Below are 277,120 nucleotides of genomic sequence, written 5' to 3' on the forward strand. Positions count from 1 at the left end.
TGGGAAGGGGGTCAGATCATGGGGGGCCTGAACACCATGGTGAGGAGTGTGGCTTTTATTCTGTCGATCACAGCAAGGCGTTGACTCCAGAATAGGCAATGATCATGCTCAGAGCTGCGCTTGGCAGGGCTTGCTGTGGCCTCTGAGTGCAGGGGGAGGGGGAGACTGGAGGCTGGGACAGCACTGGGGAGGCTGTTGAAAGACTCAAGGTGAATAGGTAGAGGGCCCTGGACCAGGGTCAAGGTGGTCCAACTGAAAGAGAGGAAGGGCTGGGTTCAAGAGCTCCCATCAGGTTGTGTCATAGTGTGCTATGCGGCTGACCTGTTGAGTACAAACTTCTTTTCAAGAGGCAACAAATTTCAGCCTCTAATCCTCTCCAGTGTGATTTACTAAGAAAATTCAATAGGCTCTGATTGGGCTTTACTGAGGAAAGGTAACAACAGAAGAGGCTAGCCCACCGCAGTCTCTGGGACCTCGTTAGGGGGAATTGGAAGTGCAGTCAGAGATGATGGAGAACATAGACTCCCGTCTCCTCATTCTGTGTTCCCCTGCTGGAAAAGTCCGCTGTCGGCTTGACCGCTTGTGGTGATTCATTCTATTCCATACGATGAACATCTGATTTTCTAAGACCTTCAGCTTCATTTCACTGAACATAAGCCGTTCAAGGATCTTGTTCTGGAGGGCAAAGCAGGTGTGCAGCCTCTCCACTTCTTTTGTGTTCAGGCAGTTGCTCTTGGGTTTGGCTTCGCAAGTCTTTGTCTTCTCTTCCTAAACTCCCCATCACCACGAAAAGAGGAAAAGTTGGTTAATAGTGATAATCCTTTCCCATGCCAGCTGAGTTACAATCATCTTAATCAATTTCACGACCAGCATCTAAGGAGAGCCTCTTTGCCACATCTTGTGGGTGAGAGAATGGGGCCCAGTGAGGGAAGGTCCCTTTCTCAGCCTCACCCAGCCTGCATGAAAGCCCCCAAACTCCCAGGATCCAGAGCTGCCTTTGGTTCACAGGAATAAGTGAAATGACCCACTAATCTGCACCCACCGAGGACTTAAAACCCTTAACCCAGATGTATGTGTCTCCAGAGCTTGTGCTTTTCTCAACATGCCTCTTTGAGAGTTTAGTCAGGCCTCATAAAATCTCCAAGTCTCAGTGGTCTCATGAAATGCTCTTATCTCTGTCATCTTTATCTGCTCCCTCCCCCACCACTGCATGCAGTTGGTAAGGACACAATTTTTTTTTTTTTAGGATTCAGCTACAAATTCGTAGCCTTTAAAACCATTTAAGAATTAAATATTTCAGACATGCAAAAAAAGTAAATATTACAACAAATACCCATGATCCCTAAAATATCACAACAGTAACTGAAGTCCTCTGTGTATTCTGCTCCTAGATTGTTCCCCTTCCTCCCTGAACCTTATCTCAACTGCAATACTGAATGTGGTATTTATTTTTTCCTTGCATTTCTTTATACCACTTTATACCAGTTCTCAGTGGGAGGCTATGTTGCCCTCCCCTGGGGACATTTGGCAATGTATGGAGAAATTTTTGGTTGCCACAAGAGGGGTGAGGAGTGCTATTGGCACCTTGTGGGTAGAGGCTAGAGATGCTGCCAAAAATCCAGCATTGCACAGTACAGTCTCTCGTCACAAAGACTTATCCAGCCCCAAATGTCAATCGTGCAGAGGCTGAGAAATCCTGCCTTAATGTACTTTCACTATACATAGGCATCCATAAACAAGGCAGGATATTGTTTTGCATGTTTTTTAACTTTACATAAAAGATGTCATAATCTAGGTACATTTCTGCTGTCTTCATTATTCAGTTTTAGAGATTTATCTATGTTATACATGTTTTTCAATTTATCCATTTTAATTTTTCCCACTTTAAAGCAGTTGTTACTGTTGTCAAAGCATGTTGTCATCAAACATGAAGTAGAAGAGTCTGGGATGGGCCCTATTCTTCAGCTGAGGCAACTGAAACTTTGTGAAGGAAGTGCTTTGTCCTCTATCACCCAAGAGGGAACTGCAGAGCAAGGTCTTAGACCAGAGTCGGATTCCTTAGTCTTGCCGCATTGTCCTGACACCTTCCCTGTCTTCCCACCCCCCAATCTAGCTGTGACTATCCCATCACCCTCAGCTGAAGCTAAGGTCCCTCTTGCTCACCTGCTGGGGCTCTGGGGGCGTGAGCTTGAGTTCATACTTGACCAGCCAGTTGCTAAGCAACAGCAGAAGGAATAGGAACCCAAACAAGGCTGGCTTATAGCTGATCAGCCAAGCCATCAACATTCCTATGGTGCCTGAGGAAGCAAGTGTCCCGTGGAGATTCCTAAAAAGAGATATTAGCTCCCCCAGCATTATGGCTTGGAAGCACCCAGGCCCCAAGGCCCTGCCTGTCTCCTATCTAGGACAGTTGCCCTCCATGACAGGAGTCATGCCTGCCCCCTCCTCTGAGTCATAACCGGGCCCCACCCCCAGCTGCCGCATAACAATGATATTAACTACTCCTAGATCTTAAGCAGCCACTATGTGCCAGACTTTGACAGGCAGTTCACAAGCATCATCTCATGACATCCTCACAACAGCCAAGTGATGTAGGCTTTCATGATACCTCAGTCATTCAACAGTACTTCTGGGCCTAGTCGCTGGGGATAAAATGGCCAGCAGTACAGAGCCTCTACCCTTGTAGAGAGGGAGACAGCAAAGAAAAATTATCCAAAACTTGGAAATAAGGCAAAAAGATTTCTGCAAGCTCGTTCACAGTCATATTAGGATATTGTCTAACTGGCCCACTTGTTTGTCACCTGATGCTTTAGGGGAAGGAAATTTTATTGAGTTTAATATTTAATACTGATTAGGGTCCTGACTCTGTAAAGTCAGATGGAAAAGTTGCTCCACCAATTTCACTTGGGTATATCCCCAAAATTGAAAGCAGTGTCTTGAAGAGATATTTGTACACCCATGTTCATAGCAGTATTATTCACAATAGCCAAAAGGTGGAAGCAACCCCAAAATCCATCAACAGATAAATGGATAAGCGAAATGTTGTATATACATACAGTGGGATTAGCCTTAAAAAGGAAGGAAATTCTGACACGTTACAACATGGATGAACTTTGACGACATTATGCCAAGTGAAATAAGCAAAAAGCAAAAGCCATTTGATTCACTTATATGAGCTATCTAGTGGGGCCAGATTTGTAGAGACAGAAAGTAGAATGGTGGTTGGCAGGGGCTGGGAGCAGAGGCGAATGATGAGTTGTCGTCTAGTGGGTACAGAGTTTTACAAGATGAAAAGAGTTCTTGAGATTGTTTGCAGAACCATGTGAGCGGATTGTTTGCAGAACCATGTGAACGGACTTAACACTAGTGAACTGTACACTTAAAAATGGTTAAGATGGTAAATTTTATGCTATATGTATTTTACTACAATTTTAAAAATTAATTTAAAATGAATTAAATTAAAATTTTTTAATGAATTAGTTATTTCTGGGAAAAAAATGGATAAGTTGCAAATGATTTTTGTTTGCAAATAGATGCAAACAAATTCTGTCTGACAGAAAAGATAACCTCAAAGTTTACGGTTTTATGGCCTTGTAGGACATTATTTTTTGTCTTATTCAACTTTGCAGTCTTATTCCAACATTCTGTGTTCCACTGACCATTGACTATATTATCAGTTTCTCATAGTTTCCTTTGAACCATCTTTATCATCCTGCTGTTCTCTCAAGAATGAGTTAAAGGACTTCCTTGGTGGTGCAGTAGTTAAGAATCCACCTGCCAATGCAGGGGACACAGGTTTGAGCCCTGGTCTGGGAAGATCCCACATGCCGTGGAGCAACTAAGCCCGTGCGCCACAACTACTGAGCCTGCTCTCTAGAGCTCACAAGCCACAACTACTGAGCCCACGTGCCACAACTGCTGAAGCCCGGGTGCCTAGAGCCCGTGCTCCGCAACAAGAGAGGCCACCGCAATGAAGAGTAGCCCTTGCGCTGCAACTAGAGAAAGCCCGTGTGCAGCAACAACACTCAACACAGCCAAAAATAAATAAATTAATTTTTTTTTTTTTTTAATTTTCTAGATCCACATTTCCTTGTCTGAAAAGCTGGTATTTTTAGACTAGCCATTTCTTTTTCTTTTTTTTTTTTCTTTTTTTTAAAGAAATTCACATTCTTATTTATTTATTGATTGATTGATTGATTGCCGTGTTGGGTCTTCGTTTCTGTGCGAGGGCTTTCTCTAGTTGTGGCAAGCGGGGACCACTCTTCATCGCGGTGCACGGGCCTCTCACTATCGTGGCCTCTCCTGTTGCGGAGCACAGGCTCCAGACGCGCAGGCTCAGTAACTGTGGCTCACGGGCCCAGTTGCTCCGTGGCATGTGGGATCTTCCCAGACCAGGGCTCGAACCCGTGTCCCCTGCATTGGCAGGCAGATTCTCAACCACTGCGCCACCAGGGAAGCCCATTAATTTTTTTTAAAGTTAAAAAAACAAAGAATGAATTAAATAAATCTTTGACATGTGCTCACTATTTTGTATGGGAGTTCTTTATGTTCAAATGTAAATTTTAATGATTATGTTATTCTAATATATTCAATTAGTTGCCACTTGTTGGGCCTTAGGAACCTGAGATAAATACTTTTTTAAAAAATAAATTTATTTATCTATTTATTTATTTAGTTTTGGCTGCCTTGGGTCTTCGTCGCTGCATGAGGTCTTTCTTTTTAGTGGTAGCGAGCGGAGGAGGCTACTCTTCGTTGCGGTGCACAGGCCTCTCCTTAAGGTGGCTTCTCTTGTTGCAGAGCACAGGCTCTAGGCGTGCAGGCTTCAATAGTTGTGGCACATGGGCTCAGTAGTTGTGGCTCGCGAGTTCTAGAGCACAAGCTCGGTAGTTGTGGCACACGGGCTTAGTTGCTCCGCGGCATGTGGGATCTTTCCACACCAGGGCTTGAACCCATGTCCCCTGCATTGGCAGGCGGATTCTTAACCACTGCACCACCAGGGAAGCCCAACACTTTAAAGTTAAATCTTTGTACACATACTTAAACTTTTCACTAGAATGTTTTCCTGAAAGTGGAATTGCTGGGTCAAAGGATATGCATAGGGCTTCCCTGGTGGCGCAGTGGTTGAGAGTCTGCCTGCTAGTGCAGGGAACACGGGTTCGAGCCCTGGTCTGGGAAGATCCCACATGCCGCGGAGCAACTAGGCCCATGAGCCACAATTACTGAGCCTGCGAGTCTGGAGCCTGTGCTCCACAACAGGAGAGGCTGCAGTAGTGAGAGGCCCGCGCACCGCGATGAGGAGTGGCCCCTGCTTGCCGCAACTAGAGAAAGCCCTCACACAGAAACGAAGACCCAACACAGCCATAAATAAATGAATAAATAAATAAATAACAAAAGTGATTGTTTAAAAAAAAAATTCAGTCTCTATTTAAAAAAAAAAAAGGATATGCATATTTTTTAAATCTAATTTAAAATTTTATCAAACTACTAAGCATGCAAGCGAGTCAGATAGAACTACAGGGTTTAAAACAAACAAGTTTCCATCTCTTATCTCATCCCTTCCTACCCTCACATTCTACAACTCAAACAACCAATTTCAACTCTTTTAGCTATTTCTCCTGGTATTTATCTTGATATATCTGAGTAGTATGCTTATACTGTTATTTCTGAATTTCTCAGTTTTGAAATTATATACTATCTTTTCATGATGGAATCTGGGCATTTAGCTCCGATGTAGAACCGCTTCCATTCCCACTTTGTCCCCTCTTCTGTAAATCCCTCTCACGCCTCTCCTCCACAAACTTTCTCTTTCCTCCATTCTCCCCATATAATTCTATCCCTTTGGTTAAAACAATATTCATTGCTTATGTTACTATAGACATGTCAGTGTAGTTCACAGCTGAACTGTGTGCTGTATTATGATTACACTTTCTTTCTGGCATAGCTTTTAGTTTTCCTGAACTTAATTGTCTCTTTTTTTCTGTTAGCTTAGTTAAAAAAAAAAAATCAACTTCTTTGATGTAAAATCGACATAAAATAAAATACACCTATTTTACGTGTGTAGTTCAATGAGTATTGACTAATGTATACACGCCCCAGTCAAGATAGAAAACATTTCCATCACCCCCAGCAAGTCCTTTCCAGCTCTTTTGAAGTCAACCCCCACCCTCATCCCAGGCAACCACTGATTGGATTCTATCACTAGAAATTGGTTTTACCAGTTCTTGAACTTCACGTATAAATGGAAGTATTTTTTGAGAATTATACTTTGAAGACACAAACTTGTAAAAAAGCGATTACAGCTCTGTGTCCTAGAGGAAATAAGCTTGAAGAACACAAGGCCTGTTCCAGTGTTGGGTCAGTGAAGGATTCTTGGAGGTATTAAAAGAATAAACCGCCACCACCATCAGCGACATTAGAAAGAATTAACCTGGAGTGGAAGGCTGTCATGTATGTGGGGATGGGAGCATAGGAGTGGGAGGAGGTGCGAGTGAGGAAGTGCAAATGGGGAGGGGGTCCAGACAGAAGACAGAGCATGAACAAAGCCCCGGAGGCGATGGCAATCCCGTTTGGACTCATATCTGGATTTCCTAACTTTTGTCCATTTTATTACCTCGAAACTCATTTGCTCTCCAAGATTTCCCCAGTCGAAGCAGGACAATTATGAATAGTAAATACGATGATCTACCAGTTACATATCAGTGTTTTCCCCTGTAAACTCTTTGAGAGCAAGAACTTCATAATTAAACCCTTGTCACGTAGTAAGCATTAATAAATATTGGTTGAACTGACGAATGAGTAGGTGAATGAATGAATGAGTGAATGAATGAATGAGTGAATGAACGAATGAATTTATGAATACACGCAAGTCCCTGGAGGAAATGGTTGCTCTCGGAGGTACAGTCTGGCCCAGAAGTCCTAGAATGGGGACCGTGCTGGGACCGACCCCGAAGGCTAAGGAGACGCTCTAGGAAAGCTTCGTGCAATTTGCTATGGCGCCGCTCTAGCCTCGAGGACGCCGCTCTATGGCAGCGGGGAGGGCGGGGCCGTGGGCGTCTCCGGCTTTATTGTTCGGGCGCGGCGGGAGCGCGCGGAGCGCGCTTAGCGCGTGCATACGCGACGGCGGTTGGCAGCGCGCGGACTGTGTGAAGTGAAGCGAGGCGACTCCGGACTCACGGACCGACAGACCGAGCGGCCCTTACGGCCGTCCGCAGCCAGGCGGCCCGAGATGTTGTCTGGGAAGAAGGCAGCAGCCGCGGCGGCGGCGGCGGCGGCAGCGGCGGCGGCGGCCGGGTCGGAGGCCGGTGCCGGGGCAGCTGGCGGCTCGGAGAACGGCTCTGAGGTGGCCGCGCCGCCCGCGGGCCTGTCCGGCCCTGCCGAAGCCGGGCCGGGGGCGGCCGGGGAGCGCACTCCCCGCAAGAAGGAGCCCCCGCGGGCCTCGCCCCCCGGGGGCCTGGCTGAGCCGCCGGGGTCCGCCGGGCCTCAAGCTGGGCCTACCGTCGTGCCTGGGTCTGCGACCCCCATGGAAACGGGAATCGCGGAGACTCCGGAGGGGCGACGGACCAGTCGGCGCAAGCGAGCGAAGGTGAGGCCCGACCCCCGCCCTCGAACTGCAAATCCCGGTGCCAAGCTTCCCCGAGGTTGTCCAGCCCGCATTACCCCCCACCCCCGCGAGCCCCGGTCTTGGACCTTGAGCCCCATGCCCCCCCGACCTCCCCAGTCACCGACCTCCACCCACCTCCCCACTAGCTGGCTGGGTGAGGTGGGAGAAGGGAAGGTCTTTGCCTGTGGTGAATGCGTCTTCATGCCGTGACCGGGCCGTCCTGGGAAAGGGGGATCTCGGGGAGGGGTATTTTACTCATTTACATCTCGTACACCTTTTCATTTTCTTGACTGGGAAAAATGGCTCCCTGACGTGGAGTTATGGTTGGCCTTGCTGGAGACATATATCATTTGTTTGTCCACAGATGTGTCTGGAAGCTGCTCAGCAATATTTATGTGTTTCGGCCGGGAGCACGTTGAAGCTGTAGGGTGATGCTAAAGAAATTGCCTTAGCCTTGAAGACCGAAAAAAAGGAACTTTTTTTTTTTTGGAGCCCTTTGCTGTGTGCTAGAGAGTTTTGCTCTTTGTCCTTTTATCTTGTCAACGATCTTTTGATGTAGAGTTTTACAAGTGAGGAAGCTGATTAAGAGGGTTAATATCAGTTAGTCAAGGTGTAAATATACGGCAAGAAAAGGCTTTGTCACAGGACAGTATATACAGACTCACATCTCTGGGTGCCAGATGCTGTGTTCAAAGCGTCACCAACTTTTTATTTTTGCTAAACACCAACTGGCAGGTTTTGCTAGCCCCATTTCAGGAATGAGTAAGCTGAGGCACACAGTTTAAGCAACTTGCCCAGAGTCGCAAAGCTAAGTAAGTGGTGGAACTGGAATGTAAGCCCTACACTTACAGTGTGATAAGGTGTCATCAGCCTCTGAAACAAAGGACCACATGTGACACCAACAGTGAGCAGGGCACTGGGGCAGTACTAGGGCACAGACTTTAGACTTGGCCCTTTTCTGGAGATTTCATGGTACAGTTGAAAAAGCTGGAAGTATATGTACATATAATTTTAAGTAACTAAATATTTTAAATTATGTAATTTATGCATATTACAAGTTTTCTATCTCTGTATAATTTAAGTGGATATACCAAGTCAGTGTGTATGAGGAGCTTCTTGAGTGTTGCCCAGATTGAGAGCCCTCAGATTGAATTGCCCAGTTTTGAGAGATCTCTCTCCAAGAATACTCTGCTCCAAGTATAAAGGAGGGAAGTCTTTGTGTGTGTGTGGGGGGGCGGTTTAACCAACGCATAGGTTGGCAACTCCCATCTCTCTGAAATGAAATAGAGGGCAGAAGCCCAGTTGGGTTTTGATTTGACTATTTCAATAGAAAATTTGGCCAGAAACCAGATGATCAGTTTTTTGTTTTTTTTTTTTTAAGAGAACGAGGCGTCTCTTATTTATTTATGCATGCATACCTGCCTGCTGGGTCTCTTAGTTGCTGCACACGGGCTCCTTAGTTGTGGCTCGCCAGCTGCTTAGTTGCAGCACACAGGCTCCTTAGTTGTGGCATGCGAACTCTTAGTTGCAGCATGCATGTGGGATCTCATTCCCTGAGCAGGGATCCAACCCAGGTCCCCTGCATTGGGAGCACGGAGTATTAACCACTGTGCCACCAGGGAAGTCCCTCATATATTTTTTTTTAAAACAGGTTTATTGAGATAATTCACATACCATAAAATTTACCATTTTTGAGTATGTAATTCAGTGATTATTAGCATATTCACAAAGTTGTACAACCAGCACAATATCCTACAGTCAATTGTAGGATATTTTCATCACCCCCAAAAGACACCTGTACCATTAGCAGGCACTCTCCATTCGTCCTTGGCTCCAGCCCCTGGCATTCACTAATCTTTCTGTCACTGTGGATTTGCCTTTTTTGGACATTTTATGTAAATGGAACCATATAATATGTGGCCTTTTGTGTCTGGCTTTAGCATGTTTTCAGGGTTCATCCATGTTGTAGTACTTCCATTCAGTACTTGATAGCTCACTGGCCAACTAATATCCCAGTGTACAAATATACCACATTTTGTTTATCCATTCATCATTTTATAGACATCTCCACTTTTTGGCTATTGTGAATAATGCTGCTGTGAACATTTGTGTACAGTTTTTTGTGTGAACATGTTTTTGGTTCTCTTAGGTATGATACCTAGGAGTGGAATTGCTGGGTGGTATAGTATCTCTGTTTAACTTATAGAGGAGCTGCCAAACAGTTTTCCATAGCAGCCACATCATTTTACATTCCCACCAGCAATATTGGAGAGTTCTGATTTCTCCAATCTTATTGACACTTGATAATGTCTTTTTATTATAGCCATCCTAGTGGGTGTGAAGTGGTGTCTCATTGTGGTTTTAATATGTAGGCTAAAGATGTTGAATTGAGTATCTTCTCTTGTCCTTATTGGCCATTTGTATATCTTTTTTGGTGAAATGTCTATTCATATCCTTGGCTCATCTTTAAATTGTGTTGTCTTTTTATTGTTGAGTAGTTAGAGTTCTATATATACGGTGATTACAAAAGTTTTAAATTTTGATTTCCAGTTTATTTTTTCTTTTGTCCCTTTTGCTTCTAGTGTTCCATCTAAGAAACCATTACCTAATCCAGTGTCATAAAGATGTACTCCTATGTTTTCTTCTAGGAGTTTTATAGTTTTAGCTCTTGCATTTAGGTCTATGATCATTTTGGAGTTAATTTTTGTACGTGGCATTCTTTTGCATGTGTGTATCCGCTTGTCCCAACACAATTTGTTGAAGACTATTCTCTCCCCTTTGAATGATTGACACCCTTGTTGATTGACCATAAATGTAAGGGTTTATTTTTCCACTCTCAATTCTATCCCATTGATCTATATTTCTGTTCTTATGCCAGTACCACACTGTCCTGATTACTGTAGCTTGGCAATATGTTTTGAAATCAGGAAGTGTGAGTTCTCCAGCTTTGTTCTTTTTCAAGATTGTTTTGGTTATTCTGTATCTCTTGCATTTCCATATAAATTTTAGGATCAGTTTATCAGTTTTTGCAAAAAGGCAGCTGAAATTCTGATTGGGATTGTGTTGAATCTAGATTAATTTGGGGCTTGCTATAAGATTTCTTTGTAATTCTCCTGTGTTTAATTTTCCTTTGTGATTAGCTCTGAAACTCTCAAAAGAAAAATGGGTTATGTGTTTATTTGGTGAGCAACTAGGAAGTAAAGAACTGGGGAAGCTGACCTACGTATTCATAGCTAGTCTTGGGAACCAGAGGAAACAGACCTCAAGGGATAGAGTATCCATAAAGGAGTAAAATGGAAGCTGAGTCTGCTGTAGATAGACCTTGCTTCAAGGCCTTGTCTCAAGAGTTTATGCAGGGGATATATCTATATTTTATAGCCTGGGAGCTTATTCATTTTGGGGGGGGGGGGACACTTTTTTTTTTTTTTTTTTTTGGCCACACTGTGCAGCATATGGTATCTTAGTTCCCCGACCAGGGATTGAACCCATGCCCCCTGCAGTGGAAGCAATAAGTCTTAACCACTGGACTGCCAGGGAAGTCCCTGGGGGGGACCCTCTTTTAAAAACAATTTATATATGCATAAACATGTATATAATTATATAAATAAGTAAATATATATATAATTATGTAATCAAAATTAGGTTCAGGGTATTGGAAGGAGTCCATGCAATTGAGGGTCCTTGAGGCTTAAGTTTCATTAGTTTCAGAATAAATTCACCTCTGAATATCTATGCTAACATTACGGCAAACTATTTAAGGTTTGAAATTGTTAAATTGGGCTGAGACTTTGGGAACACCACACAGCTTAAGGAATGGCGGTCTTGAGCTGGGCCTTGGAAAAGGAGAGAATTTTTTAAAGTGTTCTGGAAAAGGATGGACTTCTGGAGTTAACTCATCCTCCTGTGATTCCATTTCCTCAGAAAAATAAATCCTACCTTGTAACATTATTAGGTTTAGATATAATGTAAATAAAATGCTTATTGCAGTGTCTGGCATAAGTAAGTAGGTACCCAGTGATTAAGTACTACTAGGGAAGAAAAGGAAGTGAAAAATGCTTGGAATATAATAGAAAGTGGTTTGAGAAGCAACAGGGAGTCCAGAGTGGACAACTGAATGTTGGGAACAATGGGCAAATGAATTTAATTGGAAATGAGGTTCTTCTAGGAGCAAGATAAGTTGGAGGGATCATTAGTGTTGTAGAGTTGCATCTAGGTTGTAGAGAGCCAAATACTAGATATGTGCTGTCCTGGATGGTAGCCACTAGCCACCTATGGCTATTGAGCACTCACCATGTGGCTAGTAGATTGAGGGAACTGAATTTTTAATTTTAATTTAATCCTAAATAGCCACATGGTAAGTGCTCAATAGCCACAGGTGGCTAGTGCTACCTTACTGGAAGCACAGATAGAGAACATTTCCATTATCACAGAAAATTCTGTCAGACAGCATTGCACTAGATTATGAAGTATAAGTGCTATGAGAATTTAGAGAAGGGAAAGATACATTTGTAAGTTTGGAAGACTTAGGGAGTAATTTGCAGAGGAGGTGGGCCTTGAATTTTAGGCATTGGATTTACAGAAAAGGTGGGAGTAGCTTTTAGGGAGTTTAGGGATGATTTTGACTAGTGTGTTAGAAAATGATTAGAGGTAAATTTGACTAGTTAGAGCTAGAGAGTTTATATGCTGGTTTGACAGTTTTGGCATTCATTTGGAAAATGAATGTATTTGGAAATACGTACAGTGTATTTGGAAAATTAATCTGGCAGTTGTGCCCTAGGTGAATTACAAGGAAGAACTGTTAAAAGACTGGAGCTTTAAGGTGGTTGGGAAGTGAATGAATCACTGTAGCAAGGGTGTGGAAGAGATAGGAGAGACTAGAGATATAAATTTGAGAGTCACGGGTGTACAGGTAACAACAAGTACCCTACTGACTCATCTGCCTGTTGGGACACCTTTTTGTACTTGGTTATAAGTAGTTGTAGCACCTCTGAAGTCTCAGAGGATTTTAGTTAGGGATAAAAGATTCCCACTCCTTTATGTTCATAGCATCCATTCTTTTTCTCAGGGGAATAATTTTTATTTTTTATAGTTTGTATGAGTCTTTCAGATGGTTTTTAAACTTTTTCATAAGTGGAGAAATCCATTTTTACAAAATATAATTTTATGCATAATCCCAAAATAAAATACTACTTGCCTGTTTTATATCAAGTTTAAATTTATAACATTTATTTTAGTTGTCAGTCTTTGAGACAATGAGGCTATTTTGGTAGAGCCAAATTTGAGAGTGGAGGTTAAGCATAATAGTTGCAGCCTCAATAATTTCTGTATTTTGTTTATGAAGTATTGTACTGATTGACAAGTAGTGGTAGTGCAGAAGGTTGTTTCCTTGTTTTTAGCTTGTCTTTCCATCTCAGGACACTCTCTCAGTTGAACAGAGATGGCAGAAGAAATTTTATTCTTCAGTCTACCCAAAATTGAGTTACCTAAGTAGTACAACTTAATGTGTTGGTGATCTCTAAAGGGTTATAGTTTGGTTTAACACATACGAGTACTCATGTTAAAAATACATTTTAAAATTAATAAATGAAATCCCCCAAAAATCCAAGGGTTCTGTGGAACACAGTTCTTTTTCTGTTGTTGTTAAATACTACTTTAGATATTCTTACTCCTATCTCTAGGTATTTTGCTGATCTCCTTTTTTTCTTGAAAGCTAAGAACTCTAGACCAGCCTCTTCCAAGTGTATTCCTTGTTAGTAGTTATTACATCAAAACATTGGATTAAAAAATATTAAAAAAGATTGTTTTTGCTGTGAAACTTCTCAGTACTTTTAACATGTATTATGACGCTCCTAGAGGGGGCCTATAAAGAATGCAGTGCTTCCCTAACTTTAATCTTGGATTCATTTTTCCTTCAAAGGGCATGGTGTCTTAGGCAAAAGCTGAACTACTTCAGTAGAGAGGATCGTATATTATTGTTTGTGTTTGTCTCAGAATTTGCACATTGCACAGTTCCACAGTAGGCACTTGTTAAGTGATTATTGATTGAATGGGTAGGATTGATGGGCAGGGGATTAAAGGGCTGAATCTTTGGGACAGGGAGGGATCAAGCACTGTTGAGGGGTAAAAGGTGAAAGGAAGCTGCATACTGTAAACATGTATTACATTTTCTAACCCAGCTCCCTCTTTGAAACTTTTTTCCCTCCTTGCTGCTTTACCCATTATCCTGAGGTCTGTTGCTAACAGTTTAATCTCAGTCAAGTAGGATAAAGTTTGTTATCTGCATTTTTGGGAGATTTTATTGTAAAGTCTCTGAGATGTTTACCTGATCAGGTTTTTTTGTTTGCAACTAGAGTTTCAGCTTATTAAGGGCAGAGATACTCATTCATAATCATTTTCTCCATTGTGCCATGTTCTCAGTTCAGAATTTGATAGATAAATACAGTTATTCATGTGTTAAATAAAATTCTTAGAGCACAGGTCAAAGCTATTCAATTTATCCATAATTGTTTCCATTTTCTAACCCAATCCCTGTTTTCAGTAAAACTCTTAACTCCCCTAGCTACCTACTCCCCCACCACCCAAATCCTGTGGTCATGTCATTAAAAAAAAAAAGAAGACAGATAATAGCAGCCAGCCATCTGGAGCGATTTCAAAGATATTTCGAAAGTTAAAATAGATTACATTCACTGTAATCCACAGGACGATGCATTTCAGAAATCTAATATATTATATTTGGAAGCCATGTTGTCTTTGCCCTGTCTCCACCTCCAATAAATACTTTTTATTTTATTCATTTTATCTTTTCATTGAATCCAGAATAGAGAGCTGTTGTTTCTGGGGCTTCCTTGTTAGGGTGGGGGTCAAAATGATGATTTGACAGTGTTCCAAGGTTGATGACTGTTTGTAATACACATTTTAACAAAGAGGTCCATAATAATCTTCCCTATCCTAAGTTGCTTTACCCCCCAATAAAACATTCATTAAGACTGCTTCCTCTTTCTACTTATTACCTGGTTTTCCCCTTTGTAACCTGTGTGAATTAGTAGTAAGGCTTGTAGTCTCCATTTCCACATGACTTATTCCTTAATTTGTTGTAATAAGGATTCTTTGCTCTCATCATTCAACTCTCTTAGGTCACCAGTGTTTTGTTTTTGTTTTTGTTTTAAGCAAATGTACCTTTTTATTGTTTCAGTTTGACTGTTGCCATTTGCAACTTTTATTCCCTGCCCACCCTCCCCACTCCTCAATTTGGTTTCTAGAATTCTTTTGCTATTTACCTGTGGAATAGTAGTTAGAAGTACAGATTGGCATTAGACAGACTTGTTATTCTAGCTAACTGTATTTTTGTCTGACTGAGGGCTAGTTTAGTCTTTTGTTGAAACTTCCAGTATGTGAACATGATATATACATACGTATAGGTGCACACACAAACACACAATTAATTTTTATTTGTAGAGAGCCTCAGAGTTATTGATTTGAATTTCAATACTATGATGTAAAAGTTACAGTTTGGGCTAAATCTGAACTGACACAAGATTATTTCATGAGAGATTTTGTTTTTAATGGTTACCTATTATGAGCTAGCTTGTTCCTTGTTATTCGCTTATTTTCCTTAAAAATTGAAGTTAGAAAACAATTCATATTTACTGATGGTTCCAAACTGAGTTTCTGACTTTAGATGTCCATTGTATTTAGCTTTCCCTGGTATAATCTCCATATAGGTAGAGTACAGAGAGATGGATGAAAGTTTGGCCAACCTCTCAGAAGACGAGTATTATTCAGAAGAAGAGAGAAATGCTAAAGCAGAGAAGGAAAAGAAGCTTCCCCCACCACCCCCTCAAGCCCCACCTGAGGAAGAAAATGAAAGTGAGCCTGAGGAACCATCTGGTGAGTTGTAGTAACTAACCACAGTTTTGTTTTATCTTAGAAATAAGAATAAATGAATTTATTCCTATTCTGCAATGTTCTTTATGTCTTTGGTTTATACTCTTATATTGGCCATGTGTATTTTTGTGTGTGTGCACATGTACATGTATACACACATAAATATACATGCATATATACATAATGGTACTGACATTCTTTTTGTGTGTGTCTGTACATATAGGAGGAAAGTAAAGAATGAGGGTAGAAGGATAATGGCTGTGTAAGGCAGCTGGAAAGTTGGAGAAAATGCACAGAAAGCCAAACCCGAAGAACCAAACCTTTCAGGGATAACTCTGATTCAGAATTTAGAGATAGAATGATTCAGAAATTATTCTGGCTAAATTATGCCATTTACTTCATGGTTAGATACTTTCAGATAAAACCTTCGTGGTGTGGATCAGTTTTGAAAAGGGTCTTTTCCTGGTGAACAAAGATAAAAATACATTCTGAAGTCAAAAAGAAAAGACTTAAGTGCCTGTTATTGTTTAGTTATTGAGCCCTCCAGTCAAAAGAATGGTATAAGAAAAGGCTATGAAGAGATTCTAAGGTCACACAATCTTCCCTATGACATTGAAAGATTATTGGAGCCTATAGTACTGTTTTCAGAGGTTCAAACATCTTAAAAGAATTCTCACTAACATCCCCTCAGTGAGTCCTACTGAGGATACCCAAACCAATTAGGAATACCCTTTTGTTTTGGAGAGACCAAACAAAAGTAGAATCTTAATTAATATTTCATATCTTCTGCCATTAATGGCTACTCTTTAACTCTTCTTCGAAGAATTTGAGTTTTTACTAAGTTCTTCTCCTTAAAATACTTTCTGTATTTCCAGTAGCTCCAGGCCCATTCACCTCACCAATTCTTTTAGAGAGCATTACAAATCAGGTATTAATTTAAACTTAGATTTAGAACTTATCAAACAGATTCTGGCTAAAACTCAAAAATAAAAATTTATAATTTACAGTAATTGTAATAAAATATAATAAAAGAATACAGTTTGAGAGCATTTAGAAAAAGATAGATTCTGGGTTTAAATCTTCTCAGGAATCAGATTTCCTAAGAATGGTTTTCCTAAAATTTTCTTAAAATAACTTATGGGACAGTTACTTACTGGGAGTGGTATATTACCTTTGGGAGTAATGTCCCTGAGGCAAATGTACCTCAACAACACCTCCTCTCTTTTTGTTGATTTTTTTCCCTCCTTTTCCTAGTCTTTTACATTTAGCTCTCTCCTCTTCTTTCTGTCCTTACTCCCAACTCTTGCCTTGACTCTCTACTCCTTTCTTCTATGTTCTACTTTGATTCTTGCCTTTCTTTTTTTCTACCTTTGCTGTAGATTTGCTAATGAGATACATGGGGATAATCCTTTTGATAGCTGTTACATAGCTCCAGAGGCTGCTGATCTCTTAGTTTAAGGACTCTATTATTCAGTAGATGATCTGATATCTCAGATACTGCCTCACCCTCTTTTTTGTGTAGTTGTCAGTGTCTCCAGTAAGAAACTGATTTACCGTAAGGTATCAAGTTGATATACACTTTGTCCTCTGAAAATTTTAAACCAAGTCTTGGTGTTTTCTTTTTTGTGAAAGAGGCTTTTTATTTTGTTTTCCTTCTTCCATAAATGTCAGATATTGTTCCTACAAAGAGTAAATATCTTTTTTAAAATTATTATTTATTTATTTATTTATTTGGTTGTGCTGGGTCTTAGTTGCGGCAGGCGGGCTCCTTAGTTGCAGCTCGCAGGGTCCTTAGTTGTGGCATGCATGTGGGATCTAGTTCCCTCACCAGGGATCAAACCCGGGCCTCCTGCATTGGGAGCATGGAGTCTTATCCACTGCGCCACCAGGGAAGTCCCCAAAAGTAAATATCTTAGCAAAGGGATTTAGGATTTGGGGAACTGTCTTTATGCCATTATGTTCTAGTTAATTTTAATCCAGTGGTTTAGTTTAAGTTTTAAACTATTTAATATTCTGGAGAAAATTAAAGTTTTGTTTCTTAAGTTTAGGATATCTTCAGTGCTCAGAGGTGTGCTGATAACAGCCAAAACTTACCAATTATTTGTGGTTATGAAAATAAAGTTATTTTTCCTCTAAAACAACTCAAAAACATTTTTTTAAACATTTGTAGGGTGAATTAGGGAATACTTACCCTGGAAAAGTAGTGGTAGCTTACTGGCCTGCAGAATTTAGAATAGTTTGGGTCCTCATGGTGAATAAATATTATCAGGGAAGTTCAAGTATGTAGAAACTGTCCAGGGTTTCCAAAATCTCTTGTCTTATCCGAACTAGTTTTTTCACTTAAGTTTTCATTCAAAAATTGAATGAAAGCCTTGCCATATGCGTATCTTAAAATCTTGAGAGAAGATGTGGGTCTGGTTCTTTACCAAATCTTTTCAGTTATTTTAGGTGATAACTAGACATTAACTTACTCTCTTAAAATATATAAGGTTTGACTACATTTCATTCTTACCGGCTTCTAAACATGTTTAGAAAATTTTGCTTCGCTTTCCACAGTGTTAATCTTAAGAAGAATAAAATATTTTGTTAATTATGAAAGCACGAGGTATTCTGAAGTCAGTGGGTAAAATGATTTGACTGGAGAAGATTCCTCTAGGAGAGTTCTAAGAGGAGGCCAGAAACGAAGGTTGGAGCCTTGGTTACCAGGCTAAGGAATTTGAACTTGATGTCCTTTAAGCACTGGGAGGATCTGGTCATGGGTAACACTGAGGTTTTTTGAGTGAAGGTGCTGTACCAAAATACGTGTTTTGGAAAAATCAGTCTGTGTGCTCTATAAGGGCAAAGTAAAGGAGTAAAGAGACTGGGATTGGAGAGATGATTTAGGCTATTTTGGTAATTGAGTTTACTGGATTTTGATCAATGGAAAAATGTTCTCAATATCAAAGTTGAATTTTTTGGGAAACGAGGTTTGGGTTTCAGGAATTCCCTGGTGGTCCAGTGGTTAGGACTCGGCGCTTTCACTGCCTGGGCCCGGGTTCGATCCCTGGTCTGGGAACTAAGATCCTGCAAGCCTGCACGGCGTGGCCAAAAAAAAAGGAGGTTTGGGTTTTTTTCTGTTTGGATTTATTTAATTGGGAAAAAGTTCTCTGTTCTGGGTTAAACACTGTTTGTAGATTTGTCAGTTTTTAATTATAACAATGTGGCATTTAGTTCTGTGGTAGTCACATGGGTAAATGTATTTTTCATACTAAATATTGCTGCTTATGTTTAAAATTCACCTAATTTGTTTTCTTAAACATTTCCATGTATTTTTATATTTACTATACACTTCTGAATATATTTGTTTTAACAAACGATGGTTTTATTTGGTTTTCTGGTACCTTTTCTATCAAGATAAAAGTGGCAGCTGAGCCTGAACAGGTTGTCTTTGGAATTGAGTGTTTGGTTATTAGTGGTGTCACATAATAGTGGAGCGTCTATAAAATAGAGTAAAATCTCGGTTGGAGTTTACATACTGGTTTAGAATAATTGCCGCTCTGTTAAAGTAGCTTTCTATTGGAGAAAAGCTTTCTTCCCTTCTTGACTCAGTTGTTACCCTGTATACCTTAGATTATTCCTCAGTGAGGTTTGACTAAGTTAACTAATTTGCTAGCACTTCGCTTTTTTATTTTCATACAAAACATAGTTTTTTTCCCTTCACTGCCTTTCAGCAGTTGAAATTTTGCAGAAAAATCTCACTGGTAGTTCCTGGATTTAAATTTTGTATTGGATTACTGTTTAGGAACTCTGGTTTGGGATTCCTGTTTAGGAACTCTAACATTTGGGGTTAGAAGTAGCTTAGTTGTGTATAGCTTAAGATTTGTATGGAAACTTACTCTAAAATAAATAAAATGAAATTTGAAATGGGTTTTTAAGATGCCTTTCTTAAGACTTCTTCACGTTAATGGATTTCTCAATAGAGACATCAGAAGTATGTTTGAAATATATGTATGTATGTGCATGTGTCTGTATGCGTACCATTTTTCCAGGCTCAGTGCTGTGCTAATACTCTAATGAAGCTCAAAGGCTTCCATTAACCATTGATTAACTCTTCAAATCAATTTTGTTAGATATTGTTAGCTGGTTGGTGACGACTTTATTATATTCCATTTTATTGAATGACTGTGGGAAGAATCACTTTATCTCCTTGTTTAAAATAAGGATTCTGGTGAGAATATAAACAAAGGAAAGTATTTGCTCTCTTCTCTGTTGTGCATGGTAATTCTGGATGTGTTTGGTGTATGTGTTTGAAAGAGATGTAGGCTTTTAAACAAATTATAAAACAATGAGATGTGAGAGATTGCTATGACAAAAAATTCTGTGTGGTTTTAATAATTTGGAGGCCTTGTTCATGTAATAGTCATGCTGTAGATTGAAAGTATTTTTAAAAATCACACAAAAGGAGATGCAACCTGAATTAGTAAAAATACTAAATTTATATAAAATATACAAAATGTACGTGTATGGGTAGAAGAATTTAGCTTAAAATTCAGTGAAATTTGATCATAAATACTGTTGACAAGAGATTGACCTAAAACTTGATGAGTTGCTTTATTTGCTGTAGCAAAAATCTAAAAGGCAGAATCTTTTGGACTATCCTTTAGAACTCGGTGTAATAGAATTTGACCAGAGGAGAGCTGAAGATGGACCTTACTTTAAAAGAAAAAAATCAGTGGTTGTTCCCAATATTTGTACAGTGGTCCTTATATTTTCATATTTCTTTGTTTATAAAGTACCCTGATCATCTCTCCTATGAGGCAGTCATACTGATTGCAGTCAGTAAAAGTGCTGGATTTGGCAGCGTGCATAGTTATGGCCAGAGTTCAGGTGAATACTTTCGTGTATCAGGCTGTAAGTACTCTCAAGTGGCACATCCCAGCCTTTTCTCTCTCCATGCCTACAAGTGCACAGCCCCCATACCCAGCAGGAGACCCTCTTTTGTAGGTTTAGTAGAAGTTGCTAGGAAATTGATCCCTGAAGAGTTGTTTATGTTGCCATTTTGGCCTGCTAGTGTCAACTAAGTGCCTGAAATCATTTGATTTTCTCATCGTATGAAGTATGATGTATACATTTAGAAAACAGACCTAGGATTAATTTTCTTGCTTTTTTTTTTTTAAATAAATTTATTTATTTATGTGTTGGGTCTTCGTTGCTGCACGCGGGCTTTCTCTAGTTGCGGCGAGCGGGCGCTACTCTTCTTTGCAGTGCGCTTGCTTCTCATTGCAGTGCGCTTGCTTCTCATTGCAGTGGCTTCTCATTGTGGGGCACGAGCTCTAGGCGTCCGGGCTTCAGTAGTTGTGGCACGCGGGCTCAGTAGTTGTGGCTCGCAGGCTCTAGAGCACAGGCTCAGTAGTTGTGGCGCACGGGCTTAGTTGCTCCGCAACATGTGGGATCTTCCTTGACCAGGGCTCGAACCCGTGTCGCCTGCATTGGCAGGCGGATTCTTAACCACTGCACCACCAGGGAAGTTCCAACCTTTTTTTTTTTTTTTTTTTTTTTTTTGTATAGCATCATTTCAGTGTTCTGATTTGGAACTATGCTCCAGAATAACTTACTAGAGAGCTGGGGGAAAATGTCACAGGCCGAAAAGGTAACCTAGATCAATTCAACAAAATTTTTGTATTTTGAGAGATTACTAAAAATGGACCAAGATGTATATTACTATCCAACACATGGTCCCCACTCTCAGATAATTTATAGCCTAGTATGAGATACAGATGTATACATAAATGTATAATAGAAGGCAAAATACTCTTAGATGTTACATTTCAGGGTAAAAATGTGGAGAGACTTAGAGGCAGAAAGGGTGGAAAGGAAGGAAGTATTCAGATCCTTCTTTACTTACAGGAAGAGTTAAAAAAAAAAGAAAGAAACCCAACAAGGTAGGGGATTGGTGGTGTGGAGGGGAAAATTTTTATACAGACATTTTCTACACAAAATAAGATTTTCTCAAATGTGCAGCTCCTCATTCACTTTATTCTACATACATTAATTGTAAAACTATAGTGCTTTGTTCCAGGCATGGTGCTGGATTCTGAGGGTTCAAGGCTGAAGACTAAGTCCTCCTGCAAAGAATTCCCAGTCCAGTTTAGGGTTACAGATATTAATTGACAACAATGAAGAAACAATACAATAAAAGTATATACAAAGTATGGTGAGACTGCAGAAATTGTTTTCAGATGTTTTTCCCAAAATTGGATTTTGGAAGTTTTACTTTAAACATGAAGGAATGAAGGTAGGCTTTTAAGAAGCAGTTTGAGAGCCCTGATTTTTAACTGTTCATGCTTTTGGCTGATAAGAACCATTGAATCAGATGCTACCAAGTTATGTTTGGTCTTTAGAGATTGACCTGCTTTTCTTAATGATTTTATTTTATTGATTATTTTGCTTTATTTTTTATTAAGGCAAAATAGTAATTTGTTTAGCTGAGCAACTTTATTTTTGTAATCTCCTTGTATTCTTTTGCTACCATCCTTTATTTGGTGTGATCATGGATAATAGAAGAACAGGATACTTTGAGGATTTTCTCATCTGAAAAATGGGGCTTGATATGAGGATCATATGAGAAGATATGGGCTCCACTTTTGTGTACAGATGTCTTGCATTTATTAAACACAGTTGAACCAGGAATACAGTGGGTTGGTGTTGTTTTTTAAATTTATTTTATTGAAGTGTAGGTGATTTACAGTGTTGTGTTAATTACTGCTCCACAGCAAAGTGATTCAGTTATACGTATACACACACACACACACACACACACACACACACATTCTTTTTTAAAATATTCTTTTCCATTATGGTTTATCATAGGATTTTGAATATAGTTCTCTGTGCTGTACAGTAGGACCTTGTTTATCCATTCTGTATATAAAAGCTTACATCTGCTAACCCCAACCTCCCACTCCATCCTTCCCCCAACCCCGTTTCCCTTGGCAACCACCAGTCTGTTCTCTATGTCCATGATTCTGTTTCTTAGATAGGTTCATTTGTGTCATATTTTATATTCCACGTATAAGTGATATCATATGGTATTTGTCTTTCTCTTTCTGACTTCACTTAGTATGGTAATCTCTAGTTGCATCAGATCAGTGTTCTAGTCAGGAAAAAATCAGGTTAGGTAATGGACTAGGTTGACATACATACTCTGTCACTTTTGGAAACTGGGAAGTGTATGTGGTAGCCCATTTTCAATAATGTGAATAGATCATTTTTTGCAAAATAGTTCTTTAAGCTTTTATATGTTAAATCATAGGAGGAGTGGCAAATCTTGGTACTTTCTAATAAAGACTTTCTCTCCTCAGAGAATAACAGTGTAAATCCATATATCAACTATCAAGATATAACATTAAATTTTGCCATATTTGCTGATCACAGAGGTTTTAAACATTTGAAAACAGAATTATTTTTGCTTTTGCTGTTTTTTAGCATCTTCTGATATTTGAAGATAGACGAATACATATGATTAATTAAAGCCTAAGAAGTTGTATGTTTTTCATAGCATTGTAGACTTAAATCATGTTTAAGGTGGAAGGAGCCTCTAATCATAGCCCAGGAAGATATAGGTAGCCAGAGTTCTGAAAAACTGTTACATAAGCAGGAAAAGGGGACTCTCTTGTTGGGAAATACACTCATGGTTATCAGTTGTGAAAAGTTAAAATGGTTCTTTTAATAGCAGCTCCAGAATAAAGTTCCATATTGGCCTTTTTAAAAACAGGTAAATAACTAGAAAAATAAGCTTTGTTTTTAAAAAACTACCTGTACTCAAACACAGCTTAAGCTTGGCAGTTGAGCAACATAACATAGCATCTGAATTGTGGGCTTTCTTTGCAACATTTTGAAAAGTGAACTACAAACCAAGATTTTGCAACAAAATAAGTAAGGAAAGTCTATGGAATGTGGAGGGAAATAGCCATGTGAAAAAGTCAGTTCATTCAGTTGGCTTACAAAACCTTTGCTTTCTTCCCTAGCTTGTAGGGCTTTTACTTTCTTTTATATAGGATCCCTGCTACTGAGCCTCTCAGTTCTGCCCCAGTGTTAAGTTCAGGAGCAAAGCAGTGCTACAGCTTCTCCAGTGGTACAGAGAGAAAATTCCAGGCAGGCTCCTACCTCAGGAAGCATTGTTTTCCTGCTTTCTAGACTTTAAGGCTATCTATTTTAGTTCTTTATTTTATTTTATTTTATTTTATTTGCTGTGTTAGGTCTTTGTTGCTGCGCATGGGCTTCTCATTGCGGTGGCTTCTTTTGTTGCGAAGCACGGGCTCTAGGCGTGCAGGCTTCAGTAGTTGTGGCACACGGGCTCAGTAGTTGTGGCTCGTGGGCTCTAGAATGCAGGCTCAGTGGTTATGGCGCACGGGCTTAGTTGCTCCGCGGCATGTAGGGTTTTCCCGGACCAGGGCTCGAACCCGTGTCCCCTGCATTGGCAGGCAGATTCTTAAACACCGCGCCACCAGGGAAGTCCCAGTTCATTATTTTAAACGACAGTGTAACCCTAGAATTGCTGCTCTAATTGGAGGTTTCGTTTTGGTTAATTTTGTTGGGGAGTATTGATCGGTGTTAGGTGTTTTAAAATGCCTCTAATGTGCTTCAGAGGAATCCCCGAGGCTCTTCCTTCAGGCTAGTTTAGTCTGCCTCTCTGAGCCCAGTTTACTTTGCTTTGCGTTTCTTTGAGCTGCTGTAGATCATTTATTCTTCTGCCAAAAATCATAGTCAAAAAGTTAGCAGGAAAGAGATGTATCAAGCAAGAGTGGTATACTTGAAGGTGTTTTTAAGCCACCTCTCACTACAGCAGGGACAGGAAGGCAGCACGACTTGGTGATGGTCACCAATAATTCATTTTTCTCATTTTTTTTTCTTATTTTTTATTTTTTTAATCATTTATGTTGACCAATTCCTCTTTGAAACTGTGACTTTCCTTATGAGATTAATCATACAGCTGCTTCAAAATTTTTTTACCTCCATGTTGATTTAAAATTTCTTATACCCATTCTCACTTGTGAGTTCTAGTCTTTAATTTCCAACCATCTTTAGAGTATTTCCATTTAATTTTACTAATCTGTCTCCCAGATTTCCCATTTTTTCCATTGTATTAGTATTCTCCTGAACTTTGGAAGCTTGGAGTCATCTTGAAAGTCCCTTATCTCTTTCATCAGATCTCTTGTAAAGTCATGTGTCTTCCTGTGCACAGCCTCTTCACCTTGTCCATTTTTACTGTCACCTTTTTATTCTGCTGGATTTCACTTCACATCTAAATTATTTCAGTAGTCTTTCGACTGGATCTCCTTTATCTACATCACCTTTCTCCTCTAATCCATCTAGTACAAACTGATTAAAATATAACTTGTTTTGTTGCTTTCCTGGTAAAAATACTATTCTCCTGCATTACTATTAAGATCAAGTTTAAATTTTGGCCCTGAAAGTGGCCCATTTTTGCTTATCCTTTGTGTCTCCCACTGCTCTTTGAGATCATCTCCTTCATTAAGCAGGGTGCTGTGTGCGATTCTTCGTACATACCATGTCTGTGGTTTTTCTCCTTGCTTTTGTAAATGTTCTGAACCATGCTGTGGTTTCACCGTCCCCCGCACCCCCCACCCCAGTCTATCCAAATTTCTGGATTTGTTCGGAAAAGCTTCCCTGATTTCCCCCAAGTGTGTGTTTCTTGTTTCCTTTAAAAAAAAAAAAAAAAAAAGTTTCTTTCTGGATATTTTTCATCTTTCCCCAATTAGATTATAAGCCCTTTGAAAATAGGGACTTAGCCTTTTCTACTTTTGATTTTGTGCTTGGCAGTTTGGATGGGTGTTCAGTAAACATTAAATTTGTGAGATGATTAAGTAAGAAACTCAACTAGTGTGTTAATATAGTGCAAACTTGTGTGTTCAAAGATGGTTTTAACTTTTGATATGTTTTTTTCCTTTGCTAGTGTGTTAGGTTCGATTGAAGTCAATCCTTGGCAGTTATTTTCATTCTGTAAATTTGGTAAATTTTTGATTAAATAAATTTTGATGAATTGATTTTCTGTCTAAAGAGCATTGCTTCCTAGAAGATTTGGTAATTCCTCAAAATGTTTACAAAGTTATCAGTTAATGTGATTCCAAGAAACTAAATAGTCAAAATGTGATGAATATGTTGTTCCGTATGTTCCTGGGAACAACACACCAATGATTCTCACCTCTATGCCTGCCAGATAAAAGTATTTGAATGTAATAGACTTCCTCTTAAGATGCTGAAAGAGTGGTCTCTTGAGAGTTTGAATCAAGATGAAAAAACAATTCAGTAGTGTGACTATAACTAAAATACCTAACTGTTCTTCAAGAATAACTTAACAGATCTGTAGAAGATTTATTAGAGGACAACTGAAAGGCTGCTATGTAAGATAAACCGAAAAGATTTTATTTTCAACTTGGAGAAGATATGCACAAATAAACTGTATTAGGGTCTCTACTTAAAAGTTGAGGATTTTGTGTGTGTGTTGTCGGCGGGGGTGTGTGAAAACAAAAGGAAGTCTGCTCACTCAGTAGTGCCAAAATCAAGGTGATAATAAAAAGTTGCTTGTGTATATTTTCATCTTCTGTTTTGAATTTGAGCTCATGGAAGATAACAACCACATTTGCCTGCTGTTCCATGTCTTTGTGCCACTGTCAGAAGCAGAGTTCTAGGCCCGAAAGACCCGAAGAGCAAATGAATATGGCATTTTATATGTTTTAATCAGAGACACTACCTGGATGGAAAGTTAGCTGCAAACATTTGTATGTGTGCTGTTCTTAATAAAATGAGTATTCTGTTAAAGAATAAAGGAAATTAATATGTAATTATAAGACTTTCTTACGCCAATTGTATTGCATGATTCTGTGCTTTAAACATTATAGCATGCTGGCAAAATAAAGAATCTGAGAGCTGGTAAAGCAAAAAAAAAAAGAGGAAGAATTGGTCTAGAATACCACTAATAAAAATGGTGCTGTTTTCCGCTGTCTTTGGAGAAGTAGGCACCCTCAAAATACTCATGAGTATATTGCGATTAGAGAGAAAATAGCAACTTTACTTTCAAGCAGGTTATAAATATTCATCAATTCAAGAGACAAATATATTGTTCATTTACTTAATTGTAAGCACTTTTTGTTTTCCATCATTTCTTTCACGTTTATATCATCTTCTGCTTGGTTTTCTCCTGTTTCTCTGCTTAAGTAGTATTTTAGAGTTTCATTTCTTTTTTGACTTTCTGTTGCTATGAGAGATACCTTTTAAAAATCTTTCCAGAGTATTGAATATTTTCCATGTTTCTCCTGCGTATTTTCATCAAAGGACAGTGTCTTTCTAAGAATTTTGTTAGTACCTCTTTTCAAAAGCAGACAGCAAAAAAGACTGCCTTACCTTGTTGTAAAAGAGCAGCCTGTTGACCTTTTGAGCACATAAATCAGGGGTAAGAAATCCATATTTCTATTAAGAAAAAACATTGACAGGAAAAAAAAATAAGTACAGTAAATAGCATATTGTATGACATGTAGTGGGAGAAGAAGGAAAATGATAGAAAGGGTAAAATAATTCAGTCTTAATGGCAAACTTGAAAGTGTTTTTTGGTTTTGTTTTTTACTTATTAAGAAGTGGTGAGATGCCATCATTAGAAGAGATGGTTGTTTTCATTCTTTCTTAAAGAAGCCAGAAACATAATTTGAGAAAGAAGAGCTATATTATTCCTAATGCCTAAATGTTCTTCTTGGAAACTCTTTCATTGTTTTCAGCCCCTTTCCCCCCTTCTAAAATAATAGCTTAATCTTCTGGTCTAGTTTGGTTCTATTTGGAACCAAAGAAAATAATGACAACAATTTTTAACTCTGAAACTTTTTAACTCTGAAAGACTTTTAAATGAATAAATCCATAAGTTATTAAGAATGAACATTTTTTAATTTAAACTTCAAAAGTAAAATTTTAAATATACAGCCTGCATTTTCAAGATAAGTTTACAGATTGGATTTCATAATTGGAGTTATCTCTTCATAATTATATGCCCTTTCCAAAGGCTGTAAACAACAAATCATATACCTTGTACCTTGTCTGAGAAGCGTAACCTTCTAGAACCTAAAGTACCGTTTATACAAGAGCAATGTGAAATAATTTTAGGATGGGATTCTATTCTACTTTCAGCAGACCATATACCATCTAGCAACACATTATAATATTGTCAGAAATCATTTATGTATGAATACCTTCATATACTTAAAGATGAAAATGTCATTTTAAGTCTCACAGACCAGGGATCATTCTTACAGTAAGGGGGCTATGTTAGTTTTACTTTCCTGCTGCCTTTTAACTCAAATGGTGGAATAATCAATCTGCTTTCTAGTTGAGATTCTTTTAGAATAAACTGTTTAATGAAGAGTGTCCAGTTTTAGATCTTTGGGGGATGGTGTTTCATATCTTCCAAAGATCACACTGTAGTTTTCCCATAGTATATCAGGAGGTGAGAGGCTTAAGAGGATCATTGCATCTGTCTTGGTGATTGATTTTTGGAAGAGTCTGGAAGATGATCTATCCTAACTTTCTCAGGTTGAACTTGCAAGCTGTGATACTTTTCTTAAAGTTATTTCTGTACATTAATCAATGAGGAAAATTTCTTAGCAGGCTTATTGTGAAGCTTGAGGTAGAAGCTCCCCCACCATCTTGCCTGCTCCAGCCTTCCCCCTTGTGTTATGTCTATCTACAGTACTTGGCATATGACTGTGAGGTGTTTTATGGTGGTTTAATTAAAGTGTTACTGAGGAAGCACTGGCATGTTCAGGTCTGGCACTGTCTAGTATGTATAGTGAATGAAACTTCTTTTGGAACTGAATCTCTTAGTTATCATCCCTTCTTTGAAGTCAAGGGGAGAATTTTTCATTAAAATTATGTCTTTTGCTTGTTGTCTTATATATATTCCTTTTAGATAGAAAGGTAAAGTTTAAGAGACATTGAGCGGATGCTGAATTGTTGCAACTCCAGATCCTAGAGCCCATGTCACACCCACTCTCAGCCTACCAACAAGTAGTAAAAGACATTTGGAATCCCTTTTCCCCCATCCAACCTTGACTATTAAGACTGACAGCAAGGATTTAGCAATTAGAAATACTACATACTTTGTTCTCCTACCTTTCAACAAGAATCAGCATGTAAAGTTGAAGTTTCCTGACCAGAATTTGGAAGACTATAATGTGATTCCCTGGGCCTTGATTCCAGAAGAAGGAGCTCTCTGAATATGCGTTTACTAGTTGGTGGTGAATTCGTGAGTCGCCAACTATTAGGCCTTTATGTCCAGATATTATCTCAATTTATGGAGTAAGGTCCCTGAGTTCTCCTCTTTCCTTCCACAGGGCAAGCAGGAGGACTTCAAGACGACAGTTCTGGAGGGTATGGAGACGGCCAAGCATCAGGTGAGGGTGGCATTAGATGCTTGCCACTTAGCAAGAGCCGCCAAGTCAGGGATTGATGCTTGCAAGTGTTTTTGGCTGTAGTACCCACATTTTAGCCAGAAGCGCAGGGGAACTTTAACCCACAGGACAGAGTAGTATAATAGGAGAAAGTGTAGCCAGAACAAAGGCAAGCAAAACCTTTTGAAGTCCTCAGGCCGATCTCAGCCCTCCACTCTTCTTCATGTTTTTGAGGAGATGGCGGGTACTTTTCTCCCCAGCAGCCTTTATAGTAAAAGTAAACATGATATAAAACATAGACTTAGAAATCATGGGACCTTTACAAAGAAAAATAACTTTATACACAGAGGGGAAGCCATAGGCTGAAAAACAGGATGGAAAGGCATTCTAGGATTAGTCAGAGGAACTATGTGGGCAAGAGAAATGGTTGTTAAGTGGTATTGGATACAGTTTTTTCAGTTAACATTACAAAGTTAATCATTTTGCAGTTTAAACATTTTGTTTCTCACATGAAAATTAATCTTTGTTAAAAAGTCTGTTTGAAGTGCTGTTTCTTTTCAGACCAAACTATGAGATTTTAACTTTTGGAAAATGTAAAGGGTTAAATGATTTATAGGGGCCCATCTGGAACAGTTAACGTTTGTTCCAAGAATCCAAAGTAGAATATCTGGATTTCATCCTTTACCTCATAAAGGATGTTATTGTGTGTGCCAGTGCTCAAAACTAGTTTATATATACATTTTGATAGACTTAGAATAGGTATCACTTTTGGAGTTTGTCACTTTTGAACTCTTAAGTCTACTTTAAAATTATTTGTTTATTATAGTTTGTGTACAGCAGGTCCAGGGAATATTTGTATTTTACCCTCTTGGATCAAAAATAGTTCAATGTTAATACAGAAATTAGTACTTAGGGGATCCAGAATGTTAGAAGTAGACTTCTTTAAATGCTATTCAAAGGATTGGAGGTTGATAATCAGTACATGGTTGTCTTAGAGGAGTTAAAATTCTCATTCAGAGTCTATATCTGGCAGATCAATCTTCAAGAATGCTTTTCATCAAATGATGCACAATTGGATCTTCCATGGAACTGTTGAGGGTCAGGGATAGCCTTTAGAGCTTTAATCTTGAAGAAATAAATTGAGTTTTCTTGTTTCTTTTTGTTTTGTTTTTACATGAGTAATAAATAAGTTTACTCTTTTGCTTAAGTAAACAACATGTTGTATTGCTGAAAGTAAAAGCAGACTTTCATATAGAACTGTGGTGCTACTGACTTAATATTAGTAGAACATGAGTTTTAAGTGTTTCCAGGAATGGTGGTGACTATTGTGAACCCTTCAAGATCTCTTCTTTAGATTTTCACCTTGTTCAGAAGCATGCATTTGTGAGATGATCAGTCAAAGTTAGAAACGTATGCTTGTAAGTGATCAACGTTATTCTCTTAACAAAACCAAATGACCGTCATGAGTATCTTGGGACCAGGATCACATCTTGACTTTTAAAAAATCATACCAAGTTGGTATTTACATCCTAAATCTTAAAAGTTAGAAGGGAACTTGAGGTCATCTTGCCTAGCTTTCTGCCTTCAAACAGGTGGTATTTGTATCACCCCTGTTTTATCAGGTCCTGAAACACAAAGTTAAATGACTCGACCAGGAATATACCCAACTGTGGAGGAGTGAGAACCCAGAGGTCTCGTTTATTATGCGTAGACTATTCCTTACACCCTCCCTCATAGAATCATTTAAAGTGTGCGTTTGTGCTAAAAATAAAAAATCTAAAGCATAAGAAATCATAGGATCCTCCTCTTTTTCCTTTTTCTCTCTTCTCCCCCTATTCTTTATTCTTTTATTTTTAAACTATTATAGGACTGGATATGGTGCATCTAAACTTACTAATTTTAGGAAGTTTATATGTACGTCCTATCAGGCTCTTGTTTTCCCTCTTTAGCTAGAAATCTAATTGTAGTTAATTTTATCTACGTTAATAAAGGGGGGGAAAAGGCAAGAAACTCATGGAGGCCTTCTTTTCTGTTATATCTCTCTTACTTCATTCAAGATGCTACCTGTGTCATATCAGAATCAGGGGGGAAATGATTTCATGGAATAGCGGTCCTATATCCTCACTTCCCCCCTCCTTTTTTCTGCCTAATTGATATATCCGGAAAGGTCTAAATTAGTCCCTTAAATATTTAACTACTTTTACTGTGTTTAGAGAGAAAGCATGAGCCAATCAGACCATTAGAAAAGGCAATTATGCTTTAGCATGACTGCATTTTGAAAGGTGATGCTGGAAATTTCCTGTGTGAAGTGGTGAGAAAGAGGAATTGAACAGAGGGCAAGATTGGTATGTAGGCAGCCTTGGGGCTTTTAAAAAATTAAGGTAGCATCTTTGAAACATTCTAGATTTCCAGAATACCAGACTCTGTTAAGTACACACAAACACCAAAGTATAAAACTGTATTCCAGAGCCAAGTGTAAATACTTCCTGAATTATATGTACTACTGCTACTTTTTTTTTTTTTTTTTTTTTACTGCTACTTTTAATCAGGATATTATACTGAAGACAATTGTATTCTGTAAGGTTCTTCCCTCTAAAGGAGATAGTTGAGTTAGATTATCCAGAGTGGTTTGTTAGTTCATTTTGAAATATTTTATAGAAAGTATGTTTTGATTTAGCTTCTGAGCAGTTTAGGTTCCAAATTAACATTTTTTGTTTCCTTGGAAAAAAGTTAGATTTTTAAATCTTGCACACTTGTCACCTTGATTTTGATAATGGTTTCCTTCTTTGAAATAGTAATTTTCATCCCTAAAAACCAGAAGGAAGGCAATAATTACTGAGTTTTTAGGGACCATTTTTCATTTTTTAAAAATTTATTTTTAAGAATAATTGGGGGGTTTTTTAGATGTTATATAGAAGATAGAGATGGAGAACAGTTATTCCACATATACATTAATGTTACAACTTTTGGCTTCTTTAATTCCTTTTGTTAAACTTTTGATGTTTGATTCAAAGATAATTTAAAACTGTCATATGACTGATATAAAATTTCTTAATTGTTACCTATTTCCCAAATTAGCCAACTATATTGGAGTGATTTCTGTTGATAAGAACACTTGGAATGAGGAACCAAATATAATATAAAATTTAGTGCTATTTCCCCACATGGTGTTTCTGGCTGTCATTGACAATAGTATTTTGCAGTAGGATTGATGTCCATTGACCACTTATTAAACATATATATAGAAGATAATATAGCTAAGAAAGAAAACTACCCTATTTTTGGGAGGGAGAAGTAGAGTTTACAGAGTTCATTGGTTGTCTTATTAATAGTATACACATGAAATATACCAAGAAGTAACCTATTAAGAGGTATTTGGTCCAAATACTCAGGATTATTGGGTAGATAATGCTTCTTATAAATGTGACATGTTTTGGGACTTGGCTTTGTTTTTTGTTTATTTATTTTGATTTGGGGGTACAGGACTGGGGACATCAAAGCTGTATAGTTGAGGCTTCCCTGGTGGCGCAGTGGTTAAGAATCTGCCTGCCAACGCAGGGGACATGGGTTTGATCCCTGGTCCGGGAAGATCCCACGTGCCACGGAGCAAGCCCGCGTGCAGCAACAAAGATCCAACACAGCAAAAAAAAAAAAAAAAAGCTGTATAGTTTTCGAAACTTTCAAATTACTGAAATAACCTATATGTCTGATAGTCAGCATTTCTTCTTTTCATGCCTTAATTTCATGCTTCACCCTCCACAGTATGGCTGTTACTGATTATCTTTTTCCTTAAGGAGTAATTCATTCTCCTGACAGTCTTTAATTTTAGGTTGAGATTCATTAAATGTGAGGATTATTGATTTGATCTACTGTTGTGAATACAGTATTTGTGCCCTCATAATCTCCTGTGAATGGATGAATTTTTCTTCTTGTCTCCAACAACAGTATTTCTTAATGTACAGCCCACAGTAGCATTAGACATTTTTGCTTAACCTCTTGTTAACCATTATTTTTTCCTAGACAGTGTTTGGATGTCTTTGTGGAAACAACACCTCAATAGCTTAGCTATAATTTTCTAAGTTAGATCTTTACCTGCCTTGTTCGTCTTCTTTTTTTTTTTAAACATCTTTATTGGAGTATAATTGCTTTACAACGGTGTGTTAGTTTCTGCTTATAACAAAGTGAATCAGCTATACAGATACATATATCCCCATATCTCCTCCCTCTTGCATCTCCCTCCCACCCTCCCTATCCCACCCCCCAATCCCACCCCTCTAGGTGGTCACAAAGCACCGAGCTGATCTCCCTGTGCTATGTGGCTGCTTCCCACTAGCTATCTGTTTTCCATTTGATAGTATATATAAGTCCATGCCACTCTCTCACTTCGTCCCAGCTTACCCTTCCCCCTCCCCGTGTCCTCAAGTCCATTCTCTACGTCTGTGTCTTTATTCCTGTCCTGCCCTTAGGTTCTTCATAACCTTTTCTTTTTCTTTTTTAGATTCCATATATATTAGCATACAGTATTTATTTTTCTCTTTCTGACTTACTTCACTCTGTATGACAATCTCTAGGTCCATCCACCTCACTACAAATAACTCAATTTTGTTTCTTTTTATGGCTGAGTAATATTCCATTGTATATATGTGCCACATCTTCTTTATCCATTCATCTGTCGATGGACACTTGTTGCTTCCATGTCCTGGCTATTGTAAATAGAGCTGCAGTGAACATTGTGGTACATGACTCTTTTTGAATTATGGTTTTCTCAGGGTATATGCCCAGTAGTGGGATTGCTGGGTCATATGGTAGTTCCATTTTTAGTTTTTTAAGGAACCTCCATACTGTTCTCCATAGTGGCTATATCAATTTACATTCCCACCAACAGTGCAAGAGGGTTCCCTTTTCTCCACACCCTCTCCAGCATTTGTTGTTTGTATATTTTTTTGATGATGGCCATTCTGATTGGTGTGAGGTGATACCTCATTGTAGTTTTGATTTGCATTTCTCTAATGATTAGTGATGTTGAGCATCCTTTCATGTGTTTGTTGGCAATCTGTATATCTTCTTTGGAGAAATGTCTATTTAGGTCTTCTGCCCATATTTGGATTGGGTTGTTTGTTTTTTTGATATTGAGCTGCATGAGCTGCTTGTAAATTTTGGAGGTTAATCCTTTGTCAGTTGCTTCATTTGCAAATATTTTCTCCCATTCTGAGGGTTGTCTTTTCGTCTTGTTTATGGTTTCCTTTGCTGTGCAAAAGCTTTTAAGTTTCATTAGGTCCCATTTGTTTATTTTTGTTTTTATTTCCATTTCTCTAGGAGGTGGGTCAAAAAGGATCTTGCTGTGATTTATGTCATAGAGTGTTCTGCCTAGGTTTTCCTCTAAGCGTTTTATAGTGTTTGCCCTTACATTTAGGTCTTTAATCCATTTTGAGTTTATTTTTTTGTATGGTGTTAGAGGGTGTTCTAATTTCATTCTTTTACATATAGCTGTCCAGTTTTCCCAGCACCACTTATTGAAGAGGCTGTCTTTTCTCCACTGTATATTCTTGCCTCCTTTATCAAAAATAAGGTAACCATATGTGCGTGGGTTTATCTCTGGGCTTTCTATCCTGTTCCATTGATCTATATTTCTGTTTTTGTGCCAGTACCATACTGTCCTGATTGCTGTAGCTTTGTAGTATAGTCTGAAGTCAGGGAGCCTGATTCCTCCAGCTCCGTTTTTCTTTCTCAAGATTGCTTTTGCTATTTGGGGTCTTTTGTGTTTCCATACAAATTGTGATATTTTTTGTTCTAGTTCTGAGAAAAATGCCGTTGGTAGTTTGATAGGGATTGCATTGAATCTGTAGATTGCTTTGGGTAGTATAGTCATTTTCACAATGTTGGTTCTTCCAATCCAAGAACATGGTATATCTCTCCATCTGTTTGTATCATCTTTAATTTCTTTCATCAGTGTCTTATAGTTTTCTGCATATAGGTCTTTTGTCTCCTTAGGTAGGTTTATTCCTAGGTATTTTATTCTTTTTGTTGCAGTGGTAAATGGGAGTGTTTCCTTAATTTCTCTTTCAGATTTTTCATCATTAGTGTATAGGAATGCAAGAGATTTCTGTGCATTAATTTTGTGTCCTGCTACTTTACCACATTCATTGATTAGCTCTAGTAGTTTTCTGGTAGCATCTTTAGGATTCTCTATGTATAGTATCATGTCATCTGCCAACAGTGACAGCTTTACTTCTTCTTTTCTGATTTGGATTCCTTTTATTTCTTTTTCTTCTCTGATTGCTGTGGCTAAAACTTCCAAAACTATGTTGAATAATGGTGGTGAGAGTGGGCAACCTTGTCTTGTTCCTGATCTTAGAGGAAATGGTTTCAGTTTTTCACCACTGGGAACGATGTTGGCTGTGGGTTTGTCATATATGGCCTTTATTATGTTGAGGTAAGTTCCCTCTATGCCTACTTTCTGGAGGGTTTTTATCATAAATGGGTGTTGAATTTTGTCAAAAGCTTTTTCTGCATCTATTGAGATGATCATATGGTTTTTCTCCTTCAGTTTGTTAATATGGTTTATCACATTGATTGATTTGCATATACTGAAGAATCCCTGCATTCCTGGGATAAACCCCACTTGATCATGGTGTATGATTCTTTTAATGTGCTGTTGGATTCTGTTTGCTATTATGTTGTTGAGGATTTTTGCATCGATGTTCATCAGTGATATTGGCCTGTAATTTTCTTTCTTTGTGACATCTTTGTCTGGTTTTGGTATCAGGGTGATGGTGGCCTCGTAGAATGAGTTTGGGAGTGTTCCTCCCTCTGCTGTATTTTGGAAGAGTTTGAGAAGGATAGATGTTAGCTCTTCTCTAAATGTTTGATAGAATTTGCCTGTGAAGCCATCTGGTCCTGGGCTTTTGTTTGTTGGAAGATTTTTAATCACAGTTTCAATTTCACTGCTTATGATTGGTCTGTTTATATTTTCTATTTCTTCCTGGTTCAGTCCCAGAAGGTTGTGCTTTTCTAACAATTTGTCCATTTCTTCCAGGGTGTCCATTTTATTGGCATATAGTTGCTTGTAGTAATCTCTCATGATCCTTTGTATTTCTGCAGTGTCAGTTGTTACTTCTCCTTTTTCATTTCTTATTCTATTGATTTGAGTCTTCTGCCTTTTTTTCTTGATGAGTCTGGCTAATGGTTTATCGATTTTGTTTATCTTCTGAAAGAACCAGCTTTTAGTTTTATTAATCTTTGCTATTGTTTCCTTCATTTCTTTTTCATTTATTTCTGATCTGATCTTTATGATTTCTTTCCTTCTGCTAACTTTGGGGTTTTTTTGTTCTTCTTTCTCTAATTGCTTTAGGTGTAAGGTTAGGTTGTTTATTTGAGATGTTTCTTGTTTCTTGAAGTGGGATTGTATTGCTATAAACTTCCCTCTTAGAACTGCTTTTGCTGCATCCCATAGGCTTTGGGTCATCATGTTTTCATTGTCATTTGTTTCTAGGTATTTTTTGATTTCCCATTTGATTTCTTCATTGATCTCTTGGTTATTAAGTAGTGTATTGTTTAGCCTCCGTGTGTTTGTATTTTTTACAGATTTTCCCCTGTAATTGATATCTAGTCTCATAGCACTGTGGTCGGAAAAGATACGTGATATGATTTCAATTTTCTTAAATTTACTAAGGCTTGATTTGTGACCCAAGATATGATCTTTCCTGGAGAATGTTCCATGAGCACTTGAGAAGAAAGTGTATTCTGTTGTTTTTGGATGGAATGTCCTATAAATATCAATTAAGTCCATCTTGTTTAATGTATCATTTAAAGCTTGTGTTTCCTTATTTCATTTTGGATAATCTGTCTGTTGGTGAAAATGGGGTGGTAAAGTCCCCTACTATGATTGTGTTACTGTCGATTTCCCCTTTTATGGCTGTTAGCATTTGCCTTATGTATTGAGGTGATCCTATGTTGGGTGCATAAATATTTACAATTGTTATACCTTCTTCTTGTATTGATCCCTTTATCCTTATGTAGTGTCCTTCTTTGTCTCTTGTAATAGTCTTTATTTTACAGTCTGTTTTGTCTGATGTGAGAATAGCTACTCCAGCTTTCTTTTGATTTCCATTTGCATGGAATATCTTTTTCCATCTCCTCACCTTCAGTGTGTATGTGTCCCTAGGTGTGAAGTGGGTCTCTTGTAGACAGCATGTATACGGGTCTTGTTTTTGTATCTATTCAGCCAGTCTGTGTCTTTTGGTGGGAGCATTTAATCCATTTACATTTAAGGTAATTATTATTATTTTTTTTTTTAAAGAAATTCACGGTCTTTTATTTATTTATTTATTTATTTATTTATTTATGACTGTGTTGAGTCTTCGTTTCTGTGCGAGGGCTTTCTCTAGTTGCGGCAAGTGGGGACCACTCTTCATCGCGGTGCGTGGGCCTCTCACCATCGCGGCCTCTCTTGTTGCGGAGCACAGGCTCCAGACGCGCAGGCTCAGTAATCGTGGCTCACAGGCCCAGTTGCTCCGTGGCACGTGGGATCTTCCCAGACCAGGGCTCGAACCCGTGTCCCCTGCACCGGCAGGCAGATTCTCAACCACCGCGCCACCAGGGAAGCCCTAAGGTAATTATTGATATGTATGTTCCTATTACCATTTTCTTAATTGTTTTTGGTTTGTTATTGTAGGTCTTTTCCTTCTCTTGTGTTTCCTGCCTAGAGAAGTTCCTTTAGCATTTGTTGTAAAGCTGTTTGGTGGTGCTGAATTCTCTTAACTTTTGCTTGTCTGTAAAGGTTTTAATTTCTCCGTCAAATCTGAATGAGATCCTTGCTGGGTAGAGTAATCTTGGTTGTAGGTTTTTCCCTTTCATCACTTTAAATTTATTTATTTATTTATTTTTGGCTGTGTTGGGTCTTCGTTTCTGTGCAAGAGCTTTCTCCAGTTGCGGCGAGCAGGGCCCACTCTTCATCGCGGTGCGCGGGCCTCTCACTGTCGCGGCCTCTCTTGTTGCGGAGCACAGGCTCCAGACGCGCAGGCTCAGTAGTTGTGGCTCACGGGCTTAGCCGCTCCGCGGCATGTGGGATCTTCCCGGACAGAGGCACGAACCCGTGTCCCCTGCATTGGCAGGCGGATTCCTAACCACTGCGCCACCGGGGAAGCCCCCTTTCATCACTTTAAATATGTCTTGCCACTCCCTTCTGGCTTGCAGAGTTTCTGCCGAAAGATCAGCTGTTAACTTTATGGGGATTCCCTTGTATGTTATTTGTTGTTTTTCCCTTGCTGCTTTTAATATTTTTTCTTTGTATTTAATTTTTGACAGTTTGATTAATATGTGTCTTGGCATGTTTCTCCTTGGATTTATCCTTTATGGGACTCTCTGTGCTTCCTGGACTTGACTGACTATTTCCTTTCCCATATTAGGGAAGTTTTCAACTATAATCTTGTCAAATATTTTCTCAGTCCGTTTCTTTTTCTCTCCTTCTTCTGGGACCCCTATAATTCGAATGTTGGTGCGTTTAATGTTGTCCCAGAGGTCTCTAAGACTGTCCTCAATTCTTTTCATTCTTTTTTCTTTATTCTGCTCTGCAGTAGTTATTTCCACTATTTTATCTTCCAGGTCACTTATCTGTTCTTCTGCCTTAGTTATTCTGCTATGGATTCATTGTAGAGAATTTTTAATTTCATTTATTGTGTTGTTCATCATTGTTTGTTTGCTCTTTAGTTCTTCTAGGTCTTTGTGAAACGATTCTTGTATTTTCTCCATTGTATTTCCAAGATTTTGGATCATCTTTATTATCATTACTCTGAATTCTTTTTCAGGTAGACTGCCTATTTCCTCTTCATTTGTTTGGTCTGGTGCGTTTTTACCTTGCTCCTTCATCTGCTGTGTGTTTCTCTGTCTTCTCATTTTGCTTAACTTACCGTGTTTGGGGTCTCCTTTTTGCAGGCTGCAGGTTCATAGTTCCCGTTGTTTTTGGTGTCTGCCCCTAGTGGCTAAGGTTGGTTCAGTGGGTTGTGTAGGCTTCCTGGTGGATGGGACTGGTGCCTGTATTCTGGTGGATGAGCCTGGATCTTGTCTTTCTGGTTGGCAGGACCACATCCGGTGGTGTGTTTTGGGGTGTCTGTGACCTTATTATGATTTTTGGTAGCCTCTCTGCTAATGGGTGGGTCTGCTAATGGGTGGGGTTGTGTTCCTGTCTTGCTAGTTGTTTGGCATAAGGTGTCCAGTACTGTAGATTGCTGGTTGTTGAGTGGAGCTGTGTCTTAGCGTTGAGATGGAGATCTCTGGGAGAGCTCTCGCCGTTTGATATTATGTGGAGCTGGGAGGTCTCTGGTGGACCAATGTCCTGAACTCGGCTCTCCCACCTCAGAGGCACAGGCCTGACATCTGGCTGGAGCACCAAGACCCTGTCAGCCGCATGGCCAGGTACGTGGGGAGTTTCTTGCCTTTTGGGATGTCTGAGGTTTTCTGCCGTCGTTCAGTAGGTGTTCTGTAGGAGTTGTTCCACATGTAGATGTATTTCTGATGTATTTGTGGGGAGGAAGGTGATCTCCACGTCTCACTCCTCCGCCATATTGAAGGTCTCTGGCTTGTTCTTTTTATTCTCCAAATCTTACTAATGCCTTTCCTTTAATGTTGCTTCCATTATCAGTGTTTCCAACTTCTTGTTTTATGTGCTTTAAAATGATTAAATATGGATATCTGGTGCCTGTCTTGTTACTTATATAATTACTTCAGTGGTATTGAATTTTGAAACTCTTTAAATTGTGTCTTGATATGTTCAGAAGCTGATGGTTAAGTATATATTTGTAAGATCATCTTAGATAGAGAGCGCCGAATCCTAACCACTAGACTACCAGGGACAGATCATCTTAGAAATAAAAGTAAAATATATGTGAATGTTTCTAAGGACATCTTATAAAGATGTACTTAACCATCGGCTTATACAAATATCAATTTAATACCCAGTTTTAAGAATTATACTTGTTATATAAGTTATATATATACTATGTATATATATTACTATATAGTATATGCAGTAAAATATTTTACTTGCAATATGTAGTAAAGCATTTCTAATGTTTCTGCCAGAAAAGGCGAATTCCTTGCTTTCTTTTCTCTCCATGTAGTCTACGTAGTTTCTCTCACTGCTTGCCAGCACTGAGCTATGAGAATTGATGGATGGTGCCATTGATGAGATCATGTGTTGGTTATTAAACCTTAGAGTCCTCTTCATGTTCCCTGCTGTAGTCCTAGAAGAAGGCATGTGATTGTGTTTTTCACTCCATAGCCTCTTTTGCTTTCTTGTTAGTGTATTTTCCTTTACTCTGGTTCTTTAGTTTTAAAATTTATTGTATATTATCAATAATGCTAATTTTTTTTTTAATAATGCTAATTTTAATTAGAGTATCCTCCAATATTTTAAAGTTTTTTTGTGGATGAAGAAAACATTCTAAATGCCTTGTGCTTTATAAGGTATATTGTTTCACTCATTAGTAAACTGATTTTTGGAATGTTAAGCTCAAAAGAATGACTAAATCCTAAGGCTGTTTCAGCTTTTGAGCAAATTGAAAGTTTTTTTAAAAAAGGAAGTGAGATCAGTCTGCAAGTAAGGCAAAGCTTTGCAGAGGTTCTTCAGGCGAGAAAGGAGTTTGAGGCATAATCATTATCCCTAGTTTTGTATTCACTTGCACTTTTCCCAGAAGTCCTTTGCTTTTCTTTGTTAGGTGTGGAGGGTGCAGCTTTCCAGAGTAGACTTCCTCATGACCGGATGACTTCTCAAGAAGCAGCCTGTTTTCCAGATATCATCAGTGGACCACAGCAGACCCAGAAGGTTTTTCTGTTCATTAGAAACCGCACAGTAAGTTTCCAATCAGCTTTTTTCCACCTGAATTGTAAAAGGTACATATTACTTTTATATAGAATATGGGGGGAAAAATAGAAAGAGAGGAAAGAATTTTTAAGTTATCTGTAATACTATTATTCCGAGATAACCACTGTTAAAAATTAGGTTTTTTTTCCTCCAGGTATTTTTTTAAATGTATATTTAATTTTTGTTTTTACAAAATTGGGATCCTACTTCCATGCATTCTTTGGATCCTTTTCATTCCTCATAACCTCATAAACACACAATAAGAATCTTTATAAACTTTTTTTTAAAAATATACATTAAAAATAATCACTTTGTCTTTCCTTCCCAGGTTAAGAGAAACCCTTATTCTGTTCTACTCATCTGGTTCATCTTCCTCCTCTGGCTAAATGATTGATTTTAATGTTGGCAAAATATTTTTTTGTCTGACAGTTGGGTCATACTTTAACTGTTGGGCATTGAAATGTCCATTTTTGCTTATTATAATGAAGCTCTGAACAGCTTTATACATTCTTGACTCTTATCTCTGGTTATTTCCTTAGGATAGAGTTCTAGAAGGAAAACTACCTGGTCAAAAAGTATGAACGCTTTTAAAGATTTGATACATGTTGTCAGATTGCTTCCCAGAGAGGCTGACCCAGTTGACACCCTCATTACCCTGCCCTGTTTTTGTGATTAAAATGATGATAATCTGTGCTGCTGTAGTAGACCAAAATCATTTCATTTATTTTCCATTTCTTTGATTACTTAGACTGATTGCTTTTTCACATTTATTAGTCATTTGTATTTCTTCTGTGAATTTTTCTTTAATGTCCTTTATTCATCAGAAATTCTTTATATACTGTTCAGAACATATTCATTGTACTCGGGAGTGATACAAAGTAGAAGAAATTCATGTTGTAATTTCAGTTATTTTGGATATAGCTCAGAGATGTCTTTTTAGCCACCACTAACGTCTTTATTTTGACCATTACATTGCAAAACTACTGCTAAATTTGGATTGTTAAATGCCATTCATCTAGAGTGATTGGTAGGTTTTTGTAGTACGGAATAAAAGTTCTTTTTTGTGAAGGAAAATAGGGTGATTTTTTTAAAGTGAATGGAAAATTCTTAATGTGCATTTCTGAGGCTGATTTATAATTGAATCAGCTTCTGTGTGTAGCATGTCAACATTTTTTCTAAGTGGATTTCAGACAAAATTGTCATTTTTTTGTTTCATCCTGAGGGGAGTTTTTACTTTTTACTTGAATTTGAGTGGTGGATTTATAGTGATCTCTATTTTCTCTGATTCATTACCTGTGACCAGAAATCCAGATTTGGGGAAGGACTAGCCCAGGTTAGAGTTGTGGTCTCTGGCTATAAAACAGAATTTAAGTCATTCTTTCCTGTAAGAATTGTGTCAGTTCTCTCGTGTTAAACTGCATCTTTTGCTTCTAGATTTTAAAACCACAACTTTAGGATTATTCAACTAGAACCTATGACCTGACCTTTATATTATAAGATGGAAGGAGGAAGAAGGCTTGTGTTGAGGAGTGGTGGACTTGGGCCCACTGTGTGCTTGAGGAATTCCATTTTCCTTTGACAGTGGCCACAGAGAAAAGCAGAGGGTCCATATGGATTTGGTCATATCTCTTTGTAATTGAATTTATTTACACTTTAATTCCTTCTTTGAAACTTGTTTATGGAGCAGTCTTTATTAACTTTTAGCTAAGACGTAAATATGATGGTATTCAGCTGGTCTTGCATTTTGCAGACATATATTCAGTTTGAAAAGAATTCATGTTAGAGCCCGTTGATTGTACCATAATATTTTTTATTCCTCATCTTACTGCTTTTTCAGCAGTATTCAAAATAATTGACTTCTCCTTTCCTAAATACACAGCTCCCTTAGCTTAACACATTATTCTAGTTTTTCTCCTGCCTCCCTCGTTGTCTTCTCTGAATGCTTTATAGCCTTATCCTTAACAACAGGCCACTATGTGAACTGGTTAGAGTTCCTTAAGGTCCTCTCCTCTCTCCCCTGTTCTTTCCCACTAGGAGCCCTCTTCTACACACTTGGCCTCAGTTATCACCCATAAGCAAGTGTCTCTAAACCTTAACTCTCCTCTGAACCCCAGCTATGTGTCTAGATGCCAGTCTTTCACCTCCTCTTGTTGTCTTGAAACTTAACTCATTATCTCTTATTTCCGTGTCCCTCATTCAGTGAATGGCATACCAACTCATTTAGTTGTGCAAGCCCAAAACTGAGGAGTTATCCTTTGCACACACACCTCCCCACATATCTGATTGATCATTTGATTTTGTATCTACTCAGGATCTCTGGAGTTATCTAACCCAGGTTTAAATTCTTGTTGCTCCACAGCTGTATGATCTTGGCAAGTTACTAGGCAGGCTAAATATCTCCTAGCTTCTTTAATAATTCACTCATTTGACAGTTTTGTGTTTCATTAGTTTCTTTGTCAGGAATATAACCCTTACTGTTTCACTGAAAGGAAAACCTATATTTGAGGCCTTAAAGTTAAAAAGATATTTTAAAGTGATCAAATGGTATATGTCTATTTGATTGTAATACAGTTTCTATCATTTAAATACAGTTGCAGTTGTGGTTGGATAATCCAAAGATTCAGCTGACCTTTGAGGCTACTCTCCAACAATTAGAAGCGCCTTACAACAGTAAGTAGTGTGTTCAGTAGGACTGGTTTTGAACTGGATTTGAAAATGGATACTTCCTCCCAGAAGCTCATGGTTGCTTGATAATGAATTTTCATCTTCTTGTGCTATGCAGAAATGAGCCTTGCAGCAAAACTATTTTGTGTGTTTGTAATTGTTTTTCTAACTTTTTAATTGTGTTGACAGGTGAGTGAGTTCACAGATTGCTAATAATTTCTCCAGACCTATGTTCCAGCTTTAATCCACAGAGTACTTTGGTGGCATTCAGTTGGCTGTCTATATGGCTTTCTCATTTCCCACTTGCCACCAGCAGTCTTGTAAAGTTTTTGCCAAAGTAAATGAGCATAATACTACTTTTAAAAGGGTTGGTTTTGTCCTTCATTTCATCTGTAATGGGATGTCATTTTTAAAAATTGGAAATTATGTGATATGCATTTTGGACTACCACACAGATTAATAGTTCTAAGAATTACTTTTCTAAAGGAGTCACATGACTTGAAGCTTATAGAAAAGATGAATAGAATGACTTCATGATGGAGAAGTAGAAGAAGAGTTAAAAGAGTTTTCCATTTAAAGTGCTAAAAAGATAAACATGTTTTTAAATTCATTTTTCTGTAGGTGATACTGTGCTTGTCCACCGAGTTCACAGTTATTTAGAGCGTCACGGTCTTATCAACTTCGGCATCTATAAGAGGATAAAGCCCCTCCCAAGTAAGGACCTGGCCAATGAATTTTATGGTTTTAAATTAGGTTCCAGGAGGCTTTTTAGCATTTTATTTTGAATTCTAAATCCATATTTAGAGTCAAAATATTCCCAAGTTTATCTTCTTAAAAGTCAAATTTAAAGTAAAATCTCTTTGTAAATGTGAATTTCCTATAATTTCTGGTTTGATAAATACTTGGTAAAAGATACTGAATTTCCAATTTAAGAAAAAACAATTAAAAATAAAATTTATTAAAAATGAAAAAATCAGTTATAAAGTAGGAAGTTTGTTTTCTCTCATTAACCAGTTCTTTAATGCAATGCTAAAGGTTGCATTTTTATTTTTTAAATGCTTTTTACCCCTTTCATGGTGTCTGGATAATGTCTGCCAGGAATCAGAAGATTGGGATATTTTGGGAATTAATACATCTATCTATCTATTTATTTATAATACATTTATATTTATGCTTTAATAATTTTTCAAAAAAGGAAACTAAAGACTGCAGAAGTAGAGCTTAAAGAAAATAGCTTTAAGGATCGATTGGTTGACTGCTCAAATTGTCCTAAGTATAATTGTGAGGTAAATGTGGGAGATTATTCATAATAAATTAACCGAGGGTCACAGATGCTGAAGCACATGGCTGAGGTAATGAGAAAGTAAATCTTAAGATAAAGGATTTCATTTATGAATTTTCAACATTGAATTAAAGTTTATAAGTTTCAGATATTTGCTAATTTGTATTCATATAGTTTTCATATTTTGAAAATAACTCTGAATTGTTTACTTTGTGAGACGTCATAACATGTTAAGAACCTAGAAATTTTCTTGATAAAAAAATGACAAATAAAAGCTCTTAAACCTACAACAAAGTATTTTAATTTTTGTTCATTTTTTAATTTTAGCTAAAAAGACGGGAAAGGTAATCATTATAGGCTCTGGGGTCTCGGGCTTGGCAGCAGCTCGTCAGTTACAAAGTTTTGGAATGGATGTCACACTTCTGGAAGCCAGGGTAAGAATTTTATTTTGGGTTTAGAAGCCCAGCCTAATGGAAATATGGTAAGGAAATTATCTGTTGCAAATTAAGGAATCATACAAATTGAACTAAACCAAACTGATTTAAATAATACTCAAGGTATTTTGATAGTGTTAACTACATTGGATAAAACATTTTTGACAGTAAAACTTTGAAAAGTGCTCAGTGAGTATTTAGAGTTTATAAATAATCCATATAGCCCTTTTATGTATATTTTCAGGTCATTGTTTCTTGCAGCTAACTTTCAATTAGGGGGCTTTCTCAGACATACCCTTTACAGGGTGCAGTTATTTTTAGTGGTGGGACAGAGTGAATTGTATTCTGTTTGATTGTAAACAGAAAGGAGTTGCTTCTCAGACAGCAGCCATCTTTTACAGCCTGGTGAAGCCAAGATACTGGCTCCTTATCATTAGTCCTAGAGAGAGAAATGGAAACTGAAAGAGGATGGGGATGATGGCACAGAGTGGAAAAAAAGAACATCCTATTAGGATGTTACTATTCAAATCATTTTCATGAGTAATTTTTGAGATTTAGTTATCTTTCAGTGGCTTAAAGACCTCCCTTGACTCCTACCATTTAAAAAAAACAAAAACCAAACAACAACAAAACACTTCTCACATAACCTAAACAATCTAAAATTTTATAAAAGCTTTCAAAATGTTTTGTGCAGGGCAATCTAAATTGCTTTTTACAAATTCCTAATTTTTTAAAATGTTCTTTTCAAATAGAGTATGGGGAGATCAAAATTAAATAATTGCTGATACAGTCTTACTTTAATATTTTATTAATTAATTCAGAAAACATTTGTGTGCCCTCTGTCTCCTATGTACAAAGAATACAGCAAGGAATAATGGGATCATTATGATTCCTACCCATGTGTGCAGGTTTTTGTTTTGTTTTGCTTTTTTTCATTTGTTTGGAGTTTACAGAGTACTCTCATGTAATCCATGACTGAAGTATCACTGCAGCTCAGTAAGATTTCCCCATACTTGAAAATCTACAGTCAGCAAAGATAACACTTGGGCCTGTATAGAAATGAGAGGTATTGTCAACAGTTCATGCTCAGTAGACACTCTGCCCTTGGGCATGGGGCTGCACTGGAGAGGCATTTGTCAGAGAAGTCATCTATCAGATCATTCACAGCTGACTTTGACACTGTGGGGCAAGAGTCAGAACATGATGGTAGAAAAATGGCCTTTAGTGTTGAAATTTGTGAACAGATATTTTCTATGTGAGTGGCCCTTGCTCAGCCTGTACAACTGGTGTTAGAGACATTGGAGTAGGTGGCTAATAGTAGCAGTAACTAAGTATGTCTTCTGGGTGTCAAAATTGTTTCCTACCTCACATCACTTAATTCTGTTCCTTTTATATGTCATTCATTACCTACCACTCTCTCAAATAGTTAAACTTCATTTGCTCTTTGTGCTCACATCGTACTCCATGTAAACTCTAACTACACCTTTCTTTTTAAGTTATCAAAGAGCCCTGAGATGGTACCTTGCCAGGTTATTATGGTTAAACTAGAATTTATGATTTTAGCCATTTAATTTCTGAAAAACAGGATCGTGTGGGTGGACGAGTTGCTACATTTCGCAAAGGAAACTATGTAGCTGATCTTGGAGCCATGGTAGTAACAGGTCTTGGTAAGTAGTTCTTAGTTTTGTGCTGTAATACAAGGTCTGAGACTCAAAATTGTTTAATCTTACATATATATATATATATATATATATGTATGTATTTTTTTTTTTTGGCTGCGTTGGGTCTTTGTTGCTGCGCGCGGCCTTTCTCTAGTTGCTGCGAGCGGGGGCTACTCTTTGCTGTGGTGCACGTGCTTCTCATTGCAGTGGCATCTCTTGCTGTGGAGCACAGGCTCTAGGTGCACCGGCTTCGGTAGTTGTGGCACACGGGCTCAGTAGCTGTGGCTCACGGGCTCTAGAGTGCAGGCTCAGTAGTGTGGCACACGGGCTTAGTTGCTTCGCGGCATGTGGTATCTTCCCGGACCAGGGATCAAACCCTTGTTGCTTGCATTGGCCGGCGGATTCTTAACCGCTGCGCCACCAGGGAAGTCCCTGTTTAATCTTATATTTTAAAGCCATAGATACAATTTTAAAATATATTGGTTAGGATACTGTTCTCAGTATTAGTGAGAGGTAAATTGACAAATAGTCTTCCTGAAAAGATACATCAATATGAGCATAATTTAAAATGTACATAGATTTTGACCTAGTGGATCCAGTTCTAGGAAATTATCCTAAGAAAATAGACAACTGGACAGTGACGTAGCAGAATGTTAGAAACTACAGATTAGAAGATTAAATTATTATACAATGAGACCTATACAGCCACTAAAAATTATGTAGCTCCATATTAACATGAAATTATGTCCACATTTGTTGCTAAGTTGAAAAAAGATCACAAAACAGTGCATGTGTTATGATCCTTTTGTATGTATATGTCTGTAATTTTATGCACATAAAATCTAGAAGGGTCTGTAATGTTAACTAATTTTTGGTAATAGGTAATGTTTCGCTTTCTTCTTTATGCTTAACTTAAATATTTATTTTACTTTGGGCATTTTGTTGATATATAATTCATGTACCCTAAGCTTTGATATTTTAAATTTTGAGTAAAAATATTTTTGCATTGAGGTTTTTGTTCTCTCTTCATAGGTATGTTGAATTTAATTGTTGGAGTTTTTTCTAGGAGGGAATCCCATGGCTGTGGTTAGCAAGCAAGTAAATATGGAACTGGCCAAGATCAAGCAAAAATGCCCACTTTATGAAGCTAATGGACAAGCTGTAAGTTGACAACAAACTACTTTTCACAATTTCTTTGGTTCAGTCGAAAACAATTTTGGGGAAACATGTGAATGAATATACACACATATAAATATGAACTGAGAGTAGAAATGACACGACATTATTGTGATTGTTTCTTAACTCTGAGCTATATAGGAAGGGGTTATACATGCCTGTTGAGGCATTTATCTTTAAATACTTAATGAAGATTAGGCTAGCTAGGCTGTTAAGTTTTTTAGTTTTTGATGGGCTAATAGCGAAGTGGTGGTACTAACCTGATGCTTAGGTAGGTTAAAGTATTTGTTGATCAGAGGCATAGGAGCTTCCTATGGTTGGTATGGTAGTAGCATGGAAGTGATATTCAGTATGGGAGAGTGAGAGTGTTTTAACAGCTGTATGATAGGTTATGTAAGTCAGTCCTAATTTTTAGGGGTCTTTGAAACTCAAAAGTTTGTATTCAGCAGAATTTTTGCCAACTCCCCTGTTAGGAGTGAGGGAGTCTACAATTCTCAGGCTATAAACACACTATCATCTTTATATTTGAAGGAAGGGAAAGTTTGCTATGTATATGGCAGTTTAGCCTACTGTTATTAAAAGTGGTAAGATTCCAACTCTAGAATTTTGTGTGATAGGTCCCATGGGACATCCTCACCTTTTCCTGTCTACCTTTAGGATTTATGCAGTTCGTATCAGAGAAGTACAAACTTTTAGGAAATGTTTTGGTTCCCATCCCCACCATTCTGGATCCATATTTCCTCCCAGGGCTTTTTTGGGGGTGAGGGGAAAGGGCGGGCAGCCTTCTGGCAAAATAAACAAAGTAGAAAGGAAAAGGATGAAGTAGAGGTTAATTCAACAATTCTGTAAACTTCTATTTACCCTGCAAAGACCTGTAAAAGGTAAAGAGATAAGACAGTCCCTGCCATGTAAGACCCCACAGTCTGGTGGTACTTGTACACAAATAATTATCTTTTCCCACCTTTTTATTATAGAAATTTTCAAACATATACAAAAGTAGAAAGAGTACTATAATGGACTCACATTTTTCCAGTCTTGTTGAGAGCAGGGGAAGTGACATGACCAGATAGGTGTTTTAGGTAGATAGACAGTAATTTAGAGAATTGCACTGAGGAAGCAGGGTCTCTGAAGTAGATATTACATTAGTCCTCAAGAAGTAATGGAATCCAAACCAAAGATTATCACTGATCTTTGAGACACTATCTTTTTCTTTAGACTTTCCTGAATGTAGAGCAGGTTCATTTAGTCTTTCTAACAGTAAAAAGTGAGGGTTTTTTTCCTAGTAGAGATATCCAAAGAAATTGTCTGCTTTCTTGGTATTAGATAAGCTGTAAAACATTTTTTAAAACACTTGTTTCTAAATAACATACCAATATTCGCTCAAGTGTGGCCTACAGCCAGCTGCCAATCCATGAACTAACTGTTGGTTACTAGTATGGGATGAGATTAATATCTTGTGCCAGAATGTAAATAAACCACATCATTTAACCATGATGTTTGTTCAGATGATGACTTTTTTTTTTGGTAGCAAGACTTTGTCAATGGAAGAAGTGGTGCATTTAGTTTATGTTCTGGCATAAGCTCCTTATCTCACCAGGACCAGCCCTTTGAGTAACATTTTGGTACACAGTTGTTAAGCTGGTGTGTGGTTTTCAGCATTTTGTTGTCATTCAACTCTGATCTTTATAGGATTTTTCTAGGTTTGTTTGTTTGTATTTGGTGAAGCAGCCAAATGGTAAGGAGGATTCTTTAAGCATTCTCAAATTTGGGAAAAAATTCTTTGCAGCTTTGAGTTCTGCTTGCCTTAAGTTAGTTAATCAACCATAAGAAGACATATTAATATTTCTTAATCATGCTGTTCCCAGTAATCTAGCTCAGAGTAGGAATGGACAACTGGTGACCAGTAGACTGGCTTTTGGCTTATATGACGAGTACTAAGAGCTTATAGCCTGGTTAATTTATGCTTATAATCACAGATATGTGTCATGGCTTTAGAAATCTAAGGAATAACTCAGTCAGTTGCTTCATTCTCCCATTTTGCAGGGGAAGAATCTAAAGCACATGCACGTGTTTCCCTGAGGTCATTATAGTCAATAAGTTGTAGAGCCAAGGTCTGTTGTCTGGTGTTCCAGCTTTAATGCCCACACTTGTTCTGTTCTGCCTGGCTGATAGTTCAGGGAAGGTGGGGGCAGGGGTGAGTGTGCAGTTCTAACTGCCAGTGTGACTGCATCAGCTGAGTCTCCTTCTCAGACAACTTTCTTTTAATAGTTATTCGAAGGAGGCCCACGTAGAGTGATGATATTCACTCAGCCGTTGATTTTTCTTCAGTGAACTGTTGAACGAAATGGGATGTGTTCCTCCATTCTCTGTGGATAGCCTCAGTGGAAAAGAGGGTGATTGATTTGATGGTTCTGTTGTTAGTACATAGAAATTAATTATTTCATCCTATACAAGGCCAGCAGTTAACTCAGAGTTATTAATATCATTTGTAATATTGTCTTAAGGACATATCACCATACTCAGCCATTTTGCTGCTATAGAAAAAAAATCATGTAGTAAGTGGTTTTTGTTTTGTTACCTTATTATTGTTTTAATAACAGTCACAAGAATCCCTGAAAGAGTTTGCCTCTCTCTTCTCTCTGGTCCTGGACTGACAGCTAGGATGTTGAGCTTGTATGTTTGTTTTTGACAAAGGAAGCTTATTTTATGGCTTTGGTTGACTAGAACAGGGCTTTCTAATCTGGTTCTACTATAGGATATTCTTATACATAGAAGTATCTTCTAAGCCTATAAAAATAATCAGAGCTAATAAAGCAGGTGCCCTCGGATTAACTGATGATGGAGTTATCCTCTGAATTATTCAGTTTTAAATAGATATGGGTAAGGTTGGGAAATAGGGTAATTCATATTTTAGGAGCATTTTGGGAGTCACCAGTGAGAGGACTGAAAACATGGATTGGTGGGGGAGACTGGAGAAATGACTGTCAGTGTTTTCTGCATCTCCTATACAGCTAGTAACTTGGGGGCTTTAGATTCTAGTTTTGTGTTTGACTTTTTTTGAGTAATGAAGAGGTATCTTAAGTGAGTGAGTGAGTATGTGAGAGAGAGAGACTGTGTGTGTGTGTGTGTGCGTGCGTGCGTGCGTGCATGTGTGATTATCAAGTGAGATCCAAAGACTCAGTAACTACTTAGAGAAACAGAACCTGAGTTTTACTTGGGAATTGCTCAACTGTTATGAGGAAGAAAGATAACACTTGAAAAGTAACGCATGCCAGTTTTCTTACAAATACCATTGGTTGGATACACTCAGTACCTATCATAACTTAGCAAGTTTCCACTTTTATTCATAGAGAGTGGTGCTTAGGTGGTTATACTTTTGACAGAGGCATCTTGGCCGTTTCAGTTTTCATCTTCCTTTTTGGAAACATCTTTGGTATCTTTAAGGCAGTCTTTCTCTACCCTTTAAAATCATGACTGCCAATCCCTGCTTTTTATAAATGTAGAAATCTCATGCCTTCCTTTAATGTTTTTGAAGTTGCAAAATAGATCTTTCCCTTCAAATATAGTTATAATACTGAATTTTCTTTTCCAACCTATATTAATTTATTTACCAAGAATTTACTGAGCACCTCTGCTACGTGCTAGAAGTTGCTGGAGTGCACTCCTTAGACATGCCATGTGTGCCTTCTCCACATGGCTTAGTCCCTGCTCTAGGAAAGTCAGTTATTTACATCCCCTAAAAGATTCCTTATGAGGTAAAAGAAGGAGAGGGAGGCAACAGTCTCCATTTATAGAATCACGTTGAATTTTATTTAAATTAAGGATATACCTGTTGTCCTTATTCTCCCTTCAGGGTTAATAACAATATCTCATTTCCCTTAGCTATTTGGGAATCTGGGTTAGAAACTCCTCAGATGTAAATTTCTTTTTCCACGATTTACCAAAGGAGCTAATCTTTCGTCTTACTGTAATTGTAGAAGTGCATGGGGATGGGAGAGGTGGAGGTTGACTGTGGCCTCTGTTGGCCAGATTTGGCCATTACAACTTTCTTCAATGTGTAATTCTTCCTGAGGATTTCTCTGGCTAAATCTCAGAACTTTGAGTACCTGGAACCTAGGTACACTTAACTCCATTTTTGCTCTGCTGCCTGAGAACTTATGCAGACTGGAAGTATGACAGATGGGCAATGTTTTTGAAGACCTACCAAGCTTGTGATGATAGAATACAACCAGAGGTAGAACTAAGGAGAGCTGTCCTTCCTTTGAGATGACTTCTTACAGAATCAGGGACCCTGTCCAGAAAGTTGCTTGGCTCTCCCAAAATTTATCCTGCATGAGCCAGTCACACAGGCTTCCCCACCCCGACCATGTTCAGGGATGCTCCATATAATCCGTCCTCCGTATATGGGTGCTCCATATAATCGGATCAAAACAGTCAGGATTATACCCCGTTTAGAGGAGTGAGACTCACCAAATTTTTAGTCTTGAAGGAACCATTTATTTGGAGCCTTTCATTGAGAAATAAATGGTTTTGAAAAATCATAAAATCTGTTTCAAGCAATAGCCTTTTTGTTTGATTCTTTGCTAGGAAACTGTATCAAAGGTCCTTTCCTGAAAGACTGCTTCTTCGTTTGTTGTTATGTTTTGTCACTGTGTTGTAATATAGAAATCCAGCTGCCTAAAATGTGGTGCTTAAGCCTTGGTAATCATTTGCTGAGTTCCTTTCTGAGGATGCAATTTAAGAATATAGAATAGAACAGTCAGGTTAGGGCTTCCCTGGTGGCACAGTGGTTAAGAATCCGCCTGCCAATGCAGGGGACACAGGTTCAATCCCTGGTCCAGGAAGATCCCACATGCCGCGGAGCAACTAAGCCCGTGTGTCACAACTACTGAGCCTGTGCTCTAGGACCTGTGAGTCACAACTACTGAGCCCGCATGCCACAACTACTGAAGCCCACGCACCTAGAGCCCGTGCTCCACAAGAGAAGCCACCACAATGAGAAGCCTGTGCACCACAACAAAGAGTAACCCCCGCTCGCAGCAACTAGAAAAAGCCCACGCAGCAACGAAGACCCAACGCAGCCAAAAATAAAAATAAATAAATAAATTTATTTTTAAAAAAAAGAATGAATGGTCAGGTTAAACTAAAATTATTGTGACATGTTTAGAGATTGCCAATATTTCAACATCCTTTCATAATTATTTGTGGAACTAACAGAGTCCAAGGGTTCTCACCAAAGGGAAAGAAATGACCTGAAACAGGTATGTAGTGGGTGCTTAAGGTAGTCAGTTGCTAAAGTTCTTGTCATTGTCTGAGTGTGTCAAGTAGAATATATCTAATAGATTAATTTTAGAAACAGATTCAAGGTTTAAATACATCAAAAACACATTTTGGTTTTCTCCCAGTCAGTATTGGTGTCCTAATGGACAAGTGTTTTATTTACTATTTTCCAAATGTTTCTTTAATTTTAAAGTGGAATTTTAAAATTAATGGGAAAAAATCCAGGTTTCAAAGCTATCCCTGGTGTCACTGACAACATTCCTATAACTGCTTAGCAGAAAATGGATGGGACCTGACTGCTGGCTGGAGCCCCGAGTTAGAGGGGGTGTCCTGGAGATGCAGTCATGTCATTCTGGTATCAGTCAGATTCGGCAGTGGTCTTTTGGTTTGGTGTTTGTTTGTTTGGTTTGATTGTTGTTCTTTTTCTCCTGTATTGAATTTTGCTTATTCCTCTCTGCTTTCTGCACCGTCTCCCTTTACCACCCCCACCCCCACCCCCATCCAAAGTGCCTTTCATTTGCCCATTTTTGAGCCTTGACTCTCTCATTTTAGTCTCTGTACAGTCTGTTCCTTATTTCTGTGGTAGTTGCAGCTTCTGAGCTCACAATGCTTCTGTCATGCTGTGTGTTTAAAGCCTTGATTTTACTGCCGTCTTACAAAACTAAACTTGGCTTGGCTGTTGGGCTGTTATTTACAGTTTATTTCTCTCTCTGCTGCACTGGTTAAAAGGACACTGTCAAGGTATTTTTCTTTCATAATTTTTCAAATCATTTTCCTCACTGTTTACGGTAACCCATTAAAAGCTTGCAACTTAAATCTTTCCCTTCCAAAGATCCCGTGCATCATACATTCACACTGGTTTGTTGTTGTAGAGTTGCACCTGTGTGTTGGGCTGGTGCCATTTGAGTGTTTGTCATTGAAAGCGCGTGTAAAAAGTCAAGTTTTTTGTGGGGGTGTGGGTGGACTAAAGGGGAAAGTGTAACGAATCAAGTGGGCTGCTCAGCAAACAGAGGGAAGAAACAAAAGGTCAAATTTGGTCCCTCTAACCTTGACAGTGTCCCTTTAAATATTTCTGTACCACACACCCTGGACCCCAGATACTGAGCCTTTGAGTGCTGTGTACTTTTTCAATATGAACTTCCCTATGTGACTGTCACTCTAGCTGTAAAGATTAGAGCTTGTCTAAAGCAAGCCATCCAGTTGACGCTGGAAGAGCTTTAATCTGTACCATTTGCAAACTTGGCGAATTGGCACTTCCTTCCTGTCCTGCTGTAGAGGCATATGTGATCTGGTCCCTCTTGCTGCTACAGCATCCTCCTGCTAGGCATTTTAGAAGCCACATGTAGAAATATCACCATTTGTACTCCAGGAAAAGCAGTCATTCACATTGCATCTGTGATAGTGAAGATCTCATAGATTTCATATTGAAAATGTGATTGTTTCCTTTTTAAAGGAGCACCAAATTTAGAACCATCTTTTGTAACATCACTGCGGGAATTAACACCAAGTAAAATTTCAGCATTGCTTTGAGCTGTTCTGTATGTGACCATCATATATAGAGTACATGTAACTGATGGGAAAGTAAATGAAATTCCTGACAAGAAGGTCACTTCCATCAGCTCTGATAGCTGTGTAATCAGAACAAGTAGCGATGTCACCAAGACCTCCTTTCTCTGGCCCTGGACTTGAATGGGTGGGTCAGATGTGTTTGATCCACCAAGTCCTAGGTACCACCCTGATACATAAATGGCACCAAGCATCCAAAGCCTGATTCACTGCCTTATTTCTCAACATAAACCAAAGGATTCTCAGGGGTTTCTATTTCTAAGGCTAAGGGGGATTCTCTAATTCATAAAGATTTCCTGATCTCTTCCATGTGTGATCTTTTAGAACTTGATGCTTTAAAATATTATTTTGATTGAATTAGTTATAGTGTCTTGTCATAATTTACAGATCCAAAGGAGAGTTGCAGTCCTTTTGCCTTTGTTTTGGTGCAGATTATACTTCTCACCATATTCTTTTTTGCTATACCATGGCTCATCTGATAAGAGTTACTTGTGTGACTCATCAGTGAAGGGGCAGAGGCTAGTGCTTCGAAAGCATCCATTTAATTGGGAAGGGCAAAACTGAAGGAGTTGCAGATGAGGAGCAGAGTTTTACTGTGATGATCTTGTCCATAATAGTTACCTCTAATTGTAGATCATTCTTCCTTAGCCTTAGTGATTATTAGGACTTACTTTCATGTTTTGTTTTCTTGTTACCAATTTTAGGTTGATGGTAAAGTGAAAATCCAAATTTTGAATCCCGTTTCCCAGTTGATGCCTAGCTTTTTTTTTTTTTAATGTATTTATTTGGCTGTGCCGGCTCTTAGTTGTGGCACGCGGGATCTTCGTTGCCGCATGTGGGATCTAGTTCCCTGAACAGGGATTGAACCCAGGCCCCCTGCATTGGGAGCACGGAGTCTTAACCACTGGACCACCAGGGAAGTCCCGATGCCTAGCTTTTTATGGCAAGAGATGCTTGCCTTAGACATGCTTTTTCCTTCTCGCTATCCCCATGAATTCAGCAATAGGATTGTAGTTACAGTTCACTTTGGGGCTGAATTAAGCAGTAGCAGAGGAATTTGTGTCAGCTAACTGATGGTATCACTAGGTAGGGGCACAGCAGGGATTAGGAGCATGGTCTTGCAGCTTGATGATCTGCTTTGCAATCTGTTCTCTTACTCCACAGTAGTGAGCCATACCTGGTACCTCAGTCGCTCATAGTCTAAGAGCACTGGATGTTCAACTCTGAACTTAATTGGTGCCATAAAACACTATTACTCTGAGAAAGACTTAAGATGCGGTTGTGTTCTTACTAATAGCCATGAATTTCACTTCTCTCTTCCCTACTCCTACCTGAAATTGTCGTCTTTGAGGGGAACCAGATACCTTGGGCTTCTTATTTTTTCATCCTGTCCTTATTCTGGAAGGTGCTCAGGTGTGTTGACATAGTCTTTGTTCTCTGGAACTTCTCCAGTGTGTTGTCTGCATGTCAGCCCAGCTTATCTCAGTGCATGTCAACTCCAGGGCACCTTGTGCTCCACATGACTTCACTCAGCACCAATGTGAATCCTGTGGCTGTTAATAGAGGTAGAGTCCCAGCTCTGAGGGCAAAATCATGAGAATAGGAAAATATCCGGGCTGAAACATTTCATATCTCATTTAATGGAATTGACCACTTCATAGAAAAGACAGTTTGAATCATTGTCCTCAAAGGTTTCCCCTTTGAGATACATATTTTGACCTTTTAAACTGTAGAGCATTTGTGTTTTCATGGATGGTTATGTTTAGTCGTGTAAGGACCAACTCTGCCATACTTCAAATTTTCAGGTTCCTAAAGAGAAAGATGAAATGGTAGAGCAAGAGTTTAACCGGTTGCTAGAAGCTACATCTTACCTTAGTCATCAACTAGACTTCAATGTCCTCAATAATAAGCCTGTGTCCCTTGGCCAGGCATTGGAAGTTGTCATTCAGTAAGTACTTTGATACTGCTTGTTGTATTATGGATTCCATTTATAGATTTGCTATTTAATGTTTAAAGTTTTCATCAAATCTTATTTGAGCTAGTTTTCACTTATTTTCTTGTGAAATAGTTAAATCCAAAAGTAAAGCTATTTAAAATAATTACATGATCCTTAAGGCTCTCTCCATTGTAAAATTCATGTCTTTTATGGTATTGAATTAACTGTATTTAACATAGCCTAGAAAATAATTTGCCACCAGCCAACTTTCTTATTCCAAAGTATTAGAAATTTTAGAGGGCCTTGATGCCATCAAATGTTTCTGATGGGCACCTGTCTTATGCAGCAAGGCTGGCTGTGTGGCCAGAGCATATATATTGTCTCTTCAGGTTACAAGAAAAGCATGTCAAAGATGAGCAGATTGAACATTGGAAGAAGATAGTGAAAACTCAGGAGGAACTGAAAGAACTTCTTAATAAGGTGAAATTTTATATTTTTTTCATAGCTGAAGATGCATCAGTAGGGGGAAAAGGCCTTTAATTTAGAAATTTTAAAAGCATTTCTGATTTTTTTTCTCCATGGGAGAGAAAGTCTGCACAGCTCATTATTGTTAAGAAAATAATGACTAGCAAAAGGCACTGTTTTATCTGTCAGTCTTTCAGTATGTCATTATTGGTAAATTGTTGCTGGGGGAAATAGATCTTTCCTGTGTCAGGTTGCTGTTGACTGTTGCAAAGCTGGCCTAATGCCCTCTGCTGAAGTCTAGGATGAGAGGGAGATCAGCTGTGCTGGGGTTAAGTTCCCACTGATGAAGACAACATGTCAGCAGCCAGTACCATAATTCATTGGCATAATTATTTCACTTGAGGTGCCAATATGGGGATATTCCCCAATGGTACCTATAAGGGGGCCCTTGTTTATGCCACCTTCCAGAGCCCTAGCTCCAGACTGGGAAACCATTTGTTTCTCCTCATCCTGCCAGCTGCAAACTTGGGGGCTTTATGATGCAAAATCTGGGTGCATCTTGTGACTGGATTCTTGCCTCATTCTCTCACTGTACCTCATTTCTTCATCTTGTCAAATGAAGAGGTCTCTGGCACACCTTCATGGATTGTGGTACGGATGAAGTGAGAAGAGAGGCTAGAACATGGCCAGCTGGTGTGAAGCTCCCAGTTTCAAGCTTTAACCTTCACCCTAGTCTTGTGTAGCACCACCAGAAATCCGAAAAAACTAACACGGGGAATGGTTCTTTAAGGTTCTTTGTGTGATGATTTGACCTTTTACATATTTAAAAAACAAATCATGACAATTTATTTCCCAAAGCAATAAGTTTAATTGGAGACAGTTTGTTTTTCCTGGTAGTTAATTTTTAATTAATTATATATTTTTATTAATGGGACATTCCTAGTTCTCCCATTTGTTTTGGAAGACAGAGCCAATCCTACTTATCTGATAGTGATGTGATACCTCTGTGTTGAGCCATATAGGATTTTTTCCTGTTTTAAAATGTCATTAAAACAATTTTTTTTTTTAATGTCATGATTTGGAAGACGTATTTAAGAATTCCATAGACCTTGCAGTATAACCCTGTTTTGGTGTAATAGCAGTTTAGGAGAGGAACCAAAGTACATGCTTTGGCGATGAATTACTGTCTGGAATGGTAAATTTGTATTTTTCCCTCTTAGATGGTAAATTTAAAAGAGAAAATTAAAGAACTCCATCAGCAATACAAAGAAGCATCTGAAGTCAAGCCACCCAGAGATATCACTGCTGAGTTCTTAGTGAAAAGCAAACACAGGGATCTAACTGCCTTATGCAAGGTATGGTATACATACATGCCTCATTGATTTTTACTTGGAATCCTAAGAAATAGTATAGATCCAGGAAACTTTGGAAAAGAGAGAGCCACTAGCCAATCACAGGTGCCTGTAGTAGGAAGAAGAGGGTTTGGTACACAGGAGCTGTGAGAACTTAATGGGTTAATTTTGTCTGCTTTTTCTGCAGAATTCCTGCCTTGTTTTCACAGTGTCATCCTTTAGCTTACCTACATCTCAGTTTAGCCCTCTGTCATAGTTTATCTCTGACAATTTAAAATAATGATAATGAACATGGATTTCAGAGTTATTGAATGGAGTCAAACTGTCTGGTTGAAATCCCTAACTTACTATCTCCTAACCATGTGACCTTAGACTCCTTAGTCACCTCATCTGTGACATGGTGTTAGTACTACCTCACTTGTAGGGCGTCTGAAGTGCTTATTCCGTGCTAGGGACACAGTAAACGCACCGGAAGTGGTAGTCACTATTCTTTTTCATCCTTACTGTGTAGCATACTAGTATGTTTCTTTATTTCCTCCTTCTGCATCCTCCCCCACCTCCCCGCCCCCACCCCCCTCAATCTTAATTCTAGGCTAACATTGTAACTTGTCTCCAAGAACAACCATCCCTGAGCCCTGACCCAACCTCCAGCCTTCAGCTAAGGCACACCTGTAGATTGACCTGAACAGGAATATGGTCCAGGCCTTACACTTTGTGATATAAATAACTAGGTGGGTCTCTGACCCATCAAGATCAACCCAGTTCTCTTAATTTTATCAGGAATATGATGAATTAGCTGAAACACAAGGAAAGCTAGAAGAAAAACTTCAAGAATTAGAAGCCAATCCCCCAAGGTAAGGAAAACACAAACGCTCAGAAAGATAGCTTTTACTGTTCCTTCTGTTAGATTTAAAAGAAAAATTACAAAACACCCTGGGCTTTTATTTATGTTCAGTGAATGTATTGTAAATTGTTTAATGAATGGAAGGTATCTGTGTACATAGGACTATTTGTCAGGTTCCTTAATCCTCTGCTCTTATATTTTAATGTGTAACGGTGTCCTAGATACTTGAATCTAGGTATCTTTTTTTAAAAGATAGCCTTTTCCCATAAGATTTGGTACATGAATGAAAATTGTCTTTGAGTGGCGTAGAAGGTGGTATTGCTTTAAACTCATAATTCTGGGGACTAGGAAAGTATTTATTTCCATTGGGTTTTTGATAGTGAACTCTTATATGGTGACAGTGTGCTGCATGTTGCATCCGGCCTCCACATACATCTACTCTTTTCTGTAGTCAGGGATGCTACCCATTCTTGCTTAAAAAAAAAAAGTCCATGCTTTATTCAAAATATAAAAAAAAAAAAAATTTTAAGTAAGTTTTTATAATGCAAGGTAACAGTATAAAGAAGACTTTTTTTTTCCCGGAATTACAGTCAGGCCTTTGCTTTATGCAGTAAGCTTGGCCTGCTCTAGGCAGCAGGAATAAAGGGCTTAATAAGACAGATACGGTCCTGCTTTTTGACTTAGAATTTCTTCACATAAGGTATAGTCCCACTGAGATCATCCACATCAGCCCATTGAGAATCGTAGTAATGTCCTTTAATAACCTTGTGTTCCTTTGTTCTCATTTTGCAGTGATGTGTATCTCTCGTCAAGAGACAGACAAATACTTGACTGGCATTTTGCAAATCTTGAATTTGCTAATGCCACACCTCTCTCTACACTTTCCCTTAAACATTGGGATCAGGTAAAATTCCCTTACCATGTATTTTGTTGCACATGTCTTTGAGAGGGCTCCTAAGAGAAACTGTTAATTTGTTTGTATGTGTGTTTTTAAACAGCTTTATTAAGATATAATTTATATTCAATAACACTCACCTATTTTAAGTGAGCAATGTGACGTTTTGCCAGACTTACATAGTCATGAACCACCACGTCCACAATTAAGATACAGAACATTTCTGTCACCCTGAAAAGTTCTCTTGTCCCTTTGCAGTCAGGCCCCAGCCCTCCTGCTCCTGGCCCTACGCAACCACTGATTTGCTTTCTGTCACTATAGTTTTGCTTTTTCTAGAATTGCATGTAAATTGGACCATACAGTATATAATTGTACAGTATACAGCCTTTTGTATGTGCCTTTTTTGATTTTGAGATTCATTGTTGTTGTGTATATCAATAGTTTGTTTCTTTTTGTTGTTTAGTAATATTCATATCCATTGTATGGATACGGCCACAGAATGTACCCATTCACTGATACATGGACAGACATTTAGGTTGTTTCGTTTTTGGCTATAAATGATTGAAGCTACTGTGAACGTTCATGTCTTTCTCTTGGGTAAATATCTAGAAGTAAAATTCTTGGGTCTGCGGGAAGTAGATTTTTAACTTTATAAGAAACTTCCAAACGGTTTTCCACATCTCATGCTCATCAGCAGTAGTGTATGCCAGCCCCAGTTGCTCCATAACCTCAGCAACGCCTGGTATCGCCAGTTTTTAAAATTTTAACCATTTTAATGGTTGTATAGTAGTTTTTCATTGTGGTTTTAATTTGCATTCCTGTGATGACTAGTAACGTGAAGCATCTTTTCATGTGCTTATTGGCCATTCATATGTCAATTATTTGGTGAAAAGTCTGTTCAGAGCTTTTGCCTATTTAAAAAAGTCTACCATCACAACATTGTTAATCAACTATACTCCAATATAAAATAAAAAGTTAAAAAAATTAAATTTAAAAAAACAGTTGTTTGTCCTCTTGTAAGAGTTCATTATGGTCTGTAAATTCTGGATACAGTTCCTTTGTCAGATTTTGTTTTGAAAATACTTTCTTCCAGTCTACAACTGGCGTTTTCATTTTCTAAATGGTATCTTTCAAAGAGCAAAAGTTTTTAATTTTATGAAGTCCTGTTTATCAACTCTTTCTTTTAGGCTTTGTGCTTTTTGTGTCCTGAAAAATCTTTGTCTAAACTGGGACTGCAAAGATTTTCTCCTGTTTTCTTCCTGAAGTTTTGTGAGTTTAGCTCTTATGTTAGGTCTATGACCTATTTTGAGTTAAATTTTTGTGTATAGTGAGAGGTGAGGTAGGGTTCATATTTTTCCATATGGTTATCTAGTTAACTATTCTAGCACCATCTTTTTTCTTTATTTGTTTTGGCACCTTTGTTGAAAATCAGTTCTTCCATTCAATATCTGTCTATCCATATGCCACTGTCACACTGTCTTGATTACTGTTGCTTTATAGTACATCTTGAAATCAGGAAGTGTAAGTTCTTCATCTTTGTTCTTTTTTGAAAGTGTTTTGACTATTTTAGATCTTCTATAAAGTTTTAGAATCAGCTTATCAGTCTCTACAAAAAAAATACCTTCTGGGATTGTCATCTTAATAGTGAGTCTTCTAATCCTTGAACATGGTATATCTCTCCATTTATTTAGGTTTCCTTAATTTATCTCAGCAATACTTTATAGTTCTCAGTGTACCAGTCTTACACATCTTTTGTTAAATTATTCTTAAGTGTTTCAGTGTGATTTACTTTTGAACTGGTGAGAAATCACCAGGTTTCTTAGATGCTGAATGGACCAATCTCTAAATCTGAGACTTTGGCCAGACTTAAGATTGTATAGAAGTAAATATTATATTTTACTTACATAGTTTCATTTTCATTATACATTTTCCTAGTAAAATTATTTTTACTTCTTCATCTTCAGATTATGTCCTGGTATTCTTTAGAATTTGAATTATGGGAAGGATTGCACTTGCTAGTGGTACAAATCTTGTAGAATTTCCAGTTTCTTTATGGTTTTTCATGTAAATACTAAATTACCTCTAGTCACTGATCTATCATTTGATGTTGCAATATGTATTCATTTGTAATCGTATTAAATTTTGAATGTAGGTGATGTGAACTGATCCATATGGGGAACAACTGAGTCAGTCACTAAGTAGTGAGAGTTGTGCTACCAACCCAGTATATTTTTATCTAATTCCTAAGAATCATGGTATGTTTTCCCCAGGAGTTTCACGAAATTAGAAATATCAACTAGCCTTCAAAAGTTTCTCTATTTGGAAAATTTTTCAGTAAATTCAAAGACATGCAATCATTTTGGGAATTCTTCCAGGCCAAATCTTGACTTCTTTCTGGATTATCTTGGGCGAGTCTTTATAATCCTAGATTACCTTCGTCCGGTTTGACCAACTTTAGTTTTGGAAGTCTTCCTCAACTTTAAAACCTGTAAGTTTAAGCCATAAAAACTGATTTTGCTGTTATGTAGAAGAAAATGTAATTAGGATGGTGAATCTGATATGCTACCACATCTACAGTGCATACAAAAGCCAAACAGACATTTATGGTATCATCTGAATTTACTGAATAAGCTTCCTTCCCTCTCCTGCCCGCCATGGGTAGTCTGGACTTGGTGGTGTAGGACTGTGATGATAAAAAGTCTATCACAGAAAAAAAGAAACTGCCCTAATCTCACTGCCCAGAGATAGTCATTAGCGACATTCTGGCGTTTTTTCCGTTTTCCCTTTAGTTTCCTGGGGCAGCTGTAGTGGAAGACTGCGTGATTATTCTTTAATTTCTGTCTTAGAATATTGACTTTCCACAAGCTGGTGTTTTTTCAGTGTTATTTTATAGGACTCAACATAAATGGCATAAGTTAGATTAAGAAAGTGTGAAAATATGTCCTTTTCTGTCTTCTTTAGGATGATGACTTTGAGTTCACTGGCAGCCACCTGACAGTGAGGAATGGCTACTCATGTGTGCCTGTGGCTTTAGCAGAAGGCCTGGACATTAAACTGAATACAGCAGTTCGGCAGGTTCGCTACACAGCTTCAGGTACGTCTTTACTGGTAAGATAAATCTCTTACTTTGAAACATGGTACTGATCTTTTGTTGAGTTTGATCTACAGAAGAAATTTTAGGTACATTTCCTGATAGAATGTCTCATAAACTATGATTCCTGAATTTAAAATTTTGCATTTACAAAAGTACTGAGGCTGTAGAGCCTTTAGAGGCTCTGACCCCATCATAGTATAAACCAGAAAATTGGGGCAATTTTTAGAGTCTCCAGTTTGTGCATATTAGTTTGGTATTATAGTAAACAGCCAGGGAGTTTGGATTTAATTTTGCTAAGTATGCTCTTAAATACCAGGATTTGGGCCCCTAGGACTCCAGTGGGACCCACCCCTTGTATTTCACCATCTGCATCTTGGTCTTTGGCTTTTCCTATTCAGGTGGGCTAACTGCTTAGGCTGGTTTCTCGTTCTGGGAGCAGTTTTGCTGATAGGTTGACTTCAGAGATGGAATTGCCCTGTGATTCCTATGGCAGTAGTCTCTGTGCTGATTATTGCTGCTTTCAGGGTACATTTCATGTGGAGTGCAGAGAGCCCATCATCCACCCACCTTTGGAATTAATAGTCTTGAACTCCTTAAGGAAGCTAGTCACCCCTCCTCTCTGAGGGCTCTCATGACTAGTGGAGATGTGGCCACCAGTCTTGCCCTCCATGGCCCCTTTTCTAGAGTTGCTGAGATCACCACAGATAATTTTTTTAACAACCAGTGAAAGAGTTTTTGATTTTAGCTTTCCCTTCAGAGGCAGCTTCTAGCTGCTGGTGTTGAGAAGATCTACAGCCTTAAATAGCCATTTGCAGGCAGGTGGAGAACAGTGAGACTAGCTTTTGCGTCATTTTCCCTAGTTCTGTGGCCACAGAAAATGGGCATGTATGGAGCTCTCATATTTATTTTGAGCTTTCTCTGTATTTTTCAGAAATTATGTAAAGAGGCATTTATTGAAGAAAAAATTGAACACAAATGAGGGAAAAGTACATTAACTTACTTTCAGTACCTTTTCTGTGGTCAGCTTTGAGCTCATTCACATCCTGGCAAGCTAAGCATCACCGTGTATTCTCAAGGATAGCATGCTCTGTGGTTTTAGGCTGCATCCCTTAGATCGGCACCACAGTCTTCTGATATCATTCTTCTTTTGGTCCTTAGTGAGCGCCTAACCACAGTGGAGAGGTATTGGTTCTATCGGGATAGGCATTTTACTCTTAATTTTGGTCTAAATTTACTTAACTTTGGTAAATGATAAGGTCCTATTATTAGTCCAAAAGATCCCCAGTGTATCAGTCGGCAAGGTAGGGTAGTATGGTGGTAGAGATCGAGGACTCTGAAGTTGACTGTTGGGTTTAAATCCTGGCACTTGTTACATGTGTGGCCTTACACAAGTTACTTCACCTCTGCCTCGGTTTTCTTTTGTAGAAAATGAACAGAACTGACTTCACAGACTTGTAGTAAGAACTAACTGAGATAGCGTGTAGATTCTACTGTGCGCTAAATGTTCAATACCCTTGTCAGTATCATCCTTATCACCAATAAAGCCTTTTTCCTCTAACCTCTCTAGGATGTGAAGTGATAGCGGTGAATACCCGCTCCACGAGCCAGACGTTTATTTATAAGTGTGATGCAGTCCTCTGTACCCTTCCCTTGGGTGTGTTGAAGCAGCAGCCACCAGCTGTTCAGTTTGTGCCGCCTCTTCCTGAGTGGAAAACATCTGCAGTCCAAAGGATGGGATTTGGCAACCTTAACAAGGTAACTTGCCCTAGGTACCTCTCTACATACCCAGTGTACAAATACCAGTCTGATTGCCCTCCACTTAGAGAGGAGAGAGGTTTGCGTTTTTGAACATTTTGCTGTGCTCTCAACTCTGTGATATCAGGGTGAGGCCTGTCAGTTCATTCACTTTAGTACCTAATTATGTATAAAGTATCCATGAGGACTGTCTTCGGGGGTCACTTCTCAAACCCAAGCCTATAAAAAGAGAGTGCTAAATGTCTTCCTAAGTAGTACATTTATAATAGGGATTTCTAGGCTTATACTGAGAGCAGATTAGAAGGAACTTACTTAGTAAGGTCTGAGGAAGAAGTACTTCCTGTTGAGGCACAGCTGTGCTTAAAGCCATGTTCTCTGAGCGCTGTCACCAGCTTATGTGCTCCTTTTTTACAATAGGTCGTGTTGTGTTTTGACCGGGTATTCTGGGATCCAAGTGTCAATTTGTTCGGACATGTTGGCAGTACGACTGCCAGCAGGGGTGAGCTGTTCCTCTTCTGGAACCTCTATAAAGGTAACGGCTTTCTAGTTTTAATCTTTTTACATCCTTATAGGAATAGAGAATTCGGAATATTATACCTGCCTTCAAGGAGCTAACAACCTAGTGGGGGATACAGTAAGGAGGTTGGCAGCCTCAGAACGGGGCAGGAAGTGGAGGAGTGAGAGTGAAAGCCCAGGGCACTGCAAGAGAAAACATAGAAGAAGAAATCAACTGAGCCAGGGGTCAGGCCCAGGGAAGCTTCCTGGAAAGGGAAACTCGTATTCCTCATTCTCAGGCTTTTGTATCTGACTTGCCCCTGAATCTTTGATCACTTTCCCTAGAATGTATTTATCAAACTCCTACCTCCTGTTTTACATTCTTCTGTAATTGAGTTGCTCTTAGTTCTATATAGAGCTTTTTTTTAAAAAGGAAGTATATTTAGATCTTACCTCATTCCAGGAAAAGGATGTAAGACATTCTCCTTTGCAGCAGTATCAGGAGGCCTGGCCTTGACAATGCAGACACATCAGTTAACCAGTTTGACTGACACGTGGTTCTTTCCATCACTCCTCACTGCCTGGTACTGAACATCCTTCACATGGCCAGGGCCACTAACTCCACAGAGGAGCCATTTGCTCCCTGAGCACATTGTTTCCAACAACTGCTGAGTGTTCTTTCTCTTTCCTGATCTAGGCCATCAAGTCCTGTCAGGGCCTCACTCTCTCTCTCAGACCTGTTTACTTCTTCCCACTGCCTACCTCCCAGTCCAGGCCACTCTTACCTCATACCTGTTCAATTGCCAGTAGCCACTGACTGCTATCCCCGCTTCTTTCTTTTGATGGCTTTCATTATCGTGGCCATCATGAAGGCTGAATAATCTAACCCTTCTTTTCTACTCAGCTTCTTCATTGTCCATGCCCTCCCCAGCCTCCAGGCACACTTGTCTGCCCTCCTGGAATCCTAAAATGTACCATGGTGTCTTCTACTTTGGGTCCTCTGCATTGTACTGTGCCCTGGGCCTGGGGCGCTTTTATTTTTCTCCTTCTCTTCCTTCCCAACGTGGCATACTCTACGCAGCTTCAGGGCTTGGCCCAAATGTCACTATTTCAAAGAGACTTTCCAAGACACATGTATTCCCACTGCCTCAAATGAAATTATGTCCTTGTATTCTTTTCTCTATATTCTGTGTTTTCATAGCTTTTATCCCAGTTTGTAATTATCTCTATGATTATTTTTGTTGTTGTTGATCTCTGGAGTATATAGTCTAGTTTATAGTTTTTATATCCCTAGCATCTAGTACTGTGGCTATCACATAAGCCTGTTGCACACAGAGTCACGAAATGGGTGAGTAAGGGTGATGATGAGTATGGAAGGGCCTGGGATGACAGCCGAGAGGATGCAGCCCTGGTCATGGAGTTGTCTAAGAATTTGTGCCTAAATATAGGGACACTTGATAGCAAGATCTGAAGTTATATCTTCAGGACTTCTGTATTCTGCCAGGTTATAAGCAGTGAAGTACATGAGTCACACTTCACTATGGTTTGCCAGCACCCTTCTGGGGATAGGATTCAAGTTGCTGGCTCAGAAACATGTGTCTAGCATGAGTGGTGCATGTCTGTCTATTGGTCATCAGATTTCAAACAGCCAAGAATAATGTGAGACCTGATAAGGAGGTACTTGAGAAAAGTCTAGGAAAACCCTGGAATTGTCCTTTCTGTTTCTCTAGCTCCAATACTATTGGCACTAGTGGCAGGAGAAGCTGCTGGCATCATGGAAAACATAAGTGATGATGTGATTGTTGGCCGATGCCTGGCCATTCTCAAAGGGATTTTTGGTAGCAGTGCAGTGCCCCAGGTAAGTAAGTAAGGGGCGGGGGCAGGCGAGGATCTGGGGTTTAGACTAAAGCAGGGTTTGATGTGTCTCGAGTTGCAGCATGGATTCTTCGTCAGGACAGTTTCAGCCAGAATTGTGTGCTGGGTTTACATTAATGCTAATGTTTAGAGTTCATGCCCTAAGTATGGGATTGAGAAAAGCCCCCAGTACATGGGCCAGGGGATTGAGAAGGCTATTTGCCGCATTTCTTTGCTTGTGTTGTCTGTTGTCTCTATGTGTGGAATCATCCCCACCCCCATTCCCCAACCACCTTTCAGACGAAGTGGCCAACTCCCCAAGGGAAGTCTCAAGAGAATCTCTTGGTACTTTTTTCTGTTTTTCTTTCTTTAGGTCCATTGAACACTTTTAGTTCCTTATGATTCCTTTGAGAGAAGGCATATTAATGCTTCATGTGAATTTTAAAAGGGAATAGAGATCAATCCCTGGGTAGATCTCTGGATTCATAGCTGAGAAGGCAATCTGGAGGCTTCCTTGCAGCCTGAAGGCATTTTTTTTATTTTATAGCAGCAGCATTCATCACTTGGCTAACTCTCGTGTCTGTTGCCTTTCTCTCACTTGTATCCCCACCCATCACAGCTTTTCTACCTTTCAGAAATGACCGATTTGTCCTTGGTGTCCAGTAATAACTTCCACTCATGGTTTCTCCTTTAGCCCAAGGAAACTGTGGTGTCTCGCTGGCGTGCTGATCCCTGGGCCCGGGGCTCCTATTCCTATGTAGCCGCAGGATCATCTGGAAATGACTATGACTTAATGGCTCAGCCAATCACTCCTGGCCCCTCAATTCCAGGTGCCCCACAGGTGAGAAACTGGCAAACTGTACCTGGGCTTATTTGGAAACAGGCCAGCATCCCAGGATTTCAGGGTAGATATAGTGCCACTGGTTTTCTTTTTAGATTTTAGTCAGTCTTGGACTCTTGGACCCTTTCAGATAACCAAGAGCAGAGGGAAAGGGAGGAGCAGTATTATTTGTGTCTAATTTGTTACATGTTGGCCTTGTCAGTCTAGACAGTTTGTGTTCAGAATGCAAGAGTCCAGAGTAAAAACCAATTACTTTTTCCTTATTCAGATTTTTGTTCCTAAAAAACAAAAACAAAACCATCTTTAATTGTGCCCCATTTTGTACTGGCTCATAGGATTGTTGCAGGATCCCAATTACTTAGGGGCCTCCAGGACATGCCCCTGAGAAATAACCTAACGTCTTTATGAGTAGTCAGGGTTTCTCAGGACCCTGTGGTAAGTAAGGCCTGCTCTAAGCTGAGAGGCAGAAGCGTTCCATAATGAGAACAAGTGCTGTGTTCTCTCTGGTTCAGAGTAGTCGGGAACACTACACCTCTAGTAGGGGATACATTTGTAGAGCAAAGGAAGCTCTACAACTGGGTATCCCCAGAATTAAACCGATAAATAAGCACAGATGCAGTTAAGCATCACCCTAGAACTAAGGCTGGGCTGAGTTTTATTGCCCCATTTCTACTTTTGTTTGTTCTAGGAGAATGCCTGCTGATAAGGGAGACCCTTTTTGGGAGAATGATGGACCATTAATGGGGTGGGGAGGGCAGGTAGTGAGCCTTCAAAGGGCAATAGGAATTTGGCAGTTCAAATACAACAATAAGCCGATTTTCTCTAATTTTTTTTCCTGCAATAGCCTATTCCACGACTCTTCTTTGCTGGAGAACATACAATCCGTAACTACCCAGCCACGGTCCATGGTGCTCTGCTGAGTGGGCTGAGAGAAGCAGGAAGGATTGCAGACCAGTTCTTGGGGGCCATGTATACCCTGCCTCGCCAGGCCACACCAGGCGTCCCTGCACAGCAGTCCCCGAGCATGTGAGATGGATGTGTTCTAAGGGAAGAGGCCGATGTGTTTGTGTCTTTTGCTGCATAAGCAAAGCTCTTCTAGCAATATTAGATTCCACTGAGAAACTCACCCTGGCATCTGGGCTCCAGATCAACTGTTTAGAGCTCCTGGTGGTCAGGTGGCCAAGGAGGTTGCCTCCTTTAAGTGACTTAGAGCTAGGGAGGCACTTGTCCATTAGTGTGGGAGTCTGTTCTTCATTAGGACTGAGGCAAGCAAGTGCTGCGAGAGAACATCTTAGTCTCTTTGTGTGTGGTGGTTTTTTATATTTTGAGAATAAAACTTCATAGAAAATTAGTCTTATCTTTTTGTTTCCCCTTAGGGTTCGAGTTAATATATAAGGCAGGGTGTTACTCCTTTGAAAATGCCAGTTTTATCCATGTTTAAATAAAGAGGATGTTTATATTAAAGGAGAAAATGGTTTGGTCTGGTCAGAAGACAGGATTGAGGGGGGTTCCCATAGAAGCAAAGGGCTTCCTGGCCTGTGGGGCTAGACTTCCCCATTGGGATTGTGGGGTGACCGTGTGCCAGGGGTAGGAAGCTGCAGGTCAAGCATGTGGATATTAGGAAACAATGAATTTTCAAGATAAGACACAAGCCTTGACACAAAGTTTGGGTGGGCCTCTGGCAGACCATCCTGGCTTTATTCCCCTAGATTCCCTCCATGGGTATGTGCTAACTTTCCACTTCTGTCCAAGGTATTGATATAAAAGTTTAAGGAGATCAAGGGTTTAGGTAACATAGTGGAAATTTCCTGTTGCTGCTGTAACAAATTATCATAGCAGACTCTGAAGGAAGATTCCATTTCCTTGCCTCTTTCAGCTTCTAGTGACTGTATTCCTGGGCTTGTGGCCCCTTCCTCCATCTTAAAAGCACATTACTCCAATCCCTGCTTCCATTATCACCTTCTCTTGTTCTGTAGTCAGATCTTATCTTTCTCTTATAAGGATACTAGTGATTTCATTTAAGGCCCACCCAGATCTCTCTCCCACCTCAAAATCCTTAATCACATTTGCAAAGTCCTTTCTGCCATGTAAGGTTAAAACATTTTTACACAAAGGGAACAGTGCCTGTTTCTTCCAAAGGGTTCCTAACAGACTATGTTACTGTAAGTATATGTACATAATCTGCTTCTGGAAGTTGGACTTTACTCCTGTTAGTCAATTCTTCCCTATAATTAGTTTAAATGAGGTTTTATTCTTAGTAAGATTTAAGGAACATTACATTGGTGTTCTGACTGGAAGATGAAGATGGAGAGGGCTTTTTCCCTCGTCCTGGAATGAGTGACAACCATGGGAAAAATTTGCACACCAGGATCAGGGCAAGTGGTGTAACTATGATGTAAAGGTGAGAAGAGCATGTAGTAGAAAGTATATTGACTTTGGACCACAACCTATATTTGAATCCTAGCTTTGCCATGAATATTGTTACCTCAGGAGGTTAGGGTGTCTGATCCGGTGGTCTGTGGTCTTTGAAGAGTTTTTGTTTTTTAAATAAACGACATAGGCAGCTTGGGAGATGACACGGATGATTGATTGTTTTGTGTGTGTGTGTGATGATAGAAGAGCCTAAAAAAGTAAAATGTAGCAATGAAATAACTGCTATATAATTCTAAGTCCAGTTACATGAGTCCGAGGAAATGTCCTTTCCCAAGCCTCAGCTATGTTTCCAGTCCTTATGGCAATCAGTAATTGGCTGAGTATTTTCAGTAAATGTAAATGAAATATACTAGCTGTACCAGTGCATAGCAACAGCTGTACACAGAGATGACATCAAGAAAAATGGCATCACTGACTCACATTCACACAAAGCACATGGAAACTAGGGAGCTTTATTGGTTACATATTGTGCTGCAGAGCCAACAGACAGCATTAGAGCCAGAGGATACATGCAGACAGGCAGCTTCAACTATACACATGCACCCAAGGAGCCCTGAGTCACTGCTCATGGCTTCGCCCTGGTTTCCAGCGACAGGGTCTGGCCTCCTTGGTCCCATGCTTGGAGCAGGAATGTAGGAGAAGCTGCTGCACCTAGACTCCAAGGAGCAGGGGAGAGACCAGAGCACCTGCCTGAGCAAGTAGGTGTGGACCAACAGATACTGATGTGTCCCCTAGCAAGGGGGCCTATAATGTAGTAAGAGTTTATTTGGGGGCTACTTCCCTAGCCCTCCCAATCTTTAAAATACAAAAAAAAAAAATAGACTTTATTCTCTTAAAAATACATTCCATTCAGTACATGTTCTGAGCTGTGAAGCAGCAGGAAAGTAGGGCCCCTTTCCTATGATCTTGGTTGCGAGGCTTTGAGGAGAACCCTGTTGTTCCCCACCCTGGGGTATTTAAAAGGTAATCCCTAAAAGCAGCTCTTCCAAATCAGTCTTGTCAGAGTAACGATCACCCCACACCAACAAAGGCAGCTGGGGACCCAGGGGCTGGGTCCCTGTTCCTTTACTGGGAAGTGATAGCACATGGCACTAACCCACTAAATATAAAGAACTAAAACTGCCCCAGGATGGCAAGTCCAAGACCAACACAGACGCTCCCACACCCCACGAGGGTGATGGCGTCACGTGCAGGCCTGCCTGTGGCCGAGGCTGGAATCCTTGGCCCCACTGCAAATCCCTGTGGCCCACCCGGGAACTGTTTCCTTGCTACGCAAAAGCAGAAACAGCCACAACTTCTCTGCCCACCGTCCCTGCAGCTTTCTCTGGTTGTTTCTAGTACCAGAGTGGTGAGAGACAGGCGGCAGCAGGTGGAGGAGACCAGCTCCTAGCACTGAGCCAGCTCTACTTCCTCCAAGCAAGCAGCTCTGGAGTGCCAGCTTCCCAGACCTTGCTAGGAACCCTCCCACACACCATACACCTGCCAGTAAAATTCCGAGTTAGAGCCAAGCTGCAGAAGAGGCTGGTCATAAAAGTGGGTTTGTTGGCTGGGACAGAGGGAATATTTGGCTTGATTAGACAACTATTCAACTACCCGGTCTCCCATTTGGAAGTTTCCTCCAGGACCCCTGATGGTGAGGCCTGGGTCCAGACGGTCACACCTAGATTGCTTTTCAGAAACAGGCCTTCCAACTTTGGAATTTGACAGCCAGCCTTGCCAGCCATTTGAAGCCCAGAGGAACTGAGCCTCTAGCGTTCACTTGCTATTACAAATATATTTTCTGCAATGCTGAGGACATTTAAAAATAAAATCTATTTTACAGCGGCTCTAGAAAGTGTGCAGATTAAGGAAACAAAATATTTATCCTGAAATAACTGTTACAATCAAACCCTATTGCACTCAGATTTTAAGACAGCAGCCCCAGCAAAAGGGCACCATAGCTGTCCCTCTTCCACAGAGCATTCTGGGTGGTGGCAGATGTTGGTGCTGCTAAAATGTGGAAAGATCCAGACTTTGGCACCAGGAGCTACAGCACCAGAATCCAGGGCTCCAACGCCCAAAAAGACAAGAATTACTGGCGAGATCTTTGTAGGCATCGTTTGGCGCCCTTCTGTTTCCACCAGCAACGAACCACAGACCTAATTTCCTATAGCCTCAGTTGACCGCCACAGGGGTCTGTTTCCTTTGGACTCTCAGGGTTGACAACCAGTTAAGAAGAATGGCAGGGAGGCTACAAGTGAGAGGTTGCAGCCTTGAGCCAATGACCCAGGAAAAGCAGCAGGAAAAGATTTTGAAAACAGCATCTTGAGTATCTGAGGCAGCAATGTGAAGAAAAGGCAAGCCACATGACAAATACCCTTAGATTGGCAAAACTCCAGAAAATGGAAGTATAAGCAAAACACTCCTGTCCGTGAAAGTCAGGTAGGTGCTCCCCAAGCCTCCTCCAGGATCGCCAAATCTGATGCAGACAAGGGAGGGGCGAACGCTGGTTCCCACCCTGAGCGGAGGCAGAGAAGATTCAAGAAGCACTGGAACAGGAGATACACACCTTGTGCTGTGGAAAGCACGTGGCCTGCTGTGTGGCACTGGGCAAGGTTGGTGTTGAAAAGGGCCGCAGAGACCATCTAACCTCACCCTTTCATTTTATAAACTGGAAAAGTGAGGCCAAGGGAACTTCTCCGAGTTCATCCTCATGACATTAAAACATGGGGAACTGGAAAGAATAAGGCCCAGAAAAACAAAGGTGATGGGAAGGACACACGTAAACCCATTTGGACAATACCTTCCACAAGTGAGAATCACCCCCACAGGGAGGAAACAGAAAAATCTTAGAATGCCAGACTTAGGATCCTTAGAGACCATCCATTTCAAAGAATTCATTTTACAGATAAGGAAACTGAGGCCCCAAGGTCACATAGCAAGGAAGTACAAAGCCATGAAGAAAATTCAGCTTTCCTGATTTCCACTCTAATGCTCTTTCACTATGAAGGAACAGTGTCTGCTTCATAAAGGTAGCCTTTGAAAGGGGATCCCTTCTTTGAACTGAGAGAATGCTATAGAAAAAGCAGTGCCAAGAATGTACGGTTCTTTCCCCACGTGATTGGTATAAGGAATCTAATCAATTTTTCTTTATGTGGCTTCCTGAAAGGTTTGCTGCATTTTGAATTGTATGAATCTAGGGCCCTTGATGGGCACGTATTACCTTTCCTCCAATGAAGTCATCATAATGATAGTTGGTTTGCAGAAATCATGGGCCCACTTCTGTAGGAATGCATCAGCTTGGTAAAGTGCGATACCTCCTCCACGGGGGATGAGGAGGAGGAACAAAGTCCATGCCTTTCATGGAGCCATTGCTTTGTGGAGTGACTAAGGGGAAATCGCTTCTTCCTGTCTACTTTCCCCCGTGCTGGCGCTTCCTAGAAGGCAGAGTATGCTGGGTCAGGCCCAGGTTAGTCTGGGAGTATTCCAGAGGAGAAAACAACGAAGTCAGCCTGAAGTCTCCAGCCACAGGAGAGGAGCAGGCAAGGCCAGCAGCATGTTGGTGCCCAGGGAAGGAGATGCATGAGGCTCGTGCACTTCCAGGTGCCTTTGGAAGGTGAACAGAGAGCCGGGGTTGTGGGGGGGAGGGGGGGCGGCGGGGGGGTGTGTGTGTGATGTCATTCCAGTAGGTGGGTACCCGTGTGCTCTGCCCCCAGGAAACAATGGTCAGCCGGGGGCCAAGTCAGAGAAACTTCAACCTAAAGGTTGAAGTTTAAACCCCTGTAAAAGTCTGAGGAACTCCACAGGGGAAGAAATGGAACCCCCTAGATGGAGCTGATGGCTGGTGGGTGCATAGGCCCCTGGGGCAAATGAGGAATGAACTGGATGTGGTGAGGAGACTAAGAAATCAGAACATTAACCACAGAAGGGGTTGCCCTATGACACAGAACCCACCAAGGAGCAGAGAAGAGATTTGGCTGCTGCTGTGTGGTGGGGATAACAAGGGGTTTCTATGTCTTTCCTCATTTGGGGGCCAGAGTGGCCCATCCTACCTGGGGGATGGGGACAGGGACAAGGAGAGAAGACTCATGCATCAGGGAAGGCTGGCCCTGGGTGACCGTGTCCAGCTTGTAGTTTCTGATTCCCTCTGGCCAACTGGCAAAAAATGAGCCACAGCCTGGCTCTCTGCCAGTCTCCCAGCCAAGGCCTGGTTTCTGGCCTGGTTCCTTCACAGGGCAGGAAGGCGGAAGAGCTGAGAAGCAGGAGCAGAGGAGACGGCAGACCTCACCCAGCTGGCTCAGTCTTCCTCAGCACAGGGCCTGTTTGGCCGTAACCGTTCCTCAGCCCGGGATCGCCCAGGCTCTGGCAGCCCCGGCTTTGCAGACAGTTCAGACCTTTCGAGGGAGTTCTGCAGTCGCCTGTAGACACTGAGTGTGCAGTCGTCACCTTCCTCCTGTGCCAACAGATGACAAAAGTCAGCTGCAGAGAACAATACAGTGAATAATAAGACACCCTCACTCCCCACCCCAATGGCCCTCTCTAACAGAGGGAGATGGAGTGCAGACCGACCACAGCAGAACTGCAAAGGACTGGCCAATATAAAAGTTCCACCTACCAACTCCAAGCTGCTGAGAGCTCCTAGGGTAGACTGGGAGGCTCACAGCTGAACAGGAGCCCTAAAAAGGGACAGGACCGGGAACAGGGCCACTGGAGTGGGACCTCCAAGTAGGGGCCAGCATTACTGGAGTGTTGCACGTGCAGGCTGCAGGCCTCTCAGGGTGAGAGCCATTTGCTCGCTGGAGAGGCAGGGAAGTATGAAAAGGAAGCTGGACAGCTCTTATCCTACTTCCCACCTACAGACTACCAAAAAGCTCACGTATACCTTTCCTACCAAATCTCATCTCATATGTGCCCCTCATCCTATATTTCTCAGACATCCACAGATTCAGCTTCATCCAACTCTCTGCACTCATCTTCTACCAGAATTCTGCCTTTTTAATGTTCTTGTTGCTCCTCCCCAGCTAATGCAGATCAAAGAATATGAGTGAGAAAGTCTGGTTGGCAAGGTAAAAGAGCATTGGATTTAGAGACAAGAATCTTGGATTCAAATCTTAGCTCTTCCAGTAATTCACCTGGGTGGCCTTGGTGAAGAGACCCTTTGTGTCGCTGACCCTCAGTTTCTACATCTAAAAAATAGGGATAATATCCCCCCCCACACACCAGGGCTGTTGGAGAGACTGAATAAGATAGCAGGTGGGGAAGTGCTTTATTTAAAGTACCCTGTAAAGACTCAGGGCTTTTCAACTTAACACACAGTCACCACCTGCCTTTTAAAAGAAAGGAACAGGGACTTCCCTGGTAGTCCAGTGGTTAAGAATCCGCCTTCCAATGCAGGGGGCGCAGGTTCGATCCCTGGTTGGGGAACTAAGATCCCACATGCCACGGGGCAACTAAGCCTGCATGCTCTAGAGCCCGCGCGCCTCAACTAGAGAGAAGCCCACACACCGCAACGAAAGATCCCGCATGCCGCAACTAAGACCCGACACAGCCAAAAATAAATATTTAAACAAATAATAAAAGAAGGGAACAATCTCTAGGTCAAAAATATCTTTCTTCATCACAGGACTCACATCTAAAAGACACTCCTGGGGGCTTCCCCTTCATATGTTGTTCTGGCACTCTGACCCTCACATAAGGAAAGATTCTAGATTTGTCTATCCAGTAACAAGCCACACTGAACCAGCCCTAACCTCAGACTGATGACATAATGGGCTAGATAGGTGTCTGGGACAAAAAGTGATGCTCGGGCATAAAGCTTATCCAAGTAGGCCCAGTATAAGCCCCAGCTCTCCTCAGCCCCTACATGCCAGCAGCTGGCAAAGATCTGTCTAAACTGAGGCAGCCAAAGAACTCATTTCCTTGGCTCCATCTCTGCTCTACAGAAAGTCACCGTGCTTCCTCCTTTTACCCGGAACCTCCCAACAGCTGCAGCTGATTCTTGTGCTTCTAGGTACTGCTCTGTGGGGCTATAAGGGGAGCGAGCTCCTTTGGCGACCCTGGCAAACCAAGAGAACAGAGGCCACATCTCTCCTTTTTTGTAGCCTTCATATATGAAGGCAAAATGAAGGGGACAAATCGGGGAAAAGATTTTGGAAATTCATGCTGCTCTCTGCCAAATACCTTCTTCAAGGTACTTCATTCTTCTTTAAGGCCAAATCCAACTTATTTTCAACAGTTCTCTGAACTACCCAGTTCTATTCAGTGTTTCCCAGCCCCACAGTCTCCATAATCCTGAGTCACACAGGCCAGGGCAGAGGGGAACAAAAAAGAAAGTAAAGGAGAAAAGGGGAAAGTGGAAGGAGAACAGGAGAGAGGGAAAGAAGTGGGACTTACCATGCCTGCCAAGTGGTTCCAGGCTTCAGCTGTGACAGCATCTCCTACCCGATTCCGACGAGTGAGCACCTCTGACACGGTGAGGCTGCTTTGGGTCCTTCTGGAGGAGAGCTCGGGGGCATCCCCTGAGTTGCCTACCCTTCGAGTGCCCTGCTCAAAAAGGTAGGAGCTGGGCTGTTCAAGGTCTGAATAGTCTGTGGAAGATCTCTGGATGTAGGTGTTGGTAGATTCCACATTTTTACCTATTCGAGTTGGGGGGTCTTCTAAAGAGTTCAAGTCTCGCCTACTCTTCCAGGCATTTCTCACAGTAACGTGTCTGCCATCTGAAGAGCCCACTTCTAAAGGGCCACTATGGCTTTTCCACCTGATTGTCTCCGCCGTGGGTGCATGGCTATTCCTCTCCACAGGATCTGATGGCTTGATTATAATGCTGCTCCGAGAGACCACCGTTTCCGGCCTGTTCTTTGGGGCCCCATCTCCCATTCTTTCAGCTTCTGTGAACTGCAGGGTGATGTCATGTTTGTGAATGGAGAGCTCAAAGGGGGAGCTGACATGGTTACTAACCGACGTGAGCTCTGGTGGCCCAACCTGGATGTTGCTGGTGGATGTGTGCCTCTCCCGCTGGGCCTCGCCTAGAGCGGCTCTCGGGCTGCTGCTGTCAGAGGGGTAGATGGTTATACTGCTTGTCACTTTGTTTGGCCCTGGTTTGGAAGGAGACTTCTGTTTTTCCAATGTGGCCTCGGTTCCAGATCCTCCCATGACTTTTTTCACATCCTTATCAATGATGACAGGTTTGATGATGGCTCTAGATCGCAAGGCCTCTCTGGGGCTAAAGGGCCGCTGGCTTTTTACCCCGGCACCATTGGCCTCTGGGAGCTCCACGGCATTGGTGGAGGCTCTGACAGGTTTCCCAGATTCATTTTCTGTTCCCACATCTTTATCATTCTCAAAGAGGGAGGTTCTAAGTCCCCCTCGGGATTTGGCCTTTTCTCTAGAGTTGGGCTGTTGCTTGGGCTCTGGAGTAATGGTTGTGTTTACCAATTTGGCAGTAACAAGAGACACCATGTCCATATCATCATCTGAGTCTGGCTTCTCTCTGCCACTGGATTTGATGACTCGACACCTCAGGGCCTCATGCTGACTACTGTCTTCCATCACAACTGCTATGGGTTGATCAACTCCTTCTTTATTTGGGGTTGAAAAGCCCTGAAGGATGTTCTCTTGGCTTCTGGAGCTATAAGGATACTTTGATAAAGGTGAAGCCTTGGAATTTGGGAAACTGGTATCAGCCTCTGAGCCGTTGGCAGCCTTTTTCCCCTTAGAGAGCCCTTCTGAGGAAGATCTTCTAGATGTTGCCAGAGCTCCCATGGCCTTAGAACTGCCAGAGTCTGCAGCCTGAGTTAATTGACTTCCATTGCCAGGCACCTGCCCCCTCTTGCCAAAGAGGGCCTCGGTGGAGGTGTCAGAAGCCTTGTCACCTCTCCCTGATGTGTCATTGGGAGCAGATCCATGGGTGGTATCACTAAATGTTCGTGTTGTCTTCTCTATTTTCCCCTTCAGCCCACTCTCAGTACCTGGCTTGGGAGTGCCCTTCCAAACTTTATTGTGCTCCTGAGCAGCTGGCGGGTAGCGGCTAAGCACTGACGGCTGCTCCCTGGACTTCTTCCCTTCACTCTGAGAGGAGCCAGATGTGAATCGATCTTCAGTTCTCTTTGTCTCCTGAGTCCCACTGTCTGCACCTGCCCCTGTGCTGGAAGCTTTGGCTGCCCTCCTGTTGGTAAAGCTGGGAGAGGAAACCTGCCTGTTGCTCAGAGGATAGTTTTCATTGTTGAGAACAAATTCCCTGTTTCGGTGCCTTTCCCGCTTATGCTGAGGGGACAGTTCCCGGGGTGTGTGCTTGGACACAGGTGCCTCATTCCCATGCCCTCTAAACTTAGTCCTCTCGTGCCTGCCTTTGCTGGACAGGAAAGCATCTTCCCCTTCTACCTCTCCGTTCTCTAATTCTTTCTGTTTCTTGATTTGTAGCTTTATCTCCTCCAGCTGGCTGGCTAAGAGTTTGTTTTTATTTTGTTCACTTAGGTAATTATCCTGAAGGTCATTATTTTTGGCCCTCATTTTCTTAAGCTCTTCCTCCAAAGATTCAAAATGTTTGATTTGTGTCTTAAGTTTCTCAATCTCTTGGTTAAGGTCTTTTACTTTGTTGTCTTCCTGATTTCGGTTCTTTTCATTTTCTGATTTGTTTCTTGTTTCATTCTCTACCTGCTTTAGATAGTCCAGAGTGCCCTTCCTTCTTGATTCTTTGGATGGCAGTGTGGAAGAGATACCATCCTCAATTCGTAGGTCATTCCTTTCCAGAAGATTAGAAGCATTCCTTGTATAATCTCGGTTCATTTTTTTGTTCTGCTCCAATTTTTGAGTGAGCTCTTTTATCAGTTTCTCGTTTTCTTTCTCCTTTTCATTCAAGTATTTTCTCTCACTTACAAAGGTCAGAGTTAATGATTTCAGCTTTTCTAACTCTGACACTAAACTCTGCTCAGTTTTATCCAGCCGGTCCTCAGAAGATTCTAGTTCTTTCACTTTGACCCTGAGCATTTCCAGCTCAGAGGAGATTTTCTTTGTCAGGTTTCTCTCCTCATTCAGGCTCAAACACAGTTGGGTACAGTCATTCTTACTCCTGCTAAAGGCCTCCTCTAGCTTCTCCAGTTCAGCCATTCGTTTCTGAAGCTGCTCAATCTCAGATTTTAGCTCCCGGGTGAGGTTTTCCTCCTCTTCAAGTTTCTCCTTCATCTGCTGACAGAGATCCTCTGCTCTCTTAATTTCCTCATCTTTGCCTTCAATTCTCAGCACTCGCTGACGCAGCACTTCAATCTCAGCCAACATGCTGGAGTTGCTGCCTTCTGCCTGAATCACCTTGTCCTGGAGATCCAGGAGCTCATCCTCTGCTTTCTGGAGGTTTTTTGTGGCTTCCTCCAACTCATCAAGACGGCGGCTTAGACTCTGTAACTTAAACCGCAGGTGGCGGCTGGAAGCAGTATCCTTGTAGCTTGTAAATTCAGCCATGTCTACTGCCAGCCAATGTGGGCTCCTAGAGGCACCCAATTCCACTCGAGGGGATGAGAAATGGTTACCTTTCTCTTGGCATCCACAACCTTCTTTGGCAGCTGGAGACCATTATCAGTCTACAGAAGAAAAGCAGAAAGCATGTCAGGCAGCAAATCTAAAATCTCCACTTCAGCTCCCAGTTGTAAAGAGTTCCCATATGTAATTCTTGTGCCTAGAACACGGCAGGTGTTGAAATTTGTTGAATGACTGAATTTGACTAAACCTGCAGGAAAACACTGGTTCTTTATGGCTGATGCCTAGTTTCACCCTAATGAAGAATGCCACCAATGGCAGCATGGCAAAAAGACACAGAAAAATGCCTCATTTACATGACCAACTGTTTGATATTCAGGAAGCAAAGCCCAACCCAAGAAGGATAAAAATAAAATCTGCACCTAGAAGCATCATAAGGATACAGCAGAATACCACAAGATATTTTAAAAGCAATAAGGGTGGGGGGAGCAAATATTCTATGAAGAAATAACAACTGAACTGGATTCTCAGCAGAAACTTTCAAGTGGATGTCAAGAAGATAAAAGACATGATAACATCTTTCAAAGTTCTAAGAGAAAATAACTGTAACCTAGAAGTAAATCTCCTATAAGTAAATACCAAGAGAAACTATGAAAGAAAGATATAATTAGTCAGAAACACTTTGAGAACAAATAAAAGGAAAATAAAAACTTAAGTGTTTATGACTGAAAAAACTATTGATAGACATACTTCAAAATACAGAAACTGATCATTTAAAGAAGGCATTAGATGCAAGAAGGAAAAGAAATTACCCAAACAAGCACTGATTCAGTTAAACAATAAAAATCAATTAGGGATTGGTTTTATCCTGCTCCTTCTCCCCAAAGTGGAACTGAAACACTAAACAATAACATGTAAATCATAAAGAGAGAAATCAGAATTCAAGTGTTCTTAGAATGTTACATTCTTTGCGAAGAGGATAGTGTTATTATAACTAACTTTAGACCTTGTTAAGAATAGATATTAATCATATATCTGATAAGGCATTAATAAGCAGAATATATAAAGAACTCCTACAACTTAACAACGAAAAAGAACCTGATTTAAAAATGGGAAAAGGACTTGAATAGACATTTCTCCAAAGATGATATCCAAGGACGACTACTTTCAAAAAACAAAAAGTGTACAGATGTGGAGAACTGGAACCCTTGTACACTGTTGGTGGGAAAATGCTATAGCTACTATGGAAAAACATGATGGTGGTTCCTCAAAAAATTAAAAACTAATTACCATATGATCCAGCAATTCCACTTCTGGATATATATCCAAAAAATGAAAGAATGACCTCAGAGGGATGTTTGCACACCTGTTTTTTTTAATTTTTCTTCTGGCCACACCGTGCAACTTGCGGGATCTTACTTCCCCAACCAGGGATCGAACCCAGGCCCCTTGCAGTGGAAGCGCAGAGTCCTAACCACTGGACTGCCAGGGAAGTCCCCATACCTATGTTCATAGCAGCATTTTTCACAAGAGCCAAAAGGTGGAAGCAACCTAAATGTCCATCAGTGGATGAATGGATACACAAAATGTGGTTTATACATACAATGAAATGTTATTCAATCTTAAAAAGGAAGGAAATTCTGACGCTTCAACATGGATGCACCTTGAGGACGTTGTACTAAGTGAAATAATCCAGTCACAAAAGACAAATACTGTATGATTTCACGTATATGAGGTATCTGGAATAGTCAAATTCATAGAAACAAAGTAGAATGGTGATGGCCAGAGGCTGAGGGAAAGAGGAAATAGGGACTTGTTGTTCAATGGGTATAGAGTTTCAGTTCTGCAAGATAAAAAATGTTCCAGAGATTGGTTGGACAACAGTGTGTATATATACTTAACACTACTAAAAAAGTGTACATTTAAAAATGGTTAAGATGATACATTTTATGTTAATGCATTTTTTTGCCAAAATAAAAAATAATTTTTAAAAACGTTAAGGCACGAAAGAAGTAAAATACATAGAGATGGTAGGGTAGACTTTGAGTTTCTGGTCCAGCATGTAAGGAGCTTCTAAAGTCATCACTTCTTCCTGACAAGTAAAAAGCTGAACAAACAAAATCAACAACTCTTCTTAGATCCATCAGAGAACTGAGGTTACAGAGAAAAGTGCTTCCCCCAAAGTTAAACAGACAAGTGGATACAGAGAACGCAATTTACCAGAGCAGAAATGCAGGAGTAGAAACCTCCACGGGAACTAATACCAGGGTAGGAAAACCTAAACTGCAACTGACAAACTTCTCGAGGCTCAGGGTGGACAACTCTGGGAGTCAAAAACAACAGGGGGTGTCTCAGTCTTAGGTGGGGGATGCACCACACTTTGTGAGCTTTACCTCCAGGAGCTGTACCAGGTTCCCACAGTGAAGATGGGAAAAAATCCCCTCATGCTTCCAGCTGGAGGAGGGTAAATTAACCATTTTGAAACCAGGGTCTAACCTATTAGAGTCTTATCCGAGCCTAACTAACCTGGGGGAAGGAAAATACCCAACTCCAGCTACCTCTAACTTTCTACATGGTGGAAGGAATATGCCCAACTCCAGCCATCCTGTACTGCCTAGGGGATGGGGTAGGGAGAGGGGTGGCACGTAGAACCTGACACTGAGAAGCACTTGTGAAATTCATAGCCCAGGGGCCCAGGATTATTAAAAAACTGAGACCTAATCATGGGACAACAAGATACTTCCCCTTCCCCAACAGTGTACCACAACATCACTAAAGGCCTACTTACCTAAGTTATTTTTACCCAGGACATCATGTCCAGCTTTCAACAAAAAATTACAAGGCATACTAAAAGACAAAAACACAGTTTAAAGAAACAGAGCAAGCATCAGAACCAGACTCAGATATGGAAGAGCTGTTAGAATTATCAGACAGAAATTCAAAACGACTATGATTAATATGCTAAAGACTCTAATGGCAAAATTAGACAACATGCAAGAACATATGGGTAATGTAAGAAAAGAAATAGAAATTATAGAAAAGAATCAAAAAGAAACGTTAGAGATCAAAAACACCAACAGAAATGAAAAATGCCTTTGTCGCATTAGTAAACTAGACACAGCTGGTAAAGAATCTCTGAGCTTGAGGATATGTCAGTAGCAACTTCTAAACCTGAAAAGCAAAGAGAAAGAAAGACTGCAAAAAAAATGGAACAGAATATCCAAGAAGTGTGGGATAACTACAAGAAGTGTAACACATGCGTAACAGGAATACTAGAAGAAGAAAGGAAGAGAAGAAAAATTTGAAGCAATAATGACAGAATTTCCCCAAATTAATGTCAGCACCAAACCACAGATTCAGGAAGCTCAGAACACCAAGCAGGATAAATGCTAAAAAGAAAAACAAAAACAAAAACACTGAGGCATATCATATTCACACTACAGAAAATCAAAGATAAAGGAAAAATCCTGAAAGAACCCAGAGGAAAAAACACCTTACCTACAGAGGAACAAAGATAAGAATTAACTTCTCAGAAATCATGCAAGTGACAAGACAGTAGAGTGAAATATTTTAAATGTTGAGAGAAAAACACCACCAATCTAGATTGCTATACCCTACAAAATTATCCTTCAAAAGTAAAGGAGAGGGACTTCCCTGGTGGTCCAGTGGTAAAGAATCCACCTTCCAGCGCAGGACAACAACAACAACAAAATAAACACTCTTCTCAAGTTCACATGGAACATTCACCAAGACAGACTACATTCTGGGTCATAAAACACACCCAAACAAATTTAAAAGAAACTATACAGTGTCTACTCCCAGACCACAATGGAATGGAACTAGAAGTCAGTACCAGAAAGATAGCTGGAATGCCAAAATATGTGGAGATTAAACAACACACTTCTAAATAACACATGGGTCAAAGAAGAAATCTCAAGAGAAATGTTTTAAGTATTTTGAACCAAATGAAAACGAAATACAACTTTATCAAAAGTTGTGGGGTGTAGCAAACGCAATGCTTAGAGGCAAATTTATAGCACTGAATGAATATATTAGTAAAGAATGAAGATCTACAATCAATAAACTCCTATTTTAGGGAACTAGAAAAAAGAAGAACAAATTAAAACCAAAGTAAGCTGAAGAAAAGAAATAATAAAAATTAGAGTAGAAATCAATAAAACCGAAAAAAGAAAATCAATAGAGAAAAAAAATCAATGAAACCAAAAGCTGGTTCTTTGAAAATATCAATAAAATCAATCAGCCTCTTGCCAGGCTAACTAAGAAAAAAAAGAGAGAAAACACAAATTACTAATAACCCAATGCAGGGGGCCCAGGTTTGATCCCTGGTCAGGGAACTACATCCCACATGCATGCCGCAACTAAGGAGCCCACCTGCCACAACTAAGGAGCCCACCTGCCGCAACTAAGACCTGGCACAACCAAATAAAGAAATAAATATTTTTTTAAAAAAAAGAAATGAAAGAGGGACATCACTACAGATCCCATGGACCCTAAAAGGATAATAAAGGAATATTATGAATAACTCCATGCACACAAACTTGATAGCTTAGATGAAATCAATTTCTTGAAAGACACAATCTACCAAAACTCACACAAGAAGAAAAAGACAATCTTAACAGACCTGTATCTATTAAATAAATTGAATCAATATTTAATAACCTTGCAAAACAGAAAGCACCAGGCCCATCATTTCACTGATGAAATTATACCAATAAATTATACCAAGTATCTACAACCTCTTCCAAAAATAGAAGCAAAGGGAATACTTCCTAACTTGTCCTTTGATGCCAGCATTACATTAACAACAAAAGCAAAAACATTACAAGAAAAGAAAACTACAGCCCAATATCTCTCATGAACACAGATGCAAAAATCCTTAATGAAATATTAGTAAATGAAATCCAACACTGTATAAAAATAATTATACACCACAACTAAGCGTGATTTGTCCCAGGTATGCAGGGCTGGTTCAGTATTCAAAAATCAATAAATGAAATCCACCACACTGACAGGTTAAAGAAGAAAAATCACATGATCATATTAATAGATGCATAAAAGCACTTGACAAAATTCAATACCCATTCATAATAAAAACTCTCAGCAAGCTAGGAACAGAGGGGAACTTCCTCAAGTTGATAAAGAACATCTACAAAAAACCCTACAGATAACATCATACCTAATTGTGGGAAGTCCAAAGCTTTCTCGCTAAGATCAAGAACAAGGCAAGGATGTCCCCTCCTATCAGAGCTTCTCAAAATTTACTTAAGTCCTAGCTAACACAGTAAGACAAGAAAAGAGAAGAAAAGGTATACTGATTGGGAAAGAAGAAATAAAACTGTCTTTGTTCACAGATGACATGACTGTCTTATGTAGAAAATCTAAATGAATCAAAAAAAAAAAACTCCTGGAACTAATAAGCTATTATAACTATAGCAAGGTTGCAGGATATAAGGTTAACATACAAAAGTCAATCAATTTCCTGTATATACCAGCAATGAACACGTGGAATTCAAAATTAAAAACACAATACCCTTTGTATTAGCAGCTCCTAAAATGAAATACACAGGTATAAATCTCACAAAATATGTACAAGATCTATATGAAGAAAACCACAAAACTCTGATGAAGAATTAAATAAATAAAGAGATATTCCATGTTCCTGGATTCTAACACTCAGTATTATCCAAATTCAGTTCTTCCCAATTTGACCTCTAGATTCAATGCAATCTCAATCAAAATCCCAGCAAGTTATTTTGTGGATATAGACAAATGGATTCTAAAATTTACATGGAGAGGCAAAAGACCCAGTACAGCCAATGCTATATTGAAGGAGAACAACAGAGTTGGAGAACTGATGCTACCCAACTTCAAGACTCACTATAAAAGCTACAATATTCAAGACTGTGTGATACTGGTGAGAGAAAAGACAAACAGATTAATGGAACAGAACAGAGAGCCCAGAAATAGACCCACAGAAATATGGTCACCTGATCTTTGACAAAGAAGCAAGGGCAATACAACAGAAAGACAGTCTTTTCAACAAATGGTGCTAGAACAAATTAGACATTCACGTGCAAAACTATCAATATAGACACAGACCTTACACCCTTTACAAACACTAACTTGAAATGGGTCACATCCCTAAATGTAATACATAAAACTATAAAACACCTGGAAGGTATCATAAGGAGAATACCTAGTGACCCTGGGTTTGGCTATGACTTCTTAGATACAACACCAAAGGTACAATTCATGAAAGGAGTAATTGATAAAATGAACTTCATTAAAATTAAAAACTGCTCTGTAAGACAATGTCAAGAGAATGAGAAGACAAGCCACAGACTGAAGGAAAAAAAACTTGCAAAGGACACATCTGATAACAATAAGAAAATCTGATTTTAAAATGGGCCAAAGACCTTAACAGACACTTCACTAAAGAAGATCTACAGATGGCAAATAAGCATATGAAAAGATGCTCCAACATCACCTGTCATCAGGGAAATGCAAATTTAAAGTTACCACTAGGGGCTTCCCTGGTGGCGCAGTGGTTGAGAATCTGCCTGCTAATGCAGGGGACACGGGTTCGAGCCCTGGTCTGGGAAGATCCCACATGCCACGGAGCAACTGGGCCCGTGAGCCACAGCTACTGAGCCTGCGCGTCTGGAGCCTGTGCCCCGCAACGGGAGGGGCCGCGATAGTGAAAGGCCCGCGCACCGCGATGAAGAGCGGTCCCCGCACCGCGATGAAGAGTGGCCCCCACTTGCCGTAACCAGAGAAAGCCCTCGCACGAACCGAAGACCCAACACAGCCAAAAATAAATAAATAAATAAATAAAGTAGCTATAAAATTAAAAAAAAAAAAAAAATAAAGTTACCACTACACCAAATGCTAGTAAGGATGTGAACAACAGGAACTCTCCTTGCTAGTGAAGATGCAAAATGGTACAGCCACTTTTATTTTATTTTATTTTATTTTTTTTATTTATTTATTTTTGGCTGTGTTGGGTCTTCGGTTCGTGCGAGGGCTTTCTCCAGTTGCGGCAAGCGGGGGCCACTCTTCATCGCGGTGCGGGGACCGCTCTTCATCGCGGTGCGCGGGCCTTTCTCTATCGCGGCCCCTCCCGTCGCGGGGCACAGGCTCCAGACGCGCAGGCTCAGCAATTGTGGCTCACGGGCCCAGCTGCTCCGTGGCATGTGGGATCTTCCCAGACCAGGGCTCGAACCCGTGTCCCCTGCATTAGCAGGCAGATTCTCAACCACTGCGCCACCAGGGAAGCCCCGGTACAGCCACTTTTAGAAGACAGTTTGGTGGTTTCTTACAAAACTAAACATACTCAGCCATATGATGCAGCAATAGCAGCACAGATAAGATGCAGAATATTATATACAGAATGGATAAACAACAAGGTCCGACTGTATAGCACAGGGAACTATATTCAATATCCTGTAGTAAACCATATATATATGTAACTGAATCACTTTGCTGTACATCAGAAACTAACACAACATTGTAAATCAACTATACTTCAATAAGACAAATTTTTAAAAATAATATTACAAAAACAACAAAAAAAGCACAGATAGTTCATCTATGGTAAGAGGCAGGAAGGCAGAGTATATGGGTACAAGTGTTAGTGGGTAGGTAGGAATTCCGGAAGGTGTGGTGGTAGTAGTCTAATAAAGTTCTCTTCTGACTGTTTTTGCTTTTTCACTGAAGTAGAAAGCAAGATCATCATCTTAAAATGATGACAAGGGCAGGGGGTAGAGTAGTACAGGTTTCAGAAATGGTCATCTAGGTGAATGGAAAACAGAATGATTGCCAGGCAACATTAAGGGCCCACTTGAAATTCATGGTTATGATTTAAAGTGAAACCAATCAGCAAGGTTGTATTTTTATATTCAGTCTTGTTCTGCTGACCACATGAAGGCACAGAGGAGAGAGAGAATTGGACTGAAAATAGGGTTGGAAGTTTGCAAATGTAACAAAGCAAGAAAAGAGTGAGGAAATTATAGGTGTGCACAAGGGAGCTTCAGTAAAGAGAAACACGAACATCAAGAACATGTGAAGAACAGTGAAAATGTAATAGGACCAATGAATTGAAGGTACCAATGAGGATGGAAGGATTGTTGGAGTCAGGGTACTAGGAGGAATGAGCTTGAAAGACAGGAGACGGTAATCAGAGAGGGATCTCAGGGAATTGAAATTATCAAGGAGTTGCAGTAATTGATAATGTCAAGAACTAAGGTATGAATAGGCAGAGCACAGAGGATTTTCAGGGCAGTAAAGCTACTCTGTATGATACTATAATGGTGGATACATGTCATTATACATTTGTCCAAACTCACAGGATGTACAACACCAAGAGTGAACCCGAATGCAAACTATGGACTTTGGGTGAACATGATGTGTGTGGAGGTTCATCAACTGTAACAAATGTACATACATGGGAGATGTTGATAATGGGGGGGAACCTGAGGAGGGAAGTGGACAGAGGGTATATGGGAGATTGCTGTACCTTCCCCTCAATTTTGCTGTGAATCAAAAACTGCTCCAAAAAAGTAGTCTTAACTTTTTGAAAGTTAAAAAACTAAAGCATGATTCTGGGAATGCCAGGTACAGAGAGGGGTGAGATCACTGGAAGAGAGAAATACTGAGAGGCAAAGGTGTTGCAAGGATTCCTGAATTGTACATTGAAAGCCCACAAATTAACAGGACTAGTGCTGCAAATAGTGACATTAAACAAGAAACTACAGTCATCGAGAAATGAGAGGTGGTGACCCTGGGGTTCAATATGACAGCAACAATAAGGGCACTGGGTGATATAGTCTGATATTAGATTTAAACCTAGGAGAAAGGATGGAGGGAACAAGGTCTGAGCCATAAGAGAAAAACAGCCTCCATTTGAGAGAAAAATGGACTCAACAATGATCCCATGAGAAAGTCCAGGGCAAAAGAGAAACAACCTTAAGCAGGATTTGAGGAGATGCTAAATGCCACTTCTCTCCAACCCCAAGATCTCCTCCATCAATTGCACTTAAAGCCTAGAGCCACCAGGTGGAGCCCATGCTCAGCTTTTAAAAAACAACAAGGCCTCCGCGGTGTTGGAAATAACAGGGCCTGCCTCCCTCCTTCAGCCTCTCCATCGCCCAGCTCCCTGACTATTCTTCCCTCTCCACCACTTGGCTTCCCTGGGTATTGTCTTTCTCTGTCTTCTCACCTGTGCTTCCTTTGGTCTCCCCTTCTCCTCCTTTTTCCAGCTTACAGGCTTCCTCATTCCCAAAAATGGAGAAGAAAAAAAACACCTACATTTATATATTTTTTATGAGAAAGAAACCTTTTCCCTTATTCCCATCTACTTTTCCTACATACAAAAAAAAACTTGTTTTTGGCCTTTTGCCTAGTGGTACAGTAAAACAAAAAAAAATTCTTAACTACCAATTTTATACACAGGGTGGAGGGGATGGGGGATTGAACTAAGCACTTTTAAATGAGTAGATAACAAAAGATCTGTACTGGCATAGCAGTTACTGGAGGACAAATGATATATGATGCTTCTATAATACAAAGAGCTTTAAAACAGCTTATCCTCATAAGTATGCTAGACAGTCATTAAATTGTATATACTTTAAAGAGAGGAACTTTATGATACATAAATTATATCTTAAGCTGTTTAAAAAAACCCCAAAAAAACAGCTTACCCCAAACTGAAACATTCTCCTCAGCAAGTCTATTTATACTACGTAAACAAATCTCTTTTTTAGAGAGGAAAATGTTAAACTTAAGTACAGCCCCATCTATAAATTATATTTCTGAATTAGTAGAGTCCAGGAATTACACTGCTTTTTTATTCATTTGGCTTTTAGTGCCAATTTTATATGTTCTGTTCAAGACTCTGATATGAATCAACCAGGGTAGCACAAGGAATGAAAAAGCAAAACTCACTGAATATACAGCAAATACTTACTGAAACATATAGAGAAGAGAGTTATCACACGCCACTACTCAAAATCCTTTAAAGGGCCTTACTGCTCAGGACAAAGCCCGCACTCCCCACACGGCATGTGAAGTCCTCACGATCCGCCGTGGCTACCTCTTCAGCCTCGTCCTCAAACTCCGTGTAGCTCTTCACTCTCGACATTCCACAAACCTTGCACTCTCTCTCACCTCCAGGCCTTCACTAGCTTGATAATACTTCCTTCTCATTTTTTCAAATCCCACCTTAGGCAATACCTCCTCCTGGAAGCTCCTGGAGCACCTCCTTCCTGAAACCCTAGGCTAGATCAGGGAGCCTCTCTCTTGCGCTTTAGTCTGCTGTATTGGTCCCATCACAGCACTTATCACAATGTATTCAAGTTTTATTTATTCATTTTATCTCTCCAACTTGTTTTTTTTTCACCACTGTATTCTCAGCACCCAGCAGGAAGCCTAGCACATAAATTAATGCTTAAAATTTGATGAATGAATAGGGCTGAATGAGCCCCCTAATTATTAAATGGCTGGTCAGCCCTTTGGCACTAACCATGAACAGAAAATAATAAAAATGATGTCAAGGAGCTACTTACTCATGGATTACAATGGAGAAAACAACTGACAATAACAGATACAGCCAGCACAGACATCAGGTCCCGTGGTAATGCTCTGAAAGGTCTCGTCCCAAGCCCCAAGCCACTTGCACAGTGCTTCTCCCAGTTGGACAATGACCCATCTGGCTTTCAGGTCTATGCCATGGAAATATGACATAAATACCAGAAAACCACACCACTCATAGAGGTTCTAATTATTGGAGCAAGTAAGTGTTGAAGCAGAAAATATTTCTGGATCTTCTTCCACTCCTTAGAATGGGATTTCAGAGCCAAAACACAGCTAAAAGATCATTTAGTCCACTGACTTTCAAACCAGACTGAGCAAACCCCTTCCAGAGTCACCTGGGAAAAGAGAGCAGGGGCGAAGGTCTGAGCAGGCTGAGTCAGGCTCCCTCTCGCACTCAGTCAACCAAAGCAACTCATTTTAGCTTCTTAACATATTGGTCTTGCCCCAAATGACTGTCACGAAAGAGTTCTACCGCTTTTATTTAAAATAAAACTGCCTGTTTGGCCCAATCCCCTTATTTTAAAAATGAAGGAACTGAGACTCAAGATTTCTCCAGCAACTTAGCAAAGCCAAGGACTTTAGTATCCTGACTACCCAGGACTCTTCCCATTGTGTAAAAGCACTTCCCTGCAAATTCTTGAGCATTTTTACGAAGTGAGGCATTCTGATTATACATAGACCAATAAAAACAGAAAGGTATAAAGGGAACAAATAAAGGACAACCCCAAATTGAGCATGACTATACTACAGACAATATCGTAAGGACTTCCTATACATGCTTTCTCTAGGAATCCCAGATCTATCTACTTGAACAAATTACTTCTCTGAGGTTTTCTCATCCATACAAAGACAATATGTAATCCCCCGGCACGTAAAGCACTTAGCAGAATGCCTTGCACATAAGTCACAACAAACAGTCGCTGTTACTATTATTCTACTCAGCCTTCACAATAACCTTATGGGATCGGTACCCTCAAACTTGCCCAAGGTCACACAGCTAGTAAGGACAGCCAGATGGTGAACCCAAGTCTAGTTCCAAAGACCATATTCCTTTAAGAATGCTACCTGTTTGGCCAAGTCATTGATCTTCTCCATGTCTCAGACCCTTCCTCTGAAAAAATAAAAGAATATCAACCCCACCTACCTCACAGCAAAAGTTAAAGTCAGCAAAAGCTCTTTGAAAAGTCCTATGCATACCTAAGGTAAGTTTCACTAGGCAGAATCCTCCTAAAAAGAGAGACTCACTAAAATCAGCCCTTCTACCCAGGGTAGATAAGGAAATGGATCGAAAATGAAGTTGGAGTTTCACTTATCTCTGACCTTTTGGCCCTAAGCACAGCCAGAGAAAGAAATGCTTTGCTACCTCCAGGACCATCCACAAAGGGAAGAGACAGATGCCTCTCTTTCCAGTCTTCCTGCATTCCCCATCAAGTATGTTTATCCAGGTAAAATGCATTTATTTAGTAGACATCTATGGAACATCTATAATGCACCCAGCATTTTGCCAAGTGCTAGAGAGAGATCATTAAGACCCAACCCTTGCCTTCAAGGAAACAGAAAGCTAGAACCAATTATAAAATAAGAATAAAGAGGCCTCCCTGACTTCCCTGGTGGCGCGGTGGTTACGAATCCGCCTGCCAATGCAGGGGACATGAGTTCGAGCCCTGGTCCGGGAGGATCCCACATGCCGCGGAGGAAATAGGCCCGTGCGCCACAACTACTGAGCCTGCGCTCTAGAGCCCGCAAGCCACAACTACTGAAGCCCGTGCACCTAGAGCCCGTGCTCCACAACAAGAGAAGCCACCACAATGAGAAGCCCGTGCACCTAGAGCCCGTGCTCCACAACAAGAGAAGCCACCACAATGAGAAGCCCGTGCACCGCAATGAAGAGCAGCCCCTGCTCACCACAACTAGAGAAAGCCCACGCGCAGCAACGAAGACCCAATGCAGCCAAAAATAAATAAATAAAAACAAATAAATAAATACATTTATTTTAAAAATAAATAAGTGCACCTGAAAAAAAAAAAACATTAACTATATTAGATGACATTGCTAAAATCACTTACCATTTCTAGTAACTGTTGCAGATTCCTTTCGATTTTCTACATATATGGTATGTCTTCTGCAAATAACGACCATTTAGCCTTTTCCTTTCCAAATTGTGAGACATTTATTTTCCCCAAGTACAATGTTGAAGTAAAATGATGAGAGTGGACATACTGCTTTGCTATTGACCTTGGGTGGGGGAAGGATTCAGTATTTCAATGTTACTTATAATGTTTACTAGAGGTTTTCTGGTAAATGTCATTCATCAGATTGAGGACATACCTTTCCATTTCTAATTAGCTGATTTTTTTTTCTTTTTAATCATGTAGGGTGTGGAATTTTATCCAATGGTTTTCTTTTGCATCAACTTAAATGATCATGTTGATTTTCTCCTTTATTCAATTAATATTGTGAATTAAGGTGATTTTTTGAAATGTTAAACCAACCTTGCATTCACAGGATAAACCAAACTTGATTATGTGTTATTTTGGTTTAATATGTCGCTGGATTTATTTCCTAATATTTTTATTATATATGTTTTGTAACAGCTTTATTGAGGTATAAGTGAGAAATAAAAATTATATATATATATTAAAAAAAAGAGGCCTCCCTGACCATCTCACAAAACAGCACCCACTCTTCTGCTCCCTGCCCTCTTACCCTGCTTCTTTTCACTTAGTACATTTCACCACCTGATGTATGTGCACTAGAAGCTCAGAAGAAGTGATTAATTGTGCCCAAGAGTGGGGTCTGGGAAGGAAATTGTTTATATTAAGCCTCAGAAATCATGGGAAAGTGAAGAAAGGGACGAGTAGTCCATTCTTTAATGCCAACTTCCTCCCCCCGCCCAACACACACACCAGTGTCTAACTCAGTTCCAACTCATACTAGAAAGATACATCACTGACTGTCTCTCATTCAGACCTCCTTTCTGCCAAAGGTCTTGAACCCAGTTCCAAGTGGCCCTATCCAGCATTTTGGAGGCTGGCTCTTTTTCCTGTCCTAGTGGGCCAGGAAGGTCTGAAATAGTACAGAATCAAACTTGCCCTGCCCTTTCCCCCAACACAGCTGCCATGATTCACCTTCCTGTTCCCAACAGTCATTTAAAGTAGGGGATTAGCAAACTTTTTCTGTAAAGTTTGATAGTATCCATATAAGTATACAACTTAGTTTGATAGCAAATATTTTAGGCTTTGTAAGGCCTAAGGTCTCTGTCCCAACTACTCAACTCTGCCATTGTAATGTGAAGCAGCCATACACAATACATAAGCAAATGACATGGCTGTGTTTCAACTAAATTTTATTTACAAAAATAGGCAACGGGCCTGTGGACCACAGTTTGCCAGTCCCTGACCTAAAGGAAAATGGGAAAACTATTTTAAAGCAGCTTCCTCCTGACAATTTCTAGTTACCTGTCTTAAAACCTTCAGCTGTCCACATCTCACCAGCACTTCTTGAGTGTTTCTATTTAATTTCTGGACTTAAATGATTTTTCCCAGAATCACAAATTCATGTATTTTAGATATGCAAACCTCAGGGTTGGGAGCCCAACTAGTATGTAGAGATTCTCCAGGTTGGAAAGGATTTAGAGATCATCTGATCCAACCTCCCACTCAATGAAGAAATTACCTAGCAAGTAGTCATTCAGCTCCTATTCAATGACAGGAAGGGTACTCATTTCCTCCCAAGGCAGCTCATTTCATCTTCGGACAGCTCTAAGGTAAGATATTCTACTTGTTTCTTCTTAGCACATTTTACCACTTAATTGCTTGAGAATTTATTTACCGTGTGACTCTTTTTACTAGATTGTAAGATCTATGAGATCAGAAACATGTTTTTTTGTATTCGCAGCTGTTTTTTGCTGCTGTCTCTCCAGCACTTTGAACAGTGGTACATAAAGGGTATAAAGTAATTGTTTACAGGGAGGAAGGAAGGGAGGGCAGGCAAACAAAACAATGCTGCATTTGGGGAACTTTAAGTAACTCAGCAGTACTGACATGACAGGCACAAGGGGAGGAGCAGAGCAGGTAACTGATATGGTTGAGTGCAACATAGAAGCCCTTGAAATCTCACAGCAAGTGCAGAGGCTGAGGTGGTAATGTTTGAGGACCAAGTTTAGAATTCCCCCTTTCTCCCTTTTCCTCTTCCTTCCAAGCCTCCCCTGCACCATTCTGATGGTGATCATCTGTCACTGCAATTTTCTGAAGCCTTTTCAAACAGGCCCTCCCCCAACAAAAAGTGCACAGCCCTAAAACCTCTAGATAGAGTATCCCCCCTTACCCACGGGGGATATGTTTCAAGACCCCTGGTAGATGCCTGAAAGCACACACAGTACAGAACCCTATATGTATTATGTTTTTTCCTATACAGTTAACCCTTGAACAATGTGAGGGTTAGGGGCAACAACCTTCTGAGCACTCAAAATCCATGTATAACTTACACTTGGCCCTTCATATAGGCAGTTCCTCCATACATGCAGTTCCTCTGTATCCCGAGTTCTGCATCCGTAGATTCAACCAACTGCAGATCATGTTGTACTGTAGTACTTACTATTGAAAAACATCTGCATATAAATGGACCTGCACAGTTCAAACCCGCGTTGTTCAAGGGTCAACTGGACAAAAGGACGGAGCAAGATTTCATCACGCTACTCAGAATAGCATGCAATTCAAAACTTATAAATTGTTTATTTCTGAAATTTTTTGTTTAATATTTTTGGTTGATTGGTCCATCTTAAGCTTACATTATTTACCTTTTTTTTTTTTCATTTCAACTTGAAAGTTAGTTTCAATCAATAGTTTCAATTGTCTGAATATTTTCTACAACTTCCAGTTTATAAGCATTCACTCACTATTTATTAATCTAACAGGCATGTCTCTTCTGTATCTTCATCCAAATTGATTTTCAAATTGTTAAACAAAATATAACCAAGAACAGCCCTCCAGAATGCTACTAAAAACAACCCCTCTAGATAAACATCAATCCATTCATCAGTACTTGTATATCACTTGCATGCAAGCCAGCCCCAAATTTTCTTTGTCTTAGGATCACATGAGAAAATGTTAAATACCTAATTTTAACACTTAAGACATATTACCTTTGTAGCATATTCCTGATCCCCCAGCCTAGGAACCTTTTCAAAAATGAATTGCCCTGGGCTTCCCTGGTGGCGCAGTGGTTGAGAATCTGCCTGCCAATGCAGGGGACACGGGTTCGAGCCCTGGTCTGGGAAGATCCCACATGCCGCAGAGCAACTGGGCCCGTGAGCCACAACTACTGAGCCTGAGCGTCTGGAGCCTCTGCTCCGCAACAAGAGAGGCCGCGATAGTGACAGGCCCGCGCACCGCGATGAAGAGTGGCCCCCACTCGCCGCCCACTGGAGAAAGCCCTCACACATAAACGAAGACCCGACACAGTCAAAAATAAACATAATAAAAAATAAAAATTAAAAAAAAAAAAAAATGAATTGCCCTAATATACACCAAAGTGCTATATATATAGTAATTACCCCTCGATGGTATGATTTTTTTCCTTTATTTTCTAATATTTCAAAAACAAACTTGTACTGATTTTACAGTTTAAGTAAAATCACGGCAAAACTTAAAGAAAAAAAAATTATCAGTTAGCTTGAGTTACTCTTAGTGACTTCTACGGTCATCCCTGTGTTCTTATCCTTTACTCAATCAGGTTTAGAATTTTACCAGAGATCACTGTCAAGTTTCCAATGATACCCTCAGGCCTATGTGACCTAGAGGTTAACTCCAGATAAATCAAACATCTCTACAGAGAGAATTAGAATTTGACTCTGCCTTCAAAAAAAATATGTCCAGAAACCATTCCTTTCTGGCTACACAGCACTGCCACCCTAGTCTGAGCCACCATCATCCCTGCCCTAACTACTGACAGAAGGCAAAAGCTTCCTACCTGGTCTCCCTGCTTCCACCGATGCCCACTTTTCCCCAACTTCCACAGTCTATTCCCCAAGAGCAAACAGAGTAAGCCTTTTAAAACATAAGTCAAATCATGTCTTTCCTCTGCTGTCCCCTCCCCAGTGGCTCCCATCTCGCTCAGAATAAAATGCACTCCAGGGACTTCCCTGGTGGTCCAGTGGTTAAGAATCTGTCTTGCAATGCAGGGGACACTGGTTCGATCCCTGGTCAGGGAATTAAGATCCCACATGTCGCGGGGCAACTAAGTCCACACACCACAACTACAGAGCCCATGAGCTCTGGAGCCAGCATGCCACAACTAGAGAGAAGCCCATGTGCCAAAACTGGAGAGAAGCCCGCGCACTGCAACAAAAGATCCTGTGTGCTGGAACTGAGACCCAGGGAAGGAAGGGAAAGAGGGGAAGGAAGGGAGGAAGGGAGGAAGGGAGAAAGGGAGGAAGGGAGGAAGGAAATAAATAAATAAATAAATATTTTTTAAAATAAATAAAATCCACTCCAAAGGTCTTACCCCCGCTCTCAGGCCCTAGGTGATCTGAGTCCCATTACTTCTCCACTCTCATCCCCTACTGCTCTTTCCCGACTACTCCACTCCAGCACACTGGTGGCCCTGTCGGTCCTTGGACAGAACAAGTCACACTCATACCTCAGGGCTTTTACATTTGCTGTTCCCTCCGCCTGGGATGCTTTTCTCCCAGGTATCTCCCTGGGTGTGTTCCTCACTTCTTTCAGATCTTGGCTTAAAATATCACCTCATCAGAGGCCTTCCCTGATGACCTTACATAAAGTAACAATCTCTCAGCTCCCCATCACTCCCTATTTACCACCTTACCTTGCTTTTGTTCTTCTGAGCAACTATCACCTATGGGTGCTGTTTATTTATCTACTTATTTATTTATATCTAGCTATTCATTTTTTAAAATATTTCTACCCATTAAAATATAATCCTTGAGAACAAGGATTTTTTTCCTGTTTTGTTTAAGGCTGGACACTTAGCTCCAAGAACCGTGCTAGACACGTGGTAAATGGTACCATCAGAACATAAGTCCCAGTATATAGCAAAACACTCTATGTATAAGATGTATGTGTAATAAATTTTGTTGATGAAAATGATTACTGCCCCCTCCCAAATTCACCAAGTATATTGAAAAAACATTGGTGCTCCAATAAAGAGACTAAAGTACCCTCAGAAAGATCAATGAACAAATGAATACGGGCTGCCACTCCACCCAACCAAAAATGAATTTCATTACTTACCCAGTTCCCTGGGGTAGGAAAAATGCTCCAGGGAAAGGAACAGAACCAGAATCCTGAACCAATTAACAGGGTAAGAATTTGCCTCGAAGTTTCCCACTCCCTCAAGAAGAGTCTGTCCCAAACTATGCCTGTTTCCAGGAGGGGTTCCCATGAGAGTGAGAGGTCTTGCTAAGGTTCCTTTCCTATGTCCAATCACTCCTACGCCTAGAACCCATTTCCCAGACTCATTCTCTGGTTGCCCCATTGCTCTTCCTTCCCAGAGAACCTTGTTCTAATTATTATACAGCTACCGCTGATGACCAAGACCACTAGGTCCTCTGGCCACTTACTGCTCCAGTTTCTTCTATTTCATTAGTACTCTCCACTGCCTCAGTCAACAACACCAATAAGATACTGGGATACACAATCCAGAAAGGGCTAGGAAAAGGAACTAGTTGTCAGTCACTGCCTCAACCAAAAAGTAACTTTCACAAAAGAGAAACATTATAGTGCAATGAAAATAACCCAGGTTTAAAATCTAGTCCTACCATCTACTACTTGTATGAACTTGGAGAAGTCATTTAACCTCTCTAAGCTCAATTCTTTGTGGTGAAAATAACAGCACTTACCTCATAGGGCTGGTGTAAATACTAAGGGAGATAATGTCTGTCGAACAGGACTATGCCTAGCATATAGTAAGTATTCAGTAAATGGTAGCTAGGCCTATTTCTGAAGGTTGGCTGGGCGGATTGAATGAGAAAACATGTGAGGTACTTAGCACAGTATTTGGTTCAGAATAGGTCATCAACAAATACTGACTTTCCTCCCTCTCTTATAATGGTGGTAAAATTGTAGAGACTTCAGAAACCACCCAATCCTGTCAGTGTGGCTCTACAACACTGTACAACATACTTACCATTTAGGTAATTTAAGCTTTCTGTCAGTGCTTCTGGCTGCTCCCCTGATGCTTGTTGTCTTGGCAACAGTCACTCACTATCTTTTAAAGGCAGTTGCCTCTTGACCTGGAGAGAATATAAACAGAAGGGAAAAGATAGGTAAAACATGAATTGCATCAAGACTGGGCTGACCCAAAGGCCTATCCCAAAGAACCTTCACATACACTGCAGTGTCAGAAAGAGATAAGGGAGAATCTGGGTGCAGATCCTGAGTCTGAAGGAAGCTGGCTAACTCTCTCCTCAGGGGAGAGAGGGAGTTTGGCTCTAGGACACTTCCCCTTTCCTACTGGATGATATGGTCCCAGGATAGACTACATTGTCGTTCCTGAAATCAACAGACCTATACATTCCCCAACAGTCTAAAAATTCATATGACAGCTTACATTCAGGAAGGATCTCAGAAATCAACTAGTTAAATGCCCTCATTTTAAGGAAGGAAACTAAAGCTTGGAAAGGGTGAGTCACACAATTGCTTAGGGCTAAAGCTGGGATTCTACTAAAAATAAGATGTTCTGGAATATGCGTAAGGAAAAATAATAATAAAACCAAACATCTGTGAAGTATCCACCACACCCTGGGCAATATGTTTTATGTTCTACATCAGACAATAACACAATAACGTTACCCCCTTATAGATGAAGAATCTAAATTTCAACAAGTCAAGTGACTTGTCCAAGGTCTCACAGCTTGTGAGTAAGTGACAGTCAGGGTTTAAACCCAAGTCTGTCCAACTACAAAAAGCCAAGTCATCATGCTGACTCTCACTTGGGTGCCTTCTAGACTTGGTCCTCAAAACAGCCCTGAACCACTCAATATCAATTAGAACAAAAACAGAGCCTGGGGCTTCCCTGGTGGTGCAGTGGTTGAGAGTCTGCCTGCCAATGCAGGGGACACGGGTTCGAGTCCTGGTCTGGGAAGATCCCACATACCGCGGAGCAACTAGGCCCGTGAGCCACAACTACTGAGCCTGCGCGTCTGGAGCCTGTGCTCCGCAACAAGAGAGGCCGCGATGGTGAGAGGCTTGCGCACCGCGATGAAGAGTGGCCCCCGCTTGACGCAACTAGAGGAAGCCCTCGCACAGAAACGAAGACCCAACACAGCCAAAAATAAATAAATAAATAAAATTTAAAAATTAAAAAAAAAAAAAAAAAAAAAAAACAGAGCCTGTCTGCAAACTTTACCCCTGGTTTTGTAATAAGCCTTCTCCAGGAGGGCTGAAAAGCCTCCTAACCCATTGAATCTTACCCCTAACATTGGAGAAGAGTAAATGAAGGTGGAAGATCTGGGTCAAACTTCTGTCCATCCCAGTCCTGAGGAAGAACAGAAAAATGGCTTCTAAGCTAGTGGCAAAACTAAAGCTTTTGTACATCGGCTTACACTCACACTGTCCCCCTCCTTTCATCACAACTGCCCATCCCTCCCTTACATATCCCACAGACCACTCTGTGACCTCCTTCCAAGGCTGTTGGGTCCCTTTAATCCAATTTCCGCACCAACCCCGTAACATACATACAGATACAGAATCTACCCCTACCTCCATTCTCCTAGGGAGCTAGAAGGCTAGAATTAAGATGAAGTAGTAATAAAATGATAGCTTTTTAAAACTGGCTTTAAAAAAGACAAGGGCTTGAAGTCTCAAGCCAGTTAAGACCTAAGAGAGAAGAATTATTGATAAGCAATGAAAACAGCTAGAAGAGAAGTAGAAAAAAGGATCTGTACCAGGGGCAGCACCCGAGGGATGGCTTGGGTGGGCGTGGCAGAAGCTTTAGCTCTCTCTCCCCCCCCACCACACACTTCAGAAAAAGAATCAGTCTAGGCAGATTAAGTGTGGTTGCTATTCAAACAGCATCAGGACTGGCCCACAGACCTTCTGTCCTGCCCCTCCACCCACCTTACACACACACACACACACACACACACACACACACACACACACCTTCCTTTGCATAGCCTAGAACCTTTCCTACGTAAAAATTCTAAACTCCTAACAGTGACAGCAGCATCTCTACTGAAAGCTGCTGCCCCATCCACCAACTGCCAAATTTGCTGGCATAGTAATAAAGCCCAGAAGCCTATTCTCTTCAAAACAGGATAGAATACATTGCCAAAAATCAAACAAACAGGAACTCCAGATGATCCTGATTTGTTTTCAACTATCATACAGCCTTTCCTTATTTCTAAGGGCAAATGATTTCTTTCCTTCGCTTCTGAATGTCATTTACTTCTTACATCCTCAGTGTACTGGTCCTCTGTCCCAGAAACAAGGATGACTGTACACATCCTCAAACTCTGTAGTGCTGCCCCTTCAGAGCCTTTCACCCCAGTGGATCCAGCCACATCACTTCCCCAGGCATCTCCTCTGGTGCTTCTGGCTATTACTGTTGGCGGTGATAGTGAGGGTTCTGTGTGCATGTGCTCTCTGTCTAGAAGAAGAGATAACAGGACCCTTACAGATCATGGAAGAGCCCAACTGCCTCATCTTCCAGAGGAGAAAATGAGTCCCAGCAAGGAGAAGAGACTGGCCCAAGGCTGCAAAGCTGGTTGAAGTGAACCCGGTTGAGTCCACCTGAGATAGTTCACAAGCCACATTAAGGAAATGCATCAGTCCATCCTCACTTGATTGAAGATTAAAGCTCTCTTACTCTCCGGGCTCGGACCTAGGTTGCGGCGACATGGCTAAACGCACCAAGAAGGTCAGAATCGTGGGTAAATATGGGACCCATTATGGTGCCTCCCTCAGGAAAATGGTGAAGACAATTGAAATCAGCCAGCACGCCAAGTACACTTGCTCCTTCTGCGGCAAGGCCAAGATGAAGAGACGAGCTGTGGGCATCTGGCACTGTGGTTCCTGCATGAAAACAGTAGCTGGAGGTGCCTGGACCTACAACACCACTTCTGCCGCCACAGTGAAGTCTGCCATCAGAAGAGTGAAGGCATTGAAGGACCAGCAGAAGCACCACCATTTGAAACACTGCTAGCCTAAATGGGTTAATTTATGTAACCAAAAAAAAAAAAAAAACCTCTCTTAAATCTATGTCACTTTTGTTCCCAAAACACTTTGATAACAGATAAAAATGCTAGTGGGGAGTTCTGCTTCCAGTACACTCCTCCCACAGATAAACAACTAAACACTCTGAATAAAATATAAAAAACAACTATCTGAAGTGAACAATGGCTGGCAGATTTTAGAAAAGTTAAAAACTGGAAGAACGGACTGGCAGGGGAAGAATTCCCCATTTTTGGAGCTTTGACCTGACGGTTGTCCAGCTGAAGTTCCAATTAAAAATTAAACCCTAGGCTTTCTGTCCAGAAGACAGAGAGACCAGAGAAGCCACAGACAATAAGAAGAAAGAAGAGAGCCTGAGATGGAGAGCCTAGGTTCTGTGTGACACTCTGCCCAATCTCCAGCTGACCCCTGAACCATGTCCGCACGGGGCAGAGTCCAAGGACCTCAGCTAAGGACAAAAGAACTGTACTGAGACTTGAACTGCCACCCACCACAGGTGAGACAGAACGTGCAATTTTGAGTCTAACCAACTTAACGACCTGCTAAAATAAAAACATCAACAGAAACCAGAGTCTCCACGACATAACATTCACATGCATCCACGTCCACGACACAATCCCAAATTACATAAAGAACTAAAAGAACTAAACCCATTTGCAAGAGAAAAGACAATCAGGAGAGGGCAACTCTAAGATGACCCAGATGTTGGAATTATCAGACAAGGATGTTAAAGCAGCTATTATAACATCTATTAAAAGCAGAGAAATTGAAAAAAATTTAAGTGGAAATTTTAGAACAGAAATGCAGCATCTGAAATTTAAAAATTCTCTGAATGGGCAGGCTTAAGAACGGAATGGAGATGACAGAGAAAAGAGTCAATGAAACTTGCAGATCAAACTGAAATAACTGGGTCATCCGCAGTCTCTAGAAAAACCACCCTCAGGCCTTTCACCTAAGTGTACGCAATGATTACTTTCTGTTATCAGAAAAATAGGTATCAGAGAGAACCAGAATGACTAGGGATCACAGAGAAACCATTACCTGCAATTCTTTTGGACCAGGCCACCCCTCATCTACTAATTAACTCTTTCAAACATAAGCAAAGAAGAAAGTATAAAGGTAGAAAATGAGAGGGCAGGATAAAAATGTACACCTGAGATAACCATAATATCCGAAGTGCTAAGAGTCAAATCTAGTGCCCCACTGTGTGTACTGAGAAGCAAGGAGATCGTCATGTTTTCCCCAATAATTGCTGAGGTAGCATTCTCAGGATTGTTGGCGAAAAAAGCCAGGAGGGATTTTAACATTTTTTTCTGCCCTATGTGGTCTCTTCAACAAAAATCCAACCTGGTAAACAGGCTGCTAGCAGGATGGGGTGGGACCAGTCGGTGGTTTGGAGCTGAAGAGTACCAGCAGCTTGGTGAGAGTCAACATAGTGCCACCTGGATTGGCGAAAGCAGCTAACCTGGCACCACCACTGACCAGCGTCCCACACTCAGGTTACCATGTTGGAGTTCAGCTGCAAAAGACACGTCCATTTCTGTAAACCCTGCCTTTTTCTCACGCCCTTCCTCCCCACCCACACACCTGCCCACAGGGAAGAGAATCCAGTGCAAGTGCTCTTTTCTCAAGTCCTGTCATTAATTCTTAAATTGTGTTAATAATAGAGGTTTCAACACTTATCTATGATGGAGGGCTACTAAAATAATGTCTTTCTTTTTTTAATTCTCCCAGGATAACTTTTTACCCCTGTACCTCTTAAGATGAGAAGAAGATACTCTTATCCCCCATATGACAGATGAGCAAACAGACTGAGAGACTTGTGACCCTTTTAGGAAAGCTAGAAACAGAGGCAGGACTGGCATCCAGTAATCCCATCTCTGAGCTTCAGGGTTTCTTCACCTCACTAAAGAAGCCTTACCCAACATAGACCCAAAAATATAAACAAAATTGCAATTGGAAAGAAAGGACTTAAGAACTTAGTATTAATAAACAATTGATAAGACTCGTTTGTGATCAGCATATCTATGTAAATGCAGGCCCTCAAGGAGGCCACCTGGCTCTGCTGTGTCCTTTCCTAACTAGTAGTTTATAATTGAGACCAGGCTTCCTTGCAATTAGCCCATGTTTGTGGGGTTTAGCAACAGAGCCACATGCCTGAAATTGTTGGTTATTCACCTGCTTTAACAAAGTTGGCTGAATCAGAAGAACATGCTGGCTGCCTTTAACCTCTAGAAGTCTATAATTAGGGTATCAAGGGGCCACAAGGATTACAGCAAGTAATGGCAAATGTAGTTAAACAGCAAGTCACAGAAATCACCCTAAGGAGAAAGGAACCAAAGGGCTTTTATTACCTAATTTAATCTTCATGGTAACCTATCAGGAAAATACCATCATGTTTAGTTTATAAATGAGGAAAATTAAAGGTTCGAAGTCACATATCTGATAAGTGATTACTGATAAGTGGATTCTCACCTACGTATTTCTGCCCTGAATTTTGCCTTCTCCTCTCCATTATACCTCCTCTCTAAGGAATCATCTCTCAGATCTCACCCTCAAAAAAGTCAGTCCTGATCCACAGTCCAAACATCATAAACCTACATGAGGTCGATGGGTAGTTTGTTCACTTTTTCTTTCATTCATTCATTCGTTCTAATATTCACTGACAGTGCATCAAGCTCTGGAACAAGCACTGGGGATAAAACAGTGAGTAGAAACAGACTGTCTTCGAGGTATTTTGTATAGTACAACAGAAAAGCACTGACTGAAGAATCATATTAAATATAAAATCTGTGAAGTACAATTAATAGAAAGTGACCCACTGGGGGAGGTCTAGGAAGGCTCCAATTCGTGGTAAGAACGTTCCAAGTAGAAGAGGGAGTACAGTGAGCTTGAAGAACTACAGTAAATCTGTGTAACCAAAGAAGGGAGAACCAATAGACACAAGAGATGAGACTGGAGAGGGCCATACCATGCAGGCCTTTGGAGCCCAAATTATTAAACTACCCAAATAATTTAAGTCATTTAAGTGTTAAAAAGATGTAACGTGTGTACATTTCAAAAAGATTACTTTGGCTTTAGTGTGGACAACAGATGGAAGGAGGTAAGGATGATGCCAAGAGATCAGTAAGGAGGCTAGTTCTGTGGTCCAAGAGAGATAATAGCTAACAATACTGGGTGCATACAGGGCACTTACTATGCACCAGGCACTGTTCTAGGTAATTTATATGAATTAATTTAATCCTTGTAACAACTCTGTGAAACAGATACTATTATCAGTACTGAACAGATACTACTATAAGGTTAAGTAATTTAACGGAATTCCATGCCCCCACTTGGTGTCCTCACTTCCCTCATAATCAGTCCCTTGCAAACAACTTTAATTCATTTCTTCACATTCAACTAGTAAAACTTCAATCCTTGTTAAACCAAACTAACAACCTCTCCAGGTCTACACCAAAGCAGCAAAGTTATAAACTACGTTGTATCTCTAGAGAAAATATAACTACATTGACTGGTATCATTTTAATTTACCACCACAAATTTCAAATGGGCCCCCTCAATGCTGCCAGCAATCCCGCTACATTTCCCTTAGTAGGTTCACTTTTCTATTCCCCCAAAATGACTCTTTCACATCTTTTTCCTTTTCAGTAAGCCTCCAGCTCCCATCAGCTAATGACTTTGCCACCAAGAAGCAACATCAAACCGTCATCTTCCACTCCAAATCTAACAACACACGAGCACTCTGCTTTCCCTACTGTTACAATGAAGACTCTTTGCTGGTATATAAAGTAAAACCTTTCATATCTACTATGGATCCAATTCCCTCTTATCTTCATATGCAGTTATCCCCACTCTCTCTTACATCATCATTTTTCTCTTTACAGACTCATACTCATCAGCATACAAACATGCTTGAGAATGGCACTACTCTTAAGAGTGGTCCACAAACTGGCACTGGCTCACAAGCTGTTACCATTATAGGTACAGAAATTGAGAGTAAGCATATAGACATCTGTGTAGCAAGGTGACATTGCTGCAACATCCAAGCATATGATCAGTGGGCTTCTCAAATGGTAGACCAGTAAGTTGGTGAACCCAAATAGTGAGTCATGTGTGAAGTAAGCTATGTACAAATCGTACACAGTACTAGCACATGTAGATCCCGGACAGATTAGATCCAGAGGCCACATTTGAGAAGCAAGATTCTAGAATTACCCATCTTAAAAAACAAGACAGGGGCTTCCCTGGTGGCACAGTGGTTGAGAATCCGCCTGCCAATGCAGAGGACACGGGTTCGAGCCCTGGTCTGGGAAGACCCCACATGCCGCGGAGCAACTAGGCCCGTGAGCCACAATTACTGAGCCTGCGCATCTGGAGCCTGTGCTCCGCAACAAGAGAGGCCGCGATAGTGAGAGGCCCGCGCACCGCGATGAAGAGTGGCCCCCGCTTGCCGCAACTAGAGAAAGCCCTCGCACAGAAACGAAGACCCAACACAGCCATAAGTAAATAATAAAAAAAAAAAAAAGACAAAAAAAAAAACTGAAATAAACTCTCTTTTGAGCTCACTTCCTCCAGCTGCTGCAGCCCCAATGTCTCTGCTTCTCTTCAAAGCAATACCTCTGGAAGAGTTGTCTACACTCTTCATTTCCTCCCCTCTCATACTCTCAGTTCACTCCAACCAGGCTTCTATCCTCAACATTCCTCTAGAACTGTTCATCAGGGTCAAAGGCCTCAATATCGCCAAATTCTAAGGTCACCTCTTTGACCTCTAAATAGCATTAACACAAATAAACATTCTGTCTCCGTCAAAACACCTTCTTCCTTGCTTCCAGCATAACATACTTTCCTGATCTTCTTCCTACTCCACTGGCTCACCCTTATTCATGTTTGCTGGCTCCTTCTCCTCTTCTCGACAAGGGACAGTCCTGGACCTCTTTTCTTTATCTGTACCCTTCCTTTCTTTGGGTAATCTCATCCAGTCCCATGACTTAATATCAATGACTTCCAAAGCTTTTACCTCCAGAATTGACCCCCCTGAACTCCAAAAGCATATCCAACAAGCTACCTAACATCTCTACTTAGACGTCTAATCAACGTCACAAATCCATGTATTCTCATATGCTTGATGGCCTTCACCTTTTACTCTTCTCTCCCCAAACCCATTCCTCTTCAAATCTTCCCCCATCTCAGTCCACAGCCACACCATTCACCCAACTGTCCAGGCCGAACACCTGGAATCATCCTGGATTCTTCTTTCCCTCACATCTCACATGCAAATCCATCAGCAAGTCCTATCAACTCTACTTCCAAATGTTCTCGAATCTGTCCCTCTGCCCTCTACACTGCTATTAAGCACCCTAGTCCAAGCTCCTGGACTCTCACCCTACCAATTACAATAGCCTCTCCTTAAGCCTCCCTACTACCAACTGTCCCCATTCTCCAAATAATGGCGAATTAATTTCTAAAAATTTAATCAGAACAAGACTCTATCCTGCTTAAAAACAACAAAATCTCTAATGGCTTTCCCTTTCACTTAGAATAATCCAAAGTCCTCACCATAGCCTACAAGGCCCTACATGATCTGACCCCTATCTACTTCTCTGGCCTCATTTCCTACCAGGTCCCCTCCTCACTTCCTGTTCCTTGCACACACACTGTTCATTCTTGCCTTAGGGCCTTTGCACTGTTCCCTTTTCCCTTCGTACAGCTGGCTCCTTTTGTTCATTGAAAAGTCAGCTTAAATTTTACCACCTCTATAAAGACTTGACCAGCTGATATAAAGTAGCTCTCACCCTCTAACATATCACCCTGGCTTATGCTCACCTTAGCACTCAACCTTATCTGACAGTTTGTCTATTTGTTTATTGCTTGTCTCTTCCTCCACACTCCCTGTCTAGCTCATCACTATATCCCCAGGGCCTAGAACAGTGCCTGACTGACAATAAATAGATGAGTCTACAGCACAGGGGAGTGATCTAGGCTGGAGACATGCATTTATGAGTCATGTGCACAGAGGTGTGGCTACTAAAGCCAATGGGGTGGATGAGATCACCCAGGGAGAGTGTCCACTATGAGGAGAGGTGAGAGCCAGGGAGAGAAGAACACTTAATAGCTGAAGAATAGAGGGGAGCCTGCACAAACAACAGAGAACTATGAGGAAGAACAAGAGAGTGTTATGTCACTGGAGCCAAGAGAAGAGAGTGCTTCCAGAAAAAAAGGGCGGCCAACAGTGTCAACTTCACTGAGAAAATTAAAGACGAAAAATATCTGCTGAATTCAGCTTCATGGAGGACATTAGTTACCTTAGCAAGAGGTGTTGCAGTGAAATGATAAGGGCAGAAGCCAGACTAGAGCAGGCTGAGTGAGCAGAGTGAGGCAGTGAGTATAAACAGCTTTTTAGAAAATTTTGGCTATTTGAAAGTGAAGGTGATGGATTAAGGAGAATGCAGGGTTGAGGAAGCAGAGTTGTTCTGTTTCTGTTTAATGGGGGCACTCATCCGAGTACTGCTGCACTCAAAGCTGCAAGTCCCCCAAAGGTTTCACACCCTCACACCCAACTTAGGATGCCATTTCCCTTGGACTGATTCCTAAATGCCCAGAGTATCTAGAAGTTTTTGTTTACATGTACATCTCATCTCCCTTACTACATACAACGGAAGGTAAAAACACCCTTCTATATTCGTTCACTTGGTGCTGTCAAGACAGAACACTGGGCTTTCTTACTAAAGGGCCTGAGTTTAAAAGGTTTTCTGCTGCCATTTTAACTTCAAGGCATATTTGGGGATCACTGTTATTTCTACCCCAACAAGAAGCTTTTTTTCCATTTTATAGCCCCTAGAGCACTTCCCTTTGTCTCCATTCCACACGCCCTGTCCACCCTGCCTGCTTCCCTGGCAACACAGTATAATGGCAACAGTCTTGGGAGTGAGAGAATCTGGGTTCCCACTATAATTCAGTCACATATCAGGTTAGGTGACTAAACTTCACAATCTCAGTGTTTTCAAGTGGATATAGAGATTATAATATCTAAACTTCATGGGGGTGTTGTAAGGGCTATATGAAAATATACATTAAGTGCCTAAGCACATAAGGCCTAGCATAAAACACATCCTATAAATGTTAATTCAATTCTCTTCTCATTACCATTCTGATTAAGCCTTACATCCTCTGCACAAGTTTATTTAGTTTCTTTTTTTCCTCTGTCTATGTTGTACCAGGAAAAGGAGAGGAACCTTGAGAAATTAACTTGCCCAGTTCCAACCGAAAGAGTTTTAAAGAAGTACTAAGAGAGGTGGATGGGTGGGGCCAGAGGTGTAACCAAGCAGCATCTGAAAGGGCAGGGAGGATTCCAGAAACAGTCAGGCTCCCTGCCAGGTTCTCCTGGGTCCCCCTCCAAGTTCCTTCTTGCAGCTAAGGCTGTGTCTCTGTATCATGCTCTTTTAGTAAGTCATGCTTGCCAACAAGTCTCAAGTCAATGTCTTCAGTATTAAAAAAAGCAAAACAGCACTCATACTCACACACATACTGGGCTGTACAAAGGGCAATGGAATCCTGAGTTCTAGTCTTGACTCTCCAATTTATTAGTTCTGGACCCTTGTAGGATTATTCTAATTCTCTTACTCAGAGAAACTCTTACTCAAAGTTTCCTCATTTGTAAGACAAAAATAACAATCTGTCTTCACTACAAGACTGAAAGGATCAAATGAAATAATGTATGTGAAAGTACTCTGCACACCATAAAACATGGTTATTGTTATATTATAGGTACACAAAGCAGTTACAGAGTCTACGTTTGGCCAGTTTAGGTGTAAGTTTGACTGAAAAAGTCCCCAGCTCTGGAGTACTCTATTCTATGACCCAAGGCTACCTATTTCCAACCCAAGTCCCTCTGTCCCTGGCAGCTGAAAAATTTATATTCTAATTCCACTTGATTCCCTTATCTTAGCAAGGTTTCTTGAACTTCTCTGGCTAAATGGCTCCATGTCCCCAAAATGGTAAAGACCATGACACCTGATGATCTCTAAGGGCCCTTTTGGCTTGGACATTCTAAGCCTCTCTATCCTATACTCTCAAAGCACTTCGTCTCCCTACTTGATCAATTTCCACTCTACTTTGCATTATAGCTTTATCTTATATCATCTCCTAAGGAGAGAGCAGAAGGTTGTCTTAACTGAGTTTTATATTCCCCACAGCACTTAACATGGAGCTTTGTACACAGAAAGTACTCAAAAAGTATTGGCTGAATTGATTTATTGCTGATTTCTCATTTTTTACACTTATTGTCCATACCACACAATAATTATAGACTATCTTCTTATCCTTTTATATTCCTTTTGTAGCTCCATAGGCCTGGCAAAATGTGAAACACATAGTCTATATTTTTTTAAGGACTGGTGACTGGTTCATTTCTTGATCAAGTGAAAAAAGCTCAGAGCCAATCAACCTATCCTACCTACGATTTTTAACAACTGCCTCTGGTTACTGACATATATAAACATGACATTTATCAGACCGTCATAGAAGGAAATGGTATAACAGTTATTACACGGATAGAGGCAAATAGAATGCAGGAGTTAAAGGCCCTTTTCTCCCCAGTGGCATCAATAATGTGGTAAAAAGGCAAATATGTTGACAGCTAGCAGACCTGGACTCTTTAAGTTCATCTCAGGGCGGGGGTGGGGGGGCTCTTCTAAAACGGCCCCCAGTGATGTCCACCTCCTAGTATCCATGTTCTATGGGGGCTCCTCCCTTGAGTGTGGGCTGGACCTAATGACTTGCTTCTAATGAAGAGAATATGGCAAGAGTTATGAGATGTCACTTCTGAGATTAGGTATAAAAGACTGAATTTTTTCTTGTTGCCTCTCTCTTGCTCTCGCCACCTCTTGCTTGCTTTGATGAAGCTAGCTGCTATGCTGGAGAGGTCCATGTGGCAAGAACTGAAGGTGGCCTCCACCCACCAACTGGCAAGGAACTGAGGGCCTCAGTCCCATGCCCTGGAGGAACTGAATCTTACCAATGACCACTGAGAGAACTCTGAAGCTGGTCTTTCCCCAGGCACACCTTGAGGTGATTGCAGCCCTGGCTGACACCCTGATTGCAGCCCTGGCTGACACCCTGATTGCAGCCCTGAAACAGGGGACCCAGCTAAGCCCTGCCCAGGCTCCTAACCCACAGAAACTGTGATATAATAAATGTATATTGTTTTATGCTGCTAAATTTTGTTATGCGGCAACATATAACTAAGACACCCTGTATATTAAAAAAAGCAGGGTGGGTGGAAGGAGAGACCCTATGGATTAAAAGATTCTTAAAAGACATATCAATCAATCACAAGGTATGGACCAGATTCAAACAAACTGTAAAAAACAAAACAGAATCATTACATTGATAAAACAACTGGAATTTGAATGACTAGATATCTGATGACATTAAAGAATTCTTGTTAAATTTTTTAAAAATATTTATTTATTTGGCTGCATTGGGTCTTAGTTGTGGCACACGGGACCTTCGCTGCGGCATGCGGGATCTTTTGTTGCTGCACGCGGACTCTTTGTTACAGCAGGCGGGCTTCTCTCTAGTTGTGGCATGCGGATTCCAGAGCGCACAGGTTTAGCTGCCCCACAGCATGTGGGATCTTAGTTCCCCGAACAGGGATCAAACCCGTGTCCCTTGCATTGGAAGACGGATTCTTAACCACTGGACCACCAGGCAAGTCCCTCTTGTGAAATTTTTGATGTGATGTTGTGGGTTTTTTTTAATTTAAAAAGCTGTTAACTCTTAAAGATACATACCAAAATGCTTACAGATGATACGTCTGGAATTTGCTTCAAAATAATACAGGATGGGGTTAAGTGAATGAGGGTATAGATGAAACAACATCAGCCATAGTTTATAACTGCTGCAATTGTGTGTGGGTACATGGGAGTTCGTTATGAAGTTTCCTTTTGTTTAAATTTGAAATTCTCTACAACAAAAAGCCTTCTTGCGGGGAGGGATGGGTAAAATCCAAGAACCCAAGGGCCCTTCTAAGTTCCGACGATCTACGATCCCACAACACCTCAAATCCTATGCTCTGACCTTCCCTAGGTTTCCTGAACTGAATATACCATTTCAATCCATGCCAGTGACCTACATTATCACTTTCCCACAAAAACTCTGTTGAGCACCCACATCTGATAGGTTAAAATAAGATTACTTGGACAATTTGGCCCTAGTAGGTGAAGAGAATCGAGTGATACGATGGCTAATTGCTAGAAGGTACTTGGCACAAAGTAGGAGGAACCACCCTAGGGCTTCCTCGTGTAGGAAACCATCACCTGTTGTACTTTATTGTGGCCACCCTTAGGACACACCAGCCTTTGGCTAGTATAGGTATTTTAACATTTCCTCCCTATGCTGTGTACAAACTTGATTTTTTAATCCCTTACAGTTTTCTTTCATTACGCCTCAAGTATCTCAATTGGTATGAATGACCTATTTTCTAATTTCCAATTTTGTTCAGCTAATTAAAAAAGAAAATCTCATGGTCTACAGTTCCACAAGAAAAGAATTTCAACAGGGAAGAAATCATATCTGCTTTTTCTTGTCAGAGTCTCTGATTCTTAGGTTAGAGAATCAATCTTTGAAGTTCCTACTAAACAAGAAGATTCACACAATAAAGTAAAATGAGGATAGACAAATGCGAACTCAGTAACTAGTTCCCACACTCTTCCTTGAGGTACATCACCATTGCTACTGCCACATCCCACTTCCATTGTATAAGATGTCCATGCTCTAATCTGTCATGATAACTTCAATCACCCACACAATATTTATATTCTACCCCCTACCCTTCACCCTCTCTTTATGAATAGTCCTGAGATAATACTCTTATCTGAGGGGTTTTCAACTCCGGCTAAATATTAGAAAAACCTGGGGACCTTTCAAAACTATCACTACTGTCTGATAACTGACTCAATTTCTATAAGAGGTCAATGATTCGAAAAAGGCAGGGGATGGGGGAGCAGGGGAAGAGGGACCACTCTAGATGTAAAGAAACTTAAGAAACATAACTTAATGTGTGGACTCTGGGTGGGTCCTTATTCTAACAAACTAACTGCAAAGACATTTTTGAGACAATCAAGGAAATTTGATTATGACCTAGGACTTAGATATTAAGGATTTGTTAACATCATTAAATTTCATAATGGCACGGTTATGTGAGAAAATGTCCATATTTAAAGATGCATATTGAAGTATGTAGGGGTAAAATTACATGATATATGGGATTTGCTTTAAAATTCTTCAACAAATGAAAAAAAAAGGAATGAAGCAAATGTAGCAAAATCTTGAAAATTACTGAATCTAGATAGATACATACAGGTTCACTGTATTAGCCTCTCCAGCTTTGCGAATGTTTGAAATTTTCATAATAAAAAAAATACTTTTTTTAATGCTGACACCTAGGTACAACTATAAAACTCTTTATCAGCATCTACCAAAGCTGAGCATATGATCCAGCAATCCTATTCCTAGGTATATATCCAACAGAAATGAGTGCCTGTCTACCAGAAAGACATGTACAAGACTAAGAATGTTCATGGCAGCTTTGTCATATAGCCAAAACTGTCCCAAAAGTCCCGTAACAGTAGAATAAATAAATAATTGTGGTACATCCAAACAATGAGCTATTACATACTGGATGAATGAATGCAACATGGATGAATATCCAGATATGATACTGAGCAAAAAAATCCAGACCCAAAAAGAGTGCATGCTATCTGATTCTACTTATATGAAACTCAAGAATAGACAAAACTAATCAATGGAAATAGAAGTCAGAATAAGTGATTACTTGGGCAGCCAGTAACTGATGAGGAAGAAGCATGAGGGAGCTTTCTGGAGTTTTGGAAATGTTCTATATTTTGATCCAGAGCATATCTTGATGTGAGTAGTCTTTTGGTTTTTTTGGGGTTTTTTTTGGCTGCGTTGGGTCTTCACTGCTGTGCACAGGCTTTCTCTAGTTGTGGTGAGCGGGGGCTACTCTTTGTTGCGGTGCACAGGCTTCTCATTGTGGCGGCTTCTCTTGTTGCAGAGCACGGGCTCTAGGTGCAAGGGCTTCAGTAGCTGCGGCACGTGAGCTCAGTAGTTGCCGCACGCAGGCCCTAGAGCACGCAGGCTTCAGCAGTTGAGGGACGTGGGCTCAGTAGATGCAGCACGTGGGCTCTAGGGCATGCAGGCTTCAGTAGTTGTGGCTCGCAGGCTCTAAAATGCAGGCTCAGTAGTTGCGGCACACAGGCTTAGTTGCTCCATGGCATGTGGGATCTTCCCGGACCAGGGATTGAACCCTTCTCCCCTGCATTGGCAGGTGGATTCGTAACCACTGCGCCACCAGGTAAATCCCTGTGAGTAGTCATCACATGACTATTTACACATATAAAAATTCACTGAGTATTTTACTGAAAATTTTGTGTACTTTAGATATATTCAATAACAAACAAACAAATATTAGAGTAAAAATCAGAATCTTAGGTACCAGCGTTTTATAAAAGCTCTGTAAGCAATCCTAACGTACAGCCAATGCTAAGAACCGTTCTTCTACCTCAACGAGCTTCTACCTACCAAGACTCCCAGGTCTTGGACTTCCCTGGTGGGCCAGTGGCTAAGACTCCACACTCCCAATGCAGGGGACCCACGTTCCATCCCTGGTCAGGGAACCAGATCCCACATGTTGCAACTAAGGGTTCGCATGCCGCAACTAAAGACCCCACATGCCGCAACTAAAGACCCTGCCTGCCACAACCAAAAGATTCCTCATGCCGCAACTAAAGATCCCGCATGCCACAACTAAAGACCCTGCACATGGCAACGAAGATCCCGCACGGGGCAACGAAGATCCCGCATGGGGCAACTAAGACCCAGTACAGCCAAATAAATAAATAAATATTAAAAAAAAAAAAAAAAAGACTCCCAGGTCTTCCTCCCTCCACTGCAATAGTAACTGTGAAACAAGGTAATAAAAACAGAAGCTTGGAAAGATGGTGGTGTGGGGAGTAAGGCGAGAGGCACCTCTTAGAAGAGTAAGAATTCAGGACAAGGGAGGAAAAATTGAGGTCAGTGCTGATGGAGCTAAGAACATAGCTGAAAGAGACAGTGAGTATGACAGCTCAGATTCTAGTTCTAGCTTATTACTGGCTGGCTATGGGCTTGGCCTTAGGCAAACTGCTTCTTTTCTCCAGGCCCTGCTAAGATCTGTTACAGTTTTTAAACAGTCTGGAGAGGAAAGTGAGAGGAATCAAGTAAGAACAAGCCCTTTTAAAGGACCCTAGGTTTATCTCTAGCATAGCACTTATCATTCTGTACTATAATTATCTACTGGTTTATCTCTTCCCACCAAACCTAGAGCTCTTAAAAGCCAGGATTATGTATATCATCTCTGAATCCAAGCACATGCATAGCACTTGGCACATAATAATAACTCAGTAAATGTTCAATAGCTAAATAGCTGAAAACTATGAGTGCCTATACTTATGTTCTTGTAAGTACAGATATACTTATATAGACTTATAAGAAAGAATGATTCATTTCCCATATATACCACCCCTTTCAAATAACACTGAATAATATTATTTTCCTTATTTTTTTTAAAATTTATTTAATTTATTTATTTATTTATTTATGGCTGTGTTGGGTCTTCGTTTCTGTGCGAGGGCTTTCTCTAACTGCGGCAAGTGGGGACCACTCTTCATCGCGCTACGCGGGCCTCTCCCTATCGCGGCCTCTCTTGTTGCGGAGCACAGGCTCCAGACGCGCAGGCTCAGTAATTGTGGCTCACGGGCCTAGTTGCTCCGCGGCATGTGGGGTCTTCCCAGACCAGGGCTCGAACCCGTGTCCCATGCATTGGCAGGCAGATTCTCAACCACTGCGCCACCAGGGAAGCCCTATTTTCCTTACTGATACCAACTAAAGGGAGTCCAGATTCTAAAATACCCAGAATCATCAGAAAGGCTCCCTAGTGATGTCCTACCAGAAGGCCTCAAAAGTCTATGCCTCCTCCTCCCCAAATAATATACCTCCTAATAATACCTAATGCTTATACATTATTTCATAGTTCAAAGTACTTTCAGTCCCATAATCTCAATTAATCCTCATAACAAGTCTATAAGGAGGTATTATCAAATCCATTTTATATAATGAGCAAACTGAGGCTCATGTTTTAAATAATTTGCCAACCTAAGGTAAACTGAAATCAACTAAAGGAGGGCTTTCAATATGTACCCTCTTTCTTCGGAGCCCAGAAGGAGGAGACACAGGAACATCACTACCTCTGCTCCCCTGGCCTCCCCAAGTGAGATGGATCAGTCCACTAGCTGCTTTTGCTTTATTGAGCTGACTACCTCTTAAATTTTCCTTGTCTCTATGAGAATCAGTTATATGATTTTTATGTTAAGCAAAAAATAAGTCCAGCCCAAGGAGAAAAATCCCAAGTCTACAAACAGCCACTCTCAAAAGCTTCTAGCTGACATCCTTGTGTATAAAGCTAAAGAAATAAGAGCAAAACTTGCTCCGGCAGGGAGGTATAAACCCTACTAACCAAACGGCCCTGCAATACTCAGGCAGTTATGCACAACTGATTTAGTTTGTACTTGTTTTTATTTTTCTTCAATAATTTGTACTGTCTATTGTTTTCTCCTCACCATTGCAAATTCTTCAAGGGCAAAGGTCACATCTTCCAGTTAAGACGGTCCGTCTCCTATATAAACGAGCATACTGTACCCAAACTAAAACTGGGCCATGTTTTTCTGACCCTGTAAATTTATATAAACTGTCTTTCCCAAAATTAAAAATTTAAATACTTTTTTAATTTAAGTACTTAAGGTATTAAATACTTTAAGTAATTAACAAGCTGACATTCTTCTAAAGAATAACATATAAAATCTGGAGTCTCTAAGAAACAAACACCAAAGAACACAGCATCTACAATAATGGCAGGCACACATTTGAGTGGGAACTCAACAAAGGTGAACTGAGTGAATGATAACTGAGAGCTCAAAATCCATTAAAAATCACTTAAAGCAGAATGAAATAACCAGGAACCAAGAGAAATGGATAGAGAATGCCAAATTAATTGGAAAAACAGCAAGTCAGACTCTAAGGCAGTACCACCCAAAGTCATGCTTGGGGTCCCACAAGGGAACACTGGATTTAAGCACTGCATTACACCCACAGCAGAGATCTATAGCCCAAGTGCAAGCATTAGGGTAATTACTCCCCACTACCACTGCCCTGAGGTCCAGGCACAGGACTGCAGGAGTTCAACCAGGCAATACTAAAAGTGAGGAGGAAATTAGCATGCCACCTGACACTTCCCTGGCACAGCCTAAGCCGATTAGTTTAGGTTACAAACACAACTGCAAGATTCCACTACACTGATGAAACTACTCTTTTTCTGCAAACTAAAAATAACCTATTTATCAAATCCGGAGCATTCCTCAAGTATTTTTGCCCTGTCAGCTACCCGAAGTTCCATTTCCTCAAATCCTTCATTTAATCTACAGTGTTTTATCGGATCCAAGTCTCCCGATGTCCCCCAGCTTCCCCCTTCATCCTAATCCTGTGACTACTGCAAGAGACAAAAACCCTTTCCTAACTCAAGCTTTTTAAGTTTCTTTTCTAATAATAAGCATGTACAAAGCTTGTGGCTCCTGCCTTGTGTAGAGCCACAAATGGATGATGGGCTGAGCTGCAGCAAAGAATAATGAAAAGCAAAGAAAAAATGAAGGACAAGACAGGGCATGATCAGGAAGTTGGCTAAATGCTTTTCATTCAGGCAGGAATAGAAGGAACCCCACCCACTTAGAAGAATAAAGCATAAGGGTGAATGGTTTCCAGTACAGAGCAGACTGTATTTTACCACCTTACAACATAACAATCAAGCCTGCTCTGGGGACAGATAAATACCCAAAGAGCTCTGAGTATCCCACAAGAATCACTAGTCTGTCCTAGGGTTGAAGTGACATTTTCAGGGGAAACAAGCTTCCATAATTTAAGCCAAACAAGTCAGGCTTAAACTGCAGATTTTCTAGTCATAAAGTGCTGAGACAGGTGCTCAAATCATCAGCAGCTCTCCTCCTCTCAGGCCCTGGGGTAAACCAACACTCCTTTTCCAAAGGTGGAAACTAACATGGACTTTGAACTTCCTTATGGCTCCTTGTTCCCTGCAATAGCCTCAGGAGAATGCCACAATACTCTGCCACCCTATATAGATGTAACAAAACATTTGCTATTGTAAAAGTTACTTGGGATATACATAAAGTACTTCCCACAGATCCAACTTTCAAGTCTTCTCTCACTCCTATTTTTATCCTTTTATCTCTTTAAAACAAAACAAAACAAAACAAAACAAAAACTGGCTTATCTATAAAATCCACACTCTCAGAAACATTCCTCCTGAAAAAAGAAAACTTTAGCCTGCGACCACCCAAGGTGCACTGTGGTAAAGTTCCAGTGCAGAATCTATGCTGTGTGTCAAAGCAAACTGCAAGTTGTGGTCCTTCCAGGATTCATGAAATCAAAGAATATCAAAGCTGGAAAAATCCTTGGGGGTCAGTTATCCAGTCCTAATTTTCATTTTATTTATTTTTTTTTTGGCCGCACCACGCGGCTTATGGGATCTTAGTTCCCCAATCAGGAATCGAACCCATGCCCCCTGCAGTGGAAGTGCAGAGTCCTAACCACTGGACCGCCAGGGAATTCCCTGATTTTCATTTTAATGATGGGGAAAATATGACCAGAAGAGAGGAAATGGAAGCTTGGAGCAAAACTGAACCTAAGACCTATGTATCCAGACTCCCAACTCAGGCCTCTTATGCCACACCATACCTCTGCAGAAGACTGAGTTTATGGGAGTCAAGTAGCTAAGGAAAAGGGAGGAAAAAGAAAGGAAAAAAAGGTACCAAGCAAAGAGACCAATTCTTTGTGAATTCTCCTCCTCTGTTACTGGAGGAGGAGAATTCAGGGGACCAGTTACTGCTCCTCCAAATGCCTTAACTTTAAGAGTTTGTCTCTTAGGGACTTCCCTGGAGGCGCGGTGGTTGGGAATCAGCCTGCTAATGTCAGGGACACAGGTTCAAGCCCTGGTCCAGGAAGATCCCACATGCCGCGGAGCAACTGAGCCCGTGCACCACAACTGCCGAGCCTGCGCGCTAGAGCCCGTGAGCCACAACTACTGAGCCCGTGAGCCACAACTACTGAGCCCGCGAGCCACAACTATGAAGCCCACGTGCCTAGAGCCCATGCTCCACAACAAGAGAAGCCACTGCAATGAAAAGCCTGCACACTGCAACGAAGAGTAGCCCCTGCTCGCCGCAACTAGAGAAAGCTCGCGTGCAGCAACGAAGACCCAACGCAGCCAAAAATAAATAAATTAAATTAAATTAATTAAAGAGCTTGTCTCTTAAACATTACATAATTTTTACTAAAAGCAAGATACATGTTGCCACTCACACACTAATGGGGCCTCCCAATCACTGGACAGGCAAAATCAAAATCAACCAAATACTAGGATGGAACGACTACAAGAACCCCTAAATAGAAAGATGGCATCCTTTGGGGGAAGAGGGCACATTTTTAAAAGACGACTCAATTGTATGACACCACTGAAAGAAACCACATTATCAGATCATATTCTGTATCTAGGCCTTAGAGGAATTTTCAATTCTCTGAATCTTTTTCTTTAACAGTAAAATGAAAAGTATAGACTTTCATTCATTCAAAGACCCTTTTCAAGTTCTAAAAGGCTCAACCTCTTTCCAAGAGGTCCCTACTAAAGGAAGCCATTAGCCATAACAGTACCCAAAAGGCAAGGTACAAAAGTCTTAAGCCTGACCACCAGCCTGGAGATGGGTCCTGACAGACGGGCTTCCCAGCTACCAGTCTTCCCACAACCTGACAATGAACATCAGTGGTATCACTAAAATTAAACATGGGGGAAACAGTGCACACTTTCTTCTACACTGTGCCCACTAGAATGTTGGCTGTGATGCCTCTTTAGGAACTGGTTTGACCATCTACAGATGATTTAAATTTGCCATTGTTGATTGTTTCCATCCCCTCCCTTGAAATCAAACTGAATATTTACTGAGTGTCTACTATTAAACATATTAAATACTTTCTCAATATCCTCATTCTGTTTGTTTTTTCTTTCATTTAGCATCTTGCATGTTAGAGATTTAAAGACCTATGAAAGAAATAAAAAACTTTAATCACAAAAAACTAGAATTTTCAATTAACAGAAAATGAAAACACTATTGAGCGTAAGCAAGCTTTGTTCTAAATCATATCAGTCTATATAACCAGCACAGTGTTCTTGTTCAGTGGTTGCTCCTTCCCAGGGATGTGGCTGATGGTGAAAATGCAAAATAATGTAAGCAAAGAGGACAAGAGTTTCATTTTCTGCTGTCACATCAACACACCTTAATAAGGAAGCTATAATATATCAGAGATTAAAGCCAAGAACTAAATCAAGGCAAAAGGAAATGCAAGATCCAGCATAAATTATGAAAAGTAATGAATCTTAAAAAAGCAGGGACTTGCCTGCCCACCCACTAAGCCTGAAATGAAGATGATTTCTATCAGCAAGATAACAAACAGTAATTTTCAAACCTCAGTATGGATATGGAATTACTTGTTAAAATCACAAATTCCCAGTTACCATCCACAAATATTCTGGTTAACTGGACCTGTTGTGCACATCAGTTTGCATTTGTATTCTGATACAGATGGCCCAAACACTATACTTTTAAAAATACTATAAGGGGAAAAAAATTGTTAGGTCTCCTAGACACCTAAATGTACATTTTCTGGAGCGGTGTAATCTACAGTATGTATTCCAAAGATGGCATGCAGGCTGATTTTCAACAGAACTAGACCTACTCCTTTCCCTTCAATAGACAGTTGAGAATTAATATGGGCTGATTTCAATCACTTAACAAGGTAATCCTCCCTTCCACCTTCTAAAGCAACTTCTCAAGTCAGAGCTATCTCCACTCCTTATACCAAAGAGCCTTGCTCCTTATCTTAGAGGGTCACTCGCTGGCTTCATTCTGAAACCTCTCAGATAAGTCTTCTGTGTCATCCTACCTAAAGAGAGAGCCTAGCTAAAAATAGGCACCCCTTCTCTAACTTGCTACTTGTTTCTCCTGCTTTATTTCTCTTCATGGTACTTAGCATTACCTGAGATTCATTATATTTTATATTTATTAACCCTCTCCCTCACTGGAATGTAAGTTCTATTAGAAAATGGGGGGGGGGGGGGGGTCGTGAGGAAGACTTCCCTGGTGATCCAGTAGTTAAGAGTTCACCTTCCAATGCAGGGGGTGTGGGTTCAATCCCTGGTCGGGGAGCTAAGATCCCACATGCCTGGCGGCCAAAAAACCGAAACGCAACACAGAAGCAATACTGTAACAAATTCAAAAAAGACTTTAAAAAAAATGGTCCACATCAAAAAAAAAATTTTTTTTAAAGAAAAGGGGGTCCTGAACCCTGCTACCATTGTATTCCTAGCACCATAACAGTGCCTAGCATACAGTAGGTACTCGATAAATGTTTATAAATGAATAAAGCACCATTTCAGAAAACAAAGCAGGGGCTTCCCTGGTGGCGCAGGGGCTTCCCTGGTGGCACAGTGGTTAAGGATCCGCCTGCCAATGCAAGGGACATGGGTTCGAACCCTGGTCCGGGAAGATCCCACATGCCGTGGAGCAACTAAGCCCGTGCACAACTACTGAGCCTGCGCTCTAGAGCCCGCGAGCCACAACTACTGAAGCCTGTGCTCCACAACAAAAGAAGCCACTGCAATGAGAAGCCCGCGCACCGCAACGAAGAGTAGTCCCCGCTCTCTGCAAGTAGGGAAAGCCCGCGCGCAGCAACGAAGACCCAACGTAGCCAAAAACATAAATAAATAAATAAATAAAATTAAAAAAAAAAAAGAAAACGAAGCAGGCTCTTGGTCTTTCATCCTATTCAGTTTACCAGCTATACTTACTGTCATAGGACTTTACACCCTGGTTGGTAATTCTTCTTCCTTTTGATGGTTACATCATTCAGAAAATTAAATCTAGGCGTCAGCCCAGGGAGGCTCCCCGCCACGTGACTTTCACTACCCTATGGTAACGTGAGATTTTTTTCCAACTAAACTACAACAGAATTTTAAAGGTCTAGCCTACAGATGTTTCCAAATGACTTACCCTCCTTGGGAATGACTTGGCTTCTATTATATGAGAAGTCAAATGCAACGTTGGCAAACACCAATGTGAGAGCTGCAAGTTTCAACAAAAGCAGAACATAGTATGTTGGCAGCCAAAATCACCTCACTCGATTCTACATTAGGTCAGCCAAACACTTTCTGTCAAAACTCAGCTCTCACCACACACACTTGTCTATTCATTCGTTATGGGAAATAATATCCTATAAAGCACGTACTTTACATGCTTTATAAACATCACCCTAATCCTCAAAACAATCCTACAAAATAGGTATTATTATCCTCATTTTATAGATTAGGAAATTGAAACTCTGAGAAGTTAAGCAATTGCAACTAATAAATAAGCAGCAGGCTGGGATTTGAATGCAGGTCTACTTGACTTTAAATTCTTGCTTTTTTCATAACACTTTCATTCTTAAGGCTCCCCCCTCCGCCCCGCCCCACCCCAAACATCTCCCTCCCCCTGCACTAAGCCTGACACATAAAAGACATTTGATAAATGTTTGCTGAATCCATGAGAGTTAAATGGGATATTTTAATTCAAACTCAAGAAACCACCTAAGATCAAATTCTTCAGTCCTTCAGTTTTTAAAAACAAAAAATCAAGTTCATTCTTGATTTTATTCATTTTATTCATTTTATTCATTTATTCATTTTATTCATTCTTATGAATAATAAAAAGTAATGGAAAATATAGCTTTTTCAGTTTAAAAAATATTGGGTTTATTCCAAAATGGAACTTATCAAAACATAATTCATTACTATGGAGACCTGAATATAAAGCAAGTGAAATCACAGAAGCAGTGTTGTTTAGCACGCTAAGAGGTGGATATGAAGGAAAATCTGAGTTCAAGTTTCAACTACAAAGTAGTGACAAATGCTCTCGTCCCTGCACCTAACAATGGTGCCCTAAAATTCAAATGTGTTAATGCCTATAGAAACACTTCAAAAACTGTAAAGTGCTATACAAAGATAATTATTAGTATAATTTGAACCTTGATGACAGAATAAACACCTAATATAAGTAAGACTCTTAACCTCTAAGGCCAGCATTATTAAAAGTCCCACTATATCTCAAGCTTGGAAAGAGGTAAATGTCCTAAACTCTAACTAATTTATCCTTAATAAAGAAAGGTTGTAGCTTACCCATTATCAATCTTTTTATGTCTAAGTCCTATCTCTCCAACTGCAATATTAAGTCTCTTGATGACAGAGAACTAGGATATAAACATCAATATCTTGCTTTGTTTGAGGACCAACAATGACCTCACCACAATGCATTGGGGTGTGGGGAGAGACAGGTTCCTTTATATCCAAATAATAATTCCCTCCTTCAGGCTAAGGAACAGCAGTTGTCAGATCTATAAAATGGGGTGAAAAAAAAGAGTCCAGATGATTTCTTCCAGTTATAAAAGCTGTAATTCTTAGGGACAGCTGATAAACACTATCAGCGTAAGCCTATATATTGGCTTCCTCCATAAGCTAAAGAGAAAATAAGCGAGTAAAGACTTTCAGTAATCTTAAATAAAAGACTACAGCAGTGGTCCTAATTAATGCCATAAAGTACATTTATCCGGGACATTGCTGAGATTGGTATGCTGAGATTGGTCAGGAATGGTAAAAATCTTTTTAAAGCCAGTGGGGCTTGGGTAGGTGATAGGGGGAGAGGGAGAAAAAGAGGGAGAGGGAGGGAGGGAGAAAGAGAGAGGGAATGAATTAGTTAAGGAGCTACTGGGATTGTGTGTATGTGTATGTGGTTGTATTTTTTTTTAAACAATCTTTATTTCCAACAATCCATTTCTTTTTTAAAAATATTTATTTGCAGCATGTGGGCTCTTAGTTGTGGCATGCGGGATCTACTTCCCTGACCAGGGATCCAACCCGGGCCACCTGCACTGGGAGCACAGAGTCTTAACCACTGGACCACCAGGGAAGTCCCCTGTGGTTGTATTTTAAATAACGAACAAGATAGGAAAATCTCATCATTAGGCTCACCATTCTCTTATTTGCAGCCCTCAGACATAAATGACCATTGCTCTATCAAGATCCAGAATATCAATATGACAATGAGACTTGGAATCTTGTAACACATTTTAACATCAGCATAGCCTTCCTACAGTTTCAACGTTTCCCCCAACCCGTCTCTCAACAAAATCCTCCAACTATTCACCACCTACTAGTGATACAAATCCCACCCCGTCAAACTTGCCTAAGGAAATAAGATCACTTACAAGAATCCTTTTTCCCAGTTCATTCATTTTCTGCCTGTTTTTATATCTATGTACAAGCCATGTACCAGAATCACAACTCAATTTTACATCTGCAAGTGATCAAGGCTGTTAGAATTTCAAAGAATACAAGTGCACACAGTAGACAATAAATATTAGTTGGCTAAACAGTTAGCATACAAGTGACTAATGCACAAATCAGATTTGTGAGGAGCGCCCACTACAACTACAGACTACAGTCTAAATTCCTTAGTCTGTTACTCAAGGCATGCCAGCCATTACCTTTTTCCTTCCCCGGACAGACCTACTCATTATTTCCTGAGGACAAATTCCTTCACGTTTTACCTTTACTCAGATATTTCCCCTGCCTGGAATGATCTCCATCTCATCGAATCTATTCAAGAAACAATTCAATGCCATCTCCTCTTCCGTGCAGGTCTTCCACACCCACTGCATGTTAACTCCTCCCTTCTGGGGCACCTTCTGCTGTTTAGCATATACTCATATACTATATGACAGATGTATTGTCCTCTTTTTTTTTTTAATTTATTTTATTTATTTATTTATTTTTGGCTGCATTGGGTCTTCGTTGCTGAACCTGGGCTTTTCTCTAGTTGCGGCGAGCAGGGGCTACTCTTCGTTGTGGTGTGCAGGCTTCTCATTGCGGTTGCTTCTCTTGTTGCAGAGCACAGGCTCTAGGGCACGTGGACTTCAGTAGTTGTGGCATGTGGGCTCAGTAGTTGTGGCTCACGGGCTCTAGAGTGCAGGCTCAGTAGTTGTGGCGCACGGGCTTAGTTGCTCGACAGCATGTGGGATCTTCCCGGATCAGGGATTGAGCCCGTGTTCTGTGCATTGGCAGATGGATTCTTAACCACTGCGCCACCAGGGAAGTCCCGTATTGTCCTCTTATACAATGCACTCATAGACATATTTTTTGCATTTACACCATATCACTCCAACTACAAGGCAAAATTCTTCAAAGATGTAGTGTGGGCTTACTGTTTCTTTGTATTTCCACTAGTACAATGTTATGAATATAACAGTTTTTGAATAAAAATCTGTTTAAGGAAAACAGCAAAAAAAGGAAAGGAGAGGGCAGTATCCTCAGGATATATCAAGTTAATATTAAAATCAAGTCGTTATCGATGACCTGAATCCTTCAATTGTTTTATATAGTACAATTTGTATTTCTCAATGGTTTCCCATCACTTAAAATAAAAAGCCTGGGACTTCCCTGGTGGTACAGTGGTTAAGAATCCGCCTGCTAATGCAGGGGACACGGGTTCGATCCCTCGTCCAGGAAGATCCCACATGCCGCGGAGCAACTAAGCCCACACACCACAACTACTGAGCCTGTGTTCTAGAGCCCACGAGCCACAACTACTGAGCCCACGCGCCGCAACTACTGAAGCCCGTGCACCTAGAGCCCGTGCTCTGCAACAAGAGAAGCCACCGCAATGAGAAGCCTGCGCACCACAACGAAGAGTAGCCCCCACTCACTGCAACTAGAGAAAGGCCACACGCAGCAACGAAGACCCAACGCAACCAAAAAATAAATAAATAAATAATTTAAAAAATAAAAACCTTACAAAATCTGGTCACTGCCTTCCTCTCCTACTTCATCTCCTATCATATTCTCTTAACACTCTCTCTGATCCCTCTCTTTGCTCCATACACACTGGCCTCCTTGAGTTGTCACAAAGGCCAGCTCAATCACAACCTTAGGATCTTTGTACCTGCAGCTTCCTCTGCCTTCTCCCAGATCTTCCCATGGCTGCTGCCTCCTCGTAATTCTAGTCACAGTTCAAATGTCACTTCCTCAGGATGCCTTCCTGACAATCCCAGCTAAAGGTATACTCCTCTCCTCCCATTACTCCCTACTGTATCAAACTGTTTTATTTTTCTTTATAGCTATGTGAAATTATTTTGTTGATATAGGTCTACTGCTTATTTCTTCCAACTAGTCTGTAAGCTCCATGAAGGCAAGAATTTTGTTCACCACTGTATCCCAGTGCCTAAAACACTACCTGGCATGTAGGAAACAGTCAATAAATATTTATCAGGACAGCAATGGGGACTTCCCTGGTGGTCTAGTGGGTAAGACTCCACACTCCCAATACAAGGGGCCCGGGTTCAATCCCTGGTTGGGGAACTAGATCCTGCATGCATGCTGCAACCAAGAGTCCACATGCTGCAACTAAGAAGTCCGCATGCCACAACTAAAGATCCCACGTGCCGCAACTAAGACCCGGTGCAGCCAAATAATAAATAAATAAATATATATATATTTTAAATGAGTTTGTTTCCTCTCAGCTAATGCTGTAGGTTCTCCTCAAGAGCATAAATACTGTTTTCTACCTCTTTACCTCCTGCAGCACCTAGCAGACTAAATGCACTAAATCACTCAATAAATCCTCGAGTATAGTCTTTTCTGGCACACCCTTCCAGTTACATCTTTAATTAAGTCAACAAATATTAAGTACCTATTACGAGCGAAGCACTAGGCTAGGCATCATTCTAATTTCTTACTTTTTTTATTTATCATGTTCATCATTGATATTCTGAAAGGTCCAACACTTGATCATAAGCTAAGGAAGGCCTGAACCCCCTCTGCACAGTCAGGTGACCTCATTTTATTGACCAATGAAATGCAACTAATTGCAGATACCTGCAAGGCACCATACAAACTTAGTACAGTCATTCCAAGACCATCACCCACCCTGTGGATACCAAAATCTGCCAGTGCTCAAGTCTCTTATATAAAAGGCATAGTATCTACATATAATCTACACACATCCTCCCATATACTTTTTTTTTTAATTTATTTATTTGGCTGCGCCAGGTCTTAGTTGCGGTATGCACGATCTTTCATTGCAGGGCGCGGGCTTCTCTCTAGCTGTGGTGCTCAGGCTCCAAGAGCGCGCAGGCTCAGTAGTTGTGGCCTGGTGGGCTTAGTTGCCCCGAGGCATGTGGGATCTTAGTTCCCGACCTGGGATCAAACCCATGTCCCCTGCATTGAAAGATGGATTCTTAACCACTGGACCACCAGGGAAGTCTCCCATATACTTTAAATCATCTCTAGATCACTTATAATCCCTAATACAGTGTAAATGCTATGTAAACACAATGTAAATGCTATGTAGATAGTTGCCTCATGCATGGCAAATTCAAGTTTTGTTTTTTGGAACTTTCTGGAATTTTTTTCCCCAAATATTTTCCACTTGTGGTTGATTGAATTTGCAGATGCAGAAGGCCAATTGTAGTTATTTTTTATGTCAGAGGCCACATATTATTCAATTATATATCAATCTCTCATCTATTACTGTTCTTCAAGACAATATCTCTCAAAAAACAACTGTACTGGGACTTCCCTGGTGGTCCATGGGTTAAGACTCCATGCTTCCAAGGCAGGGAGTGTGGGTTAGATCTCTGGCTGGAGAACTAAGATCCCACATGCCGCATGGCACAGCCAAACAAACAAACAAACAAAACAAAACAAAAAAACTATACTGTTGGAGAGGATGTAGAGAAAAGGGAACCCTTGTACACTGTTGATGGGAATGTAAATTGGTGCAACCACTATGGAAAACAGTATGGAGGTACCTTTAAAAATAAAAATAGAACTACCACATGATCCAGCAATTCCACTTCTGGGTGTGTATCTGGAAAAAACAAAAATACTGAAAGGATACATGCACCCCAATGTTTTTGTTTGTTTGTTTGTTTTGTAATTAGTGGTTTAGTATTTTTTTTAATAAATTTATTTATTTATTTATTTTTGGCTGCGTTGGGTCTTCATTGCTGCCCGCGGGCTTTTCTCTAGTTGCGGCGAGTGGGGGCTACTCTTTGTTGCGGTGCGCGGGCTTCTCATTGCAGTGGCTTCTCATTGCGGTGGCTTCTCTTATTGCAAAGCACAGGCTCTAGGCGTGCAGGCTTCAGTAGTTGTGGCACACGGGCTCAGTAGTTGTGGCTCATGGGCTCTAGAGCGCAGACTCAGCAGTTGTGGTGCACGGGCTTAGTTGCTCCGCGGCATGTGGGATCTTCCTGGACCAGAGCTCAAACCCGTGTCCCCCTGCATTGGCAGACAGATTCTTAACCTCTGTGCCACCAGGGAAGCCCCCTATCTTGCACTTTGAATGGATCTTTTACCCAAGCATGATCTTATAAAACCATGCATTGGTCATTTGGAAAATACTGGTTCACTAAGTTGACAGATGTGCAGATCTTTTAAATGTTGACACATTTCATTGTACAATATCAAAAAATCACTTTTGTTAATATCATCATCAATCTCATCAAAAAAGACTAAGTGTTGGGAAGCTGCCAAGCTCACAGTGGCAAATAAAATTATGCAAATTCTAATTTTTGCTTGAAAGTTCTAATCCTATCATTGGCAACAGATACTGCCAGTTGTTTTCCCTGAAGTAACAAGCTTCATTTCATTCATTTCCAAGAAAATGTCTGCCAAATACCCAAATCCGCATAACCAGTTTATCTGCCAATCATTATTTCAAGTAAAAAAATGATGATTCATGAAAAGAGAGGTTAGCTTAGCTTGCAACTCAAACACTCATACTAGTGTTTTTCCTCAAATAACCACTCTACCTTGATATGCAAAGAAGTACTTCATAGAACTTCCTATTTCATCACACAGAATACTGAAAGATGTGTACTCAAGATTCAAGATTTAATAAAATTAATAATTTTTACTGCTTTATCAAGGACATTCTTAAGTAAAACTGGCATTTCTGTTTTACTGCAAGTGTGTTGCAAACACAATTATTACTAATGCAATTTGATACCGTTACATTGATTTGTGCTAATACACCAGCAGCTTTATCCACCATTGATTGCTTTTATATCATCAGCACAAATGTCACCACAGTGAAAAAGGCAAATGATGTCTTAGTATTATTATGAAAATAGTTTCACTTTGCAAATCCCCTTAAAGGGTCTTGGGTACCCCCGGAAATCTCTGAATAACCCTTTGAGAACCACTGATGTAGGTGAAAGATATATGAGTACTCATAATACTATTTACTCAACTGTTCAGTAGGTTTAGAATTTCAAAAAAATAATAACTCAAGAAGAAAAAAAGAAACCATAAAAATTCTCAACTATTTTAAAGAGCAAAAGAAAATACCTACCCCAATAATAATGAATACACGGCACTGCAGTGTTCCTTTGAAAAACAAAGAACAGTAGTGGAAATTAGCTGTCAGGCTTTATTAACCAATGAAGGCCCAATATAAAATTTCGACTCCCTGGGTTTATTTCAAAAGAATCCATGTAACAAGGAACTATCACCGACAAAACAAATACAGATCCATGTTTTGGGCTAAATATATTTTGGAATTCAGAATTTTTTAGATTTTGGAAAGATAATACAATAGGGACCAGGGCAGCACCCAGTAGGTAGACACACTAATATTTTCACAGTTAAATAGTCATACTAAGTAGGATAAATAAAATTATAAATAGCCTCACTTTAGTTCAGGTTAGGTTTTGCCATGAAGTGGATTATGTTTTTCATTTTTAGTTACTTTTTGGTTTTTGAAACTGCATATTTCAAAGGAACTGTGGGCTCCTTGGGAATATGCTACACTTCTATTCAAATAATTTCATCAGCCTATCCTCATACCCATTTATTGGAGAGGGGGGTTAGGTAGAGACTTTTGAGATTTTCAAGAAAGTTTTATTTGTGATTCTAATGTAGCTGCATATTCCATTGAAGATCTGGAAAAATCACATTAACAGGAACAGGTGGTCAGGAAGAGGCACAGTGCCAATATAAAATCATTTTCATCAGGAGTGAAAGTGACCAGAAAGAACATAGCTTTGGAAATTGTAACCAGTGGTCTTGGATTGGAATTGTTATAATAAATCACAGGTAGCCACTTCAAGACCTTAGAGCCATAAGTAACTCTCCAAGGCTGAAAACAGGCCCTTGAAGGAAGGAAAGATGATTAAAAATTAAAACTATGCATCAATTTACACCTAAAGTATGTAACAAATATGCTAGTTCTACTTGATGCTACACATTAATTAGGAATCAGAATTTGGAGACAAATTATTGTTGCCCTTAGTTGAAACACTAGCAAATTCCTGATACTACACCTCAATTCTCATCTCAATTCTGCCACTAACTAGTTACACAGCCTGAGCCAGGATCATAGTAAATACCCAGCAAATGGGATGTTAAATCCACGAACCTAACTTTTTTGAACCTCTAATTCATCTGTTATAGAGAACACTGGATTAAAAGATCTCTGACAGTCTCTTTTAAGCCATAAATTCTTTAACAAAACCCAGGTTTATTAATATGACTGGAGGTGGTCAGAATTAATTATGACTAGTTTTAAAAAAAGAGAGGGTCCTTGATCAAAGAGAAAAAAAAAACACAAAGTTTTCCCCCAAAGGTAAGAGCATGCAGAAGGGTTCTGTGTTAACAAATAAGATAGAGGGGAGATCAAGATGGTGGAGTAGGAGGCTCACCTCCCCCAGTGAAAACATCAAAAATACACCCACACGTGGAGCAAGTCTCACTGAAAACAAACTGGAAACTGGCGGGAAGCAACTATTACCACAATAAACAGTGAAGGGATAAACATGAAGATATAAAATATGACAGCAAAAACACAAAACATGGGGACTTCCCTGGCGGTCCAGTGGTTAAGACCCGCACTTCCAACACAGAGGGCACAGGTTCGATCCCTGGTTGGGGAACTAAGATCCCACATGCCGTGTGGTGCAGCCAAAAGACAAATTAAAAAAACAAAAACAAAAAACACACAAACCATGTGGGAAGGGAGTAAAAAAATGTAGATCTTTTTAAGAACAAGTGAGATGGAGTATAATCTGACTTATAATGCACGTGCCCCCAACAAGGTCCTAATATAGAGCACAGGGAACTATACTCAATATCTTGTGATAAACCATAATGGAAATGAATGTAAAAAAAGAATGTCTGTGTATAACTGAGTCACTTCGCTGTACAGCAGAGATTGGCACAGCACTGTAAATCAACTATACTTCAATAAAAATAAAAATAGATAACCAACAAGGACCTACTGTATAGCACAGGGAACCCTACTCAGTATTATGTAACAACCTAAATAGGGAAAGAATTTGAAAAACAATAGATACATGTATATGTATAACTGAAACACTTTGCTGTACACCTGAAACTACACAACACTGCTAATCAACTATTCTCCAATATAAAATAAAAATAAGAATAAAAAAAATACATGTGGGGCTTCCCTGGTGGCGCAGTGGTTGAGAATCTGCCTGCTAATGCAGGGGACACAGATTCGAGCCCTAGTCTGGGAAGATCCCACATGCCGCGGAGCAACTAGGCCCGTGAGCCACAATTGCTGGGCCTGCGCGTCTGGAGCTTGTGCTCCGCAACAAGAGAGGCCACGAAAGTGAGAGGCCCGCGCACCACGATGAAGAGTGGCCCCCGCTTGCCACAACTAGAGAAAGCCCTTGCACAGAAACGAAGACCCAACACAGCCAAAAATAAAATAAATAAATTAAAAAAAAAAAAATACATGTGCCCCCAAGGAACTTACCAACTCAAACAACTTTAGTGGTGACCTTAAAGACTATCTAGTGCAAATCACTGTACAGAAGAGAAAACTGAGACCCTGAAAAATTACATTATATGCTCAAGGTCATACTACCTGGGTGTGGCAATGCTAGGACTAAAACCCAAAATTCCCCAGTTCCCAGTCAAATGTTTGCTACCTTTCCTGTAACCCAAGGCTTCTAGAACTGCCTAACTGCAGTGCTACCTGTAGTCTAGCAATCACTTCAATCAATATATGCCCTTTCAGGACCTCTAGTTTTACTATATCATATATATGTATTGAGGTGGGCAACAAATTCTAGGCAAATAGGTCCAAAAACTCACAGAAAATATTTGCAAATCATATATCTGATAAGAGACTAGTATCCAAAATATAGAGAGAACTCTTATAATCCAACAATTGAAAGACAACCTATTGGAATTCCCTGGCAGTCCAGTGGTTAGGACTCGGCGCTCTCACTGCCAAGAGCCCGGGTTCAATCCCTGGTTGGGGAACTAAAATCCCACAAGCCGTGCGGGGTGGCCAAAAAAAAAGAAAAAAGAAAAAAAAGACAACCTATTAAAAAATTGGCAAAGGATTTGCACAGGCATTGCTCCAAAGAAGATATACAAAATGGCCAATAAGTACATGAAACGATGCTCCAACATCATTAGTCCTTAGGGAAATGCAAATCAAAACCATGAGCTACCACTTCACACCCACCCTTATAGCTATAATCAAAAAGAAGCACAATAACAAGTCTTGTGAGAATGTGGAGAAACTGGAGCCCTTGTACATTTTGCATTCCCCTTCTTTGTGGGAATGCAAAATGGTGCAGGTGCCATGAAAAACAATTTGGTAGCTCTGCAAAAAGTTAACCACATTTATCATATGATCCAGCAATTCTACTCTAGGTATATACTGAAGAGAAAAGAAAACTTATATCCATACAAAAACTTGTACAGCAATCTTTATTCATAATAGCCAAAAATTAAAACAACGCAAATGTCTATTAACTGATGAAAAGATAAACAAAATATGGTATATTCATACAATGGGATACTATTCAGCTCTAAAAATGAATGAAGCACTGATACATGCCATAATACGGATGAACCTTGAAAACACTGTGGTAAGTGAGAGAAGCCAGACAAAAAAGTCTACATATTGTATGATTTCATTTGTATGAAATGTCCAGAAGAGATAAATCCATAGAGGTATAAAGCAGATCATGGGCGCCAGAGACTGCAGGCAGGGGAGAATGGACAGTGGCTGCTAATGGGCATGGGGTTTCTTTCTGGGGTGATGAAAATGCTCTGAAATTAGATAGTGATGATGATTGCACAAACCCTGTAAATATACTTTTTAAAAAAGTGAACTGCACACCTTCAAATTGTGAATCTTATAGTATGTGAATTACATAATACATATTTTTGTTTGTGTTGTTTTAAAACACACAGAGAGACACCAAAGTGAACTTCCCACTCATTCCCTCTCGGGTTGGAAAAAGAAAAATACCAACACAAGGTTAATGCATCAGTCTCAATATTTATTGAGCAAGGCATACGCTACAAAGTGGGAATTCAGAGATACTCTGTTCTTATGATATTCATAAGATTATAAGTATACAAAGGTAAACAAACAATTATAACACAATGTGATACATCCATAACAAAAGGTGTACAAAGTACAGAAGATGATTTATTATGGAGTCAGGAAAGGTTTCATAGAAGATGTCTAAACTAGATTATCTCCAGGCGGATAATGGGAGCAAAAATGCTATACATATCGGTCCAACCTGTGTCATAATGGCATTTAGAAGTGGGACAAATCATTTCTCTGGAGTGATCTAAAAGAGCTTCACGGTGAAACTTAAGCTTATCTTTGAGAATGAGTAGAATATGATTATGTATAAAAAATAAGGGACTGGACTCTGAGATAAACTGAGAAAACAATGAATCAAGGGCAAAATACAATTAGAAATGCACATATTTAGCTCAGCACAGCAAGAGTAACCTAGATAGACCGCTAAAGTAGCACTGTCTAGGTGCTGGTGTTGGTATGACCTGGGCAGCATTTTAATTTGTTTCTTCCAAAGAAATACTGCCTGTAGTATTTCAGTTGCCTCAGATGTTTCTTGCACATGTAAAATTTATGTGCCAGATATCTATCTTTCTATCCTCATTTAATCTTTACAACATACCTGAGCTAAGTACTAATACCAATTTTAACAAGGAACTCAATTTCAGAAAGGTTAGTAACAGCTCACACGACTATACCTATGCATTCTGTTCAGTGTCATAAATTCATTCTCTCAATTAATCCTTAAAACAACCCTTAGAACCAGGTATTATTAGTACATCTATTCTGTAGATGGGAAAACTGAGATTCGGGGAATTTAAGCAATTTGCCCAGGATCACACTGGCAATAAAAGGCAGAACTGGGAATTAAGCCCAGGCCTGCCTGATCCTAAAGTTTTCTACTACTAGACATATTGCTTCATCTATCCTTAATCATTATTCAGTCTAATTCAATATCCTTCAGTGTTCATACTCTGCATTTCCTGTGACTAGGAATAGTGGTCTCTTACGTGAACAGGCACAATATACATCTGCTGAAGACACTGTTTCTATGTATTAGACCTAAGGGAAGGCTAACAGGAGAAATCCTAGCCAAGAGACAACCCCAAACAAGGTGACTTCTCAAAAATTCTTTTGTCTTCAGATTTTTCCAAGGGGTAGGGAAGAGCCTCCAAAGCTACAGCACACTACAGCAGACCCCTGAGGGAGAGATGCAAAGAAATCTTTTCATCAAAAAGATGGAAAGGGCAAGTCTGACCACGATCTGGTTACAGCAATGCAGAGATCATGCAGTACATACTGCAGCAAAATCAGGTGCTGACAGCTAAGAGATAACAAGATGTGCAAGGAAAGAAAACACACACACACACACACACACATACAGAGAAGCACTTAGATCTAAACAAGTGCAGGAAACTGACACAGGACACAAGAGTGGGATGTGGTATTAAGCTGAAGCAGTTCAAGAGTTAAATCCATGAAAACTACTCACATGACAGCAACAGCTCACACTGGTAACTCACGTCTCCCACTCATTTTACCTTGTTTTCCAACATAGAAAGGGTAAGCTCTTTTCTCAGTTCACAGCAAACCCGATACCCTTCAAATGCTCTCAGCTCGCTAGGTGGCTAGACTAGGACACAGGAATGACGCAGCAACATCCTCCCCAGCTCCCTTCTAACAGGAGGAAGAGAATCAGGGACCAGAAGAAAAGAGTAGCTGGGTATGATTTTCCTTCTCATTCCAAACACCTCAGGTTTGTCCTCCTTCTGTAAGAGAGGTGACTCTTATGACACTCATCCCAAACCATTTTTTTTCTCTTTCAGATTGGGATTAGATAATCTTTTAAATTTTATTCCATTTAATTTTGTTCTGGTATCCTTACACAAGTTTCTTCATGGATTTCTTCTTGGTAAAATGGGACTAAATATGCTAACTCTAGACCTTACCTTCCTCATAGGAATGTTACTTGAAGGAAATGTTATTTAAAGTACTTGGAAAAGTTAAAAGCGTAATATAATAACAATAGCTAGCACTGATTATATGTTTACTTCGTGTCAGTCTAAATCCTTCGCGTGAACTCCTTTATTTCTCACAACGCCATGAGGCAGATACAATTAACCTCATTTTTCAGATGAGTAAACTGAGGCACAAAGAGGTAGAGTTTCTTTCCAAGTTTACACAAATATCATATGGTAGAGCTGAAATTCAAACCCAGGCATGTTGGTTAATAATTGTGAGTATATATTTCTATACTAATGTAATGTATAATGAAAATTATGTTAGGATATTAATAGCACATGGCTTAAGGAAATAACACAATAAATAACCTAGTCAAACATTCAACAAATATTTGAATTCTACTTTGTTCCCACCACCATATGCCATCATTTGTACCATTCTGAGATTAACATGTAACAGATACACTTATGTGGGACAGAAGAGCTGGAGTCACAGACAATATGTCACTTTTAATAGGAGCACAGACAAGTTACTTAACTGTGCCTCAGTGTCCTCATGTGTAAAACAGTGACAATACCTACCACAAAGAATACAAGCTACATTGTATTTCTTACATGTCAAATGACACATTGCAAAACCCCTCAAATTAAAATGGTAGTGTCTTCTTAGAAATTAATTACTCCACCTTCTCATTTGACAAATCTGAAGTCCAAACTGTAAAGTAACTTGCTCAAGTTTGTATAGCTAGGTAATGACAAAGACTCAACCAGAACCTCCAGACCCAGTCCAAAGCTCTTTATCATCTCTCTAGGCTGAATAATTCCATTTCCTGACAGGGCAATGTGACAAATATCAGAGGACAGAGAATGACTCAAAACCTCTAAGGATTAAAAAAAATTCAGGATGCAAGGCTTCAACGCTCGTTTAATACAGCACAACAAGACTGTGTTACAACAAAAAAAGTGGCATTACTCAGTACTGTTTCCTTCTCAAAAAATCATGTCATTTCAAAAATTTGCTCTACTGCATTTGTATTAGGCTAACCCACATTTGCTCATGCTATGCCTTCCCAGCTATCTCTGCAACTTTCTGAAACTGTCTTGGCAAACTCAGGTCAAAATCCTAATAAACTCCTGGCAACTGTCACAGCGCAGCGTTATTATAGCAAATACTCCTGAAGGTAAGTAGGGCTTAGAAATTCTATTATATTGAGATTCTCAGTCTAGTTATTTTTGCTGTGATAGAAGCCGATCTGTTTTTTCAGAAATAACTTTCCATGCAAATCATACTGAAATAAGAGAGAAGACATAAAATTTTTCTCATTAAGGTCACTAATTGATATTCATTAAACTTTCCCAAATTTTTTGGAGCATTTCAAATCTCACATGAGTTTACCAAAGAACTCAACTCATATCACTCTTTCCACAAGTCTGCTCTAAAAAGGACATGTTTGTTTTTAGGTATTATAAGTATTTAACCAGAGTCAAGACTAGAATCCATTTTACACACAAGCCACAGAAGGATCAGGGAGAGAGAAAGAGAAAGAAAAGGAAGACTTGCAAGTCAAATCAATTATTTCTTATAAGTCCACAGGGGTACAGAGCCCTATAAAATGCACAGGGCCAATCTGCTCCACCCCTTCTCTGCTAGTCAGTACAGGCTACAAGATGAACACCAGAGTCCAACAACAAGCCAAGTTCCAGGCAAAATGGCCTTACTAGGCTAGATGGAGCCAAACACACACATTTTTAACCCCTAATCAAAGAACAGAGCTTCAAGGAGGAAGATGATCAATAGCTTAAACATTGCAGAGAGATTAGGGATTAAGAGATTAAGGCTATGAAAATGCCTGAATATAAGGACAATGGATCTTCTGAAAGGGCCTTTACAGTAAAGTGTTAGGGACAGAAACAAGACAGGAAAGGTATTAAAGCGTGAGCAAGTGAGCATAAAAGAAAAGGCTGCATACAAAATGCCCTTTTTTTAAAGATGTTTCAGAGTGAAAGAAAAATAAATAGAAATAACTCTGAGATATAGAAAGGCAGAGGGATTTTATTTCTTTGTTTTAGGATGGAAAAGACCTCAGTGTATTTATAATCTGAAAGGAAAGACTCAATAAAGAGTGAAGCTAAAAATACAAGAGAAAGATAATAACTGGTAAGAGGGAGGTACTAAACAAAGGGGATACTAGGGAATGGGATGGAGAGGAATAGTGATCCATGTAGATCCTAAAAGTCACCAGACAAATGCAATGGAAATGGAGAGAGCAGATGGTAGGGGCTTTGAAAAATCAAAAGCCACACAAAAACAGCAAAACAGTGGTCTGCAAGCGACAGTGAAGAATCAGAAAAACGTACACTGATTGATTCCCGCTGCCCAAGGAGTTGAAGAGTATTCAACCAGCAAAAACAGGAATAACAGTATTCATTAGAGAGAAGAGTTGTTTTCAGTTACAGGTTAAGAGATGGAGGAAATATTGGGAGAAAAGATTAAAAACCTAGGACGTGACTCACATTTGTGCACAGGTTCTATCAGACCCAGTAGAAGCAGCTGGTAAAGGATCATGAATGAGGCGGAAAGGGATGGGGCTTAGATTTATAATGTTGAGGAGATAGTAAAAATAGAACTTTGAAGCAATTATCAATGGCAAACATGAAGAGTAAGCTAAAGAATTTTATGGCTGCAGATGATAGAGGAATGAAGAGAGAGGAACAGTCCAAAAAATTGCTAAGTATCACTGACAGTGAGTCTCCAGTACTAACTACAGTTTCAAGTAGAATGATCTTCAGTCCCACTTTCCCAGAAGCTGGACCCTGAAACTTCCTTTAATTTCATTTGCCAAGATTAGCAATTTGCTGAACTGTGTCAAAATTGGGGATTTTTTTGTTTTCTGAATCAAACATTTGTTTTTAATAAGGATTTGTTGAGAGCTCTACAAAAGGATAAGAGAGACATTATCCAAAACATAAGTGAATGTAATTGACTAGAACTAGGGCTACAGATCCTATTTGGTCTTTTAAGCTGACTCCACCCCACCCCCACCCACACAGACAGGATGGAAAAGGATAGATAACACCAGTTAAATTTGGGTAGCACTTCACTGATTTGAATTACTGCCTCATCAATTATCTCAACTGACCCACACTTCATTCCTATTCTTACAAGGTCTAACCCAAAAACAGAGTAGTACAAAGAACACAGGTTTGTGTCACGGTAATCTAGAGTCCTATCGCTACCAGTCCCCCAGGGATATTTCTTAAGCCCCTATGAGCTTCAGTTTCCTCATATATAAAGTAGGAATAATAGTACCTATTTAATGAGGTAGTTGTAAAGATTAAAGAGTTAACAGACATCAGGTATCTGATACAGAGCAGATGCTAAAGAAATGGCAGGTAATATATTCTACTAAAACATGCTGCAATAACAGAAATTGGAAGACTATTTTACCTAATATCATTACAAACTAAGCCATCCAAGGTGAACCAGTTTATTGCTACACTGCTGTTAATTTATCTAGGACAAATTCTGTTTTAAAAAATCCTGAAGTAAAAAAAGCATTCCAAAAATTCTGTTGCACTTGATAATCTAACTAATGATGATGTTTTTTATTGGGGTATAATTTCCATAACTAAGAACTTAGTGGTTTGAAACATACTTTTTTTTTTCCAAATTAGCACTACTTCCAAAATAGAGGAAATCTCTTAACTTCCAATTAAATCCCAGGGCAATATTAGAGACTCTCAACATATCTCAAATAAATGGAATTGTAAAAACACATGGATGTAAAGTAGTTAGCAGAGAATTCAAGGCAAAAGGCTATGTCTTTCTCCTTTTCCCAACTTCAGTTAACTAATATCACAAATGCTCCTCAGTTTTACCAATCCTATAATCTTAGAGTTATCATTTCTTTCTTTCTCTACGTCATTATTAAATCCTATCTCTTCCTTATTCAAATCTTCTCTCCAACATATCCCTCTCTTTTTTTTTTTTACTCCCTAAATTCAGGTCTCAATAGTGTTCACACCTGAATTTCTACTATTCTTTTTTTTTTTTTTTGGCTGCATTGGATCTTTCATTGCTACACGTGGGCTTTCTCTAGTTGCAGCGAGCAGGTGCTATGCTTCGTTGTGTTGCGCAGGCTTCTCATTGCGGTGGCTTCTCTTGTTGCAGAGCACAGGCTCTAGGCGCGCAGGCTTCAGTAGTTGCAGCACGTGGGCCCAGTCGTTGTGGCTCACGGGCTCTAGAGCACAGGCTCTGTAGTTGTGGCGCACGGGCTTAGCTGCTCCGCGGCATATGAGATCTTCCCAGACCAGGGCTCAAACTCATGTCCACTGCATTGGCAGGCAGATTCTTAACCACTGTGCCACCAAGGAAGTCCCCCTCTACAACAATTCTTAACTGGCCTCCTTTCTAATAATCTACATAATATCTCCTGATTAATCACTCTACAATTCCAAGTTTATCAAGTCATGTCCCTATTTATAATCCTTCAATGATTGCCAAATGTTGGCAAGATCAAGTCCAAATTCCTCCGTATAACTTTCAAGACTGTTCATAATCTGACCGAGCATTACCTCACTAATCTTATCTCCTCCTAGTCCATAATCTAAACTCTATTATAGGATCAGACAAGTATTCTCAGGTCCAATCAATAATACAAGTTTGCTCCAATCTCAGTGTCTTTTCTCTTGCTCTGCCCGGGCCTGGAAAACTATCCCCTTCCTTTCCACCCATTCAAATCCTATCCATCCATCACTGTAAACTCTAGTCTAACTGCCTCCATGAAGCCCTCACAGATCACTTCAGCCCAGACTAATCTCAGTAAACTATGATCTGTCATTTTGACATAAATTAGCAGCATAACAACAGACCTCCTAGAGCAGTCACCATTATACCATAGATTCAATGGCATTTTCACACACACAAAAAAAAACTTAAGTAAACTTTTCATAAGGCTGAATTATTCAGTATAAAAACCTCCTTCCATCTGAGATGATGCCCTTTCATTTCTCTGTTTTAAAATGTTCCATCTTTAACCCTCTTGCACTGTTGGTGGGAATGTAAATTGATAGAGCCACTATGGAGAACAGTATGGAGGTTCCTTAAAAAACTAAAAATAGAATTACCATATGACCCAGCAATCCCACTGCTGGGCATATACCCTGAGAAAACCATAATTCAAAAAGACACATGCACCCCAATGTTCATTGCAGCACTATTTACAATAGCCAGGTCATGGAAGCAACCTAAGTGTCCATCAACAGACGAATGGATAAAGAAGATGTGGTACGTATAAACAACAGAATATTACTCAGCCATAAAAAGGAACGAAACTGGGTCATTTGTAGAGACATGGATGGACCTAGAGACTGTCATACAGAGCGAAGTAAGTCAGAAAGAGAAAAACAAGTATCGTATATTAACACATATATGTGGAATCTAGAAAAATGGTACAGATGAACCTGTTGCAAGGCAGAAATAGAGACAAAGACGTACAGAACAAACGTATGGACACCGAGGGCGGAAAGGGGGGGTGGGATGAACTGGGAGATTAGGATTGACATATATACACTAATTAATATGTATAAAATAGATAACTCTTGAGAACCTGCTGTATAGCACAGGGAACTCCACTCTTCTGTACAGTAGAAACTAACACAACATTGTGAAACAAATATACCCCAATTAAAAAAAAATAAAAAATAAAAATAAATAAATGTTACATCTTTTACAAAATGGTGGTATTAGATGAAAAGATTGCTTTTCGTTTTCATGTCCTTACTTGGAAAACAAAAATCTCTTTTTAAATATGACTGGTTTTATGAAACCCAAGCTCTGGAACCACAAGTCTACATCCCCCATTTTGGCATTTATATATGGCCCAAGACTGTTATGGAACTATTTTAAAAACTAGGTACTGTCTCCCCAATGAGAATTTTAAATTCCTTAAGAACAAGGGCTATATACTGCACTTCTTTTGCCTTTTTCTTTTCTCCACATTAATTAGGCCTGGATCAAATATATAACAAGTACTGTAAACTGAATAAAATTAACAAAATTCCTGCTTTTTTTTTTTTTAGAGGGTTTTTTTTTAATATAAATTTATTTGTTTTATTTATTTATTTTTGGCTGCGTTGGGTCTTCATTTCTACGCTCAGGCTTTCTCTAGCTGCAGCGAGCGGGGGCTACTCTTCATTGCAGTGCAGGCTTCTTATTGTGGTGGCTTCTCTTGTTGCAGAGCATGGGCTCTAGGTGCGCAGGCTTCAGTAGTTGTGGCTCACGGGCTCTACAGAGCAGGCTCAGCAGTTGTGGCACACACAGGCTTAGTTGCTCCGTGGCATGTGGGATCTCCCCAGACCAGGGATTGAACCCGTGTCCCCTGCATTGGCAGGAGGATTCTTAACCACTGCACCACTGGGGAAGCCCTACAGGGTTTTTTTTAATTTTATTTATTTTTGGCTGCATTGGGTCTTCGTTGCTGCGTGCAGGCTTTCTCTAGTTGCAGCAAGTAGGGGCTACTCTTCATTGCGGTGCGCAGGGTTCTCTCATTGCAGTGGCTTCTCTTGTTGTGGAGCAAGGGCTCTAGGCGCCTGGGCTCAGTAGTTGCGGCACACAGGCTCTAGGGCATGCGGGCTTCAGTAGTTTTGGCACGTGGGCTCAGTAGTTGTGGCGTGCAGGCTCAGTAGTTGTGGTGCATGGGCTTAGTCGCCCCGCGGCATGTGGGATCTTCCCCGACCAGGGATCAAAACCTGTGTCCCTTACATTAGCAGGCGGATTCTTAACCACTGGGCCACCAGGGAAGTCCCAAAATTCCTGGCTTTTAAATTTGATGTGAAACTGACCAAAAATGTAACTAAAACCTGTGTTTGTCTCCTCTCCACTCCTCTTCCCTAAAGATTCTCTGCATCTCTGTGGATTGTACCTATTTAGTCAACAACCACTACCTTCTAATATTTCTGCTCAAATCCCACTCCTCTTGCCTCTCTTTATGATCTGAAATTTTATACCTCAGTTACCTTATTATTTCTCCCTGTTCCATTAACTGCCTCACTACCCACCCACCTAGTTTTCCATCATACTACTTTAAGATCCTGATAGTCTCTTTCAAACTGTCTTGGGATCTAGTCTTAAAACAAAAGTCTAACATAATCACCAGTCCTCAAGGTTCCTACCGAAAAAAAATTTAGCTTATGTTGGGAAATATATAATTTTATCAAATTATATTAAGACTATCTCATATTGCACTCCAGTACAGCTGTGGCAAAAAGCATTAAAACTGGTATTCCTGATATAAACCTACCAGGGACCATTACTTTGTTACACAAACAGTGTAACTACATTTGTAATATCGTCTATGCTCAACCAGCTTCTGTGTATTCTGTAACAGTATTCCATTTTAAAGACATTTACTATATCTTCAAGTTTATCATGACCTAAAAATGGTATTCTTTCTATCCTAAGAAACATAAGCCAACGTTGACTTCATTTACTCAAGGAATAATGACCTTAAATGCACACAGTTCATAAAATCATTTTGTGTTCTGGTTTGAGCAATGTAATTTTCAAGAACAGGCTCAGAGTCAAATCCTAGCTTGGCATTCACCAATTGTGTTGACTGTGGGCAAACTGAACTCATATCTTAAGGATTTTTCATCTGTTAAATGGGGATAATTGGGGCTTCCCTGGTGGCGCAGTGGTTGAGAATCTGCCTGCTAATGCAGGGGACACGGGTTCGAGCCCTGGTCTGGGAAGATCCCACATGCCACGGAGCAGCTGGGCCCGTGAGCCACAATTGCTGAGCCTGCGCGTCTGGAGCCTGTGCCCCGCGACGGGAGGGGCCGCGATAGAGAAAGGCCCGCGCACCGCGATGAAGAGCGGTCCCCGCACCGCGATGAAGAGTGGCCCCCGCTTGCCGCAACTGGAGAAAGCCCTCGCACGAACCGAAGACCCAACACAGCCAAAAATAAATAAATAAATAAATAAATAAATAAGAAAATCCTTAAAAAAAAAAAAAAATGGGGATAATTAACAGTATCTACCCCAAAAGGTTAAGAGAAAGATTAAATAAAGACATGAAAAGCACTGTGGCTGGCACACAGTCAATAAATGTTAGGTTTTATTATTAGTCCTCAATAAGAAAGAATCCTTAGAAAAAGTTTCAAATACTGATATAAGACTTAAATGAGCTGTTTATTCACTGATATTAGATATAAATCACTCAGATGGCCTAAACCAGATAAATTACCCCAGGTAATTAGAAAGACAGCACATTTATGATAAAGCTGTTTCAGGATTTAAAGAGCCAAAAAATTACTTCTATTATCTTGTTCGGCATTTAACTTTTCCAGTTAAATGCTTGAAACTGGATAAAAGCAGAGTTTTACACTTAGAAACAGGAAAATACTGTCATTTTTCTACCTAAACTCTTTAGCCTCTGCAGAAAACCTATACAAACAATGTCTTGGTAAGTGGGAAAGGAAAATACCTTTTAACTGTAATTAACTTCAAATCTGTTCCCATACAGATGTGCCTCTCAGCAAACTAAAAATGTTCCTTTCTCCCCCTTTTTAAAAACTTCTTTTTTAGACAAAAAAAGGACTAATTTTTAAAAGGCTACAAATAAAACCATGTTGATATTAATACAAGATAATGCTTTATTAGAGAGAATTTCAGTTCAATCATAATACAAGTTAAACAAGTTATAGTCAAGCAATTATTTTTATTTATAGAGGTTCAAAATGAGTGCTGTTATTCAAGCCATCTTGGGAAGCAAGACTCGTTTTCAACAATGCCACCAAGGCTCAAAACCTTTTTGAAACTCCATTTGTAAGAGTCTCAAAGACAAGCCTCATACACAAAAAAAATCCTAGTCTCCACCTTTTAGAATTACATCTCATTTATGACCAAAAACAATGTTGATTACTCACTTCATTCACCAGACTTATCTCCAAAAGTTAAATATAACTCCCCCCAAATGAACACTTATCAGCATTAAGAACATGAAATACGCTCTACAGACAAGTTCAAAAGAAGTATACCAAATATTTCAGTTTGGAAATCTCACTAAAATAAATATATAACTACTCATTTTGTAAACTTCTAATATTTGTTTTTAAAAAGCAGTCATGGAACTTCCCCGGTGGTCCAGTGGTAAAGAATCCACCTTCCAATGCAGGGGATGCGGGTGTGATCCCTGGTCAGGGAACTAAGATCCCATAATCCACATGGCCAAAAAAAAAGAAACTTAAAATACACAGTAGGCATCTCTTAAAAAATAGGTTTACATTTATCACTCAATTGTGTTACACGTATATTAAGTTAAACCATCCCAGTTACTACTAATTCAAATTTGCACTTAAATTGGCTCAAAGTACATAAGAAATTAGTACATACATTCTTCTACCATTAATCAAAGAGAAAAAATAACTACTGAGAGAGCTTATTGGCAAGTCAGAGAAGGTAGCTTGAAGCAGATTTAACTGGCTTAAATTTTTCATTGTTGATATCAAAATAAAATGTTACTCAACAGAGTAATTCAAATGAGGTAGTACCTAGTATCTCATTTCAGTTAATAGCTCCAATCTGAGAGCATTAGACAAACATTTGATTAAGCGTCATTCCAAGAAGAAACTGTGCATAGTTCTTTTCCAGTGACAGATTCCAGAGAGGTATCTGCAGCAGGACTAGACTCCTGTACTTTCACACCCTAAGCACCTGAAGCAGTTGGGGCACTCTCAGCCTTTTGATTAGAGAAAACACTAAGCAGAATTCTAATTAAAATGTTAATAAGCCTGAGAAATTAAATTATTACTTATACATAAGCATCATTATGATCAATCATCTAAAACTGTACCGAGGGCCTACTATGTGCAAAGCTCAGTGAAAGGAACTGAGGGGGGTACCAGCTAAGACAAACTTAGCTTCTAATCAAAAAGCTTCTGATAAAATTAAGTAATTAAGATACAAGCTAATAAAGTTAATCAAGAACATGAGGGGTACTAGCGTAACAAGCCGCAAGATTTTTGAGAAAGTGAGAAGCTTCTGACCCAACTAAGGACATAAGATACATGCTAGTGTGACTTAACCAAGAACATGAGGCGTATCGGCAATAAATGTCACAAAATTTTAGAGAAGAGAGACTTACTATTGCAAAGTCAGGACAGACTTCAAAGATGGGGAATTGAGCTGAGTCTTAAAGGATGGAAAAAATGAAATAATTAAACAGCATAAGAGAAGAAAAGGACAGAAGATAATGGAAATAAAGGTGCTGAATTGGGAATGTGGTCATTAAATATTTATTAAATACCTACTACATGTCACTCACTGTGTTAGGTACTAGGTATACACTGGTGAACAAAGCAGATGAGTTTCCTGTTCCCATGAAGTCTAGTTGCGAAGACAGAAAATAATCAGGCAAGCAGATACATCATTATAATTGTAATAGGTGTTATAAAGGGAGGCAACAGATGCCAGTAATAGGGAATAACAGGAAAGGATTAGCAAGATAAAATGATGAGGGAAAGGGACTTCCCTGGTGGCGCAGGGGTTAAGAATCCACCTGCCAATGCAGGGGACACGGGTTCGATCCCTGGTCTGGGAAGATCCCACATGCCACTAGAGCAACTAAGCCCGTGCGCCACAACTACTGAGCCTGCACTCTAGAGCCTGTGAGCCACAACTACTGAGCCCGCGTGCCGCAACTACTGAAGCCTGCGCACCTAGAGCCCGTGCTCCACAACAAGAGAAGCCACCGCAATGAGAAGCCCACGCGCCACAACAAAGAGTAGCAACCAGAGAAAGCCCACGCTCAGCAACGAAGACCCAACGCGGCCAAAAATAAATAAATAAATTTATTAAAAAAAAAAAAAAGTGATGAGGGAAAGTATCTCTGAATCATAAGCTGAAGCTTGAAGGAGGAAGCCAAAGAGCAGGGGAGAGAGTATTCAAGAAAGAGAGAGCCACATGTACGAAGGTCCTGAGGTAGGAAAGAACTTGTGTTTAAAAATAAATAAGCAAAAAAATAAATAAATAAATAAATAAATAAGCAGCTAGGGTGACTGAAGCATAATGGACCATGAAACTAACATAAGATGACGTTGGTACATAGGGGCCAGGTTATACAAGGCATTACAGGCCAAGATAGAGTTTGAATTTTATTCCAAGCCCCAAAGAAAACCATTAAAAGTTGCTGCATACTCACATACTGTTGAATAAAAGAAGCCAGACCCAAGAGTATATGCTGCATGATTCCATTTTTACAAAAGTACAAAAACTGATCTATGCTGTTAGAAATCAGGATGGTGATTACCCTGGGTGGGTGGAAAGGCAGCAAGAACCCGAAGGGAACTCAACAGGGGCTTCTAGGTCCTGGCAATGCTGTTTCTTGATCTGGGTGCTGGTTACATGAGTATATTCAGTTTGTGAAAAAAATCATCAAGTTGTACACTTATGTGTACTTTTCTACATATAAATATTACATACTTCAATTAAAAGTTGTAAAAATTTTTTTAATTTTTTGCAAGTTTTTAGTAACATATGTTTTAAAAATATTACTCTGTCCAGATAAAATGGGAACAGAGGAGCACATGCAAATATGGAAGGACCTGATTGACATATTAACCTGGTGGAAGCTTTCAGATCCATATAAAACAGGAGGAGCTTTTTCATAAAATAAGTCAAGCAGCCAGTGAATACAAAGTACCATGTTTATAAAGAATAAATGCTGGGTCTAGAAAGGGAGTTATACAATAAAGGATGAGCTATAAATTCCTTTGAATGTGAGAAGGTATCTCTAGAAATTAAAAAAGGAATAGATGAAAACAGCAATGCCTAAAAAGGTGAGCCATGCTCGTTATCTTTTAGCTTATATTTTAATATGGTATTTAAGGTGAGCCATGCTCATTATCTTTTAGCTTATATTTTAATATGGTATTTAAGGTGAGCCATGCTCATTATCTTTTAGCTTATATTTTAATATGGTATTTTCAAGCTCTTCCCTTGCCACCCTAACTCCAATACAACAGTGTAATGAAACAGAAAGATCCTAAACTTGAGCATCAATCACATCTGAGCTGAAACCAATGGTCTGACCCTCACAGCTCCGACAGTAACTGCTCTGAGCCCAGCTCCCTCATGTATAAAGAAGATAATGACTACCTCATAGCTGTTATTTTCTCTCTATCACCACCCAAAATGTTGACTTGGTAGACTGGTATTTTAATTTAATTATCATTTCCTAATGGTATATGGAGGGCCAATGGTTGATGGGTTGATGGGTTTCCCTTCTCAAGATTCATAGGTGGGACAAGAGGATTATGTAAGAGTCAACATATAGATATAGAATGAATAAAGAAAAACGAGAAAGGGACTTCCCTGGCAGTCCAGTGGTTAAGACTCTGAGCTTCTATTGCAGGGGGCACAGGTTTTGGTCCCTGATCGGGGAACTAAGATCCTGCATGCCACATGGCACGGCCAAAAAAAAGAAAAATGAGGAGTCAAAGATAAAACTGGGGCTTCTTCTAGCAGGTCAGATACAGCAATTTCAAGCATTTTCTAAGACAGGGACTTGAGCTGAAGCAGATTGGGACAGGTTCAGTGACTTCAGAAATTATGAGAAGGAAAAAATAATCTCTGTTTTCCCAGCAAGACACAATTCCTACCTAATGTATTCCCTTTGTGGAATATTAGCTAAAACAAGTTAGAGATTAACACTAAGGATATTCTGTCATAGGTGGAAGGGCAAGCCTTTAATCATTTTATAGCATCCCCACCCTAAAGAATTATTTGAACAACCATATTGTGTAAAGCACTTAAGTATAGCCAAAGATGTTAAGTTTTATATTTCAAGAGCTACTATTTCAAAAAAGAAACAAAAATAGAAATTCAAGTTGTTAATAAATCTTCGGGTAATTTTTATTTTCCCCACAGTGTATCCCCTATCCTAAAAAGTAATGAAAACCGGTTCCTCACGAATTTATCTTTCTGCTGATCTGACAAGTGTCCTCATCTCTACCTCTCTTACTCTTCTCATGCACCTCACCATTAGATACCTAAGGTTTCCCTGTTTCCTACAAAGTTGGCACACTGACTCTCTAGTATTCACTCTGATCTCACCAGTATTGATTCCGAACATAGAAACTTCACAACATTCCCAACGATCACTCTGCTAACCAACACCTAAGAGATAACACACAGTTTAAACAAATGAGGGCAGTTGTGGTGATCACACAACTGTATGCATTTGTCAAAACTCATTAAACTGTACACTTCAGGTTGGTGAATCTTATCGTATGTAAATTATACCTCAATAAAGCTGATTTTTTTAAAGAGAATGAATGCATTCATTCATCCAGCAATATTTACTGAGCATCTATTATGCGCATCAAAGTTTATACCAAATCTTTCAGCTTGACTACTTGGGTCCTACCTGTATTAAATGTGTGTGCTCTACTCATAAACTAACACTGTCCCAAAAAGCCATGTTCCATGAAAAATGGTTCCATTTCTGATTATGAATGTCTCCTTAATGATGCCCTCTACAGCAGAAGGACCATTAGCTATCCATCATCTTCCATTACATAAATGAAATCTATGCTCTTTATTGTAATACAAATGCTTCCATCATAAGAAAAAAATGAAGCACCTAAGCATATAGAACATACCTCTACCACAGCCTTATATGTTTGTCTTTCTATCAAAAAAATTAGAATATCTCAAAAGCTTACTGATAACATTGCTGGAAGAAAAGGTAATATTATTGGGGAACAGACTTAATTGACTCATTTTAGCATCCATAGTGACCCAGTGGCTGAGTCAAAGGCCTGGAAACTAGGCCTCCTGGCTCCCAACCCAATATGCAGAGTGGACCTTAGAAACATACTTGGGTTTGAATTCCAGCTCCACTTCTTACTAGTTGTATGCATACACTTAGGAAAGTCACCCTCAGTTTGCTCATCTGTGAAACAGGGATGCCAACCACCACCTCACAACATTGTTGTGAAGACTATATGAGAACTATACCATGTAGCACAATTACTGGGCACAGAGTAGGCAACTCAACAATATTAGTTCCCTTTCTTGGTCTTAAATATTTAAGAGTAAGAAAATATCTATTAATCAAGGCTAATTCACAATCCCTATTAGTAATCACAGGACAACAATGAACCTGTATTTGCTCCTTGTTCATACTCTAGATCAACTCCCTTCCCATCCCACCGTTTCCAGTTTTTCAAACTTCAGTTACTATGTTTAGAAGTGATTTAATTTTAGAAACCTGGAAAATTCTTCTGAGTAAATTGAGCAAAACCTTCATCTGCCCCAAGGGGAATTCTGAGCAAAATAATTATTTCTAACAAGAAAAGAATTTTTTTCTATGGGAGTTATTCAATTTAACCACATGAATGCCGCCAAAGCTGCACGCAAAGTAACAGAAAGCCGTCTGGAACACACCGTATAGATTCTCCGAAGGGAAACATCCCCCTAAAATCCAAACACCTCCCTCCCTAATCTTAGGTAGTAAAATCTTAATAGGTGATCTGAATTCCCCCGCCTCTTGACACCAGTCCAACTCCTTAGGCCAGAACTGCAGCAGTCCGTAAAACGCCCTGAACAAACCCCACCTCTCAAAATACCCGCAAAAGGCAGGCAGGTCCACATAGTATTTTCTCCTTAATGGACAGATTAAACACTAGAAGCACAATTCCCTTCCCAAGGTCATCCAAGTCAGTGAAGGTGCGACGGAGAATTTGCAGTCTCTTGGGCTTTCTGGAGATCATACTGCAGGGATTTTCTTTTTTTTTTTTTGAAGTGGGGGCTGCCTATTCTCTTCCCCTCTCCCACCCTCAAGTGTGAGCACTGGTCTCGGCATTTCCGAAACAAGCCACAACAAGCTCTGCAGTGTTAGGAAAGGGGCTGACGCGATGAAGAAACAGATGCTCCAAAGCAAGATGGTCTTTCTCGGCTCGCAGAGCCTCCTCCAAGGTTATTAACAGAAACCGCAGGCACCCCAGGGAGCTCTACAGCGGGTTCCGAACCCCCAGCCCGGTCGCTCCGGGACGCCAGGTTCCCCTCAGCAGCCCTCGCAGCCCGAGGCCACCGGCCCCAGAAACCGCACTTCATTCCAGCGCTCCGGGAAGCCATGGTTCTTTCCCCGCCCGGGCAGGGGTGGGGGCGCGCAGGGAGGCGGGCCGCTCGCGCTGCGGAAAGTTCACCGCGGCTGCGGGCGGGGGCGGCCCCGACCCGGCTCGCCCGCGTCCCCCAGCAGATTCCACCATTAATTAGTCCTAAGGACTGTCTACTGGCAACTTAAACAAAGCGAATGCCTCGAATTCCTTCCCGGCCCAGCGGTCTGGCTGCGAGACCAGCATCGGCCGGGACGCGGGCTGGCGCTGCGGGCGGACAGCTGCGGCGGCCGCGGCGGGACCCCCTCCTCGCCCATCCCGCGTCCCCGCCGCCGGGCCCCGCAGCCCGGCCCGCACGCCAGCCTGAGCGCTCCCAAACCTCCCTCCTCCTCCTCCTTCTCCACCTCTCCTCCTCCTCCTCCTCGGGAGCTCCCGGGCTCTTCCTGTAAGATCACTTCCTTCCTCCCCGGGTGCCCACGGGCCCCGCGCAGCCCCCTCCCCGGCGGTCCCGGCCCCCCGCCCGGCCGCACCGCTCCCCGCCCCCACCGGGCCCCGCGCGCCTCCCCACCCCCCAACTCCCAAACTCGACCCTAAAACTCTCCTCCGCTCAGCTCTTGGCCCCAAACATTTCTCCTCAGATTCTCGCTCCCACCAAGAAGTCTCTCAGAACCTTCCCTCCCCCTTCAAAGGAAAAATCTCCAACTCCAAAAGAATTCTCAAGGTCTCTCTCCAAAGATCTCCCTTTCCGAGCTCCTTCTCCGAAATTCCGCTCAAACTCTACCCCCACCTCAACTCCACACCCCCCCAGCCCTCGCCGGGGTGCGCCCTCCGGTTCTGCCCGGTCACCCCTGGGTGCCCCGACCCCTTGGCGGGGCAGGCCGCCTCCTCCGGGCGCCCTCCTCTCTCCGCCCGCCCGCCCGGCCTCCCGCGCCGCGCTCCCGCCACCTCCCCGCAGACTCCTCACCTCGGCGGCTACGGCCCGCGCTCCCGCCCGCCAAGGGCTCCGGCGCTCGGCTCCCGGCGGCCGGCGCCTCCTCCGGCTCCCAAGACTGACAATGAGGGGCGGAGCCAGAAGGTGACGTCAGCGGCCTGGGAGGCGGGGTCTTTGTGGGGGCGGGGCTTATAGACGGTCCCGCCCCCTTTGTCTTCTCCCCCTTCCCGGGACTTGGACTTTTCCAAGTTTTTATCGCCTGTCTAGCTAGGTGCCCAGGTACTGTGCTACGCGCGGTGGAAAATCGAAATGGAAGACAAGACGTCCTGCTTTCAAAAGGGGCACTCTCAGGGGATTGTGGGATTAAATGAGATAATCCATGTAAAGGTATTTAGCCCAAGGCCTAGTATGGAGTAATCTCTCAAAAAATACTATTTCTATTACTCAGCAAAGTGTGGAAAAGGAACTCAGCTTGAACTCAGGAGGCATGAGTTCCAGTCCCCAGCTCTGCTATTAATTCCATGTGTGATCCTAGACAAGTCCTTTGCCATCTATGTTCCCTCCTTTTGCCTTCTTTAAAATTGGAAGGGGCGGGCTTCCCTGGTGGCGCAGTGGTTGGGAATCTGCCTGCCAATGCAGGGGACACGGGTTCGATCCCTGGTCCTGGAAGATCCCACATGCCGCGGAGCAGCTAAGCCCGTGCGCCACAACTGCTGAGCCTGCGGTCTAGAGCCCGTGCTCTGCAGCAAGAGTAGCCACCGCAGTGAAGAGCAGCCCCTGCTCACCGCAATTGGAGAGAGCCCGCACGCAGCAACGAAGACCCAACGCAGCCAAAAATAAATAAATGAAATAAATAAATTTATTAAAATGGGAAGGGGCAATGACCAGATGATCTCAAAGGGCCCGCCAATAACTCTGTGGACCTACTATGTGCAAGGTACCTAGAGCCCAGAGAAGGGAGAGGGGGGCCTTTGAAGAGAACCCAAGACCCAGATCCAGCATGGTACAGAATACAGCTCTAGACACTCTCCCCTCAGATGCCCTCCCACATACTGACACAGGGTTGCATTCACAAGCCCGGACACAGATGCTCTGAGGGCTGCTTCCTCTTTGACTGCAGCAGCATAGCTGGTCTCTTGAGACATCTCTTGTGTAAACTCCTTATTGCCTATGGAATAAAGGCCAAATGCCTGGCCTGGTGTGATCTCTTCCTACCTTTACACACACACACACACACACACACACACACAAAGTTTATCCAAACTTCCCCTAGCACACCCACTGCTTTCCCACATCTGCGCATTGCTCATGCTCTTCCCTTGCTGTCTCTTCTCAGTTTACAACTCTTCCTAGTTTCCCCCAGCCAGAAGCTGACTCTCCCTGCTCTGAATACCCATGGCATTGTGTTAACTCTCATGTGGGCATGAACACATTTTAACTTGTGTCAAACTGACCTCCCCTTTGTTTCTTAGCACTTCCTCACTTCCTTGAGGTCAGAGCCCACACATGTTTGTGGAGCTCAGGTTCTGATGCCAGAAAACCCTGGGATTATATACCCGTGTTCTGGCCCATACTAGCTCTCTTTGAGCCTCATTCTCCTCATCTGTAAAATGGGCATATTAATACAGTCCTTGTGGTGTTCGGTTTAAAATTACATAAGACACTGTGTGGAAAGCACCAGGCACAGTTTTCCACAAACGATGTAGCTGTCATTCTTCTTTTCATTCTTTTTTTTTTAATTTTATTTATTTATTTATTTTTGGCTGCGTTGGGTCTTCATTGCTGGGCGCGGGCTTTCTCTAGTTGCGGCGAGCGGGGGCTACTCTTCCTTGCGGCGCGCAGGCTTCTCACTGCGGTGGCTTCTCTTGTAGCGGAGCACAGACTCTAGGCATGCGGGCTTCAGTAGTTGTGGCATGTGGGCTCAGTAGTTGTGGCTCACGGGCTCTAGAGCACAGGCTCAGTAGTTGTGGAGCACAGGCTTAGTTGCTCCGCGGCATGTGGGAACTTCCCGGACCAGGGCTCTAACCCATGTCCCCTCCATTGGCAGGCAGATTCTTAACCACTGAGCCACCAGGGAAGCCCTTCATTCTTCTTATTGTTATTATCATCAATATTATTTCTAGTTCCTAACACCAGATAGCATCCCTAGTGATAATCCACCTAATCATTTCATAGTGGAAGACTTTGAGGTGCTGAGAGAGGAAGAGGCTCACTGAAAGGGGCCCTGCAGAGCATTGCCATTGGAATAGAAACTGCAGTTTCTAGACCCCAGGTGGATTCTGCAGAGTCACAGCTGATACCCCAGAGTGTCTCTGTCACTCAGCACCCCTCCAGGTTGGGGACGCCTTCGAGTTCTCATCCTTTGCAGCAGAGCTGTCCCGGTTCTCCCCTGTGCCTCTCTCCTCTCGTTTTCCTTACAGAGAGATGGATCTGTGTTAAACTGCCCTTGGCAACTCCGCAGTCTTCTAGCAGAACTGCAGCAAGGCACTGGGCGTTTCCAGAGTGCTGGCCTGTGGGAAGAGGGAAAGGGCTTTGGGGTTGTGATTAATTTCCTGCGAAGGGGGACAGGCAAATGGCTGTTCTGAATTGTCTGGGCTGGTCCTCAAGAACCCCTAACAAATCGCAGCTTATTTCTAGAATAAGAGATTCAAAAATTCAACTTCCCATGAAAGGAAGGCATGGCCACAGGATTGCTGCAGGCAAAGAAAGGGCCTTTACTGAGTCCCTGCTATATGCTGATTCCAAGCATTGCAGACACTTGGAAGAGAGAACCCAGGACATACAGGGGAGGTTCTGAAGACAGAACCTTCTCTCTGGGACCCATGAACTGATCAGCCACTTATTCATTCATTCAGAGCAAAAGCTTTGGCACAGGACAGATCAGGATTCAAATCTCAGCTCCATTACTTACCAGCTATGCGACCTTGGGCTTTCAAGTCTCTGCACCTCAGTTTCTCATCTGAAAAATGTGAATAACAATAGTACTTATTTCATTCAGGGGCTGTGAGGATCAAATGAAATAACATGTGAAAGAGCTTAGTTCAGAGCCTGGCACCTAGTTCATGCCAGGATATGGTGGCTGCTGTTACTATTCCAACATGGCCTCCCAGTAAGGCCTCTCATGTGCTGGCCTCTGGACTGGAGGTAATAGTCCCAACCATAAGAAGCTCATTTGGTAAAAGGAATGGAATAGATTTTCATGAATAGGCAAGAAAAGGTGTCTACTGGGTATTGTTAAATTAAAAAAAGAGTAAGAGTAAGTTGCAGAATTACAGAAGTAGTAGGATCCCATAATTATAACTTATATGCTTAGTATATGCATTACAAATTGGAGAATATAGGAAACTAAATACGATGCCTTCACCTTTCTTCCTTTCTTTTTGTTTTGCTTTTCTTTGTGTGTGTGTGTGTGTGTGTGTGTGTGTGTGTGTATAGCAGGAATTTTCAAAAAAGACTCTACTGAATGCTAAGAGGGAGAAAGAGGATGAAGACACAGCTATAAGGTGTATCAGCAATGGGCATCTGAACCAACTGTTCATAGGCCATAGAAAATTCTACAGGTTCCACCTCATTCTTCATGGCATTCCAGGGAAAGCCCCAGCCCAGACAATTCTCATCTTCTCCCGCCTCCCCAGCCCTTAGCTGCACTTGAACTTTCAATGGTATAGCCAGAGGCAAGACTCTGAACAGAACTCCCAGGAACCATAGCAAGGCCAGTAGGAGAGACCTTTAAACAGGACCAATCTTTTTTTGCTCCCTGTCCTGTGCCCCATCCCCACCTCCCAAGGAGTAACAATCTGACAGCATCTTGTGGCTACAGTGCCTAAACCTGCCTGCACTTTCATTTCTCCTCATTATATTTTTCTGCAATTTAAATTTTTTTACAAGGAGGATGTATTACTTGGTCATCAGAAAAAAGGCAGTAAAGATGTATATAATAAGAAAGCTAACCAAGCCCGTGCTGGTTCACTTTTGTTGGTTTCCAAACAATAAATTAGAACAATGTGGTTGAGGCCAATGCTTAAGTCTCACAGGAATCATAGAAAGTAAGAGTGGGAAGGGATAGAATCACCCTCAATTTCTCCTACCACCCCCCAAATGGCCTAATTTTAAGTCCTCTCACATTTCAGACCACCCACCAACACATGTATTTCATTCATTCATTCAACAAACACTTATGGATCCTTTACTATAAACCAAGCATCATATAGGTTATGAAGGTCATTATTCCTGTCTTGCAGATTAGAAAAACAAGGCTCAAGGAGGTAAAGTAAACTGCCCAAAGTCTCACATCTATTGGGATCTAAACCAAGACCTTCACAACATCAAAACTCAATTACTAAAGGGTGAGGGCTAAATTCCAAAGTGAGTGTGCTGTGCACTTAGGCAGCCATGATTGCTGGGTGGCCTCGGGCAAGTCACTGAACTCTTCCCAGCAGCAGTTTCCCCATCTCTGTGGAGTAAGGACATACCTGGATATTTTATGTAAGTTAAGCACTTTGTAAGTTGTAACATATAATTCAAAGGGAAGTCATTGTATCAGCTCTTCTGAGACTGATTCTCACTCATCTTTGGATCTCTTGGTGCTTTCCCCATTAGTGTTTATCCCCATTAATGTTTATCCCCCATTAACACATTTAGGACAGTCTTCCTTGCACAAACTCATATTATACCCCCCACTAGCCTGGGACCTCCTCGAGGAGTGGAACAATGCTTATTCATTTCTAATTCCTTTCTTCCCCTAGTGCAGTGTCTGGCAGTCCCTCCATTCCTTCACTCTTTTTTTTATTTCATAACAAATGACTGAGAGCCTAACATGTGTAAGACAGCAAAGGTCCCTGCCTTCTTAGACCTTAAGACTGGTGGGGTGGAGAGACAAGAAAATATTAAGCACAGTTAATTACTTCATTAATTAACTGCATTAAATCTCACAAAGTGGGACTTCCCTGGTGGCACAGTGGTTAAGAATTGGCTTGCCAATGCAGGGGACACGGGTTCAATCCCTGGTCCGGGAAGATCCCACATGCCATGGAGCAACTAAGCCCGTGCGCCACAGCTACTGAGCCTGTGCTCTGGAGCCCGCGAGCCACAACTACTGAGCCCGCGAGCCACAACTACTGAGCCCACGAGCCACAACTACTGAAGCCCGGCGCCTAGAGCCCGTGCTCTGCAACAAGAGAAGCCACCGCAATGAGAAGCCTGCACACCGCCACGAAGAGTAGCTCCCACTCACCGCAAGTAGAGAAAGCCCGCACACAGCAATGAAGACCCAACGCAGCCAAAAATAAATTAAAAAAAAAAAAAAAATCTCACAAAGTATCAGCCCAGGTGCAATGAGAGCTTGGGGGATGTGTTGTGGGGACCTAAGTGAATCCAGGACATAGGGAAGGCTTCCTAGAGGAGGTGGCCTTGAGGCTCAGAGATGTTAAGAAATTTGTTAATGTCACACAGCTGTTGAGTGGAAAAGCTGGGATTTTAACCCAGAACACCTGACTCCACACCCATATTCTTCTACTAGACAACACTGTCTTTTATCTCCTCCCTCCTATTCTTCCCTGGCTCTTATTGGTGAAAGGGAGCAAGGTCTGTCTAACACGGGATGCTCAAAAGCAATGTTTTTCCCAGATTGGGGGATCAGGGCCCCCTTTGAGAATCTGGTGAAATCCATGAAACATCTCCCATGTATACATGTATACAGACAGACCCACAAAGTTTTGCCTGCAATTTCAGGGTTCATAGGCATCCTGAGGCCCAGGTTTAGAACTCACACCATGGGGACCATAGGACTTTATAGTGAGATGCTCAGAACCTCAGAAAGAGATACCAGGGCCCCATGGGGACCTCAAATTCAGAGACAGACCCCAGGATTCTATAAAAAGATTCTCAAGATCCAGGCGAAAGATCCTGGGATCCTGTAGAGACCCCAAGTCCTTCCCTTGCAGAGACGTTAAGATGCCACATAGACTGCAGAGGAGGCTCAGGCCTGGACAAAGCTGGTGTCCCCACAGGGGAACCCATGGGCCTTGGAAAGCTATGGTAAGACCTTTTTTGGGTCACTGACACCTTTGAAACTGAGGAAAAACGCAACACACAAGATGCTGTACACAAAATCAAGGCGTTCACAGACCTCTAGGAGGCCATCAGTAACCCCCAGAATCTGGCCTCCTGTTCTTGGGCCTCCACAAGAACCTGAAGCCCCTCAAGAACCTGGACCAGGACCACAGACTCAAGGCACAAACTCTAGAGTCAAACAGACCACGGGTCGAATTCTGGCCCTGCTGTTTACTAGCCATGACCTTAGGCCACTCACCTACAAACCCTCAGGCCTCAGCGTCTCACCTCCCAAAAGAAAGGGTCGGACACCTCTCCCTCCCCAGTCCAGGCCCCGCGGCGTGGGCTCCGGGCCCGGTGGGGCGTAGGCGCTTGCGGGACCCAGCCTCTCCGCTCCGGCGCCCGGGAGGGACCGGGGCTGCAGCACTTTCCTGCAATGCTAATGGGCCGACTGCAGCGGGAGTGCGGGCGGCGCGGGAGGCGGCGCGCTTGCCGCAGTGACAGCGCCGCGCCGCGCCCCCGCGGGCCTGGGAAGCCGGCGGGGCCGTTCCCACCCGCCGGGCAGGGCGTTCCCGCCGGCCGGCTTCCTGCAGTCGGGGGCAGCGGAGGGGGGAGGCGCGGAGGGGCCGCGGGGCCCGGCAGGCCTGGTTCCTGGCTTTCTCTCCACGTTTCCTGAGCAGGACCGGCCGGGGGATGGGACCCAGCACAAACGTCCTTCCTGGGAGCGCAGCCAGGAAATCGCGTCCTGGTTCGCTCAGGTTCCTCCTCTGTCCGGGACGGTGCCGATTGCGGTCCGTAATCTTCTCGTACTTACCCACTGGGTGTGATGCGACCCGCTTACCGCTTCGGGAAGCTGAGAGATGAAAAGGCAGACCCCAGACCCTACAACACAGCAAGATTCCAACCCCGTGATGGAAGTTAATTCCATCCTACGGATGAGAAAACTGAGGCTTGAAAAATTGACTTACCCAAGGCCTTCATAAAAACATTACTGTAGGGGCTTCCCTGGTGGCGCAGTGGTTGAGAATCTGCCTGCCAATGCAGGGGACAAGGGTTCGAGCCCTGGTCTGGGAGGATCCCACATGCCGCGGAGCAACTGGGCCCGTGAGCCACAACTACTGAGCCTGCGCGTCTGGAGCCTGTGCTCCGCAACAAGAGAGGCCGCGATAGTGAGAGGCCCGCGCACCGCGATGAAGAGTGGCCCCCGCTTGCCGCAACTAGAGAAAGCCCTCGCACAGAAACGAAGACCCAACACAGCCAAAAATAAATAAATAAATTAATTAATTAATTAAAAAACAAAAACATTACTGTAAATAAAAATAAAGTGTTCACTACCTACCAGGCGCTGTGCTACAAATGCTCTAAATGTAATTGTACCATTGAGTCCTCAGAACCTATGAAGATAACTATTGTCCCTATTTTATAAATGAGGAGACTGAGAACCAGAGAAGCCAAGTGGCTTCTCCGATGTCTCACAGCTAGGAATTAAACGCCAATCTCCTGTTTCCAGAGCTCAGGCCATTCCACTATCCTGCGTCCCAGATGTCCTATTTCAACTCATTACAGTGAGTAACCTGAGAATCAGAACCCTGTCTCCTTTGTCTTTGGGTCCCCCAAACCCCACTTGGAACTTGACACAAAATAGGCACTCGGAGATGACTCTGGAGCCTAGCACAGAAGCTCAAAATTAGAAGGACTAGTAGGAGGCATCTAGCCTGACTCCTTCTAGAGCCTTCAGCCAAGTGAGAATTCAGCTTCTGCTTCAGTACTTCCTGTCATGATGAACTCTCTCTCTCCCATCATAATCCATTCCCCTGTTGGACAAATACGTTTGGTCTAAAATGTAAATACTTCATTTTGCTCGTGGTCCCTTGTAAACAGAGGAAGAACATTTCCCTCCTCTTGGGCATTACACACCGCATGGTATCCTTAGCCATTTTATAAGGGTTCAATAATTTTAAGTCCTTGTGACCTGGAACAATGCCAGCTATTTACCAGAGCTGTTCCCCTTTCATGTGTAGAGTTGTTTCAGTGCAAAGCAGCCAGCCCAGACTACATTTTCCAGCACCTCTTGCAACTAAGCACGTGACAGTGGGATATGGGCAGAGACAATGTGTGCCGTGTCCAGGCCAAATCCAAGTTAAGAACTATGTATGCTTTCTCAAAGCTCTCTCATTTCTCTCCCATCTGCCAACTGGATGCCAACACCACGTGAACCTGGGAAACCACATGTTGAACACAGCAGAGCCTTGGTCAGGCTGGGTTTCACTCAAGTCGCTTGACTGAATGGTACCCACATTGAACCAACTTCTATTTAGTGTTTAGGCACTGAGATCTCAGGATTTCTCTATTACGGCTGTTAGCATAACTTAACTAACACTGGGACCAACTTGGGTTCATTGTTATGTCCTCCACCTCACAAAGCATGATGTTGGTCACAGAAAAGTTGCTCAAAAGACATCCATCGGGCTTCCCTGGTGGCGCAGTGGTTGAGAATCTGCCTGCCAATGCAGGGGACACGGGTTCAAACCCCGGTCTGGGAAGATCCCACATGCCGTGGAGTAACTGGGCCCGTGAGCCACAACTACTGAGCCTGCGCATCTGGAGCCTGTGCTCCGCAACAAGAGAGGCCGCGATAGTGAGAGGCCCGCGCACCGCGATGAAGAGTGGCCCCTGCTCGCCGCAACTAGAGAAAGCCCTCGCACAGAAACGAAGACACAAAACAGTCAAAAATAAATAACTAAATAAATAAATTAAAAAAAAAAAAGACATCCATCTAGCACCGACTGTGTCCACCTGGTTCAGCTAGGCAGAAATAGTCTGTTCATCTCACTGATGCATTATGTCCTGTCTATTCCAAAAAGGGTTTTGCGTTGCAGCTGCAAGCCTATTTGATGGATAATTAAAGAGCAAGAATCAGGGAGTAATGAAAGCCTGGACCAAAGGACAGTGGAGAAGGAGGGAAGAAAGGTGAAAAATTGACCAATAATAGCAGAAATGCTAGGTCAAGTTTTCTAAGGACAGCAACTGTGACAGAACAAAAACCATGGCTCTGAGTTTCCTGGCAGTCAAAGCAAAGAGGGAAACAGGATGAGTTACAAATTATATGGGGAGTAGTAAGCATGTGATTAAGCACACAAACCCCAGAGCCAGACTGTGCTGTTTTGAAGCCCAACTCTACCACTTACTTAGGCAGTTATTTAACTTCTCTGTGCTTCTGTTTTTCATCTGAAAAATGGGGATGATATAATAATAATACCCCTCTCTTAGGGTCATTGGGAGGATTAAATGAGCCAAGGCATATTCAGTTCTTATAACAGGCCTGTCACGTGGTGAATTCTATATAAGAATTAGCTATTGCTACAGTCTGATTGGAAGAATCAGGTCAGTGATTTGGAAGAGACAATTTTTTCCCTGTACTAAACTCTCAGAGGTATGTATTATATAAGGGACCCCAACTAATACAATGGACTGTGCCTCAATCAAACTTATGACGACTGCTGGGCCCTGTATCCCATGGTCATTTCTCTTATTGGCTTTTGGTCCAGACAAGTGTTGGCATTCTACTCACTAGGTAACTCTGGGGGCAGATTGTTTGGGTGCCCTAAGTGCCTTTCTGATGACCTGTGCACAAGGCAGGTAAGTGTCGTGGGGACAAGCAAAGGGGCTGGTGTCAGACCCAGGTACATTTGTTAACCTCTTCAAGCCTCAGTTTCTTCATCCATACAGTGAAGACAATAATAAATAGTACCTACCTAAGAGAGTTGCTATAAAGATTACATGAAAGAATAGATACAAAACACTTACCACAATGACCGGAACTATGGGAAGATTGTACTACACCAGCACTCACAAAATAAGGGAGAAACTGACAAAATTAAAATAAGGAATCTCACCTGAGACCCCTGGAGTACAGAGAATAATTTTTAATGCTTTAAAAATTGGAACAGATAAGACTCCGTGCTTCCACTGCAGGGGACATGGGTTTGATCCTTGGCCAGGGAACTAAGATCCTGCATGCTGCGTGGCTAAAATAAATAAATAAATAAAGATACAATTTTTTCAAAAAGTGGAACAGAAATGGTAATTTCCCCCGGAATGTGGCCCTGGGCTGACCAAAGCATCATTTCTTTGCTTCTGGCTGGAATTCCCTTGGCTTAATTCAGTGTGGTGTGCAGCCCAGGCTGGCCTGTTTTTGGAGCCACCCTGGCCTGATGAGGTGCTGCAGAGCCAAAATGACCACCGTGCCACAGCAAAAGACTGTTTTTGAGGGGAGTTGAGAACCGGAAGCTCCCCCTTGGGCTTCCACGTGTTGGGTGCTTCCTCGGTACCCAGCACTGCACTGAGCTTCACATATTACCTTGCCCTGACAACAGCTTCAAGGGGTGAGCCCTACTGGCAATCACATTTTATGGATGAGTAAACTGAATATCAGAGAAGCAAAGTGACCTGTCTAGGGTCACACAGCTAAGAACTGGCAAGGCTGGGACACGAGAGAGATGTATGTTTCTAACCATTAGACCACACTGCATCTCCTCTGCACCCTGGCCCAGGATCTTGTCTCTCTCATTAGCCTAGGCTGTCTGTTTTCCTCAAGGATCTTCTAGGAAACGCCCACTGTAGGGACCACCTTCTCCTCCTGTCTGGGCAGCCCCTTACCCTCTGAGAACTATCTCCTGGACAAGACAGACAAGTGTTAATGGTGTGCCTTAAGCTGGTCAGAAGCTCTGAGTGGATGGAAAACCCGCCACCATCGCCATCACCGAGTCCAGTCTCAGCTCTCATTTGCTCAGCCTCCTGGTTGGTCTCTCTCTCTGTCTCCAGGCTCCCCCACCTCCATTCCTCCCTTCACCTGTATTCAGGGTGATGGCTCTCAACACTTACCTAACCAAGTCATCCCCCTTCTGAGTAACCTTCAGTAGCTCCCTATTGCTCCCAGGATAAAGTTCAAAGTCAATCGTTTGGTATAGCCCTCAAGGCCCAGCCTACTTCTCCAACCCTCTCTTTGCTCTCAGGCATCCTTGGCCCCCATGGCCCCAAACATTCATAGTTCCCAGCCCCAGAGCCTTTGCACATGTGGTTCCTGTGTGATGTGAGGTGAACGAGCTGCCAGGCCTAAGCTGTGCTGTGAGACTGTCAGATGCCATTAACCTCATCTTCTCCCTGCCCTCTAACCGAGACGTCTCTGCCAGCAGGAATTGCCCACCATCCACCTGGAAAAGGGACCAGTCAGGAAGAGGTCATAAGCAACTCGGGCTCTGTGTAGAGCCCTGGGAAATGAGGACCTTATCTTGCATCCACTCTGTGTGTTGGAAGCTAGGTGTCAAGAGGTGACATGATAAAGCAGCAATGGGGAGCTAGATTTCCTACCAAGTCTGCATGACGCCTGTATCCAAGTTTTTAACAATTCCCCAAGGCAATCTTGTTATTTGAGACGGAATTCACCTCTGTATATGTATACAATGTATACAGTTGCCTGAGTGCTGTCCCAGAGCAGGTAGTCTTCCCACCTCATTATTCCCACTTGCTAGGAATAATTGCCCTGAATGAGGAAGGCGCCCACTCATCGTTGATTCCTGTGCCTTTCTCTGGTGCCCCTGTGCCACCTGGTGGGCATACCTGGAATAGACCAGGATTTCTGCCAACAGCTCTGAGGAAGGAGGCCTAGGGTAGGTGCCCTTAGCCAAATTCTCCAGGGTGGCATTTTCATCTCAGTCTACATTCCCCTCTGAGACCCCAGGGCTCACCTGTGCCTGAGGTCCTGAAAAAGGCAGAAGCTGATTCTGTCTCACTGTGGAATCTTGGGTCTGTCACGGCCCCTCTCTGGGCTCAGGTTCCTCATCTATAAAAAAGGACCTGAAGAAATTGGGCCCTACCAGCTCTGACATTCTAGGATCTGTGTCTAAAGTTCATTAAGTGGGAACTTCCCTGGTGGTACAGTGGTTAAGAATCCGCCTTCCAATGCAGGGGACGCGGGTTCAATCCCTGGTCAGGGAACTAAGATCCCACATGCCGCGGGGCAACTAAGCCCACGCACAACTACTGAGCTCGCACGCCTCAACAAGAGAGCCGGCGTGCGGCAAACTACAGAGCCCACATGCTCTGGAGCCCGCATGCCACAACTAGAGAGAGGAAAAAAAAAAAAAAAAACCCACGCGCCGCAACTAGAGAGAAGCCTGTGCACAGCAATGAAGACCTGACGCAGCCAAAAAACTGAAAAAGAAAAAGAAAATAAATTTTAAAATAATAATAATAATAAATAAAGTTCACTTAAGTGACCTGTGGCTCTGCCTCCTTCCTTAGCTCAATGGGAAGGATGTAAATTCCAGGAGGGCAGGGAAGTTGCTGGCTTATTCATTCTCTATCACAAGTGTATGGGGCAGTGCTTCAAACATAGATGCTTTACTGGCTTTGAGGCTGTATTAATAGAAGCACTGTATGTACAATGAAGGAGGTGATACTCCTGTCCATGTCTGGAGTTCCGAGTTCCATTTGGGATCAGAACTTTGAAAGGGACGTGGAGAAAGTGTAACTCATTCATAGGAGGATGAAGAAAATAATAGCTGAAAGGGGGACCACAAAACTACACAGTATGGGGGAACAGTTGAAGGAGCCAGAATATTGAGTCTGGTATAAAAAAGACTCAGGGGGTACGTGCATCTTCCTTCAAATATCTGAAGAGGGCATCTGGGGAAAAGAAATGGGAGAACTAGGAATTAGTGTTGTTACTTTAAGGGAACAGATATTTCTTTCCCCAAAACCAAAAGAAGTTTTCAGTCTGAGCTACATAACGAACAGACCTGAATTTGAATCCCAGTCTGTCCCTAACTAGTTTTGTAACCTTGGGCAAGTTTCTTTATCACATTAAGCCTTGGTTCTCTCATCTGTAAAATGGGTATAATGTGGAGCACACAGGACTGTTGCGAGGATAGAATGATACAAAACATTTTTAAAGTGCCTAGTGCGAGGCCTAGTGCCTGGTTAGTGCTGGAGGAGTGTTGCTGTGGTTAAAAACATAGAGAGGGAGTGAGTACCCTGCCACTGGAAGTGTAAGCAGAGGCTCGAGGATAACTTGGTAGGAATGGGAAGGAGTCAAGCAGCTAGTGGGACTGTGGCTCAGGGAAGTGGTGCAGGCTGGTAGCTAGTAGTACTGGTTTTTGGTCACAATGATTAGATGTTTATCTTGGCTTTGCAATTTAACTGCTGTGCAAATTACTTAACCATTCTGAGCCTCAGTCTCCCCAGCTGCAAAATGGGGATAAGTGGTTCCCACCTCACTGAGTTGCTGGGGGATGAAGCAATCAAAATGTGAGCTGCTTCTCTGATGTTAGTGATCTGATTGGGATTGTCCTGGATGACCTTGAAGGTCCCCTCCCATCTGATATTCTCCAGGTCTGGAATCCCGGCTCTTGCCCTTGGGAGCAGACTACAGAGGGCCTTGGGGAAGCAGGTAAATGCACTGTCCTAAGACTCCCAGATGCAGAGGACTTCTTGCATCTGCTCCTTGCCAGGAGCAGTGTAAACAGGGCACTGTCCCTTTCCCTCCTCCACAAGCCAGCCCTTCCTGTGACAGGAAGGTGGCTAGGATGGCATCTGAGGAAGCTGAGGGGGTAGGACACAGGATGGGGTACGGGACAGGACAGTGGTGGACAGGCTGTCTGGTTTTCTAATCTGCTTATGCACTTTGGTCCCCAGATAAACTGTGAGCTCTGTGAGGGATCCAACTGCAGTACAGGGTACAGAAATTAGCCAATAGCCTGGGGAGGATCAGAAGTTGCCAAATGGCAGCCCAGGGGCCAGATCTGGCTCACAGGTTTGTTTTGTTGTCTGCATAGTTGCACAGTGGTTTGTTTTTCAAATTAGTTGTCAACATTTAAAAATAAGGGGATTGCATTAAAAATCCCAATTCCTTACTCTCTTCAAAGTCAGCAGAGTTGACACATTTCTGTATGGCACGAGTTAGTGAGAGATGAGTAGCAGCTGCCGCCTTTAGTTAGGGCATATGAGCTCCAGTCACCAGAGTCCCCACACCTCCCAGTTGTATCACACCAGTCAGCGTCACTCACTTATGAATGTGCAAATTACTTAACCATTCTGAGCCTTAGTCCCTTGAGTTTATGATCCCTGGGATAGAGGGATATCTAAGCAATATCTAAGGACAATGGGACAAATCCCAGCCTGGTTATGTGATTCATGAGTGCTCTGAACTCCATTTCTGCATCTGTAAAAGGGGGATAAGGACACAGATCCCTCCCAGAGCTGATATGAAGATTACTTAAGAAAATGTCTGTAAAGCACCTGGAACATAGTAGGTGCTCAACAAAAATTCCTTGTGAGTATACCACGGCCCAGGCTCATTCAAGACTCTCCCTGGTTTTGAATGCTACAGTCCTGGGCACAGTGCCAGGTCCCAATCACCCTATGAGGCTAGTGTTATTGTTATACACACCATACAGAAGAGCAAACTGAGGCACAGAGAGATATTAAGCAAGTAAATGGAAGAGCTGGCATGCATAGCCCAGTTTGTCTGATTCCCAAACCTGTGCTTTTCCCCACAGCCCCATGGCATTTTGGCCCTGACCACATCCACTGGGGTTGAGTGTGAATTCTGAGGTATAACTAACTATAGGCCTAGAATTCTAGCTCTACTAGCATTTACTAGCAGTGTGACACTGGGCAAATTATCTAATTTTTTGGGACTTCCAGTATTTTATCTGGAGGATAGGAAAAGGACCATCTTCATGTGGGTTAAATGAGTTAAATGCTCATAAAATACTTAGGGCAGTACCTGGGTTCACAGTAAGAGCTCAATAAATGCTAGTTATTGTTATCATTAATTGAGCACTGGCTGTGTGCCAGGTACTAAGAGTACAAAGATCAATGAGAGTCCCTGTGGGGCTCAAGATGAGAGATCATAGGCCAGAGGGATGTGCTGTCAGGGAGCCTGGCTGTGGAAGCAAGAGGGGGGTGGTGGTTAACTTTATGTGTCAGTTTGTCAGGACCACAGTGCCCAGACATTTGGTCAAATATTATTCTGGATGTTTCTGTGAGGGTGTTTTTGAATAAGATGGACATTTAAGCCAGTGGACTTTGAGTAAAGCAGATTGCTCTCCATAATGTGGGTGGGCCTCATCCAATCAGTTGAAGTCCTGCAGAGAACAAAATGGCTGATGTCCCCTAAGCAAGAGAGACTTCTCCAGAAGATGGCCTTTGGGCTTCACCACCAGCAACATTGGCTCTTCTGCACCAGACTGCTTTTGGACTCAAGGTGGAACCCTTTTGTCTGAATCTCCAGTCTGTCATCCTCCCCATCAGATTTTGGACTCATCAAGCCTCCACAATTGTGTAAGTCAATTCCTTGAAATAATTCTCTTTCTATATAAATGCACATCCTATTTGTTCTATGTCTCTGGAGAACCCTGACTAAAAGAGGGCGGGTAGTACCAATACCTTTGGCAGTGCTAGCCTGGAGAAGGTTGTCCAAGGGCCCTGACCCTCTCCCTTATAGATGTAACTGTCTTTAATATTTGGGATGCATTTACTACGAGGATCCCACAAAGCTGAGAGAGACAGCACAGATAGAGGCTGACAGAATCAGGATTCAAAACCCACTTAATCTTCAGAATGATGTGTAGGAAACTACAAGAAGAAATGTAACATGGATCAATGAAAAGTCCTCCTTTTGGGCTCAGTTGTGCAGAGATAGAATCAGGGACCAGGGGGCGGGAGAATGTAGACAGCTGAAAAGCACTAGGTGTGTATAAGACTTGGCACTTTAGTTTGACAACAAGTGCAATATGGGCCAATTCCTTCCTGGGTTACGTTAAGTTCTGATGAGGCATGACGCTGATCAGCCTGAGGAGACACAGCCCTGGCCTCCAGGTTTCAAAAAGGCAGGATAGGAACGGGCAGATGGAAGTTACTGGAAATCAGATTTGGGCCCAGTGGGAAGAACAGTCAGTGCTGACCAAGATGACCTGGGTGTCTCATGGGCACTGATCTCCCTGTCACCAAGAATGTTCTAGGAGTTATCCCTTCTTCACGATGTAACAAAGACAGTGCTGTGAAGAGAAAGAGCATGCACTTTGGATGGGATGGACCTAGATTCAAACTAGTTAGTGTGAGTGTGACCTCAGATGAGTCACCCTGAACCCATGGACCTCAGGGAGTACTCGTGCTGCACTGGAAATCCCTGGGTTGCCTCTTAAAGCAGCCAATGAATATAACCTGTTTACCACACTGGCTGGCTCACACTGAGAAACATCCTCTGGCTGTCCTCACTTCCCTGCCCAAGGCGCCAAGCCCGTGCCAACCTGAGAGTGCCTCGTGCTGCCCAGACTTGCTGCCATCCAACCCATGAGAGGACCGGGTAGCAAGAGAGACGTGTGTCCTCCTGGTACCTGTCTCGATGCGTTCAGTAGCAAGTAACAGAAAAATCCAGCGAACAGCGTTTAAATCATAAGGATGGTTACTGCTCACTTAACAAGTAATCTGAGACAGGCAGTCCCAGGGAAGCTTTGGTGCCTCAGTGATGCAGTCAAGGAAGTGGGCTTGCTTTTTCTCCTCTGCCATCCTCAGGGCATCCACAATGTTTTCCTGCAGGATCACAGGATGGCTGCCCAAGCTTCCCATCCTCACCGGACAGCTCCCAAGAAGGAAGAACTTTTTTTTCCTCTCATGTCTCCCTTTTCCTGCAAGGAGTATCTTTCCAAAGGCCCTAGCAACTTTCCCTTATATCTTTTTATTTTATTTATTTATTTTTTAAAATTGAAGTATAGTTGATTTACAGTGTTGTTTCCCCTTATATCTTGAATAACCAGCTTCTCCGGGTTGGCAAGGTACTTCTCCATTTTGTACCTAAATTCGCAGATCCTGAGAACCCCCTTGGTCCCTGGCAGATCTGACCAGTTGGTTTCCCTACTTATATCCCATTGGCCAGAACTGGGTCACATATCCATCCCTTGACCAACCCCTAGTAGAGGGAATGGAAGTATTCCAACTGGTTTAAACCAATCAGGATTCACCTCCTGAGGGAACTGGCATGTTGCCGTTTGACCTGATTGATGGCAGGAAGCAGGACTGGCTGCTAGACGGGAATCCTGCAGTGTCTGCCACACTTGCGTACGTCAGAAATTAGCAAATTCCTGTCCTAGACAAGGCTCTGATCTCCCCCAGCATCATCACCATCATGCTGTGCGTGTGTTTGTGACTAATTGTGAAAGAATTAGGAGCATGACAAGGATGTTGGCAGAGGGGGAAGGAGTAAAGCCCCAAATACCGGCTTCCTCTGTGGTCATGGGAAATAAGTTTATTTTTAATCTGATCTTCATGTGGCCTAATTAGTGTGCGGTTCTCCAGGCATGGGCAGCTTTCAGGTAATAATAAGAAAGAGCAGAAAACAGCTGATCTTTCTCCTAAGCTGGCCTATCCTTTGACGGTCCCTGGGTAGAAACTGTGGAGGAGGGGGCATCTGAACAGAAGGACAGAGGGCCTGGGCTGAGTGCAGGCTAAGGGGTCAGCCCAGCCCTGGTTCCTTGGGGACACTGGGGTCACCCAGCCTCCTCACTCACCTCTTGCCTCAGCTACACTCAGGACAGAACTGCCCTGAGTCTGACCTAGGTCTACCTGACACCAAATTTCATGATATGTGAGGTTCCAGCCACAGGAACCAGTCACCTTCTCTTAAAAGTTTAAAGACAAAGACATTGAGAATAAGTCATTTATAAACCTGGAAATGGTGTTTCATTCATTCATTCAAACAAATACTTATTGAGTATCTACCATGTCTAGGCACTGAAGTGTGTTGGAGATCAAACAATGATACACGATAAGTAAGATCCCCACCCTTAAGAAGCTGACACCCTAGAGGTGGCAGACAGACAATAAGCAAGAACTAATATATATCATCATCAGTAATAAATATAATAAAGTCAGAGAAGGGGATAGAGATGGCTGGGTAGATGGAGGGGAGGGGTGCCTGCTCTTCTGGATCAGAGGTCTTCCGACTACAGCCTGTGAGCTGCCACCTATTCCAGTAAATAACATTCTATTGGAATAGAGCCAAGCTCATTGATTTATGTATTGTCTATGGCTGCTTTCATGCTACAGTGGCAAAGCTGAATAATTATAACACAGATTCCATGACCTGTGAAGCTGAAATTATTTACTATCTGGCCCTTAAAAAAAAAGTTTGCCATCACAAGGAGATACCATTTCACACCCACTAGAATGGCTATAATCAAAGACAGACAATAACAAGTAAGAGTGAGGATGTGAACAAACTGGAACCCTCACGCACTGATAATGGGAATGTAAAATGGTGCAGCCACTTTGGAAAAGTCTGGCAGTTCCTCAACAGGGTAGACATAGAGTTACCACAGGACCCAGCAACTCCACTCCTAGTTATATACCTAAGAGAAATAAAAGCATATGTCCACACAAAAACTTATACCGCAAAATTCAGAGCGGCAGTATCCATAGTAGCCAAAAAGTGGAAACAACCCAAATGTCCATCAATAGATACATGAATAAATAAAATGTGGTATAGTCATACAATGGAATATTATCTGACAATAAAAGGAAATGTAGGGACTTCCCTGGTGGTCCAGTGGGTAAGACTCCACGCTCCCAATGCAGGGGGCCCGGGTTCACTCCCTGGTCAGGGAACTAGGTCCCGCATGCATGCTGCAACTAAGAAGCCCACGTGCCACAACTAAGACCTGGCGCAACCTAAATAAATAAATAAATATTAAAGAAAAATAAAAGAAATGTAATAGTGATATATGCTACAAGATGGATCAACTGTAAAAAGAAAGAAGCCAGTCACAAAGTACCACGTATTGTATGATTCCATTTGAATGAAATATCCAGAAGAGTCCATCTACAGTGACAGAAAATAGATTACTGATTGCCTAGGGAGAGAGAGGTTGGGCAATGATGGCTAAAGGGTGCACGGTTTCTTTTTGGGGTGATGAAAACTCATTGTGGTGATGGTTCCACAGCTCTGTGAAAATACTAAAAAGCATGGAATTGTACCGTTTAAATGGGTGAATTTATGGTATATGAATTATATCCCAATAAAGCTGTTTTTAAAAGGTTTACCAACCTTTGTTCTAGACAGTTAGGGAAGGCCTCGAGGTGGTGGCCTTTGAGCCTCTTTTGTAATTGGCTCAAAGTTCTCAAATAGTAACAGGTGGCATTTTACTGAGCACTTATGTGCCAGGCACTGTGTGAAGCATTTTGCAAATCACTGCCTCATTTAATCCTCACAAAGATCCTATGGCTTAAATACTGACAACTCCATTTAACAGATGAAGAAACTGGAGCGCAGAGAGATTAGGGGACTTGCCCCAGGTCACACAGTTGATAAATGGCAGAACCGGGATCCAACCCCATGTATTTCTGACCTCAAAGCCTGTGCCTTTAACCACTGAGACACACTGTATGTACATAGTTCCCTGTCCAGTCTCTGGATTCCTGGTCTTTCCCAGATCAGATCAGGCAGATGGCCCAAAGTGAGACGGAGGAGGTGGGGAAGAGCACAGCCTTAAAGGAAAGTAGGGAAGGGCACGCGGGGAGCAGAGGGGACCAGTGAGTGTGCTGAGACGTGTCTCTGGGCTCAGGGAGGGCCCCCACGGGGTGAGCAAGTCACTAACACAGTGGTTTTAGAAATTTTAGAAATTTGGGAACAATCTAGTGCCTAGAAATCACCTAGTGCAAGAAGTGGAGAGAGGTTTATTTAAAAGATTCCTGGGGGCTTCCCTGGTGGCACAGTGGTTAAGAATCCACCTGCCAATGCAGGGGACGCGGGTTCGAGCCCTGGTCTGGGAAGATCCCACATGCCGCGGAGCAACTAAGCCCGTGTGTCACAACCACTGAGCCTGCGCTCTAGAGCCCGCGAGCCACGGCTACTGAGCCTGCGTGCCACAACTACTGGAGCCCACGCACCTAAAGCCCGTGCTCCACAAGAGAAGCCGCCACAATGAGAATCCCACGCACCAAAACGAAGAGTAGCCCCCGCTCGCTGCAACTAGAGAAAAGCCCGCATGCAGCAACAAAGACCCAACACAGCCAAAAATAATTAATTAATTAATTAATTAATTAATTAATTAATTTTTTAAAAAAAAGATTCCTGGGTTTCACTGCCAGAGATTCTGATGTAGTGGGTCTGAGTTGGGGACCAGAAATTCAATGTTGACGAAGTCTCCCTGGGGGATTCTGATGCAGATGGTCCAGGGACCACACGGTGAGATGTCCAGCAGAAACTTCAAGGTCAGCACAAGACTCCTCTGGGTGCTCCCCTACCCTTATCTTGGCATCCCTCCTTTCCTCTCCCTTCCTGATATTCCATATTCCTGACTCTCCTTCTCCCTGTGCCCAGAGACCCCACGGAGCGTTACAGGCCTCCCAGGCTCTGTTCCTTCTCTTTTCTCCACCTGGCGTGACCTTCCCTACCTTCCTTTGCTCTGCCCCATCTCCCCCACGAGGCTTCATCACACCTCCCCTTCCTTAGTCTCCCATCCCAAAAAGGCTCATCTTTTGGGAGTCTGCTGATGTGTCACCTCTTTATGAAATCTTCCCTAACCATAGGCAAGTTTCTCTATTGCAAAATGAGGATGAAAAGCAAACCAGAAATTGTACGTAAGGAGCATTGCAGGCACTCAATACACAGCAGCTGTTATTTTTATATTGCTTGACCTCGGGCAGGTGAGTTTCTGTATCTCTAAAATGATAAGAGCTCTTAGGCCAAGCACTGTATTAAAATATACAATAATATACCTATTATTTTCCTCATTTTACATTTGAGGAAAGTGAGGCAAAGAGGGATTAAGAAACCTGTCCAAAAAAAAAGAAAAAAGAAACCTGTCCAAGGTCACCCAGCTAGAAATTAGTAGTACTTGGATTTGAACTGAGGCATTAGGTCCTCAGCTGTAATCATGTTACATTGACTTCCATTGTTATGAGGCTCCAATGAAATAATAACTACCAGGACTCTGGCACAGGGCCTGGCATGTGGTAGGTGCTCAATAAATGCTAGAGACTGAATTGAATTGAAAGGTTTCTATGTCCAGGGAGAGGGGGAAAAATTACCCCTTTGAGGCTTGGCTGATCATGATGTCTCATGCTTTTTATTTGACAATACGCAACAGCTTAAGATCTCTAAAGAGAATGGGATATAAAAAAATAATTCAGGAAAAAAATTCAGAATGGTATTCCAAGCTTGGTAGGTGCAAATGCTGTCAATCTACTTCAATGGGGCTAACTGTGGGTTTTAACTTCAGAACATTAAGATGGTGCAGAGAAACTGTGGAAGGAGGATAGGCACAGGGTAGCTATCTGGTTCCAACCATCCCACTCCCCTGCCCCTGGCTTCTGAATCTCTGTCACTCTGTATCATTGGCACCTCCAATGCTGAATCTCTCCCCGTGAACAACTAAGGAAGATTCAATCTAAGAAGGACTCAGTGGAAGAAATATTGATACTTGGGTGTCAATTTCCAATTAAGGTGCCACATGGAATGGAAACCCATCCACCTGACTCCAAATTCTCTTTCAACTCAGGTCATTAATCTCATCTACCTCTCTTTTAATTAATCTCATCTAGCTCTCTTTTAAGCTCCATACAAAACTTACGTAGACCAGAAAACCTCCCCCTTTGAGCCTGGGTTCTTCCTACAGAGTCAGGCAGCTTTCTGCCTGAATTGCATCAGTGGGGAAACCTGTGGTCACATTCTTTCCAACATGGATGAACTGTGAAAATATTATACTAAGTGCAGTCTTGTCCCATTTTACACAGCTGCCCAGCTTTTGGTGGCTCAGAGGTCAAGAAAACAACAGCAAAAAAGAACGCTGAACAATTCTATTGACTGAACCAAAACCCAAGATATCAGGACTAACCCAACTCTCAGGAAAAATAAAAAAGACAATTCCAGTTGGGTTACAGGACATAAAAGATAACGAGTCGCCACCAAACAAGACTAAGAGGCTTTCCTGAAATGGACGACTTTCTGAAATGCTTGCCAAAACTCTTCATTAAACACAGTATAGATTATTGGATTGATGAGGGAGTTTAGATAGCCTAGCCAGGTGAAAAAGTCAAAAAGGGCCGGGTGGATCCAGCACGAGTCCCGGCAGATGGGGAGGACCAGAGATGCAACAAAGAAGGGCAGCCAGCAGATGATAAAGGCCCCCAGAATGATCCCTAGGGTTTTAGTGGCTTTCCTCTCTCGGGCAGCAGAAATCCTCTTGCGCTCCAGGACACTATCCGCAAGCTTGATCTTCACGTGGTTAAAAAAGAGAGGGGAACCGGCGGAATGAGAGTGCCCCTCGTGAAGGCTGGGAATGAGCGAGCAGAGCGAGGACCCCGCAGAGCCTGTGACGAGACGGGCTGTGGTAAAGCGCTTCCCGTAGAGGGATGGCGGATTCAGGATGCGGTTCCGGGCGGCCGTGTAGATCCGGCCATAGAGGATGACGAGCAACACAGACGGGACATAGAAGGCCCCACAGGTGGAGTAGATGGTGTAGGAGATCTGAGAAGTGTTCACCAGGCAGTCCGACATCTCTTCATGAGCTTCGGCCTGCCGCCAAAAGAGTGGTGGGATGGAGATGCAGATGGAGATGGCCCAGACGATGGCAATCATGGCGGCCGCATGGCCTGCTGTCTGGCGTTTACTATACTCCAGGGCATCAGTGATGGCCCAGTACCTGTCCAGAGCAATGACACAGAGATGCAGGATGGAGGCTGTGCAGCACATGATGTCAGAAGACAGCCAGATGTCACACAAGAGTTGGCCAAAGCTCCAGGTGTGGGTGGTGGTATATGCGATGCTGATAGGCATGACCAAGATGGAAACTAAGAGGTCAGTCATGGCCAGGGAGCCAATGAGATAGTTGGCCGGGGTGTGGAGCTTCCTGGTCAGGAAGATGGTGGTAAGCACAAAGGCGTTGGAAAGTACTGTGGCCAGTGTGATGATGGAAAGGACCACAGCAAGAGAAATCTTGAGGGCTTGGAGGGTCCCTGGCTCCCAAGCCCCTGGAGTTTCTGTGGCATTCAGGGATCTGTTGGGAGCTCCCTGCAGAAGGCCTTCCACTGACTGGTTTGGTGGGGACATTGTAGGTGGCTCTCTCTTCCCACAGACTTTCACACACGCAGCTCCTTCCTTCACAGTTGTCCTCTCACAGAATAAGGTCATCCTTCTGTTGCACGCTAGTGGGAGGCAGCCACCAGAACAGACCCCAGTGAAGAGACCTCCAAACTTGACTTTTTTTTTTTAAGTAGAGGGAAGGATTATTTATTTATTTATTTATTTATTTATTTTTGGCTGTGTTGGGTCTTTGTTTCTGTGCAAGGGCTTTCTCTAGTTGCGGCAAGCGGGGGCCACTCTTCATCGCGGTGTGCGGGCCTTTCACTATCGCGGCCTCTCTTGTTGCGGGGCACAGGCTCCAGACGCGCAGGCTCAGTAGTTGTGGCTCACGGGCCTAGTTGCTCCGCGGCATGTGGGATCTTCCCAGACCAGGGCTTGAACCCGTGTCCCCTGCATTGGCAGGCAGATTCTCAACCACTGCGCCACCAGGGAAGCCCCAAATTTGACTATTTAAAGAACATTGAGGTGACTACCACCTGGTAGTTAAAGGTCTTTCCTAAACCAGATGAATCCCAAGATGTCTCACTGTTCTGGAACTTTGCCCAGCAACTGGTCAGGCCTAGAGGACACATGCTGGATTTGTTAGACATTTATCAGGATATCAAAACAGTGTAGGTAGTGCTCTGGAATTCTTGCCTTTGGCATTTTGGCTCCTTCCAAAGCTTGAGAGATAAATGTGTTTAATGAGAACTTCAGAATAATTTCCTCCATCCTACTCTGAGAAGATTCTAGATTTCAGGTCGCCTCTGGGGAGCTTTTTTTTTTTTTAATTAATTAATTAATTAATTAATTTTTGGCTGTATTTGGGTCTTCGTTGCTGCACCTGGGCTTTCTCTAGTTGTGCGAGCGGGGGCTACTCTTCGTTGTGGTGTGTGGGCTTCTCATTGCGGTGGCTTCTCTTGTTGTGGAGCACGGGCTCTAGGCACGCAGGCTTCAGTACTTGTGGCTCGTGGGCTCCAGAGTGCAGGCTCAGTAGTTGTGGCGCACGGGCTTAGTTGCTCCACTGCATGTGGGATCTTCCCAGACCAGGGATCGAACCTGTATCCCCTGCATTGGCAGGTGGATTCTTAACCACTATGCCACCAGGGAAGTCCCCTCTGGGGAGCTTTTAAAACTAGAGACAAAAAGAAGTACCAGCTGATTCAGAGAGGCAGTGCAGTCAACAGCTCACAATTTTCTCAGGTTCGTCTGGACTTGTCATGAGGTACTTAACTTTGGTTCCTGTCCCACTGAACGTTTGGAGCCCAAACAGACAAAACATTCCGGTTACCAAGACTCGAAGAATGCATGAGCTGGGAGAAGGCAAAACAAAGAGATCACTGTGGGTTCATCGAGAAGGGCATGTGTTCAGAAGTTCTGCGGGTTAAGGAAAAATAAAAGTAGAGTTAGGTTCTAGAAGGACAATTTAGACACTTGAGATTAAAAGGATACTGTTTAGTGCTGGCAGCGGTGCAGCGTAACTGGCGCTCTCACAAGTGTCAGGAGAATACAGGGGAGTGCCAAGTGCCCACCCCCACAATCCCCAGAGGGGGCAAAGTGTCACAGCTGTTGGAAGCATCACAGGCTTGTTACAAGGACATGAAACCACCTCTGTAAATTGTGAATCAGAAATCATACTATTTATTCAGCAACAATGGAAACTAAACAAAATTACATACACACACACACACACACACACACACACACACACACAGAGGCCACTTGGAAAGATACCAAATTGTTACAATTTATTTCTCTATGAATTGGGGAGGGGGCAGTGAACTTTCTTCTATTCATATGAATTTTCCAAATTTCCTAGAGTGAGCATGCATGACTCAAAACAAAATAAAACAAAACCACCTTTTCGTTACGCAAAGAAATTAACTGCCAAAATAAAAACCCCAGAGCATTTTTCATGGTGAAAGTCCAAATCCAGAAAATACATTTGGCTTTCCAAATGAAAACCAGAAATTTAGTCACAAAAAAAATCTTAAAGAATCATTTTCTTTTCTCCTCTGTGTCTCGGGACTTGAATCTGGGTTTCAGTATTTGGGACAGGGGCAAGTCCTGGGGTCCGAAGTCCATGGGGCCTGGCAGGCAGCCCCTGGGTATATGGGGTTGGCAAGAAGAATGCCAAGACCCCTTAGCCTCGTCCACAGCCCCACTGTGTCTCCCCCTGCCTTGTGTGGAATGCTACAACTCCACCAGGAATCCCTATGATTCATTTTATCTCTTCCAGGTCAGCTTAGCAAACAGGTCTTGCCCTAAAAGCATTCACAGCCCAGCAAGGGAAGCAGACATGTAGCTTCAAGGACCCTGGGATGGAGCTGGCAAGGCAGAATATATATATACACATGCACTTTTAAAAAATGTGATCATAATTATTATGTACGAATTTGTTTCATAGTTTGTATGTTTTTTGATTGATTGATTTATTCATTATTATTATTTATTAGGCCACGCTGTGGGGCATGCGGGATCTTAGTTCCCCAACCAGGGATCGAATCCATGCTCCCGCACTGGGAGCGCGGAATCTTAACCACTGGACCGCCAGGGAAGTCCCCTGTTTTTCTTTTTTTAAGTAATTTTATTCATTTTTATTTATTTATTTATTGACTGCGTTGGGTCTTCGTTGCTGCGTGTGGGCTTTCTCTAGTTGCGGCGAGCGGGGGCTACTCTCCATTGGGGTGCGCAGGCTTCTCATTGCAGTGGCTTCTCTTGTTGTGGAGTGTGGGCTCTGGGCACACGGGCTTCAGTAGTTGTGGCTCGCAGGCTCTAGAGCGCAGGCTCAGTATTTGTGGCGCGTGGGTTTAGTTGCTCTGCGGCATGTGGGATCTTCCCGGACCAGGGATCGAACCCATGTCCCCTGCATTGGCAGGCGGATTCTTAACCACTGTGCCAGCAGGGAAGTCCCCACAATATCATTCTTAAGGCCTGTGTATTGTTCTACTGGTTGCCTACATTAAGGAGAAGGGTTTTAGTAGTCAAGGTTGGGAGGGATGGCATTCCTGGTGGCTGGAAAGGCAAGAGTAAAGGCCCAGAGGCTGGAGTGCAGAGAGCAGAGGTGGGTAGGGGACAGTGCTCAGGAGGTGGCTGGCACCGGGCATGGGAGGCAGCAGGGCACAGGGGAGGGTTTGGCTTGGACTGGGGCAATCTGGGCTCTAATCCTTATTCTACCCCAGCCTTCCTGTATGACCTTGGGCAAGTCCTTAGGTCTCAGATTCTTCCCCAAACAGGAGCCACCCCATATGCCACCCAGGGCTGCTGTGGAGCTTTCATTGCTCTGGGCAAGGTCGGCCTTTGAAACCCACTAAAAGGCTGAGAAGTGTCAAGAATCATTATCATCCTATTTCCTTCATTCTGCTTGGCTCAGGGCTTTGTTGGGAAGGTTCAGTCTATGTCTATTGATTGACTGATTTTAAAACATTAAGAAGCTAAATGTGGAATGTGGTAGTTTCCCTCCCACTTCCCAAAATCATGCTTCATCTTTAAAAAATATCTGCCTAGAGGAGGGGAAACAGCTTCAGTTTAAGAAAACCCATCTTAAGCCACCTGCTCTAAAACATTCCCAAAGTTTGAGGAATATTATCACACTATCTTTCATGGGGCTCTTGGTATGTTCCAGGCACTGAGTTAGCCCTGGGGCCAACTCCACCTAGGACCACTAACCTACAAATAAACCAATCAGTGCTCAGAAAGGGGAAGTCACCTGCCCAAGGTCATCCATGTGCAAGTGGAAAAACCGGGTCCAGGGCCAGCTCTGAAAATTCCACTCTTCTCTACACTGCCTCAATTCAGGAAGCAAAGCCTTAAGGCATGTTTGCTTCTAGGAGAGAAGCTGGTTTGGGATCTCATGGTGATAAGTGAAAACGGTGATTCCCTCCTGCCACCCCAGCCCTCTCCTTGCCCTGTGCTCCTCCCCAAAGACCTCTGGCTGAAGATTTCCTCCCACTTTGGTTCACAGGGAAAATGTGAAGTCGGGCTGGACTGCTTGGAATTTTCTTCCCTCCAGACGGTCTGGGTGAGCGAGGTGCCGTCATTTCTCACGGAAGGCTGGTGTGCTTGCCCCACAAACCCTGGCGGTCACTCCTTGGGTTCCAGGGATTCCAATGACCTCATTCCAGTGAAAGGCGTGGGCTCAGAAAGGCCTGAGAGGCTGGTGGGTGACATCTTAGGAAGAACGACAGGGTGGATTGCCTCAGTCAGGAATGCTGGGCTGGAGCTTTGCAGGAATTCACACGATTCTGAGGCTATCTCCTGACTGCCATCTTTCTCCAACTGGAACAAATTTGGGGGGAATTTCCCACAATCCAGCTACCTTTGGAGATACAGACTATAGCTCTAGAGTCAACCACCTCTTTCCCATCACACTTCAAATAATAAGATAAAAACTACAAATTCAAACAACAATGAGATACCATCTTCATCCAGCAGATAGGTAAAAAATTTTAATCTGATCACGTCATGTCAGTTTGGTAAAGATGTGGAGCAACAGGAATTGTCACCTCCCACTAGCAGAGTACAAATTAGAGGACCCTTGTTAGCAAACAATTTGGCCTTATGTCGTAAATCTAAAAATGTAATGACTACCTCATGACCCAGTAATTTCACTCCCAGGTATATAAGACAGAGAAACTCTTTGATGTGTTCCCCAGCAGAGAGGAACAAGAATAGTTACGGTGGTACTGACTGTAACAGCAAACAACTGGAAACCACCCAATCGTCCATCAGCAGCAGAACGGCAGAATGTGGCATATTCCTATGACGGGTGCTACAGAGAAGCAGGACTGAGTAAACCAAAGCACACGCATCAAAGTGGATGATTCTCACAAACATAACAGTGCCAACGTCAAAAACATGCCAGAAGAAACAAACTGTTTAAGGATATAAACATATGTGGCAAAGCCATAAGGAAAAGCAAGGAAATGTTAAATATAAAATTCAGGGGAATTCCCTGGTGGTCCAGTGGTTAAGACTCAGGGCTTTCACTGCAGGGGGCCCGAGTTTGATCCCTGGTCGGGGAACTAAGACCCTGCAAGCCGCGTGGTGCAGCCAAAAATAAATAAATAAATAAATAAAAAATAAAGGGACTTCCCTGGTGGCGCAGTGGTTAAGAATCTGCCTGCCAATGCAAGGGACATAGGTTTAATCCCTGGTCCTGGAAGATCTCACATACCACGGAGCAACTAAGCCCGTGTGCCACAACTACTGAGCCTGTGTGCTGCAACCACTGAAGCCCGCATGCCTAGAGTCCATGCTGTGCAACAAGAGAAGCCACCACGATGAGAAGTCTGCGCAACGCAACGAAGAGTAGCTCCCACTTCCTGCAACTAGAGAAAGCCTGCGTGCAGCAAAGAAGACCCAACATAGCCAAAAATAAATAAAATAATTAAAAATAATAATAATAAAATAAAATTCAGGATAGTGGTTTCCCCTCAGGATAGAGGGGAAAGGAAGAGGGGATGTAATCATCGTGGAAGGGTTCTAAAGGTATCAATGATGTTCTCGTTTTTAAGGTGGTGGTGAGTACATGGATGTTTATTGTTAGTCTTTAATCTGTAAGTATGTTTTATATAGATTTATATACACTCTTTTGTAGGGAATGAAATATTTGTAATTTTTCTTAATTTTGTACATTATAAAAAAAGAGAACCACACTACCAGCATTGGTAGTATTGGAACCACACTACCAGCACTGATACATTGATTTTGATACATTAATACCTATCCATACATCCTGGTCCCAAAGATCTGGGTTCTGATCCCATCTCTGCCACTGACCAGCAGGGTAATCATGGGCAAGACATGATTTCTCTTTGACCCTCAGTTTCTTCGTTGGTAAAATGGGAACATTAGCATGGCTATGCTGCCCCAAAGGGGTGTTTAGTAGTTCCAGTAAGATCATGTATGTGATGTGCTGTAACTGTAGCATCCTGAACAAATGTAACCATGGTAACAGAGCTGGAGGGGAGTGGCTAAAAGCATACATTTTAGGTCAGGCAGGCTCAGATCCCAATCCCCGTTTCTCCACTTCCTCGCTGTGGCCATTGGGTAAGTCACTTAAGCACTCCGAGCCTCAGTGATGGAGGTGATACTTCACACCTCACCGGAGTTTGGGGAGAACTGGTAAGAACATGGATCCAAATGCCCAACATAGTAAATGATGGCTTCTCTGGTTTCTCTACGATGTATCCAACCATGTTCAGGTCTCCAGGCAACAAGGTCTCTTCCCTCACTAGAAACAAGGCATCACTGTCCATTTTAGTGAGTGACGTCTGCCATTGTCAGAACTACCAGCCATACCAGGGAGCTTCTCCCCTGCCCACCACACTTCTGAGAGCCATCACAGCAGCAGCAAGGACCCTCCTCAGCCTCTCCAGAGCCCAGCAGCATCTTCCCTGGAATCCAGATCACACAGATTCTAGCCATACCATGCATCCTCCAGCTCCAGCATCTCTGCAGAGGGGTGGAGGGGAAAAAGCAGGCAGACAGACCTGGGTCCCAGTCCCAACTTGGTCCACAGACCACCTCTGACCACAGCTGACTGGACCAGGGTGGACATGTGAGTCAAAACAAGCCAGCAGATTCTCTCTGGGGAATTTAGATTGGAGATTGTAAGCAGCTGGGTGGATAGATGATGGAGGGGAAGCAACTTGAAAGCTAAGGATGCTGGGGCGAGAGTCGGGTCACAGCCATGACCAAAGCCAGGGCAAGCGGCAGCGGGGAGCAGAAAAGCCGTAAGTAAACAAACCAAACCAAACCAAACAAAAACAGGTCTGCAGAGAGAGGCAGGAGAATGGAGCAGACAGAGAAAGGAGCAGAGAGAGGGGAGCCACCTGCCCTAGGAGAGGAGGAAGAAGCGTTCCATGCCCAGTGATACTCCTTATCCTTAGATGTCCCTGAGCAGCCCCTAGACCCAGGAAACTTCATTTGTAGCAACTTGCACTTTTCCTAGTTGAGCCAGTTCAAATGGACACACCAGGCCCTGAGAAAGAAATCAGAGGATTTTCAGCTCCTTCCCACCAAACAATCCCTACCGTGGGATGGAGGCAAGTCGTTTCACCTCCTGCGCTTTTCTTCCCATCTGTAAATGGGGGTCCCAGCACCTTTTTCCCAGAACTGCTATGTGGATTCCAGGAAGGCACAGTGGCTGCCATACCACAGGTGTCCTTTTTATCACTCTTAACTAAGGCTTCCTCCAGCCTACAGGGAGATCCGTCACCTCCCCTTTCGGAAGGATCTTTATTTTAACTAAGCGAGTCATAAAACCTTGCCAGAAACAAACAGGATGTATGGGTTTCATGTATTCTCAGAAGCCAGTCCCATCCTTTTGGAGGAAAAAACAAAAAAAACAAGGCTGTGATAAAGATTTGTTGCAGTAGAATCAATCTCCCACAGAGGAATTCATGCCTGTTCTTTCTCTGGAAGCTGTGTGGTACGGATGAGTGAGCCCTGGACGGGCAAATCATTCTCCACAAATCTGAGAATGATTTCCACAAAGTACATCCACAGCAGCTGTTATTTCATCTCATTCTCTCTATCTCATGGGACCTCCCACAGTCTGGGTCTTCTCTGTAAAATCAGGGTATCAAGTCTATCTCCCGGGGGTGTCATGCAGGTGAAATAAATAAGAGAGGAAGACTGAGAAGTTTTCATGTGAGTGTGTGTCTATCAATCAATCAGTCTATCTATCTGTAAATGAATGCAAGTTTTGAAATTTAATCAGTTTCTTGAGCAAGTCAACCTTTCACCTCAGTTTCTCCAATTATAAAATCTGGAAAATGTCAAAAAATAAAAAGTAGCCAAGGGACTTCCCTGGCAGTCCAGTGGTTGGGACTCCATGCTTCCAGTGCAGGGGGAACGGGTTCAATCTCTGGTCAGGGAACTAGGATCCCACATGCCTCATGGTTAAAAACAAACAAACAAGTAGCCAAACCTCTGGCCCAGAACTTCTACTCCCAGTTATATACCCAACAAAAACATGTACAGCTGTTCACCAAAAGGCATATGCAAGAATTGTTCATAACAGGAACTTCCCTGGTGGCGCAGTGGTTAAGAATCCGCCTGCCAGAAAGAGAAAAACAAATATCGTATATTAACACATGTATGTGGAACCTAGAAAAATGGTACAGATGAGCCGGTTTGCAGGGCAGAAGTTGAGACACACATGTAGAGAACAGACATATGGACGCCAAGGGGGGAAAACTGCAGTGGGGTGGGGATGGTGGTGTGCTGAATTGGGCGATTGGGATTGACATGTATACACTGATATGTATGAAATTGATGACTAATAAGAACCTGCAGTATAAAAAAACAAACAAACAAAACAACTAACACTAAACTTTCATTGGGTTATTTGTATGGAAATATGTTAATATAAATGTTTCAGACATTAAAAAAAAAAAAATAGAATCCGCCTGCCAATGCAGGGGACACGGGCTCGATTCCTGGTCTAGGAAGATCCCACGTGCCGCGGAGCAACTGAGCCTGTGCGCCACAACTACTGAGCCTGTGCGCCACAACTACTGAAGCCCACGTGCCTAGAGCCTGTGCTCCATAACCGGAGAAGCCACCGCAATGAGAAGCCCATGCACCGCGGGGAAGAGTAGCCCCCTCTTGCCGCAACTAGAGAAAGCCCACGTGCAGCAACAAAGACCCAACACAGCCAAAAATTAAAAATAAATAAATAATTAATTAATTAATTTTTTAAAATGATATAATCCAATCTAATCAGCTGAGATTGCTAAGGCCTAGAGAGGTGGGTGTCTTGCCCAAGATCACAAAGTTCCACCTTCCTCCCAGCTCAGCTCAATACTTCCACTAACCCATGCTGCCTCCATCTTACCCTGTCAAGACGAGGTGTGTATTTCCTTGCTCCTGGATTCTGGGCTCAGCATGGACTTGCTATGGCCAACAGAGTGAGGCAGAGGTGACAGTGAACTGATTCGAAATCTAGTCAAGACACTGTGCATGTTTCCGCTTGCACTCTGCCATCTCCATGAGAAGAAAGTGTGTGGGCTAGCCACCGGTCCCAAGAGGAGGAGACAAACATGTGGAGCAGAGCTGCTCACACTAAAGGCCCCAGCAAATCCCCACAGAGAACAGAGCTCCTCAGCTGATGGGTAGATGCATGTGTGAGCCCAGCTAAAATAGCAAAAATGCCCAGCCCATTTCAGATTAAGTCAGTCAATCTCCAGATGTATGAGTTGTAGTAATAAATGTTATTGTTTTAATCCACTGAGTTTGAGGGTGGCTTGTTACACAGCCATAGCTGACTGATATAGTCCCCTCTTTCACTGAATTACTAAACTCTATCAGTTCCACTGCCGAAAGCTAACTCTGCCTTGGCTCTTTTCCTTCTTCTCTATCCCTGTTGCCACTGTCTTGTTTCAGGCCAAAATTTTCTCTGGCTTAAATGGTCTCCCTGCCTCAACTCCTTTCCATTCTGTTACCACATCACACCCAGAATCCTCCTTTTAACTAAAACTCTGACCATGTCACTCCCTTAAAATCCTCCAGTGGCTCCCACTGCACCCGGGATTAAGTTTCAGCTCCATGGCTTGGTTTAAGAGACCCTTCATGAACTGGTCTTTAATTACATTTCCAGCATCACCTCTGAACCTAGCTGGCTGTGACCTTCACACTCTAGCAGCACAGATCTGCTTGTTTTTCTGCCAGCATCCTGCTGCCATACCCATGTCCCAGTGCTATTTCCTGCGCTACACCTTTGTCTCTGTCTGGAAATTAAGTCACCCTTCAGGACTAAGCTCTGGCATCTCCCCATGAAGCCTTATCGAAGCTTCCCCCAGGACAGCTTCCCCAGGGTTAGATACCCCTCTTCTGGATGCCCACAGCCACACAGGACTGTCGCCATCCCTGGACATTGAGTGCCGGGACCATATCTTATTTAGCTCCTATAGTCCTGACAGCTGGCCCAGAGCAAGAGGTCAATAAGTGTTTATAAAAGGCTCCATGAACTGGTGAGGAATGGGCCCTGAGAAATGGACTGAGAGACGGGAGCCCTGGGCTTTAGCTTGGTTCTGCCACTAATTCTCTATGAACTTACAAAAGACAGTTCCTCGTCTGGGCCTCAGTTTCTCTATCTTGAAAATGAGAGGGTTGGACCAGATCAGGGAGTCTCTTGCTGTGCATCAGAATCACCTGGGGGAACTTTAAAAAAATACAAATGCTGTTAAACAAACAAACAAACAAACAGATGTCCAGGCTTCAACCCCTGAGGGGTAGAGCCCAGATACTGCAATTATTCAAAGCTCCCCACATGTTTCTAGGGTGTAGCCAGGTTTGGAAGCCACTGGTCTGGATGATCTCTGGTTACCTTCATCACTGGCAAGCTTGTTATCTTTAAAAAGTCAAAGACAGGTAAAGCTTGTTTCCAAAGCCTTGCGCTGGGCCAATTACCAGCCTTCAACAGGCAAGGGACCACCTTGAATGACTAAATGCATTGTACAAAGGCTCTCACTGAATTCTCCCATGCTTGTGAGAAAGAGGTCAAAGAAGTTTTAAACTCTCACCATCTGCCCCTAAGACTACTCCTTGGGGCAGAGTTGTTTTCCCCACTTTACAGATGAAGAAACTGAGATCCACAGAGGTGAAATGACTAGCCCAAGGCCACACAGGCAATACGTGGCACAGCTGGGATTCAGAGCCAGCGCTGAGAAACTCCAGAATAGTCACTATTGGCCACATATGGGCATTGAGAGCTTGAAATGTGGCCACTGAGATGTGCTGCTTTAAGTGTAAAACACCCTGGGTTTCAAAGACTTAGTTCAAAAAAGAATGTAAAATATCTCATTAATAATTTTTATATCAGTTACATGATAATACTTTGGATATATTGAGTAAGTAAAATATACAATTGAAATTAATTTCACTTTTTTTAAACGTGGCTACCTCTAAATTTTCTAGATCTAAAATTACATTTGTGGCCTGAATTGTATTTCTATTGGATAGCACCGGTCTAGAACCGGTCTTTACAACAGGGGTGATATCGCCCCCTAGGGGTCATTTTGGGACTCTGTTCTCATGAAACTTAATGCAATCCCAGGAAGGGGTTGGGACAGTACCCGGTGCTGTGTGGGCAAGGGCTGGAATAGCAGTAGTAGTAAATTAATGGTCAACATTATTAAGAGCTTACTATGTGCCAGGCAAGGTTTTTTTTAAATATTTATTTATTTGGCTGTGCCGGGTATTAGTTGCAGTGTGTGGGATCTTTTTAGTTGTGGCACGGGGGCTCTTAGTTATGGCATGCAGGATCTAGTTCCCTGATCAGGGATCTAACCCGGGCCCCCTGCGTTGGGAGCGCAGAGTCTTAACCACTGGACCACCAGGGAAGTCCCAGGCACTGTTCTAAGCACTTCCCCTATGTCAACTCATTTAAGTCCGACCACAACCCTCTGAAGTTGGTGCTATTATAGTAATTTCCCAGGGAAGGAATCTGAAGCTCAGAGAAATGGCTTGCCTAAGGCCCCAAAGCTAGGACACTATAGATCTAGAATTGGAACCTGGCTTGCTCAATTCCGAGCTCCATCACTCATAAAAGGTGACAAGTCAAGTCAGTTCCACTCCCTTCTGCATTACAAATATTTAACCATATGTGCCGTCACACATTCAAAAAATCTCTGCTGGGTCCCTGTTATGAGCTGGGCTCCATCACTCTCACCTGAATGGGGTCTCTCTCTGCCAGGTCCAGTGATGGGAGGGTGCACAGACACCTTCATCCCGCACTCAGCACGCAATCCTCTGCCTGCTTTTCCAGCACGGCCCAAAGAGAAGGGTGGGAAGGTGGTTAAGAATGTGCACATGCATTACCTAAGATCTTATTTAAAATGCAGATTCTGGGCTTTCCTTGGTGGCGCAGTGGTTAAGAATCCGCCTGCAGGGGACACAGGTTTAAGCCCTGGTCCGGGAAGATCCCACATGCCGCGGAGCAACTAAGCCCGTGTGCCACAACTACCGAGCCTGTGCTCTGGAGCCCGCGATCCACAACTACTGAAGCCCACGTGCCACAACTACTGAAGCCCGCGTGCCTAGAGCCTGTGCTCCACAACAAGAGAAGCCACCGCAATGCGAAACCCGCGCACCGCAACGAAGAGTAGCCCCCGCTCGCCGCAACTAGACAAAGCCCGCATGCAGCAACAAAGACCCAACGCAGCCAAAAATAAAAATAATAAAATAAAATAAAAATAAATAAATTTATAAAATGCAGATCCTGATTCTGGGTGTCTGGCGCAGGACCTGAGACTCTGCATTTCAGAGAGGCTCCCAGGTGATGCTGCCGCTCCACTGGCCACACTGAGTTGTGTGAGGGGTGATGGTAATGTCAGCCCTGGGATTCAAGAAGGATCTGAGTGTCACAGCAGGAAGGACTCTTAGGAATCATCCACTCCAACTCCCTGATGGTGCTGATAGGGAGAGAAAGGGTAAGACACTTGCCCAAGGTCACACCATGAATTACAGGCAGAGACCAAGTCTTCAGACTCCCATCCATGCTCCTTTCCATCCACTGTCTCCCGTTTGCAGCAGCATCCAGGACAGGAGTATCCAGACGCTCTCCTGCCCATTTCACACCGTACGCTTTTGGCATTTTCAAATCCTCTCCCCGCCTCCCATCTGAGTTTCCATCCTAGGGGAGTAATCCTGGGAGCAGAGTGGCAGGACAGACCACACTCTGCAAGAAACTTTTAGGGCTGCATCCCCTGGTCCTGGAGCTCAACCTGCCCCTCCCTGCCAGATGCTACACATCTGGGTCCCCAGAAAGCACTTGAGCCGATGGAGTGAAACTGTTTTTAGGACGGAGGAGAGGCTGTCTTCTCCAGACTGGATGAGCTGGGTACTAACAACAGGAATTCATTTCCTAGAAATTAAACACTGAATTTGTTGGTGTTTACAGGATTCACCATCTGCTTTCCCTGCTGGGAGGCACAATACAGCCGTGATTAGAACATACGCTTTGGAGTCAGGTAGTGCTTTGGAGTTAGGTAGACTGAATTTGTTTCCCAGCTCTGCCGTTTATTAGCTCTGTGACCTTGGGCAAGTTACTCAACCTGTCTGAGCCTGTTTCCTCATCCGTTCAATAGCTAATTACTTAAAGCCTTTCACAGGAATTCCCTGATTGTCCAGTGGTTAGGACTCCACGCTTCTATTGCAGGAGGCATGGGCTCATCAATCCCTGATTGGGGAAATAAGATCCCACAAGCTGCGCTGCGTGGCCAAAAAAAAAAAAAAAAGGCCTATCACATGTTGCCAAGAGCAACACAGATGTGGACCTTGCTCTTGGGGAGACACCATGGCCCTGGGGAAACCCTCCTGGGACCAGGGACCACAGAGGATGACAGTGGTGCATGCAGGGAACCACGGTAAAATAGGGGGGGGACACGTAACCTGCGGCAACCCTAAGATCCCCAGGTGAAAGTGGCTTTGAAGCTGAGCACTAGAGGACAAATAGAATTAGCAAGTGAAGAGGACCTGGGGCCAATGACACCTATTCCACGGGACTGCAGCTTGGGCAAACCTTCCCTGCCATGCACCCCAAATCCTTTTTCTTCATTTCCTATTGCTTACCTGCCCAGAGGTTGCACAGGCCAGGCCTCTCCTCTCATCCTCCTGTTGACCTGAGTTCAGCAAGAGACCCCACCTCCAGTTTGGCTGAGACCTCCTCCTGCAAAACACTGTGCTTCTCTCACTCCTCTGAGCCTTTGCACGGGCTATTCCCTCTACCTGGAATGCCCTTCCTCTTGTCTCCTCCACCCTCTCTGGAGGTTCCTCTGGACCCTGGCGATGGAATTGATCATCCCTCCTCCCTGTCCCACTGGTCTCCTTATTACACATCACACTGGACTGCCCTAAACTGGGCTCACTTGCTGACTGCCTGTCTCCCTGTTGGACTTGAGTTCCGGAAGGGAGGGGGACATGTGTGTCATGAAGCCCAGGGACCTGTGTGGGGTACCCTTCCGCCTCATTCACCTGTCCAACTCTGATATCACCCTCGGGATCAAATTCAACTGTCTTCTCTTTGCGGAAACGTGTCCACTCCTTCCACCGAAGTGGGGTTGGCCTCTCTCCTCTGTGCCAGCCGGTGCCTCATGACATTGTTCATACTGTACAATTCTCATCATCCTGTAATCAGTGCTTGTGGGTCTCTCTCCCCACAAGATGGTAACTTCCTGGAGCAGAGTCCGGTTTTGTTCACAGCTGTATGTTTTGGTCTCAATACTTATAGTGGTTCTGTAGTGATTTACTCAAAGAATGAATGAAAGAAGCACACTGACAATTTTACCTTTGTCCCCCAACCCCGTGCTTTGTGCCTCTGGCCACAAATGTCCTTTGTTCATCCCTCCTGGATGTCTCATAGGGAACCCAAACTCAGCTGAGCCACTATCTTCCCCCCTACTCCAGCCCCTCTCGACTGTTTTCTTCCTCTGTAGGCATTATCCTGGTCTTACTCACCCATCCCCAACACTTGGAATCCTCCCTCCTTCCCTCTCTCCCCCAGCATTTAACCATTTATTTCCCTTTTAGGAATGAGGAAGCTGAGGCTCAGAAATGTAATGCAACTGGCTCAAGGTCACACAGCAAATAAATGGCCAGGTCCAGGGCCTTGCTCTGAAGAGCGCGGACTCCCTACCTACCTAGCCGGACTCTCACTCCCCCCACGGGTTCTGTCTCCTTTCCCCTGACTTCTCTACACACATTTGGGGCATTTGTGTCTTGGTTCAGGCTGTTCCTCTGCCTGGAAGAGCAATGTTTCCCATTCCCCTTCCTACATATCTATTATAATCTGCTCTCTGAGGCCCTTCTCAAAGCTACTTCCTCCAGGAAGCCTTCCTTGGTCAACTGGATGCAAAATCTCCATCCTTTGAACCCTCTCCTGACTCCAGGTTTGTTTGTGCCTCTTATGCCTGTGCCTGGAAGCTCCTTGAAGACCTACCTATTTCCTCCCCACTCCAGTGACCAGAGCACAATAGGCTCACAATCAATATAGAGTAACTCTTCATGTAGGGCTCAAATGAGCCGAGGAGAAATAACAGCATTCCCTCTCTTCTGTTTAAAACTCTCCAATGGCTCCCATCTCAGAATATAATCCAAAACCCTCACCATGGCCTGCAAGGCCCTACATAATTCACCCACTGCCCCCTCCAGCTACCTCTCTGACCTCATCTTTTACCAGCCCTCCCCTTAAATATCACCTCCTTGGCAAAGCTTTGAGCAGACAACATAAAGTATCTCATCCTTTACTATATCACCCTGCTTCATACTCATTTTAGCACTTTACCATATCTGATATTTTCTGCTTGTTTGTTTATTGCTTGTTTCCCCTGCCCCTCCCCACCCATGCACCTTCTGTCAGCTCATCACTATAACCCCAGGGCCTAGAACAGTACCTGGCTGACAACAAACATGCATTTATGAGCCATGTGCACAGAGGGGGTAACTAGAGCCAATGGGGTAGATGAGATCATTCAGGGAGAGCATCTACTATGAGAGAGGAGGGCCTGGGAGAGCAGAGCAGCTAATGGCTGTAGAAAGGAGGCTGAATCTGCAAAAACAACAGAGACCAAGAAGAAAAATACAACAGTGTTAAGTCACAGGAGCCAGGAGAAGAGAGTGTTTCGAGGGGAAGGAGCGATCATCAGAGAAAGTCAAAGACTGAACAGTGTCTGCTGAATTCAGCTTCCTGGAGGACACTGATGACCTTGGCAAGCCCCTGACCCTCTGTGGGCCTCAGATGGGAGCCATCTGTGCAAAGAGAGGGCCCTCTCAGGTCCTGGGAACTCCCAGCTTTGAGAATCTGTATTTCTGCTCACATTCATATCACTCTTGCCAAAAAGAACAATCATCTACCTGTGGTCTGGGAGGGAAGGGATGACCCGGGGTATCCACCCTCATTATTTACCCATCAGGTAACTGACCAACTGAGGAAGCATCTCTGTATTTCTGGGTCTGTCCTAGGCACCATTAGGAGGGGAAGACGCCCTAGGGCCTGCCAGTCACGTCCAGGTAGCCAGCCCCCTCCCTCCCATGCCATCCTCTAGTTCCTGGCTTCCCGATGCCTCCATGACAAAGGCCACCCACTTCTCCCCACCAGCTGGACAGACCAAAGGCTGTAGAAGGCCCAGCTGCCCAAATGGTTTTGCTGGCTGCTGCTGGTAAAGAGTCCCTTGATGTCCTTGTGAGGAAGGCTTAGACCCTGGCTGTGGCTGCGCCACCCAGAGGACAGCAAAGACCCACGAGGTGTGGCCGATTAGAAAACCCTGGAAGCTGACTCCAAGGAAGAGAGTGAGAGGTTGCTCCTGCCAACCAGAGCCATGATGGCCACCAATGCCAGGTGCTGTGCTGAGCAATGACCCCATTTGATTTGCACAGCAACCCTGTGAGGTGGCCATTCTAATCCCTATTTCACATGGGAGGAAACCAAGGCTCAGAAGAGGTTAAGGGCTTTCCCAAGGTCACACAGCTAGTAAACAGCCAAGCCCTGTTTGCAAATGCAGCCAGTCTGACTGAGAGCCCCTGCTCCTAATCCTTGAACCTCACCAGAGCTAGTGAGGCAAGGGGCTTTAGTCTTATATTCTTTTAAAAGCAGTTTGACCTTGGGCAAGATTTATTCCCCACTCTCTGCATCTGCAATAAAGCAGATTTCTTAGTGCCCTTCCATTTCTGACATTATGTAATTAACTGGGATTTGTACAGAACTCTACAGTTTATAAAAAGGCATTCATAAGGCATCTCATTTTTTACCACAGATCCTGCAGGGGGGGGAGAATTATCCTCTCCATATTATAGATGTGCAAACTGAGGCTCGAAGAGACGCCCAAGGTCACAAAGCAAGTCAGGGCCGCCGGGCTCCGGGTCTGGAAGCCGAGGCTCCACACTAGACGCTCCTCCAACTCCGCTCCAGGAAGGGGCGACCCTGCGGCGTCCGGAGCTGGCCGGCAGGGGGCGGCGCCCGGCTTCCCTCGGCCGCCCGGGGCCACGTGGAGGCGTCGCAGCCCCCCGCCCGAGGGCTGCCTCCCGCCCAGCCAGATCCCCCAGAACGCGCGCCAGGGATCCCGCAAGCGACCCCGGGCGCTGCCTCGGCCCACCCTCCATCCTGGGGCTCCTGGGGCTCCGGGACGCGCCCCCCGACGCGCCCCTCCGGCTGGGCAGGTCCTCCGGGACCCCCTTACGGCGAGTGCCCCTCCCGTCTCAAGGCGCCGAGAGGCGGGACGCCCGGGCCAGCGGGGCGCCGACGAGGGCGCCGCCTCCCCTCCCAGCTCCACCGGGACGGCCGGACTACGAGCAGCCGGGGCCCCGGCGCACACCCCCGCCCCGGGAGGCGCCGGGCTCCGAGCGCTTACCCCCTCCCGGACACGCAGGTGCGGACCGCGGGCTCGCCCTCCCGGGTCCTCTTCCTCGCGCAGCGCCTCGTCTCCCCGCCGGCGACTGCCTCATCTCCGCCGTGACCCCCAGCCCAGCTCCGGGCGCCGCCCGCCCCGCCGCCCCGGGGGCTCTTCCCTGGCCCGCGCCCTCTCGAGCCCCACCTCCCTGCGCCTTGCGGCTCCTGCTCCCCGCTCCCCTGCCCACGCCCGCCGCTCCTCCTCGCTCCCCTCCCCCAGCTCCTCCCCACACCCGCGAGGCTCCCTCCCTACTCTGCCCCCCGCCCGCCTGGAGGGAGGCTCGGCCCCTTCCTGTCCCGGCTGGGCGGCCGGGAGCTCCGAACCCCCGCCTCCCCCCTTCGCCGCAGCCCCAGGCCCAGGGGTGGGTAGGCGCTGAGGAAGGGAGGCGAGGAAGTTCGCAGCTCGGTGCGCCCCGGTCCCCACCTGCAGGAGAGAGGATGGGCTGTGTCCGGAGTAGGGGGTGGTGAGAGGTGGGCCCTGCCCAGAGACCCTTGCTGAAAGCCTAGCCTCCCCCATCTGTCCCTCTCCCCTGTGTTTATCCCTAGTTAGGTTTTTTTCCCTTCATTTAACAAATATCTATCGATCTGTGGGTCAGGCATGTTCTAGGCACTGGGGACATAACAGTGAACAAAACGGATGTGGATCCGATGGAGCTTACATGAATGTAGTAAGTAAAACATACGAAGTGTTTATAGAGGTAAATAGTGTGGAGGAAAATGAAGACGGGAAAGGAGATAGTGAGGTGCAGGCTTTGAACAGGGAGGTCAGGGGAGGCCTCCCTGGGAAAGTGGCATCTGAGCAAAGACAGGAAGTGAGGGAGTGAGCCCTGCAGAAATACGGGGAAACCACACTCCAAGTGAGGGCAGCGAGGCAAGGGCAGTGAGTAGCAGGAGTTGCGGTCAGAGAGGCAGGGGAAGGGGCAGCTGCCTCCCTCATTCAAACGGCAGATCCTGAGCAGGGGACCCAACCCCCAGGTTGCAGCAGGTGATGGGCGTGTGGAGAAGAGTCTGCCTGGTTCTAAGAACCAGGGTTGAGAGAAGACTTGAGCACAAAGAGGAACGACGAAGGAGAAAGGCTCAGGAAGAGGCTTAGGGCTGGGCATGGCCAAGTTTCATGCCCTCAGGGGGAGCTGGCCTTCTGTCTCCTTATGGGCTTTTTCTTTAAAATAAATTTATTTATTTTATTTTTGGCTGTGTTGGGTCTTCGTTGCTGTATGCGGGCTTTTCTCTAGTTGTGGCGAGCTGGGGCTACTCTTTGTTGCGGTGCGCAGGCTCCTCATTGCAGTGGCTTCTCGTTGTGGAGCACGGGCTCTAGGCGCGACGGCTTCAGTAGTTGTGGCACATGGACTCAGTAGTTGTGGCTCACGGGCTCTAGAGCGCAGGCTCAGTAGTTGTGGCGCACGGACTTAGTTGCTCCGTGGCATGTGGGATCCTCCCGGACCAGGGCTTGAACCCATGTCCCATGCATTGGCAGGCGGATTCTTAACCACTGCGCCACCAGGGAAGCCCTCCTTATGGGCTTTTTGTCTCCTTGTTCTTCATGTATTTCCAAGCCTTGTTAGGTGCATCCGCTGCTAGGATTGTTATATCATCTTCATGAACTGACTCTTCTATCATTATGAAGTGACCCTCTGTCCCTGGCAACAGCTCTTGTCGTGAAGTCTCCTTAACTGGGTGTAGGGAGAGGCCAGCAGCAGCCCCTGCTGCTGGTTTATTTCCAGCCCACACAGCTGTTTGACATCTGGTACACCCCAAACTCAGCAGCTTCTCCAGACTTTCTTTCCAGTGTCTTTCTGTGTCCTTCTGCTCCATGAGTTCTCTACCCACCTGGACCTCCCCTCCTTTCTCCACTCCTCACCCTCCTGGTTTACCATTTGATGATTGGCCTGGAACCTTCATCTCTCTCTCAATCTCTCGCTTTTTTGGAAGGCTCTGATCAATGATCATCAATAATGCACAAGTTCTTTTTGTCTTAGCGCAAATCCCAGGCAAATAAACCACTGGCAAATAGACAGGAGTTACCGGCAGCCACACCTCGGCCTTCTCCCCTCTACTCAGGCCCTGGGCTCTTCTCCCAAAAAGGAAGTAGGAAGATTGACCAATGCCAAATGTAGGCATTGCCCAAAATAGGTACTGCTGCTGATGCCCCAAGTTGAAGCTTCATAGAGGAGGAAGGGGTCCTGTCTACACGGCCCAAGCATCTGTAGCTGCTGCCAAGGTATCAGCCTGAGATCTGCTGTCAGAAATCACATGGCAGAGAAAATATAGACATGCCCGGGCTGTGTGTCCTCACTGAAAAGACCGACAGCCCCAGAAGCTGCCCTGACCAGTGATGAGAAACAGAAGGGACAAGGATGTGCAGCATCTCAGCACACTAACAACTGACATCATTTAACAACAAAAGCAGCCGGAGATGCACAATGCCACTGGACAGCTGGTTTAAGGAAAAGGCTGGGTCTGCAGGAGAGGGTTCACTTCAGCTTCTCAGACCTCACCCTGGGCCAGCGGATGTGCTAAGTACAGTCCCTACTCTCGGGAAGCTCAGAGTCCAGGAGAGAAAACCACATGCCCTTAAGCACAGCGCAGTGTGGGGGAAGGGAGAGAGGTGGGGGCGGGTAAGGAACAGAGGCAGAGGACAGCATGCCCTCCCTGGGAGGGGAACAAGGGCGACCCCTGTGCTGAGCCTTGAAGGGCGAGTAGGAGGCATCTGAGCAAAGAAGGGGGAAGGAAAGCAGAGAAGTTCCCTGGTAGAAGGAACAGCATGTGCAAAGGCACAGGGGCTAAAAGAGAGAATTTGGTTAGGGAAACTGCAAGTCTGTAGATATTGCTAGTGTGGGGAGAAGTAGTCAAGATGCAGCTGGAGAGGCAGGAAGGGGCCAGCTTATGAAGAGCCTTGAATGCCAGGTAAAGGAGCCTGTGCTTTATCCTGAGAGCCATGGGAGCCAGGGAAGGGCTTTGAGCAAGGGAGTGACATGATTGGACAGGGTAGGTTGGCAATCCATGGTACCCTGAACTGTGATACCCACGTGAAAATCATCACAATCCCTACTGCTGCCATGATGAAAAAACCTGGGGCAATTCCTGATCAGCTTCCTGCCCCCTCCAAACCATCCTCCATGCTTCATGAGAGCAGGTTTCCTAAAACACATGGATCCCTTGCCCAGACAGCTCCAGACCCTCCCCATTCTCTCCTGAAGAGGTTCTGACTCCCTTGTCCTGGCATTCCAGGCTCTTCCCAGTCTGTTCCCACTCTGTACCCTGCCTTCTCAAACCTGGCTCATGCTTTTCCTCCCACGTGGAAAGTTCTGACCTTCCATTTCCATTGATCAGAATCCCCCCTCATTTCCAGAATCTCCTGCCTCCTTGGCTTACCATGACTCATCCTTCAAGGCCCAACTCCAAAATCCCCTTCTCTGCAGGGTCCCTCTCCTTCCTCCTGAACAGAAATGGTGGTTCCCTCTGTGGAGGTCCAAGGGCCGAGTGGGGGGTAAAAGTGTTGACTCAGTGATCAGACTGAGTTTGAATCTTGATTTCGCTGCTCAGTAGCTGTGCAACCCTGGGCAGGTTATGGCAAGTCCCCTACATACGAACGAGTTCAGTTCCAAGAGCCCGTTCATAAGTCCAATTTATTCGGAAGTCCAACAAAGTTAGCCTAGGTACCCAACTAACACAACCGGCTATATAGTACTGTACTGTAATAGGTTTATAATACTTTTCACACAAAAAATACATAAAAAACAAACACAAGAAATAAATAGGGCTTCCCTGGTGGTGCAGTGGTTGGGAACCTGCCTGCCGATGCAGGGGACACGGGTTCGAGCCCTGGTCTGGGAGGATCCCGCGTGCCGTGGAGCAGCTGGGCCCGTGGGCCACAACTGCTGAGCCTGCGCGTCTGGAGCCTGTGCTCCGCAGCGAGAGAGGCCGCGATAGTGAGAGGCCCGCGTGCCGCGATGAAGAGTGGCCCCCCACTTGCCACAACTAGAGAAAGCCCTCGCACAGAAACGAAGACCCAACACAGCCATAAATGAATAAAATTAAAAAAAAAAAAAAAGAAATAAAACATTTTTAATCTTGCAGTGCAGTACCTTGAAAAGTACAGTAGTACCTACCAGCTACATCACCGCTGCTTTTACACTGGCTTCCGGACATCCTGGGCTTGAAATAAAGATACTGTACTACTGTACTCTATACAGTACTGATGTGGTTGGACATGTGAATGCACGTTCCCATCTTTGAAAGTTTGCAACTCGAAGGTTCGTATGTAGGGGACCTACTGTATATAAATTCTGTGAGCCTGTTTGCTCGTGTGTAAAATGATCACAATAACAGTACCTACTTCGTGGGGTTATGATGAGGGCCAACTTAAAATTGTGCATCTAAGTACATAGCCCAGTGCCTGGCACACAGTAAGCCCTCCATGAGTGTTCCCTATCACTGTAATTGTAATTGGAATGCCACACCTTTCACAATTATTTTGCATCCATCTTCCCCAACATCATGGGTTCCTGAAGGGTAGAGGTTATTCACCTAGCCATGCCCCATGCCCAGCACTGAGTCTGGCACACTGTAGGCATTCAACCATCGATGGATGGATGCATGGATAGAGGCATGAAAGAAGCCACCCAGACACTCCTGCTCCCATAGAGTCCACCTTGCTTGGGAGGTGGGAGCCAGGCTTGCCCTCTTCTGAAGAGGGTTGAACGAATTGTGTGTCAGGGGACTACTGTCTGGGGCAAGCTTTGTCATCAGACAGTCTGCGGTTTGCAATTTCTTCAGGGGAGAGCAGTCTAGACAGAGGTGACAGCTGCACCAGGGAGGAGCAGGCACTGCATGGGAATCAGAATCCAGGGGGGGACTCTTCAGGAAACCGGAAGCATCCTTCTCCCTGTTTTCTTCCCTCCTCACCACTCAGGAGCTGGCTAAGCAAGTTTGCTATCAGTCTCCAGCAGTGGAAATTAGTTCTCAGCTTCGACCAGGGGACAACAAAGAGGGGTGCAGCATGGCTCCTTGCCAGATGGTGTCAAGGGTAAAGGGAAGGATGGAGAATCTGTCAAGGAAAGGAACCAATATTTATTGAACAGTTCTTATGTGCCAAGCACAATGCTAAGTGCTTAACGTGCATTCCCCTCTCCGTAACCCTGCCAGGAAGGTACCATTGTGGATTGCTGCTGGATGAAGAACCAGACACGGAAGTTAGGGGACTTTCTCCTGCAAGGGTAGTAAGAGAATGGGACCTTGATTATATCTCTAAGTCGCAAAGCCCGTGCTCCCCCCATGAATCATTCATCTAATCAACAAATATTTTGAGCACCTTCGCTCTGCACAGTGCTAAGGTAAATGGTGCAGGGCAGCAAGGATAATTCAGATGTGATTTCTACTCTCAAGGAGTTTATAACCTGAGGACAGAGGTTAAGCCTCACTTATCTTTGTATTCTCAGCCCAGGGAATTCCCAGTGAATGTTGAATACAGCACACAGATTGTCAGAGCTGGAAGGGTCTTTGCAGTGGCAAGTACACCAATCCCATTAATTTACAGATGGGGAAACTGAGACCTAGAAGGAGGAACTAACTAGAGGATGTGGTCAGGAGTTTGAGCTCTGGAGACAGACCATTTGGTTTGAATCTCTGCTCTACCACTTACCAGCTGTGTGACTTTGGGTTGGTCACTTAACCTTTCTGAGACTCAGTTTCTTTGAAAAAAAAAGGGGGGTGGCTAAAATTATAAGAATGAAGTAAGATCATCCATGCATGGGATTTAGCATAACACTTAAGTAATCCCACAACACATTGTGCTTTGATTACGATTAACCAGTCACACAGTGAGTTAGTAACAGATCTGGACTAGACCCCAGGCTCCCTGACTCACAATCCAGTGCTCTTTCCAGCTCTCCATGGTTCCTTGTGTCCATTCAAGTAGTGGTCGGAGGAGAATGGAGGTCACCTAGGGAGGGGGGATGCGTGTGCTCAGGTATCTGCTGTCCTTGGGGAGAAGTGCCCAGATGTCCCTGAGTCCCTGTCTCAGTGTTTCCTGCCACTGCCCCTCCCCATCTTTGAAACCTTCCCACCCCCACCCTCCCCACTTGACTGCAGTCCAGAGACTCACTCCTAACTGGAACATGCAGGAGACTCTTGATAACATCCCACACCTCCCACTGCAATTTCCTCTGGGCCAGATGGGGTGGGGCTGCGCCGGGGAAGGAGCCAACAGGAAATGCCCCGGGAGCAGTGAGGGATGGCTGTCCAGAGAGCAGTCAGAGATAATATCTCCAGCATCAAACCTCCGTGCAAGGAGGAGACAGGTCCCACAGGAGAGGTTTTTCTGTTTGTTTTCCTCTGGCTTGACTTCCAACCAGAGAATTTAATTAAGAGCTTGATTGCTTTGCCCAGGGAATAGAAATCTGAGGGGACAGTGAGGCTGAGGCTCGTGGTGGCCAGGAAGGGAGGGAGGGCCTCTCTTGACTCAGATCAACCCGTGATGGGTTTAAGTTGCAGCAGAGAAGATCAGCTCACAGAGGACATTTGGTGTGACCCCTAAGACAAGAATCTTTCCCTACAGGATCTTGGGAAGTTTTAGATTCTGCGATACAATTTGTAAGAAGTTTAAACCAGCCAAAGAAATAGGCAAAGTCTGATATTTCCCATTGTCCCCATTCACATCACTCTGATTGTCTTCCCTGGGGCTGCTGGCGTATAGTGGAAAGCCAGTGGGCCTGGGTTCAAATTCTGATACTTTAGCTCCCTGAGCCTCAGTATCCTCATCTGTAAAATGGGGACAACTCCAGCAACCCATTCACCTGATCTACCTATAAAATGAGAATAATAACATCTTTCTTGCAGAGTTGGGGGCAAGGAATAAACAAGACAGAACCTGGAAAATAGAAGGGAGGTAAGTGTCAGAGAGAAAAGAGAATGGACTTGGAAGTTAGGCCTGGGATAAAATTCCAACTCTGCTACTCTCTTATTGAATGAACTTGGGTAGGTACAGCCAGTACTTCTCTGACCCACAGTTTTCTCATCTGTAAAATGGGGATGTTAGTGCCTACTTCCCTGGGTTATTGTGAGAATTAACTGAAACAGAATATGGAACTACCTACCACTTGGCCTGGCCCATAGTAGGCACTCATTTAGTGTTTGTTAAATTTGAACACTCCTCACCCCCTCTATCACCACCAGATCCCCAGGATTTTTCATGGAGGGAAGGAATTTCTGAGGAAGGATTGTTTGTGGTTTGGGATAACGTCCTACCTCTCTGCTCTCTGAATCTTCTCCAGGCTGGGTTGGAGAGTTAGTAATTTGCAAAGAACAAGACACATTTTCCTGACTTCCAGCAGGGCCGACTTGGGGCTGGGGCCAGATTAGTCATTTTAACAAAATTCACTGATCAATTCTGTTTAAAAAAGAAAAAAAGCAACATTCAATTTAGTCCCACTGGTCAATTATTTGTGGATGGAGGTATGTCCCCCAAGAGGAGCAGATTTTCTGGTATCTTGGTTTAATTCATGACAAAGCCATTTGAGAAGGGCTTTGATGCTTCTGCCCCCCAAATGGCCAAGAAGAAGCTTCTACCTCGATGTCCCAGCTTCAGGCAGTCTTAGGGATGCCTTAGGAGGAAAAGAGGCAGCGAGAAGCAGAGAAAAGCACAGGGACCTGGTTTTGAGTCCCATTCACCTGACCGTTAGTTCTTGCCAGGTGACCTGGGCAGGACCCATCATCTTTTCAAGGCCCCATTTCCTCTCTCCTCCACCTTCTTTCCGGTTTCCTCTCAGCTATCTCCTCCTGGAGGAGGTCTCCCCAGCACCCCCTCTCAATCATGCTCTTTCCCCTTACCCTGTTGCAGTATGTTTTTTTCTTAGCACTTACCTGACATTATATTTTCATTGTTTACCATCCATCTCTTCCACTACTGTCTATCCTGTTTGTCAATCTACCCAAGGCCCTAGATTAATGCCTGCATGTGCTAGATGCACAGTACGTATTTCCTAAATGAATAAAATAATGCAAAAGGGCTATTACTTACCTTACAGGACTGTGGTGAGGATTTTAGTGTGTTTTCACCTCACTCCTCCACTTACCAGCTATGTGACCTTAGATGAGTTACTTCCCTGCTCATCTGTTAAACGGGCATAGTAAAAGCATCTCCCTGTATTGTGAGTGGCACATGAAACGATGCCTATAAAGTATTTAGCACATTGCTGGGTACATAGTAAGTGCTCAGTGAAAGTCAGGTATTTGAACAGACAATAGTTGAATTGAAAGGTTTACTACAAATGTAATGGAGCAGGACCCTATGGGGCCTTCCTGGGACAGGACCCACCCCTCCCCCACCCCGCAAGTGCCCTCCACCTGCCTCTTATTTGTAGAGAAACTTTAGCCTCCTAGGCCTTCCCCGAGTTCCAAAGAATAAATTTAATCAGAGAAGTGAGAAAAAGTCAAGCAAGACAAAATAATAATAGTTTAGCCATTAAACAAAGTCAAGGACATTCAGTTCCTTCTCAAGGGCTATAGATAATATTCTGAGCCACGTCCTTTGAGCTGCCTTGCAGATACTGAAACCCCCACCAGGTGGAAGAAGTTAAGTGCATGCTGCCCACAAGCACATAGACCCCAGAAGCTTGGAACCAGATGGTTGATGATGTTGACTCTCGATTACCTCACCACCAACCAATCAGAAGAATGTCCATGAGCTGATCATACACCCCACAACCTCCCTCCCTCACCCTGTCTTCAAAAACCTTTCCCAGAAAGCCATCAGGGGGTTCAGGTCTTTTGAACATCAGCTGCCTGGACTCCTTGCTTGGTGCCCTGCAATAAATGCTGCACTTCCCTTCACTACAACCCACTGTCACTAAATTGGCTTTACTGCGTGGGCGAGGGGACTGGAGTTTGGTTTGGTAATCCAAACTTGGTATGTGATATGGAGAAAACTCCAGAACTAGGGTAAAGGATGGGTGAAGACTAGGGTTTGCAATTGGGAAGACCAGGCAGGAGGAAGTATGGGGCCTGACTCCAGCAGTGGCTGTGGGGAAGATGAGGGGAGAAAAATTAGGACCATTTTTGAGAAGCCCAGTAGGTTGTCACTGACCAATTTCAGACTCAGGGAGAGACACAGAGAGCACCCTCAGTCAACCCTGCCGCCCTCCACAATCCTGTAGTTCCAGAGGATTCCAGGACGGCACCCCTCCGAACATGTCAATCAATGAGAGAAAGGGCTGAGGCCAGGAGGGTGACAAGGCACTGGGCACAGCATGCAAATAATTCCTTAATTAATCTTCACAGCAGCCTTTGAAGAGGGGATTATCATCCCCATTTTATGGATGAACTATCTGAGGCTCAGAGGGCTGAAATAACTCCCCAGGCCTCCTTAGGGAGAGCTGGAAAAAACAGGAGCCATCTGCTAAAAGTTCACTGAATGCCAGGCACTGCCTTGAGGAACACTTTTTTTTTTTTTGGCTGAGCTGCCCTCTGGCAGGATCTTAGTTCCCCCCACCAGGGATCGAACCCATGCCCCCTGAGGTGGAAGGGCAGAGTCTTAATCACTGGCCCTCCAGGGAAGTCCCAAGGAACACTTTCCATACAGTAGCTCCCAACTGATCATGAGGTCTGTGCTTTATTATCCCCATTTTACAGATGAGGAAACTGCACAGAGTGGGTGGTAATTTGCCTAAGGACTCACAGCTAGTAAATGACTGCACCAGGATTCCAACGCAGGCAACTGGCTCTGGGGCCCAGGACACTCAGCCTGAGTCTATTTCTCCAACTATGAACTAGGACTCATACCATCTACTCTTAAAGGACTGGGGGGGACAAAGGAGAGCCTAATGCACAGGGGAGCATTATGAAAAGTATAAAGTATGAAGTGAGGGATTGCTATTCTGGAACCGAGATTAAAGGAGATTAGGGAGAGTAGCCAGCACTGTGCCTGCCCCCGCGGACAGCTCCGCAAAGCTGCTTCCCTGCCTCTCTCCCCCTTGTATCCCTAAAGCTCACGAGCCCCTGGTTCCTGGAGTGTTCTTCCACCCTGTGGCTGTGTGCATGTTACAGAGAGAAATCCAGTAAGTATTGGGTTCTTTCTCAAAGATGAATTGAGCAGAGAGAAATAGGGCTGATGCTGTAAACCCACACATCTACCAGTCTCATTACTTTATAATCCCATCATACCACGCCCGCCAGGGCCCAGCCAAGCTGAAAGGCAGAATTTAATTCTAAAACGTGGCTTGGAAAAAAAATAATAATAACGTGGATGCTTCCAAATTTAACCCTCAAGTATCGTGGAAAGATCAGCTCTCATCGCTCCAAAAAAAGTTTGACAGTTTCTGAAATTCAAGGGAACCTCCTGGCATGGAAAATTAATTGACAGATACATTTGAGATTCCTAAGCATCTTTTTAAAATCTCATGTGTTCCCTTCAAAACATAAAAAACCTCTGAAAAAAAAAAAAAAAAAAAAAAAAAACCTCTGAATTCCATGTAGATATAAACATTCATTTGAAACGCAATTTTGAAAAATTAGAGCTGATTTTCACCCATCAGAGAATAAATTTTAAAAGATTGGTAATACCCAGCATTGGCTAGGATGTGAGGAAACGGGACCCTCATTCACTACTGGGAGAAGTGCATATGAGGATGGTCTTTTTGGAAGAAAATTTAGCATCAGCTATCAAAAGTTCGAGTAAGCATACTTTTGACAATTCCATTGCTAAATATCATCCTAAAAATATACTCTCCCACACGCATACAGATGTATGTTTATCACTGTAAAAAAAAAATGAAGATGACTTCTATACCTTTGTATTCCTTTTAGTTAAATAAATGATATATATTTTTTTTTTTTAATAGCTACTTTATTTATTTATTTATTTATTTTTGGCTGTGTTGGGTCTTCGGTTCGTGCGAGGGCTTTCTCTGGTTACGGCAAGTGGGGGCCACTCTTCATCGCGGTGCGGGGACCGCTCTTCATCGCGGTGCGCGGGCCTTTCACTATCGCGGCCCCTCCTGTTGTGGGGCACAGGCTCCAGACGCGCAGGCTCAGTAGTTGTGGCTCACGGGCCCAGCCGCTCCGTGGCATGTGGGATCTTCCCAGACCAGGGCTCGAACCCGTGTCCCCTGCATTAGCAGGCAGACTCTCAACCACTGCGCCACCAGGGAAGCCCAATAAATGATATTATGCCTACATTATGAGGTACCATAAAGCAATTAAAAATAGTTTGGCAGATCTCCGTGTATTGGTGTGATAAGCTCTCTGAGCGAAAAAAGCTGAAGGGAAAAAAGCAAGTTACAGAACAGTGTATGCTGTGATCCCATTCAGGTACCAAAGCTACATTTGTGTATATGTACAACTATAAAAATGCACATAAATGCTAGAAAAGTGACCTGGAAGGAATCACACCAAGCTGTTAACAGTGGTCAGCTGAGGCGGGAGGGCGATAGGGTGAGTGCAAGGGACTTTCACCTTTTACTCTCTTATACGTTGGCATTTTCCTCTTATTGTTGGCATTTTTTCAAGCATATAACTTATGTGACTTCAAAATACATATATATATATGAGAAAAATTAATTATGAGGCTTCTGAGCAAGCTACATTACATCAGCAAAATTCATGCTCCACACGATGTAAGAGGAGCTACTAAGGTAACTTCTGGCTAAAATTCTACAAATACTAAAAAATAAAATAAAATAAAAACATTTTAAAAAAAGATTTAATTTTATTTATTTTTGGCTGCGTTGGGTCTTTGTTGCTGTGCGCGGACTTTCTCTAGCTGCAGAGAGCGGGGGCTACTCTTTGTTGCGGTGCGCTGGCTTCTTGCGGTGGCTTCTCGTTGCAGAACATGCGCTCTAGGCACGCGGGCTTCAGTAGTTGTGGCGCAGGCTCAGTAGACGTGGCTCGCAGGCTCTAGAGCACAGGCTCAGTAGTTGTGGCGCATGGGCTTAGTTGCTCTGCTGCATGTGAGATCTTCCCGGACCAGGGGTCGAACCCATGTCCCCTGCATTGGCAGAGCGGATTCTTATCCACTGTGCCACCAGGGAAGTCCCTAAAAGCATTTTCAATAAAGCAAAGAATACAGTTGGCTCTTCATATCTGGCGGGTTCCACATCCACAGATATGCAGGGCCAACTGTAAGGAACTTGAGCATCCATGGATTTTGGTATCCACAGGGTTGGGGGTTCCTGTAACCAATCCCCCCAAGGATACTGTACTTCTAAACCAAAGGTTTCCCTGCCTGGCTTGAGTCAGGATCACTTGTGAAACTTGTTAAGTATCTCCAGGGATTCTGAATCAGTAAGACTGCTCTCAGAACTATTGCTGAGGGTTTTTTTGTTTGTTTGTTTGTTTTTACCTTATTAAAAAAACAAATGTGGTAACAGGCTCAGAAAAGGAAAGAGGTCTTCTCAAACTCACACAGCAAGTTCCATGCCCCCTCCCCTATGCTCGTGTCCCCTCCCCTCGTGCCCCAGGCCCTAGGCAAAAGAATGCTCCTCCCTCAGCCCCTCTAGATTGCACCAGCTGTGAGCACCACAGAATTAATCCTCAAACATTTTAACGCAGCTCCAAAGACATTTCCTCCCATGTGGAGGGAGAGTATCCTTTGAGGAAGATGCTAAATTGCCTTAATTATGTTTCTTTTGAAGGCACAGAGTGCCCATCTGCTTTCATGGTGGGGGGGTTGTGGATACGTGCTGAGTACAAATACAAATCAACCCCAATACAAACACAATTAGCAGGTTCATGCAGCTCTGTAATCTAAAGACAGGGGGACAGTGGTGCCCGTGGGGTGGGCAGCAGGTCAGCTCAGCTCCAGGGCTCCCCTTGAATCTGGGTTCCGGTTGGAGCATGCAGGGACTGCAGCCGGCACCAGCTCTTGACACTGGGGTGCAGGGTGGAGGGCACAGTGCTGTACAAGGGAGAGGCTGCAGGATTGGGGGCCCCCAACAGGGGCAGTGCTGACCCCATGCAACAGCACGACTGTAAAGTCACAGTGTCATTGGAACTCGGTAAACATGAGAAGCAGAAGAGGCTTTGGAATGTCATCAGGGGAAGAACACAGGTACTGCATCAGACAGCTCAGGATTCAAACCCTGGCCCTGCCACTTACTAGCTATGTGACCTTGGACAAGATACGTAGCCCTCTCTGGGGTTTCCGCTTCTGTAAGATGGCGATAGTAATACCTGCTTCCTAGGTTGGAGTGAGGAGGTGTGAGGGGATGTCTGTCCAGTTCTTAACACAAGGCCAGGCATGATTAAGTGCTTGAGAGTTAGCTCTTTTATTATTTCTCATTATCATTCACCTACACTTTCCTGAAAGGCCTAGGGTTGACCCTCCTTGTTCTCTTTCTCAGGGAGGAAGGATGCAGAGAAAAGATGAAACAATTTTTAGAAAGGACAGCAACTTAATCTATGTTCCTGAAGGAAATCTGCACAACCTTGAGTAAGTCTCCTTACCCTCCTGCGACTCAAGTTCCCTATTTATAACACAAGGTCCAGAGGACATTTCAGCTCTGACTACCTAGTATTTTATGCATGAGGACAGCACCAGGCTGCCTCCAGAGCTATCCTGAGGCGGTGACTGGGGGAAAAGCTAAATCAGGGAAGAGAAATTCCCATATACTTACTCACCACTTAGAAGAGTGTGACTGGGACCGTTAAGGGGTGAGCTGAGGATGAGGATGGTTCTCTGGCGAAGCAAGGACGACTTGGGAATGTGCTAGGCGGTGTCCAGCTTTTTTTTCAGACAGGAACTGATGGGACTGTTGGTGATGAGAGCAGCTTCTAGTTTTTGGAATCTCCTCTGCTCCAGGCACTATGCGGGGCATTTTACAGATGTAAAATATTTCATGCTTGTAACACCGCTGGGGAAAAATGACCCGATTCAAAGATGAGGAAACAGCTTTAGGGAGCTAAGGTCACAAAGCTAATAAAACAGCAGAAGTGGGACTTGAACCCGGGAAGCTCTGGCGTCAATTCCCTGTGCCTTATGCTGCTTCACCAGTTGGGAACTGCTTGAAATGAAGAAAGGGGAATAAACATGCCCAGATTTCCTCCTATATATTAAGCAGTGGGCTAGATACTATGTGTATGTCATTTAAACATTACAATAGTCTTGTAATATAGGTATTAATGTTCCCGTTTATAGATAGGTCCATTGAGGTCCACTGAGGCTAAGAACTGGATTCAGGGTATAACAATACAAAAGGACTAGTTTTGGGACTCTTAGCCTGTTTTTGTGCTTCAGACCTCTTTGACAATCTGGCAAAACCTATGGACTCCTCCTCAGAACATGTTTTTAAATGTCTAAAATAAAATACATAGAATTGCAAAGAAAACAAATGATAATGAAATACAGTTGTCAAAATGCTTTTTAAAAACCCCATTATAGGCTTCCCTGGTGGCACAGTGGTTAAGAATCCGCCTGCCAATGCAGGGGACACAGGTTCGAGCCCTGGCCCGGGAAGATCCCACATGCCGCGGAGCAACTAAGCTTGTGTGCCACAGCTACTGAGCCTGCACTCTAGAGCTCGCTTGCCACAACTACTGAAGCCCGCACACCTAGAGCCCGTGCTCCGCAACAAGAGAAGCCACTGCATTGAGAAGCCTGAGCACTGCAACGAAGAGTAGCCCCCGTTCTCTGCAACCAGAGAAAGCCCGCGCACAGCAATAAAGACCCAACGCAGCCAAAAATAAATAAATAATTTTTAAAAAATGTTTTCAATTAAAAAAACAAACAAACAAACCCCATTACAGGGACTTCCCTGGTGGCTCAGTGGTTAAGAATCTGCCTGCCAATGGAGGGGACATGGGTTCGCTCCCTGGTCCAGGAAGATCCCACACCACAACGGAGAGTAGCCCATGCTCTCTACAACTAGAGAAAGCCCACGCACAGCAATGAAGACCCAGTGCAGCCAAAAAATAAATGAATAAAAAATTTTAAAAAAACACATGATATAATAATGAATGCTTTTTTTTTTTTTTTTGCTTGCCTTGGGTCTTCGTTGCTGCACACGGGCTTTCTCTAGCTGCGTCGAGCGGGGGCTACTCTCCGTTGTGGTTCATGAGCTTCTCATTGCAGTGTCTTCTCTTGTCATGGAGCATGGGCTCTAGGCACGCAGGCTTCAGTAGTTGTGGCACGTGGGCTCAGTAGTTGTGGCTTGCGAGCTCTAGAGCGCAGGCTCAGTAGTCGTGGTGCATGGGCTTATTTGCTCTGCGGCATGTGGTATCTTCCCGGACTAGGGATCGAACCCGTGTCCCCAGCATTGGCAGGCAGATTCTTAACCACTGCACCACCAGGGAAGTCCCAAGAGTGCTTTTTTATTAACACATTAAATAACAAGATCTAGCAGCTGGTGTAATAACTATGTACTCTAATTTCAAAGTCATGGTGACCATAAACAATATTTCAAGATATCTGCAATAACCATAATGTGATGCTAAAATATCTATGATTTTTAGGAACCAGAGCCACAGGAATTGCTAATAATATGTAGTTTATTGCCTCGATCCATTCTAACTTTGGGTTAAAAGATAGTAAAAACGCAGATATAATTTTCCACTATCCAAGTCCATGTCCTGCCTGAATTCTGTCCATGGACCCTGGTTAACATCCCCTGCATAGACTGTAACTATGGTCACTGGATTGAGCTATACTACAATAAGACATAGTTGTGCTTTGGTAACCTGTCAATGGCTTGTTTCATGGAAGACCTAATATTTGGCCAAGTATATGATGCTCTCCAACCCCATTACAAACACCTGGGGAAAAAAGCCTTTTGTTTGGATGACCCATCCAAGGGAACAGGACCACCAAGAGATGCATGCATGATACTGACACAGGGAGTTCCTCCCAGGCAGACCAGCCCTTTCTGGTTCTTGGCGGCTTCAGTGGGTGGCCTGAGTACATGAAAATACACAGCCCCGAAAATTTCACACCATCTTAGATTTCTTATCTTAGTCCTTGCTCTGTTTCCAACAGATAAGGTTTCTTCTCTCTTAAATGGGTGACTTCATTTGATACAGATTAAGACCTACCATATGCCAAGGAGTGTAGCAAGCACTGAGAATGCATTTATTCATTCAATTTATATTTATGGAGTGTATTTTTAGTCACAACTTTTGAGGTAAGCAAAAAAGAAAGGGGGGAGGGTACTTATTAACTCACATAACTGAGAATATCTAAGAACAGCACCACCTCAGGTATAGCTGGATCCAGGCTATATTTTCCACTATAACAGCTTCATTCTCAGACAGGCTCCCCATGAGCGCAATAAAGCAGCCACCAATAACTTCTGTTGATTATCTTACTTGATTAGCCACCTCAGAAGAAAGAAAGTGCCTCTTTCTCAACAGTTCCAGAAAAAGTCCTGAAATTGACTCTCAGTATATCAAGCTGGGTCATGTGTCTGTCTTTGAACCAATCACTGTGGCAAAATGGATGTAATATGTTAATGAGCCAGTCCTACCTGAACCACAAGGTCTGAGTGGCAGGTGGGGTGGGAGGGACGTCCGCAAGAGAAAATCAGATCGCTGACACCAGAAAAATTATTCAGGGAAAGGGCGGTGGATGCCTCTGTTCCGATTGCCTCCTATCCATCTGGTTGGTGAGGGAGGAACCCCGCCCTGAATAGTACAGATAGCCAAACACATGACACTTGACAATGGACAGATGAACTCAAAGAGAAGGTAATATTAATCAAACATACGCACAGCCCCAGAAGCGTACATGGCCTGCCACACAGGGCCACATGGGGGTTGCACTCAGGAACAGAGTGAGCCAGCAGGGGCTTTGGGAGGGTGGGCTTTGTAGTAAACGAGAGGATGGGGTGACCCCTGTTTTCCTCAGGAGGAGGTGATTGGCTTGTTTGAATAATTTCTCAGACTGGCAGGGAGTTGAAATAGGTTAGGTTAAGGACCAGGTTGGGCAGCTGTTCTGGCCAATAGGGGAACTAGCAGGGTGGAGAGCCTTTCCTGATGGGTGGGGGAATACGCGGAGCAGGGGAACTGGCCTTTGGGGCCCTGTGAGGCTCATAGATGCCAGGGCAGCACGTGACACTTTAGACCTTACAATACACCTTCTGAAGGGCCTGCTGTATGCCAGGTGTGCTCTTAGACATGGGAGCTGAGATGGGAGATGTCTCATAGGTCTGGTGCTCCTGACTTTGAACTGGAGTCTCGGCTCCAGTAGGTCTATTCTGGACCCAACCCTTTAAAACTGTTTCTACTTTCCTGCCCTCTGCTTGAATACCTCCCTGGAATCTTGACCCACTTTTGGGCATTTAGAAATTTCTTTGTCATATGGAGTTATCCTTGGTTTGCTCTAAATTCTGTGAAAAGAATACTTACTTACTGAGTGACTCACAAAGTCTGAAATATTTACGATCTGGCTCTTTAAAGAAAAAGTTTGCTGATCCCTGGTCTAGAATAGTGGATCTCAGTTAGGAAGATGCCATCCCAGGCAATGGGGCTTAGGTTCAAATCCAGACCCAGCTGTGTGGTCTTGGCCAAGTTACATCACCTCTGTGAGCTTGTTTCCTCATCTGTAAAGTGGAAATGAGAACAGTTTACCATGGGTATTTTTGTGGTGTTGGGGGATGATAAAAATGTTATAGATTTAGATAGTGGTGATGGTTACCCAACTTGTGAATAGACTAAAAATCGCTGAATTGTACACTTTAAAGGGGTGAATGTTATGATCTGTGAATTCTATTTCAAGAGAAAAAAAAAAAACCTACCTCCAAAAGCTGTTTTAAGGATTAAATGAGATAGTGCAGAGTAGAGCATAAGGAAGAGTGTAGCATAGCACCTGACACAGAGTAGGTGCTTTGTCATCAGCATCTTCAGCAGCAGCAGCATCTTCATCATCTGGAGGGGGGGAATTATCTAGAACAAAGCAGAGTAAAAAGACTTGTTGTATCCAATGACCTCTATTGTTTTCTCTTTCACAATACCTAGAATAGTAAGGCATCTGGCAATCAAGCCAAATCAGCATTCACGCTGAAATTACACTATCTAAATTAAAAACGTTTATCTTTTAAGATAAAAATAAATTTATTTTCCTTAAAATATTATCATGCTTGACAGATTTGCCAACAAACAAAAATAAACTTTTCTCTTTGGCACATGACACTACACACAAAGTCAAAATAACAAATTCGGGGGAAATATTTCCACATAAAACAAAGGGTTAATACAAAAATGGTCCGCCCAGGACCAAATGGCTTCACAGGTGAATTCTATCAAACATTTAGAGAAGAGCTAACACCTATCCTTCTCAAACTCTTCCAAAATATAGCAGAGGGAGGAACACTCCCAAACTCATTCTATGAGGCCACCATCACCCTGATACCCAAACCAGACAAAGATGTCACAAAGAAAGAAAACTACAGGCCAATATCACTGATGAACATAGATGCAAAAATCCTCAACAAAATACTAGCAAACAGAATCCAACAACACATTAAAAGGATCATACACCATGATCAAGTGGGGTTTATCCCAGGAATGCAAGGATTCTTCAACATATGCAAATAAATCAATGTGATAAACCATATTAACAAACTGAAGGAGAACAACCATATGATCATCTCAATAGATGCAGAAAAAGCTTTCAACAAAATTCAACACCCATTTATGATAAAAACCCTCCAGAAAGTAGGCATAGAGGGAACTTACCTCAACATAATAAAGGCCATATATGACAAACCCACAGCCAACATCGTTCCCAGTGGTGAAAAACTGAAACCATTTCCTCTAAGATCAGGAACAAGACAAGGTTGCCCACTCTCACCAGTATTATTCAACATAGTTTTGGAAGTTTTAGCCACAGCAATCAGAGAAGAAAGAGAAATAAAAGGAATCCAAATTGGAAAAGAAGAAGTAAAGCTGTCACTGTTTGCAGATGACATGATACTATACATACAGAATCCTAAAGATGCTACCAGAAAACTACTAGAGCTAATCAATGAATTTGGTAAAGTAGCAGGATACAAAATTAATGCACAGAAATCTCTTGCATTCCTATACACTAATGATGAAAAATCTGAAAGAGAAATTAAGGAAACACTCCCATTTACCACTGCAACAAAAAGAATAAAATACCTAGGAATAAACCTACCTAAGGAGACAAAAGACCTATATGCAGAAAACTATAAGACACTGATGAAAGAAATTAAAGATGATACAAACAGATGGAGAGATCACCATATTCTTGGATTGGAAGAATCAACATTGTGAAAATGACTCTACTACCCAAAGCAATCTACAGATTCAATGCAATCCCTATCAAACTACCAATGGCATTTTTCACAGAACTAGAACAAAAAATTTGACAATTTGTATGGAAACACAAAAGACCCTGAATAGCTAAAGCAATCTTCAGAAAGAAAAATGGAGCTGGAGGAATCAGTCTCCCTGACTTCAGACTATACTACAAAGCTACAGTAATCAAAACAATATGGTACTGACACAAAAACAGAAATATAGATCAATGGAACAGGATAGAAAGCCCAGAGATAAACCCACGCAAAGATGGTCACCTTATTTTTGATAAAGGAGGCAAGAACATACAATGGAGAAAAGACAGCCTCTTCAATAAGTGGTGCTGGGAAAACTGGACAGCTACATGTAAAAGAATGAAATTAGAACATGTCCTAACATCATAAACAAAAATAAACTCAAAATGGATTAAAGACCTAAATGTAAGGCCAGACACTATAAAACGCTTAGAGGAAAACCTAGGCAGAACACTCTATGATATAAATCACAGCAAGATCCTTTTTGACCCACCTCCTAGAGAAATGGAAATAAAAACAAAAATAAACAAATGGGACCTAATGAAACTTTAAAGCTTTTGCACAGCAAAGGAAAACATAAACAAGACAAAAAGACAACCCTCAGAATGGGAGAAAATATTTTGCAAATGAAGCAACTGACAAAGGATTAATCTCTAAAATTTACAAGAAGCTCTTGCAGCTCAATATCAAAAAAACAAACAACCCAATCCAGAAATGGGCAGAAGACCTAAATAGACATTTCTCCAAAGAAGATATACAGATTGCCAACAAACACATGAAAGGATGCTCAACCTCACTAATCATTAGAGAAATGCAAATCAAAACTACAATGAGGTATCACCTCACACCAGTCAGAATGGTGAGCATCAAAAAATCTACAAACCATAAATTCTGGAGAGGGTGTGGAGAAAAGGGAACCCTCTTGCACTGTTGGTGGGAATGTAAACTGATACAGCCACTATGGAGAAGAGTATGGAGGTTCCTTAAAAAACTAAACATAGAACTACCATATGACCCAGCAATCCCACTACTGGGCATATACCCTGAGAAAACCGTAATTCAAAAAGAGTCATGTCCCACAGTGTTCACTGCAGCTCTATTTACGATAGCCAGGACATGGAAGCAATCTAAGTGTCCATCAACAGATGAATGGACAAAGAAGATGTGATATATATACAATGGAATATTACTCAGCCATAAAAAGAAATGAAATTGAGTTATTTGTAGTGAGGTGGATGGACTTAGAGTCTGTCATACAGAGTGAAGTAAGTCAGAAAGAGAAAAACAAATACCGTATGCTAACACATGCATATGGAATCTAAAAAAAAAAAAATGGTTCTGAAGAACCTAGGGGCAGGACAGGCATAAAGACGCAGACATAGAGAATGGACCTGAGGACACAGGGAGGGGGAAGGGTAAGCTGGGACTAAGTGAGAGAGTGGCATGGACATATACACACTACCAAATGTAAAATAGATAGCTAGTGGGAAGCAACCACATAGTACAGGGAGATCAGCTTGGTGCTTTGTGACCACCTAGAGGGGTGGGATAGGGAGGGTGGGAGGGAGACGCAAGAGGCAGGAGATATGGGGATACATGTATATGTATAGCTGATTCACTTTGTTATAAAGCAGAAACTAACACACCATTGTAATACTCTAATAAAGATGTTTAAAAAAATATAGTCCTAAGAAGTAAATAGGAAGAAGACAAAGAACTCACTAGAAAAATGGGCTAAGGACATGGACAATCATAGAAATTGACTGCAAATAGCCAAAATGCTTATGAAAAGATGCTCATCCCCACAGAGAAGTCAGGGAAATGTACATTATGAATCAGGAGATGCTATTTTCTCTCATCAGGTTGGCAAAAATGTAAACAACTAATAAAATATGGAGAAATGTTTGTGAGCTCACAAATTGCTACAACCTTTGGGAAAATAATCTGGCACTATTTACTAAAATTTAAAGCCTGCATACTTTTTGACCCAGCAATTCCACTTCTAGGAATCTGTCAGGTAGAAATAAAAGCATGACCACATAGGGATAGGCGTACAGGAGATTCACTGAAGCACTCTGCATAATAGCAAAAAGCAAGAAACGGGAAGCAACCTAAAGGTCCATCAGTGGAAGGGCTGAGTAAATTAGTCTACCTACCTCCCATGGAATGTTATTAACTACCAAAAAGAATTAAATGTTGCATATGGATATGACCGACTTCTAGACATGGTATTAATTAAAAAAGGCAAGGTGCAGAACAGAATACATTATATGTGCAATATATATTGATATGTAAACTCGTAGGGACAATGGATGTACACATTTGCTTGTCCATGCTTAACAGATCTGGAAGGATACACAAGAAAGGTAATGCTCATTGCTTCTAGGGAGCTAGCCAGGCGCCTGAAGGGGAGGGGTGGGGGGAAGCTCATCTTTGAATACTGTTGTGTACCTTTGGAATTTTGAACCACGTGAATGTATTACTTATTAAAATTTTAGATTAATTAAAAGAATACACAGATCTAAAAATATTGGAAAGATGTCCACAGTATATTGTTAAATGAAAAATGTATGTTCTAGAACAATAAAAAATGATTTTTTTGTTGGTAGAAAAATAAAGCAAAAGAAACAAACAAGAAGCCCTAACACTATACACCCAAACACACACATATATTTGTTTAGGCATTAAAAAAAGAAATTTTTTCTTTACACATGAGCATGCATAACATTTCTACTTAAAAAAAAAAACACTGCCATTGCTTTGATTTGTTCTTTTTTTTTTTTTGTCACGATGCTTAATTAATTTTGAGCAGAGGACTCTGGTCTGGAAGATCTTCATGCAAACCTTTGGTGCCTCAGAAGTGGTACAAAGAGCTTCTCTTGGCTTCCTGAGCCTATTCTGGCAGGATGTATGTTGCTTTCCTTGTCCTCAGAAGTTTCAGGTTCTGTGTTTTTAACCCAACAGCCTTGGCCCTCCAAGTACCTCCTTTGCCCCGCACAAGAGAAACATGCAGACTCTCCAGTATGTTAGTGGGATTTGAGGGGCACATTTCAGGCACAGAATAGGGAGACACAAACAGAGTGAGGAGCAGGGGCTCCTGGGACCCAGTGCCAGCCTCTGCCCTCAAGGAGGCTGAATGGGCTGGTCTCTTCCAGCTGCCCAGGGCTGCCCGGGTGTATGGTCCCTAGAGAGCTGCTTGGACCCCTAAGAGTTGCACTTTTATTATTTTTGGAAGGAGATAGTTGGTTGCTTTGTTCCCCAGTGACACCCCTGAGACACTTTGCTCAAATGGTCAGTCCCTGTGAGATTTCCATCCAGCCTGGTTTCCACTGACCTGCTGGCTCTCCCAGATTAATTTACTGGTTAAGAGCTCCAGGGTCCAACAGATCGGGTCTTCCAATCCACCTCTGCCATATACTACCCATGGGATTCTGGGTGGGTGACTTACCCTCTCTAAGCCTCAGTTTCCCCAACTGGAAAATGGAGGTGAGGGTGATAAAACTCCTCTCCAGGAAGATGTCGTAAGAGGAAATGTTGCTGCTAGAGAGCCTGGCACATGGGAGATATGACATCTAAGCCACTGGCCTTCAGCACAGTGGGGTTACAGCATGCCTCTGGCTCTCACTGTACTGTGACCCTTGGTGTGACCTCAGGGGTGTGGCTGGTGGGGACAGTGCACAAGTGCTTGTGTGTGGAGCTGCGTGGGCCTGAGTGTGAGGAAAGCGTGTCTAGAGTTGTCTCCGGGTGGGCGGGGTTTCGGCCAGAACATCTGCCATCTTGAAGCAGCCGAGCAGGGAAGGAGGGGCTGTCACAGCAAAGGCTCTGAGGTCCAATTTACAAAAATAACCCTCCAAGTCCCTCGTGGGGCAGAAGCAGCGGCCCCCCCTTTCCCTGCTCCTGACACCTGAAGTGAGATTAGACAAGCACAGTCATTAATTATTTCAGAAAGAACCCAGGCAGCACTTGCTACCCCAAAAGCCAAGGCTGCAAATGTCCAGTGGGTTTTAATTATTTATCAGGAAAATGGTTGTATCCATCAGTCACAGACCCATTGCACTGAGTGCTCAGTGGTGGGTCGGGCTGGGTGAAGGGCTGTACATCACTGGGCTCTCAGGGAGCTCTTGGGGTGGCAGGAGGGGGAGGGAGAAGGTGGTGTGCGATGGGACTGATTTAGGGAAACCACCTGAAATCAAACTGGTCCTCTGCTTCAGGGGGCTGACTCAGTGCGGGAACTGGGCCTCTGAGTGTGGGAAGGACTGTGACGGGTGGGGAGGAGAGCTGGGTCTGCAACCAGGCTCCTCATTTCTTAGCCGTGACCTTGAGTAAGGTCACACACCTTGCCTCTATTTCCTCATTCTAGGCTATCAGTCAGGAATTTGGAAACATTATACTGTGGAAGCAGTGGGAATAGTGGGAAGAAGAAACCAAGGCCCAGGGAGGTATAATGGCTGCCCAAGGCCACCCAGTGGTCATTGGTGAGTGGGACCCTCAAGGGTCCCAACCCAGGCTTATCACCTCCATGCCTCCCAGGGCCTCCCGTGGTTCCCTCCTTTTCCAGGCCCATTTCCAGGGGACACACGTGCTTGATGGCTGCTCTCTTCCAGCGATCCTAGGAACAGGCCTGGCGCATGCCCAGCTAACCCGGGTGTCCCGTGACCCTCTTTCCTCTCCAGCTTTTGTTAAATATTCTCTGCTTTTCAGCATTCTCAGAGCAGAACCAGGTGGTGCCTTGCCCGAAAAGTGAGGAGGAAGGAGCAGATGCGCTCCAACACTGGGGAACGGAAGGGAGTCTCTTTTTACCCAGGAGCCCCTCTGAATCCTGGGGATTTCTGTCCTGACTTCTGGCTATTCCCACCATTTCCACTGTATGACTTTTCCAAATTCCTGACTAATATCCTCTGTCCAAAATAGATTCAAATAGCTGCTCACACAATGTGATTAGCAGCAGACAGTGGCCAGGCAGCTAAGTCCTGGAAACCCAGTGCCTGGGTTCAAATTCCCACTCCACCACTTCCTAGTTGTGTGACCTTGAGCAAGTTGCTTCACCACCCTGTGACTCAGTTTCCCCATATGAAAAATGAGGATAATAATAACACCGACATGACGATGTTGTTGTGAAGGCTAAATGAGATAACACACGTCAGCACTTAGCCTCATGCCAGGCCCATAACAAGGGCTCAAGAACAGTGTGCTAATAGCAGAACTACAATAGGTAATTTCCACATATCTGTCTCCCCACGTACAGTGCAAGCTCGTGGAGGGCAAGGATCATGTCTGTTTTATACCTTGTACATAATGGATACTAAAAAAAAAAATTAAATTAAATTTGCTGAATTCAGAAAGCACATGAGTAGGATTCTAGCTCTTGGCGTTCATGCTTGAGAGTTCTGGAGGTCATGTTCTGCATGAGTGACGTTTTAGTACTTAATTTTAGGCTCATACTTCCCATATTCTGCTTGCACAAAACTGCACATCTTCAGACTTGTCCTACAACTATAAGGCAATTCTGTAATTTTTCTTGAATCTTACCTCCCTTCCTAGGCTATAAAATCTATGAGGGAAGTGACCCTGCTTACTTTGATTACCTCCGAATGTACCCATAGGCCTAGCTCAGGGTCTGGCAAACATTAGACACTCAGTAAATATTTGTCAACTGGCAGATGACTCAAACGTTTAGCAGAAGGGGTGGTTAATGAATAGAGAAAACTTGCTTTTTAAAAAGACCAATGAAACACTAGCAAAATGTTAATGTTCTATATAATAATATATTGTATTAAAATATATGCAATTAGAACAAGAATTAGATTAAAACAAGTAGCCAGGTATCACTAATTCTTAACTATTATTTATTACTGTTAGGTTTAACACTGACTTAGGGCTCTGGCTAGAACAGAAGATATCTTTAATTTACTCTTCATCTCTTAACAGTCTAAAACTTCCTGCGATATATATCTAAATATCTCTGTGGGGCTTGAAAACTCCTTAACTACAAAAGGCTGTACATGTGGCTTTTCTTACTTGCCAGTGGTGTTCTCATAGCTGTAAAGACTACACACTTTTAGTTGGGAGTGCTATTTAACTTTACTGTTTCCCCTTCTTTCTCTATTCCTATTTCTGCCCCTGTATCTCAATCCATAGACAGAAGGAAACACAAGAAAGCCAGCTCCATGCGGCCTCTGCCCTCACCAGAAGCATGAACCTTTTAACTACATTTTCCCTGAGCAGAAAAGGATTACTCTGCACCCATCAGCCTTTTCCTAGTTATTATTTCTCTTCTTTTTTGGAGGACATTGCTTCTAGCTTCTCCCCTCCTCTTCCATTCCCAACCAATTACTTAGATGGGCGTACTGTAAAATAAAGTTTACATTAAATTGTTTCCATGGCAACCTCACACATGGGCTCTCTGGTTCTAAAGCAATCATATCCCTTTCCTAGTTACAAATTCAAGCTTGCCAAAAAGTAACTTGTCTTTAAAATACACAGAACCTAACAAGGTTTGTAAAGAGATAAAGTGGTTGCACAAGATAGGAGTCCCTTGATAGAAAGCATGAGATGAATTCCTGAAAAAATGCTCTGTAAATCATGGTTATTTACACTGTGCTAAAGCCATTTTAAGTCTGCATAAGAAAGCTTGTTGAATTATAAATATTAGGGAGAGCTCTCATTTCTGGAGCACCACCCGCTACGTGCTAGACGTTGGACAAAGCACTCTGCGTACATGAATTGTTTCGTTTAATTTTTAGGCTTGTTTAAGTTTCAGGCTTTGTTTAATTTTTAGACTTTGCATCCTGCAGAGATTTTTTTTTTTTTTCCCTGCAGAGATTTTTGCCCATAGATTGTCATTAGAGCCAGTGGGCATCTGCTCCATGGAAAATGTTTCCGCCCCTGAAATTAACTAGTTGGAATTGAAGCAGTCATCCATGTACCTCCTAATAAGAATAACAGCTGCTGTTTACTGTGCCAGGGCGGTGCCAGGAGGTTTGGCCACAGCCTCTTGGTTTTTCATTATTAGAACAGGCTGCAGGGTGTTAACCCCCTATTATAGGTGGGGAAACAGAGGCTCAGGGAGGGAGAGCTACTTGCTCACAGCTAGGAAGTTACCAGGTTGGGATTTGAACCAAGGTGGGTTTAGTCCCAAACATGTGCTCTTGTCACTCTACCTCCTAGAAATGCTTCCAACCAGAGAGGTAAGGGAGAGACCAATATCACTGCTAAGAAGACACAGGCTTCCAGGTGGGTATGAATATCCTGGGCAGATTCTGTAACTGGGGTAGGTAACTCTGGGGCATGGGAGGTGGAGAGGGAGTAAAAGGAAGCACTCACCCTCCCCGTTCCTTGAAATTGCTGAGCTTTAGTTGGTTCCTACCAACTGAAATGCTGTCTTCCTCTCCCACCCCTCTCAACTTTTCCTCCTGGCCATCTCCTACTCCCCCTCCAAGTCTCATTAAAAGCTGCCTCCTCTGTGAAGCCTCCCTGACTTCTCAGGCAGATTTGAGTCTGACAGATCTGACTCAAGCACTTATGAGCTGTGGGACCTTTCAGATTGCTTTACCTCTCTGAGCCTTGATTTGTTCATCTGTAAAATGAGCGTCTCACAGGATCATCATGAAGTCCCAATGTGATAAGTTGTAATGGAAGCGCATAGCAGAGCTCCAGATCATAGTAAGCGCTCAGTAAATGTCAGCTCCTATTATTGGCCTCCTTTAGTACTTTGTTCCCATTTCCAATATTGCAATGATCTTATTTGTAATTTGCATGTCTCCCCAATAATTGGTGAGGCCTTGAGGGCAAGATCCTTATTTTCTTCGCTGTATCCCAGGTCCTGGCACAAGTGAATGTTTGTTGATTGAATGTACAAAAGGTTATCTGGGACCATCTCCCAGAACCCTGGCTCCTGGGAACTGTGGCCGGAAGAAGCAGGCTGCTGGGGCTTCCCGTGCTTCTCAAATGCAAATACCCCAGAGAAAGGTCATTGACCAGTCAAGCTTCAGCTGGGCTTGTGTGACATGCAGCTGGGAAGGACCACAATCTTGGGACCCGGAGTAGGAAAGTGCATGTCCTGGGGGCAAGAAGAGGGAAACACGACTTTGCTCAGTGCCAGCCCAGGCTAGGTCACTCTGAACGACCTCATGGTCCTTCAAATCTATTTTTGGGAGAAAACAGAGTATACAAAATAAACCTTATAGGCCACCCAAGTCATGGGTTCTTCATCCATTGATGTCATAAGTTCCAAAACTGGTCCATCATGGCGAGAGAGGAAAAAAAAAAGGGTGACAGCCTGTGGGCAAATGTGTGCGTATGGTGGGGGGGGGCAGGATGGTGGGGAACTGCTCCCTCACAGCTGACTCAAGGCCTCCCTGCAAAGCTGCAGGTGCTTACTGGCCCAGCCTCCTCCTCCCGTGTTACTCAGCGCTGTGGTCACCTGAGGACATTGAGGAACAGGACTCTTCCGGGCTGGTCGGCCAATGACCTGCTCAGCTCATGACAGCTTTCAGACAAGTGGTTCCGCAGAGAGCATCCACAGGGCCGGCTGAGACTGAAAAGAGAAACAGAAGAGGCTGAATCCTGTCTGGGAAGGACTGGGATCACAGATGAAATGCTCGGCTGAACTTCCCCCAGACTCCGCGCCTGGATGTGCCCAAGTCACGGTGCATTTCTCGCTGTGGTTCCTCCTTGGCCTCTCCTGCTCCAGCTTGTCACTGACGCAAAATTGGAAAATAGGGAGAACTGGAGAGGACTTGGAAAACACCTGGTTCCACTCAACACTTCCAGCATTGCCCACTGTGTGTCAGAGCCTGAGGCTACAGAGACTGCTAAGGACGGTAATCAGCAGCGAATGTGTGCCGACCTCACGCCAGGCTCTGCACATGACAGATAATAGCTCATTGAATTATCACAATCACGCTAGATGATAGACGCTGTTATTATTATTCCCATTTTACAAATGAGGAAACTGGAGGCACGGCAATGGTAGGTAACCTGCTCGAGGCTGCAGAGATAGTAAATGGCAGAGCCTGGATTTGACGCCAGGAAGTCAGGCTCCAGGCTCTTGGTCACCCTGGTGTTCCTTGCAGTGGCCACAGTCTGGTGTGTTTGTGTGAACGATAGACAAGGAAACAGGCCATTTCAGGGATACAGAGGAGGGGCTGCTAGCCCCATCCTGGGAGCTAAGAAAAGGTTTTCTGGAAGAGATATTTAAGCTGATATTTGAGATAGGGGAGAGAGGGTGGAAAAGAGATCTGAGCAGAGAGAATAGCATGAGAAAGGCGCTTAGGCAGAGTGAGGCTCATGGGCAGCGTCTCGCTCCAAGTCCTGCAGAGAGCCACGCAGCGCAGCCGACCTAGAACCAGGGCCCAGGCCCCAGACCTACAGCACACCATCTATTAGGATTCCCGGCAGCAGGAGGCCAAACCAGGAAGAATTGTGACACTGCTGCTGCGCCCTGTGGGGTCTGAGAAGGACAGAATCTGGACACTTCACCTGGGAGTGTCGTACAAATCTGTACAGACTCACTAAGAAACCAGACAGGGCAGTCGAGGGCAATTATTAGGCATTTTGGCACAGACGAGGGGCTTGAAAATCACCACTTGTGGACACCCCTCCCCACCTTCATTTGTTCCTCTTTCTTGCTCCTCTTACCCTGGTTGAAAATGGCCCCCAAAGGTAGGTTCATATCCTAATTCCCAGAACCTGTGAATGTTACCTTATTTTGAAAAAGGGTTGTTACAGATATAATTAAATTTAGGATTTTGAGATTGAGAAGATTATCCTGGATTATCCCGGTGAGCCCTAAATACAATCACAAGTGACCTTGTCGCGGAACAGCAGCATTACTCACAATAGCTAAAGTATGGAAGCAACCCAAGTGTCCTTCAATGGATGAATGGATAAGCAAAATGCGGTATAAGCATGCAATGGAATATTTTTCAGCCTTAACAAGGAAGGAAGTTCTGACATATGCTACAACATGGAGAAAACTTTGAGGACATTACGTTAAGTGAAACAAGCCAGTCACAAAAAGACAAACACTCTATTTCCACTTACATGAGGTACGTAGAATAGTCAGATACATAGGGTGGAAAGTAGAATGGTGGTTGCCAGGGGCTAGGGGGAGGGGGGATTGAGGAGTCATTGTTTAATGGGTACAGTTTTTGTTTTACAAGATGAAAAGATTTATGGAAAAAAAAGAAAAGAGTTATGGAGATGGATAGTGGTGATGATTGCATGACACCATGAATATTTAATGCTACTGAACTTAAAATGGCTAAGATATGAGATTTCCCTGGTCCCAGATCCTGGGGTCCTGGTCCAGTAGTTAAGACTCTGTGCTCCCAATGCAGGGGGCCTGCGTTCGATCCCTGGTCAGGGAACTAGATCCCACATGGTGCAACTAAGAGTCCACATGGCACGCTAAGAATCCGCATGACGCAACTAAAAAAAGATCTGGTGTGCTGCAACTAAGACCCGGGACAGCCTAAATAAATAAATATATTTTTTTAAAAATGGCTAAGATAGTGAATTTTGTTTTATGTGTATTGTATCACAATAAAAAAATGGGGGAAATGTATCCATACGCAAAATGTATAGCAATAGAATTAATAATAAAGTCACAAGTCACCTGTTTAAAAAATGTATATATATAGAGAGAGAGAGAGAGAGAAAGGCAGAGGGAGATTAGACACACACACAGAGGAGAAGGCGATGTGAAAATGCAGCAAAGAGAGATGCAGCCACAAGCCAAGGGATGCTGAAAGCCACCAAAGCTGGAGGAGACAAGGAACTATGCTTCCCTGGAGCCTCCTGAAGGAGTACTACCCTGCCGACACCATGATTTAGGATTTCTGGCCTCTGGAATCGTGAGAGAATAAATTTCTCGCATCACGTTTGTGGTAATCTGTTACAGCAGTGACAGGAAACTCATGCACATGCCTCCCTTTCCCATCATTCCTTTTCCTGGTCTTTCTCCTCTGGGAAGAAATGAGGAGACTGGGATAAGGGGCTTCTCTGACTTAAGCCGTGGGGCATCTCCACCCTGGAGTCTTCTGTGCTCCTTGGGAGTCTGAAGCAGCTGAATCATCTCCTTCTTTGCTCCTTGTCAGGCCCTCATATCCTTCTCCCACATCACAGGACATGTCCTGGCCACAACCGGGAGAACACGCAACCTTTCATTTACAGATGGGACTCAGGGGCCCAGAGAGGGGCCTTGACTTGCCTGAGGCCACACAGTGAATTAGTGACAGCTCCAGAGCAAAGACAGGTGTGTCCCGCCTGACAGCACTTCCACAACTTCTCTCTCTTACTTTGTGTCTCCCCAGCTGCTCCTAGCACACAGCTGGGCACACAGAGGCCCCTTGGTAACTTACCTAGAGAGGTAATACGGGGTGATGGTGAACAACGTGGGCTTTGAAAACACATCAACCCGGGATTGAATCCTGGTTCTGTCACTTAAATGCTATGCAGCCTTAGGTAATTGACCTCTCTGAGCCTCAGTTTCATCATCCATAAAATGGAAATAATAATAGCACCTCCTTCAGAACAATCCTGAAAGACAGCAGAGTGCAGAAGTGAAGGGTATAGTAGTTAACTTAGCTGAAAAACGGGTTTAATCATAACATTTACCTTACAGTGTGATTGTAAGGATTCATGATAATGCACATAAACTATTTAGAATGGTAGTAGCATGTAAGCACTCAAAAATGTTAGCTGTCATTATTATTTTACCTTTACAATTACATTGTTTGTGTCCTCTTGTGAAGTAAGAATTTGCTATCTCTTTAGAATCAGTAACTTTAGGATAAAGTGAATCTGTAATAATTGCTATCAAAACTGTCTGTGTTGGGAATTCCCTGGTGGTCCAGTGGTTAGGATTCCAGGCTTTCACTGCCACGGCCCGGGTTGAATCCCTGGTCGGGGAACTGAGATCCTGCAAGCTGCACAGCGTGGCCCAAAAAAAAGTTAAAGGTATAGAAGTTAAGATCAAGAGCATGGATTCCGGAGCCAGACTACTCGTTTCAGGTCCTAGCTCCATTTACATTTGACTTGGGCAACTGTGCCTAAGTTTCTCCATTTGTAATTTGGGGATAATAATAGTATCTACCTCTTAGAGGTGTGAGGACATAGATTGTTTACAACAAATGCTCAGGATGGAGCCTGGCACAACTACATTCTCAATAAAGGATATTCGTCATTAGACCACAGGGTTGTCAGGAGCAGCACACGAGATAATGCACAAAGGCAGTTGGTGCAGTAGGGGGCACAGCAAGTGTCCTCTAAGTGGCACATGTTGTCTCTGTTGTCACTTCTCGCTGACAGGCTGTGGAGGACTTGGCTGCCATTCCCAGGGCCCACAGTTTCCCCAGCCAGACTGACATTCTCTCCATCGCCCGTAGGCCCCCTACTTCACTCTCTGAAAGCCCAACTTTCTAGAGCAGCATCTGATGCCCATTATAGATTGAGTTCTCCTAATCCACCCCAAACGCATTTACCAGTTGTCAGCCACTTATTAGCAATTAAGCTTCCATTTTAGATGTCAAGACAGAAATACATTTTGCTGCTGAGCGGGGAGGCGTTCAGACGGGCTGTCAGACTCAAGTTCTTAATGTTCTTTTCCATTTGGCAAAGAGTTTCATAGACTTAGATACACAGTTAAAACCAGAAGGGAGCCCAGAGAGCCCATTTTACATGAGTGGAAACTGAGGCCCAGGAGATGATGGTGAACCAGGGGCAGAGGCAAGGGAGAACCATGCTGCATATATTTGGTTCTCAAGCTTAAAAAGAAGTGCAAAACACACCATATGCACAAAAGAAGTGTATATAATGTATCTTACTGTATAAAGAATCATAACAGGGAATTCCCTGGTGGCCCAGTGGTTAGGACTCGCGCTTTCACTGCCGTGGCCCTGGGTTCAATCCCTGGTTGGGGAACTAGGATCCTGAAAAAAAAAAAAAAAAAGAATCATAATAAATCCCTGAACCCACCATCCAGTTTCAGAAATAGAATTAATACCAATACCTATCAAGGCCCTACTGCTGCATCTATTTATTTATTTATATTTAAATTTTATTTTATTTTTATATTCAGAGTTCTTTTTTTAAAATTTATTTATTTATATTTATTTATTTTTGGCTGCGTTGGGTCTTCGTTGCTGCATGCGGGCTTTCTCTAGTTGCAGCGAGTGGGGGCTTCTCATTGCAGTGGCTTCTCTTGTTGCAGAGCATGGCTCTAGGCATGCGGCTTCAGTAGTTGTGGCTCACAGGCTCTAGAGCGCAGCCTCAGTAGTTGTGGCGCACGGGCTTAGTTGCTCTGTGGCATGTGGGATCTTCCCAGACCAGGGCTTAAACCCATGTCCCCTGCATTGACAGGCAGATTCTTAACCACTGTGCCACCAGGGAAGTCCCTGCTGCATCTATTTAAACAGGGGGTCTGCAGAGAGTCAATTGCCCACAGAACACTGAGGGGATCCATCCAAAGAGAAGCTCCTCCTAATAAGATGCCCGCGAAGGTAGTTCTGGGTCCTCTGTTCTCTGTAATTCTCTGTGGTGGAGACCAGACTATAAGCTTGAATACCCCATCATTGTTTTGAAAACCAGACATTTTCCCTGGTGACGTTCTAGCCAAAGATTTTAGCCCCTCAGTGTCATCTTGGTCTCCCACCTTCGGGAAGCTGGTGGTCCTTCCCCCAAGTCAGGTGGTCCATTTGATTTCCACCCATAGAGAAAACATCACTGCCCCCTTCATAATAGTCACCATTTTTTGAGTGCTTGGTTGTCCTGTGCAGGGGGCTAAGCAGTTTACATGAATTCCCTCACTTAGTTTTCACAGGAATCTTAAGAGGAGTCACCATCGAGAATTCCCTGGCAAGTCCAGTGGTTAGAAGTCCGCGCTTTCACTGCTGGGGGCCCAGGTTTGATCCCTGGTCAGGGAACTAAGATCCTGCAAGCCAAGCAGCATGACCAAAAAAAAAGGAGTCACCATCAATAAACCCCCATTTTTCTAATGCAGAAACTGAGACTCAAAGAGATTTTAAAATCTTGAATAAGTTAGGGTCGGGTAGAGCCAAGATTTGATCCCAAGGTTGTCCAACTCCAGGGTCAGATAGATCTGGGTTTTATGGGACCTGAAGCTTAGGCTATTTTGGGAGTGTGTGGAGGGGGAAAATGTTTCCTCAACCCTTTTAGAATCCCTGGCTGGGTCTAAAAATTAAGCTGACAAAGACAGATTAACAGAAGAAAAGTATACGAGTTTATTGAATGTAAGTTTTACGTGATACGAGGGAGTCTTCATAAGGAAAGAAGGACGCGAGGAAAGGATGCTCAGCGCCGGGTACAGAGAGGGCACCTCTTACTTGAGGGTTTTATGGGAAGAATGCTTCAGGGAAGAAGGCCAAGGGAAGGAGGTCAGAATGACCTTCCTGATTCTGTGTTTTCTCAAATCCTTCAGCTTAAAATACTCAATATGCCAAGGTGCCATATTTTGGAGTAGTGTGTCCTGAACCCCATCCGGGGACCATTTTTAAGAAAAGGATGAAATAAATAAGCAACACAGGGACAGCACAGGGAAATAGAGCCACATTTTGTAATAACTTATTTATTTATTTATTTATTTATTTATGGCTGCACCACGTGGATTGTGGGATTTTAGTTCCCTGACCAGGGATTGAACCCTGGCCGTTGGCAGTGAGAGTGTGGAGTCCTAACCACTGGACCACCAGGGAATTCCCTGTAATAACTTTATAAATTTATTTATTTTTTATTTATTTACTTTTGGCTGCTTTGGGTCTTCGTTGATGCGCATGGGCTTTCTCTAGTTACAGCAAGCAGGGGCTACTCTTCTCTGTGGTGCACGGGCTTCTCATTGCGGTGGCTTCTCGTTGCGGAGCACAGGCTCTAGGCGCGTGGGCTTCAGTAGTTGTGGCTCGTGGGCTCAGTAGTTGTGGTGCACAGGCTTAGTTGCTCTGTGGCATGTGGGATCTTCCCGGACCAGGACTCAAACCTGTGTCCCCTGGTTTGGCAGGAGATTCTTGACCAGGGAAGCCCCTAAATGGAGTATAAATCTATAAAAATATTGAACCCACATACCTATGATCATTTAATCTATGACAAATGAGGCAAGAATATACAATGGAGAAAAGACAGTCTCTTCAACAAGTGGTGCTGGGAAAACTGGACAGCCACTTGTTAAACAATGAGATGAGAACATTTCCTTGCAGTGTATACAAAAAAACCTCGAAGTGGGTTTAAAGACCTAAATGTAAGGCCTGAAACCATAAAACTCCTAGAAGAGAATATAGATGGAACACTCTTTGACATAAATTGTAGCAATATTATCTTGGATCAGTCTCCAAAGGCAAAAGAAATAAAAGCAAATGTAAACAAACGGGACCTAATTAAACTTAAAAATCTCTTGCACAGCAAAAGAAACCATCAACAAAATGAAAAGATAACCTACGGAATGGGAGAAAGTATTTGCAAATGATGTGACTGACAAGCAGTTAATATCCAAAATGTTACAAACAACCCATACAACTCAGTATCAAAAAAAGAACCCAATCAAAAAATGGGCAGAAGACCTGAATAAACATTCTCCCAAAGAAAACATACAGACGGTGGGACTTCCTTGGTGGTGCAGTGGTTAAGAATTCGCCTGCCACAGTGGTTAAGAATCCGCCTGCCAATCCAGGGGACACAGGTTTGAGCCCTGGTCTGGGAAGATTCCACATGCCGCAGAGCAACTAAGCCCGCGAGCCACAACTACTGAGCCCGCGTGCCACAACTACTGAAGCCCGTGCGCCTAGAGCCAGCCCATGCTCTGCAACAAAAGAAGCCACCGCAATGAGAAGGACGTGCACCACAACGGAGAGTAATCCCTTTTGCTACAACTAGAGAAAGACCGCACGTGGCAACGAAGACCCAACGCAGCCAAAAGTTTAAAAAAAAGAAGACATACAGATGCCTAACTGGCACATGAAAAGATGTTCAACACTGCTAATTATTAGAGAAATGCAAATCGAAACCACAATGAGGTATCACCTCACACCTGTCAAAATGGCTATCATCAAAAAGAACACAGATAACAAATGTTGGTGAGGATGTGGAGAACCTCATACACTGTTGGTGGGAATGTAAATTGGTACAGTCACTATGGAAAACAGTATGGAGGTTCCTTAAAAAACTAAAAATAGAACTACCATATGATCCAGCAATTCCACTCTTAGGTATATACCCTTAAAAAATGAAAACACTAATTCGAAAAGATACATGCACCCCAATGTTCATAGCAGCACTATTTACAACAGCCAAGACATGGAAACAACCCAAGTGCCCATCAACAGACAATTGGATTAAGAAGATGTATTGTACATACATACAACAGAATATTACTCAGGCATAAAATAGAATGAAATACTGCCATTTGCAACATGGATGGACCTAGAGAATATTATGCTTAGTGAAATAAGTTAGACAGAAAAAGAAAAGTACTGTAAGATATCCCTTATATGTAGAATCTAAAAAATTATACAAATGGATGTATATGCCAAACAGAAACAGACTCACAGATGTAGAAAACAAGCTTGTGGTTACCAGAGGGGAGAGGGAAAGAGGGAGGGACAAATTAAGGGTATGGGATTACAGATACAAACTACTGTATATAAAACAGATAAGCAACAAGGATATACCGTATAGCAAGGGTCCCCAACACCCCATCCGTGGCCTGTTAGGAGCCAGGCCGCATAGCAGGAGGTGAGCGGCGGGGCGGGGCGGGGCTGGGCGGGGCGGGGCGAGCGAGCGAAGCTTCATCTGCCGCTCTCCATCACTCGCATTACTGCCTGAACCATCCCCCCCTCCGTCACCCCCATCCGTGGAAAAATTGTCTTCCATGAAACCTGTCCCTGGTGCCAAAAATGTTGGGGACCGCTGCTGTATAGCACAGGGAATTATACTTATTTTCTTGTGATAACCTATAATGGAGTATAATCTGCAAAAATACTGAATCACTATTTTGTACACCTCCAACTAATATAATATTGCAAATCAACTATACTTCAATTTTTTAAAAAAGGATAAAACCTTAGAAGCATAAATTTTGGTATGAAAGTGTCGGAGTAAAAGGAGGAGTGAGTGGTCTCAACTCATTGCAAGTAAAACTATCTTGTGTTTGCAAATTTTGCAAAAATGTTTACTCTCTGAACTCATTGTTAGGGCCTCTCCTAGGACTTTGGAAGGTGCTGGTGCAAATGAGGGGCTCTGAGACCACAGCTTCACTAGCAACCCAATAAATCCACCTGTGCCTCTGCTAGAGCAGTGGTTTTCAGGAAGGAATTTTGCAGCCCAAAATGTCAGTAGTGCCTCAGCTGAGAAAACCTGTGCTGGAGAGAGGAAACCTGGAGAAAGAGGTTGGCAGACTCTTCTTAGGTGGTCATGGATGACACCTGAAGAGCATTTTGTACCCGGCTTTCACATCAGTTATCTCTCTTGCCCCTGGGAAGAGGGTAGAAAGGGGGAATGGATTGTTCAGCTTTTAGCATTACAAATGTTACCTGGGAGGTGAAGAGAGGATGTCCTGCACAGACACTCCTGTGCTCCCAGACTCTCTTCTCTCATTTTCAGTTCTCTTTAGGGCATCCTTGTCCAGGGCAAAGGGTGAGCCCTGGTTCCACGGATGGGGAAGAGAGCGGTGGGTGCTTCCACTCCAGGCTGAATCTCTAGTTTGATAAATATCTGAGAGCAAACACCCCTCCACTAAGAACTGATTTCCCCCTGGAGATCATACCTTTCTAATCTGAATGAAAAATTGGTATTCTCCTATCACCATTGTTTTCATCCTGTTTGCTGTGAAACAATAACTCCATTCTTGCTCTCCTTATGCCAAAGGAGCCTTTCCCCCTCCTTGCCTGGATTTGCATTACAAAACTTCCTCGAATTAGGAAACAGAGATGGAGCCCTGCCCCAAGCTTCCTGCCTCACCTTAAAGAAGAAAAGGGAGATGGTTCAGTTCACCTTAAGGCTGCCTTATTCTTTACCTTGTCTACCCAGCACAACACTATGATGGAGCTTTTATTTAGTCTTTGCCGCACTTAGGATGAATGAAGCATGGAGCCCCCAGAGACCGATCTGGAGAGAAGCTATACTAGGCCAGTTTCGAGGATGGATCCTGCCTCAACCTATGTCCTTCTGCAGGAGGTGGCTGAGGAATGCCAGAAACACTGAAAGTCACACCCGTTTCTCCCTTGAGTGAAGCTTACAGACAAATTAGGGAAGAAGAACGCGTGAAAGATTTGGTAACACCTCTCAGACTTCTACCAACATGTGCAAATTAACCTAATTCCCAAGCCACCACCAAAGCCACAATCAAAGTAGCAATGATGTACTTGACATAGTTAAGTGGCAATGGTGATACCTCCTTAATCTGTGTGTTTATAGAGTTGCCCAGATGGGGAATTATCCAGATAACTCAATCTTTTTTTTCTCTCCAGTTAGAAAAATTATGGTAAAATACACATAACAGGGCTTCCCTGGTGGTGCAGTGGTTAAGAATCCGCCTGCCAATGCAGGGGACATGGGTTCGAGCCCTGGTCTGGGAAGATCCCACATGCTGTGGAGCAACTAAGCCCATGTGCTACAACTACTGAGCCTGCGTCACAACTACTGAAGCCTGCGTGCCTAGAGCCCGTGCTCTGCCACAAGAGAAGCCACCACAATGAGAAGCCCGCGCACCGCAACGAAGAGTAGTCCCTGCTCGCCGCAACTAGAGAAAGCCTGTGTGCAGCAACGAAGACCCAGTGCAGCCAAAAATAAATAAAATAAAATAAATAAATTTATTTTAAAAATACACATATAAAATTTACCATCTTAATCATTTTTACGTGTACATTCATAATGTTGGTATTAAATACATTCACTATGTTGTACAACCATCACCACCATCCATTTCCATAGCTCTTTCATCTTGTAAAACTGAAACTCTGTACCCATTAAACAAGATGTAACTCCCCATTCCCTCTCTCCTCCTAGTCCCTGGCAACCACCATTCTACTCTCTCTATGATATTGACTACTCTACCTCATATAAGTGGAATCATAGAGCATTTGTCTTTTTGTGACTGGCTTATTTCATTTAGCATAATGTCCTTAAGGTTCCTCCATGTGGTAGCATATGTCAGAATTTCCTTCCTTTTTAAGGATTCATAATATTTCATTGTATGTATACACTACATTTTGCTTATCCATTCATCCATCGATGGACACTTGGGTTGCTTTCACAAAGATAACTTTATTAAATTCTTTAAAACAATTTCCATTTTAGATGGAAACCTTCCTTAAAAAGTTCATGGGCCCCAGTTCTACTGAAAGAGGAAGAAGCTGGGTATGGAGTGGAAAGCTCTAGACTTTTAGGCTTTGAGCTAAGAATCAGAAGTCTTATAGGCTTTATTAGCTTTGAGCTAAGAATCAAAAGTCTCAAATTCAAGTCCTAGTTTTGCTATCAAGGTAATTTTAACCTTCCTAGGTCTCAATTTCCCCACTTGTAAAGTGAGTGGTGGTACCTGATCCATGGGCTCATATTTCATTCCATTCACACACCCATTATGTGCTAGGCACCATCCTAATTCTAAAATTTCGATTTGGAATGAAGTCCTACCCTTATGATTTACTTGGCCTGCCCACAGCCCTCCTTCTCTGAATCTGTTTCTTTATCTGCTAAATGGGCTCAAAGAATTGAAATGAGGTCATGGGTGAGAGCACGACTTGCAAATGGACGTATGTACAAATGTGAGCAGCTATCATGATCATCCTGAGTACAATTCAATGTCTGCTTTGCTGCTGTGGAGCTCTCTTTGCTAAGAGGAGAGGATGGCCTGAGGCAAGGAGATGTGAAGCCACCCTTTTGCAGTGACACAGGAAAGACAGGACCATGTGTGGGACAAAGAGAGTGGGAAGAACAGATGGAATTTAAGATTTTTCAGAGCAAGGATCTGAGCTGGAGGCAGATTAGATGGTGAAGGTATGAGTGTAAAGATAAGATAGCTCTCAAGATGTGTTAAGTGAGGGGCCCTTGGTGAGGTAGCCTTAGGGGGCTGAGCTTTCCTGGTGGCTGGGATGGAAGGGGAAGCCCCTCTCCCTTCTCCCTGAACCTCCCCCTGGTGACTTCCCTTCCCCGCACCACCCCCCCAAGGGCTCTGGCCTTTTTACAGTCACAGTTGGTAGTGAGAATTGATTTCTCTTCTAATGTTACTGGCATAGGGGCTTTCTGGTTTTCACATGCCAGTGTATGTACCAGAATCCTCACATAGGGGGGCCCTCTCCAGGATGTCCCAATACATCTATTTACATTCCAGAAATATCAGGCAATAATCTAGTTCCAGTCCTACAGGTTTTTTCCCCTTTTCAACACTCAAGCCTCAAATCATATCTTTGAGATCATTTGGGGGCACATTCAAAAGGAACACACTCAAAAAGCTGGATGGATTTCTCTCCTTCATTCACTCAGCAAACATCCACGGAGCCCCTCCTTTGGGCTGGGTTTTGTGCTAGGCCAGGGTTTCTCTACCTGTGCACTATTAACAGTTTGGGCAGAATAATTCTTTGTTGTAGGAGGTTGTCCTATGCATCACAGGATGTTTAGCAGTATCTGGGCCTCAGACGCTAGTAGCAATCCCCCAGTCTTGATAAACAAAAATGTTTCCAGACATTGCCAAATGTCCCCTAGGGGCAAAATTGGCCCCCTGTTGTAAGTCACTGAGCTGGGTGTTAAAGCTGTGAAGATGAGGGAATTCCCTGGCGGTCCAGTGGTTAGGATTCAGTGTTTTCACTGCTGAGGGCCCGGGTTCGATCCCCGGTCGGTTGGGGCACTAAGATCCAAAAAGCTGTGCGGTGAGACCAAAAAAAAAAAGCTGTGAAGATGAGCAGAATCAAACCAGTCCCAACCCCCTTGGAGCTTGCAGTCTAGTTGGGGAAGAGGATATTGATTAAGCAATCACAGAGATCAATGTAAAGTTATAGGGTGATAAATGCTATATAGGAGAGGTACTTGGTGTTACACAGGGGAATTGGTCATCTCAGGCTCCAAGAAGTCAGGGAAGAGCTAAGACCTGAAAGAGAAGTAGGAATTAACAAGGTAAAGAACCAGGGGGCTTTTTAAAAAAATATTTATTTATTTGGCTGTGTTTGGTCTTAGTTGAGGCACACGGGATCTTCGCTGTGGTGTATGGGCTTCTCTCTAGTTGTGGCGTGCAGGCTCCAGAGTGCGCGGGCTCAGTAGTTGCAGTGCATAGTCTTAGTTGCCCTGAGGAATGTGGGATCTTAGTTCCCCAGCCAGGGACTGAACCCCCGTCCCTTGCATTGGAAGGTAGATTCTTAACCCCTGGACCACCAGGGAAGTCCCCCAGGGGGCTTCAATGGGAGTGAAAAAAAGCATTTCAGGCAGAAAGAATAGCATGTGCAAACACCCTGTGGTTTGGGGGAGCACAGGCTTGAGAGAGACCAGAGTTGCTGGAGTTCAGAAAGCAAGAAGGGGGTGGAGCAAGGGGAGGTAAGAGCCAGGCCAGGCAGGGATTCATAAATCAAGGTAGAATTTTTTCCTTTGACCTAAGCAGCAATGGGAAACCACTGATGTGTGTTAAGCAAGACATGGGTTTTTTAGTGCTATGTGCCATGCCAAAGACTTCTCCCCCGAAAGCCAACAGTCCGGGAGCACTCCAGTTTGGCAGAGTCTCAGACTGTGAGGCCCAAAAGGATCTTCAAGACCATCTAAAACCACCCCTTCCTCTTATATCTTTAGAGATCAAGGCCCAAACAGGGGCCCAGATAGATCGGGATTCATAAGTATTGAAGCATATACAACTTGGAGGGCCCTATTTAAGTAAAGGATGAAAAATTACAAATACGGAATTTGGTACAAGGCCTTGAACAGCCTGTGCAAATGAGGGCCCTGGAGTTGAGGCTTCATGAACTTTGGGGGAATCTGACTCTGGAAGGAGCACTGACTTGCCCACTTCTACCCAGGGAAGAGGTGGCAGAATCTAGAACAGAACTTAGGGTCCTATCACAGTAATCAGACTGTAGAATCCTGACTGCTACAGAGGTTGCCTTTGAGGAATACCTGCAATGTCCTATTTTTGGTTCCTTCATTCATCCCTTCAAATGTTCCAGGGCACAGGGGCAGGTGTTATGGGTATGGGCAGGACCACTGCATTTGGGACCAACCCCTCCTCTTCAGGAAAGGTCCCTGCTCCTCCTCTTAGACTTTTCTGGTCAAGCAAATAAAGTGACTCCTCGCGGGCAGAGCAAGGATGTGGAGGAAGGAACTGCAGACCCCGGTGCTTTGGGAGAGGACCATTGTTATGTAAATTAGACTTCAGACATATTAATGCATGTTGTTCATTTGGTTGGTGGGCCAAAGGTTAAACCCACGGAAGAGAACTCTTGGTTGCAAGTGACCCATTAACTTAAGCTAAAAAGAGAAAGGTTGGGGTTGCTTGGCCCAGCTGTGGAAAGGACAGGGGTTGATGGGCTGGCTCTGAACCTCAGGTACCAGCAGGACTCTTGTATTTCTGCCTCATGTTGGGGAATATGGCCACAAGCAACTCCACCTCTACCCTTTACTTTTTTTTTTTTTTTGGCCGTACCACGCAGCTTTTGGGATCTTAGTCCCCCGACCAGGGATTGAACCTGGGCCCCGGCAGTGAAAGCACTGAGTCCTAACCACTGGACCGCCAGGGAATTCCCTCTACCCTTGACTTTAGTACTGAGGAGGAAAGAAAACTTCTCTTCCAAGCTTCAGCTTCAAAAAAACCTGGGGAGGAATACTGATGGACCTGGACTGGTCCACTGTGGCCAGCGGTGCAGTGATGAGTGGCCTGGCCTTTATGATGGAGGAAGGGGTGAAATGAAATCTGTTTTGGAAAGAAGGGGACATTGCAGGCATGGCTGCAGGGGGACATGTGAAATGGGGATGCCCCTCTGCCCATTTGTACCTACCATAAGAGAGAACAAAGACAGGAACATACAACTGGGACACTTTTTAGGGACCACATGGATTAGAAGGCTTCTGAGAGGCAAAGAACGACTCAGATTATGGGAGAGTACAGGGCCTGAGGAGATCAATGACAAAGTCGGGAAGAAACAGGGATCCAGAATTTGAATGGAAAGAAATCTAGAGGTCATCTAGTCCAAACTCCTATATAGCCTATAAATCCCATCTTCAGTGTTATCCAAAACTTGTTGCTTGAACACTGTAATAGGGAATTCATTGCCTCAGTCCATTAATCCTTTCCATCATGCAACAGCTTCAGACATTCAAAACTCTTTCCCTAAACCAAACCCTTGTCTGTCTGAAACTTCCACCAACTGGGGTTAGTTCAGACTTTAGGGCAGTCAGAGTAATTCAGCTCCCTTTCTCCCCATGGCAGTACTTCAGTAATAAACTATGCTCTATAATAGTAGTGCCTACTTCCTTGAGGTACTGTGAGAACTAAAGGAGCACCTTCCCCATAGTAAAGACCGAGAGAATGGTAGCAATGTTTATTGCCATCTTTGGAAGATGGCATTCATGTGCCCATCAACGTTAGCTACTTGCTACCCCCGCTGGTGATAGTATTTATTGAAGCCTACCACGTGAGAGGCCTTGGACCAAGTGCAGTTTCTTTATATAGTTCTCACAACAATTCTGTAAGTAATCTGTATTATGCCCACTTTATACAGAAGGAGTGGGATCAGAGAAGATCATGTCACTTGTCTAAGATCACATTATGGCAGAACTAGGACAGGAACGAGGTAGGCTGTCTGACTCCAAAGGCCATCTGTTCTGCTACCATGCAAAATGCCTCCTTGTAGTCTCATCTTTTTTTTTTTTAATTTGTTTATTTTATTTATTTTATTTTTGGCTGCGTTGGGTCTTTGTTGCTGCACGCAGGCTTTCTCTGGTTGCGGCGAGCGGGGGCTACTCTTCGTTGGCGGTGCACGGGCTTCTCATTGTGGTGGCTTCTCTTGTTGCAGAGCACGGGCTCTAGGTGTGCAGGCTTCAGTAGTTGTGGCTTGCGGCCTCTAGAGCGCAGGCTCAGTAGTTGTGGCGCACGGGCTTAGTTGCTCTGTGGCATGTGGGATCTTCCCGGACCAGGGCTTGAACCCATGTCCCCTGCATTGGCAGGTGGATTCTTAACCACTGCACCACCAGGGAAGCCCTAGTCTCATCTTTTGTGCACTTGGATCCCCAGACTATTGCTATTCACCTCTGGACAGGTTCTAGTCTGTCCATGTTCCTCTGTGTGCCTCCCTTGAGTACAGGCCCTTGAGTCCTGGTGTTGGCTATATCACTAAATAGGCCCAATAGCAGAATGATTTCTGTGGTATCTCTGGAAGCTTTGGAAATTTTAGGGCCAAAGCAGGGGCCGGGCAGAGGCTGGATTTGGAGGGGCTGAGGCTGGGTCCCATGCATCTTTGCATCTCTCACTGAATAGCCCATGTTAAAGGACCATTTTCAAAAAAGGGTAAAATCATGATTTGCATTCAGGTATAAAATGAACACATATTAAAGATTTCATTTAACACATTGTCAGTGAAGGAACTGATAAGATGTTACAACCAGTTCAAAGGAGAATCCAAGGAACAGACACATTTATTGATCAGGAATATTGACATAAATGTCCAAATGGAAGAAAAACCAGATTCTTCCACAGTGAAGGAGTAAAATCCCTGGAACGTCTGCCAGACAGAATGTGCATGTGGATAGACGAGAATTATTTTACTTTGCTATCAGTTCTCTACAATTCACAGAGTTATAAAGTAGTTCAAAGGCAATGAAAAGCTAGAATCAGATAACCTGGAAAGGTGTGTGCCAGACCAGGGTCAGCTTTTACTGTTAAGAGCCAGGTAGTAAATATCTTAGGCTTTGTGGGCCATATGGTCTTGTTTCAACTATTCAACTCTGTCCCTTAGGTATGAAGGTAGCCATAGATAATACACAAGTGCACCTGGCCGAGTTCCAATACAACTTTACTTAAGGCAGTAAAATTTGAATTTTATATAATTTTCACATGTCGCAAAATATTATTCTTAATTTTTTTCAATACTTTAAAAGTGTAAAATCCACTCAAGGGATATAAAAACAAGTGGCTATTGGATTTGCTCCATATACAGTAGTTTGCCAACTCCTGCTCTAAACAATGCAGTTCTCTGCTGAAGCATAAATTTTTCTCTATAGTCTCTCAATTTGGTAAGCAGAATAATGCCCCCCCATATATGTCCACGTCCTAATCCCTGGAACCTGTGAATAGATATGTTATATAACACAGCAGAGGGGAATTAAGGTTCCTAATCAGATGATTTTGAGATGGGCAGATTACCCTGGATTATGTGGGTGAGCCCAGTGTAATCCCAAGGGTTTTTTTTTTTTTTAAATATCTATCTATCTATCTATTTGTTTATTTTGCCTGCGCTGGGTCTTAGTTGCAGCATGTGGGATCTTTTTTTTTTAGTTGTGGCATGCAGACTCTTAGTTGTGGAATGCAAACTCTTAGTTGCGGTATGCAAACTCTTAGTTGTGGCATGCATGCAGGATCTAGTCCCCCGACCAGGGATCGGACCCAGGCCCCTGCATTGGGAGTGTGGAGTCTCACCCGCTGGACCACCAGGGAAGTCCCCCAAGGGTTCCCTGGGAAGAGGTAGGCAAAAGAGTCAGAACAGAGAGCTGGCATCATGAGAAAGACTTGACAACCATTGCTGGCTTTGAAGATGGAAGGGGGCCATGAGCCAAGGAATGCAGGCAGCCTCTAAAAGCTGGAAAAGGCAAGGAAATGGCTTTTCCCCTAGCGTTTCCAGAAGAAACACAGCTCTATTGACAACTTGATTTTAGCCTAGTGAGAGACCCATTTTGGACTTCTGACCTCCAGAGCTGTAGGGTAATACATTTATATTGTTTTAAGCTACCAAGTTTGTGATAATTTGTTACAGCAGCAACAGGAAGCTAATATACCCCCTTTTACCAAAAAATAATCTCAAAGAAAGATTATTCTTGATCACAGAATAAGATTGGTCTCATTTGGTTTGGCCTGATTATGTACATAGGTGCAGTGAGAATGTTAATTTACCAGATAGACCTTATGAGTTTGTTGCAAATTTTCATAAGGAATCTCAGATTGGACTTTAAGTTTAGGTAAATTCCTCTCCTCTTGAGTCCTCCAAATATCTAAGATTTTGGAGCTTGCCAGGCAGTGACCTTCCTTATTCACCTGTAAGGCTGGGAACTCTGTTCACTGGGTGCCAGGTCAGTTTTCCTGGGAGGGCTGTGAAAGCCATTGGCTTCTATTTCCTTAAAAGTGTTAGTCATATCGAAAGCGGTAATTAAATAAGCATCACTTTCAAATATGACAAGGCAAGCCTTTGATTGCAAAATGAATTTTTCAAATTATAGAATGGCAAAAAGGAGGATATAGGGGAATTCCCTGGCAGTCCAGTGGTTAGGACTCCTCGCTTCCACTGCAGGGGGCACAGGTTCGATCTCTGGTCGGGGAACTAAGATCCCGAATGCCATGTGGCACGGCCAAAAAAAAAGGAGGATATATTCTTAACAAACCCATGCAAATAACTATACTGCCATGAAAAGTAGAAAGACTCAGTAAGAGTTTCTGGGGGGAGGGGGGAATAGGGAAGAGCCAAAGAGAATAAGATCCTTTTGTAAAGTTTCATCTCAGCTTGCAAAAGCAGAGTCTACTAAATTGTCATGGGTTACACATAGCTTATGAAGAAAGTAAAAGGCTTCCTTATATACAGAAAATAGAACATTAAAAAACACCTGTACTATTTCAAACTATAATCATCTCTCATCAATTCATTCAGTCCTATGTAATCTAGACCTTGGGAGCAATTTCATGAAGCCACCTGCTTCTTGTCTAAAAAGAGTTCTGGAAATCCTAACTTGGCCCACTGTTATAGTCTGAAAGTTGTCTAAGCAATGACACCAGAAGCCTGTAACTATTCTTTAACATGTTAACGGTTTGAAGTAACTAGCACAGTTCTTTTCCAGTGGGTAGGGAAAGGGAGATTCTGAGATGGTCCTTCTTTGTTGAAGACATAAACTCTTGGCTGATAGCTGATTGTTGAACCTTCAGAGAAGCATCAGAGTAAAACAAAATCTATCTGTAGACAATCTCATAGTGAAACACATCATACTTCCATTTGTTCTAAGAGTGTGAAAATCTTCTTTTAAATTAAACACTCTTCTTTATTTTTTTTTTAAACACTCTTCTTTAAATTGCAAGTTTATGGGAAAATGTAGCTAATTGAGTAGACCTAGTATCCATGGATAAATTTCTGAACCCTCCACATTTGTACCTAATATTGTATGTGCATTTTGAAGCGAAATGGTTCATAGCTTTCATCAGATCCTCAAAAACGACTGTGTCCTCAAAGAGGTTAAGAACAGCTAAACTAGGGGACTTCCCTGGTGGCACAGTGGTTAAGACTCTGCGTTCCCAATGCAGGAGACTTGGGTTTGACCCCTGGTCAGGGAACAAGATCCCACTTGCATGCCGCAACTAAGAGTTAGCGTGCCACAACTAAGGAGCCCGCCTGCTGCAACTAAGACCCGGTGCAACCAAATAAATAAAAAATAAATTTTAAAAAAAGAATAGCTAAACCAAATAGTTTTAAGATTCTTTCCAGCACTGACATTCTGATTTTATGGTCAGCCATCACTCCTCCCATCACCTCCATGGGCTGCTGTAGAGCAGAAACAACTCAGTAGCTCAAGCAGCAATTTTCTCTTTCTTCTTTCGCATAAGGATACACCCATCCTCACCTGCTAGACTGAAACTGCTCTGATCACTGCTGAGTGGCTGTGCTATTTTTCTTGCTATTTTAACACACTTCAGTGTATAGGGTGTTTTTAAAAATATATTTATTTATTTCTGGCTGTGTGGGTCTTAGTTGCGGCAGGCGGGATCTTTTGCTGCGGTGTGCGGGCTTCTCTCGAGTTGTGACATGCACGCTCCAGAGCACATGGGCTCTGTAGTTTGCGGCACGCGGGCTCTCTAGTTGAGGTGCTCGGGCTTAGTTGCCTTGCGGCATGTGGGATCTTAGTTCCTCGGCCAGGGATTGAACCTGCTTCCCCTGCATTGGAAGGCGGATTCTTAACCACTGGACCACCAGGGAAGCCCCTATAGGGTGTTTTTGTCACTGTAAATTGCCCAAAGTAATTTTTCTTACCTAATTATTTCTACCTTCCAGTAAGCTAAATTCTACCTTTTCAATTAGGACCCATTTCCTCTTTAAAAAAATCCTACTTGGAGACTATATGGTTCATGTAAAATTGTTTTCAAGGCAAACAGCTGGTCAGAAGTCTGGGACAATTTGAGCGGCAAAATAATGCATGATAGTAATGGGTTTTAAATCATAGAATAAAATAAGAATCCATGAGTCCATACTGATAAATGAATAGGGGAGAAAGAAAAGTTCTTCCTTAGTAACTAATAAGTATAGAAGGAATAATGTTAAAACTAGTGGGTGAAAGTTCGATGAGGAACATAGTCTCAATGAATATCCCCACAAATAACTTATTAATTTCAAAGGGAAAAATAGTAACTTTACAATGGAGAAATCTGGCAGACAGCGTCTTAAGCAAGTGATTAAAGCTAACATCAGCAATATTGGGACAAACCAGCAAATACGCCTTCTGATATGATGCACTGAGGACATGAGATCACTTCTGTGGTATGTCTGCTAAATATGCACGTATGACCTGAACCCAATCATAAGGAAACATTAAGACCATCTCAAACTGAGGAACAAACTACAAAACAACTGGCTTGTACTCTTCAAAAACACCACAAAGAAAGGTTGAAGAACAATTTCAGATGAAAGGAGACTAATAACTAAATGCAACATGTGACCCTGGCTTGGATCCAAGATTGGTAGCAAATAGCTACAAAGGGCATTATTATTGGGACAACTGATGAAATTTAAAATGGGCTGTGGATTAAATAATAGTATTCTATCAATGTTCAACTTCTTGATTTCAACAGTTGTGCTGTGGTTATGCAAGAGAATGTCTGCTCTTTTTTTTTTTTTTTTTTTTACTTTATCTGCTCCTCCTCATATTCTTTCTTTCTTTCTTTCTTCCTTTCTTATTTTTGGCTGCGTTGGGTCTCTGTTGCTGCACGTGGGCTTTCTCTAGCTATGGTGAGCAGGGACTACCTTCGTTGCAGTGTGAGAGCTTCTCATTGCGGTGGCTTCTCTTGTTGCGGAGCATGGGCTCTAGGCACGCGGGCTTCAGTAGTTGTGGCTCACAGGCTCTAGAGCGCAGGCTAAGTAGTTATGGTACACGGGCTTAATTGCTCCGCGGCATGTGGGATCTTCCCAGACCAGGGCTCGAACCTCGAACACACGTCCCCGGCACTGGCCAGCGGATTCTTAACCACTTCGCCACCAGGGAAGTCCCGAAAATGAATGCTCTTGAAAGATGCACTATTTATGGTTACAGGGACATCATGTCTTCAATTTACTCTTAAGTTTCAGAAACATACATTCAGAGAGAGGGAAAGATAAAGCAAATGAGGCAAAATGTAAACAATTGATGAATCTGGATAGAGGCTATAGGGAGTTCCTTGTACTAACCTGCAACTCTTCTGTAAGTTTGAATTATATGAAAATAAATTATAACAAAAATAGTTGACCAGAAACCTTTTATTTCACTGCACAGTGCTAAAAATATTCCTAGAATTTAAGTCCACTTTCTTGGTAAACACCTCTAAGGAACAGAACTGAACCTCTATGAAATAATTCAGAGGTTCTTCAGGATCCTAAGTCTTCAATAACCATTTACTCATCATTGATGAGAAAAAAATTAATTTTCCATATAATCAAGATTTATTCCTCTAAGTCATTCTTTCAGTAAATATGTGGGAGCCTTCTATGTGCCAGACACATTCTAGGTGTTTGGTGGGCTAAAGAGACCAAGATCCCTGCCTTTATGGAGCTTACAGTCTAGCAGAGGGAGACAGACAATAAATAATGTTCATAATTAGTAAGTAAATGATATACTTGGGTTAAATGGTTATAAGTGCTATAGAAAGAGTACAGCACGGTAAGGAGGAATCAGAAGTGCAAAGGCAGGGCAAGTCCGGCCAGGCTGCCTTTTTTTTTTTTTTTTTTTTTTTTAATGATATTCTTGTCTGCTTACATTCTTTTTATGTATGTATGTATGTATGTATGGCTGTGTTGGGTCTTCGCCTCTGCGCGAGGGCCCCCTCTAGCTGTGGCAAGCGGGGGCCACTCTTCATCGCGGCGCGCGGGCCTCTCACCATCGCGGCCCCTCGCTGCCGCGCACAGGCTCCAGACGCGCAGGCTCAGCAACCGCGGCTCACGGGCCGAGCCGCTCCGCGGCACGCGGGATCTTCCCAGACCAGGGCTCGAACCCGCGTTCTCTGCATTGGCAGGCAGATTCTCAACCACTGCGCCACCAGGGAAGCCCCAGGCTGCCATTTTAAATAGGGTAGTCAGGAAAAGCCTTATTGTGCAGAAGCACAGGCTTGAAAGAGGTGAGAGAATGAGCTTTGCAGGTATCTGTGGAAAGAGCAATCCAGGAAGGAACAGCCAGTGTAAAGGCCCTGAAATAGAAGCAGCTCATTTTCTTTTCTTTTTTTTTTTTTTTTAATTTTTATTTATTTATTTATTTATGGCTGTGTTGGGTCTTCGTTTCTGTGCGAGGGCTTTCTCCAGTTGCGGCAAGCGGGGACCACTCTTCATCGCGGTGCGCGGGCCTCTCACTATCGCGGCCTCCCTTGTAGCGGAGCACAGGCTCCAGACGCACAGGCTCAGTAATTGTAGCTCACGGGCCTAGTTGCTCCGCGGCATGTGGGATCTTCCCAGACCAGGGCTCGAACCCGTGTCCCCTGCATTGGCAGGCAGGTTCTCAACCACTGCGCCACCAGGGAAGCCCGAAGCTGCTCATTTTCTTTTTTTTCTTTCTGATTTTTCTTTTTGGCTGTGCCGAGTGGCTTGAGGGATCATAGTTCCCCGACCAGGAATTGAATCCGGGCCCTCAGCAGTGAAAGCAAGGAGTCCTAGCCACTGGACCGCCAGGGAATTCCCTTTTTTGTTTTTTGTTTTTTGCAGAAGCTGCTCATTTTCAAGGAATGGAAACCCCTGTGGCTGCAGTTAAGCGAGAAAGTCATATTTCTGCTCAAAATCCTCCACTGGTTTCCCATTTCTCTCAAAAATCCTTGCAGCAGCCTTTAAGATCCTATAGACCTCACCCTTTTCACCTTTCTGATTTCATCTCCTACTCTACCTTTAAGTTCATAAACATTTTTGTTTACACCAGAACAAAAATATCTTCTAAAATACGCATCATTATCTTTTGAAATGCAAGCGTCACGTTTTTTTTGACTGTAGGTTAATAATTATACTGCACTGTAATGGCGCTAGTCACAGGCTATCCTGAGTACTGCATGTAGATTAAAATATTAAGGTCTGTCAAAGTGTAACGTGTGAATGTGTGAGTCATATAAAAGAAAGGCACAGGAAAGTCCAGGATTGTGTGTACAAACATTCCCGCTCACTGTTGATTTCCACAGGTAGAGGGTTTTTTCCTAAAATGTGCAGGCATCATCTGTTTCAGAGTATCAAACAATTTCAGATTATCTCCAAGCTCCCTTTTAGCTCTAGACTGACACCCCATTTTCCAGAAGAGAAAACTGTAGTTCAGAAAGAATAAACGGGACTTCCCTGGTGGTCCAGTGGGTAAGATTCCGCACTCCCAATGCAGGGGGCCTGGGTATGATCCCTGGTCAGGGAACTAGATCCCGCATGCCACAACTAAAGATCCCGCGTGCTGCAACTAACGTCCAGTGCAGCCAAATAAATAAATAATTTTTTTTTAAAAAAGAAAGAATAAACGACTTACCTAAGGGACACATACCAGGGAAAACTAGGAGTCTATTCAAGCCACCTGAAGCCACCTTCTCCCAGCCCGCTGCTTTCTCACTCAGCAGCTCAACACTGTTCCCAGAAGCTCCCCAGAGGACAAAAGCACAGAAGTTCCCTCATCTAAGAATAAAACATTTTACCCTATTATTCTCCAGGGACAATTATGGAGTGTTTCAGGTTGTGTCACTGATTACTTGCTACCATTTTGCAACTCCAAATAACTTTAGGTTCCCATAGCAACACACTCTGCTCTGGAAACTGACATTGTTCCCTAATCCATGTGGGAAGGAACAAGAGCTTCTCCTAGAAAACACAGCAGGTGGGAGAAGACATGTCATGGAGTGTGGCGGGTGGGGAATGGTTACTAAGGACTTTGTCCAGCCAAAGACAATGAACTAACATGGTCACCACTGAATGATTAACCAATCCTTGACCATTCTCGATGGGGCCCAAGAAGAGATGTTTGCCAAGGAAGTGGCTTCATATTGCAAGATGTGTTATGATGCTTGGCAGGACCAAGGCAAGAAATTAAGAACCTAAGCTCCATCAAGTGAAAGAAACTTCCACTAAACTTCATTAAAAGTACACGGTGTTTTTCATAGAAAAGATGTTGCAAATCCAAAAGATTCATGTTGGCAGATAAACTGAAAGGCCTATCACATGCAGAATTATTTGGGAGGTTGTGTACTGATGTCTGCAACTTACTTTGAAATGGATCACAGAAATAAGACGAATTGATTGATGGAGGGATGGATAGACATGTACGAAAGCAAGCATAGTAAAATAATTGTAGAATCCTGGTGGTTGGTATAGGGGTAGTCAATGTGAATTCTTTCAACATTTCCCTAAGTTTGAAATATTCATAATAAAATGTTGGAATAAACTTAAATGCACATCACGTTATGAGAACAGGAAGAAAAAATGAAAGTGTGAGAGAAAAGATCGTCGGGAAAGGAGAAAGAGATAAAAAGGGAAAAGAGAGACAGAAGAGATTATCTTCAGCTGATTCCCTTTCTTACCTCTGCCCTTGAGAACTGATTGAAGCAGATTTTGATTGAATTGGGTTGAAATTATTGAAATATATCATGGTGTCAAAAGGAACCCAAAGGAATTTTTGAAAAACACCGAATCACTAATGTCTCTTGATGTTTTGAATTGGCTATTGTTATCCTGAGATGTTTATGTAAAATAAAATAAGCATCTATAAAGGGTGGGGTAGAATTAAACAAGTGTTTTTTAGTCAGGAAGTCCAATATCCCAAAAATGGAAGCTATAGCTGACAGCTTTTGAACGTTAGGGCTTATCACTCAAGTCCTGGGGCTAGTGGAATACACAGTTGGAAAATTTCTTCAAGGTTGATGTTCATTCCTTTACACACAAAGTTCAAAACAGTGAGTGTCAAGGTAAAAACCAAACCTAAAATCTTTGATATTTAAAGAAAAATGTCTGTGAGCTATTGACAGTTTCATAAACACACTGTACATAAATGGGAACGTAGCTCTAGTCTACAAAGCCAGTAAGAGCTATTACATGTGAAAATAGTACCACCTAGTGGACAGAGTGGGAAATAGTCTAACAATGTCTTGCCTACCTACTCATTTTCTTCTCCTTTAGAGGAAGATTGTCTACTAGTCCTTTATTTTTTCCACTGTTCTTAATTATTCAACAAACGTACATAAGGAACCTCTGGAATACTAGAAAGAGCACAGGACTTCAGCTAGAATAACTTGTCACCGTATTTCTACTTCTTTATATACCCTTTGTGTTTCCAGTATTAGTTTTGAACGTAATTTCTCACAAGGACTTGCTCATTAATTATCAAAAGGCCCACAGAATGGCATTTATAGGATGGGATGGAGGTGTTAGCTAAGGCCGTGGTGGTAATCATTTTGCAATACATAAGTGTATCAAATCAAGACTGTACACCTTAAACTTACACAATCTTGTGTGTTAATTATATCTCAAAAAAGCTGGGGGCCAGAGGATGTGGGAGTGGGAAGAGGCCCAGAGACCAAACTGCCTTCCATATACATCTTCATATATTTAAGATGATTGTAGTCACCTTGGTCATGTCATGGGAAATCTCACCTTTAAACAATTCCTTTCTTAGGGTGTGGAAAATTCTCCAGTTTTCTAATTAAATTAAGAATGCCCATGGGGGAATTCCCTGGCGGTCCAGTGGTTAGGACTCCTCGCTCTCACTGCCAAGGTCCAGGGTTCAATCCCTGGTCAGGGAACTAAGATCCCACAAGCCACTCAGTGTGGCCAAATAAATAAATACATAAATAATGTCTATTCTTGAAAGAAAGAAAGGAAGGGAGGGAGGGAGGGAGGAAGGAAGGAAGAAAAAAAACGCCCATGGGAAGAGTAACACCTCAAATGAAAAGGCCTGGGTTCTGATATCTGCTGTCAGTTTACTAATTGTGTGATTTTGGGAAATAACTCCCTTTGAGTCTGCTTTATTTAGATGTCATCTGCCTACACTACTTCGTAGATTTGTTATTGGATCTTAAATCTCCTTATGTCTTCTAGTAACACCCATCTCTGGGATCAGCAGCCCAGGCCCAGCTTGACTCTCCTCCCTGCTTCCTGGAGCACAGAGGACTCTCTGAGTCAACTCCCTTCCAGATATAGCAGCAGCTATAACAGCAGGGAATTAGGGCAGAAACAATACTGCAAGGATGTTATTTTGCTCAAGAGCACAAAGTTAATAAGTTTAGATATAGACTGGGCTCCAAAACCCATACATTAAAAAAATTTTTTTTGGATTGTGAAACATGACACCAATAGACAAGTGCATTAAACATAGAGCTTAATGAATAATTATAAAACAAACACCCATGAAGTCACTATGCAAAGCAGAAATAGAACTCTACAAGTCTTCTTTCTTCCACAACATTCTTGTATATGTATCCTGGTGCATGTGTACATGAGTTTCTCTAGGGTATAACTTTAAGGAGTGGCAATACTGTATCATGGGGTATATGTGTATTTATCTTCAAATTTACTAAGACAAACTGTTTATTAAGTGGTTGTTCTAATTTACTCTGCCACCAGCAGCAAATTAGAGTTCTCATTGCTCCATGTCCTAACACTTACCCTTGTCAGCCATTTCCCTGATTACTAATGAGGGTGAGCACTTATTCATGTTATCACTGGAATATCCTCTTTAAGGTGTGCTGGTTCATGATTCAAGTGTCTTGCCCGGTTTTCTATTGAGTTATCCCATGCTCTTTTTTCTACTCAATGCCTCATGCGGGGTTCTAGATATGTCCAAACAGCAAAGAGCAAAGGGAGGACAGGCACTAGGGCTTATTCTTTGTTTGTACTACCCATAGTGCTATACAGAGCTGGCCACAAAGTAGGGCTTAAGAAATACATGTTGATTTTTAAAAAAATATTTATTTACTTTTTTATTTTGGCTGCACTGGGTCTTAGTTGCAGCACATGGACTCTTAGTTGCGGCATGCGTGTGGGATCTAGTTCCCCAATCAGGGATTGAACCTGGGCTCCCTGCATTGGGAGCATGGAGTCTTACCCACTGGACCACCAGGGAAGTCTCAATACATGCTGCTTGGTTAGTACAGGTCCATAATCCTTACCAGTAATCCCAAAACACAAAGAGTTATGAAAACCAAAATAATTTTTCTAAGTTTGGTACAATATTTATTTGGAGGCAAAACCTGAACTGACACAAGGCTAATTATAGTTTTTACTTATCATGTTTCCTGCAGAAGTATTAATGGTTAACTATGGATGCTGCCCCAGACCCTGCTGCGAAATAACATAACATACAAGAACCTATGCCCCAGAATAGCTTTCTAAAATCTGAAAATTTCTGAATTCTTGAACACATCTGGCCACAAAGATGTTGAATACAGGATTCTGGACCTGCCATTTATTGAATCCTTGCAATATTTCTAGCACGATGGTTAAGTAGGTGTCTTACATATATAATAGACCTGTTGCGAAGATTAAATAAGGCAGGCATTAGCCTACCTTATTTTACATAGGAGACACCAGAGGCTCAGAGAGGTTAAGTAATTTGCCTAGTCACACAGCAGAGCTGAGATTCATGTTTATCGAAATTAGTATAGCCTACAAAATACATAGATGGCATATTAAAGCATAACTGATACTACAGAGTCATTTAAAGGTATCAATGAAACATACTTAACAGTAGTTAAATTAGTGAGCCAAACTGAATGCCTGCAGCATATTTACTGGGAAATGTGATTTAGATGGATTAGTCACAGTAACACAAAGTGCACTCTTTTCAGAGATGAACTCTGAGGTCCAGAGAGGTTGAAGGGCATGCCCAGGGCCTCACAGCTAGTCAGTCTGAAGAGCTGAAGGTATTAATTTTAGTTTGCTGAACTTCTAACAGGGCTTCCTGACACAGATACCAACAATCAAAACTGCATTCCTCTTCTCATGGACTTTTAAGACAAAGTGAGACTGTTATTTCTGAAAAATTCAATATTTAAAGCAAACACGTTTTAATAAGGTAGACTCAAACCTCCCCTTCTCACCTTGCAAACTTACATATTCTTCCCTCCAGTCTCGGAGGATGAGATTGTCTTTTTGTCCAAGGTCCACTGCTTCATCAGGGCCTTCCATTCCAGTCACTCCCATCTTTTCTGGGGCCTTGGTTTCGTAGTCATCAACCCCTCTCATATTTTTAACCTTCCTGCTTTCAGTTGGCTTTTCCAACTTGTAAAAATATAGCATAGAGGGGGCTCCTTCCTCCATTCCCTCTAAACATCGGTGTTTTCCCCTTTCCTTTTCAGCAAGCTTAAGAGTAGTCTACACTACCCCATTTTCTCACCTCCCACTTATTCCTCAAAGCACTAGCAATTTGCCTCCCCACCCCCTGCCCCAGTGTTCCTCTGGCGACAGAGTGCCAATTTCTGTGGACACATCTCAGTCACCTTTCTCACTGCTGTATTTGGTGCTGTTGACCTTTCCCCTCCTTGAAGCTCCTCTCCCTTGGGCTCAGTGTTGCTCCTGTTTCCCAGATTCTCCTGGAGGTTTATCTACAGCCTTGATCTCTCACTTGAGCTTCAGACTACATTCAGGCAGACAGATTCCAAATTCAAGTTTCTGGCTTCTCCAGACACATCAGTCTAATTGTCTTCAAATCCTTAGTTGCTCCTCGAGCCCAGGCCCGCTCCTGCATTCCTTATCTCAGGAAATAGCTACTACCTACCAGATAATCTAACTAGAAACCTAGTGGTCACACCTCACCCTTCTCCGGCCTCCAAGCCTCCAAATCAATCCCTAATTCCTGCCTTTACCTTATCAAATAAGCTTGAAGGAGAAGGAAGAGAATTCTCACTCTTCTTGTCAGCTAAGCAAATATTTGTTGAGCACCTTATACACACTTAAAACATATTAGAACCCACCTCAGTGTAGAAATTCAGTAGCCCACGAATCTTAGAAAATGCTAAACACCTACCAATTTATTTATATTTAGGTCAAAATACTTTTGAAGCAATCACTATAGATAACTAAAATGTATCAGGAATCATAAATAGGCATTTCTAAGTGCACATGTCAAGGGCCAGCTTTTATAAACTTGGTTTAATGGGACATCAAATAGCTCAAATTCATCCCAAGTTGTGGCAGCCAGCCCCCAAGAAGGCCCCAATGTCTCACCTCCTGGTAGCCTTGTTCTTGTGTAGTAGTCTCCTCCCACTGAATGGGGTTGACCTGTGTGATCAATGGTGTATTGTGGAAATGACGGGAGCTTGCTACATTATTCCCTCGGTGAGGGGGGTAGCTAGCTGCATGCCAGGAGAACATAGTCAGTCCAATGAAGAGGTCCACTTGGCTAGAAACTGACTTTTCCTGCCAACAACCGGTACTAATTGCCAGGCATATGAGTGAGCCACATCGGAAGCAAATCCTCCAACCTCAATCAAGCCTCTAGATGACCACAACCTCCTGAGAGACCTGAGCCAGATCACTGAACTAAGTCACTCTTGAATTCTTGACCCAGTTTAACTGTATGAAGATAATGTTTGTTTTAAACAGCTAAATTTTGGCACTCATGTAAGAAATGTGGGAAGCTCCGCAGCACAAGCGTTCACATTATTGACCAAATGATGATGAGATGCTCCGGATATAATGATTATGGGAAAGCTTTGAATGTTCTCTCAATTTATACAGATATGAGAATTCATTCTGGAGAGAAAGTCCTATTGAATGTTATCAGTATTGGAAAGTGTTCCATTTTTCCACATGCCTTAGAAAACTTGAGAACTCACACTTCAAAGAAATTTGTGAATATAAAGAATGAGGGAAAGCCTTTAATGATGTCTCTTACATTAGGAAATATATGAAAATCCTCCCCGATGCAAAATCTGTAAGTGTATTAACTTTGGAAAATTTTTCAGTGATTCCTGTCTTCACTGACATGTGAGAACTCATACTGGAGGGGACCCTAGGAATACAATCAATGCGAGGATGTCTTAGCCTCAGTTCTGCACTGAGTGGCCACAAAATAATTTATACTGAGAACAAAAAGTATAAATGTTATGAGAATGGGATTACCTTGATCAATATCCCATTCTTAGTTTGGGCCACTAGCTCATTCCTCTTTAGCCTTTTTGGTTTCATATAAACATTGATGTCTACATCATCAATGCTATCCCCTAAATTAAACCTTATATTCTTAAAAAAACAAAACACTACTAAGTTTTGGAGGTAATTTGTTATGCCACAATATATAATACACAGACTTCCCAAGACATGTGAAAATCTGTTCAATATAATGCATGAAGAGTTTTGTCCTGCAATTTTATCTATTGGAATGGGGAAAACAAAACTCTTGGTGGTGAACAGCCAAGAAGAGGCTGAAAATATCTGTCCTTAAGAAGTTATTTCAAAGATTACTCCATAAATCAATCTTTGTAGGACAGTTGATGATTTCCAACTATGGGGGTAGAAGTTAAGCCCTAGAGTATATTAGATAATTCATTTTTTAGAAACTGAGGACCAGACCAAGTACCCTTAAGGTATCAATTTATGATCGTGAGAGTCATACAAGCACTAAAGAACTCAAAACTCAGACTCCTGCTGTCTCCCTATCCTTAGCACTAGCCACGTGTTCATGTTTTTAGACTACTTCTGTCAAAATAACAGCCAACAAGGACATCTCAATTTATCTTTACATTCACATTTCCTACTCCTTTCACTTCAGGTACCACCAAGTCAAGCTGAACAGAACTAATGGCCAGTCCAGAGAATTACACCTTCCTGAAACTACTTCTACACCTCTACCACACTCCTGCGTTTTACACAGATCACACTGTATTGCACTTAAAATCTCTTATTTGATTGCTATTTATAAAAGCAGAGGTCTTGTTTTGCTTTTTGCATACCCAAGGCTTAGCACAGCACTTGGGCACATGGTAGCTGTTCAGTAAAGGATAGCTGGCATTTATGCTACCATTTATGATCTCAATATTTTAATGCCTTCTGCTCTATCATTTTAGAATATACCCTTCTCGTACACCTCTATTTCTAAAATCCTGGCTTCACTTCAAGTATCATCTCCTAGAAATGTTTTCTGATTTTTACCACCTCCTACCCCCAGCTGTCAGCCGACCTCATATGGAATGGAAGTAATTGCTGTTTCACTGGAAACCTCACAGATCTTTAAGCTATACTTCTTTCATGTTCTGGCATTAAACTCCCTTTTTGCCCAGATAATCTTCCCCATCAAACTGTGAACCAAGCCCAGAATCCGAATCTCCAATTAAGTCAAATCTTAGTTGAATGGATGAAAGAATTGAGTTTAGGAGTTCCCGTCTCCTGGGAGTCTTCTTTGAACCTACCCACCTTTGGTCTATCCCAATGTTCACCAAAATGTATTAAATTGTTTATGTGTATACTTCCACCACTATACCCTTCATTCCCTGAAGGCATCTAGAAAGGATCAAAACGTTTAACTCAACTGGAAGGAAATGTACACATCCTCTCATTCTGACGTTCATTCATTCATCTATTTTCCCCCAAATATTATCACCAGCATATACAGAGCCACCCAGAACTTTTGTAGAACACTACCAAAGACCTTTATTAATATTCTGCCAATTATATAAGCATTCTCAACTTAGAGCTGCCTCTTCCAACTAAAAATGAATATTCTCTTCCCCTTTAGATATATCAATCTACATTTGAAGAGTTTAAAGGCTAAATAAGCCCACATGCAATAAGACTAATGTTAAAAGAAATGAGGCACCAAGGCCTTGTGAAAGGAAAACACCTTCTTTGCTTCTAGTCAGACACTGCAAGTTGAATTAAGTGAAAGTTCATGTTCCTAATTGTTTACTTTGTAGGCGCCCAAACGTCATCTACAGCCTGCTACTCATCACCTGGGAGCTTATCAGAAATGCAGACTCTCAAATGGTACAGCCACTTTAGAAACAGTTTAGCAGTTCCTCAAAATGTTAAAGTTAACATATGACTAAGATCTACTGCACAATGTTGCACCCACAGTTAACAGTACTGTATTGTGTACTTGAAAATTTAAGAGGGTAGATATTATGTTGTTACAATTTTTTAAAAAGTTACCAAATGACCCAACAATTCCACCCCTAGTTACATTCTTAACAGAAATGAAAACACATGACCACAAAATATCACACAAATGTTCACAGCAGCATTATTCATGATAGCCAAAAGGTATAAACAACTCAAATGTCCATCAACTGATGAGTATAAACAAAATGTGGCATGTCCATACAATGGAATGTTATTTGGCCATAAAATGAAGTCCCTGGTACATGTTACAACATGGATGAACCCTGAAAACATGCTAAATGAAAGAAGCCAGTTACAGAAATCCACATAATGTATGAATCCATTTATATGAAATGTCCAGAATAGGTACATCCATAGCAACAGAAAGTAGAGACGTGGTTGCCAGAGACTTGGGGTGGTGATGAATGGGGATAACTGCTAATGGACATAGGGTTTCTTTCTGGCATGATGAAAACTGTCCTGAATGGAATTAAGACTGGTGACAGGTGCACAACTCTGCATGCTAGAAAAACCCATTGAATCGTACACTTCTAAGGAGTGAATTCTACATGAATTGTGTTCCAACATGTTTTTTAAAACAGAAATGCAGATTCTCAGGCTTACCCCAGACCTACTGAATCAAAATCTGCATTTTAACAAGATCACCAGGTGATTCCCATATGTATTCAAGTTTGAGAAGCACTGATGTTTAAGAAATACAGTCAAAACTGCTTCTCCAGTTAATTTCATTATTAACCATTATGGAACAGTTAATTTGATTTCACTAGGGCAGATTTTTCTTGTCACAATTGCCTGAGTCATACAATCAACCACCGTTCACAATGATTTTATAACACCAAGTTTTTCCTTTAAAATTTTGGAAAGTTTTAGTACTGGGTGGCACCTGCATTGAGCTAAAAGCAGAGCCTTGGCATATATTTTTTTAAACCCTCAACAATACTAGGTATATAGTAGGTACTCTTACTTTAAGTAAACCACCGGTTTTGAAAGGGTGGCAATAATATCAAGTGACCAAAGGAGATACACATCCAAATGGGAAATGAGACCAAAAAACCACTCACTTCAGAAAACAGTTTATTAAAGGTCAAATCAGATTTACAGAAATATAAAACAGGGGCTAGAGGTGCAGAGGCTTCAGAAACTATACATACAACAGGAAGTAAATTACCTACCTGGAGTTCTCACAGCAGTTTTTCTTTATTTTGTACAGACCCTAATCTATTTTTAAAGAGTCCTAGGGAAAGTCTCAGCAGTCATATTTTCTCATCATTTAGCAGCTTAAGAAAATGTCCATATTCCAGAAAGAAAGAGGGGTGGACATAAGTGACAATAGGTAGTGAAGAGAAAATATAAGGGTGATAAGCTCTGCTTCTCTGTGCCAGCACTTTAAATTTTGTGTGTGTGCACGCACGCTGTTGGGGGGAGTGAGGGGAGGGGGAGGAGGGGAGATCATCATGCAAAATGACTGTCTTGGAGCCAAGAGTTGAAAAAAGGGAAATTCTGGTTCTCTAAAAAGTTGGACAACTATTATCTATAGTAGTTCTATATTACTGAAACTTTCCTTTTTAAAACTAGGCAAATTTTATGAAGAATCTGGAAAGTCTTGTGGGTACTCCTAGCCAGGTACTGCATATAAATATCACACCCAAACTGAAGAGTACAGGCTCTGCAATCAGCTTGCCTGGGTTCAAATACTGGTCCTAGATGATAGTTGTGCAAACTTGGGTAAGTTAACTTTTCTGCCTTAATGACTTGGAAAATGGGCTTTAAAAATAGCACCTATCTCATAGGATAGTTATAGGGATTAAATAAATAAATAAATAAATAAATAAATAAATAAATAAATCTGTATGTATGTATGTATAAAGAGCGTAGAACAGTACCTAGAACATAGGAAGTATTCAGTAAATGTCTCTCTCACACACATGCAGTGCTGGATCTTTCAAATACAATTTGTCATATATCAGATTAACATGCTAGCTACAGTGGATTGTTGACTGGGAAATGGAATTAGCATCATTTTATTTGATTCTGATTCCCTAAACTAGAATTCTATCTGTATTGTATCAATAAAAATGAATTTCTTGAGGACATGAACTGTGTGCTAGTCCATCTTTTTATTCCAGGGCCTGGCACAATGCCTATTATATAGGGATTTAATAAATTTGGAACAATTTAATCCTAGTAATTTAAAAATTATCTATAAACCCATATAGGTGGATGTTAATAGAGATCTATAAAACTCCATAATTTTATTCTTATTTGACTACATACAATACAAATGTAGTTCTGGTAGGAACTCTGAAGCATTTAAAAAGTTTTTCTAAACAGTAAGGGGTAAAATTAAAACTCAACTAAAAATAATTTTTTAAGAGAGGATTTGAGCACAGAACAACAAAAACTGGCACTTTGTACACTTCAATGCAAGATCCAGCTTAATTGCTGAGAAGTAGAGGAAAAGCTTTGTGTTGGTTGAAACAACTCCACCTTCTCCACAATTACTGAGAACCATATCAAATGGGGACAAGACTTGTGAAGCCCAGAATAAAGAAGCTGTCAATTTTTACTAATACAGAACTGGTTTAAAAATACCTAATAAAGTCTTTCTTCAAAACAGACATCTCACTTACCTTTTCAGTATATTTCCTAAAAACATTAAAGACAGATGTAAGGCTTAGTTGGTAATTTTCATGAACTCAGTTCTTTTCCTCTGACTGTAGTGGAGTTGACGTGACAAAGCAGGTTTGGGAATGCTAGAAATGAATTCCTACTTCCCCTTGCATTCTTCAGATTCATTTTCCCCCAAATTTCTGCAATGGTTGGCTTCCATTTCAGCATCAGTCACGAAATCTTGAAGGTTAGACACAGTAAACAGGGAAGGACATAAAATTAAGTGATACGGGCGTAGCTTTGAGTCTCACAACTTTAATAGGGATGAGTCATACCTTAAAGTATGTGAAAATGAATTACATACTCTGTTCCTTTATGAAATTCAGCTCTTAGTCAAGCTAAAGGTATTAGTTTGGTACAGCCTAAAATTTTGTTTGTTCCTTTAATAAATGTTGAGTGAAAAAAGATGTAATTCCCATGAAGACCAGACAAAAGTTGATCAATTTAGTATGAGTCTGTATCACTGGTTTATTTTGCACTATAAATGTGTAAAGGAAAAACATGTCTAAGAAAGGGAATGAAAAATACTGGCAAACTGTTCTGATTTTCTAATTTGCCAGTCAAATTTGAAATGAGTATTGTACTTATGTATCACTTAAGTCAGAAAAAAAAAAGTGAACTGTATCTGATTATCATTAGTACAAGCTTTAAATTAAGACTTATTCCATTCAATTGCTTTCGTAGGAAATTAGCATTGAAATTAACTTAGTAAGAGAGGAGAAAAAATATTGAATAATTCATGTGGAATTAACAACCAAGAAATGTCTTTATGCTTTGCAAAATCATAAACTGAAAACCAAAACATTCTACACTTCAAGTAGTTAGCAAACAAAACTATTTTTCTTTCCTTCCTATAAATCATTAAATATGTTTTCTGTACTCACACGCTGACATCTCAATTCCCTTTGACAGCCAAAAGTGACAGAATTAGGTCACTACTTTAGGAATATAAATGAGAGTAGCTAGATTAGGGGAACTCAGGCTCACAAACTTGCTTTTTAGGGGAATGGAAGAGAAAGCCATCGGTATGCCATTAGTTTGAGCATTCTGACCATATATCAGGCAGTTATCCTTGTTGAATGGCTCTGGATTCCAAATGACACATTCTTCCTCAACGTACTCACTCCATCACTGGCTGAGCAGTCCACTCTGGAGACCATTTAAAAACATGCTGTTTGTAATAACCATTATCTATCTTAGCAGCTAGAAAGGTAAAACAAAAGTTAGCATATAAAACTATCTTTAGGGACTAGGGCAGAATACTAATTCATGAATGAGAAATATAATGACCAGAGTAATTTCTCAAAAAGTATAATGAACACATCTGGTACTAAGGAGTTGGCTTTGTTTTTAAGAAATAAAAAAAATTTCTAAATGTCTTTTATTCAAAGTATGGTCCAAGTACCCTCTTTCCTCCTCACAACTTCTATGTTTGAAGTGGCATTCCAGAAGTGTAAGGAATATAAAATATCATGGTTAGGTGTTCGCTAAACAGGAAGGTGAGCCAGTGAATTTATTTACACTGCCCAATTAAATAATAAACATTGGAATCAATATGCCTTCCATCCCAGAAAAGAAAAGTTCATGGATGAAAATCAGACACAGCAACAATTGCTTCTGATGCCAGATTCTAACTGCCAAGGGCAAGAGGGACTCACGTTACCTACTCTTAACTTTACAAAGAAAAAGCAAAATTCAGTTTAAAAAAGAAAAGGCTTTGATATAAAGCAGAAACTAACACACCACCGTAAAGCAATTATACTCCAATAAAGACGTTAAAAAAAAAGAAAAGAAAAGAAATGACCATTTAGAATGATCTGAAAAAAGCTGAGAAATTTTCATAAAACAGAGTTTGAGAACAAGCTGTGTGAATGCTAGGCTCAATGCTTCTTAGTTTGCAGTTAAAAAGTACTATTCAAAGGGAAGACAAAATGCACATATAAGTTTCTTTTCAAAGTAGGACACTGCTCAAAGCGAAGCAACGGGGCGAGCACTTGTGTTAAACTGGTATCTGGAAATAAGGCAAAAATAAAATACGGTTTGTTGCAGGGTTGAGATGCATCCTGGATTAGATTTGTTAAACTAAGAGCCATGAGTTGGCAACAGCAGACTTCTGCTCTTAAAGACATCCTAGTTTGTAGTATTTTGTTCTTGTTAACAGTCAACAATTTAAGTTTCAGGGTTTGTATTTTGAAGCTGGTTATTCTGACATCTATACTACAAAACACTTCTACTGTTTATATTTCAAATCCTCTAATATAATCTAATATACTTAACCACAGCTTCACTGACATCACAACTGCTCCTACAGACTTAAGAGGGGAGGGGTGGAGAGAAATGTAATCATTATACCTGTTCCATTATATCAGTTGAAGAGAATAAAGCTCAAGATACGGAGAACTAATTATTTTTTGTTTCTCTTCATGCCTGGTTTATAATAAGTTGACCACTGGACCTAAGAAAAAGTGGAGGTCCTAGCACCAAGTTTTCATCACTCATTTGAAGTAAACACCAAGGATATTGGCTATCTCACATAGAAAGGTGCTTATAATCTCTCACTTCAAAGTTAAATTACCTGGAGCTATGCATATTTGTGTTCTCCTGTAATAGTGTAAATAATCAAGAACCACATGAGTCATACCCTAGTGATAACAGCCATATTTTTTTGGCCTACAACAAATGCAACTACACTTTTAAGTGTTTACATGCTTCTTTAAAATACTAATTTCGAACATATAAAATGAGTAACATTCTTGTTCTATTTAAACCCAATATTCAGTGTCCCTGACTGAGGTGGGCTCAATAACTGGTCTTTCAAAAACAGTACAGTTGATTCATATATATTTTAAGTATAGCTGCTAGCTTGGTCCCAACACTTCCACTTGGTTCTCTCAACTTGGTTCTCTACTCAAGGACAAAGCCAAAAGCAAAACTGAACCTGTAGACTAGGCCTTGTTAACACTGAGCCAAGATGGCCACCAACTTTAAAGAGGCAATCTCTCCCAATTTGGGGATGCTCTGTACATAACTATAAACAAAGGGTCAAGTGTTAATTATGCCCACGAAATGGAGATTTCCGTAGCCTCAGCTCATGAAAATTCATTTTAAAAGATAACAAGGCGTTACGATTATTTTAGTTGTGAAATGTGAAATATCAAGAGAATAAGAAACCAAAAAAAGAAGTCTTGAGCATAATTTCAACTTTTTTTCTATATAAAATTTCCTGATAATCAAAAGCCATCAAAGTGCCTTTCAAGAAGCCTTATCCTCTCCGTTGGCTGATGATGGTGAAGGTGATCACATTCGTGAATATTTATAGATTTTTCCGTTGGAGATGCTGTTGGTCTTGGACTGAATGCCATCAGAGCCACTGCTACCTGGATAGAGAGCATCTGCTGTAGATCTGTGTCTCCAGCCTGGCTTCCTGTTTTTCCCAAAGTGCATACTTAAGGAATGAAACACTCATTTCATGTTAGTTATAAGTAAACCACATAGGAAGCAAATCAGACTACAGATTACTTAATAGTTATTCATGTCATCTCCTGCCTTCCTAATGCTGACCCCACTACTCCATTTCCTGCAACAAGAGCTCTTCTCTATTTTCTTTTTTTTTTTTTAATTTAAGAAAAAATTTTTCCCCGTGTAATTCTATTCTCCCAACATTTGTGGGCTTTGCCCACTCCCCTTTCTTCGAAAAAGACATTGAGCTAAGTTCTTGGAAATTTCAGGAAAAAAATCAGTGTTAAAACTAAAGGCAGAGTAAAGAGTAAATACTACTTTTCATGTAAATTATTAACAAGAGTCAAATTAAAAAGGTGGCAGTTAACCACTTCTAACTCAAACTTCAAAGAATAAGAAATCCTAAATGTGTCACTATCTTTTAATCATTGGCCAATCAGTTATTACACTCTCCCCCTTTCATGAAAATACTAACATGGGCACTCTAATACCATCATACACAACTCCATTAATCAAGCCCTTATTTTCCTATCTAAATTAAACTTTCAAGTCACTTTTTAAAAAATGCTAAGGCAAAGAAAACTAGAAAATCTGTATTTGAATGAACTTTGCCAGTGACTGTGATGTAACCTGGAGTGTCACTTTTAAAAATAAACGGACATAATATTTCTAAGCGTCAATAGCCACACTTTTATTAAGTTTCTCCTTGCTTTATGAAATGGGTCAATTTCTAAAAAATCCCATGAATAAACATAAAATTTTGGGGAATTCCCTGGCGGTCCAGTGATTAGGACTTCCTGCTTTCACTGCCAAGGGCCTGGGTTCAATCCCTGGTCGGGCAAACTAGGATCCCACACGCCACGTGGCATGGCCAAAAATAAATAAACAAACATAAAATTTTTATATACCAGATAAATTTCCCACTTACAACAAACTAATTCCAAAGATGCTTTACAACATTTATTTCTGATTGCTATCAACCAGCACCTTCTCCTTCCCTCCACTAGTTTTTTTTCCCAAGTAAATTCTCCAACAGACTAATGGTTCTACCCGATACCTTGGGTGAAATTCCCAATTTGATCTTGCTAAATTAGGTTACTATAAATAAGATGTAAAATGTGGAATTTTAAAAAATGTATTATTGGGAGTTCCCTGGTAGCCCAGTGGTTAGGATTCCGGGCTCTCACTGCCGTGTCCCATGTTCAGTCTCTGGTCAGGGAACTGAGATCCCTCAAGCTGCGCGGCCAAAAAAAAAAAAAAAAAAAGAAAGTATTCTTTTTCTATAGCTTTTTAAAAGACTGCTATCAGAGCCTGGTTCTCAGAGATTCGATTATCAAGACAAAGAAGAAAAAGAGAGAATGTGTATTATCCATATGTAGAAACTCATGTTCTCACTGACTTTGCGGAAGAACCTAGTCCTTTTCATTCACTGCGAAGTTCTACTTCAAGTAAATGGAGTTTAAGCAAACTTCAAGTAACTCCAAGTAAAAAAATAATTGCAGACATTTAGTTTTCAAAGAACACCTGTTTGACAGAAAAATGTGTTAAAATTTTTGGTGTCACTAAATTAAAAATTTTAAATGTGTAGCATACCTTGTTTCTAAATTAAAATAAAGGATGTTTTAAAACAACTTTATGAGCAGATAAATGACTATGACAATTCCAAGGTTTTTTGCTCTTCCACAACTTCTAGTCATAGAAAAGAACTTGCAGGGTTCACTTTGGCACACCTGGCTCAGATATGTGAGAGATACGATATGGGGTTTATATCCACTGAGGCTTCTGGGGAAGAAAGCATTTCGGACAGAACAGCAGTAAGGCCTGATTCCAATAAATCTAAAATGTTAGTTTTAGATTAGTATTTGCTATTCACTTTACAATTAAGTAGCTCAAGTACTGCATAAAATTTCACACAGAGGGGAAATAAATTTCTAAGTACTTCCTAATATAACATGAGACCACCTTTTTTGACCTGAAGGATTGAGAACTGATATATGTTTATAAAATTAAGAGAATCAAAATATCCATAATCGTTTTGGCAAAACCTATACCACTTAAATTGTTACGTAAATATTTTTCAGATTGAACACAGCAAGTATGCAACTAAAGGAAAAAGACTTCATAACCCTAATGTAGAAAATGTTCCATATTATACTTTTTACCTATGTCCTTCTTCAAGTCTGAGGGCTCCAATACATGCTAGTGAAAAAAAAGATCAAAATTAGCATTAGTGTAAGGATTTTCAGTCAATACTACAAACAGAATCACCAGGAGAAAAAAGTCAGAATAAAGAAAACTCAATTATGTGACTTAATGAAAAACTCTTGAGACATACAAAATCAAACTGTATTACTTACCAAACCTCTACACCATCTCCTGACAAATATCCAGGGAAAAAATGTGGGAGATCTAAAATGTATCATAAACATGCAGAGAAAACACTTTAATAGCTCTCCCCCTAAAAAACATAGTTCAAAATGAAAAATTTCAAGACAAGACATAGGTCAATGAAGTATAATTATTTTGAAGTCTTTTATAAAATTTCTAAACTTATGAATAAACTTCCAGTTTACTGCTCCTGATGATGCTGAAATAGTTTGAAAAGGGAGGGGAAAAAAAGTTTAAAATGTGGGGGGGGGGAAATTTACACAGAACATGGGGTAGAGGTAAGTTGCAGGGAGGAAAGGAAGAGAGAAAACACCAAAATTAAAAATAAAATAAAAACCTTTCTCTACAACATGATGGAGCTCTATTTTTTTTTTTTTTCTTCTAGTTTATTGAGACGCAGGGCTCTATTTCTGAACACATCAGTTATTCAGTATTTGAATCATGGCTCTACTACAAACATTCCTGCCTCTCAATGTCCTCATCTGTAAAAGTGAAGCTGTGAAGAGAACACCTGAAAAGCACTTTGAACAGTACCTGACACACAGTAAGCACTTAACAAATGCTAGCCATCAGCATTAAACAGAGCACAGATTCACCTAAATTTTATTTCCTTATCAACTATTATTTTTATTTTTCCAAGGGCAAATGCAGGGATCTCCCCGATGGGCTCCCTTAATGGCTGGAATTTGAGTCCAGGTCTTGCCAGTGTATCTAATGATACTTAACTTTCAGAACAGCTTCAGGCAAATTCTTTCAAACGTTCTTTACGTAGAAATAGCTGATCCAAATATGAGGTAACACTCTTCTTGCCTGGCATCAATTATTATTATTGATATTAGGAGGTGGAAGGCAGTATGCCCTTATATATATAGTGTTATACGTATGTTAAATGTGGTGAACTAAATGTTCAAGTTTGCTGGGAGGATAATCAAAGTGGTCAGACTCTACTTGCAAGTATAAAACCAACTTAACCTCTGGTATCCCTTTCCCCTACAAAACTAAAGCTTTTGTGTATATATATATAAAGAAGCAAACATGTATCAATCACAAAATGTAGAAAAGAAAATATTCTATGAGGCTAAGAGCAGGGCAATAGAAGCACACAATAGCAAATTAAATTTTACAAATTTAAACCTTATATTCTAGAATAAACCTTGTTTTTAGCTTGTAATTCAAAACTCCCCACAATAAATCTAACCTAAGAAACTGCTTTGTCTCTAGCTCTAAAAATCAAAATATATTTCCAGAGAAAGATAAAAGTGAAAGTTTTTAGCTCGAATACTTGCCTTATTACAAACTAGCTGTACAACCCTGGCGATGTCATTCAGTCCCTCTGGGCCTAAGTTTTCCCACTAGAAATAGGGATACTAGTGCCTAACATGGGAGTTATTATGAATATTAAAGATAATATAAAGCGCCTAGCTGCACGTGACTGGCACACAGCAGGAACTCAATGAATGGGAGCTACTGCTTGACTACTGTGAGAAGGGTTGGATATCAAGTCAAAAATTAAAAATATCAAGAAGCCTTTCTTTTTGTACTTTAATTTCCCCAGGAAGAGACAGCTAGAGCATGGAACATAGGAAACAGGTCTAACAGGCTTTGTCTAAGGGAGTCTATCACCATGATTAAAGTACAGATTTAAACAGTCTCACTCACAGTATGGATGACTACCGCAATATGGACATGTACTGCAATAATATAACAGTACCTTTGCTTTCAGAAAATACAACAGCATGTGAAATTCTATGTACCCACCTATGTAATTTTTAGGCCAAGAATGGCCAACTAGGCTGTTTTTCTGTTTGGTCTGTGTACTTTTAAGAAGTGGAATTCTGAAAACTGTAAAGCAAAAGATTGCTCTTTACCTGTCAAGAGAATTTTAAGTTCCCTGTGAGTCACTAGGTTCATCCTCAAAACATGATGCAAACTCTCATATCCATATTGACTAAATCTAACCCTTCTGCATTTTCTACTTAGATTTTGTTACCCACTGCATCTAGATAATAAGTTTCAGTACAATTTTGTTGTCAAATTGCCACTTAAGTGATTCCAAGTGCTCCCGGAAGTGGGCCACTGGTTGGAGTCTAGAAATCATTTTGTATATAGCAATTTTCATAGTATAACCATATATTCCTGTTATTTCATGAATGATAACACATTCCAATCCATGTCTTTAAAAAATGGAATAATCTCCAAAGTAATTGCTAGGAAGTAATGAGTTAAAGCAAGGTGGACAAAGGCAGTCTAACTTTCCTAAGGTTAACAGTAAAGGTTTAACTAGAATGTCAGAATGGGAAAGGAATAAAAGGTTGGAAAGGAAAGATGCCTGGGAAGTATATAAAAGGTCTCAAATTTCAAGAATTCAGATCTGACACCATGATGTGATGGGAATATTGGTATTTGTATGACAATTATTATGGCAACTGTATAGGACAAATAGAATAGTGAGAGAGATCAGGTAGGAAAATTAGGAGAAGAGTTGTAATAATCTAGAAATTGACTTGTGAGACACAAAGCAATGCCTCCTAACCTGTAAGTCTTAGATTTGGGGGTACATCAAGCCAACTTAATGTGAATTTTCTCCCTTAATAGAGTATTAGCTCCATAAGGGGAGAAGACTGCCTTATACCCACAGTGTATTTTCAGACCCTAGTACATTATTTAGCATAAAGGTGGCTCTCTAAAAGTACAGTCTAAATCTGAATGTAAATGTTGTTGTAATTAATAAAATAATTCACTTAAAAAGTATTGCTGAATTCCTAGAACCTTTTAATACAAAATTTCCAATCAACAGAAGTAGTGAAGTACAACTGTCAGTTCTTTTTTCAGCCGCCATCGTGTGGAGTGCGGCATGTGGGATCTTAGTTCCCCAACCAGGGATCCAACCCGCGCCCCCTGCATTGGAAGCACAGAGTCTTAACCACTGGACAGCCAGGGAAGTCCCACAACTGTCAGTTCTTATGGTTGGTCCGATATTTTTTCCTACACTGGTTCCAAGTCATTTTCCTGCAAGGTTAAGAACTCCCACCCTAGGATAGTAGATTAACTAGAGAAAGTAAGGAAAAGACGTTGTAGAAGAATCAGTATGACTTAGCAGAAAATCCAACAGGAGAACTATTAAGATTGCAACCCACAGGATCAAAATGTGCTCCCCAAACACGTAATTCTTTCATGGCTATGTCTGTAAGGTTTTGTTCCCTTTGCCACATGCTGCTCCTTGTATCCCCAGTGCCAGGAACACATGTACTCACTAAACGTTTGTTAAATGACTGGTAACTATTTTTCAGCATTATCAGGTTTCATGTGATCTGGAGGTACATATGAGATTAGAGACTGAAAGAGTGGGGTTAGAGATATAAAATTCAGTAGCCTTAATAGTGGTTGAAGTCCCTACAGAGGGACAAAAGACACAGGAAGAGGGCATTACAAGGGACAAGGAAATACACATATTGTGGACCACAGCCAGCCAAAGCCAGAAAAGCTTTGAAGGTTTACTCAATTGTGTCAAAAATAACAAGACGATCAAGGATAATAATTGGGAAAAAGGGCAATTGAAATGGCCTGAAGATCATTGCTGTCATTAGCAATGCTGGCTTTAACTGAGCAGCAATTAAAATGATCTGTAATTATGAATCTCCTAGACAGGACACAGCTGGATGGAACCTCAAAGCAACCCAGGGCACCTTGGTTTGTCAGATACCTATTTGGAATTCTGAACCTGGTCTTGGTGCTAAGTATAACTAGAGCCAGCCTGACTTTGATTAATACCTTCCAGGTCACAAGTCCCAACTCTGATATTGCGAAACTGTTTATTCACCAGCCACATATACATATATGTATATACATATACATATCAATTACTATCTGAGAACTGATTTTCCCGAAGTTCACAGGCAATCAGGATGCCATTCAACTTTGCTTATGCATACTACACACAGGCTTCTTTCTCCAGGAATCAAAGTGAGTGGAAAACAATAAGGCAATAAGTTCTGGTTCTGCTCTATCTTTAGTCTATGACCCTAGCCTAGGCAAACCATGAGTTAAACAATAATGCCCTACTTCGAAAACACACACAAACAAACAGAACGATAACAATTGCAGGTAATCAGAAAGATGTTAAAAAAAAAAAAAAAAAAGATAATCAACACTACACAAAGCCGGGTTATATATGCACCCATACTTCATGACCTTCCTGCAGCCGCTTCAAAGACATGAAAGAAAGCCAGGGAACGTACAAAACAGGGCAGCTAAGAAGTGTTTATAAAAATAAAGTAGCTTTTACCTTCAAAGAGTAAGAACTCCAATCTGGAAAGAAAATTAAGATGATAAAATTGAATTCCATGTAAAATCATAGTGGTTGCAGATAAGATACCACAGTCTGGCTCCATTTTATTCAAAGTAATTTAAAACAAATCCTGAAACACTAACTAGGAAATGTTTTAAAATTGGTAAAAAGAAAAATCACAAGATGATTAGTAAACTTGTGACAAAAGCCACAAATACAAAAAAAAGTTTAAAAAGAGAGTAGTTAACCATAAATAGGTTTAAGAAGGTTCAATTAATGAAGGCTACACTGATAGCAGTATTTATTTACAAAAGGGAAGCTTCTCAGCTATTCAGAGGCTATCATTAGTCTTACCATCACAACACAAAATAATTCTTACGCTGTCATTTCTATGAAACTAGTCTTTGGCCCCACCTATAGTTCTGAGCTGGGGAAACTAATAGTCTAACCAACCAGTTAGTAATACCCCAGTTATTCAATATTTCAAAGAAGCCTAATGACATTTACCAGATAAGACTGCACACAGCAAGTAAAACCCAGAAGGCAGTACAGAGTGGTGGTTAAAATGCGAGCTCTGGTATCAGACCAACCTGGGGTCAATTCAGGATTGGCCACTTCTAGTCAGGAGGACCTTGGACCAAAATGTCTCTGTCTCAGTTTTCACATTTACACTTATTTAAGACAATGACAGCCCATTGGAAGCATTCGGTATTAGTTCTTCTGCCAAGTTTGTTTTTGACTGAAATTATAACCACTTCAACGTGTTAACCTCAGTTCTCTCTTATTGACTAAAACTTCTAGCTAACAATTATAGGTCTTAGAACTTCTTAAAAGAGAAAATGTTCATAGGTGAAAAACAGAAATAACAGTGTGTATTATCAGACACTAACCAGTTTTGTTAAGACATCATGGAGTTTGAAACAGCTTGACCTCATGAGGGGCCTTATGAATTACAGGGAATGGAGAAAAAAATTATTTTTAGTGAATCTACTCCATTTGAACAAAGCAACATCTGTATGTCTGTTTCTCTTCAGGGAGGTAAGAAATATTTCAAAGAACTGCCCATTATTTCAACCCTGACCAGGGATTTCTCACTTAAAGGCTCAGTTTTCAGTAAGGGAAAAATAGATACAAATATAAGGAAACCTACCTTCACATTTGTTCTTTCAAATTCATGTGGTCACTCCATCTTTACATTTTAAAATTTGAACTGTACAGTGAAAATTCCTAAAATCAAGTTACTTTGATCATATCCAGCGGATACTAAACAATTTTAGTTTAAAAAATTCATGATATATACATTTTACAAGCTCTTCTCTCTAGGAGTAATCCAAATCATACACATTATTCAGGTACTCCAATTATAAGCTGAATATTTTATTATGAGCACAGAACCCCTTTCAAATTTCCAATGGTGTTTTTTCTGGAAGATTTGGTTTGATGATCCCTACTATTTATAAATCTATTATTGCCTCCTGGAATCTCTTCTAAATTCTTTGAGGATAATGATGACTTACTATTTTGTATTTCTAACTCCTGAAACGTAAAACACTCAATGGTTGTAAAATGAAGGACAACATATCAATTATCAATGTTAGGTATAGACTAGACTTATTAACCTTTTCAATAAATAACAGACTTTTAGTTGATTATCTAGATTTGGTTGATAATATACAAGATGAATCTATTTGATTATATCCCTTCCTACGCATTAACAGGTTGATCAAGATGTTACTGTACTTTCTGAAAAGAAAAAGAAAAGTTAATTACTGTTATAATACTTCTCAAGGACAAAATCCAGTATGGGGAATTTTTGGTAGTTCTTACTGTCATACTGAAAGCCCACACTATGGAGAAAACAACTGTATATTTTGCAATCTTGTTAAGGTGAAAAACATGTTACATTAATAAAAATAAGAGTAAAGTTAATAATTTTCAACACCATATGTCATGATGAAGCCTCAATTTGACTTTGCTATTTATTAGAACTATTTAAACATTTTTCCCAAATATTTATTGGTAAGCAAGATCACATAAATTATATGCTGAGAATTCATGTCAGTGTTCAGCTGCTGGAATACAGTTAGTCAAACTTCTTTCTTCAAGACTACTATACTATACATCTAAAGACTTAAATATTCTGCCCCAGACAGAATCTTTGGGTAAATTTTAAGAAGCACTCATCATTGCTTTGACCTACTTTGCAGATTTAAATATAAAGCAACGCTAAAGCTGATATAAAAATATTATTTTTAAAACAGCAATGATAGTGACTTTTCAGAAAATACTGGCCAGATCCTTTATTAATGTAATATTTCAAATCATTAATCATCTCCTTCTGGGAAACATTTAGTCTACACCAAACAAAACTAATCATGTGAAAATTCCGTTAAGGAGAGAGCTGGTTTTCTTAGAGCCAGATCAACTGATCAGTTATAAACTCAAAGAAATGACTTAAGTTTAGGTATCATAAATAAAAAGTCTTCAGCTAATCCCTTACAGCATCACGTTACCATCATGGTGACTTAAATTCAGGACTGCTGAGTACTGGGAATCCCTGAATCTATTCTGAAATACCCAATTATTTTAAGCAATGGACCAAATTACATAGAATTCTAGAAGCAAGACATTACAGTCCTTAAGAATTAATAGGCTTTTAACAAAAATATTGATATCTGTTTACCTATATACCATTTTTATATAGCTCAGATTTTCATGAAATAGAACAGTAGAGAAAACCCTGAATCATCTAAAGCCATAATTTTTTTTATTTAAAAATTTTTTTTTACAGACCACCTTTCTTTCTGCATCAGGGAAGGAAAATAGGTTCTCTACATGACCAATTTTACGGCTGAGTATACTAGTTCCTTTTATATGCTAATTCTGTATCTTGCATGTGTGTGTGTGTCTGTGTGTGTGTGTGTCTGTGTGTGTGTGCACGCGCGCATGCGCGCACACACGCACACTGAGGTTTGGTTTAAGTGAAGGCCTTTAACAAACTTTTCTACCATGTCCTTGAAAAATGTAGAAGAACTGAAACCAAATGTTTGATAGATGATGGGGATGGCTTTATACAACAACACTTTAAAAAATACTTAGGACTTCCCTGCTGGAGCAGTGGTTAAGAATCCGCCTGCCAATGCAGGGGACACGGGTTTGATCCCTGGTCCGGGAAGATCCCACACGCCGCCGGAGCAACTACGCCCATGTGCCACAACTACTGAGCCTGTGCTCTAGAGCCCGCGAGCCACAACTACTGAGCCCCCGAGCCACAACTACTCAAGCCTGCGCCTAGAGCCCGTGCTCTGCAACAAGAGAGCCACCACAATGAGAAGCCCACGCACCGCAACGAAGAGTAGCCCCTGCTCGCCGCAACTAGAGAAAAAAAGCCCATATGCGCAGCAACGAAGACCCAACACAACCAAAAAATTTTAAAAAATTAAAAGAATTCAATTAAAAAAACCCCAATACTTTAAACGCTAGTATAAACTCAGGGATGAAGATTAATTTGGATTTTGTGAATAAAATAAGTGAAATTTTAAAATTTTAAGTAAAAAAAAAATTTTGTTTAAGTCAATCGGAAAGTGGCATTCCCTTTCCAAATCAACTCTAAGTTTGCTTAGTTAAAAATGGCTTTTCTGGAGACCAAAGTCCAATATGATATTTTGGCCTAAACTTTTATAAATGAATAATGGAAGAAAAACAACACAAATGGCAACTGAACTATCAACATCACACAACACACACACACACACACACACACACACACACACACACACACACACTCCTTTTAGCAATCCATTTTAATCTAGGACTTTACAGTTGACCCTTGAACAACACAGGTTTGACCTGTATTGGTTTACTTACATGTGAATTTTTTTCAATAGTAAATACTATATAGTACTATATGATCTGTGGTTGGTTGCATCCGAGAATGTGGAATGGCAAACACAGAGGAACTGTGCATAAGGAGGGCCAACTGTAAGTTATATGTGCATTTTCCACTACAAGGAGGGCTGGTCCCTGTAAACCCTGTGTTGTTCAAGGATCAAAGCTACTCTAAATTCAAATTAGTGTGACTTTATTTTAGGCATGAGTTAAAGAGCTTTAAAGTCAACACAAACTTAAACATTTAAGTCTCACCTGACTTACTAGGCCTGTCCCTAACCTAGCAGTGAGGAGCGTGTACTCAGGCAGGCAGAACAGGGTTTGAATCCCGGCTTTGCCACTTTATGGAACCACTAGCTATGCAAAAAATATTACTTAAATCTCAATCTCTGAGTTCCTCATATTTAAAGTAGGGACAATACCACCTACCTTAAAGGGTTGTTGATTACATAATACACAAAATATAAAGTGATTCCTTCAGCACAGTGCCTGGTAACACAATACCCACACAGTAGTTAGTATTATTAACCTACCATTAAAAAAAAATGCTTGGCATAAGGAAACAGCAGAATATTTCTTTTCCATACTTCATCTATAATATTTTTTTATTTTTCAAAATAAAGTTTTAGAGTTGAAAGTAAGATATTTTATCAGTTCCCAGGGACTACATCCTAGTCCCTCTTTATATAAAAATGGATACCATTTTTGGTATGGATCCTGCCATTTCTTTCTTTACATTTCCCATCTGTTGACCTTAATCCATATAAATTATTTTTAAAGTCATCTTTAATGATTTTCTTCCTTAATCTGCTTTAACTTTTCACCACCAAAGGCTTACTTTGATCTGATTAATGAATGTTAACTTTTTTTTTTAAAGTCAGAGATTTCAAGAAAAATACCACATGGCTATTTTTTGTTACCTATTAGCCTTCCCTTCCTGAGCTGTCAGAAGTTATTTTTATTTTATCTTCTATGACTTTTTGTATCTGTTTTCTGATGTAATTCCTAAATAAACATGCCATGACACTTCCTCAGCCACCTAGTCTTTTTTGCTTTTTCCTTCTTATCTTCCATCAGTTCCCTAAAACTATTAATGCCTGATTTTCTAAACTCATTTCATTTTCTTGCAGATTATGCTCTTAACCTTTCCTTGGGATCTAAACACAATTAACATTTGTGGTGGCCATTACCAAAGTTTGTAATCTCCAACTAGATCCCCCTAGACCAACCATCCTACAAACCACTGTAAACATCTGTTGTTGGTATCTTTTCTACTAAGGTCTACTCTCTAAAAACCCCCCAAATGTGATATAATCTATGACCATGTTATTTATTCAAAGTGTAATTAGGGACATTGACATCACCTACGAGCACGTTAGAAGTGAAGATTCTTGCTCCGTCTCAAATTATTGAATCAGAATCTGCATTTTTTAAAAACTCCCCAGGGATTCCCATCCACATTAAAGTTTGAGAAACACTGTTGAATGGTGAATTGTGACCTAAATAAACAGTTTAACTAAAAAGTTAAAATAATCACCAGAAGTTCTTGCAAAATTATTTTGATAAATGCAACAAATGGTCTCATTTATCTTTTTCCCACCTTTGAAAAGTCAAGTAAAAATGACATTACAACTAACAAGCATACTTACATTACTCTTCAGGATTTAAAAAGACATTTCAATAACAATATTTATTGTTGGTTATATTTAAATAGATCAAATTGTTTTCCACACCAACTCTACATAGATGATACTTAAATATTATTAATCTGATAAGGTTATATACTTCTTAACAGGAAGCATGGAAAGAAAGTTTCAATATGATAAGCCAATGCTAAACATGTACCATCTAACCAAAATATTTAGTTATACCTAACTTGCCAGAAGTATGCCCAAGTCGTTCTGACGAAAGCAATTGAGGTACTTGAACATAACAAAATATATAAACACATACCATTATAATCAATAGGTTCAAATAAAAACAAGATTTGTCTTGATAATATTTTTCACTTTTTTTCCCACAAAATTTCAAAATAGTGATTTAGCTGATAAACAGTAATGGCCTTTTAGAATATATTAACCTCTGCTTAATCTACTTAAAAACCTAGGCAACTGAAATTTGCAGATTTAAAGGATTCCTGGCGGAAGCTTGAAATTAACACCCCGAGAACCACCTGTATAGATGTCTCCATCTCCAGATTCTATTAAAAAGTGCTCAATATAGTACACGAGGTCTCTAATTATGCAATATTTTCATATTTAAGGAAATATCTTCCCCTTTACATGTTTGAAAACTGAGGCTGAGCTCCTTTTTCACCAGTCTTACTATACTTAACAATATTGGTCCTCACCTTTAACCCTGTGGGAAAAAACTTTAAAGTGATCAAACCTCGCATTATTTTAAAAGGCATGACTAAGTTGTACAATTTTATGACTACTTTAACCTCCTGTCCTCTTAATAAATGGACAGCTAGGCCTAAAATCACCCTTAGGGAATTTTAAGTAAATAGGTGAATAAAACACTACTCCTGCTTATTAGTTTTTTGAGGAAATGTCTATACATGATTGTGATTTCAGTCACAGATTTCAAGTCTAAATAAACAGAAATGTGATTTCTTTCACAGCAATAGGAAGATATTCCCCTATGTGAATAAAATATACTCCATAGGGAAAATACTTAATAAAATCTTATTTCTAAAAATAAATAAATTTAGGGCTTTAGGTAGAGCCAAAAGACACCAATAGAGCCTAAGCCTAAAATGATCATCAAAAATCAACCTCCTTTTATTTTTGGAAAACATACACCATAAACCTGTGAGCTGCACCACCCCTGCCCCAATCCGCCCCCATCCCCAGCTCTGCCAACTCCTAAAGGTGTCCAAGTTTAGATATTTTTGCTGTCAGAACATTCCTTACTGTCTCAGTGAGTGACCTCTTGATTTGGGGGAAAAGGAAAATAAAAACAGTAAACTCTTTCTGGAAAATACTGACCAAAGAATTTTGTCTACTCTTTCTTAAACAATAGGGTACACTTTTTATTCCCTATAGCTCACATTTACTTAACAGTCTTAATTTAAAAGAGACAAGGCAGAATGTATTACTACTCCTTCTGAATGGCTTCTTACTCGATTTATTTACAAATCATTAGGTCACTTTCCTCCTAAATCCTTATTGTTATTAATGGTACAGTATTCAGAGGAATGAGCACATTACTTCCAGTAAATTTCCATTCTGAGTTGCAGAGCTTCTACCTTTTTGACTGGTAAGGAACTAAGTACACCTTCAAGGAAAAGAAGTCACAAGAAATACTACTAGATTAGGGCTATCTTTCAGACAATGGGATCAGTATGAAACAGAGAGCCCTCTATATGGTATTTCTTACACACTGGAGATATTTCCCAGTGATGCACCTAAATCCTCCAACATAGCCTTTCTCAAATATTCCCTCACTTCTCCTCCACTTGCTGAAATGTCATGTCAAGGGGTCAAGGACACTGGGAGAATAAAATGCCTACTGAAAGCACTGTACAAGTGTTTCCCTTTGCCCAACTCTATGTTTTCTAGGATCATCTCCAATGTGGATATGCCACAATTTCATCAGAGAAGCTTTATAAGTAGCCTATTATGCCAAAGACAACAATCCCATCTGACACCTGTAGACCCAGTTCTAACCCCAGTAAAGCTACTTCTTGATACTCTAATAAACCCACTAGAGTTCATTCGGTACTTTTATTTTTACTATCCCACTCCTTCACTACCTTCACTTGAACAGGTGCCCAATATCTAGTACTAAATTTGAGGAAAAGAACTCCATTTGACTACAAAAGTCTCAATTATAGTATTATTGAATCTTTTTTGCACAATTGAACCCATCACACCCCACCCAAAATCACCAACACAACACTTTGAACATGTTAGATTTTATTAAAAATATTTAACATTGTACAAATATTCCAACACAGTTATGATACCTGAACACTGTACCAAAAGCATTAATTTTTATTAAACTGCTGATTAAATGGTCTTGCAAATGTTCCTATTTTAATATTCTCATGTTACTGTATGCGTATCAGCAATGTAATGTTTGCAGGAGCTTTCAGCTCAATTATAGAAATAGCCTTATAACAGTACTAAACATCATAATAAGACTCATTAAAGTACAATTCTATCTATGTTACTGAACAGGGTAGAGAAGTCCCCTTTGTCCAACCATCATAAATAAGACATCAAGATACGCAATGTTCATGGGATCCTGACAAAGTTACTACAGAAAATGAAAGCCCTTTTTTATATTTGAGGAATTTAAGTTTTCCCCCATAATGCTTCCTTCTTTTTTGGTCCCATGAAATGTATTTTATTGTTAGTGTATAAAAGCCAGCAAGTTTGCACTGCATTTTCCTTAAGTTATATGAACCCCTCAGCACTACTTGAGTGTTCCTATTGCTAATTATAAAACTTCCCTAGGATAACACGGTATTAAGTGCAATCTAAAAGTTCAACACCCAAATCTTTTCTATCACTGATACATGCATAAAATGTGTCAGAAGGGAAACAAGTACTTTAACACAATGATACAATCACTGCAGTTCTTAAAGTATAATTTCATTGTAGTAATATACAGCTACTCTATAGCAAGCTTACAGATAAAGGTTTACATTCATGACACTGACTAGCCCATTAATACCTAGGAGATTCTCCCTAGACTGATATGCCCAACCAACAAAGAAGGCATAAGAATACTGAGGAGGTTCTAGGCATGAAAATTCATAATTACTTTTAACCAGTGCTTATGTTATACAATTACTTTTTATGTGGTAAATAGTCAGAAATGCCTAATTATTACATTTAATTTCCTCAATTTATACTTTACCATCATAGAATCCCCTGACTATGAGATTTTGCTCTTCAGTAATGACCTAAAAATCTACTCTAATTCTATCAATATCTACTAATCCCATCAGCTGTCCTGGGTTTCAGACGAAACACAAGTTGATAGATTTGTGTTACTGCTATATTCAAGGCCCTAATATTTCAGTTATGTAATTTCCTCTTGACCTAAAGTCATCATATCAAATGTACCTTTAAATTGAGCCCACTCTTGTTTGTCAAGTTGCTAAAACTTTTAAGTTTCATTTTATAATATTAGTATCTCTTTTGGAGGACTTTAAAAAATAATTTATCCTGGTGTTTAAACCTTCCATTCTATTAACACCTTCCTATTTTTTACTAACATTCGTGTGCAATAAATATTTTTAAAGATGCATTATATGCTCATCTATCCCATAAAAATGTAAATATAAGGAAAATATTAGAGGGATTGAAATCACATAAAACAAAGCAACTTTACTGTTTCTCCAAGAGATTTATTTAGAGTCTATCTTGACCACTTAAAATATACCCTGAATATTTCATTACTTCATACTTGCAGGCCTTTCCTGCTAATCTACGAATTTGAGAATAAAGAGTATGAAGTACTTATTATATGTTCCTATTAAGAACCGAATTACCTAATATTAAAGCCTTATTTTTCTACAAGGCTGACATAAATGCCCACTTACAGAATATGGGCATTCTCCCAAACTTAATGACCCACTACTGACAAAAAAAAAAAAATAGGAAAAAAAAAAGTTCTTACCAATAATTCCACTGGTTATCGTCCCCAGCGAACCCCACCTAGCAAGTCGACATCATGACATGTCAGGTCAGGGCAGCCTCAACCTCGCTTCCCTGATAGTCAGGTGATAAAAGGAAGGAGTTAAAACAGGAAAAGTACACTTGCAGATTTCTGGATAACATCTGAAAATGATTAAAAAACAGAAACAAAACAAAAAACCCAGAGCTTCTGGTAACCTCTAAATAAAAAGTATATATGTATATATATTTAAAAGGAAAAAAAAACTTTCCTAGAAAGATTAATAATGATCACTTCCAATTAAATATTTAAATTACTGACCAATACATTAAATATGCAATATTTTTAAAGTTTAGTGTTTGCATTTCAAAAATAAAAACTAATCAACAAACTTCTAATGCAAAAGTAAACATGCCTGGTCAATGGATTTGTCATTCTGGATTCTCTATAGTCAGTCACCCAGTCCACTGTCTTAGAACAACTAAGTTAACAGAAGCTCCCATTCTCAGAGAAACATAAACACACTTATAAATCCAGTGCACTCTTTCTATAAGGCTTTTTCTTAGCTGCTCACTTAAGTGGCTTCACATAATAAAGGACAACATTAACAATTCTTCTATATACTTCGGTTGGTTTTAAGAATACTGGATAGTTCAATATAATAAAATTCTCTTTGGAAAAGTCAAAATGGTAAATTTTAACATCTTCAGAAGTCTTTTTAATTGACAAGTGATAGCCTTATAGCAAGTATTTACTGGAAGGGTTTGATTTTACAAATAATACACAATTAATAAAACGTAGGTATGATTATCCAAATGGGCAGGAGGCAAATGATGCAATGAGTTTCAAGAATATTATATGGCTTTATGCTAGGAATGGAATTTTACGTCCCTTCTCTTCTGGAATTTAATATATATAATTTATTTTGATGCATGCTGACCTTTTTAAAAAGAGGGTTCAACTCCTAAATCACATTTCAAAGTCAAATGAGAGAAAAATTATCTACTAACAGAAAGCATTGGGCTTTCTTATGCAGAATAACCCCAGTAACTAGAATAACTGAAAAACAATTATGCTGAACTCTTTTGCTTAAAAAAACTACCTACAGAACCATAGTAACTCAATTTCCACATCAATTGATCAAATAAACTTGGAATTATTAAAAATCTGGCTACTTATTAGAACTTTTTTGCTTTTAAAAAATTAAAACACCATCATATAAATACATACATTTAAGCAACTGCTATAAATGAGTGATCAAATAAAAATTAGTATTTCATTATGGGGAGGGGGCATATATACGTCAATCTCAGGAAGTTACCTACAAAGAAGAGGTCATCCTCAACATAAAGTAAAAATCTTTCCCAACACACACGTTACTGTAGCAGGCTCAGAAATAAAACCAAATGAATTAGGTTGGGGAACAAAAAAGATGGCAGGAGAGTCGGAAATCAGATTTCCCAGAACTCATAATTTGTGCCTATTTAAGAAAAAACCTCATGCAAATCTAGAATAAAAATCTCCTCAACTGACATTTTTCAGGTTTGTATATTATTTAGATTGTTAAATTTACTTCTGTGAAAATTTCAGCTCTGAAGCTATTTTCTCGTAATAGCTTACAAGAAGACATCAACAAGGGAAAAGCTCTAGAGTGAGATTTAATGCTTATAAAGTTTTGTCTGTCTGTTAAAAAACCTATAAGGCAATATTAGAGGGACACCTCTATAGATATATTTTTAATTGGTGAGAGCGAAATATAATTTGTAATTAAAGAAAAGGATTTTGACAGGGAACCTAGGTTTGATTCTTATGTTCTTGCTAGGGTTTATATTTTAGGATGGGCGGGGGAAGCACATATATTACTTTTTCAGAATCACTTCTATTCCCATTCCTAATTTTGTTCCTAAGAACTTTGTAGCTGGTAACATCTAAGTTGTAAGAAATACAAACAATTCAAATTTTATTTCTAGATCCTCTCTTCTTTCCAAGAAAAATCAAGGTTTTACTTAAGTCTAATTTAGATTTATAGTTATAGCTTCAAATTGTATTTTCAAAGTTTAAAGGCAGAATTTAAAGAATGTTTGGTGTCTTTACTTGCATACATGGGCATAAGAAAAACAACCAGATCTAAGCTTCATCGAATAGATACCCATGTTAACTTGACACTACTATACACAGCAATTATATATAATTCCTTTATCAGCTTCCAAAACATAAAAGGAATATTAACAAGGTCTGTTAACTTACTGTACTATGTAATAAGTGTACTTTTAAAGAGAAATCAGATATATTGACTTTCATCAGCAAATATTCATTTTCCTCCTCAAAGTCAAAAGAGAAGCCATGAAACCCAAAATACGATCTACCTGAGCTCACAAGGAATTAAGTGGCTTATAATTTTGAAATCTAATACTCCTGTCATAAAAGACACCAAACAAGAACAAAACACAATATAAAGGTGTGCCCATTTTAATTATTCTCCAATGGCTTATTTTTATAATTTAAAAACATTTTAGATCCACCTAAGAATAGAATAGAAGGGAAAATTTTATTGGTAATTTGAAAGTGATAGAGTTTTCTGCACTGTTAGGGTCAGATTCTTTTGTTCCTTTTATTCTCAAGCAAAAAAAAGTAGTTACAATAAATCAGAATTTCTAAAGGAAATGGAAATAGATGCTATGACTTGGCCAACAAAACTTTAGCCATTCGAGTAGTAAAAAAAATTAAAATAAGAGGTTATTAACAGAAAGCAGAAGTAGGACTACTGGATATTTTTAAGCCTCTCTTAATAAGGCAT

At 41.8% G+C, this 277,120-nt stretch overlaps 5 protein-coding genes across 20 annotated transcripts; 2 read left to right on the forward strand and 3 right to left on the reverse strand.

Annotated features, from left to right (window-relative positions):
• Positions 1–477: 477 nt before the first annotated feature.
• TEX46 (testis expressed 46) lies at positions 478–2,355 on the reverse strand. Its single transcript, XM_007175177.1, has 2 exons — positions 2,164–2,355; positions 478–675 (listed from the first exon to the last, which is right to left on the reverse strand). Exons 1-2 carry the CDS (start codon positions 2,353–2,355, stop codon positions 478–480), a joined length of 390 nt encoding a protein of 129 aa, XP_007175239.1.
• A 4,710-nt stretch (positions 2,356–7,065) lies between these two features.
• On the forward strand, positions 7,066–70,947 carry KDM1A (lysine demethylase 1A). 2 transcript variants are annotated; one of them, XM_057532805.1, is made up of 20 exons: positions 7,066–7,582; positions 15,322–15,487; positions 28,861–28,920; positions 40,632–40,765; positions 43,369–43,447; positions 44,063–44,155; positions 45,051–45,157; positions 46,743–46,824; positions 47,885–47,979; positions 56,646–56,788; positions 57,166–57,256; positions 58,462–58,596; positions 59,374–59,447; positions 60,230–60,341; positions 63,294–63,426; positions 64,994–65,181; positions 65,599–65,713; positions 67,407–67,534; positions 68,225–68,371; positions 69,216–70,947. In XM_057532805.1, the coding sequence occupies exons 1-20, from the start codon at positions 7,226–7,228 to the stop codon at positions 69,399–69,401; spliced, it is 2,625 nt and encodes an 874-aa protein (XP_057388788.1). In that variant the 5' UTR covers positions 7,066–7,225; the 3' UTR covers positions 69,402–70,947. The 2 variants fall into 2 exon arrangements, with proteins under 2 accessions (XP_057388788.1, XP_007175155.2); XM_007175093.3 differs by lacking the exon at positions 28,861–28,920.
• Positions 70,948–71,236: 289 nt separating this feature from the next.
• On the reverse strand, positions 71,237–151,818 carry LUZP1 (leucine zipper protein 1). 2 transcript variants are annotated; one of them, XM_057532783.1, is made up of 5 exons: positions 151,725–151,806; positions 100,293–100,357; positions 99,008–99,113; positions 77,177–80,355; positions 71,237–75,236 (listed from the first exon to the last, which is right to left on the reverse strand). In XM_057532783.1, exons 4-5 carry the CDS (start codon positions 80,234–80,236, stop codon positions 75,081–75,083), a joined length of 3,216 nt encoding a protein of 1,071 aa, XP_057388766.1. In that variant the 5' UTR covers positions 80,237–80,355; positions 99,008–99,113; positions 100,293–100,357; positions 151,725–151,806; the 3' UTR covers positions 71,237–75,080. The 2 variants fall into 2 exon arrangements, with proteins under 2 accessions (XP_057388766.1, XP_057388774.1); XM_057532791.1 differs by lacking the exon at positions 100,293–100,357 and having other exon boundaries at positions 151,725–151,818.
• Positions 101,720–102,025, forward strand: LOC103012761 (60S ribosomal protein L37a-like). The gene has a single exon (XM_007175094.2). The coding sequence runs from the start codon at positions 101,720–101,722 to the stop codon at positions 102,023–102,025; it is 306 nt and encodes a 101-aa protein (XP_007175156.2).
• Positions 151,819–170,373: 18,555 nt separating the features above from the next.
• On the reverse strand, positions 170,374–192,420 carry HTR1D (5-hydroxytryptamine receptor 1D). Of its 14 annotated transcripts, XM_057533032.1 has the most exons (6): positions 192,219–192,420; positions 190,266–190,420; positions 188,848–189,043; positions 188,446–188,552; positions 184,931–185,034; positions 173,587–176,241 (listed from the first exon to the last, which is right to left on the reverse strand). In XM_057533032.1, the coding sequence occupies exon 6, from the start codon at positions 174,931–174,933 to the stop codon at positions 173,719–173,721; it is 1,215 nt and encodes a 404-aa protein (XP_057389015.1). In that variant the 5' UTR covers positions 174,934–176,241; positions 184,931–185,034; positions 188,446–188,552; positions 188,848–189,043; positions 190,266–190,420; positions 192,219–192,420; the 3' UTR covers positions 173,587–173,718. The 14 variants fall into 14 exon arrangements, 13 of the variants coding, with proteins under 13 accessions (XP_057389015.1, XP_057389037.1, XP_057389064.1 ...); XM_057533054.1 differs by lacking the exons at positions 188,446–188,552; positions 188,848–189,043; positions 190,266–190,420 and adding an exon at positions 186,545–186,628; XM_057533081.1 differs by lacking the exons at positions 188,446–188,552; positions 188,848–189,043; positions 190,266–190,420 and adding an exon at positions 186,545–186,631.
• Positions 192,421–277,120: the final 84,700 nt, after the last annotated feature.

Source organism: Balaenoptera acutorostrata, chromosome 1 (assembly GCF_949987535.1).
Source record: "Balaenoptera acutorostrata chromosome 1, mBalAcu1.1, whole genome shotgun sequence".
Taxonomy (NCBI): domain Eukaryota; kingdom Metazoa; phylum Chordata; class Mammalia; order Artiodactyla; family Balaenopteridae; genus Balaenoptera; species Balaenoptera acutorostrata.

What these genes read in the sequence shown, in the direction of transcription:
- TEX46 (XM_007175177.1), bottom strand. Translation starts at nt 2,355, where the DNA reads ATGCTGGGGGAGCTAATATCTCTTTTTAGGAATCTCCACGGGACACTT. An exon ending in CGCCCCCAGAGCCCCAGCAG is followed by an intron (nt 676 to 2,163) that starts GTGAGCAAGAGG and finishes TTTGCCCTCCAG; the next exon opens with AACAAGATCCTTGAACGGCT.
- KDM1A (XM_057532805.1), top strand. Translation starts at nt 7,226, where the DNA reads ATGTTGTCTGGGAAGAAGGCAGCAGCCGCGGCGGCGGCGGCGGCGGCA. An exon ending in TGGAGACGGCCAAGCATCAG is followed by an intron (nt 28,921 to 40,631) that starts GTGAGGGTGGCA and finishes TTTCTTTGTTAG; the next exon opens with GTGTGGAGGGTGCAGCTTTC. An exon ending in CCCTTAAACATTGGGATCAG is followed by an intron (nt 60,342 to 63,293) that starts GTAAAATTCCCT and finishes TGTCTTCTTTAG; the next exon opens with GATGATGACTTTGAGTTCAC.
- LUZP1 (XM_057532791.1), bottom strand. Translation starts at nt 80,236, where the DNA reads ATGGCTGAATTTACAAGCTACAAGGATACTGCTTCCAGCCGCCACCTG. An exon ending in GGAACCACTTGGCAGGCATG is followed by an intron (nt 75,237 to 77,176) that starts GTAAGTCCCACT and finishes CTGTTGGCACAG; the next exon opens with GAGGAAGGTGACGACTGCAC.
- LOC103012761 (XM_007175094.2), top strand. Translation starts at nt 101,720, where the DNA reads ATGGCTAAACGCACCAAGAAGGTCAGAATCGTGGGTAAATATGGGACC.
- HTR1D (XM_057533102.1), bottom strand. Translation starts at nt 174,933, where the DNA reads ATGACCTTATTCTGTGAGAGGACAACTGTGAAGGAAGGAGCTGCGTGT.